Source organism: Plectrocnemia conspersa, unplaced genomic scaffold (assembly GCF_051122295.1).
Source record: "Plectrocnemia conspersa isolate PC_06_02 unplaced genomic scaffold, ASM5112229v1 ptg000010l, whole genome shotgun sequence".
NCBI lineage: Eukaryota > Metazoa > Arthropoda > Insecta > Trichoptera > Polycentropodidae > Plectrocnemia > Plectrocnemia conspersa.
This window is the reverse complement of record NW_028277174.1, coordinates 17,750,001-18,000,000: the sequence shown is the minus strand read 5'-3', so window position 1 is coordinate 18,000,000 and position 250,000 is coordinate 17,750,001. Positions and strand designations below refer to the sequence as shown.

At 30.3% G+C, this 250,000-nt stretch overlaps 10 protein-coding genes and 1 long non-coding RNA gene across 18 annotated transcripts; 4 read left to right on the top strand and 7 right to left on the bottom strand.

Annotated features, from left to right (window-relative positions):
- Positions 1 to 102,692: 102,692 nt before the first annotated feature.
- Positions 102,693 to 108,602, bottom strand: LOC148230806 (putative lipid scramblase CLPTM1). Its single transcript, XM_088194426.1, has 3 exons — positions 108,459 to 108,602; positions 103,816 to 105,445; positions 102,693 to 103,344 (listed from the first exon to the last, which is right to left on the bottom strand). The coding sequence occupies exons 1-3, from the start codon at positions 108,543 to 108,545 to the stop codon at positions 103,172 to 103,174; spliced, it is 1,890 nt and encodes a 629-aa protein (XP_088050552.1). The 5' UTR covers positions 108,546 to 108,602; the 3' UTR covers positions 102,693 to 103,171.
- Positions 108,603 to 110,740: 2,138 nt separating this feature from the next.
- Positions 110,741 to 121,439, top strand: Pi3K21B (phosphatidylinositol 3-kinase regulatory subunit alpha). 4 transcript variants are annotated; one of them, XM_088195031.1, is made up of 5 exons: positions 110,741 to 110,972; positions 113,616 to 113,688; positions 114,023 to 114,132; positions 114,211 to 114,909; positions 118,761 to 121,439. In XM_088195031.1, exons 3-5 carry the CDS (start codon positions 114,065 to 114,067, stop codon positions 119,197 to 119,199), a joined length of 1,206 nt encoding a protein of 401 aa, XP_088051157.1. In that variant the 5' UTR covers positions 110,741 to 110,972; positions 113,616 to 113,688; positions 114,023 to 114,064; the 3' UTR covers positions 119,200 to 121,439. The 4 variants fall into 4 exon arrangements, with proteins under 4 accessions (XP_088051157.1, XP_088051159.1, XP_088051158.1 ...); XM_088195033.1 differs by having other exon boundaries at positions 110,767 to 110,972; positions 114,026 to 114,132; XM_088195032.1 differs by having other exon boundaries at positions 110,791 to 110,985.
- Positions 121,440 to 125,324: 3,885 nt separating this feature from the next.
- Sfmbt (Scm-related gene containing four mbt domains) lies at positions 125,325 to 132,418 on the bottom strand. Of its 3 annotated transcripts, none has more exons than XM_088194331.1 (6): positions 132,274 to 132,418; positions 131,480 to 131,665; positions 128,152 to 129,617; positions 126,102 to 126,330; positions 125,792 to 126,039; positions 125,325 to 125,670 (listed from the first exon to the last, which is right to left on the bottom strand). In XM_088194331.1, the coding sequence occupies exons 2-6, from the start codon at positions 131,610 to 131,612 to the stop codon at positions 125,362 to 125,364; spliced, it is 2,385 nt and encodes a 794-aa protein (XP_088050457.1). In that variant the 5' UTR covers positions 131,613 to 131,665; positions 132,274 to 132,418; the 3' UTR covers positions 125,325 to 125,361. The 3 variants fall into 3 exon arrangements, with proteins under 3 accessions (XP_088050457.1, XP_088050456.1, XP_088050458.1); XM_088194330.1 differs by having other exon boundaries at positions 132,308 to 132,418; XM_088194332.1 differs by lacking the exon at positions 131,480 to 131,665.
- A 6,348-nt stretch (positions 132,419 to 138,766) lies between these two features.
- Positions 138,767 to 139,386, bottom strand: LOC148230803 (protein dpy-30 homolog). Of its 2 annotated transcripts, none has more exons than XM_088194649.1 (2): positions 139,287 to 139,386; positions 138,767 to 139,168 (listed from the first exon to the last, which is right to left on the bottom strand). In XM_088194649.1, the coding sequence occupies exon 2, from the start codon at positions 139,151 to 139,153 to the stop codon at positions 138,920 to 138,922; it is 234 nt and encodes a 77-aa protein (XP_088050775.1). In that variant the 5' UTR covers positions 139,154 to 139,168; positions 139,287 to 139,386; the 3' UTR covers positions 138,767 to 138,919. The 2 variants fall into 2 exon arrangements, with proteins under 2 accessions (XP_088050775.1, XP_088050776.1); XM_088194650.1 differs by having other exon boundaries at positions 138,767 to 139,191; positions 139,287 to 139,360.
- A 1,400-nt stretch (positions 139,387 to 140,786) lies between these two features.
- Positions 140,787 to 146,373, top strand: Ccdc85 (coiled-coil domain-containing protein 85). The gene has a single exon (XM_088194035.1). The coding sequence runs from the start codon at positions 140,833 to 140,835 to the stop codon at positions 141,847 to 141,849; it is 1,017 nt and encodes a 338-aa protein (XP_088050161.1). The 5' UTR covers positions 140,787 to 140,832; the 3' UTR covers positions 141,850 to 146,373.
- Positions 146,374 to 147,318: 945 nt separating this feature from the next.
- LOC148230800 (uncharacterized) lies at positions 147,319 to 209,892 on the bottom strand. The gene is made up of 2 exons (XM_088194034.1): positions 207,848 to 209,892; positions 147,319 to 148,339 (listed from the first exon to the last, which is right to left on the bottom strand). Exons 1-2 carry the CDS (start codon positions 209,567 to 209,569, stop codon positions 148,115 to 148,117), a joined length of 1,947 nt encoding a protein of 648 aa, XP_088050160.1. The 5' UTR covers positions 209,570 to 209,892; the 3' UTR covers positions 147,319 to 148,114.
- Positions 167,443 to 172,382, bottom strand: LOC148230801 (uncharacterized). Its single transcript, XR_015811042.1, has 2 exons — positions 169,717 to 172,382; positions 167,443 to 169,225 (listed from the first exon to the last, which is right to left on the bottom strand). It is a non-coding gene; the product is annotated as an uncharacterized LOC148230801 (long non-coding RNA).
- Positions 202,272 to 218,561, top strand: LOC148230798 (uncharacterized). Its single transcript, XM_088194036.1, has 7 exons — positions 202,272 to 202,342; positions 216,544 to 216,718; positions 216,792 to 216,981; positions 217,054 to 217,191; positions 217,259 to 217,445; positions 218,153 to 218,259; positions 218,322 to 218,561. Exons 2-7 carry the CDS (start codon positions 216,642 to 216,644, stop codon positions 218,454 to 218,456), a joined length of 834 nt encoding a protein of 277 aa, XP_088050162.1. The 5' UTR covers positions 202,272 to 202,342; positions 216,544 to 216,641; the 3' UTR covers positions 218,457 to 218,561.
- Positions 208,020 to 213,349, bottom strand: lmgA (anaphase promoting complex subunit lemming A). 2 transcript variants are annotated; one of them, XR_015810915.1, is made up of 3 exons: positions 213,191 to 213,349; positions 212,789 to 213,118; positions 208,020 to 208,157 (listed from the first exon to the last, which is right to left on the bottom strand). XR_015810915.1 is itself a non-coding variant. In XM_088194038.1 (2 exons), the coding sequence occupies exons 1-2, from the start codon at positions 213,207 to 213,209 to the stop codon at positions 212,880 to 212,882; spliced, it is 258 nt and encodes an 85-aa protein (XP_088050164.1). In that variant the 5' UTR covers positions 213,210 to 213,349; the 3' UTR covers positions 212,684 to 212,879. The 2 variants fall into 2 exon arrangements, 1 of the variants encoding a protein (XP_088050164.1); XM_088194038.1 differs by lacking the exon at positions 208,020 to 208,157 and having other exon boundaries at positions 212,684 to 213,118.
- A 433-nt stretch (positions 218,562 to 218,994) lies between the features above and the next one.
- LOC148230797 (protein YIPF6) lies at positions 218,995 to 223,620 on the bottom strand. The gene is made up of 6 exons (XM_088194037.1): positions 223,510 to 223,620; positions 223,069 to 223,191; positions 219,916 to 219,994; positions 219,669 to 219,843; positions 219,437 to 219,594; positions 218,995 to 219,362 (listed from the first exon to the last, which is right to left on the bottom strand). Exons 1-6 carry the CDS (start codon positions 223,528 to 223,530, stop codon positions 219,244 to 219,246), a joined length of 675 nt encoding a protein of 224 aa, XP_088050163.1. The 5' UTR covers positions 223,531 to 223,620; the 3' UTR covers positions 218,995 to 219,243.
- A 1,701-nt stretch (positions 223,621 to 225,321) lies between these two features.
- LOC148230796 (putative salivary secreted peptide) lies at positions 225,322 to 225,684 on the top strand. The gene has a single exon (XM_088195790.1). The coding sequence runs from the start codon at positions 225,322 to 225,324 to the stop codon at positions 225,682 to 225,684; it is 363 nt and encodes a 120-aa protein (XP_088051916.1).
- Positions 225,685 to 250,000: the final 24,316 nt, after the last annotated feature.

The window sequence follows — 250,000 nt, the reverse complement described above, 5'->3', positions numbered from 1 at the left end:
ACTTAATCTGAAACAAAACCTACAATATTACAATATTATATATCATTTATTATAGAGTATCGCTATCGTTTTAGAAAAATACGCTTTAGAGAAGAAGCGAGATTTCGCAACCCTTTAAAAATAAAATCGGAAACCAAATCAGACCCAAAATAAATCTCTGACTTCTCAATGCCGTAGTAAAGATCTGATCGCTCAGTTTCCTTGATAGTCCATATTAAATATCAAGTACAAAAATAAGGAAGTGACCAAGCGAAAGGCAAAAAAGATTTCTCGAAAACGTAACGGAAATGACAATATTTTTAGAACCGTCCAAAATACATCGAAATTCATCGCATTCGCCATGAATTGTGTAGCGTTTTTAAAGTTAATGAATTTCGATAATTTTTTAGGATCATTAATAAATTTTTTTTGGCAACTTTTGTGATAATTGGGACTATACGGTATTAAGATCATGATAACCGATAACATGAGTGACTAGACACTTCCCGAAAACGAAATATTTACTTTGCGATTGCAAGCAAGCATAACTACTTTCAGTATAGATTTTTTAAGATTAAATTTCAAGCTTGTTTGTAAATATTTATTCCAGATAAATTAATTTATAAAGTGGTATTGTTTTAAAAATATTTTCATTCAGGGTTTTATTTGTTATTATATATATATTATATACAACATAATAAAAATATCTAAGATTAAAATAGAAGCCCCCTTCGCGATGACACTCAAAACGTCGAGCACAAAAAAACGTAAGGGTAGGCAACTTTAAATGTTATTTTATGTAACGGAATAAAAGAAAAGAAGTCTCGGCGGTAAAAATTTACGATGAAATCATTACAGGATGAGTAGGTAGAGGAGAAGAAGAAAAGTTGAATAAATTGTTTGGTAGAGAAGATTCCGTGGAGCCGATTCAGCATTAACGAGACGCAAGGGTGGGGGTCCGGAAAGTAAGCTTATGGTGGGGGGGGGGAAAGCGCAGATTTGTAATACAAAATATGTGCTTCGGTAAGCCACGCCATTAGAAAACTCATTTCAATTTAAATATTTTGTACTGCTGAGGGAAATCCGGGAAAACGGGGAAATGACGGGCCGCGAACGGTACGTACACTTTCATCTACGGATTGGCGGTTATTTTATACTTTCGTGCTGAGTTTCATGATTGATACTAACAACTTGGAATTTATATACTCGTTGCATATATAAACGTTTGTATTTTTAGTTGGATTGTTTTTAAAGTTGTAAAATAAACAAATTTAAACAAATAGTAATGTATCCGATTTTAATAATAATAATAATATCTGCAAAACATAGTCGTATTTTTTTGTTGTATAATTTACTTTTGTAGAGTTAAATTTGCGATTAGTTTTTATCGTCGTATTTGCTAAATGGTAAAACTTGTTGTATCGTTAATCAGGTTTGATTTATGATAAAACTGACAGTAACGGAAAAACTATACGTGCTAAGAAAAATAAGGACAGATGTTATAGCAAATAAATCAGTTGATTTTATCTACGTTCTTAGTAAAAAATATAGCAAGTCACTATAATAAAAACTGTATATGTTTCTACATTAAATACAGCAATTTAGACTACATCACTGTGATAAAAAAATATTACTTATTTAAATATCAGTAACTTCCATCAATGTAATAATTTTACATTGCAGTGCATGTGTATATTTTATAAAATCAAAGTCTTTAATGATTATTTTTTATTAAACTTAATTTGTGAAACTATGACTATATATACTATATACATGTTTACTCTCGCCATCACAGCAAGCAAAGCTATGTCAATACTTGACATAGCTTTGCTTGTTGTAATCTCGACTAAACTCTCATTTAATCATGGTGGAAGTTTCAAGTTTTGACAAAAGTGTATTTCTGGTAGTTTTTGTGTAACTTTTATAATTATAAAAGTTCAACGCTTTTGCTTGTAAATGTGATGATTTAAAGCGGAATTATACTACTTGATATTTTGTTAGACTATACGTATGATGATCCAAAAATGAGTTTAAATTGACAATGATTTAATTCTATAGAATACTGATTTGAGCAACAGTTAATGAGGGGCACCATTTCTTAGCTATCCTTTGTATATGCCACTGATCGTGTCCTTTGTTCAATTATTTTTTGCAAGTGCTTAATCCGTTTAATAAATGTCCACTCCACACATGCTTTTGTGTGCGCTTACGAAAAAATAATTTTCTTAGAACATCAAATATTAATAAATAATTTATCAGAAAGTTTTTTGAAGCCTCAACTTATGTTTTTATACAAATACTTTCTGTAATTTATGCACAACATATTATAGTTTTATTATAATAAAATAAACTTTACTAGATTAATTTTTGCGACAAAAATCAATATTTTGTATATACATAATAGTGTTTCTTCTCAAAAATATTTTTTTATAATTTTTCATAAAAAATGTAAAATTAGGATTTTCTGAAAACTTTCAATGTTTGTCAAGAGTTTTCGTATATTTATTGTTTATGTTGAAAATGAAATAGTTACGAATATTGTTTATTTGTTTACACTTGTTTTAATTTTGAAATCAAGTAGTGGCTTAGATTCCTATACTTCACAGCAACATTCAGAGCAAACATTGTTTAACAATATTAGTTTTATTACTAACTCTAAGAGTTCTTTGAACATTTTCTGGTCAACAAAAAACTAAAAATACAATGATTTATGACTTGAAAATAAGTATTATATTATAAAAAAATTATATTATATTCTAATAATATAATTAGTCTTCAGTAATGATTCTTTAACCGGTTAAATAAAACAAGAGTCAGTGTTTTCATGTAAATATATATATCATACTAAGTGACGGTTGATTAAACATGATGTTTTAGTCAGAAAATTATAATATGTTTAATTACCCATTTTTACGTGTGTTTATATATTAATCATTAACTTGAAATAATTATTTATATTTATATACAAATAATAAAAAAGATGTATGTACAAATATGTTTACTGTTTTATAATAAAAAAATAACGTTTATAATAACTATATACAGGGCCGGTCCTGGGAGGGAGCGAACACGTGCGAGGCACGTGGGTGTCAATTTTCTGAAAAAATAATACTTAGGGAATAAACAATTTAATCATATTTAGTGATTAATTATAATTTTAAGCAAAACTAAAATAGAATATGTGTGAAGTTACTCTCGAGTTTTCTTAATCGGTATTTTTAACTAAATTTATATATTCTTAGATGCAATTAGTAACAAAACCTAATTCGTCATATTTTCGTTTCTTAGAAATTGTCGCCTTAATTGTTACACATATTTATTTCTGCAAATTTTCGAGTAGTTTTTGATGCAATATTTAAAGCGGTAAAATTGCCGCCTTCTATAAGTATGTATGTACCCTAAAGTACAGCCCTCTCTCGTCTATATGATAATTTAATCATTAGAGATGATTTCTAAGTTTGATTCTGTTATGTTAGATTACTTAAATAATGTTCAAAAAGCAAACTTATATGCCACATTACTTGGGAAAACATTTGCAAAACGAAATAATTCATTTATTAACTGCATGTGCTAAAAAATAAATAATTTAGGTTATAAAAACTTCTAAATACTTTTCCAATATACTTGATTGTACACCGGACGTAAGTCATACAAAGCAAATCCGTTAAATCCAATGTTTCTTCTCGAGAAACATTGGATTCAACGGATGGCTTTAACCTTCTTTATTTTTGCTTTAACATTATTTTACCTCATTATTGTCATATACAGAAGCAAGTTGGTGATTAATTATGATTAAATTTTCAGCGATCTGCAATGATATTATTGCTGCGATTGAGACATATTAAACTCTTTTACGTCACGTGGACCTTAAAAATACTGCTGCCAACCAAGTAAGAAAAGTTATTTTCTATACTTACTGGCTTCTTTGTATCAGTTGATTTTACAGAACATGAACATTAAGGTAAAGCTCAGTATATTATTTGTTAGGTTCACTCATTAGTTTTTCAACGGGTACGTAATCCTCTGAATCTGATCCTGGATCAATGGGTATCCATCCGCGCCAAGAGTACTAACCGGAACGACAAGACAAGAGAGTACGCTCTTGCGTCACAACACGACACGGCTCAATCAGCGTCACATCCTCCCTCATAATCCTGCCTTGATTGTCACTTGAAATAATTAACCATGGCACGGCGCCAGTCACCTACATCTCTCAGTTTTTCCCGTCAGGCATCAGCCGAGCGACGGCACTCTGCATCGGATTCACTTTGCGTCAAACAATATCCATTAGGCTGTACGGGGTGGGATTTTCGGCAACTAGGGTTGGGGTCGGACTTCGAAATCCGGCAATTTCGCCGAAACAATTTGAATAAGCCACCGTGATCCCGGAATCGCCGAAGATGGAACTTATTCGATTAAAGACTTACAAGTATTCACTTTTTTCAACTCGAAGGCCGAAAGCTTAAAAAAATATATAACATAATCAAAGTGAAAACGATACGGTTACGCGTGCGGGTAACGCAGATTTTACTTCTTTATTTAAAATAAGATTTTAATAAATGTTACACAAACATTTTTGTTCTTTATAATGTACATAGAATTATATAGGTTAAACAATGTATCATTAAATAAATTAATAAAAAAACATTTTTAAAACCCATGTTACATTGTCCTACTTTGTATACGTATTTTATTTACTACAGTTTACGCATAATTTATTTAAAGCTTATTTTTACACTTAGTGTGCAAACGTTAATTTTTAAATATAGGTACAAATTCTTTCTAGTCACACTATCGAGTTTTTATTAGAAATGAACCAATGCGATATTATGATGCTTCAGTCGAAATTTTCAGATGTGATGTGGACCTTTTTCCAAATTAATTCCATAAGATTTAAGTCTGGTGACTGTGTAGGCCAGAGTTTTTAGGACTTCTAATTGTTTTTTTATGTGTATGTGTAATATTCAGGAATATTAAACATAAATTAATTTATTATTACCTTTTATTCAAAGTATAAAAGACAATATAAGGTGAAAAAATAATAACTGAACTTTAATAATTATTTTGAACTAAAACCACAATAATCTAGACTTAAGAATTACTAAAGAATATTTATCTTCAATTCCGACGATCGTTGTTTTTTCCTTGAAAAATAATAGAATGACAACAAAAGATTAAGGTTGAAACGATATTCTATTATTTTAAGCAAAATGTTAAATCCTCACTATAGCGAGGCTGTAACCTCGTTATGTTTCGGTAATAAGTAATTATAAAAGTATTTCGTTAGTAACAATATTTTCTACTATGACGAGCTTACAAATAAAAAAATTAACAATTTTATTTTTCATCATCAAATTCAAGTTACCATAATGTATATAACGCCAAATATTAATTAAAATAATATAGTTTCTTAATTTTGTAAACTTCACTAAGGAATTAACGTTCATAGAGCAACTCAACGCGTGTGCTACTAGATTTATATAAAATTATATTTTCAATACTAATTATACATTAAACTTTATGACCGAAATACATAAACACGCAGAAATATAGATAAAATACATTAATAGTATTTCTTCCTAAAAAAAATGGCAATTTTAGAATTATTATGACTCAAAATATGTGCTGATTTCTCGATTATTTACATAAAGCATTTTTTATTCAAAATGAAATTTGTACAAATGTTTCATAATCGCTGCATTTTTATACTAATGTACAAAAACGGATGAATCTGTGCCTAATATTTAAAAATACGCATGATTTCTTAGTTGAGGTCAGAATGAATGTTTTAATGGAAAAAAATTGGTAACCACTTTTTCAACTACTCTAATAGGCCATATCTTTGTTTTGGTAATCTAAGAACTACATTAATGTTGAGATAAAAAGCGAATTGACAGATTTTAAATATGTGTGGGTGCTTTCCATAGAGTTACGCCATAAAATTTGTGTGTCAGCAAACCTAAATCTTGTTTTTTCAATAATCAAACTATTTTTTTATTTTTATTTTACTTGAAGAGTATCAAGAGTTGTTATTGATCATTTTCTTTACGATTTGCGTATAAATATGATAACTCTTACCGATCATATAGTTTCCTGTTTCTCAATAATATAAATGTATTTACAATAACATACCATATTATCATAATTAAAAATATATATTACATATATTTTTTTATTTATAAAATTTAGAATTGAAAATATGATTTCTCAAAATATGAAAACATCAAGAAAAAATATGTTGATTTTATGCACATTTTGATCCAGAGTAAAGACTAAAAAGTAAGACTCAGTAGTATTTTATTATTTATTTGTTGTAAATTTTATATTACAACATAGTAAGCGTTAGTCCGATGCTTTACAAAGGGGTAAAAACAACCAATTGCTACTAAGTAAGTATTAAGATATAGACTATTAGTGATATTTATTTTAATAATTAAGAAGCAATTATTTTCAACAAAAAAATAATAGGTGTCACTATGCACGACCATGCCTGATTTTATTATTCATTACGATAATCATTTGTGAGATTAAGGATATCTAAAAAAAATGATTTACTACTCATTCTGATCGCTTAGACACAAGAGAAATTTAAAAACACTAGGATTAGTATAGGATTCGAACATAAGTCATATTTAGTTCATATATTAGTTTCCGACTTATACCACTGATTAAAGAAATAAAATTGTTGGTTAAATATACTGAATCTAAAACAACTTTAACAATAAAGTTCTTGATATGTACTTTTCAATGTTTTTGTGTATTAATCTATTATTATAAAATATACCATAATTCAATATCTGTTTATAACAATATTGTGATTGTTATTTACTGACAGAAAACAGCAAACAACACATTTAAAAAATATTTACGTAGCTGTATTGACGTACTGACAAACATTCTACAACCAAAATTATTTTTTTATAGAATAAAGCTCTAAAATACCACAATTTTACAAAACAAGCTAAAAGTAAAATAATTTTGTCTCAAATAATAAAAGACATTATTTTTTACGCTTATTTTTTTTAATAATCAATTTTATTCACAATAGTGAAATATTCCTCTTGAATTATTTTTTATAGCATATTTGAGCGAACGATTTAAAGTCATGCTCTTTAACACCATTGGTTGAGAGTGGGTGAAGTGGGCCGCACAACCTGGCAAACAATATTTTGATGAGGAAAACACGAAAAAGCCACATGACCCAGTCGTGTAAACATCGCATATTTGTTGCTCGAAATAAATGGCTTTTCCACTCAGCCAGTTTGACTTTGAGCTTTTCAAGCTTTTCATACGCGCGCGCGGTTTGGAAAATAAAAAATAAAAACACTCGCACACCGGTATTGTTGAAAGCTCCGAGCCGGACCGTTCGCTTTAACCCTTTCGCTGTCTGCAACTGATTTTTATTTATGTATAATCACATAAATGTATACACATGTATACATATGCGCTTCGACTATAACGAAAAAGGAGAATTCGCGTCTGTAGGCACCCAAAGCTTTGTCCTTGTTCTCTCACATGTCTCGTGTGCTTACTGCGGTCATCTGTTTTCACATAATTTAAATTCCAGTTATTTTTTGGAATAAAAATATTGTCATTTAATAAGTGAACGTAATAAACATGAATTTATATTTGAACGTTATTAAAATCAGTAAATAAAAATAAATATGTTTTTCTAATATAGCTTACGTAGGTATAATGGCATCCAACTCTGTTGTCAGTAAAACAATAAAAATATAGACTCAGCCAAAATTCTTGGAATGTCTAAACAGAAAATATATAATTAATATTTCACTGTTTCGATCCAAATATAGTTACGTTATTACATCATTCAGGAGTTTTACTACAATAATTTTTAAAATACATATACTCGTATATATTCGTAGATGAAAAATAGTAATAAAAAATATATATATTATTGAAAATTAATTATTTTATTTCTTACGAACAGTATTGTAAAATAATTATAATAATAATAATAAAATGGCTTTATTTATAATTAAATTCTATCCAAAATGATGATTCGTTATATGTAATACGGTCAGTAATAAAATCAATATATTGATAATTAATACATTGTGTTTTAAAGTAAAATGACATTATTTTAGTTATAATATTCATTATGTTTAAATATTAATTTTTACAGCAGTTTTTAAATAGATATAATATTTTATGAAATGACTTTCTCCCCCTTTCGAGATTACGTCTATATCTGAAATTATAGTAAGCTTTTCAACGTAAAATTATAGAAAGCTTTTGAATGCCGCATTGTATGTTGAATGCACAATCTGGCGGAACAAAACCCTCTAAACCCAATTACCGATTCCGAGAATTTCAGGTATCACAAAACAATAACGGATGCCTAACCAGCTGAATATCTAAACTACATTTGTATTAACCAATTTTTAATATTCTGCGTCTCAATTTATAGTCGAATATAATACGTCGGACAATTTAGTTCTAAATAAACGAATATAAATTATCATTGTAAAAGTATAATATGTGCCACAAAAAAAAAAAACTTTTATGAAAAATTATCTGTGGAGTAATACTTGAGTTTTACATATTTTATATAATTTATTCCTGAAGTGCACCAATCCACGAACTCGTTGCCGATCCATGGTCATAAGTCATGAGTCAAGAAACTGTAAAAAAAAGTTTTCACGTTTGACTTTCATTTTTGCTGCACCATGTGATGCCGATATACGTTTTTATATGGCAAAGAATCTATCCAATTTATGCACAAAAAAAAACAAGTTGATCAGAAATATATAAAAATATCGATAAGATTACTTGTCAGATATCTTTGCTAGATTGAATGAGCTCAACAGCTCTATTAAAAAAAATATGGTTTTGTATTCTACAATGGCTGACAATATCGATGTTCATTAACGAAAGCTAGAAGCATGGAAGAGTCTAGTATTAGGAGATTGATTATCAGGTGAAGCACTTAGTGTGTATCTATAAGAAATGTCATTACTGAAATTATGGACAAAAAAATCGATGTTTGCAAAGTCCATTTATTGCATCAAAAGCTTATTTTAATCGATCTAATAGATGCTGAAAAAAATTAAGATGGTTTTTAAAAGCATAATTTTACATAATGTCACATCAGAAGTACTTGAACTTGCTGTAATTCCTTTGAATTTTTTTCTATTCTCCTAGTGTTTCATTCATGAGTATTATAATATATATTATACAAAGTACAGAAACAGTTTGTATATTGGTTTTCCTATACGTGTAGCACTGAATACAATCGAACCATGACTTGATAAGCTTTTAAATAGTAAATAAGCACACCTATCGCATTAAATAGTCACTGTTTGCTAATCTGATTCAGTTGTAACAAATTAAACGTGATCTAAATAGATTTTGAAATTAGTATAAACATTTGTGATATTTTTTCGTACCATTTATCATCGTATTCCTTTATATTAAAACTAAAGTAATAATTACGATAATTTAATATATCTCATAAAAAGAGCAAAAAAATACAATTAATTTTTAACCAGTTTTAAAAATCAAAGTTTATAACACAAAAGTTCATAGAGTCATAATTGACTAATCATCCGTTTAAATAAGCTTCATAACATATTAATAAAAAAAATAATAAATCAATAAATCAAGCTTAAAAGTAAGAGGAGCACTATTTTATAAATAAATACATAAACGACTACTAAATAAATTTAGTAAATCTTTAAAATGTAAGAAACAAAGTGAAGAAAAATTTAACGCAATATTTCAACGTAATTTACTATATATCTGTTGCTTTAAAAATTTAATAAAATGTCTATAAGAATTTTCCAGTATTAAGAAGGTACATACATAACACCTCAAAAATCCAAACTACTTGTGTATCACCTGCTACATTATTAGAACTCAACCCTATTCCTTATATCGTCTTTTTAAGTGTTTCAAATATGTGAAAATAACTAAGAACAAGATCTGCAGAATACGGCAAATTTTCAAGCCATTCAAAGTGCACATATTGGATCATAGGATGGTAGAAGCCAAACGTTGTCATCTTGCAACGAAGTACATACATATTTTCTTTCCAAAATAATACCCAATTCATGCCAAAAAGTCAGTTTCTTATGTTATTAATATTTTTATTAGTTTGAGTTTATGTAGCGGATGAGCTATGTTTATTAAAATTACCTTATTAGTTTTTGTACTAAATAGCTTATTTTTTATTTAAATTAAATTAAAACTATCGTGACCTAACAGCTTACCCCAATACGTCACGACAGTAAAAAAACATACAATTACAACATAAAAAAAATATTTTAAAAATAGTGAAAAAATAAATCGTGAAATATTAAATTTAATGATTGAACTGGACCAGCTCCTCGTAGCTGACATTAAATAGATCAATGTGCAATGCTACTGTATTAAGGAAGCGGATGGCGATAGACATAGGCAAGTCGGTTATTCCCTCCCGAGAAAACTCTCCACTTGCTCTCAAAAGTGATTCCGAGATGGAAGTTTCTCTAACTAAAACGTAGGAATAATCTAGTGGTGAATGAGATCGAGTGAGTGACATGATATAGCACTTTCTATAATTAAAGGACGGACGGTTGACAGAAGCCCATCTCCATATGATCTAAATTACTTTGTAGAGAGGAGTACGCAGCAGGTCAAATGAATCTAAACAATTTTAATCCTAATAATAAGAATAAAACTTGAATTTGTAACCGTCGTATTTATGTCATTAATAAATAACGTAAAGAGCGGAAGGCTCAGGTTGGACCCTTAAATAAACCCGAAGGGGTAAAATAGTATTTCGACAATCGGCCACCATAGGTTACGAACCGTTTACGATAGCTCAAATAATCGAGTTAAATTATCCAAGAAATTTTTCACTAATAACTCATGACAAACCTCGTCTAAGGCCTTCTAAAAATATTTGGTATTCTTGCATATTTTTTTGGAAACAACACATACATAGATATCTATCGAATTAGATTAATATTAAATAGTCTAGTCTCGCTTGGTTGTCAAACTGTAAGCTTGAGACTAAAAAATATATATTTTAGCCACCCGAAAAAGTCTAAGCATTTTTTGCATGTTTTTGTATGAATACCATTTCAAAATTAGAAATTTTTAATAAACAATCAGTCAGACTGAAACATACGACATTACGATGCCTGACAGATTAATTTTGACCGTTTGCAATCGTCGGCGAAATCTGTTGTTGCGCCCGCATAAAAATAAAACGAATGAATATTGTCGAAAAGCGCAGAGTCGTTTAGGGTTATTGCGGTGTGGTAGCAAACAAAACAATACAACAACAAAAACCAACTCCAACTTTAGTGGGATGTCACGGAATGTCCGTCGTTGAGGCACGATTTTTATTCGTCACAAACGAGCGCGGCTCGGAAATTCGAGTTTAACTTTATCGCGATCAATTAAACGAAATTGTCGCAGGGTGGGAAGGGAGGTAGAGGGCGATCGGCCGGTGCTCGCGTGCCACCGATAAGATCCGCTGGACAAGGCACAACAATGGCCGGGGTCCGAGTGTGCTTTCATGTCGGGTCGCTTTTTCAGACAGCTTTGTGTTTCCCTCGTTCACAATGCGCGATGACAACGATTGTAGTACACCGAAACGGTCATAGTTTTTTTAACGTGAAACGCTTGCAAAGAATTGCACGAGCGCTCGTTTGTGTTCAGCCCTGTTGCGAGTATCCCTTAAAGAAGAAAGGCAGTTGCGAATGCAAAAGCTTTTGTAGGCGGTGCGCACTTAAATCTCTAAGATGTGAAAAAACAATTAATTACAATTTAGCATTAATATACTGCCAAAAGGTATTAAATTATTTAAAGATACCTAAGAAATAAAAATATCCGCGTGTGAAAGGTAATTAAACAAATATTAACTATCAAGTGAACTGAACTGCGGAAAAAAACTTTTTTTTTATTTAATTTTTAAAATTTATTTCAGTTTTAGAGTATAAAATGTTACCGTTTTTTATGGTAACACAACTTATTTTAATTTGATTTTAACCTAAAATTTTATTTTGAAACGTTCTTCCGACCAATTAATTTTCGTATCGAGGTATTATTTTTATATCTTAAGAAATTATAATCCTTTCTCTAAGTAGTGCTTAGTTTTATTTAATAACGAAAATAATTTCTTTAAAATCTTTATTAATCAAAACAACTGAAATACTTTCAACGAAATTTTGCAGCACACCTGTTAAAAACCATTGAAAAAATAATGTTTTGGAACTATTATGAAAGCAATAATGTTACTATACACAACCTAACAATTCAATAATGTTACTATACACAACCTACATCGCGATAATCATCCATGAGATTAGAAAAATCTAAAAAAATTCAATCTGTGATGATCGATCTAGACACGATAGAAATTGATAAACTCTTGGTTTTATATGGGTTTAATATTCGAACCCAGATTTTTCAAGTACTATTCACTACATCAGGGTTTCCCAAACTTTTTCAGCGACGGAACACTTGGCAAATCCGAAAATTTTGGCGGAACACTTAGCTTATTTTTTAGGCTGGGTAATTCATAATAAAATAAAACATGTTATTAAAGAAATGTTATTAAAGTTATTTAATAAACATAAAAATACAAATAAATAAAACTCCTAATGACGATTTTGGGTTCTTAAATAACAATTTTTTTATATCAGGCACAATTTTGGTTAGTTGTATTTTCATATCTGCCGTGGCGTGGAGTCTATTACTGTATTTTGTTTTTGTTGCAATATACTTAGAAAATCCCACTTCGCATAAATACGTCGTGGAAAACGGAAGTAAACAAACCAGATCTTGTTTTGACACCTTGGGGAACTCTTCAGTCAGACTCGCCCAGAAATTATTTAATGGCTGATATTTTTGTTTCAAATCAGAGTCATTAACTAAATTCTCATAATCCCTTAGGCCCACTGGTTTTACTGTCACGGAAAATGGATTCCAAACCCAGGAATCGTCCTTACTAGTTTTCGGGAAATATTCCGAAAAAGTTATTTTCAAGTGATATAGGTGTTCTAAAAATACTTGTGAAACTTTTTTATCTACTTGAAAATTCAATTCATTTAAACATTCATATCCAAGACAGGAAAACAATCAGAATTATTAGATTCAACCGATAAAATCTTAAATTGTAATTTTTTATCAAAAGATTAAATTTTATCTCTCATTAAAAATTGTAATACTTTTTTCTCGTAATTATAAGTTAACATCATTTCACTTTGTAAAAATATCCGCCAGATATGCAGATGTATTAACTAGGAAGGATTTGTTAAAAATTTTATAAAATGATGTTGCAAATTATTTTGTGCTTTCAAGAAGACTAATAATTCATTTCGAAGTTCATAAAGTCTTAATAGTACTTTTCCTCTGGATAGCCATCTCACTTCAGTATGTAATAAAAGTGCTTCATGTTCACTACCCATTTCATCGCACAAAATTTTAAATAATTTGGATTGAAGTGGTCTAGATTTTACATAGTTTATCATTTTCACGGCTACTTCATAACATTTTTTAAATTTGTGGAAATTTTTTTAGTCAACAGTGCATGCCTATGCAAAATACAGTGACTGCTAGTAGCATATGTAGTCACATAAATAAAATTCGTATAACAAGCATTAATATTGTGTGATTAATTACAAAAAAAATATTGTTTAAATACGATCAAATTTTAAAGTTAAAAAAAACAACACCGACTTATGAAACTTTTCCCTCCAGATTTTATACACATCAATGTTGAATATTAAACACATATTTTCAAGCTTTTTTATCAGATTTATGAACAATTTTTATGTATTAGCAAGACTAACAATTTTTTTAATCTACTCTAAATTTTTGTGAAATATCTATTTAGGCTCCCCGGAATACCTATTTTGGATACACCAGTTTACACGAGTGTTCCGCGAAACATAGTTTGGGAAACCATGCACTACATCATTATATGTTTTAATAGACTAAGAATGATTAAAAATATTCTCGGTATCTATCACTAATATTAATATTACAATTGTAACAGCATTTGTAATTTTTATTTATTTATTTTATTTTTTTTAGATTAAATTAAGACCATCGTGGCCTAACAGGTTACCCCAATGCGCCACAATGGTCAAAAACAAATTTTAATTTATAAAACATAAAAAAACGTATATATACATAAATATAACAATACTTAAACATAACAAAAAATTATAAAATATCAAAATTAAATGATACAAACTGCATCAGATCCTCGTAGCTAACATTAAATAAGTCAATACGTAATGCCAGCGTATTAAGAAGCCGGATGGCCATAGCTATAGGCGAGTCGGCAAGTGCGGATGTCCTAGGCCCAACGTCATCAAAAGAGGTCGCGATCGTGATTCTCGAAAATGTTCCGGAACCCAAAACTGGAATTTTTCGAGAATAGCTGGATTGTCGACAGCACCTTTTAGTAATTTGAAAAAATGCTTAAAGGTGACCTATTAACAACCATTGTTTCTAAATTCTAAATTGTGTTTATAATAAAATTCAATAGTTTATGATTATCTAGTATTTTCAAACTCTTTATAAATAAAAGATAAATGTTATAACAAAGTTTTTGTTATCAAAATTGAAAAACGTTTCATAATTCGACCCCTCGTGTTGAAGACCCCGCCATCAAACAAGCATCAAGCGTATTGCCAAGTTTTGCGCTGTCGGAACTCTCTCGGAAGACATCGCACGATGGGCCTTCTCCACGAAAGTGTTCGCCAAAGAAGAACAAGAACAACACAGAGGAAAGAAACCTCGCCAACTTTTCTGGATCGAAAACATTTAATAACGGCGCATTGGTATTCTCGCGACGGTTGCACTCGAGACTGCCCAAGCGGATTCCCAACGAATGTAATCCTTATAAACTACACATCGAGACACCCGCTGGGTTTCTTTTCTAACTGTGTACAAACGCAACCCTATCTCACGACAGGGTGTGTAAAATTGCGAACAATACTATCGTGACGGTTCAATAAGACTGAGATTTCAAATTGTTGTATATGAAACATCGTATTTGTATATATATCCATATGTATAATTTATTTATTTAATAAATTTATGCATATGCTTATTGCCAATTAACTTATAAACTTTACCTTACAAATTAAAAAATAGTCTAATAAACTTTGAAATTTATTGAAGTAAAACACCCAAATATTTTACAAAATCAGTAAAATAAAGTACCTCATTTCAAAAGATACATACATTAATTATATTTGGTAAACCTTAAAATTATATTTGAAGTACAATGCAAACCTTAATAAAATTAAATTAAGTAACGTTTTTAAGTCGTCAGTAAAAAATATAAATTAAAAATAGTTTCCTTGGTATCATTATTAAAAATTAATATTTTTAATGAAAATGTAAATAATAAAAACTAAAATATCCTTAAGAGACTTTCACATTACATCGTAAAATTCTGTTTAAGACTAATAAAAAAACTGTATTTTTTCAAGTGTAGAATAGTTAATAATACATGACTGAAATTAATATTATATTTAATAAATAATATATTATTCTGGATATTTTAATACATTAAGTAACAAATTTATATTTATATATCATCCAATAATTAAAGTATTAATTATAGATATCATTGAAGAGTCAGATACCATTTATATTTATCATTATTTCGGTCAAAGATAATCTGATGGCAGCTTATGAAATAAGATGATATTGAAACACAAGGGAAAATATTACGATTCTGTCAATAGCAGACTCTCGTTTTCAATTTTATTTGGAAGCATGTGCAACATGAAGGCAATATCTGATATATTATATTTTTATATACAATAATATATATTTACTTTATAATAATATTTTTTATCATATAAAAATATTTGTATATATTGGATTAGTATTATTTATATGATACTATAATATATATAGAGTAAATATTTATTTTAATTCCTGTTATGTTAATAATATATTATATATTATAAATTTACATATATTTATTTGTATAAAGATTAATTTTATAATATTTTAGATAATAATCTTCAAAATGTGCTAAAAAAAATTAATTATGACAAACATTTATTTAGACAGGAGTATGCTAAATTTATGAGGTAATAATATTTCCCAAACAATATGGACTCACAGGTATGTATGTTAATGACTAATTTGTTTATATTTTTATATCATACAAGCATAATGAACTAATAATCAAATAAATTAAACGTTATTATTTAAAATACGAAATAACTGTATCGTTATCTTATTAATTTTCCGATCATTGGATCGACTAAAGGAAGCATTGTATTATAGATAGGAACAGATCGCCTATTATTATCTACTGATAGATAGAGACAGGTTAGCTGTCTTTATCACTAGGCATGCTATTTTAAAAAAACTTAATATTTCTAAAATACAAAGAGTGAAATTATCATATTACCTGTGAAATAATCGCTGGCAAGTTTAGCGGAGCTAGCAATTATTACTTAAATATTACATAAGCAAAAAGTTTATTTATATACAAATGTATTTATATACATACAATTTTATCCGTTTTATAATGTAATATATTGTGATACTTTATTTTAAAATATAATAAACGTTAATGGCAAAATGATTAACCTTAAAACTAACCCAACGACATAATATATGTATGAATGTACATACATCAAAGTGCATATTTTGTAATGTTTCCTGTCCTTATCCTTGAGTAGAGTGGCTTCTGAGCCTTAAGGGTCTTCCGGATCGTATTTGGTTCCGGTTTCAGCCGCTTTTCTTCCCGGTCAAGGTCAGGCTCAGCTCGGGTATTACCAAATAAATAAATAAATTTGCATCAAACATCCAGAAATAAATCTCATACAGATAATCCGTCTTGTTACACGACGTCGGATTTTTTCTCGTCTCCTTATCCGAAGCGTGTAATTTAATTATTTCGCTTAATTGCCAGTTACACGGGATCACTGGATTCTTTCTCTCCAGGTCCGATTGGATTGGGATTGGAAGGGAAAAAATATCCTCGGCGGAGAGAAACGGGGCATGACTAATCCCCCTATCGTTTTTGTTTTTGTCGGCTTGTCTTTGGGAGTCGCCTCCTTTATCCTGTGGGGAGGTGATAATCTCGTAAAGCTCTCATTGGCAATAAGTCTTTCTAACAATTATTCTCTTCAGGAACGACTTAGCGAGACGTAGCTATGGAAACTCTCGACAATTGAGTTCGTATATCTTATTACCCCCATATAACCAGAGGCACATGCGTGTTATATATAATAATTTACAACTACAATACGCGAGAAGTTTGAAATGCTTTGCTTATTATTATTTATTTTGAGGGACCAAAAGGTAAATACGCTCATTGATTAAATTGATTGATTGGTGGTTATAAGCTAGATTATGAACGATTAAGAATAAACATTAGCATTAGTACATGTATCCTGATCAAATATTAGCTTAATTTTAAATTATTTTGCTATTTTTTTTTTTTTAATTATTTGCTATATAACAACATTGTATGTAACAAATTAGATACACCATGCAATTAAGAACAATAACTACAATTTATTATTGGAATCTCCCTCTACTTCTGCCAAACACCTACTGCTGATTTCTACCGACTGATCATCAACCTTTTTTTATAGCATTATACATCCTATGGAGCACTTTTTTCTCGAATGGTAAGTGTACAAACCTTCAAATTGTATGTTAGTATAGATCTGATCTATGCTTTCTACATTAGTAGTTTTGTGCTACGAGATAAAATCCTCGATTCGACTTCGTTGTATAGATATTTTGATATCTTCGCTGACATCGTTAGTGTTCGTTACTATGGGGCCGAAGTATATTAAGATACTGATACATTCCAAAGTATACTCGTTGATTTTTATGCGTGCAGAATACTGTTTCCGTTTGGTCATATCTAACACGTATTTTATTTTTTGGCAGCATTAAATAGTTACGTTAGTGGCTAATAAAAACCTTAAAAAATACGTAAAGCATAAATCATATTTATATTTTTTTCTACTGTACCTACTAAAAACTATAAACTTATTTATATGATTATTTTTTCTATATTTTTTATTATTAGTGCTTCCAGAGTGCACTCTCTACAGCCACGGTTCAGCACTGAAACTGAACATCATTGGCATGTTACGATTTTTTATGTGCGTTTTCATTTCCGCAACATACGTTTATAGCGGTTTGCTTTATTTTTAAAGAGAACAAAAACGACTATTTTTTGCAGGGGTAGATAATACTCAACGTTTGTATCTGCGCTTTCGGTTCGTCGCGTGAAAAAAATCGCATTTTCGAATATAAAATTTTCTAGGATTTTTATTTTATTTTTACAGCACGCTCATAAACTGGCATGTGGCTCGGCGAGGTAAACATCATAATAAATATGTGTGTAAATATTTTTTGTGGTAATACAGGGTACCGCAAATATCACACTGCAGCTTAAATATTTTATGCCACTTTTAAATGTTTTGTACTATATTAGTATATAATAAAATATTTATAAAACAATTCACATAAGATCATGTTTGTTTTCAATCATTATTTTATTATGTTAAAACCTTAGCATTACAAGGTGCGCTTTTTATCTTAACACACAAGATATTACCATAATCATCTCAGAACCGAATTTTTTGTACCCTGACCTTGCTTTGTTAAGCGAAATACATACATGAGATGTAGAAGAAAAATAATAAAACGATCCAACAGTATACCGAACAGAGAAAATCACCGCCGCCTTATTAGGGGTTCTATCTCTTCCGCACGAACAATTTTCACCCATTATCTGGAAAAATCTTTCCCCTGTAAATAAATATTTTGTGTTCCTTTTTTTCTCTCGTTGCGAAAACATAAAAATAAACGTAGCAAAGCATCGAGACGTATTATCTACATGTTATTTTTTTCTTGTACTTTCGACTTTCTTTCACGTTTATCGCGTCTCAAATTTCGCACCATGCTTTGCGATAAAATAAAATGTATATTTAGATAAGCTTATATCGCATGCTTTATGCACAAGGTGGCTCAAAATAATTAAATGCTATTTTAAATGTTGTTTTCTCGTAAGCCTTAGTCCAACAACAGAAATATATTATATTGCAAACAAATTTATTAATTTTTAAAATTATTTCAATATGTATACAGCTTAATTTATAAAATCTTGTAATATCTAGTGAATGAAAACTTATTAATATGAGTGCCATTTTGTCACACAAAAACGGTTTTGGCACCTTTTTTCGAATAATAGTTGTTGGATTTTAATCCGCCGTTGGTCGCACGAGTATTGCATACGCCGTTGGTCGCGCCTGAGCGAATAGCCGCCTCTCAGTTATTTATTATTTTTTTTTATTTTTGATATATTTTAGTGTTGTATATATAAAATAAATAAATTCTTTAAAACCTTTATTTACATAACGAAAAAAGAAAAAGAAAATAATAAATATTTTAAAAGTAAAATATATTTTTTTTTAGATATATGCTTAAAACTTTAAAAATAACATGGAAAAATATATATTATTTTTGATCTTGATTACTTTAATACTTAGTTATGCAATCTGGACATAATGCCGATGAATGTTCTTTGCATATTGGGTTATAGCACATGTGGCATTTTATGGTGATTTTGCGATTTTTTTCCTAGGGCAAAAATTACATTTTGGACGATTCTATTCACTTAGTTTTGAGTATTGAATTATCGTAGTGTCAGGTTTCTCTCCTAAATACTGCTATATTTTTATTTGCAAACTTTGCGATAAATTTGTTTAATATGTTTAAATTATCTAAAGGATCGAAAAAAAAATTCAAAATAGTTTTTTTATACTATGTATCAATAGAGTTAAATAAAATATATTTATAAAATAAATTAAAAACATAATAATTACAACAAAAAAGTAAATAATAAAAAAAATAAACTACCAAAAAATAAAATTTCCAGCACGAATCTAACCCACGTAAATAACGTTCTCTCTCAATCCTTGATATAACAACTAATACGCAAAACCAAATGTATATCGAATTAGTAAACACGTGTTCGAGCCTGAAATATTGAAGAAAACATAATTCTTGAAAAGTAGAGAGACCCGCAAGTTAATATGTTTCATACAAAAAAAACGGCATCAAAAAAACCGATAGGGCGAGCGCTGCACCGCCGTGCGTGTCATAGTATATGTGTCATCTATTTTACGTACAGTTTGGCTGTGTGGAATATTTTTTTACAAGAGATAAAAATAATAAATACAGATATGATGGCTTGTGACTTCAAAGTACGTTGACCTGTAGACTCAAAGAACAACACTCGTTGATTTGATGTTGTGATTTATCACAAAATTGAATCAAATAAAAGGTAGTTGAAAAGTCTGCAGCGGCTGAGATGATGACCCCAACATCGGTGGTCGAAAAGCAGCAAAAGAGATGCGATACGCTAACTCTCACACCTGTGTTAAATTTCGTTAAGAAATGTATACATACAGTTTATAAATCATTAAACGCCTAAGAATAACGAATGATTTTTCATTAATTTCTTAAAAACACAAATTTACTACATTTAGTTGTCAACATCGTCATCGTCAATTATATATTATTAAGTATCAGTTTTAGCATATAATAAATAAATTACGACAAAGCGTTGATGTGACAAAACTTTCTTGAACTTTTCAATTTTATAATATTATTTGTGTTATTTTTCAATACGAGGAAATTGCATTTTAAAATCTAAATACAGCTTATCATTTTATTAAATATTTAGATCTGCAATCGTCGTTATTGCAACTAAGATATTATGGAAATTTTAAGAGAATCAGTTATCTATAAATATTATTTAATTGCACTTTACAGCTACTACAGTATATTCTATCCTGCTTTATTTTGGGTAAAATTTAGCTTAAGGTACGTGAAACTAAAAGCTTTATATTTTAAAACACATAATTCTAAAGAATACCCAATCAATTGTGATTCACAAAACAAATTAAATTATTCCATTGCTATTCTGTTTCAGCCAGCGCTGACGTTCTGTAATTGCGCAAGAAAAGTTTCAAAGGGCAAATAAAAAGTACCGCGCCGCAACTTTTGATGAGTTTTAATCCGGAAAAGCGATTGGCAAAAAAAGGTTTTTTTCTTATAATGTTGCGAAAAAACATCAGTTCGGTTTTCATCGTTCGAAGAAATAGGTCAAGAGAAAAAACTCGCAGATAAACTCTATAAATAAATTCGAATACGGCGCAAATGAAATTACATGGCGTTTCAAGTTTTTAACCCTCGAAACACGAATAAGATTCGCATAGGGAGATTACTTTGTCTTAACACGTAATAACATGTTTTTTGCATTACTTTTTTTGTTTTAAAAATCCTCTTTAATTAATATATATGTATGTATATTATATATGGTTTTTTGGAGGTTCGCAATTATTTGATGTTTCATATCAAACTGATGTTACATATGAAAGAAATAGAATTATTAAATTGATAGTTGAAAACTACGAAACAGAAAATCGCGTAATATTGAGAAAAAATTTAATAGCAAATTTATTTGTTCAATTATTGACAATATTTGTAAAACTATCACAAGAAATGTCATGTTTCATGTAATAAGTAAAGGAAGGCATAGCTTTAGTTGTATCTATTCAATCTCTATTGTACCTTTATAGTTTATTTAGACTTAATAACCCAAAGAGCTGTTAACAATCTAGGTCTTACATGAATGTTAAATACAAAATAAAAAAAGTACTTTAAAACTAAACCAAAATTTATTTTGTAACTATAAAAATTGTAGTGCAATATAAACTTTTTAGTTATAATTAACATTTAGAAACATATATTATATTATAATATTCATTGTTATTTATCCAAATTAATATCAGTTATTTATGAATATGAAAAATTATTATGTTTTTTAATATAATATATTGGTGATTCTAATTTTACTCAACACGTGTAATCTGTATTAAAAAACACCTTTTTGTTAAAAATCACTTTTGTTAAAAATATTTTTCAGAGTGAAAAATATATTTTTCACATAACAAATAGCCGGAAACGAATTAAGGGTAAACGTTCGCCGATGTCACCACGGTAATCAATCAAAATTTATTAATAATGCCAGGTTTACCCCCTATCGCATTTCCCCGTCAAAATATTGACGTTTATGCGAAAATCGCTAAAATTCTCTGCCGACGATAATTCAAAACCCTAATTTTCAACTCCGATAATTATGGAGATTGCCTTCGAGCACACACAACGCAAAACCGAAACAAACTTATCGATTACCCACACACACACAATCATATAATATAATATATTATATACATATATGAATACAACATACGCACACTTGCAAAGGTTAAAGGGGTAGGAAGGACACGCGTCTCGCTGCGGTATTAGCTTTAGTTAAATTGATATGTCAAAAACACGAGACACAATAAACTTTTTATAATAATTTTACATGCTTGCGCAAGTGTGCGCAAGCGCGGGCGTGTAAAATTAACCCAGTACTATAATAGTTTCGTAGGTAACGATGGAATCGGTTTTTGCTTTATAAACAATAAGCGTTTCGGACGGGTATGCAAGTTGTCTGGGATATTATCCATCGTCGACTGCGGCTTGTTTTCGGTTTTGTTTGAAGTTTACCAGTTGGCCAAACGGTTAGCCACAAATATTAATTTGGAACTTTGAATGTGGTCTGCCTTTTGAGGTATCTGCTAACTTTGCGTTGGCTAAAAGCGATACGCGGTGTATACATTCTCAAATTTTGTACACTAAATGTACTTTGTTTACTTTCAAAATTTAATATTCATACACTATAAAAATAAGTTAAACTCGACATGGACATACAAAGATAAAATAAATGTGAAATGAATGCACAATTTATTATATAATAATGTACAAAAATAAATTTGCAACGCAATATTTTTTTCACTGAACAATTTTTGTTAAAATACTTTAAATTCATAATATGTTTATTAATTAATTTATGATATATAATGCATATATAATTTAGTTTAAGTCAAAATTTCAGTATTTAATTATAATTGTATGTTCCGCAACAAATAATAAATATAATACACAATATAACATTTTCAGAATGGAACGGCAAATGGGTATGATTTTGCAGACAAATAGGCGCCGGAAAAGCTAGTGATAGTTTATTTTATAAACATAGATAAATGACTACATATAAACAGAAATGTTGGAAAAAAAAGTGTGAGAGTCTTCGCTGGAGTATTAAGTTGTATTATTGTCAGCTGTGATCCGTTGATACAGTATCCTGGCTGACTTCGAGACGTCTCTTTTCTGTGACCAAGTGTCACATTTTATATAATGTTGGTTCGTGCCAACTGTGAATCGCAGATGAAGATGTTCTTTAACACAATAAAATATGTTTACGGCTAAATATAACCGGTCAAAAAACTTTGGTGATGGGTAACCAAAGAGACAAAGAACAATAGTAATGTGTACTAGGAAAAATGTATTGTCTAGCGCGCGTTCTTTCAAACATAATTTTTTTCGGTACATATGTGTGATTAACGTTTCGTGAAATATGTAATATTAGATGTTTCGTGTAATATTTAAAATTAATAATATAATTATATGGTCACGAGATATCTCCTTCACTGATATTTGCTTTTTGTTTTCGCTTGTTCGAATGGCCGTTAGAGTGACTTTAAAATTATAAAAAGTTAAAACCCTTTCACAATATACCAATTGTTGATTTAAGTATTTTTTATTAGCATGTATTATGTATTAAAAATGTATTTTAATAATTTGTATCATTTTAGTTATTTAAAGCTAAATTTTACTTTCTAGATTAAAATTTTAATTGTATTTAAATGAAAGAATTTTTTTTGGCCAAAATAAATTTGTTATTATTATAACGGTGTATTTAATTTACATATTTACATATAAAAAATTAATTTGTATATATTATTATGTATTTAAAATATTTCGTTTGTATTAAATTTTTTCTAACTTTTTTGTGATTTAATATTACTATATATTATATTCCGACATATAATAGATATTTTTTAAATAAATTTAAAATTTATTTATTTATTTTAAGATAGATTTTTATCTAAAAATAAAATATATTTTCTATATACATATTTTTAATATACTTAAATTTAAGAATATATATTCTTGAAAACCACTATATTTAATTACTGATGATGGTAAACAATGAGGTATTGATACATATATAATTTATTAAAAAACTAAGTTTTTCTTTTTAATTATATTAATGTTTATTTTCTGGTTTATTTTTGTTATTTTTACTAGAATTTATTTATATATTTTATATTGTTTAAATATAATAAACAATTGTATACTAAACTTTTGCTTTTGCTTTAATGATATCAAATGTGTGTTTTGCGCAAATGATATTAAACTTTGGTAGATCGTTGGATTTTTGTAGTTGTAGATCTTAATTAAAAAATATATACATATAAATATATTATTTTATTATCTATTGGAATGCATATAGGTTAAAATAACTAAAAATACCGAATGTCAAGCATTTTTAAGTCAAGAATCCTAAACGTATTAATTAATTATATTTATATTGACAGATATCTATCAATTATTTTAAAATAGAACGTAATATTTAAATTGATTTTCTAGAAGGAACAATCAATATTTATTTACAGGTGACTATACAATGAAAATCCTTTTAGTGAATTATTAAATTACTTATAGATTAGATCAGGGTTTCCCAAACTTTTTCAGCGACGGAACACTTGGCAAATCCGAAAATTTTGGCCGAACACTAAGCTTATTTTTTAGGCTGGGTAATTCATAATAAAATAAAACATGTTATTAAAGAAATGTTATTAAATTTATTTAATAAACATAAAAACACAAATAAATAAAACTCCTATTGACTGATGATTTTGGGTTTTTAAATAACAATTTTTTTATATCAGGCACAATTTTGGTTAGTTGTATTTACATATCTGCCGTGGCGTGGAGTCTATTTCTGTATTTTGTTTTTGTTGCAATATACTTAAAAAATCCCACTTCGCATAAATATGTCGTGAAGAACGGAAGTAAACAAACCAGAACTTGTTTTGACACCTTGGGGAACTCTTCAGTCAGACTCGCCCAGAAATTATTTAATGGTTGATATTTTTGTTTCAAATCAGAGTCATTAAATAAATTCTCCTAATCCCTTAAGCCCACTGGTTTTACTGTTACGGAAAATGGATTCCGAACCCAGGAATCGTCCTTACTTGTTTCCGGAAAATATTTCGAAAGAGTTATTTTCAAGTAATATAGGTGTTCTAAAAATACTTGTGAAACTTTTTTATCTACTTGAAAATTCAATTCATTTAAACATTCATATCCAAGACAGGAAAACAATCAGAATTATTAGATTCAACCGATAAAATCTGAAATTGTAATTTTTTATCAAAAGATTAAATTTTATCTCCCATATTAAAATTGTAATACTTTTTTCTTGTAATTATAAGTTAACATCATTTCACTTTGTAAAAATATCCGCCAGATATGCAGATGTATCAACCAGGAAGGATTTGTTAAAAAATTTATAAAATGATGTTGCAAATTATTTTGTACTTTCAAGAAGACTAATAATTCATTTCGAAGTTCATAAAGTAAAAAATAGTACTTTTTCTCTGGATAGCCATCTCACTTCAGTATGTAAAAAAAGTGCTTCATGTTCACTACCCATTTCATCGCACAAAATTTTAAATAATCTGGATTGAAGTGGTCTAGATTTTACATAGTTTATCATTTTCACGGCTACTTCATAACATTTTTTAAATTTGTGGAAATTTTTTTAGTCAACAGTGCATGCCTATGCAAAATACAGTGACTGCTAGTAGCATATGTAGTCACATAAATAAAATTCGTATAACAAGCACTAATATCATGTGATTAATTAACAAAAAAAATATTGTTTAAATACGATCAAATTTTAAAGATAAAAAAAACAACATCGACTTATGAAACTTTTCCCTCCAGATTTTATACACATCAATGTTGAATATTTAACACATATTTTCAAGCTTTTTTATCAGATTTATGAACAATTTTTATGTATTAGCAAGACTAACAATTTTTTTAATCTACTCTAAATTTTTGTGAAATATCTATTTAGGCTCCGCGGAACACATATTTTGGATCCGCGGAACACCAGTGTTCTGCGGAACATAGTTTGGGAAACCATGGATTAGATCATTGAAAAAAACTGTTTTGTGGACAAATTTATAATAGACACTTAATTATTATATATAATCAAAATAACTTGCATGTCTCTTCATAAACAATAATATTTAAATGCAAAATAAGCAATCTGTCAGATTTATCGTCACATTTTCAATATGCCACAATTTTGACGCGACCCTATAGTGGGAGCGTTTTGTGCAGCGAAAGCACTGCCTCTCGTACATCATAATATGCAATATCCGGTTAGCAGAGTTTAACTATCAATTTACGTGTATATTACATATTCAATAATGAACAGTGGCAAGAGTTCCCCTCGCTTATTAATAATCTTTGCCACTAAACAGAGGAAGAGAGAGAGAGAAGTGAGGGACTTTGGGGAGAGATTCTTTCCTAGTGGATATCCCGAGCTGTGGCATTTGCATAAATGGCAGTAAGTAACGTGGAAATATGCAAATGTCAGTGTGTAACCGGGCAACCTTATAAATAATAAATGTAAATATACGACACAAATGGGTGTATGTGCAATGACGTGGACTGAGTTGTTCTTTTTTTTAATAGATTTTATGAATAGTGATAAGTTGTGATGAATTTTTGAATAAAGGTGCAGTAATAACTTTAAAAATTAACAGATACACAGATACACTCCTATATTTTCTTCCTTCCTCGTATGTTTAATTAACAGGTAATTAGTAAAATAATGAAGCATTGAATTTTATATAATGTATTTTAAAAACGCTCAAAATTGAGTCTCAAAAATATTTTAATTAGCAAACAAAATGATATATAATTAATCGCCATTGCTTTATTTATTTAATTTAATACCAATTTTTTTTTAAATAAAATCATCGAAAAGAGAAGTCATTGAAAAAAATGGCAATATACGCGATCACCTCACGACAAAGTCAAATTGAATAAATTAACAAAAAAAAACTGAAAAAACTAATCACCAAAAAAAAGAACGAGGCGATCCAAGAATATCCTATAATACTGCTACTACAGAATATTCTCTTTAAGGTAACAAAAATAATAAAAAACAATTTATCAGACTTAATAACGTAAAATGGGTCAGAAGCAAGAGATAAAAAGCTGAAGCTTTCGGCGATCACTTACTTAATAAATTTTAATTATTTACCAATAAAGAAACGTAAAAATAATCAGAATGATGACTCTCAATAAAAGAAGTAAAATACATGGTAGAAAAATATATCAATGTCAGGTAGACATATGTATATAAGATATGACCGAATAAGCGGCAAAATGATAATTGCCAGTGAAAGTCTTCAGATTAATGTCCATTCTATTGAACTCAATTATTAGATTAAGCAACTTTCCAACCCAATAAAAGGTTGCTTAAATCATAATTTTATTTTAACTAGGAAAAGAACTAGACGATATTGCTTTCTACAGCCGGTAAATACCTTATCAGTTTTATAAAAAAAAAAAATTTTTTAAATACTTAAATTGTGATAGAGGAACTTAATCTGTAACCGAATCATTAGTTTATCTTCAAAAACAAACATTGTACAATAGAGAAAGTCCATATGTTGGCAAAGTATATCAACGAAAATTTAAAAAATAGTGTTTATTCATATTCTTAGATATAACCCAAGCTTTTTGACAAAAGTGTGCCACCCTGAACTGTTCTATAAAATTAAGAGACTGCTTCTATACAACATTACCTTATTAATCTAATTCTATCTGAAAAATGGAGTATATTAATTGAAGATTTAAGAAGTAAAAACAGAACATCATGTGTGTTTCAAGACAGCGTTCTTGAACTAATGCTGTATTTTATATACACGATAGATCTTCCTCAGACAAATCAAACAAGAATTGTTACATTTGCAGACGACACTACAATAATGAAGTCTGATACTCATCCTTCTCATGCAAGATCATCTTTAAAAAGTACAATAAAATCAATCCATGTTATATTTATTCTGAACAAAAATACTTGTCCTAAAGTATTCCTTAACGGGAAATGGATACCACAAGGTTACTCTAATAAATATCTTGGAATTCATCTCGACATAAAACTGACCTCAAAAACTCATATTTGAAGCAAAGGGAATCATCTGAGAATTAAAATTCGTAGGCTGTACTAGATTAAAGGACCAAATTCTGGCTTATCATTAGAAAAATAAATGATAAAATGTAGCTCTAACATAAAACCGAATTGGTCTTATAGAGCTCAGATTTAGGGGGTGACCACCATATTTAATATCAATATTCTTGAGAGAGTCCAGAATTAATTCTACAGGGTGCTCTTTGATTTATGCCTAACAATTATATATGTATTAAGAGACTGAAAAACTGTCATTGTAAAAGAAATAATTAAAAATAGAAGTGAACAATATTTTAATATATTAAAAACTCACCCCAACATACTGGCAAGTAATCTGCTAAAAGACAATGTTACGGCTAAATGTAGACTTAAGCGTGTAAATATACATCAAAACTAGCAAGTAGATTTAATTAACATAAGCAATACTATGACCACAAACAAAAACACTGCCAACCAACACATAATATGATAATATAATGTGCTAGAGGTAAGACTATAATTTAACTTACAGCATACAAGTTAATTAATAATTATAATTTTACCTGTTCAAAATAAAAAATACTCACATTTTCCCTAAATCAACCAACCAATCGTGATATGTCACATGAAAGATGAAATTTTATCAAAAAATACATATCACTGAGAAATCCCTACCACTGACAGAAAAGGGTTTCTATTTGAATTACCTAAGCTGTTGGGATTAATCGAAAGACATTTTATCGATTTATAGACATTTTTTATAGATAAAAATATAATAAAAAATGGTCAGTTAAGCAGTACATTTTATCGGGTCCATGTTAACTTATCAGACGGTTCTGGGTTAAGCTCTGCCGCAGTGAATAAAAAATCCAGTTTATATGTAAAAATTACCGTTCTATGTTCTCGGATGTTAATAAAGCGTATTTTAAAAGGCATAACAAAATAGCCAAGGTGACCCTGATGTAAAATGCAATACAAAGTTCCAACGCATTTTTTCCCGTTTTATATATTAGTACGAGTTATAATACCCATTTTATAAAAACAGTAAAATGATTCACCATAATAATAATATAAGTATTATTTTAAATAAAATTACATATGAATGATATTAGATGTAATAGATCCTTTATAGCATTTCTATTAGGTTTCGTAAATAAACAACTCGAATGATTTTTGCTCGCAAGAACAATACCCTTACGCCGAATGCTCCCAAGCTTATAACTATCTAACCAGGTCGCAGAAAGGTTATCTTTTATCTGTGCTACTTCTGTTGAAATAATGTAATATTTTTGAATGATGTATTAGAACGGATTGAATATAATTTGTGTAAAGGTCGCGGGCAAATTTCATGTTAATTGAACGGACATTTGTCGAAAGGTTATTATATATTGGTTTGGTCGTCCGATTGGTCAGGCGTTTTGAATGTCGAAAGGTTATGATTTAACACGGCCGTAAATCCAATGACGATTGTGACGGGTTTCGGGGGTGAATTAGCGCATAAATCAGCCACGACCTAATTGGAGGGTGGTAGGCAGAGTTTGTCGAAGATAGTTAACGACCCTCCTGTCAATCTTCATAATAAATTAACCGGTGCAATGGGTAGGCTAATGAAGATTGCAGACCGCTGCGACAGCTGCGCCTAATTGATTAAATTGTCACCAAACAACGTGGTAATGAATTTGCCGACGAGATAAATTTTAGATAATAAATAAATTAATCAAGAATGAAAATGCATTTATAATAAAATAGTATGTAAATATTACTATATATTATTATGTTTGATTAGTTAATTTAACCTTACAATAATACATGTCCCAGTAAATATAATCTTACTGTCATGCATTTTTTTAATAAATCACGTCTTATACGCTATTATGTTGCCATCAACCATTAAAAACTATTTCGTTATTTAACTGTGCTATATACCCAAAAAAATATTATTATTAAAAAAAATATTTTCCACATATTCGTGTATTTTTTAAAATAATCCTCTTATTTGTGTTTCACTTTCCTTTTCTTAAAATTTATATTTTAAGAGATCAATGGATACACGGTTTCAGAATTATCTTAAACATAAATAATAATACTAATTGATTTTTATTTATTTCCGTTTTACACACACTTTAATAAGCTACTATACTTAATTTGCTTGATGATTTCAGACATTATAAAATATGATGTTTTACTTTTGTTTTTATTTCAGCGTCAATTCAAGAATTTAATTTCTATGTCATAGATATATGTATTTAAGATCGTAAATATATAACATAAGCCTATAGTAAGAAAAAGATGCAAAGTGAAAAATACACGCTAAATGAGATCGAAAGTCTCAAAAGAGAACAATAACAAAAGACTTCTACCGCGAAGTGAACCAATTTTGTAGAGAGTTTAAACAAAGAATGTGGAAGTATAAACCAGAAAATCTTAGACAGGTCGGTGGAACCCTTTAATATTTTTTTAAATTATGAGAGTCTTAGAATATGAAAATGACAACTTTTTAGAGACACAACTAGATAATTTAAACTAGGATGAACCATCCCTAGATGAAGCAAGAAAAGCAGTAAAATGTCTGAAGAATAATCATTTACTGGGTACTGACAAAGAATGTTCAGATAAGGTGGGAAAATTATTTTACAGCATATTCACCAAGTGATAAAAATCATCTGGCAAAAATAATAGAAGCACTTAATTTTTTTATTGAGCGTGGGAGAAAAATTTTTTTTTTACAAAATGGTGGCCAATGTAAAAATTAAAAGTGTCATAACTTTGCAAAATCAAATCCTACTGAAAAATGTTTTATGCGAAATGTATTTAGAAGCCTAATTTTCATTTAAAAAAAATATTTTTTTCTTAAAAACAAGTTTTATGTTAAATTGACCGAGCCCCCATACATTCGCTTATAAGACTTGAAATATAGTTAGTATAAGCTTATTTATACAGATTTAAAGTTGAATTTTGGTGACAGTGTAGAATTCTTAAGCATCCTGTATATGTTTGCTAGCAAAATCCAATGTGTCATTTTTTTGTAAAATGGCGACAGGTCTAAAAACTTAAAAACTCGTAACTCAGTAAGTTTAAATATCAACAAAAGATCGTTATACATGAAACGTTTATAAGCCTAAACTTCATCTAAATAAAATATAAAAAAATAGTTTTTTGCTTCAAAACAAGCAATATATCAGATCAATCGAACCCCTATACGAGCCATTTTGAGACTTGCAGAAGAGTTAACACTCTTAATTGCTTGGTTTTAAAGATTAAGAACTCAATTTTAAATATCATATAGAACTACTGAGTATCCCCTATACATTCTGTATGAAAAATAATATATAATTTTTTTTACAAAATGGCGGCCAAAGTAAAAATGAAAAGAGTCATAACTTTGCGAAATCAAATCCTACTAAAAAATGTTGTATTAAAAGTGTTTAGAAGCTTAATTTGCAATAAAAAATATATAAAATTATATATTTTTTTTATAAAAACAAGTTTTATGCTAAATTGACCGGGCCCCCATACGAGCTTTTATGCGACTTGGTATATAGTTAACGCTAGTATTTGGTTCCTTTTAAAGCAATAGACTTGAATTTTTGATAAAAAATAGAGCTTTAAAATACCGTTTAAAAAAATTTTAAATAAAAAAAAAAGTTTTTTTTTCCAAAACACGTTTAGTGTTATGAGTCGATCGGTCCACCATACATTCGCTTATAAGTGGATCAATCCAGAATTTATTATTTTTTTATGAATAATTTCTGATTTTAAGCAATTAAAAGAAAATCCAGGCTGTTATGAAACCAAGTTGAGAACATATATAATTCAAACTAATTCTTATAAGCTCATTGACTTTCGAGAAAATATAGTTGTGAACTTGTGAACTAAACAAAAATATTTCAATATGTTACGGATTTTAAAAAACTTAAATTTCATTTAGCCTCATTACCTTTAATCCAGAAACTTTATGACCTCCATCGTATCAAAGAAAGCTAACCGATTGTAACTCTAAACTGAGATATCGTCTATAAATCTGCATGGTACAGAGAGGAGTAAAGGAGAAAAAATTAGCCCCAAGTCTAGCGTGCAGCGTCGCGACGCCTTTCGACGCGGGGCCGAACTCGAATGTGACACTTCATTAAATCGTGCTCAATTATTTATGATAGCAATCTGGCGTGCACGCGGGCCGCATTTCACGCTTTCCTTTTTTCCCGGGCGCAGGCCGTCCGGGGGCCGTTATTCAAAAAACGAAGCCTTGCGGGCACAATAAATATTTCAACGGGACGTGAATTTATGCCCTCCCCGGACCACATATCAATAGGCGCGACTATTTATCGCGCAGATTCTTCTTTATGGATTTCGGTAATTGCTTTTCAATTGCTGCTGCGCCATTTGGTATTGCGTATTGCGAAAGTGAACATGAAATGGCGCTGGAACTAAATAAATTATAAATCAAACATGAATATTTAGAATGTCGTATCCGAACAATCCTTGGTTTTAAAAATACAAAGAATAAAATAAATTACAATATTTTTCTAAACATATAACGAGGACCAACGATCTACAATTAAGGCCATATAAATCTATGAGTTTTATCCAGAGGCCACTGTCGGTCTTTTCTCGTCGATACCAGACCATATTTTTTTATGGAAACACTAAATAAATTGTTGCAATTTGGTTGAAATGATTTAGTACATCGACCATATAGTCTAGGCCAGAACCTTTTTTATGCCAAAGGTAATTTTGATATGTATAAAATCATCCGTGGACCATTCAAAATTCTCAACTAAAAAAAAAGGTCTGCTATTTTTCATTAAAACGCTCGCCATCATTTTCCCGGCCGATGGAACAGTCTTCGCCTTTTTCGGAACCGATTCACCCTTCAAAGACCACTATTTCAACTGCGTCATGGTTTCAGGAGTGTAATGGTGTATCCAGGTTTCATCTACAATTATTAATCGACGCCAAAACTCCGACTTATTTTGCTTAAGCTACTTCAACAGGACTTTGGAAATGTACATTCACTTTTCAGACTATCCTCGTACTCAGAACAAGGCATATACTTTTAAAATTAATTTTTGTATGATGAATTTTAAAACAATATTTTTATATAATACTTTTTATACTTTTTTAATCGATATGATAGTAGTTTAAAATAACTGCAATGTAAAGTAAATACAATTATTTTAAGGACCTATCTTTTGACAAATAAAATATATAAAACTCATATCTGCTTACGCTAAGGCTAAGAACATTCATATTTAGAAACTGTCTTTTCTAATTCCTGAATAGTAAGTAAACCTGACTTTATTTTCTCGCCAGCACAACAATGAAAAATATCTTCACCCACAAACAAAACAGGTAAAGACGAATGGTTATAAAGCTTTGCGTCGCTTTGTACCGTATATCATACAATAGTGACGTCACGTAGGCAGTTTATATCAAAACTTATCTTCCGTTCGCGATTTTCGGATGTACACTTTTATTTAGTGGCGAATTGACAGGCGCTTCGCTCGGGAAATGACACACGCTCTGATCCCAGTTGAGTTAGGGGTTGATTCTGCCCCCGATCTGGGTGCACATTGTTGTGCAGTAAATACGCTATAAATGCAGGCGGGCGAGGCTTTCGTACAAAGTAGCAACAAAGTGCGCGGTGTCAATCCCAAGGCAGATATTGTCATTCCTGGTTTTATGAAGTCATAAAACGGCGCTGTCTTATGGAGACACTGAGCCAATGAATATTTGTAATAATGAAGATGTTAATATAGGTTTAATGCATTTCTGCAGTCGCTAAGATCAAGGATCATATAAAAGGTCGTTACAATTTATGATTAAAATTTAAAGTCATTTTTAATTCAAAAGTATGCTTCAGACTATATCAAGGAATACTTGCATGACAACAAATATATATAATTTACGATTTTGATAAATTTTGACATTTCTTAATTCTTAAAAATAAATAGGTTTAGTTTTTTATACGAAAAAAAAAGAACTTTTACTCGATCAAAGAATTACCATATTCTGTAATCTTAACATATTTTAGTGTTCGAGTCACGTGTACATTTCGCATTAGCCTTATTAATTTAATTCAAAATATTTTTAATGTTTCATTAGTAAGTAGAGTTATTACTTAATCTTTAATGTTATTCTAATTAACATATTTTTCTTCTTGGGTATGTTACGGCTTTGATATGGCGGTGTTTTTCTGCGTAATAACCTATTAAAGTATTAGTTTTAATAAAAATGCCGCAATTTTCACTGTCTTTATCATTTGAAGAGCCCCATAACATTGAATTATTTTTAGCACAATAAAGAATTGGTTTTATTATTGCCTTCAATTTTTTTTTTAATTTGTAACATTCGTTTAAAATTCAAGTTTAAGTTTGTAATGACAATTTTAGTGATTTCTGATTTAGGCGCCCCGGGGACACCGCACCTTTGATAAAGCTATTATGCCATGCACATGTACATAAATAAATAAATAAACAATATAATACCTAAAGCTCTTTGTCGACGTATTAATTTTAACTAGATTCGTTATTCGGCTAATTGAAATATGACGAAACTTGTTTTTATTAAAGTGACAGGCAAACGACTCGCAGTTATTTTTGATTAGTCATGTATACTATAGTATAATGCAATATTTGGCTGAATATAATAATAATGTAATATTTTTTGTTACAAAAATCAGTGATTTTAAATTGAATGTAACATAATATATAAAATAAAATTCTGTTAAGCTGTAAATATGTACATCTAAAATAAATTATTCACTATGCAATGCTTTTTTAGCTATTTCATAATTAAATATTTCACGCGATAAAAGTAAGGTGGTTTTCCAACAACCAGAATTGACGTCACATAAATAAAACTTTGAATCACCAGTTGCTTTTGAAGCCGCTGTACATACTGCGCTAAAATGGTAAACAGCTTTGCAATCGCCTTGCGCTAGTGGCATCTTTTTTGGCCGCTCTCGGTGCATCGTACCCTTTTTGTGCCTCAGTCTCAAAGGAAATGTAGGCCTTTCGGGCTGAATGGAGATAAAACTTGTAGATAGAGCTAAACACCTGATAATGGCACAAGACTTGCCACTGATAACGTCGCGGCGCACAGCTGAAAGGGCTCTTTCAGCGAGCATACACAATTTCAGTGGTTTCGTGTAATTTTTCATCGTTTCAAAAACCACATACAACATTGCGCCAATCTCGCATCCATCTCGCGGAAAATTGCGCTTTTGAACTGAGGTGAAATGTACTAATGCAAACTGATGTGGCGCGATGTGTCTCAATCATGGAACGGCTGGAACGATACCAAAACTCGGGCGAAGCAATATAAAACTATCAGAGAAAGCTCGTGAGAATTTTAATATAACCATGGCAGGTCAATACTTCATAAGTGTGATAAACGAGAATTCTTTAAAACTCAATAAGAAAATGTTTATCCATCAAGAGAGAAGGCACGTGACTATCCATCATAAGTATTCTGAACAAGTTTAGAACAGCTTAATACCAACAGAATTGCCTTCCTACGAGTGAAAATATGTTATTTAATCATAATAATTAAGAATATTTTATATCAATTGCACCTGCAATATTATTATATATATTGATTGATTAATCAATCATAAATTAGTTGTGAAAATAAAACCATAATAAGCATGTTTAAAAGCATTTATAAGGTAAAGATGACTTATCGCTTTATTTAATTTGTTTTTATATAAGTTAAAAAAATATATTTTTAACATTAATTATAAAAAAATATTAAAATAGTTTTAAAATACCTTTGCTTTATGCAAATACTTCACTTCATTTAACTATTTTTATGTATAACTGTTTACAATACAAAGTACATATTAGGTTAACTTACGTTTTTAATTATAATTTTTAATTTTTCCATATAAATATCGCCAAAAAATCATACACGTTTTATTATTGTTCCCATTATTTGTTAGAATTGCACTTCTAAACTTTTTTTCACTATATAATATGTATAATCTGATTTGTATTTGAAGTTATTATTAACTTAAAATTGCGCTTAAATATATAGCATCAAAATTCGTTCTTATTCGTACTTTTTTATATTCATAATTTAATAATAAATTTCTTATACATTAAATACCTTCCAATTAAGAGAACGGTTTTATTTTTATAGCGATATTTATACAGTCTTTAATTATGATTAAGAATCTAAACGCTATTCATCAGTATTCGGAAACTAAATGCTTTTTAAATATGTAAGCAGTGAAAGAGGGTTTATGTTTCTGTAGCGTGCATCTAAAATGTTAGTAATTGACAAGTATAATTTAAAGAAAATCACAATTGCAATGCACCGGTTTACACAACAGCAAATGTTCAATAAACAATACAAAGACTGCTTAGTTCAATTAAAGGACAATGCAGAATAATAAAAATTCAATAATAAAAAAATTACATACATATGTAATATATAAAAGGAAACAACATATTCAGCATATGTTTTTACGTTAATAGTTTTACGCTTACTCTGCGTCGCTTGCCTATTATATTCATTTCAGTTTCGGTTAACAATGCATTATGAAGAAGTTGAAAATTATAAGTGTTGAAATATTACACATAGAACACCCTGCTTTTGTTAAGAACTTGAAACGTTCATGAATATACGAGCGAACAAACAACACTTCAGGTGGATATAATGCACTCGCAATTTTACCGCGTTTTGAACTAATAATCGTCAGTGGTTAAGAAAATATTTTTTTTATTAATAATTTCACGTTCTTACTCTTTTATAAAATAAAAATATATTTCTGCTTTGTCATCCTTTTCATACATATAAACGTATGGCAAGAAATGATACGTATTTTTGCCTTTTGTCAACATCCACTCTGTCACGAAGCGTTGAAGTGGCAAAAGAGAAACGCTTTCTTTCACAAAAAACTGTTTTGCACATATAGACATACGATGACGTAAACAGATAAAAAAGTTAAAATCAAATATAACAATATGAGAAAACATATATTCACATACGGTATAAAGATAAATGTATTACATGAATATATTACTGTGCTATTTACAATACGTCAATCGCAAAATCGGGCGATTGATATGTTTTTACATTAAAAGCAAACTACCTATATTTAGTTTTGAATTTTATATTTAAATTTAAGAGTCAAGCTAATAGTAAAACTATGTCCATAATTTATCAGTTACTAGCTTTTGTACAAGCTTTGTCGCATTTTACTCATTATCCTTATAAACTTTGCCATAAGCGCCACAGCACATATATTATTCGCTAATAACACTGTGACTTAAAATTGACAGTACCAAAAATATCGTTTGTCTTTGTGGCTTATCATAGAAAAAGAGCAGCGCTTTAGAAGCTGATTTGTTATTAATTTTCTATAGTATACCTTAATGACATGTTTTTATTCCTTCAAAACAAGCTACGTTTCACTTCCTATTTCATCAGTAGCCAAATAGGACTAATTCTAGTTTGGTCTGTATAATCCACTTGAATTAAGTAATTTTTCGCTTTTAAAGCCGTTCGTTATAAATTCATAGATATTTTCTTTTAATTAAGAAAAAAAATAAAATCTTATGAAGACCACAGAATCATTCCATATTGATCTTAAAGATAATGTCATGCTAGAAATTCCCACATTTACGTATTTATTTGTTTCACAAACTATTTTGTTAATTTGGCATCAGTATAAAATAATATTAAAAAAATGATAGGCTTGATACAATTTAAGAGAATAATAAAATTTAAAAGGCACACTTTCATTATCTGTTTTAATTCTTCAATTTGATAATGCTTCTTCACCGATACTGCCGCTATTATTAAAATCAGATTGCTGCTTTCAATTTAGAATTTCAATATCACTCTCTTCGCTATCCTCATTGAATGAGACAAAGTCAAATAAAAAATCCTCTCCATCACTATCAATAAAATAAATAAAATCACAATTGCTATATTCAGCCATGTGACTTTTTTTAAATGTAATTTAAAATAACACAAAAAAATTAAAAATATGAGTAATCAAAAACTGTCACTAACGTCAAAAAAATATAAAAAGGTCACTAGATTTTACTAAGTACTTATCAGTCAAATTCATAAATGTCGGTTACAAAATAGTTTCACTTAGCACACAAACTATATAGACCCGAGAAAACGTCAAAAACACACTTGGCAATAAAAACGTCGCCGGTGGGTGACCAAAAAACGATCGTCGACTATTGACTTTAAAAAGAAAGCTGCGGTACATCTGGTTTTATATTTCGTTACATAAAATCCTGACACACAGTATTCAATACCCCTTTCCCGAATTGATTGAGGTAAAATGGTATTTTTTATGATAAGTTATTTTTGAAACTCTTATCTACGACACTGCAAGAACTTGTGTCAAAAATTTATAGAAGAAACTCAATTGGGACCCAAGCACTGGTGCTTCATGGGAGTACAAACGCAACTACTGAAACTAAAAATATTTGCCATATGATGTTTTGGACATTCGTAAATGTCAAAGATTGTTTATACAGTTTTAATCAAAATAATTTGAGCTGAAAAATAGTCTCTAATGTAAAAGATGAGTGGTATAAGTCGCTGACTATTGACCTAAACGACTGGTTTCGAATCCCATATGGACCTTGACGTTTTTAAATTTATATCGTGAAATTAGTGATTATTATATAATTAAAATTCTAATCGACCATTTCAGATATTCATTTCACGGATGAATATCGTAATGTTTAATTAAATTCAAGCTAGGTTGTACATGTTAATTATTGAAAATTTTCTAATAGTGTGCTACTTCAGCTCATAATTAAATCCTGGAATTTAACATATTAATTAAACATCTTCCTGGAATTTTTAGTCATAGCTTAAAAAACATCTTTAACGCTTGCTTATATTCTAGATATTTCCAAATCATATGGAAAACCACTAAAATTCATCCGATAAAAAAGATTTACACGGATCCTTTAACTCTGTTTAATTATCGCTTTTATATTATAAAAACGAATAAAATTATTAACGAATAGTTTGACTTCTGCGAAAATCAATCGACAATACATTAACTTAATAGTTTGCTGGAGAATACATGAACTAATTTTAATATGCAAAAAAATGTAAAAAATAAATTTGAGGAGAACTGCGTATTTTGTATTGGTTTTTTTAAGAGAATCGGCGTAATTTTTCTAACGGATGTTTTGCACGAAAATTTTTAGTTTTTGGTATGAAATTATAGAGCTATTCTTTACTGGATTTTTGATTTCCGGCTGATTTTCTTAAGCTCGAGTTTTATCTCCATTCAAAATTTGTTACTGGAAGTCGTTTCCTAATGCTTCAGAGCATTTCTTTAAATTTTCTAATCAGCTACATTTTTATATTACACTATTCTTCAGGCCAATATTTATTGATTAAAACTGTTTAAATAATCTCAAACACATTCGAACGCTCAAAACATAAAATTTTAAATGTTCGTCAATAAAGCAACCAAAAGTTGAATTTGAGTAACACACATACTACACGAGATTTATGCACCTTTTGACCGATGTCAAAAAATTTACTGTCCAACGTGGATTGGCGAAATTTTAACGGCCGGCGAAATCGTTCACGTGTGGTCGCAAAACCGGCAGTCGATCACGCGATAACACGATTCCGTCGTTAAGTTTAAACCTTGTTTGGTCAAAAGAGACTTTTTGGAATAAAATAAAAATAAAACGTAACGAGTTGTTCGGTGTTTCGCCCCGACGGCGGCTGATCCCCCCGAATATCGCGGATAACGCCGTTCGTATTGAACATTTATAGGTGACTCTTGTACACTCTTACCCATTGCGGGATAACCTTTTTCACAAATGAACGAACTAAAAATCCGAACGTTCGGGCATTTGGTGTATTTCTCTATTCTTTCGGTGAATTTCCGGTCGAAACGCTCGTCTACCCTTTGCGCAGACTTATAAGGGCGGAGGTGGACCCGTCGAATGGGTCGTAAAGATTGCTTGCCAAGCCTCGCCATTTGAATAAAATCATTCCTCGAGTTTATCTGGCTTCGGTCCTTGTGTACAGACGCGTCCCGGTTTTGTGTATCTTAAGCATTGATTTGCGTTTACAGATTTATTGGCGAAACAGCTCCTGCCCTCGTTTTAGCGGCGCTCACAGTGATTTATATGCAATTTTCCCTAGCGCCGAACTTCGATCGGGTGCCTTTTTTTACTCAAGACGTTTCTAATCTTAAAATGTAGACTGTGGTTTCAATTAAAAATCTTATATTGGATTTTTTGACATGATTCATATGTACCAATATATTTTTTTATGATGTGATTTTTAAAATATCTTTGATTTATTTTTTGCTCTTCAATTAAAAGAAGTAAAATTTTTGTAACAAAAATCGCTACTAAAAAGTGATCAGTATTGTATTCAAAAATTATATTTTTAATTCTACAAATGCTAAATATAATTTATATCTATAAAAAACCTAGCTTATAATTTTCTTTAGAGTTGTTTTAATTATAAATTATCTGAAGTTATAAATTAATGATTATAATATATGTGTTAATTTAAAATATGTTATAATTATACAGCAAAAATATATTTATTTATACATAGGATTTACTACTTATATATAGACATCTTTTGCAATGTCTTTATCGTCTTTAATAATAACAGATGATTTATGATCTTCTTTAGTGCTACTAAAATATTTTAATGATCTAAAATACCATTTTTTTAATTAATTTTATACATAGCTTTAAACTTTTTGTAACTAATCTTTTATTATTTTACATGTTTTTTGAATAAGCCTGTGTTCTAAAATAGGGAAAAATCTCGTAAAAGTAAATTAATAATAACCTAACATAATTATATAATTTTAAATAGAGGTCAAAGATAATGATTAATTACGAAAGCTATAATTAATATGTATACTCGTATATTGACAACAAAGCCCATCATCTTTTAGCATCAAATTTCAAACTCTCACCAAAAGATAAAATAAATCGACGCCTTAGTGGCAAAAGTGTCTTTAATCAAAATAAACTGAAATAAAGCCATTTTAAAGCGATGCTTTGACTTTACCACTTTACTACACGAATGCGTCTAATGCCTTAGACGAAACACACTTTATGTACACATCAAAATAATGCGTTATAAATTGCCATATAAACCTTAAGTTTTATCGAACTATTATATATTTATTATATTATGCGTGTATGGTGTATGTGGCAGCGGCGCCTTATTCTCGGTCGGAATATATTGGGTGTGCTCAAGTTTCCTTTTCCGACCGTAAGCCTATGTCCACAAATATATGTGAAACGGCTACCCACTCCGGCCCTGTGTATGTATATGTGTACGTATGTTTTACGCCGTATATCTTTTACACTCGCGTGTATCTGCCGAACGTAGTACGTTTACGTATGTGACTTTAAGTTGTCCTGTCTACTAAAATAAAATATATTGGACCCGACTAAATCTGTCACCAGAAAGGGAAACCAGTTAGTAATAACACCGACGGGGATTCCTGCTGCCTATTTTATATGCAATCATATCCAGCCCATGCTGCCGGAGATAGCTAACGAGGGATGACAGCCCTTGAGTTTTATCAGTATATTTGTATATAATAAACGCTATGAAATATCAATAGCCATTCTTTTATACTATTTATATTTTATTTTATAGGCAAAGCTTTTATATTAAAAAGAAATTATGTTGGAAATTTCAAATACATATATCGTTATGACGTTACATATGCCTTATATGTTATTTTTTAGACAAACACAAAAAGTCTGGTTCTTCCCCGAATTATTGATATCCATCAAAGGATCAATAATGGGAAAAAACGATAAATTCCTCTATTTCTTAAGATTATATAAGGCAAAATACTACCGCAATTACATCCAAAATAACTTAATTACAGAACTACCACTTCGCTTCTGACTTGGAACAAAGCGAGTTTTGCCAAGCGAAACTGCACAGAATCGATTGAGGCGACTCGAAAAGCCCTTTTTTTCCTACAGCGCGAACATACACGTATTTACATATAAAATTTCAAACTATTGTGATTTAAAAATGGTTTGTATAAAATTTCTCGACCATATTAATTATATCTAAATAAAATGCTAATTTTATTTGTAGTTTATTTGTTGAAATTATATGTTGTTATTTTTCTTCTGCCATTCGTTGATTTTTTTATATTCGAATATCAAATTTTCATTACAGAATTTTATGATCTATATCCTCGCCGATGTTTTATAGACATCTTTATTAATCATGACGTAGCAATTTGTATCCAAATACACAAAATCTCCAAAAAAGTGTACAATGGTGACAAACGAGAAGACGAGAAACGGAATTTATGTGTTTCACAGTGAAATAGATGTGCTAACTGCGTACGACTAAATTGTCGTATAATCTGGCCTCTGTCGTATAACTACCCCCACGTTTTCCTCATCCCCCTCGAAGTTTTCGGTAACTGCCACCTAGGCGCCAGCGACTAGAACCAATTATTGCTTAAGGAATATTCGTCGCTTTACGATTGTTTCGGATAGTTTCGCGATTGAGAAATAGTGGGATCTCTTGTTAGCGAGTTTCTTCGGCTGCGGATCCATTTTCGGCTAAATTTAGGAGTATGAATAAGTTTTCGCAGCCCACTGCCGATTTTGGTACTGTGAGAAATTGATATTGTCACCCACTTACGTATGTATACATAAGAACATGTCTTTACATAGATATCGTTATTTATTTGTACTCTAAGCGGCACGGGACAACAAAACCGTTGTTCGCAATTAGTGTGTTTGTTAACAATATTTGAGGGTTTATACGTCTAGACTTTGTGAAACAATGCCAAGACATTGTAAATAATGAGTGTTTGTTTACAAGTTTGTGTGTATTATATAACTCATTTCACACTTGTAAAATAAAATATCAGCTTACCATATAGAGAGCTATGTTAAGAAACAACCAAGACTGCACTTAGGATTAACAAGGATTAACTGTCCTTCTATTTAAATATTTATGCTTTTGATATTATTTTCAGCAACTATACCTTTTCCTTTTAGTATTAAAGGTACGAGCGAACCAATGGATAGCATCATTATTACTATAATATATGGCTGCATGGTTTTGACTTTACTGCTCATAAGTTCATAAAAATGTGTTTAGATTTATCGTTAACAATCATGTTTGGCTTTACCAAAAGGTAAAATTTCTCAATTGCAGAAAAATCTTCACAGTGATCAGTAAAAATATAAGTAAAATATTTTGCTTGTTTTATCTTATTTGATTAACAAATTGACGAATAATCTTGATACAGGCAATCAAGTAGATATCATTTACACGGCTTTAAAAAAAGTTTGGCATGCTTTGATTCTTTAAAAATATAAGTTCGGGTTTTCCAACAAAATTAATTATTTTAATCATTCTTTTCAAATCATCGTCAATATGCTTAATATGGGCAACACAAGTGGGACACGGTCAATTGGACGACGGCGATTGGGCGACGGTCAAATGGGCGATTCAAAATGGGCGACGGACAAATGGGCGATGGTCTTTTGGGCGACGGTCTTTTGGGCGATACAATAATAATGCATTACAAATAAATGTGTTGCAAATCATGATCTTATAATTAATTAAATAATTTACATAATTTAATACATATTAAAATATATATATATACATATACGTACATACGAAAATATAAGTCATATTTTTTAGAATAAAATTAAAAGATGAAAACATTATTCGGTCTAAACAAAATATAATATACCGACATAAGATATAGTATTTATATATTTATTTATCATTTGTGCTTATTTAATCATAAAATATCACTTAAACAGTTTGATTTTTTTTATTCAAGAGTTTAAGAGAGTTACCCGATATCATAAAACACTTAAAGCACACGGCTTAAGTCGGTAATTTTATTGTAAATATCTACCTGATAAATGTTCTTAGTGGGCCCTTACGCGATTTTTTTTTATGTTTTGAGCCTTGGAAACTACTGTGAGAACAATCTTTTGGAATTTCCAAAAATCGCATATTTTACCGTTATCTATTTTAAACTGGATAAGGTGGTTATATATAAATATAATAACCTAGAACTAGGGCTGATAAATGTTTATCTTGGATTTTGCCATTAACGCGAATTTTTTTATGTTTTGCGCCTTGGAAATTAGTGTGAGAATAAACTTTGGGAATTCACAAAAATCGCATATTTTAAAGTTATCTATTATATTATATATAAATATAATAACCCATAACTAGCGCTCAGTATACTTTTGAATTTTCACTGAAAACATTCGCAAAAAGTTTCGTTGCGTCTTTGAAAATTATTTTTGTCGTGGTTTTAAAACACTTTGTCACAGTGTCATTGTGTTTTTGGTAAAAAATTCAGTACAGCAAGAAAATAAGTATGTGTCTTTATATTCACATGTGGGTTATATTTTATGTGTTATTTATAGATAATTGTTTTTTATAGATCATTGTTGAGAGCGACTAATTTGAGTTACCATAGTTTATATTCTTCATAAATGGATAATTCAGACATATTAAGTCAAAAAGAAAAGGAAAAATATTTTTGGAATGGATATCTTTATGAAAAGAATAGACCAAAGAATTTTTATAAAAGTTTTGAGGTACAATAGAAAAAATATCATAGAATATTTACGTGGTATTGCATATAATTATATTATGAGTTAATAATTTGAAAATAAAATTGTTTATAATTTAATATACATTTTCGTTTTAATGTATATTTTATTAATATTCACAATAAAGCAAAGCGTGCAAGTTTTTTTTAATTTCTGTCGCCCATATGACCGTCGCCCAAATAACCATCGCCCAATTGACCGTCGCCCAATTGACCGGAATCGCCCATTTGTCCGTCGCCCAATTGTCGCGTACCGACACAAGTTGTCTGAATACATTACCCCAACAGGAATTCCACAAGGTTATAATATTGGCCCATTAATGTTTTTTTCTGTTAAATAATTATATTAATAAAGTCATTCGTAATTCCAAATTCAAACTTTTTATCGATAATCTTAAAATAGATTCCATTTAAGATTGTATTTTTTTATATTAAAAATCTATGCTAATATCTAAATATAAAAATCTATGCTGTCATCTGCTAATAAATTATCCTTTAACATCAAAAATATCATTCCATAATATATTCTAGAGAAAAACACCACATTAATCGCACAGAAGTGGTAACTGCTTTGGGTGTTTTATTTCAAGAGAGTCCATTAATATACATATAAAAAACATATTCAAAGCCTCAAATATGTTTAGATTTGTCTTGCGATACACGCATCAATTGAGGAGCTCGAGGGTACTATGTACCTTATATAATCACCTAGTGCGCAGTATCCTCAAGCATGTTTCTCTGCTCTGTTTGCGAAATAATGAAATAGACTTACTTTTATTAGAAAAGGTCCAAAAAAGGTTATATACTTGTACATGTGAAAATATAAATATTATCCATTTTTATTTACTATAAATTTTCTAGAAGGAATTTAGAGATAAACTTCTCTCGAGTCTCATCAACGAGTGTATTTGAAAAAGCGCTTCTTAAAGCTGGTAGAAAATATACACAATGCAGAGATTCTGGAAGAATTTAATTTTTGAAAGCTAATTAATTACAGTTGCTTATTGGACAACTCCTCAATAAGTCTGTTTTTATCAATTTTGTATCATGCAGCTACTTGCAGTTGGTTAACGCATTGTGGTCTAGCCTTTATTATATATAACTTAATCTATTTTTTCTGTTTATATATTTTTATATACATTGTTTTTCTCTGTATAGATTGCACTGAGGTTCTGCATATGTATTAAAATAAAATAAATGTTTGACTTATTAAATGGTTTCGTTAGAGAATGTCAGCCATAAGAACGTAATGGTCATAAATAATCATATTGTATGTTTCTATGAATGAGGCCTAATGATGAATATATGCATTGATATTTTTCTGTCTTATTATTTAGCCAATATCATTGTTTAAGGTGTTACATTTTATATTTCTTAATCACTGTTTCTTACATTAAAATGCTCAAACTATGTACTGTTTATAAAACTTTGAAAATAAATGTCCAAATAGCGTTTTTTTTATTATTTACGATATTATTTTATACAAAAACTAGTCATATAGCACAAATAGTCAAACAAGCTGAATAATCAAATAAAAATGAGTACAAAAAAAAACTTTTTCAAAACTATCCTACTGTGCTCTAGTTCACTATGTTGTATTATGATTTAAGAAGTGGCGAGCCGCCGAGTGCTTTAAACACAAAATAACCTTTTGTTGTTATTTCGATAAGTGCCACCATATCACCATTTCAAAAATTTAATTCCACGCTAAACTTTCCGAGACCGCATCCCCGCATTAATCCTCCTGAACATAGGAGAACGACAACGGCAAGCGAAAGTTTTTCGGTGTTACAACCAGGGTGTGATACGGTGAGAGCAAGGAGCGTGGCCCTGTTGCAACCTCCCCGGGGCAGTGGTACTTAGTGGCACAACGGCCCCAATTTTCCGGATGGCCTAGCCGCTAAGTGCTCGTCCAGTGTCCGACCGAAAACCCACCCTGACCCGACACGGACCGCCACCCCACCGAAAACCACCCTGCCATCCGCACAGACTCGGACCTTCTCGAGGGCCGTTTTACGTCTCGCATAAACTTTCGCTCGGATCGTTTTATTGTTTTCGACGATTGTCTACGCACGTAGTGCGTGCGCGGATATTAACGCCGGAATCAATTTCTGATATTAAATTATTTTATGGATTCATAAAATCGGATAAGGCTCTTTTAGAGGGTGAGAATAGACGGTAAAACGGTTTATGCATATTTTTTACGAATAAAATAAAAAATAAATGCTATTGAGTTAAAGATATTTTCATGGTATAAAGCATGCGTATGTTTGATAGAGTGATCTAAAAGTGAGCAGAACAATATAATATATTTTATTAAATTTATAATCGTATACTAAGCTTACCTAATTAAAAAAATTAATTGCACAATTACGCGTTAGTAATAATATAAAAATATAAAATAATAATGTAGCGATTAAAAGAGACACGGCACATGCGCGTCCAAAGTCCCGCGAGCGGTCTCCTTCGGACATAGCAGCCATCCACATTTTGCAGATCCCATGTAGCGTACTACGTACAGGATTTTATTACTTTTATTTATTTGACTATTTTTAAAAAGCACGCAAATTGACGTTTACGGCTATCAAATGACAGTTAAGAGCATCATATATTTTTACTTGCATCTGTTAGTGAAATTATACTTTCGCTAGTAAAAATATATATTTTCTAATGAAATTATATTTCCATATGATTTCACTAGAATGCCAGTGAAAATATATTCTCACTGGTAATACACATTCACAATTACAAATATATTCATTATTGAACAAATTCTACGGGCAGTTTTTAAAATTTTGTGAATAAAAAAATACTTTCTATTGCGTGTCTGTATATGATATTTTTAAGCTTTTGGTCAGTTTAAAGACATGAAATGAAATTTAAATTAAAACAATAATATGTTACATACCATGTTATCTAATATTAATATATAAATGCATATTTTTATATCAACTGCTACGTTACTATCCAGATATAATTAAAAATTATGAAAGATCTGATTTTAGATATGCATTATCTTGCCACTTAGTAAAATCACGTCTTGGAACGTTGCCGGTGCAGGAGAATAATCAAATAATCATACCAGTACAACGAGACCGTAATATAACTAGGTTAGTTTTCGCTTAAAATACACTATTTTTAGTTTCATTAAGCATAACATCATATATTTGTAAATTATCTTTACCAAATATTTTAAAAATATAAAAATTCAAAAGCAATAATTAATAGTAAAGGGATTTTAAAAAAAGCCTTATTACCAATTTTTTTTTAATAATATAAATAAAAAAGTTATAAAGAATCTGACATTAAGATAAAGAGAAACTTATTTCTACTAATGGTTTTTAACTGTCCTATTTTTAAACACTTAATGCATTAGAAGTTTTTAATAAGTTATTTTAGTGTTTTTATAGTTGCGAAAGGTATGATTACAAAAAACATAAATTGCTCTTTGAGAAGTTATGATTGACTAAATTTATATTTTTGTAGATTTATATTGAAAAATAGCAAGGCAATTAAAATGAGATAACAATATGTTTGCATGATGTACAATAATTTTGCAAAATTTATTAGAAAGCTACGTTTTTAATGCCTTAGCTAAAATTTACATCGTCGGTTTAAATAATTTTTGTATCAAAACGAACTGCTTTTTTAAATTTAATTGAAACTGGAATTAAACCAAATAATTTATAATGTTTTTTAAAGTTTTGGTTTAAGGAAATTTTAAATACGAAATAATTTAAATATGATATTGTATTATATTATGGAGTATTATGGAGTAAAAAAGTAAAAATCAAATATTTTGTTTATACTAATGTCAATTTAATCGTCAATAAAATATCTGGTTTTATATCATGAACATAAAATAGTTTATGTAATGAAAGAAAATATATTTTTTATATAACATAAAAATAATATTTACGAATATAATTTTTCTTAAAATTTATACCAATTCTTTTAGATAATGATGTACGTACTTCAAGTATTCCTTTTCACTTTTATAAATATTTACTTGCTTACTTATTTAATATAACCTACATATTTATGTATTTTTAGCCACACAGCTCATAGCCGTGAAGTGCAGAATTATCTTGGATGGTGATGTCAATTTTCTTTATTGTGTTTTTCCTAAATGGTTTTGCGTGGACTAAATAAAAATATTATTTTAAGACTCATATTATTTGACAGCATGCTATACAATTTTTTCAAACATAATATAAAAAATAACACTTGTGAATTGTCACAAGTGTTATTTTTTATATTCATTTTTTTATTCATTTTTGCACTGGGACAAAATAATTTATAAACATCAATTATGCAAATATTTATATAAATAAAATTATTTTAAACGTTATAGATGTTTCACGTATACTTTTGGATCACCCTGTATATAATGGAAAGGTATAGAGCGAATGAACGAATTAATATTTCAATATCCCGATTTGTCTATTGGCCTAATAGCCGACGACTGTTCGACCCAATTTCTCCCCCATTCGGCCCTTTTCCGCCCCTTTGCCCTATCGCGCTGATCCACGGCCATTCCCGAACGTACGGGTTATTGTTTCCGTTAATTCCAGACCAAGGCGCCGGCTCCTCTCAAAACTGGATATAGAGATGATAATGGTGATGGAGATGAAAATTTATCGGCGAACACGTGATAATGGCCCAGTAGAAATGGAATGAAAGTGTTTTGCGGCCTTACACACGCGGCCAGAATAACATTTTCAATATTTCCTCAACCCCTAGTCACGGATATTATAATCACAATCGCATAGAAGAAATTGAATCTTTTACTCAGAGTACCAAATGAGAGCATCGAGTATATGTTTTTATACGCCTCTATCGAACGCAGATTGTGCGCGGATGAGAAATAAATAAAATCCGTTAACGGAATAAGAGCAAACATAAACCTGAAAAACGAATATGGTTTAAAATCGGATCCTTTGAAACGGAAGACTGCAGGGGGAGAAATCCACGGATCGGCTTGCGTTGGTAAAAATTGCGCTTTGATACCCCTGAAATTATCCTTTTTGGAATTTTGACAGCTTTAACAAAAAAATCTGATGAAATAAATAATTAAAATGGTTTGAGGAACAATGATCCATATGTTTGAAAATTTCTATAACTATGTACATATTAATAATCATATCTAATTTAGGATACAATTTTAAAACCACATTTGTAAGAACACCAAAAAAATCTATACATAAATTTTCTTATTTTTGATTCCAATTTTTTTTTCCCTTTTTTCAACAAATTTTATAATGAAAAAATATATTGCATAAACAGCAAATCAATATGTTTTTCTCTATATTGTTTATTACGTAGCTTTCGTTTGAAATAGTTATTCAATTAGTTTTAATGGCTTCACGAGGCAATTAGTAGCTTTGCATCAGAAATTTTCTCGCTTACCCAAAATAAAATTTGTTTGTATTTCGATTTGTTTGAAAAGTCGCCACATCCCTGATTTATACATAAATTTATTTATTTACGTCGAAAAAATATATTAATTTTAATATTATTTTAACTGCATGATTAGGAATATATTTATTAAGCAGCAGTTTTTTTAATTTAATTTTTATTATTATATACCGCTTTCTACAGTCTTTTAACTATATTTTGGGTTTATTTTTATTAGACCAACGTAAAATTAAATATTTACTTTTGAACTATACATCTAAGGCTTTTCATAAAGTACATACACACACAGAAATATTGACAAATTTATTATTAGAATCTTTATAAATTAAATATACAAATGCATTCAAGCTTAGGATTTTTATATGGGCTTTTTATATTTATATAAATAATCAAAAAATCAAAAAAATGCTTTTATGCACACAAAGTTATTTAATTTCAGAGACTTTTATATAGGCTTTTAATTTAAATCTTTATAAATCTCTACAAACTTTTTTTATGTCCACAAATTTATTTAAGTTTACAGCCTTTTATATGGACTTTTAATATATATCCTAATAAATTTTTCTATTTTCTATTTTCACAAATTGTTCAGGGTCTTTTCTATTCTAATCCAAAAACTTATTTTGATTCCCAGGAGACTACTTATTTTGTTTCTCTGGAGATTCTCTGTATTATTTCCGGAAAAAATGCGCGAATGATCCGTGTCTCGGGTATTGAAAATGTTCGTTTACTTAGAAACCCTACTACCTGCACAATTATATTTTATTTTTAATAGTAACAATTCAGCAAATAATTTTAAGTATCTTCTTTTCCAAGAAAATATTTATGAACAGAATATGCTCGCACTTGCGTATTTCAAGAATTTCAAATAGACATTAACACATTCCTGGTAGGGAGGCATTTCTCTAAAAATAAAACAAGATATTTATCATACCCCACATCAAACACACGCCACGTTCGCATTATACCAAATCCTACAAACCTACGATGCTTTCTAAATATAAAACGATACATGTATTCCTCTTATTTTTAGAATTGTAAACACTTGCATCGTAGAGGCATTTGATGTATTTTCTCTTGTCAAAATTTATAGTGTTTATGCAAACCCTTGGTTGAGGGTTGACGGTTGAAAAATGATGCGATATATACGTGAAAATACAAACGGCGGGGTCTCCAAGACCCTGGGCATGCCTGAATGGCCGTACACTGGTGAATGGTCGGCTATATATCCTCGGCGACAGATGGGATGTCCAATAAACCGTGAATTGCCGTTGTGGATGTTTGTTTTCGGCATTGACGCCGTACTCGTGTCCCACTTGAAAATCCAATCCATGGCGACATCCTACTTAACGCGATAGAAAAATACTCGGGTGTTACGCTAGAATCACTTTGCGCCATTCTTGCAATACTGTGCTACTGAGATTTGTATTATGTTGTATTGTATAATGTATGTTTGGATTGAGAAGAAAGATTTGTGCAATTGTTAACGTTGATAATAAAATACAACATTGAGATAGAGATTGATGAAAGTAACAAAAAATATACAAAAACTTCTTAAAACTGCTGTCGTTTACATCTCTTATTTACCTCTGATTTGCCTTTATGAAAATTGAATAGCTTTTTTAATGAATTTTAATTATATTCTCAACCATGTCTTTGTTGCTGGTCACTAATGCCCGAACACGTCAAGGCATTGCAAGAAGATTGCTATTTGTACAAATTTTCCTGTTGTCTAATGAAACAGCTAGTACCGTTTATAATCTAGGAGAAATCCATCGAAAGCCTCCTAATGGAAAATTGGTTTTCGGCAATTGTCGCGTTGCGTCGCCCTGAATTATGTGACGCAATAAAACCGAAGGGGGTGGGGGATGGAGCTCCTGCGGAAGTTGTTCCGGTCCGTGACTATCTGTATGTGCAGAGATAGTGGACCGCAGCCTCCCGGCCACTTCCGTTTAATGGATATTCGTCCCTGGGCACGGTCGGATGTGGAAGGAAGGGAGGCCCTGGCTTGCCCGCCCCGCCGCCTGCGCCGGCCCTGCAATCTTAACTTAATGGCTGGCAATTGTCTAAACCTTTATGGCCTTACATTACACTGCTTCTGGGACACACGGCAAGCAGACGACGACAAATTAAGCGGTTCATACCACGTGCGCATTGTGCGGTCGCGGAACTTGATAACTACCCTATGTCGTTTATCCGCGCTGTAAATCGTCCAAGATTCTTAGCCAATTTGGACCGCATGCGTTGGCTTGCCGCGAATCTAGCTCAACGTTAAGCAGTAGTAACACATTGTTTAAAAGAGGAATGGAAAATGTACTAAGAACTGCGGTCTTTTCAATTGTATTAAAAATCTATTATTATGATTAGCAAAACTCAAAAGAGCACTTAACATGTTACAAACCACATGTAACAAATCTTATAGCCCATTACAGTTAATTTAATTTATTAACTACATAAATTTCAAACTCTATCTTTTTGTGTTGCAGATTTGTAAATATTAAAATCCATAAGAACGATTGCTAATTATTTATCTCTACAATATGGTTTAGATTCGTTGTAAAGATATTATTTCGTTATCCGTTTACCAGTAAAAAATATGTTATTGCAACATGTTCTATGAAACTAGAGCCTACAAAAATTTTCTGCGATCTCAAAAGAATCCTTCTTAAATATTTTTCCTCCTTTTACTTAAAAGTCTAATTGAAAGTATCTTTGCAAACTACTTCTCTATAAATTTAATCGTGTCTATAATTATATAAAAGCTGTACGCTTAGAAATAATTTAATCGCTTTAAAGAAAGTGATTTGAGGTCTGAATGTGATAATTTTTCTTTACAAATCCAATCATTATAATCTGACATGATTTCCTTGCTGCTCGGATTTTTCCGGACAGGATTATTCCGAACCCGAATTTTGCAGACACTGATTATTTCAGACATAGATTACAAAAAACAGTTTTTTTAATATTATATTTTAAAAAAAATAAACATTTAGAATGTTGAATTTTTAACTAGCCTTTAATTTAGCTAGCAAAATGAATTAAGTTCAATGAATCAATATTTTTACTTCGTGAAAAAATGTTGTATCCGTTTTTCTAAATATTCGTTGTAGATATTTTAATTATTTTAATAATATTTACTTTTTATAAAATTAATCTTTTATTATTGTAAGTTAAATATCATAAGTTTCAAGATGTAATAATTCAGAAAGATTCCTAGCTAAACAGAATTTGGCTTTTTAGAGATTTTATTAGAATTTAGTCCATTTGTTGAAAAATCCATTGTTACGAAAATGTGTTATGAAAATTAATCTAGATTTTTTTCCAAAATCATATAAGGATTATATTGATAAGAATACTACTCGATAGCCAAAATAATTGTCAGATTCATCAGCTATACCACTGATCTATATATAATTGGACGTAGAGATTAACGCATATTACTATTCATATTATTTTTTTGGAAACGTGTCTGTATTTTATATTCGCTTTTATTTGTCTATATTTTATCTTTGTTTTAAATATATGTATGTGAGCCAAACTCTAGATTAATATCATTGAATAAATAATATGCAATTATCTCAGCAGTATTCGTACTTGCAGCAGCAACAGATGTGCTACATCGCGATAAAACTATTATTAACGTAATTGTTACGTTTTCCGTCGATTAATTTTCCCAAAGGAACGTTGTCCAGGGTTAACGTCCTCCGACGCCCTTGCAGATAGCACTATCATGCAGTGGCGGTAACAGCGTTGGAAGGGCATCCCGTTAATTGCTTATCCGACGCATCATCGCGAGGGATGAACGGGCATGTGCTTTACTGCCCATTCAGACAGCCATCCCCTTTTGCTATCTGCGCTGAGCAAACAACTACCGACACCTACTTACAATCCAAGACCCCTTTGTTCTTTTCACTGACGAAGATTGAAGACAACCACCTAAATGAAGCTGAACTTTAATGGCATCCGTTAGTTACATGATACATAAGAGAGAGCGAGACAATATAGGTTTTTGTGCTAGTGACATGCAATAACAACCATCGGATTATACTATACGCGTAAATATTTTACGATTTTATTATTTGTAAATTTCATTAATATATTATGGCAATAGATGTACAATAAATACTTTATATTATAATTAATGTTTAATGCACAAAGGCTTTTTTACACTATGACTATTGGAACATAACATTAAGCATGTTATTCAAATAAATATTTTTATAAATATATTGTATAACAACTGCTTTATCGAATATTAAAAAAATATATTTGCAAAGAACATGTTTAAAACTAGATATCACACCATATAGGCACTATCCTCTTCAATTTTTTTGCGCCTATAAGATATTATGATATATTGTATTTATATAAATAACTGTGCTGCACGTGTATTGTATCACTGTTCTTGCATTACATAGAGTTTGCTAGCTATAGATGTACACAGGTGCCACTTCTATTTCAGATGGTACCAGCTCCCTCCGGAGTTTTCTCCGTTCCGCCACCCCTGCCGTTAGGAAATGAATGATTTCTCTCTTTTTTACCGTCGTGTTTTTCTCCTAGGGCTGAAACGCTTTTCCGTCCACCCTCTCTTTATATATATATATATTCCACAGAATATGCACGTAGATACCGACCGGTCTTTCCGCACCTTGCGTCTTGGCATTTCTCCGGACCACTATTTGCGATGCACTCCACGCGCGATAACTCCGTGCACGGTTCTCCGGGTAAACAAGCGCGTGATGATGAGCTACCTGCCTCTGAGACCAGCGTCTATCTGGCCCCGACCTGTTTGATTGAAGCAAACAAATGCTCAGTTTCAACGTCAGAAACGCTTCCTTTCGTGGTTGAAAAACATAGTCATTAAATAATATTGAGTAGCTACAAATGAATTTTTCAGAAATCAAAGGGTTGAACTATATAAAATTTAGCCAATTCTGTAACATAAAGCAGTATATGCTAATTTAAACTACCTCTAAAACTTATTTTATTTGTGCAAATTAGAAAATTTGTGAACTCGTATAATCAGTGTTTGCACCTCTATCACAGTATTGCCTAAAGAGAGATTATGGTTTACAAAATAATATTTTTATATATAAATGTACATTTTTTTATTTAATTTTAGAGACCACTATTATAGTTTAAAACTTTACGCTACTACTTTACATAAATTAGTATAAATAATAATAAAGAAACTGAGATTAGCCGTTTATTTCAGCTATAGCAATATATTTAATAACTAGCTGTCGGTACCTCACTATCGTGAGGTACCGATAGCTAGCGAGTGTGCGAATACCGGACCCTCAACTTTTTGGGTTTTAAATATAATTTTTGCTTCGTTCTGATTTTTAAAAATATTTTTTTTAATTAAATGGTTAAAATTGGACATTACTATTTAGAATTTTCAATGATAGACAAAATAGTTCAATCTATAAAAAAACTACTTAACATTTTCAATTCATTTGAAAATAGGTTTACAACTTGACTAAATATTTCCAGAAGAAAACATTTTATATTATTTATTAGATTTACAACGTTAGATTTTATCGTTATATTGAAACTTAGATATTTAATGATAAATCTAAATATTGTATATCATTTATGAATAGGTTTAAAACTTGGCTAGATAATAATAAATTAAAAATTGTACTATGAAATTTTAATACAGCGAAGCTCACGGAACCAATGAATAAATTTTGGTATACTGAAAATTCGTTATATTGAACGTAAGGAAGATGATATATTTTATTTTTAATTATCACATTACTACAACATCAAAATAACCTCTTATAAGGTTGACAGATAGTTTTTTGCCCATTTTTAAGGATACTGTATGAAACAATAAAATTTGTGAAAAAAATGTTTTATAAAAAAAGTTTCAGGGTCAGCGAAACACCTGTAATGTCGCTTTTGAACACATCTGTCACACACCACGTCAAGAACGAACTGAATTTGGAGAAATATTGTGTAAAGTTGCAACGTCATTCTTAAATTCGGATCAAAATATTTCGTTATACTGAGATCAGTCTTCGTTATAATGAATACATTTTGTATGCAAGTTTTTCGGGGACAAATTAAAGATTCGTTATACTGGGAATTTTGTTATTTCGGTATTCGTTACAAAGAGATTTCGTTGTAATATTTTTTAAAATAGGTTTGTAACTTTACTAAATATTATTAAAACTAAAAATATCAAAATGTTTTCAACATAAAAAATAATATTAAAACGTAACATTTTGTATCATTTAAAAGTAGGTTCACAGTTTAATAAATAATAATAATAATAAATAGCATCGGTTACACATCCGCTCAAAAATATTACTGATATGATAAAATATTTTGTTACACCTTACTAACGCTACAACACAATCGATCATATATAGTTAGTGCAATGTGAGTGATTATAAGTCATTGATTGTGTTTTAGCGTATTTTATGTGTTTGAGTGCCAGTTTTTACGCTGCATAACACAATTATATCATAAATTTAAATTTTCGTAATAAAAAAGTTCTTTGGTGACACCATAAGTTACTTTATAATTAAAAAAAAATATTTCTATGTTTTATGTGTAAATATAAAAGTCATTTTTTAATAACATTTACTAATGAGAAAGAACCAATAAACTAAAGATATCAAGCATCTAATCTGTTACTTTAGACCAAAAGTGCGTTTTAAAAATATTAATAATTTTGAAACCTTTGTCTTTTTTGATTAAAAAATATTTTGATTTACATCTCTTTTAAAGTAAATGTTTTTCTGCGCAGCATTATATATTTTAATAATTAATGAGTGTAAAAAGTTTACACTATATTTAAAATTAATAATAAACTAATGATATTTAAAATCTATAATAAATTATTAATATTTAAAATCCATAATAAAATAAAAAATATTTTTAATGTTGAAAAAAATATTTTGAATAAATCTTGAAATTTTATTCTGAAACTTTTAATTTAAAAAATATTTAAATTAGTGTTATACATTTTTGTGTAGTTTACTTTCAAAGGCGTCAGTAAGAGGGATTTTTGCAATACCGTGCGCTTAGTAGTTGGTTGGTAATGAATAGTACTTAATATGAAACTTTGCCCCTTTTTGTTTAAAATATTTTTTAAAGCAAAGTTTTAAAAATTCTCTAAAAACTAAAACTTTAAATTGCCAACGTTCGCCAAAATTTAGGTACATATTTTTTCTGTATAGAGAAGCTAATACATATCCACATTATTTATATTATATTTTAAATCTGTAAACTAAAAAAATATTTTAAAAAACATTTTTTTTTGTATTTGATGAATTTTATACATATTTTAATAAATTTTATACAATTTAAATCGTTAAAATAAATTTCGCTCGTTAAAATCAATTTCGCTCGTTAAAATCAATTTAGTTCGTTCTCAAGCGCGGGACTTCCCAAATTTGCTTTGACAGTTCTGTCACATCTGGCAAGAAATATGTTATAATCGTGGCATTTTTGTTACAAAGTGACAATTGAAGATGATTCAAGTGATGCAGCATTTGAAATTATAGACAAAACTATAAATTGCGGGTGTGCCAGTAAGTGTTTAGTTATAAATGAATAATATAACACGGTTATTCTAACAAAATTACTATTGACTTTCCAGGATCTAATATTAAAAGACAAACAGCGGTGATTTGGCAATTAAAGGTATACATACCGAAGTTAATTAAACATATTACAATGCTAGTAATAATAAAAAATATATGACATATTGTGACAATTTTGTAGAAGATGAAAAGATGCCAATCTACGTGTTTAATCCTCTACAGTACATCCATCAATTGTGTTCTTCGGTTGTCGTTTAAATTTAATTTATGGATTATATTAGTAGTAATAATGTGTTCAATGTTTACTCTTGATAAGAGTCTTATTGTTTCTTAATTATTTTTCAGAAGCAATGATGGAACAATTTGATGACCTATATGGCTACAACGTAGAATTGGTATATATAAACAAAGAGTTAATCTTCTCGTGTTGAAGTCACTGTCAGCAAGTAATATCTTTTTATAAAGAACATACTACATAAGTTTGATGTAACTGAATATCTTAAATTTGGCTATTCAGAAAGAGGAATGATGGCACAGAACAAAAATTGTACCTATTTTGCCACATCGGAATTAAAAATAACCCACTCTTAGATATTTTGGCTATCGATTATTCCAGGTATGCAATCACATATTTATAATCATTGTAAAATGTCGTTTATTAGATAACATCCAAGAAACTACACATTTATAAGCTGTCCGACAGCGCCGATTTGATCGACGTTAACTTTCAATCCTCACATACTAAGGATATATTACACGTTCATGTTTAAAACATTACTGGTTAATTTAAAATTCTTAAAATCTAACGTATATATGTATTAAATCGGAAAGCAATGATAATGTTTATGTAATATAAAAGTAAAACTCACTTTTCGGCCTCGGAGCCCGGCGACGGGATTTCAAAATTTGAAGATTTCATTACAAAGATTGTTTTATGATTGTTTATCTAATTTAATCAATGTATTCTTCTTATCCTCAACACATTATGTATATATTTAATTTTCATAGTTATAACACATCTAGTTAATTTGCAATCCGATTATTTATAAAAGCAAAAACTCACTTTTAGGCCTCGGAGCCCGTCGCCGGGAATTCAAAATTTGAAAATTTCATTACGAAGATTATTTTATGATTGTTTATCTAGTTTAATCAATGTATTCTTCTAATCCTCAACACATTATGTATATATTTCATTTTTATTCAGTCAAATGACGAATTAATGAAAATTATTGTCGCGTAGCAAAATTTTATTATTAAATAATAATTATTTAAAAGTGTTGTCACGGTACTATCTATGTGAATTTGAATGCTTATTTTTCATTGGTCGACGCTATTTGAATATTTGAATGCTTATTTTTGATTGGTCGAAACAACAGAACGCATTACCGGCGGCTCGAAAATCAATCGGAACAAATTAAATTTTAATTTTTATTATTATTTATTATTATAATTAAATATATTTCCTTTGTTTACGTGTATTGTTACACACTGTTAATACAAAGCGATACGATTTACAAAGTAGATAATTGAACGGAGAATGTTTCGTTTAAAGTTATGCGCGTCCGGAAGCGACGACGGCTTAGAACAATTATATATAAGATGTATGATTTATCTTTTGACACTATCTTGGACAAAAATATTAATACAAAATTTAAGGATATTAAAAAAACAATCTGTGATGATCGATCGAAATTATAATTATATAATAATCATCAATTTTGCTCCCTCAGATACCATATAAATTGAATATAGGATTTGAACACAGGTGTTTCAAGTATTATTCATCGACTTGTACCACTGGCTTATCGTGTTGGAAACATATTAGTTAGCTTCATATAATTTATTATAACTAAGCAGAAATGCAATTAAAAATGTTTTTATCATAAAAATTAATTTCACAGAATTTTTATTAAAAAAAATCCTAGTTAACTAAGAAAAATGTGAATTTTAAAGCGGTATTGATAAATACATTTTTAATATAGTACATATGACTATAAATTAAAAACTGATTTATATCAGTTTTTTTAAATATATTATATATATATTTATCTTTATAAGAGACTTTAAGACCTATCGTTATGTGATTGATACATACAATATACATACGCAAATTTATTCGAAATCTCATCCGTTCAAGGGATAGAGTTATTTTTTTTAAATAAAATTATTGCCGTGGAAATTGGAAGTAGATCCACACCCTCCTCGTGAGAATTGGATGTGTGCTAACATTTTTCAAAGTAAATTACATTTACCGAGTCGGGGGCGACTATCAATCAAACAGTCCCAAAGGATAAAGTGATGTCTTTTCGGACAGCTACGTCTGTTGTCCGAAGAATTTTCCGAACCGGGTTGGGGTGTCGACTCCGGTGTATCCCAACATTAACAATCGAAAAGTTGCATAGACGAAACGGCTATGATTAATGATGAGAATAGCAGCAACCACGTATTAAAAAAATGCCAAAAAAGTCTCCCTGCCATATTTGATACAATTTGTATTGCAAAAACTACTATATTTTTTTGTAGATATCGAAAAAAATAGTTATAATATAATAAACTAACCAAAACCGTCCAATTCAAGAATAAAATCTATGCAAAAATTTAGTGGATTTCACTCGATATATTATGACCTAATCCAAAATGTATAAGATTTCAACACTTAACCGCGCAGATAATCGCTTTCTTTATTTATCTGATCAGACAATAAGCTACAATATGTTTTTAGTAAAAAATTTAATTAAAAGGCGATAAACTGGTTTGTTTAAATATAAGGTACTACCTGCTTTAAAAATAGTCAGATTACGATCTAATTTTTTTTATAGAGTGCCTTACTTTTTAAGTCAATGTTGTTTATTAATTACGATATATGTTTTTATGGAATTATATAGAAGAGCTACAAGTTTATAATTCCAAGCATAGCCTGCTTTTTTTATGTTGTATACAAGATACCGGTGGCCAGCGTTTAAAAAGTGGTATGGACGTGAGGGGTGAAGGTTTTCCAGCGAGAGCCGGTCGAGTGCCAATATCCAGGACTGGGCTGGACAGATAAATAACTCAATTGTACGAGCACAGCTAAATTCGTGGAGTGAGTACTCTTCTTTAATTAAAGAGCAGCTCGATACAGAATACATTGCACCATATTCCTGGCACGTTCCCTGCCACCGGTCATGTCCACTCTCTATGGTTGCACCACACACCAACTTTTATATATTATCCTGTGTGTATGTAAAACGCTGATCGGATTATTTAATCAGCGCTCATTTAAATAAGGTGATTTATTGGAAAGTTGATATTAAATTTCAAATTACTTCTTAATAATGAGATTTATTAACATAAATGTATACAAAACATTGAGGAAATTGGAAAGAGCAGGCACTGCTTAAACCAGTCATGTCAACCTTGTGGCCACGTGTGGTCTTACTTCCTATCTGACCTCTATAAAAAATAATTTAGTTTTATAAAAAAAATGGTTACTCGTGAACTCTCTTTATAACCGTATCAATTCGTAGAATTGCAATTAAAATACATACTAGCACATTATAGTGAAATTACAAGTAAGCGTCGTATATACAGATTTTGAGAAAGCCTTCGACTATCGGTTATTAATAATAAATGCTCTAACTTTAACTTTAATATTATTGATTCAGGGTTTGTTATATATTTTTATAAAAAAAAATATTTTTTTCTTGATCATTCTGTATACCATTAGATAAGATAAATCGACCGTTTGTGTGTGCGTAACCCACCATTCAATGTTTCATTATTAATATACCATTTGGTACACATATACGAAATACACTAGACAAATACACATTGCGTGACTATTACATGTTCGATTGCCCACAGAACAGGAGTCATTTGTCATAATGATGTCAAAAATGACAATGTCGGATCGGAAGGTTGACTGATTGTACCTAATTTCGTATGGATATTGATTGGTTGATCGCCGCTGACAATGTACACAATAAAACAATTATATTTCTTCGTTTTTTTGATTCAGCGCACAGCGTTTATAATGCTAATGGTGATATTTATAAATCTGGTATTTATGATCGATGAAAATTATTATAAGTGAAACTGAATACTTCGAATCGAAGCTAAATATAGGTTCCTTCATTATGTATGTGTTATTAAATCTGAATTGAATATCATAATTTGTAATGAGAAATGCGAAGCACATCTACAAAGTCACGTTTCTAATTATATATGATACATTGGTGTTTGCATATTAGAAAATGGAGTTTATGTACAAAAATATTTTTTTATTACATACCAAAAAATATTATATTTGAAGATATATGGGTATTCTCCGTTTCTGTTAATAAATATTTATACAGGTAGTAGACTTTTAATAACGTGCTTTTAAAGCAAAATACAGTTGAGAAAATGATTTATAAGTTGTGCAATGACACAATAACTGAACTAAAAGATTACAATATACGTCGTCAAGCGAAATCAAAACTATCTATGTTAATAAGTACTAACTTTTTACCCCAATTAAGTGAGATTTATAATTTTAGATCTAATCCACTTCACAGTGCAAATACGAACATAGTAATAATAATAATATATTCCATACCAAATTTTACACAAATTCAGTAAAAATTTGATACATTAAACACAAATAAAGAAATGATTTAATAAATAATATATAAGAGAAATGAGTTGATGTATGGTTGAGAAATCATTTTTCATTAGACACGACTTTGCTGTTTAATTATATATATTCATAACTTTTTTCTTTCTTTAAGTAACTGTTCTCAAAGGAAAACGTTCTTAGGACGTGGAAAATATTTATAAAAATGTAACCCTCGAATTGAAAGCAGTCTCTTCGGACTCCTTTTCGAAATATATTCCAAAACTTTCAAAACGATGCAATAAGTTTATTAAAATAAATTAAATTAACTGCGAATAAATAATACACATTTTTTGTGTTACATAAATTGCATCATATTTAATTGGGGAATCCAGGAATTAAATGCGACACAACGCTTAAGTATGCCATAATTTATTTCAACCCCATTAACCGCAAATAACTCACTTTTCAATTACGCTTTCGGCTCTGTATTAAGCACACCCATACACATAATTCGATCGGACACATTAACCGCATTGCCCAAAAGTATTTATCCTCGCTATTTGGACGTCCGCGAATGTTTTCGGTGTTTTATGTTCCGAGGCCAGCCGCAGTCGAGGCGTTAGATTAAATTTTTCGAGTTTAGCAAACTTAACGGACATGATCTCTCTCATAGTTTCGGCTAGGCACTAGGAACTGCACACCGAAATTAGACTACCGCATTCAGGAATGCAATTTAGATGAAAGTCCCACGAAACGAAAATACCCTCGGCGCATGTATGCTGTGCGCTCTTGGGGCAGGCGTCGCCAACCGTGTCCTCCAACTAGACAACTCTGCATTCGTTAGAATTTAATTAAGGTCGGAGCGGCTTAACTTCGCCACGTATGTTACAACTAATTTTATTCACACATTAATTTTATTTTTATAAAAGGAAATGCTAAACTGACACAAGCATTAAATCTAAGGATACGAAATGTGAGATGGTTTTAATTTTGCAAATATTCATTTCCCATAATTTAATAATTAAATGTGTTATATACTAAAATATTTAATTAAAATATGAATTTTAAATTAATTAGTCTAACCTATTAACGTGTGAAGGTATATAAATACGTTTGAATATATAGCATGTGTATAGTAAAGTATATATAATATATACTACGTATGAAATATATGTGTTACTTTGAATATGTATTTTTTAGTGAAGTTAAATTTTCACTAGAATAAATATAATTTACCAACTAAGACAGTAAAAATGTGTCAAACTGTATTAATTCACTGCGCGGATTTTAATTTTTAAATGTGATGTGTCGCCTTTTAACTATGTTATGAATATATAATAATACAACTGATAAACATTAGTAAAATTATAAGCTGCTTTAAACTGTCGTGGAAACTTAATTTGCTGATTTTTGCTCTTAAGATTATCATTATCATTAGAGGCGTTATCTATAATATACATATATATCATCCCCATAGATTATTCTAATTTATTTTTCAGAAAAAATATAGAGACCTTTTATTTTTAGTATATTCGATTTGATTTTTATTATTACGAGTTACAGGACAAATATTTGCTCTGTATAATATATGTAAATTTTCAATGTATACAGTTTAAGTTAGGTTAGGTAATCTCGAATTTTATAATAATAATAAATAACGTTTGCTAGGCCGTGGAGGAGGCTAATCCAAAAGGGTAAGGGAGCTAAACGTAGTCCATCCGTGTACCGCCCCCTGTGCATGCTAGACGGTCCCGGCAAGCTCCTCGAGAGAATGGTCCTGCAGCACCTCCACGAGACTCTCGAGGACAAGGCGACAGGACTGTCAGAAAAACAGTATGCCTTTCGCCCCGGCAGATCGACCATTAAAGCTATTGAGAGCGTCGTCACGAGGGTCAGAAAAGCGTGGGAAGGCAGCATAATAACCTGCCCTTGTAGCCCTTGACGTCCGAAACGCCTTTAACTGTGCCAGATGGCAGCTAATCTTAAAGGTGTTAACGGACAAGAAAACTCCAGCGCACCTGGTGAGACTCGTCAAGTACGAGAGCGGGGTTAAAAAACAACTTCGCTGTGTGACGGTAGGTGCTCCGTAGTGCTCGGACCTTTACTCTGGAACGCAATGTACGACGAGCATCTACGAGTGGCCATGCCGGACGGCGTGGAACTCGTCGCTTTTGCGGACGACGTCGCGGTGATGGCCACCGCCATGACGACCATGCAGCTGCAAGTGGTCACGGAAGAAGCGTTACATTTGATCCAGAGATGGGTGGACCACGCTGGGCTCACGCTTGCATATCGACGATAAGCTGCGCTTCGCAGTAGCTGCAGCTAAAGCCGCAAGAGTCACGGAAGACCTCGCCAGGCTAATGCCGAACATGGGTGGACCCAAACAGGAAAAGAGACAAATGTACAACGAGGTGGTCCACTCGGTCCTTCTCTATGGCGCCCCTATATGGGCACAAGCCACAAAAGTAGAGAGGACCAGGCTCACTCTGGCGAGAGTCCAGCGCAGAAGAGCTTTAGGGTAGCTTCCGCTTATAGAACTGTGTCCGAAGACGCCATACTTGCCCTGTGCGGCTTACCGCCACTAGACATCCTCGCACTAGAAAGGCAATATATTACGGGCAGGAGAAAGAAGCTGCCAGAAAGGTGACAACCGCACAGTGGCAGCGCAGATGGGACGAGTCCATCAAAGGAAGATGGACACACAGACTCGTCGGTGACCTATCCCTCTGGACGGGAAGGACACGCAGCGGCGAGCTATCGTACCATCTGACGCAAGTGATGACCGGGCAAGGCTGCTTCGGTCAATACACTACAAGGATCGGCAAGACAGCAATTGCCGCGTGCCTCCACTGTGACACCTCTGAAGATGACGATGCAGAGCATACTGTCTTCAAGTGCACAGCGTGGTTGGCAAACAGAACGGCGCTGGAGAGTCATAGGAAAGCCTGCATCAACAGACACTATGGCTCAATCAATGCTGGAGAGCCGGCGTAACTGGGAGGCATGGACGGTCTTGAAAATGAAAGAAGCTGAAACACAGCGAAAGATAGCGGCCCTAACGGGACAGAGTCTCTAAACTGGACGAGCTGACGTGCAATATCAGAAAGATAGTACCGGCCGTCCAGGAGAGGTCTGGTGAGAGATTTTAGCCGGTAGGTCATATAATAAAAAATACAAAGGTTATACATATGTTAAGATCTCAGTCTTTAAAAGTCCATTTTTTATGTTTAGCATAATAAATGCGTTCTTACTTCTATGAAAATCTTAAAAACAAAATTAATCAATCAAACCCGCCGTAATGCGCTGACACGGAAACTATCCAATTTATGACGTAACGAAACGTGAAATGTGCCATCGAAAACGTGAATCCGTCTCGCCGATGAAAACGTGAGCCCGAGGCGGTAACTCAGCAAAACTATATTTTACATTGACAGTTAACAAATTTCTTCGGGCGCCGCTCTCGAAAATCGACGGTTGACGACACCGGTCGCAATGAGTAACGGCTCGCGCGCCGCAAGCCCCGCAGATGTCTAAGCTCATAAGGTGCTTGCAGAAATTTATGCCCTCATCTTAGTTCCACCAGCGGTAAAGATTTATCACGACTAAGACGCCTTGCGAATCTATTACCTAATTGAAAGTGCTGTTACGTTTCGATTTAGAACATATCTGGAAGATATGAATCGCAATTAATGTTTCATAATTTAATTTTGTTCAGACACAGAAATTCAATCATTACTTGATTAAGAAATGAAAATGATCAACATGACAAATGCATGATTGTGATCTCAGATTAAACAAGTAAAAATTTTTTATATTTTATAATTAAATTATATATTCTTTGTGATTTTTGCTCTATATCTAATATAAATCGCAATGTCTATGGCCATCTTTTAGATTCTACGCTTTATCTAATACATATATTCTTACAATAGTATAATAATTTCAATAGAATGTAATGTGTCAAACAGATCAGATTTGTAAAAAATTAATGAAAATGTCACAATGAACCAAAATTATCATTCTTGAATTATACTATATTCTTGATAATGTGTACAAAGTTTTTTTCTGCACTATAATTTTACAAGCATATAAAATATAAGAAAACATCTAGCTTTTCAAAGCTAAGCTAAGAATAGATTTTTTAATATATCCCTATATTATCAAAATGTATTGCCTACTTGATTATAAAAAAAATGTTTTTATATATTAATAAAAAATGTAACTAAGTTAGATTTAATTAAATAATAAATAGTGTTAAAAATATATAACTTAAACAATTATTTCGCATAAAGTTCGAGCGTTGCAATTACACTCCCCATTCATACATCGTAGACGCTTTTATATCGTTTTTTCTACTACACCACAAACTATTTGCAGCTTCGACACCAACGGCGTCAACTTTAATTGGAGCTCTTTCCAATTTCGCCGTTTAATAAATTTGCACTCTGTTCGTATTTATTCGTTCTGATTGCATTCGCTAATTAAATAACGACCGGCCGGACGCATATTCAAAATAGGTATAATCAAACGAAGCGAAGTGGTGATAGATTTTCGAAATATGTTTTTAAAGGTATAATTTCTGAAATTGAAAATCCTTTTATAACCTATTATTAAAATCCAATATTTCAATTTTCTGCAATTTCAAGAGAAAAATAAATTAAGTTATTTCATATATGCTTTAGCGACTAAAAGTATGAATAAAGTTGTATTTATTCATATCCACAAGAAGTACACAGTTGTTATTTTAATATTTCTGCTACCACGTTGCATTGTTTATCCAACATCCCAAAAACCATCAACCCTACAAATTTGCGAGCTGAGCAAATTAAAACAATTTCAGAGATAGTCCGACATGTAGACACGTAGCCTTGACCTTGATATTATATAGAGATCCGATTTTTTTTATTCAATTTTAATGTCTTCAACAATTTCTGTAAGAAGAGCTGAGCTATCTGTATATCGAATACTATTTAATATTTTTTCGATATTACAATATTTTATTCAATACGCAAATGAGGAATAGCTTTTTATAAAGTATTTGATACATACTTGACAAAAAAATTGTTACATTTTTGGACCAAACTGAATTTCGTCCACTGCTTTGATTGCATCATTCTGCAATCTATTAACGGTATAAAATGCTTTTAGTCTATGCTCTGGTTTGATAGTTTTTAAGCGAGTCAAAATACATAAACCTACTAGCTATATATTATTATTTATTTATTTATTTTATTAATTTATTTAGCTTAATAGCTAATCTTTACATCTAGCAAATTTAGTAAACATATATAAAAATATATAAAAAATACATAACAGAAAGAAAAAATAAAAATATACAATAATAAAGTCTTAATATTATAATTTATTTCTATATGTACGAAGGTGTTTTTTTATTCCATTTATGAAACCCGTTATATTTTTGCTGTTTCGGATTTCTCTTGGAAGACTATTATATAAATCAAAACCTCCGTACATAATTCCTCTAGCCGTACTCGTTTTCTTATACTTAATTATCTTAAAATTTTCTCTATTTCTAGTATTATATTTATGTACATCTTTATTTCTTATTAAATACTTATTAAAATATTTTGGTAATATATTATTTTCTAACTTATATATAAATACTAAAACATTCATACTCAATATTTCTTGAACATTCAACCATTCTAATCTATCAATCATACTTTTACAATTAGTTAATCTATTTTTATTTAAAATTACTCTCATTGCCCTATTTTGTAATTTTTGCAACATTTGTTTATCTAATTTATTTAAAATATTTAATAGTGTTGCACAATAATTAAAATAGGGCAATATTATACTATTATAAATTATTTTTTTTGTATTTATACTTAATATATTTCTTAATCTAGATAATAAACCTATTTTTCTACTAATTTTTTTTAATATGTAATTACAATGTTCTTTAAAATTTTATTTTGTATCAACAATTACTCCTAAATATTTTATATTATCCACTATTTCTATACTAGAGTTATTTATTACTATTTTGCTACTATTATCTAAAACATTTTTATAATTAATAAACATACATTTAGTTTTATTCTCATTTAATTTAAATACATTATTCTTTAACCATATTTCTAATATACTTAATTCATTATTTAAATTATTTACAATTTCTTTAATGTTATCACCTATGCAATACATTAATGTGTCATCCGCAAATAGATGAATTTTACATTTTTTCACGTTATTAACTATATCATTAATATACAAAACAAATAACAATGGTCCCAATTTAGACCCTTATGGTACTCCATAAGACACTAATTTCTCTTCAGAATATACATTATTTATTTTAACTTTTTGTTTTCTTTTATATAAGTAATTATTAAACCATCTTAAAACTATATCACTTATACCTATACTCTCCAATTTCTTTAACATTATTTTTCTGTCTATTGTTTCGAAGGCTCTCTTGAAATCCAAGAAAACTGCTCCAATGATTTTGTTTGTATCCTTAGCCAACAGCCAATCATTTATCACTACTTGTAATGCAGTTTCAGTGGAATGCTTTTCTCTGAATCCCGATTGTTGTTCACATATTATGTTTTGAGAAGTAATAAATTCCTTTAATTGTTTGATTACTACTTTATATATATATATATATATATTATTATATATTATTATATATTTAATATGTCTAACTAATTTAATCTTATATTTAAAAAGTTGTTAAAAAAGAAGAGACGTGTTCAAAAAGCCAATTTCGATATTTCTAAAAAAAATCCTGTAACAAAATCTTGGGCTGTCTATTATTTTCCTCATCAGCGAAATGATTTGTGTGATGCACTGGCATGCCCTCTGTTTAACATTACACTGGAAAAAGTAACCAGAGATGCCAGTCAACATAACAAACAATAAATATAATAAATCTGTGACATACTTAAATATTGTGTAATGTCGAAACAGGCACTAATAGACCTTAAAATTAACAAGTAAAACCAAAATACATGCCGATTATAGCTCAACGGGGACAGCGTTCTGTGAATATCCAAATAAATTAGTTTTTTTAATCGAGTGTGTTAACAGTTTAATATTCCTAGGAAAACTGATAACAAGCAAAAATGACATCAGCCAAGAGATCAAACAACAAATAGTTTCAGCAAATTAATATTATTTCGGTTTGATAAATTGTATCAAAATGTGGACACTATTTCGTCGCAAGAGAATATTTATTTACAAAACATTGATTAGACCTTGATTAATTGGACAATTACTAGAGCTGACAAAAGGTTGCTAAGCATATTCGAGAGAAAAGTTTTACAAAGGATATACGGTACAGTGAGAGAAGACAATAAGAAACGCATCATGACCTACAACAAACTATACAAGGAGATGCTGTCTCTACCTTCATTAAAATAGAAATACTTCGGTAGGTTTTTTTCGTTTAAATTCGAGCTCTACAATTTTATAGGATGGAGCCAAATCAAGAGACGTTCTTATAAATAAAGCTATACTTTGTAATAATCAATATAATGATTTTCTTATCGAACATAAAGTTGAAATTTAAATTAAGAAAGAAAACTAAGTATTTTTATTAAAATGTGAATTAATTATAATATTGTGAAAATTAATTACTGAACGATGGCTTTGTGCGCGTTATATTAATATATATAGTTATCATACGTACTTTAGACAGGTGTAAGTCGAACTGTGAAAGCGTGATATGTAAATGCGAATGCAAGTATGTGCCAGACTGTTCGCTTCAACTCGGGACAAATGCATACATGAATGCTAACTTTAATTCATCTAATAAGCATTAATAATCATGTTAGATGACATGTGTTAATTCTAATTATTAATTTAATCATACATCAATAGTTACAATACTAAAAACCGTAGTATTTAAATTATATGTTAAAGATTGGATCTTTCATATTTTTCTACAATATTTTTTACATCATCCATTAAAAACCATAAACATTATAAAAGACCTTTGCAGCTTAATCCTTACATATTAATGATCGGCACTCATAAGATACACAATGGCACTTGTCAGAGAAAAAGACTACTAACGACTGCCATAACATGATAATAAGACCTGTCATTTCATATGCATCTCCAGTATGAGGATACATAACCAACGCTCGCAAATATCCGAAAAAACTCCAAGTCTAGCAAAATATTTCTTTAAGAATGCTCCTTGGTACGTTCGCAACTCGATGTTACATAATGACCTTAAAATAGACACTATCACAAAGCATTTTGAGAAATTAAATAATAAACATCGGGAACATATTAAATCTCACAGCAACAAATTAATACCAAACTTACTTAATTAGACAGTTGATTGATTAATTTAATATTTAATAGTCGAATTAAATAAGAAAAAAGGTGATGCATGGATGAAATTCAACCATGTATCCACCAATGCTAAGCTATGCAGGCAAGAGACAGAAAAGTCTAGGAACTGTTGAATATTATTATATACTATGTCATAAAAATGGATAGATTGATTTATTATGCTTTTAACGCGTGAGAAATTTTATTTGCATGGTACATTTCAATAAAAACTTTTACAATGGACGCTGATCTCTGAAATTACTAACTCGCTGATCGACAGAGATTGCCTACACGCTATTCTGTCACCAACTATTTGGCATTTATATTTGAGATTAAATCTCTCTATTCTTAAAGAAATACTACTGAAAAACCTGATTTCAGGATAATGTTTTTTTTTAGGATATACATATATTAATTTATTACTGTCTAAAAAATTAACAGATATTACGGTAGTATAAAGAGATATTGTCGCAATTATGCGGAAAATATTTAACAATTTGTGTGATTTGAAAAACTTAAAAAAATACTTTGCGTGCTTTGGAGTACCACAAGAGACAAAACTAGGTTTATGGCATTTTTTTCTGTTTTTTGATATAAACTAGTGAACGTTGATATACACGTTAATATAAACCAGTGAACGTCACAGCTTCCACTTTTTATCCAAAACACACGCACGCTGATCTAACAAAATGATCCCTAGGAGTAGAAAACCAGTTTCTGTCGTGTTATATTATGCAGATGCATATATTATTTTATGCGAAATATTTATTTTGTTTGTGAGGTCACTTTCGACCCCGGACTACCTCTTCGCTTCAAGAACATCTTTGCTGAACGGACTCTTTTGACCTCGGACTTATACGAGCAATCACCTCCAGGACACGCGCTCAAGGACACTGACGCCTTCCAGAATGCGTCAGGTCTTGTCCTTGAGCGCGATATTTATAAGGGTAACTTTGTACAATACGCTGAACAAACGTCCTCTACAAATTCTCAACTAACGCAACTGAAAACATAAAGGTTACTCTACCCACGACTAGAACGCTTCAATTATTTATTTATTATTTTCTTATAGATTTTCATAAATATTACATACGACTTAAAAAAATATTTTTTTAACTCAACCGTGATTTTATTTTTTCAATGCAATTAATTGTATTTTAAAATATGTATATTTTCTATATATGTAAATTTACATCTATTTTATGTATGTAATTTATATCACTATATAAAAAAATATTAATTTTTGAAACGTTTTTAATTGCATTTTTTAATTAACTTTCTTATCGACTTCTGCTAAACCCGCCAAAGTATGAGATTAATTAATTTAGTCACTATTTTGTTAAAAGACAAGGTTAGTAACATGCCGTTGGTTCAGGAAAACTTGCCGAAAGTGAGTGAAAACGTATTTATGGATAATTATTATGAACAATTTAACAGGATCTGACAACACTGCGACTGATCTAAAGTTATTCATGCACAATTTGTCACCCTTTTTATGAATAAGGGTGACTTTTGTGCATTTTCAAAGATCAGATAATAACGAAGTCTTAAGTCAACGTATTTTTAAACGTTTAATTTACAAAATGATGTATAAATATTTTTTTATATAAATAGCTGTTTTCAATAGTACATTTTAACGATACGGTTCTTGCCAGTTTGTCAATTATAGTATATCAATAATGGCTCTGAACGCGAATATATACGAAATATACCATGCAATTTCTACTCAGCGAAAATAAATACTATTAAATATATTTTTTTAAATAAGATAAAAAAATGTAAGAAATTGACCAACCAAATCCACATCGGTACGTTCGAAGTGTTCGCTTTAAAACTTTATTCAATGGACGCCACCGGACGCGGCAAGTCCAAGTCGGAGCTTTATTTTCGCAAGTCTCCGACCTCCGCTTTTCCTCGGTCGGCGTCTGATGAAACGGAAAAGTGGAAAAATCGCCTCGGAAAACTTGGACCCGACTGTGACAAACTCGGACGTGTACCCAAGGACGAAACTTTCTTTTTTTCTCCTCCTCCTCCACCTCCTCCTACTCTTCCTTGGACCGTTCGTTCCCATTCTTCGGCCGCTTCATAAAACTTACTCGATTCCCCGCAGATATTTCCCGCTTTCGGCCCGGACCCGGAATACTGATCAGGCGGCATTCGGAAAATTTTCAAGATAATCGCTTTTGTATATACACACCGCGGCGTTCAGGTGACTAAACTCGAAAACGCGAGCTTAAAGCTCGATAACTTGCCGCTAACTTTCCGCGTTGTTCGTAAGCCGAAGATTTTCAAAGAACACAAAAAATAATATCACACTAACGCTGCTGCTCCCTCAATGACTACATTTGACCTCATAGAAGGACACTTGTAATGCATAACTAGAGCGGAGGAAACTTTTAGTAACGGGAATAGAGCCAGGAAGTCACCAAACTGTTTAATCACATTTGAGATATTATATATCAAATACTTAGTTGACAAAACTCTAGCTTTGAACTTCAATTATAACACACTCGGGTGATTTCTCTACCAACGCAGCACAGCATTAACCACAATAGTAGGGCACATTTTTAAATGTTGATAATTCGGCTAAAATATTATACTTTTAACTGATATTTCAATACAAACACATTTAGAGAGCAACGTTAAACATTCAACGAATTTAGTTACAGATGATTGTTAAAAGTACAAAAAGAACTAATTTTAGAACTAATTACTAAAAGAATAATTATTTTTTACAAAACAATCCTTACATCAATTGAAATAAAAACTTAATAAATTTTAAACTATCCATTTATAAAACAATATATTTTTACCCCCAAAAAAAATATTCTACTACAACTCTTTTTACACATTAAATTTAAATTCTACTTATTACAAATATTTTACATATATATGTTTAAAAAAATATGTATGTACATATATAACAACTCATCGTTTTAATTCAATTTCATTTTAACTCCTATTACATTTATTTTATTACATGTTTAACGATATCGCTTTCCAAAAATTATATGATCCGATAATAATGGACGAAATTTCATTAAGATCGGATTACTGAAAGAAGAATTATCAATATAGCGCCATTGATTAATTTAATAAGGACGCTTTACCTTTGATACGATTTTGATATTTGAGCATAATTACGGCTGAACCACTCTTGTCAAAGCATATAATATTAACGGATCTCTCTATATAAAACGTGGGATTAACGAACGGCAATAATGAGTTTAGTTCACGCTCGGCGAAATACGCCAGATCGTTATTCCTTATCCTTATTTGATTCGTACATTTTCTGAGTGTTTAAAAATTGGACAGAAAAGGAACTCGGATAAAAAGAAGGTCCGCCTTTCAATATAATTAATTGAATTAGAGTAAACTATATATTGGACTTGTACTACCGATTTAGCTGCATTGTGAACTATCTACTCTAAAAAGACTTATTGTTCTATTTAGACTTGATTGCTTTTACTTAAACATTATTCATTGAATTGTCAAATTGATAAAATAATGTTTATTATCCTTTTGACTTGTAAGATTTTTTTATCAATTTATTCACATATTCATCGAAATAATGTTTTGCTTGTTTTAATGTGCATCAGCTTTTAATATCTGCACAAATAATATTAATAAAAATATATGGTAGGATATAAAAAGTTAACTCCTAAATCCAAAGGAAAATACAAATGCCAACATTTATTGCAAACAATTAGTTCATTAAAGTAAAACATTGGGCAAAGAAAGCCCAACTTTTAAAACAAAAAGGGAGGTAAACAAAATACGCGATGTTTACCTAACCCGACGGTTATGTTAATTATAAGATTCGTTTAAACTCAAACTCAATTGTTCATGCCATAGTTTTAAAATATCATACAATCAACCGTCATCCAAAAGTCATTGATTCGTGATCGATGGGCTGCAGTTTCATCGAAACATACCTCAAGACCGATCCTTGGGTAGTCTCTCGTTAAACGTGCATCGGCTGCGTCGTAAATATGCAGTTATTCGAACGATTTCGCACACAAATTGAGCGGCATGTATAATTCATCCGCGGGTTCCGCGATCTTAATTACTATGGGCCCCAGTGAACACTTTACAGCCACCGTGGTGGTACGTGATCGTTAGCGCTAATTGCTTGTTGACATGTTTGTAATTTGGATTTGGAAACGGCCCCCGCGGATGAATCGATAATTTCTCAAGTATAATGTGATAAGTGAAACGTGCTGGGCACCGACGACCGAAAGACATCTAGCCAAGAAGCATTTAAGCTTACCTAAAGCGAGAATTCTCAACCATCTAGAACAAGCTAAATAATTTACTTTTCAATATATAATTTTATTTATTTAAATTAAATTTGACTTGATAATTGAATATGCGACGCAAATAACGTTGTAAGACGTAAATAGTCAACCTTACAGGAGGTGAAAAAAATAATTTACAGATTTACATACGTATATTTTTGAATTTTTATAATAATAAATTTCACAATTTATGCATTAGAAAGTTTTTTCATATTTAACTATTATCTATATATTTAAAACGATATTGAATTTTTTTGAGAATTAACATTTTCAATTGTGGAATAACGTTGTAAGTTATGATGTTATAACGTTATTCCACTCTATGACAGCAAGTACCTATGAATCATTTATAACGTTTTACGAAAACATTTTTACTATTACATAATTTTAAAATGAAATTTAATAGAGATTTTTAAAAAGATTTTTAGAAAAAAATATTAAAAAAACGACGAAAAAATAAATTAAAAAACAACGAATTAAAAAATATTTTTTTTATAATAAATTATCATAAGCTAATTTTTCATTTTCCGGTAGATAATTTGCCAACTCTAATAAATCGTACATTTTTTTTTAATTGGAAGTGGCCCATTATACTTTAATGAAAGATTCAGATTAAAACTGCATTTTTTAATAAATTGAAAAAATTCTAGTTTCCATTGTATTATGTGTCGTTCCTAATTTTATTGTTGCTGGATCGTCTCCACATAGTTGGATCCACTTTGCCTCTGTTATTTTAAGGTCTTTTTATATTTTGAAGAAGTACATCAACATCTGCGATTTACTAGAACTGTCTCGAACCAGCACTATAAAATATGTGACACTTTGTTATAAAGAATGAGACGCAGTGAGAGAAGTAAAATATAGGCGAAAAAGACGCAACTAAGAGATCGAATCGAGACAAGAGACATCCGCGGATCGTGCGGAGAGCATCGCAAGATATAAAGATCACGATAATACCAGCCGCTCTACTGAAATCACAGCCGACAATAATACAACTGACACGCCAGCAAAGACCTGCCTTGAATATCCAACGCCTGATAGAGGAATCTACATTTCTCTATAAATGTGGTAATGTATATATGTTACTGTACGTCTATTTTGACTGTAAAGACTTACTACTTTGCCCTTAAAACCCGAAAATTAAATAAAAACATCAATGTTTAAGAGTTAAGAGATACAATATAACTGAGAATAAAACGCGGACAAAGTCAGGTACATATATTAGCAGGTGATATAAATAAGATCTAGAACTCACCAGTGAGATATTTTAGTAATTTTAAAAATATAACATTACAATTATTAATGAACAGGGAATAAAATGTGCTTTAAGATTATCCGTCGATAAACTACCTTGTATGAATATTCATACGCACAAGACGGTCGGTTAAACGCCATTACACCAATAATCTAGCTCGAAGTGTACAGCCGTACCACCCCCACCCTCAGATTAACACCGAAGCCGTATTTAAAAGTACACCCCTTGCACCGCCCTGGAATATAATTGCGGTGATTCATCAACGTCAGCCGGCGGGACGTGACATGACTCTCAACTAATCTGGCATTTCATCGGTTTACTCGCGATGTCTTAATAATTCGAAGGCTGTAAACACTGCGTAGGGCTTTGTGGGCCGACACCATCCAGCTACGGAAAGTAATCACCTCTCAGCCTCCTAGAGGGGTGACATTTCCACGGCGCTTCGAAATAATGACTGAGACTCTCTGGTGGAAATTTCTGAATTTTCCCCGACGGTAATTCTGTTAATAATCGCGGCGTCACGACGAGAGACGTCGCTCCTCGTTAAAAACTTGCTTCAGCCCATGTGAATGGAACGGATTCCACAATCTTAATTACCGACCCTATTTTCAGATGAAAATGCCTCACTCGACGGCGTAAACATTAACGCTAGACTGCCTGTACACACACTCTCGCGTATTTTTGTGCGTGATGTTCATGTATTGAATTAAGCTACATTAATAATATAATTTATGCTTGTATAGTATGAGACTTAAAGACATGTTTGTTTTTGCATTTTTTTCATTCCAACTCTATTTTTATTTACATGCGAATATATTCACACCTAGAATTACAGCTTTATTTGTATAAATTAAATGCATTGCAATTAATAAAATGATCAAACATTGAATAAATATAAAATAATTAGACTAAAAAATAGGAATTGGTAAATGTTACGAATTAATAACATAGTTTTACATAGTTTTACATATAGTCGTTAGTTGCTTCGTCTTGCAAGTGTAATTACCGCGAAATTGAGAAGGTTGAAGCTGGCTTTGAATGTACCTCGTTATAGTTGCAACTCGTGTATTGTTCGCAGGTCAGATCAGGGTGTTGAATATGGTTCCCCTAATGTGACCTACTAATCGAGTGGATCTTTCGAGCCGTCCCAATCGCGAACCAATCTGATAGGACTACGACACCGATCTTTCAAGTCTGTGTTCTGTCTGATGGAATCTCCAAATTGAAATGCTTTTGCAGAGCTGGCGATAAAGCTAATATTTATAAATCTAAAGAGGGGGTGCTAAAATCTTAGACAATTCACCATGGCTTCTGGTCAATCCGAGCTCTGGTAGAGGCGTGTCGTTTTAAACAGTATTTTTTTTATTTTCCACTGATACTCCATGACGTCAGACATTAACACGATTTAAGCAGTTAATTACTGCATAGAATTTGACATGTTTGATATTTGCTTAACCATCCACTATTAGTCAACCTATGATATGTTATAATCTGCTCTACTGTTAATGAAATTTCACGTGATTTCAATGCTACAGCGTTATTCCTGGAATTAAAATGCCACACCATACATTTATTAAATTCTCTTATAGTCTAATTATATTATTATTTTTTCAGCTTTTATCAAAATTACATAATTCAATAAATTTTGAACAGTATTTTTATATCCTTATTGAAAAACTTATTTTAATCAACTCTTTAGTTACCTTACTCTTTCGTTCGCTTTTCTATTTTTGGTATAATTGCGCTAAAATCCTTGCAAATTGCGAAGCTAAGTCGAATCTTCCACACAATTTGGATTCACCCGACTTTACCGACTCCAATTAAACCAATATGAACGTATAAATAAGCAATCTATATTCCTGCATTAAATATTGAGGTGGCTGTGCATTTGAACTCTAAAGAATGTATTAAAAATAAAGGGCAAGTCACGAATGTTCCACAAAAGGAAATGGGAATATCTCTACACTGTTGTTTTTATTTTTTTTACAATAATTAAAAGCTGCAAATATAATTTTACCACGATCTTTGTCTTTGGTTGATACAGCGTTTAAAATGAAATCAAATCGCGATGCTTTCAGTCAATAACTATATTTGAATTTTGGAAAGGTTTTAAAGAATATGGTCAAACAACAGTCGAACATCAAATATTATCGCTACAGTGGCTGAAGCAATTGATGATAATACCAGTATATCAACAATACTATTCTGGTTGAAGACAACTGTTCAAACATGTTTTTCGACATTTCATGGTTTTGATTAATACATCTCTTTTTTTTATTAGAAAGGTTTATGATGTTCAATGAATTATTGAACAATAAGACTTTCAATCCCATTTTAAAACTCTTAATAATGGCTAGTAATGTTTGGAGCGAATTTAATGTATCGATCTTTGTTTAGTGCGGATTTGCATATAAATTTTAACTAGAAATAAATTAACTGCGATTGAACTACTAAACTGACGAAAATAAAATCGTCGCGAGTACAGCTTACGCGTATGACGGTGTATATAACGCAGCACAAAACCGGACTAGATACACTTGACTTTGATACGCTTCGACGCTCAAAAAAATTTCGGAAATCGAAATCAAATTTTAAAGCGAGAAGATTACTATACTTAATACTCTAAGATTTACAGTATTTGACAAAATATCCTTTTTATGCATAACTAGCTTTGTATATTGTCCCAGTATTTCTAGGCATTATAATTTGGATGATAAAAATAGACATAAAATCTTGTGGTTTTTAAGAAAAATATTTAAAATAATCACTAAAATCGAATAATAAAATGTTTTGCAATCAAATAATTACATTTACATAACAGCTGAACAAGCACTACAACATTTCGAAACAATGCTCAATGAAAAGATCAAATCTCTTAAAAAGACTTTCACTGAAATTATACATTAATTTCAGTGGAAAACAAAAAATATATTTTTTTATTACAAAACCCGATACCTTGGAAATATTAAAATACTGTTATTCCCTAATGATATTTGAAATTAAAACCATATTTGGACATACCAAAATATTAAGGAATTTATTAAAACAGTTTTTAAAAAATAATTAAATTTATCATAGAAAATGATTATTTCAAAATATTATTCTAAAACTTGAAACTTGTACAAGATTTAAAATTGGTAGAAATAGTCCTAGCATGAACGTGTCTAAAGCTGATGTTGAACGTTCGTTCAGGTCGTTAAACCGCATTAAATACATATGAGAAATTTGATTTCATATGATGTACTAAATGCCCTTGCTGCACTATCATTCTAGAAAGTGTATAAAATAAATTAAATTAAATTGTAGAATTTACAATTTTAAAAGGGGACCATATATAAACTTGTTTTAGAAACAATATTTTTATTAGCTTACAAATAATAATCATAAACTATTATGCTAATCTCTCTTAGAAAATTTACTAGTGTTTTTATAAATCGATATATTATTCTATAGTTTCGGGTCTCTGGGTATCTGGACAGTAAATAGATCTCTTGGTGCAGAGGTATTATAGTAGGCTAACAATATTTACTTGGCGCACAATACCAAATAATTGTCATAATATTTAAGATTAGATTAAGATTCGTATTCATTATTTGATCAAATATTGGCATAATCCATCTTCTTTTAAGTGGTAAGATATCATTCCTACTAATATTACTGTCACAGTAATAACATTATTATTTCGTCATTCGTAATTATATGGATAATTTTTAAAAATAAATGAATATATGTATTTATAAATAATTAAAACACAGATTACTAATTCTGTTTTACATAACTTAGTAATTTACTAGCTCGAAAAGACTAATATTATTATTTGAGTTGCCGCTAAAAATGTCGATACCCAGGTCGATAGTTGTCAATCGCTGATTTTAAGAAAGAGCGAAATAGCGAGATCTGCTTGCATCTCGCTCTTTTTTTCCGTCATACTAAAATCTTTTTATTTCATAACAGACATACAATATTAAGTAAGAATTATGCACAATTAGAGCATATAATCCCGTTTCAACCCATATCATAAAAATATAGACACGCTTTGAAGGAAAAAATCAGTTTAAGAGCCGTAATCACCGTAAAACTGTCAAGTATTGCGGTCTTAACACTAAATTGAACGTCCATGTTCCGATAAAAAATTTTACAATAAACTTACACTCGTAAATTTAATATTATTGAGTTATTTGCATAAGTTGAAAATTCAATATTACTAAAATGTGTTTACCAGAAGTTTTTTTATCATTAATAATTTTAAATTGGCAAAATTAGCTCGAGCACAAAGCCAATAAATGCATTGAAAGTTTTGAGTGCAACGCTTGGAATACGATGTCGACCAATTGTCGACTTACTAGCACAAAGGGTTAACTATATTTGAAAGACATTACCTTGTCACCGCATGATGCCAAGAATTGTAAATATCCTCGCGGGCCACGGCGTGGCGTCACTCCCCCCGCCCCCCGCGAGGCCCGCGCTAGAAGGGATGCGTCGCTGATGGATGTCGTGGAAAAACACTGGTGCAACGCCTTGCATACACAAAGCTTAGCTATAAACACTATTATAAACACTAATTTGAATTATACACTGCTTAATTCTAACACATACACTAAATTACATTACTAATTAAAAACATCGAAACGGATATTATTATATAAAAATATGAACGAGAACACTTATTCGAGAAAAATGCAACAAAACAATTTATTCGCCCGTTTACGACCATGGTCGCATAGCTACTGGTATTTTTTTTTAATATTTCTAGATGCATCCAGACAATTCAAGGTTATCCTTCGTTAAAAATAACAAATGTCATTCACCTCAGATTGCATTTGTCTAGTTTTAAAATATTTATCTCTAATTCGAATTATTTTAATGCAAGTTGTTTGTTTATTTTTAAAATATGTATCTCTCATTCGATTTATTTTTATTGCGAGAGTGACACGAAGGTCACCTTTGTTGTTATGTTGTTATGTTAACCTTCTAAAAGTATAATGTCGATGATTTGAAGTTTATTTATATGAAAAATATTATTTAAATCTAATTTATATGTGCCAAATTTACGACTTTTTCAAATGACGTTCTTCCGTTGAAAATAGTGAAAAAAAAAAATATTTTTATTACATATTGATAATATGGGAATCCTCCTTACAAGTCAACAAAAACCGCATCTATAATATAATTGTTCTAAACCGTCGCTTCCGCTTTCGGACGCGCATAACTTTAAATAAAACATTCTCCGTTCAATACTCTACCCTGCAAATCATATCGCTTTGTATGAACGGTGTATAATAATACACGAAAACAAAGGAAATATATTTATATATAAGATAATAAATTATAATAATAATAAAAATAAAAATTAAATTTGCTCCAATTGATTTTTGTGCTGCCGGTAATGCGTTCTGTTGTTTCGACCAATGAAAAATAAGCATTCAAATTCAAATAGACAGTACCGTGACAACACTTTTATTTAATAATAAAATTTTGCTATGCGACAATAATTTTCATTAATTCGTCATTTGACTGAATATAAATAATAGGATTGCAAATTAACTAGGTGTGTTATAACTATGTTAACCTAAATAAATACATAATGTGTTGAGGATTATAATACGTTGAATAAACTAGATAAACAATCATAAAACAATCTTCGTAAGGAAATCTTCAAATTTTGAATTCCCGGCGACGGGCTCCGAGGCCGAAAAGTGAGTTTTTCCTTTTAAAATACATAAAAATTATCGTTATTTCTGATTTAATGCACATATTCGTTAGATTTAAAGAATATACGCGCTGCGTCATAAGAGCGTTTACCAAAGTAGCGCTGTAACAAAATAGCGTATAAAAAAATGCGCAGACAGTCATATGAGCGCTTGAAAAAAGAGAGCACGTCATAAGAGCGCAAAAATACTTGGATAAAATCAAGTAATGAATATTTTAGGAATTAGATATACAAAATATAAGTAAATTGTGAGAAATTTACGATGGCGGTAAAATTAGTATTTAATGTGCCACAGTGTAAAGACGATTAGCCAATGCAAACATTATTATTTATTAATTATTATGTACATACGAAAGTATGACTCATCTTCATAAATACGATATACATATATTTTGTTTTAAAATAAGACGCTGGTTTTGAATTTATCATTAAATTTGTTCTATAATATTTCATTAAATTGACAAATAATTATCGATTCTACTTGCAATGAATGCGTACAGTTATAAGGCAGGTACATGGTCCACCAGACTTTTTTTTCTTTTATTTTAGACAACTACACTTTTTCGTGAAAATTCGTAGGATAAATAAAATCATCTGAAAATAAACGTGACTGCAAAGGGTTAAAACATTAATTTTGCCGAATTCATTTTAATCATATTGTATAATTATCAACACATTTTACTTATATAATATTTTTCCGTGCTCATTTGTGACGTTGCCATCACAGAGATTTATAAGCCGATGTCGATTTTATCAGCACCAGTAAAAGTATTTGAAATCACACTTCATAAATATGCTTCAAACCATATCAAAGAATACTTATTTAATCAACATCATTAGCAACGAATTTGTTCTGGTTTTTTAGTTTTGTGGCAAAAAATCTTGATATATAAGCAACCAATTAAATGTCATCTTTATGATTTCTTAAAAGCTTTTAATAATATTTTTACTAATTTAATTTTTAGACGATGGCTTTCAAGTGTTCCTTATAATATTGAGGTTTAAAAAAACTTAAATTTAATTAATCATCCTATTCTCGGGCAAGACCGCTACTCAAATTTGATTTTAAATATGAATGTACTACAACGCTCAGAAGTGATAATCGATTCGCCCCATCAATCATAATTGGCTTCTTAAGCGATTTGAGAAGATAGGCGGAGTATTTTACTCCTCTCATCAGTGAGGATAGTAGAAAGTCTAGACTTTGCGTTAGATATTCAATAGTAGAGTCTACTATATAATTCAATGAAATCTGGTCCAGTAGAGATAATCGTAGACATCAGTACAAACACCCGAGCTTAGATCTTCAAGGAAGTTCGAACTTTGGAAGCCAAGCAGTATACCATCTACAACAGTCTGACTTGAATGGGGGCTCTGCAGTCACTTGTGCAGTCTTAAGGCAATTTTTTATATATTTGTTATGTTATTATTTATAACAACTTTTTTACGAAGAGTTTAATTTTATCTTCTGATAGAATTACGGGCTCTTCTATGCGGTGTTTTAACATTTACTTATGCATGCACATTATAAATATTCAAAGTTGCATAAAAATAACTTAGTACTTTTTTGCATAAATGGTTACATTCATCTTTTCCATAGAGCTGAAGACTGCACGTGAAAATACCATCACCGAAGAGAGATGTCCACTTTTGAAGCCCGAAGGTGTTCCCTGTTTATCACACGAATCGGGTCACACGAGCAGATTAAATGACCAGGGCCAATTTGCATAATTACATCATCATTTCCCAGGTATCTCTGCACGTGTACTCCAATTTACAGGTGAACACACACATGTAGCGGAGACTCGTATGAGAACATTTTTAGAGCTCGTTTGCTCTCGGGGCTTAGGTTTGCATAATTGCCCTTTGCACGGCTCTCGTTTCGTCTCTAAATAAACATTTAGAATGCAAGGGGTCACTCTAGGACCCCTTCGTCAAGGAACGGATACTTTGCGCAAGTGGAATATTTACCCTAGCCGGCAAAAATATGCTAATTCGTCAATTGTCGCAACCCGTGTTTGAGTGTGATTCTTTGACGTGCGAAAACTAAGGAAAAGAGAGCTCTCGACAATAAAGGGTTCGCCAGGAACACAGGCAATTAATGAAACACAGTTACTCATCAAAGAAACATAATAGTATATTAGATAGAATTATTAAAATATTTTTTTTTGTTACGAGTCACCAAAAAATTTTTATTTGATTCGTTAATAACATCTTTAACGAATAACGATATTATTATAATGGACATGAATAATCGAAGAACAATCTTCGGTCAATGTAAAGTAATTATAAAAAATATTCTTACCACTCTGTCATTTTTTTGTATTGATACACATGAATGTACAAACATGTGTATATTTATAATTAAATTTATTCGTTTTACGCGATTTTTTGTGTCTTTTTAAGTCTGGGTTTACGCAGATTTTTATTTTTTGTAACATATCTTCCATTTTTATATGTGTTCTATGCCTCGATTTATACGAATTCGATTTAGGAAAAATTTCGCAAAATCTATCTACTAATATACCACGCAAATCGAGGTATGACTGTATATAACTAACAATCACAGAATAAATCATGAGTTAAAACCACATTAAAAACAAGCTAAGGGACGACCAAAAATCCAACGATCTGAACAAATTGAAAATAAGAACTGGAAGATCGTAGCAGATTAATATGAACGGTGTAAAATGTTTGTGAATCAAGGCAAGACCTGTAGAATGTTTTTGAGCCTAAAAATAAGAACGTGTTTATCATTGAGAATATAAAGAAATAGAAAATCCTACTATGTGATAATTGATTATATTAGTAATTATTTAAATTACTAATTCCGATCTTTCAGACAATATAGATATTAAAAAATTTCTTTGGTTGTGAAGGGATACGAAATCATAACGCTTTTGTATTCGTCTATTGTTTCCACTTACTTACACTTTATTCGTGAACCCATTATTTGTATTATTAATAAAAACATAACCTTTGGTACAGGGCTCACGAAATGCTAGTTACTGCTCTGCATACACACGTATACGGTATCGCTGCCGTAAAACGGACAGAGATTGATCGTCTGCCGTTTATTTACTCGTAACCGAGGCGCGTTGTATGAATAAAATTATTATGTAAGAATTTGCAAAATACCATGCGATAAAAATCAGCCACGCACTCTTGTTATTCATGTATTCATACGAAACCATTATCGGAATGCTCCGGGAAAGGGAATACTCAACCGGTTTGTGCGCAAAGAAAGAATGCCATTACCGGGCGGCCGGAAAATGGTAGAGGGGGCGACAAGAAAAATACTACGGTGAGAAAACATGAAAGAGTGAGATCGCAGAAAAGACTCGCAGAAATCGTATTAGTCATATGTTCGCGCGGTGAAAAGAATTGCGGGTCCCGGTGTGAAAAAAACGGGACCCACGATCATTATTTCGCCTTTAAAGGATTCCTTTCAATGCTACCGGAGAAAATCGAGTGCAAATTGAATAGGCCCCGTGAAATTTATTAAATGTTGGCTGAGTTCAAAAGCGCAAATTTTCAAATTAACACTTTACGATCGAAGCGCGATGTGTATTGCGGAAATCCGTGAATCAAGTCAAACAATTAGAGTCTGGTTCAAAAGATATATTCACAGCACACGCACGATGCAGGAATAAGATATTGCGATATGAGATGTGGCAGTGACAGTAATACAGTAATATAAATGATTGATTAGATATTAGATATTATTATCGAATAATAAATGGCTCTGAAAATTAGCCTTTCTTGCAATTATAATTGAATTTCTTAACGAATTTAACTTAAAAATACAAGTAAAAACAGCTTATATGTAAAAATTACTTTTTTGAAGTTCATTTAAATTTTGCTTCCTTGCCCACCGAGTCAAAAATATTTACGATCTGGCTCTTCACAAAATAAGTGTACTGACCCCTACCCTAGGTCAAAAATACAACATATAATATATAACCCTCTTATGCAATTTAAAAATGTGACAGATCTACCTTATGAAATTTTAGGTATGCTTCATTGTTAGAGTGAAGTGCAAAAAGCGTCTTTCACAACCCTTTGATAACTACCCTCATTTATTTAATATATATTTTTGTATGTAATTTTATTTATATGCATTGATCGCTATTTTCATTTTTAAGTAATATAACAATTTAACTGGCAATAAAGTTATTAATATAAATGTATTGCATACTTATTTTGATAAGACGTGTGAAGCTTTTAGAAAGAAAATTATACATACAAGCGTGCGTAATATTTACATAAGTATAAATATAACTAGATATATAAGTTATATTGAAAGCCTAAACTGTTATATTATATAACGGTTTTGGCTTTTATATTTCTTTTATACTCTTATTTTTAATTAAAATTTATTTTCATAAACATATTACAACACGTTTTACGCTTCAAATTATTTTAATACAATGGTACGGATCGTATTATACAATAACATCGTAGCGAGAAACTTTTTTAATACGCAAATATCAAAAAAATATAATAAAAATATTCCAATAACTTTTAATGAACCTGCAATTTATTATTAATATTTAAATCAATGTCCGATACGTATTTTTATGTAAATGAATTTGTAAATATTTTATTTTCTTATTGATACACGATCATCAAATTTTTTATTCTTTGTCTACGGTGTCTAATTAAACTTAATAATATTATTTTCCGGTATAAATAGAACGCATCAATTTTTAACGTCTCGAGTTAACATTACTCAAGCCACAAATTAATTTGATTTATCGGCCAATTAATAAAATCCTTTTAATGAAGAATGTTCGCCGATCTAATTTGGACTTTTGTAAAGATTGATCGTTGTGCATAAATTCAAGTAAAATGGTTTATTCAATAAGACATCATTTATATTACAGCCGTTGTATTTTACGTCTGTATTTAATTAACACGGTTTCTTAGGTTCGCAGAAATTCAGGGGTGCTATAGAAATTTTCTGCGGAATCTTGAATTCTCGCTGTGTGCTTCGGGGAAATTTAAGAAACGCCACCGTGGAAAATCGATCTGTCATACATTAAAATAAATGAACGCCATTTTTCGTCGCCGCCGAAACGTATCAAAAGTTTCTGGCGGATGTGGAAAGGAAAACACAGGAACACCCCTAATATTATTGCTTCGCAAAGTTTGAAATTGCTTTAACGGAACAAAGTTTGGATCAAGAGTGAGCGTCGAGACCCACGAAGATGGATCTTGTCTCGTCTACCTTCTCTCGTTCTGAACTATCGAGACATTTGCGAATTTCATTAGTGATTTTATCAAAGATAATATCTTTGGTTAATGTTGGAATTTGCGATTATAGAATTATAACACAATAAACATACATGAAACAGTCAGCGATTTATTTAGATTTTTGTTAGATAATATGCAGGATCAAACAAATTAATGATAATATACTAAATCGTAAAAAATATAAAGTACATACACTAGCTCACGATACACAATCTAAGAGAAGCCATACAACTTATTATATCGAATTTCGCGATAAAATAAAATAAATTGTGCGGTGATTTGAAAAATAGATATAATGTTAGATGTAGTACAATATGAATTAAAAGATCAAATAATAAAATGTTTGAAGTTGCATATAGTAAATCTCGGCAGTTTTTATTTTTGGCATCTGTTGAAAAATCATCTGTGGATGAATCGTTTTAGAAATGTGATATTATGTCATTTGATTTGTTCGCTTGGTTATTAAAGTAAAAAATGCCTAGCTTTCATAATTTTTCCAACTGATTTAATTTTAAACGGTTTGTTTCATTGCTACCTTGGAGATTTTAAAGAATTCTTTGAAGGTTAATTTTGTTAATCAACAGTATTTCGTAATTATTCGTTATCAATATCTAAGGGTTTTTCTTAATGAAGTGTATATTCATGTGAAGATTTTTTAAGCATTTTTATGTTCAGTCCAATTTTAAGCCAAAACACATAAAAAATAGTTTAACTAATAATTAAACATCTTTGCAGTCAAAATGTCAATATAATTTAATTTTTTATAATTTCAGCATGTTAATTAAAAATATTAATTTTGTTTAAAATTTTAAATGACATATTTCAAAGAAGGTTTTTACTCATAAACAGTAATTTTGCTGAAAGAAAATACTTATGTTTAATTGGTCACGTAGCATCAGTAGAAAACGCATTTATTTCTATGTATATATTATATTTATAATTAACTGTTATTTTCTTTAAAAAAAAATAATGAATCATTTTTTGCAAAAAAATTTAATATATTTTTTAATAAATCGTTATATCATCTGCAGAAGAGCATTTTCCCTCGCAGTTTATTTTTTATAAGATTTATCTTGATTCTGACTAATAATTTTATTTTTTATAAATTACTTTGCACATTTTCCGGAAAATACAACATGTCTAGTAATAAAGCGACTCTGTGGTGACCCCTTTCGCCTACTGCCCTAAGCTCTAAGGTTTATTAGCCTATAGGTTAATCCAGTCCTGAATCCCTCAATACGAACAATACATTCGACAAATTAAAAAATGATTTTTATAAAAATGTTTATAATACATATTGAAAAACAAAAATAAACGGTAACAAATACATTGACGCAACTTTTATAAAATGAAAGCTAATGTTTTAATAATATAAAGTTCAATATCCTTATCGCGTTAAAAAAATTGTAAAAATGGTTTATGTTAAAATGTCGAAGGAAACAAAACGCAGATGAAGCCGACTACAAAAGCTAGTTAAAATAATAAAAACAAACACACGCGTATATGTTGAATTATCGCAAGAGTTGATCCCGTATACATTTAGGATAAGTTTAGGATCACACGTGTGTATAAATTCAGTTATGTAATCTTCGACTTTGGCGAGAGAGTACGTATGCAAGAATGGCGGGGCTTTGCGAGTTGCGAGAGCGCCTTGCAATTTGGACTAAGGGAGAGAGACAGAACAAAGATAAAACAAGCAGGGACCTCTCTAAAGCGGAGATAAGAAACTTGCCGTTGGATTGTTTCAGACCCATATACCCTTTTGGCAAAGTTTAAAACGATGATTTTATTGCCCGAACCCAGAGAGCAAGAGTGTGCGTGTCTGTTTGCATATGTGTAAGTACGTTAATTCATATGAGGGTTGCAGAGATTTTTTCATCTACTCTCGCCGTCCGTCAGTAGGATGTAAATTTAGAACTAGTCTGGTAATAGTCGAAATTAGGGTTCGGACCCTCATTTTGCGCGCGTGTGCGTGATTTAGTCAGTGTAGCCATTTCCCAAGCGGCGGTGACGGAAAAGATGTCGTACGTCTGCGTTTCATCCCAAAGGCACTATTTCCACAACAAAACCTTCCATTTTAGTTTTTCGTCCGTCGTTGCGAATTGCCAGTTTTGTTTTTTTTTTGCACGCTCGTCACTTTCTCTGTAGTGTATATTTTTTTTGACAACTGAGATCGTATATTATGCGCTGATATTGCGAGAGAACAATTGACAAACTAAAATTGAAGCAAATCTTTTTTATTTTCACACATGTACATGTATATTTATATTTATATAATTTATACCTTATAATCTACTAAGACGAATAACAAATAAACGCTACGTGTGTCAATATTCTCACATGCGGAATTTTCAACAGCATACCGAAGAATCCTAAGTTGTTTTGAACCAGTACCAGACGAAAACCTCTTGAAAAAAATGAATAAACAATACCGTTTAAAACTATTATGAATGCTCAGAAAACGATTAAAAGTGTAATCAATCTGAAGAAAGCTGCTGAATATGACTTGACCATTAAGATATTATACAAAGATTCTATAATAATGTACTTCGGCGTTAACACACCATGATACTTATACTTAGTATTAAGACATATCCAGAAGTCATCCAGAAAATTGCCTTAAAACACTAACAAAAGCCAAAGAATCACATCAATGATGAGGCCGTTCATCTCCTTACCTCGGAAGATCTAACCAGAAGACTGAAAAGAAGCAAAACACACTAATTGATATAATCGTAATTATGTAAAACCAAATGACAAAAAAAACAAATCATGTAATTCACATGAACCTGAGCACTTTTACTTCAAATAATTAATTTAAATCAGATTTTTTTTATATAGCTATGTAAGTGAGATTGTAATTTTCCAATAGAACTCTAGAAGGGATTTAATAACATAAAAAATTACGTCAAATAAATGTGTGAATAGTCGCTAATATCTTAGCATGAGCATGAAACTCAAATAAAAATATATCTCACACTGTCTCAAAACTTCAGCAAAATTACATAGTTGTTATTACCAGGCCGACTACATTATAAAATAAAGAAATAATATTTAAAATAAAAATGTATGTTAATCGCTCATACACAAAGCGTCTCGGGAGTTATGCTTTGCGACGGCAGCGAGATAAAATAAATAAGATGTGAGTGAAAAGTGGAGAAACAAGCGGAACTGTAGGTAGCTCCGACAAAGTGGATGAGATGAACAATTTCCGTCGTCCTTGTAACACGTTCCTTTGATGATAAAATCCAGGGGGACCGGAGAAGAAAAGTGTTATCTACCCTGATTCTGGCACGAGACTATTTTCGGAACTACATTACATGCAAGTCGAACACCTTTAATTCGATTCCGGAACGAATCAAACCGATAATTTCATTTTGCCAAAAAAATAAACGATTCTACGAACTAGCAATACGATAATATATCTTTCGTAATTCACAAATAAATTCGTTGTGCAAGCTCGCTTATTAAAGAGTTTCATGTAATGCATTGGGATAACCCCTGTCAGGTTACAATGAATTACTTAAAAAATAATTAAAGCCACAAGAACTAAACTTAATTACCTTTGTAGTGAAAGTAAATTAAATTTTAAAAATAAATGACTAATTCCTAAATATATATTATCGTATATCTCTCCGGTTTGGGGATAAATAAATAACACTTATAATTAGCCAATAAAACTATAAGCGCAATAAAATATTTCACAAAGAATTACGTCAAATACTTTATAGCTTGTCCGCCACTCTATTACCTAAAATAATTTCGCTTGGAGATTTGGAAAATGTAAGAACGTGACAAACAAAATCAATAATAATGTTTTTAAGAATTTTTGAGAAATGTGGTATAATTTTTTTCACTTTTTAAATGGTAACTTTTATAACTCCAGTTCTGTAAATTGAATATATCAATCTGTATTTTGCACTATATTTTCAGCAATTAATTTCTTCAACAAACTCTGATTCGAATCAGCAAGAGTTTACTATACTTATGAAATGAAATATGGCTTTTAGTAAAATGTCTTAATGGCCAGATCAGAGCCGAAACATTTACGAAATAAATTAACAGTGAAGGCACGGCTTGAACTAAGTTTAAACACGTAATGTTTCTGCTATTTCCAGCATAAGGCGTCATAGTAAAAACGTTTTCAGGAGGTCCAAACTAGCTCGTAAATTATAACCAACTTTTGACATATCGCACCACATCTGAGAGGTGACCACAAGGGTCCGACGAAACACAAGAGGTCATCCCTTTGCTTTGCCGATAAATTGACTTGGCAATAAAAACGAATAAATAATGCCGATAATTAATATCTTAATAATCAATAACAATGATATCTAGATTTAGAGTTTATTTATTTCAGTATATAATGTAAAAACTTACACACTACATAAATAAATACAAACTCTTAAGTAAAATATTGTATATTATAATTAGTCATTTCCAAAATCTTGAATTATTATTTTAAAATAATTTTATTTAATTGTGAAACCAAAATAGATAACTATTAAGATGTTAACCCAGGCCTCAGCAACCTTTTTTGGCTGTGGGTCAAAATAATTAAAATGTGACTATTAAAAAGACTATTCGGGTCAGTGAATATTTTTGGTCCTAACAACCATATATGTGGTCTAGGCGTGACATCGTAACACGTTAAAAAAATGATATTTGCAGAATTGAAACGGGACACTTAAAATCATCAAACGGGTCACTTGGTGACCCGCGGGTCATAGGTTGCCGAGCCCTATATTAACCTATAGCTTCATGAAACAATCAAACTTTAAAAAAGAATTGTGCAATCACTTCTGTAAATTTTTAATACATACATAAATACGTTTATTTTAATAATATAAATAATTTTACAGATACATTAATTATTCATAATTCTTGATACATTGATTATTTATATATACTGATATGGGCTCTCCGAATCATAACCATACATCACACGTGTCGAAAAAATTAGATTGCAACTTCTTTGTGCATTTGGACGCAGCTGTGAAAACTTGGATAAACTTTGAATTCAAGATGTTTCCAGTCAAATATTGATAAGATAAAACTACAATAAATCAACAAATATTCTTGGACGTGAAATAAATCAGAAGCACATCTTATCATCCTTTTGTTAGTTCGATGGTAATGTTTGCCTTTCCCAGTAATATAATATATTATAAACAAATGAATGTAATTTAAATTACATTCATTTGTTAACATAATATTATATTGTAGTTACAAATAATAATAGACCAATTCAATAAATAAATCATATCGTATTTATTATCTCATAATATTATTCCTCAAACTACAAAGTATACTATAATAAAAAGTCGTTGCCAAAATATATCTTTAATAATATATTATAATATCTAAAAAAATATATATAAAAAATAAAAAAATAAATATATTTTAATATCTTTTAGACAAAAAAAAAAAAATTTTAAATGTAGTTACACTATGCCGGATGAAACATTACTTAAATTAACACGAAATTCGTATTTTCTAATCCTTCAATAATAGTGATTAAACACATTAATCTAGTTGGCCGTTGATATTCTAAATCACTGGTTGCGAGAGTTATTACGCCATAATTTATTCGAGAATTCTCAATAAACATTAAACATAAACGTCGATGACATGGTAATTGTTTCACAATCTTAATCTTGTGCCTTGGCCTCGTCCGAGATCCTTCACTTTAATCTGTCCTGATCTACACATTACCAGTTGCTAATGTAAAGCTTTTTGAGATCCCACTGCATTTCGTGTAGCCAACGTATTCACGCTCCTGCCTTAAGTTAGCCACTTAGCAGGCTTCGAATCTTTCATGCAAAAAATACCCCCACCTAAAAATGCCCACATAATCCTCCTCAAAATATAAAGGTACAGAATTTTCTTGCATCACTATAGTCTGATTACGTGGAAACACATTAACTAATATTAGGCATGATAAATTGTAAAATGAGAGTGCACATACTGAATATTTCGATTCAACCCTTTTGTACCGTGTATCGTAGGTATCTCCACAATGCTGTGTATCTATAGTGTGTATACACTTTCGATATGTTGCGTATGATAAATTCTCAGCGCGGAAGTGGTGTTTGCCGGCCAAATTGGAATAACGTATCAGATGGACCGTGGTCCTAGTCAAATATTTATGGCTATTTGAAACGCGGCCCGTTTTTGCCGTTTATCCAAAGCCGTGCCCCGTTCAGATTTCCCACTTTTTTCCCCGGGGCGGTCGGCGCGGCCCTCCTCCGCCATTGCGTTGGCTCCTTTTTGGTCGTTGATTTATGTATTCTCGTGTTCCTTGAGACCGCTGCCCGACGGCTGCTGGCATACGAAATTTATTGTTCGAACTTTGTGCATGTGGCAAGTTTCGCCAAGGTTCTCTCTCTCTCTTTCTCTCCTTCTCAAACCCCCAACCCCTCACACATATACATACGCATTTCGCAAACCCTTTGGCGTTCGCGCTTTGTTTCCATTATTTTTTGTACGTGCTCCCAACCGAAAATGATCGTTCCGAATGCACAATCATCTTCGTTAGTGCTCTTGCTCTATTCTTACACTAAAAGTATCTACTAGCTTACTCTTTCTAAAGCATAAACAATCAATCAAGTTCAAGATAATACTTGATTAATCATCCGATATTTGTTTTTGAATCACTGTTTGTCTTTATGTTAATCCGTTATATTATAGAAACCAAAGAAAAACTATACCATGTATTTATAATAAACTAATTTGATTGATAATGTAGGTAATCAGATATAGATATAACTTCCGAAATATTGAATTGAGATAAACACTTTCTTTAAACTTTTTATAGAACTCAATCAAATACACAACATTGTCTTTAAATATTTCCCATTTTATACAAATTGCAAATCCAGTTAAAAGCTCCTATGCAACCAGGGCCGGCCTGAAGGGCAGGCAGTACAGGCGATTGCCTGGGGCGCTAGATCTTGTGGAGCGCCGTAATATCTAACCAAGGCAAAATATTCACTTAAAATTATCAAACAATATTGAAAAAAAAAATATTCAAAGTTATAAAGTTATAAAGTTTTGTACTAGACTAAGTTCTATAAAAAGTTTCAAAAAATGTTTATCTCAATTTTATATAATCGGAAGTTATTTAAGACGTTAACTTTTGCCTAGGAGGTTTTAACTGGATCGATAAAATTCGCAATTTGCAAAAAATGGCAAATGTTTTAATGCAAAGTTGTGTATTAGATTGAGTTCTATAAAAAGGTTAAAAAAAGTGTTTGTCTCAATTTAATATATCGGAAGTTATTTGAGACGTTAACCTTTGCCTAGGAGGTTTTAGCTGAATCGACAAAATTCGCAATTTGCAAAAATTGGTAAATGTTTTAATTCAAAGTTGTGTATTAGATTGAGTTCTATAAAAAGTTTAACAAAAGTGTTTGTCTCAATTTAATATTTCGGAAGTTATTTGAAACGTTAACTTTTGCCTATGAGGTTTTAACTGGATCGATAAAATTTGCAATTTGCAAAAAAATGCAAATGTTGTAATGCAAAGTTGTGTATTAGATTGGGTTCTATAAAAAGTTTGAGGAAAGTGTTTGTCTCAACTTAATATTTCGAAAGTTATTTGAGACGTTAACTTTTGCCTAGGAGGTTTTAACTGGATCGATAAAATTTGCAATTTGCATAATATGGTAAATGTTTTAATGCAAAGTTGTGTATTAGATAGAGTTTGATAAAAAGTTGAAACAAAGTGTTTGTCTCAATTTAATATTTCGAAAGATATTTGAGACGTTAACTTTTGCCTAGGAGGTTTTAACTGGATCGATAAAATTTGCAATTTGCAAAAAATGGTAAATGTTTTAATTCAAAGTTGTGTATTAGATTGAGTTCTATAAAAAGTTTAACAAAAGTGTTTGTCTCAATTTAATATTTCGGAAGTTATTTGAAACGTTAACTTTTGCCTAGGAGGTTTTAACTGGATCGATAAAATTTGCAATTTGCAAAAAATGGTAAATGTTTTAATGCAAAGTTGTGTATTAGATTGAGTTCTATAAAAAGTTTGCGAAAAGTTTTTGTCTCAATTTTATATTTCGGAAGTTATTTGAGACGTTAACTTTTACCTAGGAGGTTTTAACTGGATCGATAAAATTTACAATTTACAAAATATGGCAAATGTTTTAATGTAAAGTTGTGTATTAGATTGAGTTCTATAAAAAGTTTATAAAAGTGTTTGTCTCAATTTAATATTTCAGAAGTTATTTGAGACGTTAACTTTTACCTAGGAGGTTTTAACTGGATCGATAAAATTTGCAATTTACAAATTTTGGCAAATGTTTTAATGCAAAGTTGTGTATTAGATTGGTTTCTATAAAAAGTTTGAAAAAAGTGTTTGTCTCAATTTAATATTTCGGAAGATATTTGAGACGTTAACTTTTGCCTAGGAGGTTTTAACTGGATTGATAAAATTCGCAATTTGCAAAAAATGGCAAAGGTTTTAATGCAAAGTTGTGTATTAGATTGGGTTCTATAAAAAGTTGGAGAAAAGTGTTTGTCTCAATTTAATATTTCGAAAGTTATTTGAGACGTTAACTTTTGCCTAGGAGGTTTTAACTGGATCGATAAAATTCGCAATTTGCAAAAAATGGCAAATGTTTTAATCCAAAGTTGTGTATTAGATTGAGTTCTATAAAAAAGTTGAGGAAAGTGTTTGTCTCAATTAAATATTTCGGAAGTTATTTGAGACGTTAACTTTTGCCTAGGAAGTTTTAACTGGATCGATAAAATTCGCAATTTGCAAAAAATGGCAAATGTTTTAATCCAAAGTTGTGTATTAGATTGAGTTCTATAAAAAGGTTAAAGAAAGTGTTTGTCTCAATTTAATATTTTGGAAGTTATTTGAGACGTTAACTTTTGCCTAGGAGGTTTTAACTGGATCGATAAAATTTGCAATTTGCAAAAAAATGCAAATGTTTTAATGCAAAGTTGTGTATTAGATTGGTTTCTATAAAAAGTTTAAAAAAGTGTTTGTCTCAATTTAATATTTCGGAAGATATTTGAGACGTTAACTTTTGCCTAGGAGGTTTTAACTGGATTGATAAAATTCGCAATTTGCAAAAAATGGCAAAGGTTTTAATGCAAACTTGTGTATTAGATTGGATTCTGTACAAAGTTTAAGAAAAGTGTTTGTCTCAATTTAATATTTCGAAAGTTATTTGAGACGTTAACTTTTGCCTAGGAAGTTTTAACTGGATCAATAAAATTCGCAATTTGCAAAAAATGGCAAATGTTTTAATCCAAAGTTGTGTATTAAATTGAGTTCTATAAAAAGATAAAGAAAGTGTTTGTCTCAACTTAATATTTCGGAAGGTATTTGAGACGTTAACTTTTGCCTAGGAGGTTTTAACTGGATCAATAAAATTCGCAATTTGCAAAAAGGGGCAAATGTTTTAATGCAAAGTTGTGTATTAGATTGGGTTCTATAAAAAGTTTGAGAAAAGTGTTTGTCTCAATTTAATATTTCGAAAGTTATTTGGGACGTTAACTTTTGCCTAGGAGGTTTTAACTGGATCGATAAAATTTGCAATTTGCATAATATGGCAAATGTTTTAATGCAAAGTTGTGTATTAGATTGGGTTCTATAAAAAGTTTGAGGAAAGTGTTTGTTTCAATTTAATATTTCGGAAGATATTTGAGACGTTAACTTTTGCCTAGGAGGTTTTAACTGGATCGATAAAATTTGCAATTTGCAAAAAATGGTAAATGTTTTAATGCAAAGTTGTGTATTAGATTGGGTTCTATAAAAAGTTTGGAAAAAGTGTTTGTCTCAATTTAATATTTCGAAAGTTATTTGAGACGTTAACTTTTGCCTAGGAGGTTTTAACTGTATCGATAAAATTTGCAATTTGCATAATATGGTAAATGTTTTAATCCAAAGTTGTGTATTAGATTGAGTTCTATAAAAAGGTAAAGAAAGTGTTTGTCTCAATTTATTATTTCGGAAGTTATTTGAGACGTTAACTTTTGCCTAGGAGGTTTTAACTGGATCGATAAAATTCGCAATTTGCAAAAAATGGCAAATGTTTTAATCCAAAGTTGTGTATTAGATTGAGTTCTATAAAAAGTTTGGGAAAAGTGTTTGTCTCAATTTAATATTTCGAAAGTTATTTGAGACGTTAACTTTTGCCTAGGAGGTTTTAACTGGATCGATAAAATTTGCAATTTGCATAATATGGTAAATGTTTTAATGCAAAGTTGTGTATTAGATAGAGTTTGATAAAAAGTTGAAACAAAGTGTTTGTCTCAATTTAATATTTCGAAAGATATTTGAGACGTTAACTTTTGCCTAGGAGGTTTTAACTGGATCGATAAAATTCGCAATTTGCAAAAAATGGCAAATGTTTTAATGCAAAGTTGTGTATTAGATTGGGTTCTATAAAAAGTTTGAGGAAAGTGTTTGTCTCAATTTAATATTTCGGAAGTTATTTGAAACGTTAACTTTTGCCTATGAGGTTTTAACTGGATCGATAAAATTTGCAATTTGCAAAAAAATGCAAATGTTGTAATGCAAAGTTGTGTATTAGATTGGGTTCTATAAAAAGTTTGAGGAAAGTGTTTGTCTCAACTTAATATTTCGAAAGTTATTTGAGACGTTAACTTTTGCCTAGGAGGTTTTAACTGGATCGATAAAATTCGCAATTTGCAAAAAAATAGCAAATGTTTTAATTCAAAGTTGTGTATTAGATTGGGTTCTATAAAAAATTTGAGAAAAGTGTTTGTTTCAATTTAATATTTCGAAAGTTATTTGAGACGTTAACTTTTGCCTAGGAGGTTTTAACTGGATCGATAAAATTTGCAATTTGCAAAAAATTTTTAATGTTTTAATGCAAAGCTGTGTATTAGATTGAGTTCTATAAAAAGTTTAAAGAAAGTGTTTGTCTCAATTTGATATTTCGGAAGTTATTTGAGACGTTAACTTTTGCCTAGGAGGTTTTAACTGGATCAATAAAATTCGCAATTTGCAAAAAATGGCAAATGTTTTAATGCAAAGTTGTGTATTAGATTGGGTTCTATAAAAAGTTTGAGGAAAGTGTTTGTCTCAACTTAATATTTCGAAAGTTATTTGAGACGTTAACTTTAGCCTAGGAGGTTTTAACTGGGTCGATAAAATTTGCAATTTGCATAATATGGTAAATGTTTTAATGCAAAGTTGTGTATTAGATAGAGTTTTATAAAAAGTTTGAACAAAGTGTTTTTCTCAATTTAATATTTCGAAAGATATTTCAGACGTTAACTTTTGCCTAGGAGGTTTTAACTGGATCGATAAAATTCGCAATCTGCAAAAAATGGCAAATGTTTTAATCCAAAGTTGTGTATTAGATTGAGTTCTATAAAAAGGTAAAGAAAGTGTTTGTCTCAATTTAATATTTCGGAAGTTATTTGAGACGTTAACTTTTGCCTAGGAGGTTTTAACTGGATCGATAAAATTCGCAATTTGCAAAAAATGGCAAATGTTTTTATGCAAAGTTTTGTATTAGATTGAGTTCTATAATAAGTTTGAAGAAAGTGTTTGTCTCAATTTAATATTTCGGAAGATATTTGAGACGTTAACTTTTGCCTAGGAGGTTTTAACTGGATCGATAAAATTCGCAATTTTCAAGAAATGGCAAATGTTTTAATCCAAAGTTGTGTATTAGATTGAGTTCTATAAAAAGTTAATAAAAAGTGTTTGTTTCAATTTAATATTTCGGAAGTTATTTGAGACGTTAACTTTTGCCTTGGAGGTTTTAACTGAATCGATAAAATTCGCAATTTGTAAAAAATGGCATATGTTTAAATGCAAAGTTGTGTATTAGATAGAGTTCTATAAAAAGTTTAAAGAAATTGTTTACCTCGGTTTAATTTTTCGGAAGTAATTTGAGACGTTAACTTCTGCCTAGGATGTTTTAACTGGATCGATTTAATAATAAATATATAATTCAAATAATTAATTTAATCCTATAATTAATTCAAATAGTTAATAAAATTATATATTTAATTGGAATAATTAATTTAATAAGTAAATAATTGAATATTTAATTTTAAAAAAGAATTTAAAATAGATAAAAATTCAAATAATTAAATTCAATAGTTAATTGAATCTGATATTTAAATAAATGGATATATAATTCAAAAAAATAATTTAAATTTATTAAAAATTTAAATATTTAATTAAATTTAATAATTAAGTAAATGAATTATTAATTATTTGTTAAATTGTAAATCAAGTAAAAAAAATGTATATAAAAAAACTGCGATCGTGAGTTTGCGGGCTTCCGATTTGGGCTTTCCTGTTCGGGCCGGGCGGGTGTTCGGTGCGCGCGTGACACGGCTACAGCGGTGACACGTGAGGCGCCGCAACTGGCCGAGGCGCTCACGACCGACTCACGCAAAATTTTTAAAACGTTAAAATGTCACAACCCGTGGTCCGATATGCAGCCTCTAAGCAAGTGCCTCCGTTTAAAGACTTTTTTTTAATATATTCTGAGCTCATGTAATGAGTTATTAAAATATTAATAGGGGGGGGTGTAAATTTAGTTTTTGCCTGTGGCGCCAAATAACATAGGGCCGGCCCTGTATGTAACTTTTAACGTCTCAAATAACTTCCGAAATATTAAATTGAGATAAGCACTTTCTTTAAACTTTTTATAGAACTCAATCTAAGACACAACTTTGCATTCAAACATTTGCCATTTTGTACAAATTGCAAATTTTATCGATCTAGTTAAAATCTCCTATGCAATTTTTAACGTCTCAAATAACTTCCGAAATATTTAATTGAGATAAACACTTATCTTAAACTTTTTATAGAACTCAATCTAAGACACAACTTTTCAGTCAAACATTTGCCATTTTATACAAATATCAAATCCTATTAAAACCTCCTTTGCAAAAGTTAACGTCTCAAATGACTTTCGTAAACAACACTTTAATATATAAGGATAGATGAAGACATTAGCATTCACTTAAAGCTCATATCTTTATTCCTGTATTAAGGGGGGAGTGTGTGCGGACCGATTTATTCGTTCACACTGGATGCACCATGGCGGCAGGACTGACAAGTTTTTGTGACGTAACAAGAAAATGTATTATGCTTGTCGCTCGCTGATGGACTCCATGGCAATCGTTGAAATTATGTAATAATTAAATCGTTTAATAAATCTCTGAATACAATTTTATTTTATTGTACAGAATTTCATTTCATTACGTTAAGTAGGTATTTTTATTGAGAAAAAATGTGAAAAACAAACTTAAAACGATGAAGAAGATATTGATTAATTATAACGACTGCATATACCGTCTTATTGCAATTAGTAATGAAATAGTAATATTTTTTGATTATATAAATATATTTTTCTGTAATAAATTATTGAAACTTCGTTTTTTGTATTATTGAATATTATTAATCTCAACTCACGTAAACACGCTGCATTACAAGAATATCCACTCTCATTATGATCATTATTTAACATTCTATAATTTAAAAATAAAAGCCACTTTCAAATAGAAAGATAGGTAAATACTAAAAAGATAGATTACAGAGACAAGTAGAAAGTAGCGATAAAATCCCAACAAAGTAAGTTTGGTTTTATATCAAGTACATTAAATATATTACTTAATTTTATCATGAATTTTACAGGAAACTATAAACGTACAAACAAACAAAAACCTTGAAGAAAGTGACAATGCCATAATAACAATATTCTTACTATTGTAGTCAACAAGTAGCTATAAATAATATTTGATTTTAATCAGTATGATTAGTGTTTTGTAACCTTCGCATTGACTGATTAAATTGTTAAGCTATGTTAAATGTATTTATTAGTAAAGGGATATTACTTATATGGCTCAATCTTTGCGATATAAATATTTTAAATATTTAATAACCTTTTTCGCTTCATTATCACTGATCGACTCGGATTAATTTTCAAAAAATATTTTCCACTGTGTTATCAGATTAATTATGTTACAAATCGCAGAAACCTTTGCATATTTTATGATACCAATCAACCACCGTACTTGTCTACAGGTTTATTATCCAGCAAAAAACTGGATAGCATCCATCCTTTTAACTCACACTAGTATTCAAAAAACGTGGTAAAAGAAACTATAGATCTCCTGCGCCTGTCCATATATTTTCAGAAGGATCTTTCCTTAAGAAAATCTCCAAAAAGAGACTTCATCCTTAACTAGGTTACTAGGTAAGAAAATTAATGAAAAGTCTGAACAAATACCAAAGCTCAGACGGCAATTATAAAATTAGCAAATCTATTTTTAGTTTAAAATCAAGACAAAGATTGAGTTCAGATAAATCTATTTGTGTCGAAACACATTCAGACTTCATCTTGTGAACAATTAGACTCTCGTCTTTGTCAGATGACTTCTTGAATGATGTAATAGACGCGTTTTTAGATTTGACGAGATCTATGACACCTGCATATGCCAATATTTGTACAGTAACGATAACATCAGCATTACATTCATGTGGCCCATGGCCGCCTCTAGAACAAATTATTCCTGAATCTAGGACCATTTCTCAGATGCTATATTGTTTAAAAGAACACAAGTCAATACATTTGCATACACCTGTGACTTTCCGTCTCCAAAAAGGATAGTGATACCGGAGATCATCAGCAGCTAAGTCGCGACCGTCTTCCATATTTGTATATTTAATAATTATTTTTATATTTTTCTAAATTTTACATTCTTAAGCAAATATTTTATATTATATATTTTATAACACTATAATTTTTTTGGGAAACAGCTATATATTACTACAATATAAAAAACATGTGATATTCATTTTATTTTTTTATTTTTCAGACACCGGAGATTTTAAAATAAAAATCCACAAAATTTCCGCTTAAGAACTCAACAATTGATTCACTCTAGTCAAGTGGACATTTTATTAATCAAGAGTAACATTGATTTGCACTTTTAACTACCGTATTTTAACATCTGTATCAAGAAAATGTTTTTAAAAAGAAGCACTTCAATCATTTTTAAATTTCATAATGAAATTACAAAAAGCAAGTTTTATTGCAATTATTTTATTTTTAATAAGTAGTTTTTTTTTTATTCTGCATTTTATTTTTAATATCAAACTTATCCCGAACCTATATTTTATGCTACATGAAATTAAAATATATTAAATGAATTTCCCCATCCAGTCTGTATGTACTTGCTCAAATAGCCACAACAGCAATTACATCATATGGTAAAAATATTTTCCCGCATTATGCACTGGATAAAATGAACAATTCCCAGAAATTTGGAACCTCAAAAAGCAATGAACACTACACAAAATAAAAAAAAATTACACCTCTTAATTTCACTATCACAACTCATACGTCTTTTACATTTTTTGTATCTTGTTGCAAAATAATTGCATCAAAATGTGTATACTTTTGAACCAATATATAAATACCACTTTTAAATAATGGCAATAAATTAATCTAATTTTAAATAATATCAAAAAGCTGATTTTTTAAATTATTTTTTATACATTAATTTAAGACATGAATGAAACAAAATTATTGTACTTGTACTTTCTGTATTGTTAATCATATTTTTAAATTATTGGAATGAATCTAGATATTCCAATTACAATGGTTTTCTGCATGATTAATCAATCATTGCAATGATAAATTAAAATAATACAATCATTTTAAATTAATTTATAACCACCTTAATTAAAAGTGAAATTAACAAAAAAACAACTAATATAAATACATTATGCTCCATATTAAATAGGAATCGAACAATGACTTAAGCGACAATATACAATAATTATTAACAATATATGCGTTTAGTCATAATACTGTCAGTGTGGCAAGTGATGTATTATAACTCAATAAAAAAATTCAATTCACACAATTTATTATTGTCCTACTACTTGAATTTTTTAATTGATATTTAAATACTAACAAATATCATCGCCACACCGAAAGAGTTAAATTACATAATATACATAACATATAAATACATAATTAGCTAAAACAACATTATTTGGTAACTATTCGTTCTTTTTAAGTTGCGTATCTTTTGGAGTGTCTTCTATGGCGGGCGTATCTACACTGGTCTGTTTGGCCTGCTGCTCCATCTCGCCCGAAAAACCGAATTCGTTAACCCTAGTAACATCAACCTTGTAGATCCAACGCTGATACAAGAAAATGAAGAACACAATATCTAAAACAAACATTTGCACAGATTAAATACCATTTATCAATGTAAATTTTGCTTAAAAGATAACACTATGTTACTGTAAATATACAATAAACTGGTCTATTTTGTTTATTATAATTCAAATTTTGTAAAATATCATTTATAGTAGTTTATTATTGATTATGAGAGATTATAATACATACTATATATTTTTTTGATTTCAATTTTTAGTTTTTTCTAGTAGTTTTTCTAGTTAGTCGATTTTATCACTGAATACTTGTGTGACATATAATTTTGTTATATTTTTCGGTGATATGAAAAAATCAGTTACACTAACATAACACATATCAGAGCGAGTTATAATCAATAAATAATTTTTAACATAAGTGAAAGATTATAAAAAGCAAAATTTACTAGAACAAAACATGATCAGTTTATCGTATCGTTATAGAAATAATAAGTTCAAATTTTTTGTTTAGTAATAATCACACTCACCATCTCTGAAGCAGCCTATTCTGTACATAGTTGGCATTTTGATAACGAATGCAAATATATCATCTATAAAAGTGTTGAGGAATTTGTATGACATCATCCGCCATGGCATATGTGCGACAGACTTCATTTTGTAATTTATGAACAGTTGCGGCGTCATCATGATGAAACCGAATGTGAGCAGATAGCCATACAACATGTTCAAGATGAACGAATACCAGCCCTTGTGCTCGTTGTACAACAGCGAATATATGCCGTAACCGACGAGCAAAGGGAAACATGCCCATGGAAGAAATCTGAAAGCCATTTTGTCGTATTCGCGAGTGCTGGACTCGACATATGATCCTTTATCGGTGAACGATATTCTCGGAATTATACCCAAGATTCTATTTTCTCTGTCCAACTTCAAATCTACAGCTTTGTTGATCTTCCAAACTTCGATCAACAATCCGATGAAACATGAGATGATTACCATCGTGTTTGCTTCATTGTCAAACACAAACAAAAATACAATCACAGATTGAAACACGTTGAAGAACACCGACCGAACAGAGAGTCCTTCGAGTGATTTCCTATTGTTCCAAAATTGAATGTCATTCTTGAATGCCAATAATTCAAAGACGGAATGCAGGAGCGATACTGCAATAGTGATACCTACGAGATACGGAGAAGTATCCAATAATAACTCTTTTACAATATCTTGATCTTCGTCTTGTTCGCTAGAGCTCAAACTAGCGAACATTCCTAGTTTGTCCTTCATCGATTGAGCTGCATACATCTGCCATTTGAACAAACTCAACGGTTGAATAGTCAAACGCAATTCCAGCTCTTTTACTGTATTATTTATTGGAGTATAATCCCTCATCATATTCCAATAATCATTGTAAAACACTGGAGGTTTATACTTTTTCCCATCCGGTAAGAAATTAATGTATTCGTCCAAAGGTGGCGGAACACTCCCCTGAACCCAATTAGTCTGATCCGTAACAATGTTGATAGTCAAATTTGCATGCCAATGAGACACAATCTCTTCTTTCATCGTTTCCGCTTTTAAAATTTCTTCGGGCGATTTTTCAGTCTCACCCGTCAATAAATTATGAGTCTTTAAATACTTCAGCTTTTTAAATCTATTCAAAGTCTTTCTCGCATAACTCATGTGTTGTCCGGCATAAACTCCTTTGCCACTATTAGGATCTGGCGACTTTCCGTTTCTTGTCACATAAGTATGTAAATAGATAGATCCATTATTTCTCAATTCTTCCGAAGTCTGAATCGTAGTACTGAACGTGTAAGTACCGTCCATGTTTTCGCCGGCAGTCCAATCGCCGTACACCAATCCGGGTTTAAACCAAACCATTTTGTCTTCAAAATCACTAGGTTCAAAGTATTCTTTCTCAGATATGTAACAGTATACGTCGTAAACGGTGCCGTCTGCGAACATATTCAGCGATGGACCACGAGGAGGAAGATTTGCCGCTTTGATATCAGTCGGAGCAGGCGCAGGTCTTCGGAAAAACGAAGTTATGAAGTAAACGACAAGGGCGCGTATAATCAGCGATTTTGTTATGGCAAAGAACGACTCTAATTTTGATGGTTGCATCTTTTCCCGTGCCGCATCGATCTCTGCATTGATCTGTAATAATAAAATATAATGTTTAATCAATGATCACAAATAGGTTAAGAGTAATGTTGTTCCAATGCTTTTATTCCATCTTGAATGAACAAATCATCAACCGCTTCAAAATTACCATTCACGGCGTGATCATTTAAAAAAATAATTAGCGATTTTTTTAGATTTAGAAACTGATAAAGGTAAATAAGGGTTTGTCGGCGTTCACCCGACTCTCCACAAAAAATCCAATAAAATTAAATCGCATGATCTGAAATAATGCGACTTGGGAACTTTTTACGCAAAACATCTAACGTTGCACCAGATGTGTGGCAAGTTTTGTTAGAATTGCATGTCTTCCACATCAATATCTTCAATTTCGTGCAAAAAGTAATCGAAATAATAATTCACCGTTGACTGTCCGACGACTTTCATCATTTTCAAAAAAGTAAGGCCCAATGACGCCGCCTGACCACAATGCACACCAGTCATTTTGGGCATGTAATGGTCTCTCGTGAATCACATGAGGATTTCCCTCACCCCATATGCGGCAATTTTGCTTAGAGAGGTAGAAATGTGCCTCATAAAGGAGGAAAACTTTCTTTGGAAAATCAGCATTAACTTCCTGCTGCTCAAATACCCAATCTGCATAAATTCTTCGCTTCAGTTTTTGTGTTACCTGAATTTTATACCTTACAAGCCTTACACTATCTTCAACGCTTCCAGTTTCTTCAAATTGTTTCACTACATGGTCAATTGTTCGCCCAATAGGACAATGAAATTGACCATAATCTTGTAATAAATCATAATTGTTCAATTGTTTACAGAATTGTTATTTCTGTAGAACACTTCAACAATTTTTAAGCGTTGAGCGATCCATTTCGTAAATGTGCTGTTGCAAACTAACATTTGACACTTTGAACACCCGTGATTATTGACAACTGTCTGATTTACAATGCATTGCAATTCTGATTCTTCAGCACTTAAAAAAGGGTCTACAACTAAATCTTCATTGATAGGATGTCTTTAAATTATTTGATCAAATATTTGTACAATTTGCAAAATGTTTCATTATATTGTTTTGTGGCGACCACACATATAGGCACATTTAGAAGGGCGATTGTCTCATTGTTAATGACCGTGACCAAAAACGTTCATTCATTAACAATGAGACAAACATCATGGTACAAGAGGGATTTCTTTTGACCACACAACACGGGTCGTTAAGAGAATTCCTTTTGTGACAAAACGGTACGGACGCACTCAATCACCACAATAATGCAAATCTTTTCCGAAGAATTCGAAAGTCTGGAGCTAAGCAAAAAAACTCGCTTTCGAAAATACACATCCGATTTCTCGAATTCTAAGAAGCCACTGCAGCGATTGGCTAGGAGAGCGATGCACAATCGCGATTGGCCAGCTAGCGTGCATCCCCCTAAAGGATATAAGCCCGGACTCCGAGGAGGAGAGGGCAGACGGTTCACGGCACTTGAGTCATACGATCGGAGGCACCATAGGAGACGGCCCATACAGCAGAGCCAGCGACACAGACGACCAGAGAGTCAAGATCTACCAGCAGCCATCCGGAGGAACCAGCCACGCGCCCTCACCGACAAACCAGAAGATTACTCCTGGAACTCCCGAACCACTCGCCGCACGCAACCACAGAGCCCTGAGACATCACCACCTGCACACCTACATCGCGAGAAACGTCACGACGAAATCGTCCATAGTCAAATGTAATTATAACTTAATAAAAGAATCCATCTAGATTCACCGAAGTTTCATTGGCCGCGAGGTCAACCACCCTTAGGTCTACGCCCCCTAAAGTTTCATAGTCACTCTGTGTCGAGTGTTCTGAGTTTATCCAATGATGCAATGAAACCTTCATAACTCGAGAGAAACTTGCAATCAAATCACCCAGATTTTCCGGTGAAAATCAAGGATAGAAATTTGATCATAAAAGTAAAAGAAGCCAAATTGACCTATCGTCCGACGAGTCTCAAATGTAAAATCCACTTGTCCTCATCAAGATCTTACTTTTGACTCTCCATATATGTAAATGAGTACTGAGTACCGGATGAAAATGCCATCAAAATTTTAATTTCATTAATGTGTGAAGACATTTTCATTAATAAAGGGCATTAAAAACAAGTACCAATATCTGTTTGAAATACAAACAGCTTTCCGTATTACAGTAAAGTTATTGGAGCCAAAAATCCAACAGCTTATTTCAAACAAACAGCAACAAATATCACTGATTATATTGTTATAATTAATCTCTTATACACCTCTATGTCGAAGTGCATAAAAGATTGAACATCGGAGTGCAAAAAACAAGTTAAAATACCATTTTATATTATGAATGTTATGGAATTGACTATTATTATTTTCTGTTATCGGTCCATGCGTCCATTTTGAGTAAATTGGCAAAAAGAATTAAATTTTTACCAATCGAAGATATTGAAAAGATAAAGAAACATCACTCATGATTGCAAATACTAGATAAAGTAGTAAACGTCTCATAATTACGTTAATATGGTTTGACAAAAAACATTATTTTTTATGATCAGAAATTGTAAAACAATGTGGAAAATTAAAGAAAACTTTGTTTTAATGCGATGTTAGCTTTCTTATATTATATCTCTACAATCATGCGTCATTTTCCTCTTTCTTACACCTTAAATATGTCAATATCATAACAAGATTTTCTAATAATAAATATGTAAAATCTATAATTAGATGTTCATGAAATTTCTCGACTTTAAAAACGCGTGTTTTTTTTCCGAAACCGAACAAAACATATTACACCATAACTATATAAGTAGAATAAGACAGCAATAGCACATATAACGTATATACCATATTATATTATAATTTTATATAATTTTCATATTTTGACCCAATTACGTTTGTTAAATAGCTCATGTGTATGATTAGGTCAAATTAATGAAAATGGGCTAACGAAATTCTTGGAACGTCATCGCAGATCGAAAGACCTAGATTATGATTTATGAATTAAGTCGAAAAAACTCACATCGCGTTCCTGCTCTCCTTGGGCCTCATTTGCGATCGCGCCTTCTTGAGGCGCCTCCGCAGGCTGAACAGCACTTTCGCCGCTCATGATCGAAGCTCTGTGTTAGAACTTCGCGCAGATGACGGCGAGGCCAACTTTGGCCGTAAAACTAAATTTAACGGCCTACACGTTTATGAGCATTTCAGCCAATAGATAAAAATTTAGGCCAAATAAATAAAAAATATTTTTAAGGCTGCAATTGATAAATCTAAAATCGATTCAATCATATGGACCGATTAAGAATTGTATTGCCCCTCTACATATTATTTTTATACATGCGTAATATTATATGTGAGGGGAAGGCGATTTATTGCTTTATTACCGATTTATTATTATTGACACGCTAGCAAAACACTGACAATGTGGCGGCGAAAACAACATTTGGTGTTGTAACGCGTCGAGAGAACGACCGGTAGTGTTTTTCTCGACGCATCACAAAATCATAACATAATTATGTAATTATATATAATGACAATAAATCTTCTTAAAGACCCTTTCTCTTTGTCATTCCAGCCTGACAACTACCTAATTGCTAAAATATGATGTTCAGGTTAAAATATTAGGAAATCCTGAAAATAAACATACAAACAGGTTTTAAAAATAAATAAAAAACAAAATGCACTTATCGCTGGTGCGCCTAATTATAGTAAACAACTTTTTGTTAAAAGTATTCTTTTTTAACCAAACAGATTTTGTTTTTTTTTGTTTAAAATGCAATTTTTCAATATCACTTTACTTGATACAGTTCATATAAATCTCTACTTTAAGTTTTATAAAATGTATGTTTAAAATATTTTTTTAAGTCTTGTTGACGTCGTCACTCTTTCACTTGTGTAAATGAAAGTAAATACTTTTTGCAACGATTCAATTGTATCGAATTTATATCTCTACAAAAGTGTTGAAAATTTTGGGAATCAACATGAAACACTTTGCAATAAATAATATTTGTCTTAAAATCTAACTTATACACAGAAAAAAAGTTTAGATCTTTTGTAATTATTAGTAATTATTTTACTAATTTAGTCGCGCTTTAGTAGTATTTTATTGACGATTGATAAAGATTACATGTTGTTTACAAAATACGGGTTGGCGCGCGATGGCGAGCGTCCAAACGCCCGAAGATTGTCAATCGCGAGAAAAAACCATCACGCCAGTGCTACCAGATTGTCGCCAAGTTTTGGCCATAATGAAATATACAGAAATATATATACATATAAATATAAATAAGCCCCAACACCACAATTGCCTTTTTTTAATTGTATAATAATGCCGCTGAATGCCGATATAACGCAAATAAGTTTCAGAGTGATAGTAACTGTGCAAATAATTTAAAATATGTCACAAAAAAGACCGACCAAATAAATTTACACTAAATTTAGGATTTTCGAAATGCAACATATAGAAACTCTTAAGTTAACAAATATAAAAACATCAACCGTTAGATAAAATACAGAAATAGGGCAATTTTAGCCCATTAGAAGTTTTTTAAATTTTGTTTTTATTCAATTTACGATGAGACACCGCTAAGGCTTTGCTTTTCGGTTGACCGAAGCATGCGCCATCGGAGACTGAGTAAACTTCGGAGCTTTATCAACATGAGCTCGAGAACACTTTCGATATAAGGAGATAAAGATAATCTAAGGGCGCATATAAGACGAGCACTGCCCTTTTATACTGTTCCATGTTCTACTAGAGTGGGGTGCAAGAATCACCAAATACCAGTTTATCCGTCTTATATATATAAAAATATTACTTTATTTGGTTCATTTTATATTTTATACAACTAGGCTCGAAATGTATATTATTAAAGCAGAAGAGTAAACATAAAATTGAAACATTGCTTGCATAATATAATAAAACGCATTTTTATTTAGAAAATACAAATATATAATGATTAAATAAATAATATGATATCAAAAAGAGGAAAAAAATGATTTGTTTTTTATTTTTTATTTCCCTCATTAAATAAAGGAAGAAGTAAATTGAAGGAAGAAAGGAAGAAATATCGATAGTCTGGTAAATAGCATTATGCCAAGGAACTTGGAAATAAAATATTAGTCACTGTATGAATAAAATAAAATATTATTTTAGTGTTCGATATTACCCCCGTTCAATATGTTTTTAACAATTGCTTAATATTTAACCACACGGTTAAACGATTAGCTAGATAAAGCTTGTTAACGCTAACAATGAAAGTTATTTTGTCGATTTTGTAGCTCGAGAATATCGGAAACAAGGTGTCTAGTCCCGATGCTGTCAATTGGATTCCAGTGTGGCCATACGAGCGCCCGCCACAAAGCATCGCCGGACGCCGGCTGAAGAGCCGCTAGAGGAGCGCGCGCCGGGGGGCGCCCCCTCACCCCTCGCCTGTGAGACTGAGACGCCGCCCCTGAGGGTCGACGACTCGTTCGCCGCCCGCCGCCTTCTTCCCGTTCGCCGGCAGAGCGGTCACAGTGTTCGCCGCATCCGCCGCAGGTGCGCTTCCGGAGTAAGCCCCTCCCCGCCGAACGACCTCGACCTCGCTTTTTAGCATGCTTTGACCGCTCCGATACTTCATAACCTCAATACCCCGAATGGACCCTACCGGCGAAGCCTCGACCCGAACCTCCAATCCTCTTCTTCCTCTTCCTCTTTTTCTCTCATTCTCGTATTCCTTCTTCCTCTTCTTTTTTGTTCATTCTCCACTTGCGACCCGATACCGATACGCGAGCTGGATCACGTACGTCGAGAGGATCGGCCTCGATCGCTAAAATAGATTCTCAATTTGAAACATTGTCAAACGATAAAAAATTAACCAAATTTTAAGGTTATTTCTGATAAATTTATAAACAATTAACTCTCTTGTATTTTAAAGCTAGAGAAATTAAATATCACATTATTTAATTCATTTCTTGATTAGATAATCAAAAAAAAAAATTATCAATAAAATTGTGTTGCTAATAATATTTATTGTCTTAAATATGGCTAACTACATTTAAATTTAAAGTCTAATATTAAAAGGTTTGCAATGGGTTTTAATAGTGATTTTACTTTTTTAATTCAATATTTTGAACAAATTCTATCAATAAATTTTAATTCAAATGCATGTAAATTTATCATATTATTTTATTGATGATGAAATATTATTGAAATTTAACCCAAGATGAAATAACAAATTTGATATTGTCCACTTATAAAAAATATAAAATAAAAATTCTAAAATTAATGTTTATCAAATCAAATAGGTGTGAAATATTTCGCATTAACTCGTTAATTATGAGGTATTTCCTTAGCAGATAATTAAGAATTAAAATATTATTACTATTACTTTTATTGCGTTATGAAGTATAGAATATATTTTCAAAAATATGAAATTAAAATTTCAAATCTCATAATATTTTTTCATTAAATAAGAAATTCTATGAGATGCCTACTTTTTGATTTCCGAAATTTATGTATATCCAATCAAATAGTCTAAACATTATGCATTATTTAATAATTCGTTTTTTAAATAAAATACCATTCTTAATTATTTATATTTCTTAATTAAGAATTAAATGAAAACTGAAATATGAATTCATGCATTTTTAATTTTAAGTGGCTTATAAAGTATAATGAAATATTTAAATCTAACCCTAAGTTAAATTCAAATTCATGAAACACGTGAAAAATCGTTTTTTTTTAAGTTTCGATAGATCACTTTTTAAAAAAGGAAACGGCAGGATACGGGATATCTCAAATGTCCAACTTTTTCAAAAAGCTGCTGTTCCCATTGTAATGACAATTTTTACGTCATAGTGAGTGATTGATTCATTATTATGTAATAATAGTATATTTCGTTTGATAAAACTTAAAATAATCAATGCTTATTAAATTAATTAAATTTAATAAACAGCCTTTTATTTTAAGTATTTGTTTAATTATAATACTAAAATCATAGGTAAAATATATTAATGCTCCAAAAAATGCAGACCCTATTGTTTGACGTTTTATTTTTTTACTCTACTGAACATCCGGTTTCTGGTATATTAATATTTTATTTTGGACAGCCTATATCTATGAATAATATAGAAGTTATACTCAAAGAACAAGCTATTGAAACTCATTATTTTTATTTCTTTTTTCTGTGTAATACATTTTTTATAATGTATAATTTCACAGTTTTACAATTAAAAATTTCTTTTAAATTATACATTATTTATTTAATCATATGCTATTTCCATATTTGTAAGCCACTGTTGCTAAGCAGACAGTATTATGCTCCTAACTAATGTTTATGTTTTAACCATTACTCATTAATTCAACAAGGATATGAGTAACTTAGTCATTCAAATAATGCCACTGTTGCATTAGATAAGAGCTTGCCATTAAAATGTATTCAACTTACATATATACATGTTTCTATAATTTAAGAAATAAATATGTGCACTAAAACAACTCAGTCAGCTATTTATAACTTCTAAGAAACGGTTTAACTTTTGCCGTTGCCAGCTGATTCAATAGAAACATTGATTATACAAACGTCTCGTTTTATTTACTTTTCAAATATTACTATCTTCTTAACAACATTTCAAACATTACCATTATTATTATATTAGTTGAAATTAAAATTTATTATTTTTCATTGCACTACATTTAGTAAAATGGGAAAAAAACTACAGTTTATATGATTAATAACAAAATATCATCTTATTACAGGAAATTCTTTATTTATATATCATAAAATCATCAAATGTGAAATACGATATGTAAAATGATATTCAATTTTTTTTATTCTGAATATGATACATTGATACTCGATGGTTTAATGATGAACTACTACTTCATTTAGAAAACAGTATGTTAATAGAAATTAATTATAATAATGATTTCCTTAAACTATAATTTTAACTCACATATGTATAATAATTTTCTAACTGTATACTTAACATTAATCTTAATGATACGTTAAAAACAATTTGAGCTTATGTCACTGTTATGTGTAATTAGAAAATAATCAGACGTATAGTTGTTTTAACAAAAGTTAATTGATTGCAATTGTTATTTAAAACTATACTTATGACCAGGTGTAATAATACAATTAGAATGAATCATTGTATGTTAGTAACAAATTAAACTTATTAAGATTATGTTTTACAGGTGCTTCGTTAGATAGATAGCTGACCAGTTTTCCAATTGTAGTTGGACATAGTCGGTCTTATGAAAGTAATAGGTAAATATATCATATATAATTATTCAAAGCCTGTCTGGAAATTATTGAATCAAGACAATGGGATCACTATAAAGTCCTCTTTTGGGATTAGCATAATATGCTTCGCCACGCTCTCTCTCTTAATCATTTTTATACTTTCTGCGTATCACTATAAAAGTTTAAGGCAAAACATGATGCAGATTCAATAGCGTATAATTTTGATTTAAATTGTCAAGTTATATCAAGGCTATGTAATTGGTTATAGTGATATTAAAGTAGTTCAGTATTTCCCAGACAGTATAATAAATTATATACAAGATTCATACTCGATTCATCACAATATTTTATATTTCAGCAGATTGTCTTTATGACCTTATAACTACATACAGTTGAGATAATGATCGAGAATCTCAATTATTGCAACGACCTTAACAGTGCCCCGTGGTATTGGGGTACCATCACTAGGTATGCATGCACTATATAAATATATAATATATTTTTATCATGATTTTTAAAAAATAATACATAATTTATAACCTGCAGGGACGAAGTTAACGAAAAACTTCAAGACTCTTGTGATGGCACGTACCTCGTACGCGACGCGTCCAACAAAGGCACCGGATATACGTTGACAGTGCGTAAGAGCGGCGCCAATAAGCTCATCAAGATATGTTATCAAAAAGGCAGGTACGGTTTTTGCGAACCGTACACGTTCGATTCCGTCGTTGAGTTGGTAGAATACTACCAAAAAGTCTCATTATCCACCTGTAACACGAGCTTAGATGTTAAGTTGTTATATCCATTGTCGAGAGGCCATGAGGACGAACTAGCCAATTCCCAAGATTTAAATAGCCTGATACTAAAATTTAAAGAAATACAGAAGCGACACACAGAAAAGAGTAAAGCGTACAACGAGCTTTTGAAAAGGAATCAGTTAGTAGAATCAGATATCAAACACAAAAAGCTGGCGCTGGACGCTTTCCAGAAGGCGATCATTCTCTTTAAAGAGCAGATAGAGCTACATAAAAAGTATCAAAAGGAGGCGCAGCCACACGAGAAGTCTAACTTGATTGAAAATTGTGATATGTTAATTAACCGTAAGGATGGTCTTGTAAAGTGTCATCAAGATTTAGCAGCTTCTTTAAATCAACGAGTCGAGCAATCGAAATCTATAGAAAGAGACATAACGTCTTCGAAACCTGACATTAGCGATATTTGCCAGAAGTTACAGCAGTACATGTCGTAAGTATTGATTTATTATTATCACGTTTTTTGATTGATGATTTGTTATTAATTTGGATTGGTTTAGTTTTTAAACGTTCTAATTGCACAGTAGAGCATGTCCAAAAATAAAACAGTAAAAATCTGTTAATTTGAAACCCAGGAGAATGAAATTTCGTATTACAAATTTCAAAATGTATTCAAAGATAATATTTGACACGATTAAGTTCATTTTTAATTCGAGTTTTAATTCATAGTTAAATATTATAAATAGATATCTTTGTTTGAGAAACTATTATTTTATTATATATTTATTTTATTTATATATTTTAAATATATAATCAAGTATAAGTACCCTTCACTATCTATATGTCGATATATTACTTAATAAAAAAATATATATGCTAAAACAAATTAAAACGGCTCATTTAAAATGTATCCGATTCTTTCCTCAATTCTTGCCAAAGTAGCAAAAGCCCATATATTGTATTTCGGCAACTAAATGTGCTAGATTTAACGAGGTTTTACTGTAATGAATAAATATCCCACTTATGAAGTGTGACACGTGTATTAAATATGTTACCATTGCAGTCCAAAGGTATTATGTCATGCCCAATATATTTTTTATATTCTGGAGCCTTTTTGAGTGACTTGATAATAAATTTTCCAGTATTTTATTTCGTTAGTTACTCAAGGATACTTCTATTAACATATTACGGTAAAAATATTTGGTAATTCCCAACCATTTTACTTGAAAATTCGTCATAAAATCTGTTAATCCATCGATTGATTTTGGAAACAGTTTTTTGACTGCCATCCGCTCGTGGAGTACTTGACTATTGTCAAAGCCTAGAAGTGCGAATTTTTATCTATGGTTCTCAATCTAAAAAGTTTTGTTTTTAAATTTACGTACATATATTATTTTATAGTATTGGACTGAATTAGGTTAACATCTACTGAACAAATTTTTTTTCTTATTGAATCCTCTACGGTCTAATTTATTTAATCACATAAATTAAGCTTCCTACTTATTTATATATAATTTATTTATGGTATACTCTGTACCCGTTCTAGATGTTGGAACCACTACCTAAAAAAAACCAAGAATGCAATGACAAAAGATAGAATATCTTTTTGAATATTAATGGTGATTCAACGTCAGTTTCTGAACTATTTTTAGAAAAAAAAACAAATTTAACCCTTTGGCCGCACTCAAACAATTTCTATACAACATTCGTGCGCAGCGCTGTTTTTAATGATTTAAAAAATGAGTTTTTTCTACATAAACTTATCCTGTTACTTCATAAAATAAAACGAACGTGTTCATTTATATCCAAAGATATTTTTCAATTCATAAATGTTAGAAACGTGCCGAATATTCGGTGCAAATTGTAAAAACCGCCATACAAAATTCAGGAATTTAAGGGGCACTCCATATAATTCTATGATAAATCGATGACAGCGCCGCGGTGGCGAGTATTGGAAACAGCAATAATTATTTGAAAATTATTTAATTTTAGTATATTGTTACGTGGGCCTATGTGAGGCTATTTCATCGAAGCCTTGAGAAATAAAACGCGCGCGAATTGTGTTTACTCGGCGTCCATTACTAAGGAGCGATAGCGCTGCCCCCCCTGAGAAGGGTGGCCAAAGCACAGTCACGAGGTCTCCTCTAGCACCTCTCAATATTCACCCCTCAGAATGCAATAATATCTATAAATGTTTTTAAGCAAACCTCAAAGATATCGTTAGATAAAGGTTTTAATAAACTGTTGAAGCAATTTTCATCCTTAAAATATATTAAACAACTGTGATCTAAGTTCAAAAGTACATGAAGGATAGGTCCGTAATCTGCACCTGGGACTTATTTGACATGACAGCTGGAGCCGTCAAGCGCGGTGAAAGGGTTAAGGATATCTCTTTCTTATTAATCGAAAATTTGAAGTATTTTATTAATTACGAAAAATAATATCAATTAAATGGCTTTCTCTGGACCTTTTACAGCAGCCTTTTGATGTAATTTTCAATGATTTTCGCACATTTTTGACAGTTTCTCGGCTATAACTTGGTGGATGAACGCGTGTGATTATTTACAGTGCTGCCAACATAAAAAACTCGAATTGAATCACCTGTATTTAGTTAACTGTCAAGAGACCCAAATATTTTTAATCAAGCGTAGAACGAGATCATGTTATGCCTTTTTGTCATTGCTTATGCATGCACACGCAAATAATAAATATATTATTAATATATGACAATTGATTCGTCAGCAACAACTTCACGATTCGGAATTTAACCCTTTCCGGTCCACAAAAAAAAATTAAGTTTTCTACCAGGTCCACAAAAGATTTAGAGAATTACAAGGTAAAACAATACATCTAGTTTTTTTTTTTTAATAAAACTATATTTATGTTTACAATTTTTTTTTTTGAAGGTAAGGATAATGCTCTAATTATTACATTTTATACACATCCAAAGTATGATATCGGTGAAAACATTCACCGATGCAAAGGCCGGGCTTTCTCTCACAAGTTACACAAATGTATCGCGTTTCTTTCCTACTCCCAGGATTTTTTTTGTTGGAGCATACCAGGCAATCTTTATGCTTCCCTTGAAGGTTGAGGTATAAGAAATGACCCTTTTTGTCCAGTCTTTGCTCCCTATCGCCTAAATATAAAAACAGGAAGTAATAATCTTGATCGAAATTCGGAATCGTTATCACTGCTGCTCAAGGCTCTGTAGACTCGTGGTATTGTACGACTATTTATTTCTTTACTAGAATTAGAACTCCAAGCACTCGGGGGGAACAGATGGTCCAGGATCAGTTATAGATAATCTTCTTCTTCGGTTTTGTTTGTTTTATTACCACAGAAACGTCTTCATTTTCACTTTCAACAAATAGTTCAGTCACTGTTCACTTCATTAATATATTCTTCATCACTTCTTTCAAACTCTATGTTATCGCGTTTTTTTTGTAATTCTAGGCATTTTTGAGGGGTTCGAACTATTAGAATAATAGTACAATTATAAGTATCGGTAATAATAATTATCAAATTGTTTTCACGTGGATGGGTCGAGCGTAACTGATCCGAGTGACGAGTACCAATCTAGCCACTAAAACAAACCTTTTGTATCCTTCTCAGGTAGAAAGTTATACATTCAAATGCTCATAAAAACCATTCAATCCTCATCCCAGTATACCGCTACACTAAATACAAGTGAGAAAAAAATATGTTTGCTTGTATTTTGACAATAAACTGATGAAGAAAAAATGTCGAATGACATTCGACATAGGACTCACTGGAATAAAGTCGATGTCGAATGACATTCGACATAGGACCGGAAAGGGTTAATGCTCTGAAAAATATTGTCCAAATGTTGAGTTGAATTAAAAACGGTAATTTAATTGATTTAGAGAAAATATATACATAAGTTTAAAAACAAAACTTTTTAGATTGAGAACCATGGATAACAATTCACAATATCAGGTACTCGACAAGCGGCTGGCACAGATTGGTCAAATAATTGTTTGCAAAATTCATCAATGGATTAACAGATTTTATGACATATTTTAGTAATTTGACAATTCCAGGTAAAATATTTGGGATTACCATATCTTAAATTAATATTAATAGAAGTATCCCCAAGTATCTAATAAAATAAAATACTGGAAATTTTATTATCAAGTCATTTAAAGCGGCTTTAGAAAATAAAAAATATGTGACAGAAGCATTTGGACTTCTAAGGTTAATCAATAATTTAATACATTAAGTATCAGATATATGATATAGAATCAGTTTTATACTAAATTGTCAAACTAATTAGCAATAAGTCAAGAGAATGATTACTAATTCTTTGCATATGTATTTTAGATGGCTGAAGAAACGTGGACTACTCGATGTACAGATACACAGTCTGTTGAACGAAGATTACGGTGAGGAGGAGCCCGAGGAAAATTTACCGCATCAGAACGAAGCTCTATGGCTTTGCGACAAAGGGTATGACCGCGAAAAAGCCGAAAGGCTGCTCAGACACCGACCGACGGGTACTTTCCTCGTGCGGCCTAATAGCACTGGCCAACACGCCCTGTCCATCATCTGCAATGACAACATTTACCATTGCATCATAAACGAAACGAAACGGGGCTATGGTTTCGCCGAACCTTACAACATATACAAGTCTCTAAAGACCCTGGTGCTACATTATGCTCTCAATTCGTTAGAAGTACACAATGACTCGCTTCAGACGACTCTGCTGCATCCGATTTTTCACAAAGCGAGCCAACAAATGCTGCGCGACACCGCCGCATGATGAACTGATGTCAATTTTATTTAGAATTTTATTTTTAAGTCCATGTTGTTCTGATTTACAAATTGAATAATGATATAAAAACGTTATGTTTGTCGATGTGCAATTATATATTAAAAATTATAATGTTTACGATGATGATTATGATGAGATGTATGTGTGATTGGATATTCGGACTATAGACAGTAAATTACTGTTTATAAGTGTTATACGTTTTGAATGGCCATATATGAGCGGTATAAAAGCAAAAACTGATCAATTTATGAATGACTGTTATTAGAATGCGTTAATAGTGGAGCTATTCTTAATTCCAGCAATCATTGCCATCAAATAACTTAATGTTTAAAATTATTTTACCGTGGGCAATGTTATGGAGATGCTGATCAAGTGTTTATCCTGTCATTATTTTCAAACTGATCATTTTTAAAGCATATATGATATAATATTTTTATACCAAATCTGCGAGGTTTTTTTCAGTAGCTGCTCTAATAGCGATCTAGTTTTTATTTTTAATGTTAACATTAAAACATATTTATTACTATAAGTAGTTTCATTAGAAGAAAATTTATGGATTTGGGCTGTGAAGAGATGTCGATCCAAATGCCTGTGGTTATATAATAATTTATTTAACAAACCACAAAATGACACTGCCATTCATGCAGGATGGCTTTAAAAGGAGACTGTCGTCTTATTAATGTGGTATTATTTAGACTACATACTCATTATTTTATTCTATAAAAGATACATAAAGCATATTATCATTCATATATATCCTATTTGATGGGCACTATGATTAATAACAATTCAATCTGTGGGTGTGGTATAAAAATGTATTGAATATTCTATTTTTTTACTCTGATGTCTTTGCTTTTAAGCCCCTCATATTTTTTATTAATAGTTAGTATAAATAATATATCCAACTAGGCCTTTCAAGCGTCGATTTCTACGTGATCTGGTATTAATGCAAATATATTTACATTTGTTTTGCAATTACTCAATCGGTGTTTATTCAGTTTATATTTATTTTGTGCGAATCTAAACATTTCAGACATTATTTGCTTTGATGTGTAACCTTTATATAAATGCGTGTAATGCAGTATTACCGTCAACTTGTACTGTACAGTATGTGCCATTACTGTGATAAAATACCAGCATGTGTGATTTTTTACGCGTGTGCGCGTAAAATGCCACTTGATTTCCTCGCTTATATGTATATACGTATGTACGTATATATCCAGAACAACATGGAAGTACCAATATTGTGATAATAAAAATATTTTGTAAATAAACTCACCCTATAGTTATTATAACGAAACGCTTATTATTTTGTAGAGTCGTTTATAAAATATATATACATATATATGAAGAAGATAAATTGATATGTGAAACATCTCAGTAGCACATAATACAATTCTGATTATCATTCCGTTCACGTAGAGACATAATACTCATTTCTGCAATAACTTTCGTCTTTAGTCGTCTTTTGTACAATTTATTCAATAATGACAAAAATTACAAAAAAATATGTGATTATATAGAGGGGCGGCACAAAATATACTGGTTGTTTTAATTAATATTAAACTTGTGTTCATAAGATTCGAATTAAATTTGCAGGCAAAAAAGTTCAAAGATTCTTTATAAAGTATCTTTTGGGCCACCCTCTACGTGCGTATATGTGCCGGTAAACTTTCTATTTGTTTGTGAGTACGTTTTAAAGTTAAGTCGTGTCAAACACGCTATGTTTGTTTATTATTTCGATCTTATTGTATAAAATTAAAATAGAATCGACTGAGAAAGTTTACTCTTATATATGCGTATATCGGTGTTTAACAAAAATGTATATCATAATAAATGTTCTGGTTAATGATACAGTGTGAATTGTAGAAGTGCTCAAGTATTTATATATATATATGTTTATATGAATATTGTCGATGATGGAAATATTCTGGATCTCTGTTTATTAATGTACTTTAGGTTTCAAGTTATTTTTTTATAAGATGTTTATGACCTAATCTTTAAATTAGATTACTTCATAGGTTTTAAACGGAAAGCTTCTTGTACAGTGTCATTCGGATTTTTTTAATTTGCAATACATTAAATAATTCAAATATATAATATGATATTTGAAATAAATTTATTCTTTTCTCATTTGTTATCAATCAAGATTAATTTATTGGTTCATTATTAAGTAGTTAGATAGATATGCATTGAGTTTATAATAAAGTTACTTTTATAAATTATAATAGATGTGTTTTATTATGTGTATATATTTAAATGTTTAACATGACAATGGACAAATGTCCCTAAAAATGATGCCATAAAATTTTATAATATATCATATTTCTTAAATCGCAAACCTCTCCTTGTTCTATCATCCCGTATCTTATTTTGGCTTAAAAGCTTTTATATTTAAGTTGTATATTTCTTTTCTTTAATGTTTTAAATTGTTTTTTTATTTGTATCAATTTTATTTTAAAGTTAACACATGTATACTTTTGTAATCAATTTTTATTTAATAAAATTTAAATTGAAAAATGTTTGCATACCTTTTCAAAATTACCCAATAAGTATTGGATTTAGGGAAAATCTGAAAAAATGAGATGACAAAAAAATCGTTTTTTATTATAAAAAATGATACATCTTATAAATTATAATACTTGAATTATATTGTCATTTATGATTCGCTAACAGTGGTTGATCTACTACAAAATAATAGCAGTGTGGCCACTTTTTTTTTTCAAAATCTTTGAAAACAAACTGCATCATTATATATTGAATTTTTTTTCAAAATAAAAAAAAAATTAAAGTGTAGATCTACCATTAAAATTAAATTGTAATCATCCAAATACACTATTATCGATTCTAAACACTAAACACAAAGATAAAATAAAATCTTCCCTACGGTGACAATAATCGATTCATTATGCACAGTCAATAATATAATTTAATATTTTCCAAATTTTGATACTTGTATTAATTTAAATATAAATTTTATTTTATTAAATGAACGCATATATATGCTTTTACTATAGCGACATAACTTTATTATGTGAACGAAAGATACAAGTGTAGCTTCCTACTGACTGTACATATCGGACAGAATCAACTGTTTTGAAAATAGTCAACGTATATTTGCCACGCTACAGGTGTAGATAAAATCTAACTAATAATATTTTTTTAAATTGTGTCACGGGTTAAAATTTAAAAAAAATATTATGGCTTTAAAATAATTATAATCTAATTCTGATACTTTTACATAGCTTTAATGGCTCGCTGACTAGTCGAAAGTTGCGGATCCGAAACCAAACACAGCTAAGACACCAGTAAATAAAATTATTACTTAACATCTACTTCATACCCAGGAGGATAACATCCACGTTATATCACATGTACATTTTTAAATTTTATTTAATATCATATTAACACAAAGAAATATTTGACATGCAGATTTGTATAATTTAAAATGAGTTTTGAGATAATTACGTAAATCGATGGCCCCTAAGTATATGTAGTTAACTATATTTTTGGTGACCTCTTAATTATTTTCATGATATTGAAAACATACATATATTTAACCCTTTGCACTCGTAATCGTTTTTGTACTAGGTACGTTGCCAGCTCGGGAAAAATTAAAAATGTTAAATTCTTTTTAAAAATGAAAATTATGTATGTAGAGCATAAATGTTAATAAACTAATGCCAAAAACGAAGAAATCAGAACTAATACTTGCATTTCTCTAAATTACATTTTAATTTTTTTGTTCTCTTAAGTACCATTGGTTGACAATCCATAACAATAAATAAACACAATAGGTCAACGACCCATTTTAAAATATTTATGGGACCAAAAAATGTTTTAACCATAAACAAATAAATATAAATAAATAACAAAGACATGCCGCTCAGTTTTAGATATATCTACCTGCGAACGAAGAAAGCTTACATCGCTTGCAGAAATACAAAATTATACCGTTTTACAACAATTAAAAAATCTGATGTTAGGTATATTTAAAAAAAATAAATTACGCCTCAGCGAAGGTCAAATGAAACGTTGCAGTTAGTGTCATATTATTTTATGTCTTAATTAAAAATAGACAAAACTTTTAATGTGTAGCTTTATGGTACATATTTGTTTGTGATTTTATATATTTGAGCTAATAATGCTTAAATAGCATATTTTTATATAAAAATAAACAAAGTGATGTCTCCGACGCGTGTCTACCGAAGGACTATCACCAACTATTGCCTTTGGGAGAAAGCTACGGCACATTGCCTTTAAATTTAATCATCAAAAAACCTTGACTTATCGCGATAAATGAGCTCTCCCTAGCTTGATTCAAGTAAAAATATTTTTTTGATATGATATGCTTCTTGAAACTCTTGTCTACAACACTGCAAAAACGCCATTCAAAACATACACAAGAAATACCCAAAACTCGACGTTATATTTTATTAATTGAAATGGTGCGCCTGACGACCCTACGAGTAATATAAAGCCATACGCTGGTGCGTCCCACGCACCTTACGAGCAGAAAGGGTTAATGTATTTTTGAGCAATAAAAGGACTCATTTACATAGGTTTACCATAGGGACAATCGAAATATTAGAACATGAAGTTTCATAAAACATTGGTACATATTCATATGTATATTCAGTTGGGTAATATATAAAATAATATATTTAATCATCACGTTTTTACTTGCTCAACTCCTTGGAAATTTACGAATACTGGTTATTTTCGATTAAATCTGTTTATTATTCGTAACTCTTCCACCAATTTTAAATTTATTAAAATATTTTCAATAGACTGAATTTAAATGAACTCTCATTGTTAATCCGCTAAATGAGCCACATGTATCACATTATTTCACTTGCTGAATACAAGCCATTCTAAAAACGTCGGGTTCTTGTCAAATAAATGTATGTCTCTTTGAAAGAAGACTGTCACAACTCTGAAATAGATTTTTTCTATTTTTTTTAATATAAATTAACTAAAAATGGTCAATATATTTATGTTGCCAAGATATAAAAATCGCTAAATGGCGTTTGTGGCGGTCCATGTTGAGTAAGAGCGTCACATGTTAGTTATATTGCATATATTATCCCAAAAAGGGATTAGTGCAATTTTTCTTGTCATGGATTCGAAAATTTAACTGTAGAAAAAAATATAATACCATCTCCAAGAAAAAGAGCTTTCACACATTGAGAAAGACAAGGAATGTTTTTAAGTGTAGTTGACATTTATGATTTTAAAATAAATGTTAGATTCAACTCATAAATATACAGTATGAGGCCGATAATAGCTATTCATTAATTGAATGGCATGTTCCTGAATATTTCTAATAATTTATCAATTAAATTATTTACTGCAAATATGTAAATCTAAGAATATAATTCTATGGACAACGGCTTTTACAAAGTCCAAGAGTGTAGGAATACTTTTCTTATTCAACAAAAAGTTCCATAATTGTATCATGATCTTTATAACAATTACTAGTTTTAGTTTATTTTAGTCAAAATAAATTAAAATTTTATTTTTTCATATTTTATATAAAAATAACAATTTTTTTCATAAAATATTTAAACAATTGTACAGAATTATAATTTATTATGTAGCTTAAAGTGCCTGCAAATCTCTCATTGTAATCTCAAATAAGATGTGGGTGTTTCAATAATAATGCAATTTTGAAATGCTTCTCTTGAAAAACTATTGGGTGCGATTTAACAGGGAATTATTTTAAGAGAAATGTGCATTTAAATAAATACTTTGTTCCATAAAATTAATTATTTGTGCATTTATGTAAGGTAAATCTTCGGAAAAGGATTCATTGCAGAGTTATTCATAAGATGTTCACTGTTCTGACCAATGCTCGCCGCACCTAATTCGCCTTAAGTAATGCACAAACAATTTATTTTATTTAACTATTATTTTATATATTACTCATTTAAATTGTCCACAAGACTATTACTTTTACGTTGTGACAGTATTTTTTCAAGCCGACGAACTTTACACAACTGCAATTAGAAAAACGTGATGACTTATTAAAAATACTCCACCCATGTGTTATTTTATATTAGACTTTTGGATTAGATCTTTTTTGTCAAATGGATGAAAATAAATTAAAAGTATGATTTTATCACAAAATATATTATGCACTATCAGTAATTACTTGAAAATTTTATTCCGACCGTGTACTGGTTTTAATTTACATTTGAGTTGTTGGATGAGATCATAGATTTTCAACGAAGGACCGACCTTCATTTGTAACAGTTCTATTATTTCGTCTTTTGTCAGATCTAACATTGTCTTGCCGGTGATGTGACAGAAGTTTGAGCAATACGGAGCACAATCGTTGATCATTAAAAACTCAGAGACGTCTTCCGTATCCCAAGCTTCAGGAGTGATCGACTCCATCATTTTCATGTTGATTGTCGTGCCGACTAAACGAGGTATTACATTCTTTTCGCGAATTTCCTAAAACAGTAAAATTATTGCATGAAAACATTACATAAAAAATAATACACAATAATATTGAACAGTGCATGTCTTGTTTGGGCAATTAATATTTCCAATAAAATTAATTTTAAAAAACTACCTCTGTTTTTGAGCTCTCTTCTTTATTCTCAGTATTCTCAGTATTGAAATCCAATGAATCCATAAACGCATTAGTTTCAGGCCAATCCATGTGATTCTCTAATTCGGTGAGATTCTTCAATTGAGATTCTAGTGACTGTTCTGCTTCATTTTTGGAATCGTTGCGGCATTGAAAATTGTCTTCTTCACTTCTAAGATCATCCGGTGGTTCATAGCTGTTTTCGATATTCTTAACCTCGTATGCTACCACTGAAGAACATACAAGAAATTAATAATCGATATGATGAAGAAATATATCAAATCTGATTTACCAGGTGCGCGTTGCGGAATTTTTGGTTGTTCGTTGGATATTTTATTATTATTTTTCCTCTTGCGTCCTTTCTTTTTGGGCTGAACTTGAGAAGGTGGTTTTATAAACGAAGCCAGCTTCGGTCCTTCTAATTTGTGTCCTACCGCTTGACACCAGCCTACTGGATAAATATCCATACTTTCGCAATCCAACCATTGATCGTATTCATCTCCCCAACCATTAAAATGTATCTAAAAAAACAATTATTTAAAAATACATAGAAATATATATATAAGTAAAAAATATATTATTTTTTTATTTTTTATAAATCTCCCATTGCGACATTGCAGGCATTAGCCCAATACGTTACAACGGGGTAAACATAATCAAAGACTACTAAGTAGTGAGATTCCAGACTGAAATCAAAGTTTATAAATCAGTGACATGTATTTTATTAAGTATAAACTATTATTACAGCTTACAATGATTGGAAAAATCTAATCTGTGAAGATCGAGTGAAATTATAATTACATAATAATCACTAATTCCGATCCCCGACACGATAGAAATAAAAAAGCATTAGGGTCCATTTGCAGGGACGCCGTTTTAGCTTTTTTCAGGGGGAGGCAAATGTTGACAAGTCAGTGGTTGTTTTTTTAATATTTCTATTTCTTTAGTATTTCATTAAATGACATGCATTTTTCTGGCCAAATTCAAGGTGGTCCCTGATTAGAATCCACGTCAAAAGCAATAAAATCGTGCCATCGCAGTGGAAACACTTGGTTATTTGGAAAAGTTTTTCTATTTTGCACTTTAAATCATGTTGCACTTGTATCTCTCAAATAAGACAACAAACTTTAAATTCTTGTTGGAAAGCAATTTGGGCCGAATGTGTTGCAGTCAATGAAACCAACCAAACATCAACAATTTCAACTGAAATAATTTTTTTATCGCATGAAATTGGTGGGGAAAGTTTTGAAACATTTACCAACTTGAAGATAATGTCATGAATGACATTGATATCATTGGTATAACTCTTGATACTGTCGAAGAACAAGAAAACGAAAGTGAATCGGAAGAAGATGAAGCTCCAGTCACCTCACTGCAAGTGTAATTCAAGAAGGTCTTCAACTTTACAGTAAATTGGCAAACCATTTCATTGAAAAAGATGATAATTCTGAACGAGCATTTAAGTTTCAACGCAAGCTTCAGAATTGCATTTCTGGATATCAGGAATTATACAAAAAAATTAGCAAAGCCATCGCAAAGTTTAATCACTGATTATATTGTCAAAGTGAAAAAATTAAACATGCGAAGTTGAGGCTAATTTTATTTGTGAAGAATCATTATCTTCAGGACATAGATATGATCTCTTCTAGTGACGAAAGTGATTTCGAACCAGTTCGCAAATTATGCCAAACACTCATATAGCGATGATAATTCTAAAGAAAAAAATGTGGAAAAAGATCAAAATTTTCTATAAAAATTTTATATATAAATTTAGTAAGTAAGGATTATATTTTTCTGAAATTTAATAAGCTTTTTTATGCGATTTTTGGTAAATTTTAACTCATTGATTTAGTTTTATGCAGTTTTGGAAAATTATGAACATTTCCTTTATTTTTATGTGTCTAGTCTTTTTTTATGCGCTTTCCTGTGAAACGTATATACCGCATAAAAAGAGACCTGAGTGTACTTTCGATCTTCCGAGAAAGTATGCTTATTTTCAAACATCTGGCACGAACATATTCAGAAAGGTTTCTTATCTGAGTGTCTTCTTTTATTACTTAAGCAAAAATAAAGGAAGTTTGAGAGTTAAAATTTTGTAAACATTTTTTTGTCATTTCCAGACCCGTATTAAAACCTTCCAAAAAGTATTAATTTGATCTCATTTCATAACAGCAGTGCTTTGAACTTGAATCTAACAGAAAGGGTTTGAATTGGAATTTATTTTAATTTATTATTCTTTCTTTATCAATAACGATTCATGAGATATCAGCATCCAAAAAGTATCTATATTATTATTATTCAGGTTTCATTAGTATTATAATTTTGATTTTTCATAAAATTACCTTGAGTAATCTGCCTATAACGCTGGCCACAGTAGCGACGCAAATCAATCTCGATTCCATTAGATCAGTACACTCCAATCTCATTCCAACTTTGAAGCCGTGAGTGGTATTATCGTACGATGAAATGATATTCGTCGGTGGAGGGACTTGCCCTGGAGATACAGTCACAGGAATGTTACGTTCGTTACAAAAACCGATGGGAAATATACACGGCGAATATTTATGATAGCAGAACCAATCAGGTCCCCTGTCGTCTGATGGATAACAATCGATTCGGAGCATTAGGTATCCATGAAATAGAACTTTCATAACTGTCGCGACGCAGATAGACGACAGATTTAAAGGATCAATCGCTTCCAGTTTCATGCCTTCGACGAAAACAGGATCAAAGCCAATGTTGTGTGGATCCTTTTGAGTATAATATTTAAACATGTTCGCCGTAGTGTCGTCCGGATGAGATATGTTTTGGTCTAATCGTTCCAGGTAATCGCTCGAAGCGCTTATCAGATGGCCTACTTTTCGGGCCCATCCCACCGGATGAATCAACGGACAGTCTTCGTGGCACCAAAATCCTATATCATCAGCCAGACTATCGAAATATTTAACATGAAGTCTCTTCCCGACAATTTCCACAACTTTAGCGACTTTAACTTCGGACAACCTCTCTTTATTAACGACTTCGATGATGTGGTTGAGGCGGAAACGCGATTTTAAGTTGCCGTAGAATTTTTCGTAGAAGTCTACCGGTAAAGTTTTAGCACACGTTAACTGTAAAACTAAGAAACTCTTCCAGTCGGAATGTTTATTTTTTATGCTGTCCGGAGGATTGAGCGGTTTTCCTCTCAAGGCACCCCATCCGACCGGATGTACGTCGGGATGCATAAGATTGATCCAGAAGTCTTGCGATTCGTCATTTCCGAATCCTTCGTATCTCACCAAGCCCATATATCCCTTAAGCTTTAAAATGGTGCCAACCCAATCATAGCCGTCTAAGCCGTTTCCTTTGCAGTCTCTGTTTTTAATCTCAACCTTTGTACTGCACATATCAGTGTTCCACGTACTGGAAGATGGGGCATGGCGAAACAACTCAACGGGAGCCGCTGTAAAATCGCTCCCTGTCAATTCGTTTGTCCAATCGTATGAGTTAGACGATTTATGTGCAATTGGCTCCAATAATTTGTCTATAACGGGTTGCAACATTCCTGGCAATTGGGGAAACGGTTCCATGGGAATCATTCCCACCAAATGTTCGGTGTTGTCCATTATTTTAAACCTATAATTGATGTTTTTCTTTTTGTAGTTGTAAATCTCATCGTCGGTTTTGTTATCCATTTGACTCATATTGTAATGTTTGCCTGGATTAATTACACCCGTGTAAGTTCTCACACAAGTTAAACTGCAAAAACTTCTCTGTTTTGTATAGAAAGCATGCTTAACGCCTATGGCACCGCAATTCAAGCAAACAGCTGTAAGAAATAAAACAAAATTTATACATTATTTCGATTAACATGATAATATAATAAGTGCTTATAATTAAAAATAAATATAGAAAAAGCAATATATCATACAAAAATAATATAAATAAAAAGTACGATTAATAAATTTAAACTCTCTGATGTAAAATATGGGTTTGGTAAATTAAAACCAGTTCTATCGTCTGTTCCAAACTTCGTATCTAATTTTGTTATAAAATATGGTGAAGACTTCTTGAATCTTTATAGTTTTTTGAAAAATTCTGTATTCCCAGATGTGTAGAAATGCACAAAAATGTCTACTATTCAAAAGACAGATAAAACGATTCTAAATAACCAAAGACTTACATTGTGAGCAATGGCTGAATTATTCAACATAATTATATATTTAACACAGTAACCACTTTCTCGTTTTTAAAAATTATAGGTTTAGATGTACATGTTCTAATCTCACACATTGCATTCACAAATGAAGTGATTATATCTCATGAAATGAATACTCAAATAAATGTAATATATACATAATTTGAGAAAGCTTTAATTAAAGTAGTTTAGGAAGACATAAATACAGTCATTGTTCACTTCAACCTTTTTATTAAATGCTTTTGATTTGCATATTCAAATCCATTAGAGTAATAACTGATTCTTCATCTCTACAACATGATTTAGATATATTATAGATAAACTATATATAACATTTTCTATAAAGCTAGAATCTTCATTCTAGAGTATTCTTCTCAAAATTCAGTAATTTGAATTTTAACGCAAATAAATCAGTAAAAGAGAATCCCAATATATATTGCAGAACTTGTTTTATGGGTTAGATCAGTCACATGCATTGCAATCTCGCACACATTAAACAAACTGTTTAAACTTTGGCGAGAGCAATTCGATTGCTTATTGAAGTATCTGCAGAGAGATTTTAACGTTTCATACAGAGAGTTGGAGAACTTTGTAATCGGACTTTGTAATGGATTTTAAATTGTTTCATTTATATCGTACATTTTTTTGTGAAGTTATTTTAACAAATATATCTGTTTTTCTTTGTTTGTATATATAATAAAAAAATTAATTATAGCAGGGCTTATTAACGTCTAGCTTTTAGACTCCTCTACTGTTTGAGAAATTATTAAAAAATTTACGGCACAGTATGAAAATTTTTAATTGAATTTCATAGAATCGCTTTATATAAGTCCACATTATGATAATATATGTGAACTGCCTGCTTTCTGCATAGCTACATAGATCATACAAAAAGTTTTTAGATAATTTTGATTAACAAAACTTATTAAGTACTCCCAAATAAATATCTTTTGTGAACCTACAAAATGATCTATAAATATGATACAATTGTCTTATCTGGACAGAAATAGTTTTTTTTATTCGCTTTAAGGGATAAAACAGCATAAGTGCTGGTGCTTTGTTGTGAAGCAATAATTATTTTTAATTCATCAGTTGACACTGCACACTTAATATAATTAATTTCCTTGTCTTCTTCTCATTTTTGTTGACCATATTTTAAAAGAATAAAACTGACGACTGCCGTTTAGCGTATGGATCATTTTATAGATCGAAGATTTGTTACTAATGACAATATTTAATATGTAATTGAATGTCTAGGATAGAAATAAATCCTTCACATAATTGAGAACAAAGTTAGCATTTTGAAAATCTTAAAACTTGCCGCATGATCTATGTATTAGCAAATTAATCTAAGAATGTATCGATTTCGTCATCACGGAGTATGAGAAGCATTACCGTGTGCGACTAGTAATACATACTTAGAACAACCAGAATGTATATATGCTCGATTTTTTATATACAAAGGACATTAAAACGGATTTGTTGAATCTTACCTATTCCGTCTTTATTGATGGGAATAACAGAGAGATCAGTCCCTCTGTGATAAGCAATGGGAGACTTGAGCACCAAATCCGGATGCTCCACGGGTATTATCTTTTTGTAATTATAGAAACTCGGCGAGTTCATACTGTGTAGATAACCATTCCAACAATCTAATTTGTTTGAAACTTGTTTGAAACCTAAATAGAAAAATTAATGTACCGTATAAATACTTTTTTACAGAAACAATAAATAAATTAAAACAATGCAAATAATAATAAACTATACATCAATAATAAATAATAACAGGAGATTGTACCATCGAAATACGTCATAAAGCTCTTTTAATTTGTTTAAATTAAGTTGTTCGTAACATAAAAACTATAATTTAGTATTTAAACACAAAAATACATTATTTAGTTAAAGACATATGATTAAAACAATCAAATTGTTTGTATGACATATAATCAATTAGCTGATTCAAATGTATCAATTAATTATTTGTATATATTTTTGATTAGTATTTTATTTTTATTTATCTGTAGACTAAAAATCAACGCCATGACCCAAAATACTTATAAACGTTTTTTCCTTCTTATAATATGATGAACTGTATAAATTTTAAAGCATCAATGCAATAAGGTAGGTTATTATGTTCCGAATAAATCTAATGAAGCAGTTTTATAAAGTATAACATGAAACGTACGACATCATCGTCAGAATCCGAAATAATATGGTCCACATCGGGCTAATATGCAAAAAAAAAAATAACTGTGCGAAACGAAGATTGTGATCAAAAAGTGCAAACCTTGGCGAAGACGAGCCGCTGGGATGATACCTACGATTTTTAGGTGTGTACAAAAAGATGGTGTAAGGAACACCGGCCCAAGACATGTAAACAAGAACTACGAGCAAATGTCTGCCAAAGGACGCCGACGCGTGCTTCTAGTACCAACAAAGCTAAGTTAGCGCACAGATGCTAAGGTAGCTCATTTAAAAATATATTGAATTTTAAAAAATAAACATTTTAAAATATTAATTGTAGATAAAAACTATTTGCAAATATTGTATTATTGTTAACGCAAAATAATTATTAATTAAAAGTTTTAATTTGTATAATGATATATCTTTCAAATAAACATAAAAATTAGTCAAATGAATAAACATATATGAGATAAAATAGTCGTAAACTTGTATAGTTTACCACTAGTATAAAAATTGCGTAAAATGTTTTATTATAGTTTTGAAGATTATACTTAAATTTAAAAAAATATTTTGTCATATATAATATGTTATTTCTAACAGTTTTTGTGGACCCGTTAGCCAGTTTGAATTATCATTTTAGTATAATTTCACAATCGGTTTCAATTAAACATGATAAGCCTAACCTTATATTTATTTATTATATCTTCATTGTACCTGGCCTGAGCCAAGAATTTAAATGGTAAAAAATAGTTGAAAAAATTACAATTTATAGAAGTACACAACTATGAAGCAATAACGATGACGTTTAAGTAGAATATCAAATTATAATTAAACGCAAGCAAAGAAAATCTGTAAAAGATAATTTCGCTGAATTGGTGTAAATATACAATAATTATATGGATGTTAAATACAAAGCAATGCATTAAGTAAATTGGGATACTATTTTCATCTACAATATTTTACGGTTAAATTGAGCATCTTACATATAATTATGTTAGTCGCCTAATTGTGACCACTGTATTTTTTTATTTAAAGGTACAATTTGCAAGAATAATATTAATGTGAAACAACATAAATCCCAAAAATAGAATATCTATCTATGAGTAAATAATCTATCTATGAATAAAATTTTTTGCTACTCTGGCAAATCTACACTAAACATCAATTTATGAAGAGGAAAAAATTTAAATCTTTGCGACTAATCAATCATCGATATTTTGCTGTTAAAGAAAAACAGTTTATTGATAAATACTACAATTTTTGGTTATAAATTTTGCTACATCGAAATACAATTTTCCTCATTGCGCCAATATTAAATTAAATGTGTTTTTATAAACCATGTATTGTGACGAAAGCTTAAGGAAAAAATCATGAAATTAAAAAAAAACGGGAAAAAAGATAAAATTTTGATAAATTATCTTCCTATTATCCTATTATCATCATTTAGTAAAATGTATGAAAAAGTAATCTTATTGCGTTTAAAATAATTACTGGGTAGTTAAATCATAAATTAACAATTTTATATTTACGTGCCTTCAGCGTTTTGTAATTAAGCACATTGCCGTCAATTTTATTATGAAAAAAGTACAGGATTATTAATTAATGCTAGTCATAAAAAATATATTCGGCAACGCTTAACACCACGGAATTGCATATAAATTACTAAAAATAAAACCTCTGATTATCTTATTCACACAATACGCTCATACCTATTTATATGTATTTATTTAGAATTATTATGGCCAAAACTTGGCGGCACTCTGATAACACTGGCGTGGCGGACTCTTTCGGTTGGCAAACTGTCCGGCCTGCTTCCTCTGTAATAACTTTTCAAGAAAAATACTACTGCAGCGGCTCAATCTGTGTTCATTGCCATCCGTCACCTCCCGGTCGCCTAAGGTCAAAACTATGTTGTTTCGCTAAATAATAATACTGCATAGTATTCCAGCCGGAGTCCCGCAGTCGAGTTTTTTCAGGACGTTTCTCATTTTTCAAATACTGACTTATTAAGGAACGCTGACGATACAGCCGTCATAACTAGCTTTTACACTCTTAAATCAATTGAAATTAGGTGAAAAAATCTTTCAAAACCTAAATAACAATTTTATTTAATGGGAAATAAAAAACTAAAGCTATAATTTTTACAGCTCCCTTGCTTCCATACTTTTGATTGTCCAATTGACTTGCTACCATTGCAATCCTACAACTGCTATTTAACAGAAGAAGCGCATTGACAAAAATTAATATTGTACTAAATAAACAGCTAATTAGACTGGTAATAACATATGATTGCTATAGAGTAAAACCAGTAACTTATTTTTTTTAAATTTCTAGTTATTCAAAATAAAATGATTAAAATAATATATAACACACCATTTTATACTAACATTTAAAAAACATATTTGATTTTTAATATTTATTTAGAAAACATGATTTTTTACTTTAAGAACAATTTAGTTTTTAATATTAACTATCTTATTAAATCTCTATATGTAGGATTAAATTAATTCATACTTTTAATAATGATAAATATAATTGATTGTATAGTAATATAATAATATCAGCTATTTTAGACATTTTGGATTCTATATGTATTTTATTTTAAATTAATTTAATATATTTTTTCAAAAATTTTCTTAACGACATCTTGGAACGTTCGCTCTGTTGTTAAATTATTTATTTACTTATGTGTTGAACATTGCAAATAGAAAAATATGCACATAAGAAATATAGTAAGAAACATATTTCCTATATAATAATTAAATACATTGCATTAATTTATTTTTAATCGATCAGCTATTATCTTATATATAATTGTTCTAAGCCGCTTCCGGACGCGCACAACTTTAAATGAAACATTCTCCGTTCAATCGTCTACTCTGTAAATCGTATCGCTTTGTATGAACGGTGTGTAACAATACACGTAAACAAAAGAATTATAATAATAAATCATAATAAAAATAAAAATTGAGTTTGCTCCGATTGATTTTCGAGCCGCCGGTAATGCATTCTGTTGTTTAGACCAATCAAAAATTCAAATAGCTTCGACCAATGAAAAATAAGCATTCGAATTCAAATAGACAGTACCGTGACAACACTTTTATTTAATAATAAAATTTTGCTACGCGACAATATTTTCATTAATTCGTCATTTGACTGAATATAAATAATCGGATTGCAAATTAACTAGGTGTGTTATAACTATGTTAACTTAAATATATACATAATGTGTTGAGGATTAGAAGAATACATTGATTAAACTAGATAAACAATCATAAAACAATCTTCGTAATGAAATATTCAAATTTTGAATTCCCGTCGCCGGGCTCCGGGGCCCAAAAGTGAATTTCTCCTTTTATATTACATAAACATTATCATTGCTTCCGATTTAATGCACAATTTTAAACGTGAACGTGTAATATATCCTTAGTATGTATGAGGATTGAAAGTTAATGTCGATCAAATCGGCGCTGTCGACTGTATATATCAACCAACGGACAGCTTATAAATGTGTAGTTCCTTGGATGTTATCTAATAAACGACAATTTACAATGATTATATATATGTGATCGCAAACCTGGAATAATCGACAGCCAAAATATCTAAGAGTGGGTTATTTCTAATTCCGATGTGTCAAAATATGTTCAATTTTTGTTCTGTGCCTTCATTCCTCTTTCGGAATAGTCAAATTCAAGATATTCAGTTACATCAAACTTATGTAGTATGTTCTTTATTAAAGATAATACTTGCTGACAGTGACTTCAATATGAGAAGATTCACTCTTTGTTTATATAATATATACCAATTCTACGTTGTGGTCATATAAGTCATCAAATTGCTCCCTCATTACTTCTGAAAAATAATTAAAAACACCTTTATCAAGAGTTAAGCATTGAACACATTATTACTACTAATATAATCCATAAATTAAATTTAAACAACCGAAGAACAAAATTGACGAAAGTTACTGTATAGGATTAAACACGTAGATTGACATATCTTCATCTTCTTCAAAATAGTCGCAATATGTCATATATTAATTGTTTGCGACACGTAAATGTTATTAGATCTATCATTGTTTCTGAAAATTAACTGTAAACGATACTATATAGTGGGTAAAATGTTACTTTGTTTAATTAACTGTTTGTCTTTTAATATTAGACCCTGGAAAGTCAATGATAATTTTGTTAGAATAACCGTAACATATTATTCATATAACCTAACACTTACTGGCACACTCATAATTTATAGTTTTAATTATGTTATACACTTTAAATCATCTTCAATTGACACTTTGTAAGAAGAATGCTTTGTTTAATTAACATATTTTACTGTTTATTGAATCGCACTAAGCTGTATCCCGGCGCGCGCTTGACTGATGACAGAACTGTCAAATGTAAGCAACTGAGGGGATATCCCGATACATGATCGGGATATCACCGCGCGCTTAAGAACGAACTACGAAATTGATTTTAACGATTTAAATTGTAAAACACTTATCAATATATGTTTAAAAATCATCAAATTCTAAAAAAAATATTTTTTAAAATATTTTTAGTTTATACGGTATTTAAAATATAATATAAATAATGTGGATTTTTATTAGCTTCTCTTAACAAAAAAAAAATATGTACTTGAATTTTGGCGAACGTTGGCAATTTAAATTAATAGTTTTTAGAGAATTTTTAAAATTTCGCTTGAAAAAACATTTAAAAAAAAAGGGGGAAAATTTCAAAATAAGTACTATTCATTACCAACCAACTACTAAACACAGTGTTGCAAGAATCTCTCTTACTAACCCCTTTGAAAGGAAACTACACAAAATTGTAAAATATTTTATAACTAATTTAATTTTTTTAACTTATTTAAATATTTTTTAAATTATAAAGTTTTAGAATAAATTTTCAAGATTTATTCAAAATATTTTTTTCAACCTTAAAAATATTTTTTATTTTATTATGGATTTTAAATATTCTTAATTTATTATAGATTTTAAATATGTTTAGTTTATTTAAATTTTAAATAATGTGAACATTTTTTGCACTTATTAATTATTAAAATATATAATGCTGCGCAGATAAATCATTTACTTTAAAAAATATATAAATATAAATATTTTTTAATAAAAATTGACAAAGATCTCAAAATTATTATTATTTTCAAAGCGCACTTTTGGTCTAAAGTAACAGATTAAGTGCTTGATATTTTCAGTTTATTATTTCTTTCTAATTGGCTTTTATATTTACACATAAAACATATAAACAACTTTTTTAAATTGTAAATCAACTTATGGTGTAACTAAAAAAAGTTCTTATTACTAAGATTTAAATTTATGATAAAATTGTGTTATATGCAATTTATTCATTGGTTCCGTAAGCTTCGCTGTATTGAGATTTCACTGTACAATTTTTAATTTATTATTATCTAGCTAAGTTCTAAACCTATTTATAAATGATATGCAATATTTAGATTTATCATTAAATATCTAAGTTTCAAATATAACGATAAAATTTAACGTTTCAAATCTAATAAATAATATAAAATGTTTTCTTCTGGAAATATTTAGTCAAGTTGTAAACCTATTTTTAAATGAATTGAAAATGTTAGTAGTTTTTTATAGATTAAACCATTTTGTCTATTATTGAAAATCCTAAATAATAATGTCCAATTTGGACCATTAATTTTTTTTTAAATATTTAAAAAAATCAGAACGAAGCAAAAATTATATTTAAAACCCAGAAAGTTGAGGGTCCGGTATACGCACACTCGCTAGCTTTCGGTACCTCACGATAGTGAGGTACCGACAGCTAGTAAATATAATTATGTTTATATCTATCACCGTTCATTGCTATTTTTGTTTAACAAATCAGCTGCTTTCATAATCAAAATTATCTATATACTTTCAATTTTTATATCAAAAATACGTAATTACCACATTATTATTTAACCTAGAGTTTTTTTTATAAAACCTGATAAAATTATTTAAAAAAAGTGTATGATTATTTATTAATATTTTATTTTTATCAATTGAATATTTTTCACTTTGTTTTTTTATTTTTCTTAATATTGAAATTAAATTATATTCCTTAAAAACTTACCTTTCCTTACACCGTGTGAGCAACCGATTTGTGGCCAATTTTCGTGTGAGCAAGTTGCTTGGTGATCAATATTTGTGCGAGCAATCTTCCTGTGACCAGTTGCCATGTGAGCAATGGTCACCGAACCGTATTTTTCAAGTAATTACTTTATAAGTGAAGGATAATTCTTTTGAACTGCAATACTTTATATTAGTCAATCTTTGTAGCTTTGACTTAATAAATTTGTCATTATCTCAATGATAGCATATTGTATTGTCTGTAAATAACCATCTATACATGCTATCTAAATTGATATGAATAATAACAAAAAAAGGCTGAATATCTAAATACCATAAGTAAATAAAGTTAACATGAAACTATATAAATTAAGGATCCATTGATTGAATTACTTCAGATAAAAAAGTTGAAGATGTCAAATCTTCGCCATATCTAATAACAATTATTGCATTTTATTACAATCGCATTTAGCTAGATTTAGTAGATAGTATAAAAATAAAATTCGCATATCAACTTATCTTTATTGCAATGCTTTTGTCATTATAAAAATGAAAACAAATTAAGATAAACAGAGTATATTACAAGGTTTTGAAGTATAGTAATTATTTGTTAAAAAAATATTTTAACTTAGCATTAAATTAAATAAATATTATGTTATGGGACGTTTGTAGACGGCGTTGACGAAGGGACGTTGTCGAATGTTGTTTTATTTTTCAACAGGTAGGCTGCAAGAAAATTTACAGGATCCGGGGGTCGCTCTTTAGCCAAAGCGGAGAGTCCTTGCAGTAAAATTGGAACTACGGTCTGATCTAGATACTGTCTCGTTGGAAGTGAATTCAGATCTATTCTTGATTTTCTATGCTGACCAGCGTCATTTTCTTTATCCATAGTTTCTACAAAAAGCTTTAAAAGTACATTTTAATAACCTGCAAAATATAAAATAATTCAAAATGGAACGTTGAATATTTCAAAGTTATGTAAATAAATTGACTTAATCGTAAAATTATGAAATCATAGTCACCTGGATTTACGTAAGAAACGCGCAATGGCAGCGACGCTTGCACTAAAACAAACTGTCAATAATGCAATTTTACGCCGATTTATGGTTAGGTCATAACAGCAAATTTAATGGTCATATAAAAAATATAACAAATATAATTTTGTATGCAATAAGTAAAATGTCTCAATAAGTAAATTACCCTATTATTATTATTTTTAATAAAAATAACATAAGTAATCTAAAACAAAAAAAAAAACAGAAAATGTTCTTCGGGAGTACCTATTTAAATTTTAATTCCAGCACATTACTACAGATTAGACTTTTTTAGTATTTCATGTTCTATGAGATGAGTATTGTAACGATTCATATATATTAATATCAAAGAGATGCTTAGTGATCAACTTTTAGTTTAATTAGGATTCTAGGAAAAATTTTCGAAAAAGACAACCCTTCTATTTATTACATTTAATTAGGCAGAACGGGTGTACGACGTAATAAAATAATTAGTAAGGTATGTCAAGATTTAAAAAAGGTATTTAAAAGAAAATATGTCTGGAAATAGAATATTAAAGAATTAGATGTATATATAACAGGGCAAGTATTGAAAAAGTATTTAAATAATATAAAATAATAAGTAATACATAAATAAAAATCTCTTTGAATATTTTTTGAAGTGTAGAATATTTTTATAAAAGAAGAATTAATATATTTATTAAGATTCCTAGTAAATAAATATACAAAAAATAATGGTATACAATATTTTACTATATTACGAATATTGTGGAGATTTTTTTTTATAATAAAAATGAGCTACGATAAGATGTATAGATGATAAGATGTATCGATGAAAAACATAAAAATACTACGTATAAATATATTAAATTTCTTATTTAAATTAAATATAGAAATATAACCGTTATATTTTTTATTACTTATACTCACACTACTTTAATCAGGGCCGGCTCAAAAATATTCAGCGCCTCGGACTCTAAAAAACAGTTTATTTGGGACATTTTTGTTTGAGGACTAATTTCCCAGGGAGGTAAAAAAAGTTCATTACGGAAATTTTTGTCAGAGGAGCCTTAAGGAGGCTAAATTTCCAAGAATTTTTTAAATATATAAACATAATAGCATTTAGGTGGTTCCAAGTAAAATTATGTATAATGGGTAACCAACCAAATGATTTTATGATAAAAACACGAAACGTCTTAAAAATTGCTTGTTTTTTTATCTAAGAGTGCTTGAAACTATCTCGTTTATACTCAAACGATGTATTTTTTAGGCTCGTTTAGATAAACAAAATAATTTTTTCGAGGTCTGAGGAAAAGACAGCATATTTAAAACAATGAGAACTATCTATTGGAGCAACAAACCCACTTTTGAAAAAGTAGAAAAATATAGTTTTTAATAGGAGTCTTCAATTGGCATATGTTCAGTTGTCTGGCTACCATATTAATTATATATGCATATAAATATTATTTGGGTTATCTTATAATTATGGTCGTAATATGCAGCGTTAAGATCAAAGTGTTGTTGTCGCTCAGCTGTCAAATCGGGCGCTCCCGAAATGTCGAGTAAACCTCGACGTTCGACTGGCTCCGCCGGAGTCGCCGTAGCTCCTACGCCGGTAGCTACTGTAGCAGCTGCCGTCACCGGTGGGCCGCCGAGGTATCGTCCTCCGCCAGAGCCTCAGCTCGACCTCCGCTTGTACCCAGTGGCCACGCGCTCCCAACCGCCCCCCGCAGAAGAGCGCCCCCGACAGCAACCGGCTATATTCGCCGCACCGCCCGAATCAGTCGACCAGGCGCTTTTAGCTGAACTCAGAACCCTCAAAGAGGCCAATCGACGCCTCGGCGAAGACAACCGTGAACTGAGAGACTTGTGCTGTTTTTTAGACGACGACCGCCAAAAGGGTAGAAAATTGGCTCGCGAATGGCAGCGTTTCGGTCGTTACACGGCTAGCGTTATGCGCCAAGAAGTATCAGCTTATCAGAGTAAATTGCGCGAACTTGACAACAAACAACAAGAATTGATCAAAGACAATCTCGAATTGAAAGAGTTGTGTTTGTATTTGGACGAAGAGCGAGGCGGTCCTTGTCCTTCGTGCGGCGCCGGAGGCGGAAACGGAGCTTTAAGGGACGACGGCGACGGAAGCAGTTCCAGCACTGCACCGGATGAACTACAATTACCAGCTCCACCGCCAGCCGAATCGGGCAGAGAAGGATTGGCTCGTCAAAGAACCGCTTTCGTCGACCGGACTGCGCAATACGTTCGCAACTTGGAAGCGAAGGTCAAGCAGCTAGAAGAAGAGAAAAGAGTGCTTCAAAATAGATTGTCACAAATTTCTTCCGATCCAAATTTGGAATGTCTGCCTTCTTCGACTTCGCGCCCGGAAGCTATCGTGAGAGCTTTACAAGTGCTCGAGGTGAGGGATCGCGAAAGAGATATGGGAATAAGCGTCGACGGAGCTTTAGACGATGACGGTACTGCCGATATTGACGAATCCGAAAGAGCGCTCGTCAAAGAAATATGTAACGTTATGTGGAGAAAAACAGACGAAGGTCCTTCAGCTGGGCGTCGTTGATTTTATTATTTATATACAATTTTTAAATGTTAGTAATATGAAAAAAATATCTGTTTCATATATCAAGTCTTCCATTTTATGAACTTTTCTATTTATTTTGCTTAGATTAAAAAAGGTGCCTTAATAATTATACTATATTTTTGAGTTGATGCATAAGTAAACTTTATTATTTTACAGAGCTTATAAATTTAGTCTACATACTTCTATTGTCTTTAATTCAGTTAGCTTTTGAATTCCTTTTTTATTCAAATAATTTAAATAAGTGAAAAAAATATGTGTTGTATTGTTTAATTTATACTGCACGATCATGGCCAAATAGCAGGCGACAAATCATGTGGAACCCACACTTTGTACTTACAAATCATTCCAAAACAATGTAGGTGTTTTACCATAGTTGAATGGTTGATAACCATTATTTGTTTTGATGCGAATCAGTCTTAATTATTGTCTAGTGCCTGAAGATTGACTACATTTCTTTTCATTTATTAATAAAAATTCAGATATTATAATAAAATTCAAAACCATCTTTGATTGCTTTGAACACCAATAGTGTTTATATAAATTTATTATTTTATTATTTATTCATAAAAGAATGACTAGCATCTTCTCGTGTAAAACTTCTGGTTGAAACTGAAAATTATGTGAAAAAAGTCCTATTGATTGATTTTCTGAACAAGAAAATAATTATTAACCATATGATCTTATGACATTATTTGTGCATTAGCGATCAACTGTGTATGCGGATTGACGTTTTGAATTTACCGCATGTATGGACGGCACGCCACTTATACATACTATATATTTTGTGACCAACTAATTGGGACACTCCAAATTCTGTGATTTTCGACAAATTCAAATAGCTGTAAAGTTGAAAATTTATTGTTTTTATAAAATAATTACATAATTATAAGTTAATGAATGAAGCTGCGACTATACATATCAACTGCAATTTTACTGCAGAATTCTACCCTCCAAAGTTCCTTTAATTTCCACACTTGTTTGTTCTTAATAATATTGAGATCCGAGCTCAAGAATGGCTACTGCATTACATCCACCACATTGTTCTAGATTCACTTGTTTATACGCAAAGTGTTTTGGTTCATTATCTTGAAATACATAATAACTCCAATTTAAGTAGATAGTAATACTATTACTCCAAGACATATAGCCCTTTTAATTGTCTTGATCTTATATTGTATATTCAATTTTCTCATCGAAGTGAATTGATTCCCATCAGATATTATCCAATTTTCATGCTTGGTCAAGTTTATTTCTAATCCTTCATATTTTTCTACTAATTTTTTTTCATTAATATTAACAGTTATTTTATAATAACGATGTTTTTCTTTTTTCGCAGTATTTTCTTAAGATTGTCCATATGAATGGAATTTTTTTTCCGGTTGGCATTTACGATGCACATTCATATTGTTTATAATGTTTTAATACAATAAATTGTAAGTTTATTCTCTTGAGATACCGAGGTGTTCTGATGTTTTAGTAATCAGCCACTTTAAATTATTTTTAAAAAAACAATTAATTTACATACACATCACAATGTGTACTTTAGCCATATAATATTTTATAATTAATTATTAAATACACAATTTATAACCTTAATAATTTCTAGGCCTGCTGGCATCTATTTCGCGTTACTAGTGTTTTTGTTCAGTGTAACACAATTTATTTTTTAATTAAATTGTTTTTGTCTATTGCTATCACATTAGTGAACTTTAGGCATTTAGGAAATCAGAAATATTTGTAGGATAAGAAACAGATTCAGAAACAGAGAGTCTGCCATCGTGTTTCGTACATTTTGGAATAGTATTATTAGATATTAAACCATTATTAATACTATGTTGATACCCGTAAATAAAATAAAATTGAGAAACTATTTTATTGTCTTCACTATTTTATATTAAAAATATAAGTTGTACTTTAGTAAATTTATATAGTTTTATTGGAAAAATATATATATATTATTATATATAAAAATCAACTTTATGGCTATTTGGGCTTTACAATTAAAAGCCCTAAAACGCAGAATTATGCTAGTTAGTTGATCACGTTTATATATACAATCAAATCCAAAAACATCAAACAAATTTATAAAATGTTTATTCGTAAATAAACAACTTTTTCTTTTATTTTTTTATCAGTATCAGATAAAGATCACAATTGCAGAAGCTTGTATTAAGTATATTTTATCTGATTATGTTTTATACAGTGGTGTAATGGGGGTGGATCGCCGAATCGATGCTTCGCTACTTTTTTATTAAGCCGAAGTGCTTTCCAGAAATTTTAATTATGAATATTGTGTTTTGTTGTAACGAGTAATAACTTTATAAAAAATAATTATTAAAATTACTATGATAACTGAAATTTAATGTATTGGAAGCTGTTTGTTTGGAATAATAATAAAATTAAGTGGAACTCCGGTTTTCTCTGTACAGAAATACAACACTTTTTATGTATATGTACTCATAGGTTAAGGTTTTGGGTTAATATTTTTTGATGTATTTACTTGCTGTTTAATTACAAAAATATTTGAAGGTCTTCCAATACTCTTGATTATACAAAATTATTAAAACACCATTCATTCGTCAATATTTTGTTTGCCATTTAATAAATATACTTACCTAAATAATAATAAATTGAAACATTTATTATAAGGAATAATCAAGAGTAGTTTTTTTATATTAATACATATTCTAGTTTTAAAAGTATGGTTAAATAAATTTAATCAGTATTATATCGATGAATACCACCTTTTATATACATTTTTTCATAAGACTGAAATAACACAACGTTGTCATACTATTTACTGTATATTATTGTACATTCATGTTGCATTTTATTCTTCGTTCCTAAGGCAGTGTCCATTAAAAAAGGCTATTTTTATGCCACAATTATCTATGTGCCTTAAATATATTTATTATAGAACTACATTTTTAATGTAAGTTTAGATTATAATTAATGATATATGGAAAGAAAGGGTTACTTAAATATTTTTATTGTTTTACAAGTTTATAAAGAATACTTGCCTCCGCATACATCTAATTGTATGATGATAAAATGAAATGTTTTTATTTGATTTTGTTTACAACTTACTCTTAACCTGCATTTGATATTTAAATAAGTATTAATTGAACCATTTGATGTATTATTTATTTTTATAATATAATGATAAAGAGCATTTTTGTATTATTTATTTATACATCCTATTCAAGAGAAGTCTGTGTCTTCTATTCGCTTGCAACCTTGACCTCGGACCAACGAAATAGTGCGAATCTTTTTTTTAGCTGTTTAATGACAAATAAAGTTTATCCTACATCCGCACGTCACGGACACCAACGATATAAGACTAAGCATTTGCTCGTGCTTGGTGCAGCCCAAGCATCTTGGTAACAAAATTTTACTGAGCATATCGCAAATAAAACAGAACAATAATAAACACAAATGTATTAATGATTTTTATTTTCTAAAATTGCAGACCAATAATAATATAATATATTAGTGACAAGTTAATTCTTTGTCATAATAACAACAGGTTTTTTTCTAAATTACAAAATTAATAAAAAACTTACAAACACGATTCTTTTCATTTTTCGTCATTATTATAGTATTTATGTTAGTATAACACACGTGTCGTAAATTTATGTTTTAAATAGTTCGAGTTAGGTCTAAATCACACGTTGATATAATATAATATAATATAATATAATATAGTGAATATAATGTTAAGCATATTTCAAGTTCATTACATTTAGATATGTGATTGTACATATGATGCAATTTTTGTTTAATAAATGCTGTTTTACGATTAATCAAAACATAAGATCTGGACTAGGAGTTTATACATATTTCTTTCCCTATTACGATCATATGTAATACACGTATTTTTGGCATATGATAAATTATAAAGCTTTCATATTATGAATTGAACGTCACTTATTAAGTACAAAAAATTGTTAATAAACATTAGCAACAATTGTCTATAAGATTGCTGATATATTTTAAAACATCTTACTAGTTCACAATCACAATATTATATCGCTATCATCATAAATGGAGACTCAGTCTCTCCTTATAATTATTACGAACATCCAACAATATATATTACAAATAATGCAATAAATTGAGAGTTTGTCGAATATGTTTGGTTAAAAAAAATTAACTGAAGTTCATAACCAATAAATTATTTATATGTACATTTATACAAAACAATGAAAGGTACAACCTTAATGCATAAAATGATAATTAGATAATCATGTTTATCACAATTATCTATAAATAGGAACAAATATGATCATAACTAAAAACGTAGAAAAATAAAAAAGAGATGTATTAAATTAAATACAATTTTTACAAATGATATTCATATACATTGAATATGAATAGAACATGCATACATACTAAATATGACAAAATTGTAAAATTCAAGATAATTGCTTATTTTTATACAATATTGGCAGTGATGAGCCATAACTATTGTATTCATATAATATTACGATAATTGGGAACCACACAGCAAGAACATGTTAACATTATGGAAAAAAATTAAATATAGCTCAAAATTGGTGAAGGGTTTTGTAGTAGGCCTACACCTATTTATATTTATATATATACTCCTTATATTTCATTATGGCCAAAACTTGGCGGCACTTGGGTAACACTGGCGTAACTGACTTTCTTGGTTTTTCGACGTAGACGAGCTCGCACGCTGCGAGTGTGAGCTCCGTGCTTTGATCACTTGTAAACAACATGTAACAACTTCGTATCACAAATAAATTATTACTGCAGCGGCTCAATCTGTGTCTAATTGCCACCTGTCACCATCCCGCCGCTGAAGGTTTATTATTATTAAATATATACATACGCTTTTGTAAAAACTTTTGCATCAAACTGGATAATGACTACTGCATTGTATTTTCAACAAAAAAATTTTTGAACATAAGTTAATACCCACTAAATTAAACTTTGTATGCTCTTTTAAATGAACATAGCTTTGTATTGCTTAGAAACAGCTAGAATATATTAATCGTTATGAATGTTAAAGGCAAACTATCATTAACCGGCTACCAGCTAGGTATATTGAAAACATTGGTCAGTTACACTCGTAGTTTTGGTGATAGATTTTTTGACATTGAGTTTTCCCTTTATATTATCATCAGTTGTTCAATCGGTATAATGCAATTGCAATTTAGAGGTTTATTCTGGAATCATTTTTTACTATACTTCAAGAATAATATTATGGTATAAAACGACACTTTGCTGTGTTTGCCATTCATATTTTATACGCTTAATATAGAAGTAAAACCAGTAAGTAAAAAACATAAAGAACGGCACTATTCTATAGGGGTCAAATATATCACCATTTCATGAACATATTTTGACATTAAGCTTTGTAGAATTGCACTTTTTTATTACAGAAAATGACTTGCGAAGTAAAAATGTTTTTCTGTTTCATGATTTTGTAAGAGTATTATATACGTTATGAATATATTTACATTCAATATTACTTTACTGAAAACTATGATAATATTTGAGGTTATGCCATGCATGCCTTTTATAAAAAATATCGTTAGCTATTTCTAATGAAATAGATTATTTATCTATAGTTTAGGAAATGGTTTAAATTCTTTGACCTACCTATAAGCAGAAGTTACCAAAGAACTATTCAGCTGAAATTTTTGAAGAATACATAACTAACTTATCCATTTGTTCTTTTTAACCATAATTCCCACCTTTGAATGCTTATAAATTATAGAAATAAAAGTAATTTTGCCAATGTTTAGGTCAGTTATCACGTTCTTGCCTTTGAGTTTTCATATATAAGAAATGGGGTTCTATAAATATATTGAAGACCATGGCGGTGTTGGTCAGTAAAAATATTTACCCACTACAACTGACTGAATAACTCTTTTCATAATTACATTATCAATAAACCTGATGAAAATGGTAAACCACTATATAATAACAATTTGTTTATCAAGAAAACTTATGTATAGACTTTTGAAAAGAACTATCCATTAATGTGTTCTTGTTCAAGCAATATTATTGATTCTAAAATGTTTAGCATTTTTTTTATATATTACATATATATAAATACGCAACTAACATATTTTCAAATGAATAATAAAAATTAACCAAACAAATCTGGTAACGTTGTCGTTTAACGTAAATCATTGATCGTCCATATTATACTATTTGTTAAATATTTATTAATTAATACTAAAGTTTAATTCGCATAGTTGAAATAGACTTTTCAAACAGGTGTCCGACCACGATGAGCATGCGAATGTGAATGAGGGTGCGGGGCGTCCTCCGCTCCCGATGAACTATCGTCACCCTCGTCCTCCATGTCGTCGTCGTCTTCGGGGACGCCTTGTCCACTGATCCGGTCGTTCATGTATTGTCTAAATTCATGAATTGATTCGTTCAACGACCACAGCTGCGACAGCAAAGACAGATCCAACTGACGGAGGCTCAACTGAAACAAAGAAGAGACACAATAAGTAATTGAGAATGTGGTTGAATGTATATAGATATTTGTAAAATATAATAAAAATTATACTTGTAATAAAACAAGCAATAAAAAATAAGTTTAATGGTCATATAATATAATTATAAATTTTTTATATTGCAAATGGAGTTTTTTTTCGATTTAAGAAATTATTTGCAAATGGCTTGGCCTACAGTTGAACAAAGTACATTTTAGTCAGCTGTAGTTTTGTAATTATATAAAATGTATATAAAAATGAAAATACATAAAATAACATATGTTATACGTATATAACACCAGTGTTATAAGTCGGTATATACCTTTAATACCTGGGTTCGAATCTTACATTGACCTTAATGTTTTTAAATTTCTATTGTGTCTAGGGGATTTAAATTAGTGATTATTATACAATTCAACTTATGATCAATCATGCCGATAAGATTTTCCTAGATTTTCCAATTCTCACCGAAGAATAATTAAAAATAAAATCGAGCTAGGTAGTGCATAGTGGCATCTATTGATTGTAATCTGTAATTATACTTTAAGATCTATAAAATAGAGGTCACTGACTTACAGACTTTGATTTTAAGTCTGGTTTTTCACTATTTACACAGTAGTCATTGATTGTGTTTATCCCGCTGTAATGCATTGGGCTAATGGCTGTCACGTTGTACAGATATATATATATATACAATTTTCAAGAATCTTGGATGGTTTAGAAAGCTTTGCTTAAACGACTGCAGCAAAGGGCTTGCAACAGGGTTGTCAGACGTTCTGTATAACGAGTAGAAATTTTACATTTAATCATTTTTAATCAATATTTACTATTTTTTGGAATAGGTGTATTCATTTCTTCCGCGATATTATATGACAACACCATTTTAAAACAATTGTGCAAGTCCTTTTCGCCAGTTTTGATTATTTAATATTAATTATTAAATTTTGCAATCTTATTGTTGAATTATTTTACTAAGGTTGTTGATTAAATCATGCTAAAAACATTTACAGGGCACATGTTACCGGTGTATTTAAAATTATCACGATTTGCGCGGGAGTTCTGAACGGCGATAATTATCACGAGCATACCAAAAAGCAATATAATCCGAGTAAACTTTTAGCGTTTCGCAAGCAAAAACGGGCGTATTATAGTTCAGAATTGCCGTCGTGATTTCACCAGGCAAGAGTCGAGACCTTTCCCGCAGAAATGTACTTTTCCGTCTAGTCTATGCGCGAAGTGCTTGAAAATGACCTTTTATAATGCTATCATTTCGAAACTGGTACATAATTAAAACAACTTTGCGAAAACATAATATAATTTAATTAATCATTATTAGTTTTCTCGTTTAATGGAAATCTAAATGTTTTAATTGGCAACACCGTCAGCTATTGTGATTTTCGCTTGATTTGCAACTTTAATTAAATTATACCATTTAAATGTAATTTTGAGGTTTGAAATTAAAGAAGCGTGCCCGTTAAACAATTAATTAGACCATGTCATCGAAAGCAAGACAGCTGTTGATACGAAAAAGTTGATTATTATTAATATAAAGTTTGACATTTCCTTATGAAATTTAGACAAGATGGTTTAACATTTAAAAAAACATAATACAACTCGGCCATAAGTCATTGAAAACCGAGCATTACTCGTGAAGTTATAATATAGATTTTTAGACGAAATATAAATATTAAATATATAAATATACTTATTTGCGGGGGATATAAATCGTTGCAATTTATAAATAACTTTTAATTTAAATTTATGTTATCTTTTAGATTTTCAAACGTACATCGTTTAATGCTCAACGAAATCCGGTCATTAAACTAATGTCGCTTCGCTCGTTACATCACCAGCTCTAATCTGGTCAGATTTGTTCCTGCATTCTTAACTTAATTCAGTGAAACCATTAAAAATACGTATGTGATTCAAACCAGATTCTAAACGGTTCTCTAACTCAATTAGCTTCGGTTTGTGGTTTTTGGTTGTGCAGCGTCAATTATATATAAATTTTACTAAAGCGATGTTTTTTACATCTGATGCACGAGATCTGGTTATGGTTCGTTCGAAAAGTAATGAACAACAATACGAACAATCGCGATTGACCTTCTTTTGTTCAGTGCGTTTATGACCTTGATATATCACTATGCGGAGCGTAAAACCATACCTGATGGCTTTCTTCGACCATAGAGATAATCTGTATTAAATTTGGCATTTAGTAGAAAGAAAAACTTATATAAATTTGACATTGACTGTAGAAAGCCTTCAAAAATTTTTCTCAGAATTTCATTAAATAAAAATAATTTATAATTTTATGTTTCATTTATATCAATGCTATACAATTTTATTTATTAATTAGCTTTTCTGGCGTCTAGGGACCATGAAACGTCAAGAAAACAAATTAATTAATCACTGGGGTTGTGGGGTTGGCAAAATATATTATATAATGTATAGGCCATTATATGATCAGTATACGTCTTAGAATAATGGTTATTTTCTCTTTTTTCATAATTATGTAATTACGTTGTAAATATTGACACTGTTTTTATGCTATAGTTAATTTGAGATTAATTAGAATATTGATTATATTTGAGATGGTTTGTAGTAGGTCGAACTAGGAAATTGAGTGCATGGAGCCGAAAAATGCACAACACCGAGCATCTTTTAAAAATTATTAACTATTAATCGTCAATAGTCAAAATATTTTTTTGTCCCACCATGAAATTTCACACCGTCTTTCAAAAATAAACCACCTGAGAAGTATATATTGTTATATAAGGAGATTCAGTTAACACCTGAGTGATTTTTTATTGAATTATAAACCATAACATTCTGTAACAAAAAATAGTAATTATATTTTCTTTTGAAAATCACATAGTTCCTCTGTTGTAGTACATTATAAATAGTGGTTAAATAAAATAATAAAGTATTTTCACAAAAAAGGCAGTAAATATTTAACTTGTGTTATTAATATTAACCCTTTCACATCATCAAGAAAATCGCAAGTAGTCTTTGGGCACTTAAAGGTGCCATAAACATTTGAGCCTAATAATATGGATATTAAAAATATTTTAAGGCTGTAAAAACCTTGAAATTATTGAATAATAATATTAAAAAAATATGGCATAAATAGGTGCCCCCCACATAGTAATAAATTTTGAAATGGCACGCAAAAATATCAGCTTTTTCACTCAATGCAAGATTTCTGAATGGAATAATTAAGAGGATAAGCAATTTATTGAAAAAAGACTCGAATGAATCTGAAGAGCTGAAACACATCAAGATGCATTAAGAATTAGTGATATTGACTGTTTTGAATTAGAATTATTTTATTACATTTAATTAAAAAAAATTCAAAAAATATGTTGAGCTAATATAGAAATATATACCTTTCGGCAAATGTTAAAGCAATGTAAGTAATATTTGAAGACCAGCAAAGAAATTTAATAAAACATGATTTGTAAGATTTGGTATTTGAAGACAACTGCCGTGTAAATGTCAATAACCAGCTATATGTTAAATTACAAGGAATGAACAAAAACTGTTATTTTTATTCCTTCCGCTGACGGATTGGGGGTGATGATAATTTAAGCAATCCACATGGGGACGTTTAACGATTAGTGTAATAAATTTCATTTATAAATAAAATTATAAAAAATATTCTTAATACGCGAACAATTTAACGTTTTTTTTTTATTTTAAATAAAATGGCAATTTATGAGTAAAATAGCCAAAAAATTTTTTCAAAGCCTCACCATTTTTTCAGAAAAATGTCAGGTTATTAATATATTATCACAATTTTTATATTGTATGGGTAATTGTACATGGTTTAGTATTTTTTTATAGAAAATGTCAATTTAAAGTAAATTACCCAATAAATTTGCACTGCATGACAAAGTTTAACTATATTTTTATCCAATGAGTTTTAAAAATAAGTAAAAAATACTTATGTCTGTATGTACAATATGAACATATGTTTCAAAAGTTTTGTTGGTTATTTTAAATTATTACAGTGATTTTAATAATATTAATAAAATAAAATAAAAATATCAAAAAAAAAATTTTTTTCATGATTTTGGAAGAGTGGCTAACAAAGCTTTGAGGGAGGAAGTTCAAAATTTGAAGTTCCGTTACTGAGTATCACATGTTAAAGTAGATTGCAGTTCGTAAAAGTTTGTCTATCCTTACTTTATTGCATTTTTGACAAGAATTTTACCTTAACGAGAATTTAATGGTTTTCATTGATAAAAAACTTTTTATTACAAGTCGCGTGTATGTGTATATCACAATCAATATGAGCATCCATTCTGAGCCATACAAATAAATAGTAGGTGTTTCAAACTTCGACATGACCAAATACATAGCATATTTCGACCATGAATCGGCCAACGGCGATACAATTGAATGACCGGCGGGCAAATTGCCTTACGTCATGTGAGTGCGATCGTAAAATTGCCAGCTTTTGAGCGATAAACTAACCAACAATGCTATGAATCATAATCGATCGCTGTTATTGAACTTACGTATGCATGTGGATCAACAGAATCGTTTTTCAGGACGCAGTTATGCACCGCATGCTAATTACCATGACCGACCCGATTGTTCTACCAGGTAGGTATAAGAACTTGGAACGCGTTTACGCGGAAATCCCGCGTGCTTTTTTTGCTCTGTCGGAGCAAAAAAGAGCCGATGTATGTGCGCATAAAATATTCATAGTGAATCATCATCGCCGGCCTTTCAGGCGACATGCGTTCTTGAAAAGGGGAAACGAAAGTGTCTGATACTGTTGTTGAACTGGGAATGAATAATTTAGTAGGGTTTTTCTTTCCTAAAAATATGTTTAGAAATTCGCAACAATTTTTCGTCTGAATAAACAGATCAAATATGCTATTTGGCAATTTAAAGATAGGCGCTGAGGCACTGGAGTCACGCGCAATTAAACCAATGATAAAATATAATAGTTTAACCGTGGATGTGATCAAGCAAAGATTAAGCAGAATATTAAAAATTGTTGCAGTTGGGAAAGCTGCAACAAAAAGTATTGAAAACGTGGCGCATTGCATGATTAGAAGTAGCGCATTGCACAAAATGGTAAAGGGCGTTTTTTTTGCTCTCAGCGTGCATCAGATGTTTATTTCTATGGCGCATCCGAGCTAGAGCATGAGATGCAAAATGTTGACCACCTCTCCATTGAGTAAATATAGGGTATGTGAATATTTTTTTGCCATCAATAACACGTCGAAAAGATAAGAAAATATCAACAACATACTTGCATATAAAAGGATATCACAAAAAGCTAGACGTAATAATTGTATTTTTATGTAATCATAAATAAGTACATTCGAAAAACTAACTCATACAAATAGTGCGTTTGAACATCGATCCAAATTAAGTAATAACACTAAAAGTTAACGTCATATTCGACAAATACAAATAGGTGAAATGTCTATTATTTAAAACGCACAGTTTGAACAATTATACATTTGTTTGCTCCTGATTTTGAGAAAGCAATGTAAAATCATTTTTCCAACGACGGTCATGGACTATCGCTGTTTTGAAACTGCAAAAAATTGAATCCAATAGCGGATAACAATTAGTGGTCACAGATCGATACGCTCATAGCAGCGTTACATCAATATTGATATCTCCACTGGACCGTTTTTATTGACAGTAAACATGGCGTAGGAAAATCAACGATGCATCTCAGAGCAATATCGCCGATGCTACGCCGCAGTATATTAATTAAATGAAAAAATATTTGCAAATCAATACATTGTTCTTAAGAAGTCGCGTGGCGTTGCGCCAGCTGCGCTGTGCACTCTCCTTTGTTAGCAAATAAATTCAGTTCGCACAGGTCACGACACAAACCACCACATGGGAAATGCAGTTTTATTGTTAAATATAAGCATTATAGGCTCTCGGGTAAGATCGAGAGCGCAGATGGTTTTCTATTTCTGCAAATAGTTTTTTGTCTTTAACGATAAGACGAATATTTCGAAAGCGACTCATACAAAGAATAATTTGAGAAATAAGTTAAGCTAAATAGCATTTAAAAAATTCTAGCGTTAAGTACAAAGCATTGTATGGGATTAAAATAAAATAAAGCTATTCTTATTAATCAGTGAGTACACTTGGACAAGAACAAAACAAAGAACCAGCCCTTGTAAGGTGGCGGTGCCTCGAGTATTATTTTCGAGCAGCACCATTTTTCATTTTCAGTAGTAAGGGTTGTCTATCATGTCAAGCTGTCTATATTTGAATGCAAAAATCCTCTTGAAGACACAATGAAAGCGATTCAAAAGCATATCAAAAAGCGCCTCCTTATCAACTATTGATACTAAAGATTAAGAAACGTTTTTAAACATCCCTCATATAACCACGACCTTGCTGCTAGTCAATTATATTTAGCTTCTATAATGGAGTGCCTTTCGACTGTGGTGCCTTTATTTTGGACAGGCTTAAAAAAGTACGGAAAAACAGGAGAGGGTGATACTGAGAAAGCTGGACCAGAGAGTTACTATATTATTAAGCTACTGTAGTGAAACTGAGTAAAATTAATTAAAATAATGACATTCAATGCACATTTATATCATAAAAGAGGGGTGGAGAGAGAGGAGGGCTAATAAGAGGTAGGCTTTGTTTTAAGCAGGGTACTAAAGAGTAACTATGTAAAGTTTGATCAAAGGCAATATTTTGAGGATTTGTACAGGATTTAAAGAGGATTTTCTGCTAAAGTCTTTTCTGAAGATATATTAATTTCAAAGATCTTTCATAAAGATTTTTATTTAATTTTTTTGAAATTTTTTTTCAGAGGATTTTTTTGAGATTCTTAAGAAAAATTCAAAAGTTTTTCGTCTGGGATTTATTTTCTTAAGGATAATTTTTGTTTTTTCAGGGATTTGTTTAGAAGTTTTATAAGGTATTTTTAAAGATTTTCAGAGGATTAAAACAAAATTAAGTAATTTTTCTGAAGATCGGAATCGGAATCTAAAATTATTTTTAAGGGATTAAGAAATTTATGAGGAATCCTACACAAAGACTTCCATTTAGAGACGATGTCTATTATTCTATCGTTGCATGAATTCTTTGGGTGATTTTAGAATGTTTGGCTTAGGATGTAAAATGTACGTGACTCCGACTATTGATTATTTTTTCGCAGTAAACTAAGTTATTACGATAGGGGTGATAATTATGTGCGGTTAGTAATACGTTCTTAGAACAACCAGAGAATATACTATAAAAACAATATTTTTTGTATTATAATTGGATTAATGATTTGTTAATATGCAATGCCTAACTAATTTATAATGCTATTTTATGAATAGAGAATATATAATAGTGGATTTATTTTTAGTGTAAGTTGAGAACCATAGAGCAGTTTCTTTAAATAAATACACACACCGAGTAAATAAATCGAGGAACACCGTTTTAAATCTTTATCCGGATATATCGATTCATCCCGGATGTAATACATTTTTAATGTAATACAAGGAAATTGGTATACCTTTTTAGGGTTAAATTTATTCAATACATACGATAATTTAATTGAATATACAAAATGTATATCTCTTATTTTATTTTATATACCTTAAAGATGTCTTATATTTCTTAACTTTACTGAAAGTTTGAACTTATAAAATATAATTAATGAATAAATAAACAGGAAATTAGAGAAGTACTAATCGATTTATCTTAAATATAAACAATTCTGTTTAACGAATTATTTGTAACATCTAAGTGTGTAATATGTTGATAAATTAGCATATGATTTTATTTATTTTGGCCAATAAATAAACATTATTCGGTCTAATTGTAAAGCTAACTAGGCAATGTTTATTCAAGTTTTAAGTCAAGGTGATCAAGTGTTAATTTTTTTAATTGTTAATAGATTTTTATTTTTTTTATGGATTATTCTTAATCACGACAGAGGAAGTGGACAATGGGGCAAAATATGCAGTAGCGAAACAATGAATATGATAAACACGATTTTTTCTTTCTTTTACAGAGAATGAGATTAAATTTCTTGTCATGCGTCTATTCAAACAGGTAAACATTTTTTTCGTGACCATGTTTGCATATATAAAAATGTAAGGAAATGGATGTCAAACGACATTTCTCGTACAATTCATACAGAGATACATTATTGTTGTTATAATATAGGAGTATGTATATATTATATTAGGATTAGATTGTTTGTTACGAAACATTACGAGTTTACCAAAATAATGACTTTGCTATTGTATATTTTTATTGAACCATTTGACGAGCGAAGCGTAAAATTTTATAGTAGTGAAAATCATAGCAATTGGTAAAAATTTTCTAATCTGTATAATGATATAGGAAGTCGCAGTTACGATTAAATTTCAATTTTTTCTAGGCATGCTAAATTACAAAAAATGTTTGACTTTAATACTAATGACTTATTAGTGAATTTGAGGAAGTTCTTATGCACACATTTATATTGATTAAAAAAAATGTCACATAGAATTATGTTATATTAAAATAACGACCATTGCTAATAGCCACTGAATTATGTTATATTAAAATAATGACCATTGCTCAAAGGTACTATGTTAATTGTAAATATTTAATCATTTTATATACATTAAAAAACACATTTTTATTCATTTCCCAGAGAGCATTTGATACACAAAAAGAATAAATCTCTATATTTTTTTTAATATTGTACATTTATACTACCATTTTTTAAACACAAATAAAAGAAAGCCTCTCTCGATAACCGTTAAAAACGAATAATTTAATCCTGCAGCATATATAACTTTCGTTAAACAGTTACACGACCCTGATTCTCGCATGCATTTTGCTCAAAGCGCATTTGCGTACTATGTGTGACTTAATCTACTATAATGAATAAATAAATATATTAAAAAATATATACACACACATTCTAAAAAATGTTTTTGTTTTCGCCGCCAGTGTCCATATATGCAAATTGCGCATTGTTAACGAACGAAACCGAAACTCAACGAAAATTAGTGAAAACTCGCGTAAACCGATCTTTTCCGTTGTCGAGAGAGCGAAAGTTAACAATTAACGATTTTTAACGTGAACATAACGTTAACGTAATGGTCGTAATGATTCATCGCGTATATGTTCATCATATATGCTTATTGCGTTCATCGTAATAATATTATAATAATGAACTTCCTATATAATATTATTACGATTGGTATGTGTTTAAAGAACAAAAATAATTGGATATTGCGAGTCATTGCTTAATAGCTTTTGGAAATATAATTATCATAATTAATATTTAAAATTACACCTCAAAATACTTCTAGATTTGAATATTTTTTACAATTTTCTTTCTTTAAATACGAGGTATCAATGTGATGAAAAATACCTGATGGGCAAAGCTTTGATGTTTTAAAAAATAATGAGGTGGATTCCCACAGGCTATAAATGAATAGTATTCTGTAGTTAAAAAATATTTTAACAAATAGAAGCTAACATTATTTCCAACTTAAATACAACTCTTATCTTCATACAATGAAATTGCATAGAATGGAGAACGATCGTCAAATACATGTCCAAGTGACTTGCCGCTATTGCGGTCCTAAAAAGATATTCAACAGAAAAGCACGTTATAAAGGAAAAAAATAGCTAATTTTAAACCTTCATAGAAGAATTTTTATATTATAAATTAAAAAACACTGTAATATTCATACTGAAAATTACTAAAAAAATATTACGCGAGATTTTTTTTTTGGTATAACCTCAAATTCTAGTTTTCAGTTAAGTAAGTTGATATAAATTTAAAAAAATGATTAATAAAAGAAGTATTAAGTAAATGTTACATGCTTTTACTTTTAAGCTTTGTAAAAGACTTTTTTATTTTTTTTTAAATTTATATTAATATAACCTTTATTTTTCTTAGTAACTTTTATTTATGTTTTGACGAACGGATGGTGACGTTTGGCAATTAGGCAAACTAGTGACTTCAACGTGATCCGCTAATGTGTATTATACTGTGATTTTTTTGGGGCTCTGGAGCGTCTTCATTCATCTGCCTCTTTCTTTATCTGCCCCCCCTCTATGATTAAGTGGCATATATTATATATTACTGGTTTGAGACAGCTCTAGCGGATCGCAGATGAAGATGTTGGCGGGACAATTGCATCACCTTTTAGACATACAAATGCTTTAAAAGTAAACCTTTCGGCGATCGTTAACAGAATGGTAAAAATAAAAAAAAGTTCTACCGCGCATCATTTCCACGCAAAAGGGTATTTTTTTCTTGTAGTTATAGATATTTACTAGTGATAAACGTCTCAGGACATCTGTGCTAATAGGTGGTCCGTGAAATATTAGCAATTAAAAAAGCAATTGTTAAGTGCAATAGCTAGGTTTTACTTTTGAGGCAGGATGGTATTTCTTTTTAGTTACAATGACCTCTCATTTACAGGTGGTTGAAAAATCTATCACGATGGATTGTTTTATAACCATTAATATTGTTATTAACGGTTTAATCAATAATAATGTAATAATAAAAAATCATTCATATAATTGTAATTTTTCGTGATTAAATGTTATATGAAAGTTAGAAAAGCTCTACAAATTCATAGATATAAAATTCTGTTCGTCTAGAATCTAGATTATTAAAAAAAATAATTTAGACATTTGGATAATTAGCAAAAATAATAGAAACAATGGACGTGCTGTTACACTTCTAATAATTAGTCTAAAATCAATCATTACTGAGCAAGTGCTTTTAAGAAGAGGAACAATCAAGACGAAGCTAAGAACCAATATAAAATACTAACCGTTTAATACGTTGTTATTTTCTGTTTCAGCAATTCATGAAATTTTTATATTATTTTTTTTGCAAAGGACTGTTTAAAAGAAAAGGTTTACACGTAACTATGTTTTATTAACATTGTCAGTTTTGAAAAAGAGGTTTTTTGGATCACCTATACAAATGTCAAAATTTTCATCTAACATTTTATAATAACTTTAAACTAATTTAATGAATAATTAATTTAATTAAACATATTTTTTATAATTATATTAAATTATATTATGTAAATGAGTTCACGTTGACTAATTACATGTGTACGTTTTCTGTTTTAATTATTATTTGCATAGCACGATTTTGCTGTTAAATATGACTTATTCAAGTCATTTTTATAATGATGTTACTGAGATATACATATATTATGTATAATTTAATGATTAAAAATCTTTCTATTTAAATCTACAGATAATAAATATTATCTTCGATCTGAATAACTGATTTGAGCAATTTTTTTCAAAAACGGAATAAAATTATTATGATTTTAATTTAATCAGATATTAAATTTTATAGTATAATCTCATCCTAATAAAATTATTTTAATTTTGCGTAGACATTATATTATCACAAAAATAGACCAGTAATATTAATCGGTGAGTAATACATAAAAAAAACATGGGTTCAAATCATTGATCAATTTCTATCGTTACGATCGATCATCATAGATTAGGTTTATCTATATTTCCTTAATCTCACGGGTAAATATCGTGATGAATTATTAAAATAAAATCAAGATATTTTGTGCATAAAATTAAGTGTAAGTTGTAATATCATTATTCAAATATATTTAACTGACTTTAGATTTTAGTATAGTGTCTCACTACTTAGTAGTCATTGATTGTGTTAACACGGTTGTAACGCATTAGGCTAACGCCTATCATGTTGCCACGAAAGATTTGCAATAAATATATAAATATGGTTTGCATCTTGTCATAGTAAGATACAACTAATTTTATGATAATTTAGAGCTGTCCTTATAAAATATAGGGTTCAATTTTGTTTAAATGCTGGATTCTAGAATATCATAACACATTCCACCATACACAAAGTATTACATTTTTAGTTCGTTCCGGAGTTGGAAGCTCTTAATCTGGCTTGTCTATGCTGGCTAAATGATTTTCAAGCACTCAGAGAAACACAATACATTAAATTTGCAATCAGCAATTGGTGAGAAACCAAAATTTTGTAGCATAAAACCATTTCAATATGATGCAGATGGCTCACCTCGAATTTGACCTCTATATTAAATATAATTCTATGGTTCATTGACGCGTTATTGTGTTATTATTGGAAGTTCATAATTTGAATAAAGATTTAAAATATACTTTCTTTATAGACATCTAAAACATAGGCTTAGTACATTTTGATGATTAGATTAAAACTGAATAATTATGAGAGGAAGTAGTCAATAATATAATAAAATGGACGTTGTTCATAGTTTCAAAGATTTTTTGTTAGATAAATAAGCAGTCACGTTTCCTTGTGCATTTCAGTTTTTTTAAGACTTATATAAATGTGACAGTTTTCAGATTCCTTTTATTTAAATAATTATTTTAAAAATTTTGTAAATAAAAGTTGAACATAATTATTTATAAATATTGAGTGAAAGAAATATGCTTAGTCACTATTTATGTGCCAATGTTTTAGATTAGTAAAACTCAAGTGAAATTAACAGTAGTTTCGGGACGTGCCCGTTTCGAATAGTGTCAATGTTACACCGGTGGATTACCGATCGGAGATGAAAGTTTGCGAAACGGATCTACGGTTTTACGGTTCCGTTCATGGGCGGAATGGTTAATGCAATGGGCGGAGGCGGGGAATCATCAGCGCCATTTAAGTAAAGCGGATACTAATGATTGTCCATTTTGACAGATGAATAAGGCAATCCTGACCAAAAGGGGCAAACTAATTTATATTCTCGACTAACTAATTTGCTTCCGATCATTCGGCGCCATACCTTAGAAACCCCAAACTGAATAAAAAAATTAAGACTTAATTTTTGGTCTCTGCTATAAAAACGTGTTTAGTAACACATACAGAAATTGTAAGGTCAAGCTTTCCCAAAGCATACATGACATTATAACTAATATTTATACTATATATTATATTGAATTCAGTTTTATCATTATTTTATAAAATAAAAAAGAAAGTCCTGATTTTTCATTTTGTTTTAAAAAATAATCAAAACTTTTTTAATTGTATTTTTATATTTAACTATGATATATTACACTAGACTAGTATTTTTATAAATAACTATAATAGTCACTTAGTACATTTTTAATTAATATAACACTCGTTTTTTTAAGAGACTATTAACTCACCAGTATAATTCGAATGTAATGCTTACATGAGCCATTAACAATTGCACGATAGCTAATAAGAGATTCAATGTGCTAACATAATTAGCACCATCATGTCATTTCATCATAAAAATAATTTTAGGTGTTTATTTTGACTTGTTTCAAAAGTTAATAGTATTATATATAACTATTGCATTATTAAGCATTTGATCGTAATGAGTTTTTAACCGACTACCAGATTTTTTAAAGAGGTTACCGAATAGACTGTTCTATTGTACATACTTATATCACCAATATAATTAAATTTAAATGCTTACAAATGCCGTACCAACAGCTAATTGCCCGACAACTCATAAACGATTCAATGTGTTAACATAATTAACACAATCAGATTATTTTTCCATATGAATAATTTTAGGTGTTAATTTATGACTTTTATCGCATGATAGTATAGTTAGTTTAAGACTTTCGTTATGGGAAATTGGGCATGGTTAGAATTTAGGTTAGGTTTGGGTTTCAACAGCACGTTTCGCAACTGTCAAATTGAGTTTTAACGACAGTTTAGAACAGCACATAATTTCAATATTTTATTAGTAGAAATATATATTTCCCATTAAAAATGTATTCGGATATGTTTCATTGAAAAGTAGTAAAAGTATTACTAGTGAAAATATATCTTCACTGGTAATATATGTTCACTGTAACATGTAACTTGTGATGTTTTATCGAGATCGAATTAACTGATTTAGTGTATACAGTAATGCGTTGCTTTCAATCTGGCATAAGTACATATTTGTAGGGGTTTGTTTACATATAAATTAGTTTTTTTTTACATCGAAAAAGTAATAATAAAGTTTAAAATAATAAAAAAATGCAAAAGCTAGATCATTTAGAAATATAGCAGTTGCTTCTTTGCTCAATCATATTGATCCCTTTTGTAGGGATTTTTCACATTTATATTAAATTGCTTCCTTTTGTAGGGATTTTTCACATTTATATTAGATTGCTTCAAAAGTAAATTGCCGTTGGCCATTAGAGCAGATTAAAAATGGCCGTTTTGAGGACAAACCCGAATGCAAGCATTACCTTATTTCAAGACGAATATATTAATTGTTTTTGAGTAATGGGGGATGCTTTGTGACTTAAGCTGTAAAAAGGTTTCCCATGGTGGTGTCTCATTATAACGCCGGAACTATTTTTTTCTTAGACGGTTAAAACGCTTTATCATAAGCGAAACTGTATTTTTAATGGTTTAATAGTATGACTTAATCCTTTTAATTGTTAATAAGAGTAGTTAAATTATTGAATAAATGGTATAAAAATGGTAAAAAAATTTAAAATTGCAGTACATTATATTAGAACAGTGATATTGTACACAAATAGAGCAACACAAATATTCCAAAAAAAAAGAGAAAAGTACTTGTGTCTTCCTCCATTTTATAGCTTTAAAGCCAAATTCTATAAATAATATATATACTTCGGTTTGAAGGCAACAGTTTGTTAAATATGCAGTACGTTTTACATAACACAATGTCTAATAGACATTTAATGATATAAGTATTAAATATATTATGTAACTTTATATATTCTTTATGAATCATAGTTGAAAAAAAACACGTTGGCGTATATTTCATTTAATACGCTTAAATATTTAAGTTCAATATCCCTATCTACATTGTGGAGGTGTGTTTGAAATCAAAGTCGATTCAAAAACGATATACGCACAAAGTGCGTGGGTGGAAAATTTTAAGCATCCTTTCTAATACCGGTATGTCTGTTTTATGGCTTCATAAATTTATCACAACACAATGCGTGCTTTCATTGGAAGGAGTTTGAGAGCCTCTGGCGCGTTTCGGTATGGCGAGCTCTTTAAAATGCAAATACGCACCTGTCGATAGTGTTATCCTAATGCAGAACAAAAGTTGCTTGCTGATAGTGATAGGCCGATAACATTGTTTTTGCGTTTATACTAGTGCGTAGAGTTGAAAGCATTTTAGTTCTGGTAAGCGTGGGCGTATGTTTGCAAAAAACAGTTTTGGACTTTATTCATAATGGGAAGTGCGAGAAAGCGTCGGCCTTTTGATCATAATCGATTCATTTAGGATAACCTATTCTCGATGGATATTTTTCCATAACATTACGTGGGTTTCACGAAATCTACTTATAGTAGTAAGATTAATGTGAGTTTACAGCTTGCCTAACCTAACTGACAATACGTATGTGATTTAATACAAGATCAACTATATCAAGATAAAAATAACAAGAAAACGACAGCATATAAAATAAACTTACTCATAAACTAGGCAAATTTAGTACGCCAGTGTCTTTTACAAGTTCTTATATATTTATCTGTTAAAGAAACCACGTAAACTATTCAGAAAAACTAGATGAAGTAAATAAAATAGCAAATGTTGTTTTAATCATAAATTTGTGAAATTCACACAGTAAAATCAGATTGTTATTAATATTTAAGTAAGTGATTGTATTACAATTTTTTTTTGAAAAGTTGTGTATCGAATGTAATTTATGAATAAAATGTATCTATATTTATTATATGATGCTGGTTGTATCGGCGCATAAATATTACATTCTACAGATAGTGATTTTATATTATTCATATAAACATGAAACATATTATTTAGTTATATATGGAAAAATTATCATATTTTTCAAGTTAACTGAATAATAAAGTAGACCCCGCATATTTATGAACACGTCTTTATGATATGTGGTGTTATTGTGTTCTAAACTCACATATGCCGCTTATCTGATGGGTCATCGTCTTCTCATAAGATCACCACGATAAAAATGGTCGAGAATCCTTGATCTTGACTGATCGACATTTAGACAAGATTTGTATTCAATATTTTTATGTATCTCAAATTATATACAATTTTCACAAATGGTATTCTACGATTCAGTCCATATTGTATATTATCAGTAGAAAACATCTGGTAAGGCCCGTTAGTTTGGTTTAGAAATTATAAATTAAATTATATTACAATTCTACGTGCTATGAATGTATATATTTTGTAAGGTACATATCTTTGCTTATATTGTAGATAGATATATTTTTTATTTATATGTTTCCTAATGCTTCTCCAGCAAAATTGGATACCTCTGATATTGATCTTACATCTCAAGACTGATTCGTATTATAAAATTAATTACAACACCCACAGTCGTTCGTGTCGCAAAGTTTTCGCACCTAGTATGCTCGTCGTTGCGGAACGATACTCAATTTCGAAAATTATTTTACAGCGCCAAGCAGATCGATTGAGAAAAAGTTGGAGATTTCACACGAAGATTGTTGATTTTTTTGGAGATTCTTGGCACGATGGTTGCTGTTGCCACGACAGGTGATTTTAAAAACAAGACACATCAGTATTCGAAACCAGGTTTTGGAATTAAAGTTTGTTTTGTGTTTAACGGCAGCTGTAGTTAACTGTTCAGAATGCCGATTGCTTTTTTAACCTTCTTGAGTTGCATACTATAAAAATACAATAACAACGTTAACCAACAGGTGAAACCGAGAAAGAAGCGATAATGACTTTTATAATATAATAATTTTGTATTTAATCAGTGAAGTAATAATAATGACTACTTGAACATTTTAAGCGTGCAATTAGTTAAAAATAAAATATTTATAATTATAATTAATTCTATGAGTATTTTATTTTATATTTATAAAATTGATACGTCAATGAACTAACATATTATAATCGTTATTATTAATATATCCGTGAAGAGATGATAGATAAAAAATAATACGATAAGCGTTATTATGTTTTATTTTTTAATCTACTTCCTTGATTGATTTTGTAAAAATAATATTTATATTTTTTTATAGTAATTAAAATTTACTGTTAATTTCCAATTATCAGGAAAGCTTCTAAATAATGATTTAATATATTTTAATACATATTGAATAAATTCTTTTTTAACACTATTTCGTGAACCGTAAATGGTATAGAAAAAATAAATAGAAAATTGTTATTAATATTTTTGTATATTATGTTAATGAGATATATAACTTTTCAAAGAATAAGGTTATTTATCTCAAAGAATAATTTTTTTCATATAGCTAAAAAAATTTTACTTAATCAAATTAAACACATTTAGAAATCAATTATATTACGTATAAATTACATAGTTTTAATTTCACACCTGGCAGTGTTATGATATAACGTTAATTTATGTATGCATTACACACACATTTTTAACCAAAAATTGATCCATTAAATTATAAAATCGGCACACTACTCTATTTGAGCAATTAGACAATCTATTATTTAATTTATATACTTTTCGTCATTGAAAACTATATGAGGGGTCAAATAAACAAACAATTGCACAACAATCCTTTCGTTACGTCCTTGCACGTTAAAAACTGTAACAATGCCACTCGAAACGTACACGTAACACGTTGTACCAAAATAATTACATATATTTATCATTTCCATTGGAAAACCTACAATTTGAATTTCTTGTAATGGTGCAGATTACAACTTTAGCAGTATGTACGATATTATACATATAAAATAAAATAGATAAAAATAAATCGATCGTGAGAAACACAACTAGATCGATTCACTTTCCATTGTTGTGTAACTAAGCAATCAACTTTTACGTAGTGAATATTGGTAAAGCGTCCCACGTGAAGATCTGCTACGTATATAAATTACAAGATTGAAAACCATGTTCCATCACTGTCTTATTAAATTAATCTCACATTATAAACACGTTACAAAACGTTTTATTTATTAAAACAGTTGCCAAACTACTGGCGGATTTGTAAGTTGCATATGCTATGAAAATATTGCAACAAACTAGTGTTTAATATAATTATTAATTATATATAAAATTTTGCAATAGTTTAATTATTAATATAGGCATTATATTGAAAATATATATAAAAAAAATTGTTGTTCATTGTGTATAATATTCGGTATAATTTATAACTTTTCATATTGCACGCGTATAATTATTTCGGTCATGCTTATCAATATAGATCATCATTGTGGGTATTTAATTAATTACACGTATATTTACTGTGGTGATACCTAGATTGATTGATGGAAGTTATGGGCTTATCATAAAAACATTTATAATTTAGAAATGGTGAAAATAACTTAGCTTAGTAGGTCATAATATACACAGGTATAATGTAAAACGTTGTCTTTTATGTATATATTATATTAAACATTTTTATAATATTATATTAAATTAAAAGTAAATTTAGAAATACTTTGTTGCGAGTAAATTGATAATTTAATTAGTATTTTAAAAATGAAGAAATTAATTTTTATAAATTATTTTATTATATTAGTAATTAGTAAATTTATTTAATATATTAAACTGAATGATTTAAAAGTATATTGTAGATTTTTAATAACATATGTTTATAAAATACAACAATATTTTCGAGCAGTACATTAAAATAAATTGTGTACCTATTATGAAGGTAATAAATATGTAAACTTTATGTTCCTTCTATGTATTCTCAGTGGATTGAAACTGTTATATAAAATACTATTTATATTAAATTAGTACATATTTAAATGTATTTTATATCACATATTATATTCAAAACATTAATATTTTTATCGTAAAACAATCAACATATTATCTATTTTTTAACTGTGTTTTAATTACATTATTCAATACAATTATGGATCTTGAATTTTTTTAGAATTAGTTAATATCATAATTGTTAGTATGCTATAAATATTATATTAAGTAGTTATATATTACTATTTGTAACACTTTTATTAAGATAATATTAGAAAAATTAAGATATTAATAGAAAAATATAAAAAAATAGGCCTTCAACTAATAAGGAAACATATAATGATGTATCATAATAGTATAATTACACTATGTTTCAAGCTTTTTGATACAGAGATAAGATAACTCGACTTACATGTACAAATACACAATTTTCAATACCATTAGTTGATGCTTTTTTTTTTGATATCGCTAATTTTATTTTTGTTAATTTACCTTTAAAGCAGATTTTTGATCTTAAGATTTTAATTTTATATACATATCATTGTTGAAATTTTAAAGGCAGAAAGTCTTTATGCCTGCACTACACTATATGGAAGTTGTCCGAACCGAAGTTACAACTGAAAACGGCTGAGACCTACGACTTCGAGTAAGCGATCACACTGTCGCAAATTTCATATGCCGTCCGGACGGCGGCCGTGAATTACGTCCGCATGGCGGCTGCTGTCATGTACAGCTGGCATATTTGCGCGCGATCGAAAAATGTGCCAAATAATCGCAATTTTTAAATTGTCATATTATTAAAATAACTCTATTGATAATTATAAAAGTTTGTGTGGGCACTCACCAATACAATATCAGTGAAAATTTTGCGGTCGTAAGTATTCAATTTACGCAAAATCTTTGTCGGATTTTGCAAAATGCCATAAGGCATAAAAATGATACTTCAGAATACGAACACTACATCTGTGACTATCTTAGAATTTGTCGCCATCGATTCTAAATAAGACTTCGTTATGGTGTGACATTTATATAAACCGATCTAGGAAAATACATGCAAATATGTTGTTTATAGAAATAATACAGTAAATTAGGTAATAAATTCAGATATAAGCTGACAAAAATATAAAATAAATAAAATCTGTTAATAAAATGTTATTACTTAAAAAATAAAAAATTCTAAGCTTCTTCAGGTTTTGATTAGTTTCTTAATGAAAATGAATAATTATTCATAATGTAAACTTCTTAATGGTTTATCCTATGTAAATGAACTAACTAGAATATTGTATATTTGATTAGAAACCACTACAATAGTAGCTTTAGTACACATCCTCTACATAGATACGTTTAATGAAATTGTATCTGACAATGTATTGTCTCGTCCTAAGTTAACGTGCGGATATTGCAAATAACCCTTTACTTCGCTGACGTATGGCAGTGTGTTTACAGGTGATATGCCAAAGCAGTTTAATCAGGTAAGTGAAAACAGACGTTCAAACACTGCCTCAGCTAATAACCGAATGGTAAATGGACGTTGAGCTCGTTATGAAAATTGAAAAGGTGCAGAGTGGCCGTTAGCCTGATGTATTTATGGCACCGAAAGCGATTTGTTTACTTTGGTACACATTGTACCAGAACGATACCATAACGAGGTAAGCAAATACCCAGCCGGCGCGGCGTGTCGACTCGTTCTAAATTTAATTTTTCCCTCCGTGTGTTTTGGAGTTTTTAACACGTTTCATTCGTATAGTCAAGAGTGGATATTAGTATTATATGTAGATAGAGCAATATGTAATACAATAGGTATATAGATGAGTTTAAAATTAAAAAAAAAATGTACCCTTTTGTCGTTTAAGTGTTGATAAACCTCCAATGATCATAGCAATATCAATATTATTAAAACTCAATCAACATACGATCCAATATTATTTTTAATAATTTGTATTTTACTCTGACAATAATAGATATGACTCAATTATTCGGTGAAATATCAAGTGGAGTTGCAATTTTTTTTTATTGATGGCTCAAAGCTCAGACATATTTTGTAATTATTTTTAGCGGATCTACGATTTTTGTAAAGCAGCAAAGCAAAAAGGTTTTAAAGAATAGCCACAGAGAAAGCATAAATCGTTACAGACAGTTTTCAGTTGCTCTAATGTCTATCGACGATTTTTTTTATAAAATAAATAATCACAAATCTACATACAGTAGAACCTCAGACTGCGAGTAACATGGTTTACGAGTTTTTTTAAACAATTCTGGTTTGATAAACGAGTGATGTTTTGCAATACGAGCTTCATGTATTGCGCCACTTTCTCCTCAACTGAGCCAACGATTCTTCTATTTTTCTGATTCACTGCGGAATTGTAAGCATCGGAGAACAGCGAGTTAGATTCTTTCTTTTAACCTTGCACAGTCCAATAGCAAGGCTTGGAGCAACGAGGTCTTTAATATTGAAGACATACCTTTTGGAAAATAATTTGCTACTCCAAGTCTTGTTGGCTATAGATAGAATGCTCCTTCTGAGTTCATTAAGATCAAATTTCTTTCTCCTAACATCACTATATTACACCAGCCCATGGATCAGCAGACCATTTCGAACTTGAAAAAGCTTTGCACCAAATAAATATTTCAGCGATGCTTCGAAGTGATCGAAGGCACAAATTTTATCATTAAATACTTTTGTGAAAATAATTTCCATGAACAGTATAAAAAGATCATCGATAAAGCATAGAGTAGGGTGGGTTACAATAGAACCTTAAATTCTGCTTGGAAAAATTTGTTCTTGAATTGTGTTGACCAATTGTGCCCTTGGGGAAGAACATGAGACTGGAGGAAGAGGACGATATTCAAGAGTTGGTGGAGGAACATGGCAAGGAGCTGACCACCTAAGAACTAATAGATCTGCATCGCGAACAACAGCATGAGATAGAAATATATGTAAAATGTGGGAAACAGTGTAAAAAATCGCGGGAAAAGCACCACCCGAGTAAGGAATATATTAATTTGACATTTTTTACTACTATATTACTCAGTTATGATGTGCTATTAAAAATGATCATATGACTTTAAACTAAACATTTAATTAAACGTATTAAAGTCTAAATATTTTTTCTATAACATTAACGGTTCATAAGGTATTAAAGCAATTCTGAAAAGGCAATTATAACCCATATTCTGTTTATAATCGAACAGATACAGGCTTACAGCTTTTTGCAGCAGGTGAATGCAAGGACGATCTTATGCGACATGTTAAGAATGTCAAGCAGTCGTTCAGCAGGAACAGCTTGCTTGATATTACAGAGTCGGATTGGCTCATTATTTTATTTCAGTCATAGCATTAAATTAATTTTCCAGTATCGCAAAACGGTGTCGGATTATTTTGCAACATCAACGATAAGAATTAAAGATGGCGTTTTTATTAAGTCATTTCGTAACTCGGATGAGGCTTTTGTTCTTTTTTAGTCAAATATTTGGTAATAAAGTTGTTAATGGATAAAAAGAGGAAATCCTCGCAGTCGGTAGCGGCGATGATGATTATCGTTTTTTAACCAAAGAGGAAATGTTAAAAGGCTATTTTGTAATTGTCGGCCGGTTCAAGGTGTAACGACACCGGAAGGCACAGGTGTCATCATGACATGACAAGTATGGCTGCTAATAGTTTAAATCGGATAAAGGTAGAGAAAGAAGCCTTTCAAAGTGACTGTTTTTACGACTGTCTGGTACTTAGACGAAATCCCTATCATAGCTTATATAATATAAAAGTAAATAAAATGTTATTTTTAGCACTCCAATTATTTATAGATTATGTAGTATGCCGTAAATTTTAATTTGGTTTAACAGATTGATAGCTCTTGTTTATGATTGATGCCCCAATCAAGTTTTTCCTGTTTATTGTATGGCTTGGGGCAAAGTACGCGATGATTTCAGTGAGTAAAATATAGAAGTAGGTCGAGGCTTGCAAATTATCCCATGATTGGCGTTTTTTAAAAATATTTTATATACACTTAAAATTACTGATTTAAAAAATCAAAAAACTTAAATTATATGTAAAATTAAAGCAAGAAAGAATTTTTAGAAATATTTTTCGTGGTTCATACTTTTATTGGGGCTAGATTATAGTTTGAAACTCAATATATTATATATTGTGTATTCAAATTGTTCATTATATACAACAACATTCGCTATGCTGATGACACGGCAATATTTTCTGAGACCGTTGATGACATTCATAGTGGACGTTGAGCTCGACAATATTCATTTTGGCAACAGGGAGCGTCAAAATTATCTTTTTCACTTTTGATTTTTAAAAATTTTAATGAATAAAAAATATATATGTAATATATATTCTATGCGATTATAATAATACAGTATATTATTTTAGATATCTTTATATCATTGATAAATAGAGAACTGGATGATCGTTGAATATAACAAACTTCAATAGGATTCTTAGATCATCTATTTTAATTGACTACAGCGCGTCGAGTTATGAAGGAATTTGGGATTTTCGTATTTATACCCGAATCGTAGAGACAGTCAATGTCAAACAGCTGTTGCTACTTCATATTTGTCATATTTCGAACAAGAAAAGAAAAAACCTCTTTTGATTAATGTAAAAATGAGATTTAAGTTCACTGTAAAACAAATTTTATGGTAAAAAGCCCCCTTAAATTATATGTAAATTTCCAGACGGAGCGTTTCTTCTTATCTGATTATTAATGTAGCTCTTAGATTACCAAGGGCCGATAAATTATTTGAGAAAACCGTAAATATTTTTTGCTATACAAATACTTTCGATCTCTATTAAAAGCTTCTAAAAAAGCACGCATATTTTCAAGCATCTGGCACGGATTCACCCATTTTTATGCAGCAGTATGAAAAATATGCAACGGTTATAAAAAAATTGAAAATATTTGTATGTACAAGTTTAATTTTTTACAAAAAAGGCGCAATGAAAATTTTCGAGAACAACAAATTTTTCGAGAAATGAGAATTTTTGATTTGGTATTATTTTATAGAAATTGTTAAATAATGATTTTCGAGAAAAAGCACTTAGCGTACTTATGTTTTAAGCAGATATTTTAAGAGTTACATTTAGAAAGAAAAGTAAAGTATTGTATATTACATATGTATGTATATAAAAGTGGAGCAATACTTCATTAAATTTCAATTTTGATACAATCTATAAATTTATAAAAAATGGTTAGCTGTGATAGGATTATCAATTTATAATAATCTTCTTCAAACCAGAAATATATTTTATTTTCTAACGTTTTTAAAGTAATAATAATAAATTTAAGAATACAAATATTTTAATTATAGATGGATGAATTATCGTATTCTTTAAGTACATGGTCTTATACTTGCAATTATCCACAGACTTTTTTTTGGTGTGTTATGCTTCCTCTACACTCTCTGGAAGTAACCGAACCAAAGGTCTACCGAATATGGTCGAGGTCGCCGAGACATTAGAGCGGGCAGACCCGAGCTCGATCGAAGTAGCCCCGAATTAACACATTATATTTTCCGTCCTTGCCCTACCATGGCCTACTTCCAGAGAGTGTGGAGGAAGCATTATACTTTGTCATGAGCAAGCCTGAACAAGTCTTTTGGTTCTGCAATTATGAATGTTCAAATAATTTACTATCAATTATTAACATATACCATTTGGAATCTGTAGAATACCGAACATATACGACAGTGTAGTGAAGTGGTAGCAAAAACGTTTGCACTCGTATTTCATCATTATTAATTGAGGAGACATATTAAAAATGTTTTAAAAACACTGACTGAGATACACACAATCACATTATCAGTCGGCTGCATAAAATATGATATGCAACAATGAACTCTGACGTAACGGAGCGGGTCAGAAGCGTCGTCAAGTGTGAATCCTGTGCGCTGGCAGGGGTCGTCAGCCTTTTTGTCGAAAAACATACAATAAACATCTCAAACGATGCAATTTGTGGCACCACGATCCGCTTTGACGTCACCGCGAGCACACAACTAAAAAAAGACTATTCTTCTTATTGTAATACTTTACAGAAAGATGTTTTACATTATATTCACTCGTTGAATGTCATGTCATTTTTGAATATCATTTAGTGCAGTTCAAAAATATTTTATTTTGACAGGTGGTTTTAAATTTATAACAACTTGGTCTTGCGACATCAAAATCTAACAGACGACATTGCCGAAGACCTTAATTTTTGCTGTTTGCTTAAGTTTATGTGTATTGTGAATTTTTGACAGCTGTTAGGAACATTTTTACTAGAGACTTTTTAATCAGATATTTTTTTGTTGCATTTTTATTGCTAACATCCGCATCCTGCAGCTGCTTAGTCGACAGTCTCGAAGGAGATCTTTTAATATTATTATATATATGTACATATATACATAAAATTACACAACCTTGCTGAACCAGAGTTCGCAGGTCAAATTGTTGCGACTTCAACCTGTCGCTGCAGTCATAAAACTGCGTATGTCATTAGGCGGTTATGCAGGTAAATTTCTCTTTTTGTGGCATTCGTATTGATTCACACGCAATTATAAATGTATGATTAAATGCATTAAATTTAATGTGTTTTATATATCATTGCTATCAGATGCAATCGTAACTTTTGCGGAGAGAATTTTCAATCGTTTCTCACAATCGCAGGTGAGTCAATTAAAAGGTGACAAGTTGTTGGATGGGTGGTGAGAACAGAAAATAATATTTTATAGTTATATGTTGCTATAAATACAACTAGTTTTGCAATATATTATAGCCACCCACATGGCGCTCAGTATTTTAATATCTATAAATTTCAACCATAAATCATGGGAGTAGTATTATTGAAACAATATATGAACTGTATGTTTATGATTGATTGTTATTTAATAATCTGATTTATATGCCGTTATTTTTTTTTCAAGACTTGGATGATTATTGTTAAATAACAACAGTCGTAGACTTGTTAAGCCTGTTATAACAAATATACTATGCATGCTAGAAAAAAGTGATAAATAATAAAATTCATGATAGAATTCGATTCAGCGCATACATAAATTTAACCCAAAATAAAAATCATATGTTAGCAAAATACAAAAAATACCTGGGTAGGAATCTCATATGAATCCTAATGCTTACAAATTTCTATCGTATCCGGGAGGTCGGAATTAGTAATTATTATATAATTATAATTCCAATCGATCATCACACATTAGGTTTTCCTAGATTTTCCTTATCTCACAAATGAACAATTTATAAATTATAAAATGGATGTCACTGATATACAGACTAATTTCAGTTTGGTGTCTCACTATTTACATAGTGGTTATTGATTGTGTTTACTTGGTTGTAACGCAATAATTCAATGGAATATTAAGATATTATTATATTAACCACTATAAAAATTGCTATGTGTGAAATGTAATATTTAAAAAATAATAATATATAATAAGTTTTAAGCAGTTAATTAAATTATTCCTTAAAAAATAATTTTAAAACATTTTCGATCCTTAATAAATATTACTTTTATGCAAACAAGTTGTGAAATAATAATATAAAATGGGATAAAAAATGTAAAAATAGAATTAGAAATTCGTTAAAGCAGTTGAAGTACAGAATAGAAGAAATAGTTATAATTATATTAAATGTAACATATTAGCTAATCCCGAAATAATAAAAAAATATTTTTAAATGTATATTTTTATGATTCAAAATGTAATTTTATTTTAAAGATATAATCTTCTTCCACCTCTCATTTTAGTCAATTTTTTAATTCCGTTGGCATAACATGTTGGAGGTCTTGATTTAAAATATTTCAATAACCCTTTTTTCGCATCGTCTGCATTTTGCTTTTCTCTGTTAAGGAGTGTTTCGTTGATCGAAATAAATGATAGTCAGAAGGAGCAAGGTCTGGAAAATACAGTACATAAAATAAAACCTTCCAGACAAGGTCATTGATTTAATCGAAAGGTAATTTTGCTACATGGGGACGCGCATTGATTACAATAAAAGCACGCTTTTTATTGTTTGGCCAGGTTATCGAGTTTCGTAATGTACAATTTCTTTGCACTACCAATATACACACAAAATAACTTTTATTACAGTAAGCCAGAGCTTTACGCAGGTTTTGTTACATGACTTTTGGATAACCATTATTTTCTACGACGATTATTGTCATAAAACACTTATTTTTAATATCCGGTTATCAAATGATTGAGAAAAGACAATTCAGATTCAAGATTCAGTGGCTCCTGGGATATGAGGATACTCGTGGACATTTTTCTTTGCTCAATTTCTGTGGAACCCATAGAACTTGCTACTAAAACTTCGTAATTTTATTTAGGTGTCTATGTACTGTTGAATCAAACTGGTTTTGCTTCTTGACCAGCTTATGGATATTTGAGTACGATTTGGTTCCATTTCTGCAGCTAGAACATTTGCTGGTTTCCCACATTCAACTATTCTTGATATCGCAATTTCAGGTTCAATTTTTTTTAAAACAATCTGACATTCACAGGTATTTAATGACTTCCCCACCATTTAAAAATATTTTTAGTGGTCGTAGTTGCTGTGAAGAAATACATATAACATGCAATTTTGTATAAATTATTAGGTCCAGATATAACAAAATACGTACTCAGGTATTAACGGTCAAAGCACGACTGACTTAAAACTGAAATTAAAAAAATGACATTGGTTTGGGGGTTACCTAATAACGTAGAAAATAGTAACTAATTTGTATATGTATGTTTTCAGCAAATAATTATATTTATAAGTAGATAAGATCTACAACATCGATCCAATTTAAAAATATATAATTGAAAGTAAAATGAAAAGGCATACGCTTGTCAGAATGTCAAGGCGTCGAAAGGATTGTGATTTACTTTTTATTAATCCTATTATTGTACATCCAGAACACGTACGAGCGATTTGTCCAAATGAAAAAATTGTTCCATAATTTTATTAAGCGTGCACTTAGCATACTAGCGATCCAAATTTGTGTTATCGAACACGAAACCGGTCGAATAATCACATGGTGTTCTCAATAGCGCAGAGAAACTGTTACTTTGTTACAAAAAATACAAATAGAATATGCAATTGCAGTTGATAATTAAATATAAAAAATGCAATAGTATATAGAACATAAAAATATGTTTTTATTGTAATGATATAGTGGCAATTTATTTAAGTAAAGCAAATTATACGATTGTGTATCGAATTGAAATAACAACTAGAAGCTATTAAGTGTGATTATGTGTGTATTGAATGATCTGGTTTATTAAAATATTAAATAAAAATAAATATTTACATTTTTTTTTTAATAAGCAATAGTTGCAATTTATTTTATTTTTATGTTAAATCATAAAGTTATTATTGTGCTGGCATATTTTAAAAAAATATGACAATTATAAAAAGTATGAAAGTTATAACATTGATACCATGAATTCCAATGCATTGAATCAGCATGTTAAATACATTTTTCAGTAATTGTTTCACAAGTAACAGCTATAAACATTTCTTGACAATACTCATAATTATTTTAAATAAGTTCTTATATGACCGTCTACGCATTTCTTCATCATGAACGTCAATACGTTATGCTTCAAATAGCACCATTTTTAACGATCATATTTACAAATACATATAAATATATTTTTGATAAACGTTTGATTGACTTTTACGCATTAAAAATCAGACACTGATTACAATCGTGCCGTAATAATTCAAAATAAAAAAACTACTATGATCCAAAGATTGCTAGGACTAAACAGTAAATTTTTAACAAGAGTCGTGCCGATCGATACAGTTTAAAGTCACGTTTTTGTTACATCATATATTACATGTATGAGGTATATATAGAAAGGCTTTCGATATGGAAACTGTCGTGTCATTTTGATGAGTTGCTTGACATTTTTTCTTCAGAAAACATAAAAGACGGCTACCCTTAATAAGGAGAACCTAGTTTTACGTCAGAAACCATTAACGATTATGTCAGAGTCGGATCATTTTTGCCTAACGACATTTTATCTAGATTGGTCATATTAAATTATTCATAATCACCGGCGCTGTCATTATTACGCGTATCCCGCAATTATTATCGTATTAAGCAAAATCTTAAACGGTATTGCTGGTCTTTGAGTGTCATCAAACTACTGTAATACTTTGAGAATGTTCAACTGCGAGGAGATATTTAATTACGCGTTTGTAAAGGCGGAGACTTATAAATATTTACTTAAGCGTCATTACTTAATTATGAAATAGTATTGTAGAATTAAACGTATAGAGGCAGGTGTTTTAAGTTAGAAACAGACATAAACATAATTTAGACACAGCGAATAAAAAATATTTTTATCGACTCGATAAAATTTGAGGCAAAAGATATTCGATGATTTTCATTGAATATTAATTTAAATAACAATTTTTATCTTTGTTAAAAAAAATAGTGTAAAATTGTTGTAGGATGAAAAATAAACGGTTGAACCGTATGTTATATTTTTTAAATGGTGTGATGATAGTTAATTTAAGTATGGCAGTCTTGTTGTGGAGTTGGATGATGGGAGCTAATGAGCGCTGATATGCTCGACGTAATTTAAAGATTAAGGGACGCGATTAAAACTATAGGAAGTCACTGAACATATATGAATTGTCGAAGTTAATCCTAAGCAACTTAAGATATCGATAAGCCAAATCATTGTATCACAATAGCTAGGATACAATTTGCATCACTTCTAAACATATTTTATTCACTATCAAGGTACTTTGCCTCATTGAGATTTTATATGATGGTTGAAGATTATATTAAAGAAGATAATAACTATTATTTTATACTTAAATATATATGTATTTTATTTTGTTTTCTATTTTGTTAAAGCTTCCAAATATAATATTTCGAATTACTTTTTAAAAATCATACATGTAAGAACGGGATTGTAATTACACAACATTATCTATACTCATGCCCCGTGAGAACATCAACAGATAGTTAACCTTCCAAACAAAGAAATCCGTGGATGTAAAATTGTACCTATGGATAATACACACATGTGAACAATAGAATTGCACATTTAACTTTTCAGTGGCGTGCGCTATTAAAATAATATAAAATAATTTTGTACGATGCGGTTGATACAATATCAAAACGCGGTACGGTGTGAACAAAATGCATGTTGTTGTGGTTATTACAAAAATAATATCTATTGAAGTTCATAGTCAAGAACATAAGAAACAGATATAAAATAGATTATGATCATGTTTACAATATTATATATTAATAAATACAAAACCTCAAACTTCCGTTTGAGTTCTTTAGACCACATGGTGTAACTCGATCTTATCGCATGCTCTTTTACATAAATTATACACGGTATCAAATTTAGTTGATGCATTCAAGGCATTCAAAACTTTTTATTGCAACATTCGTGTTTTACAGCCATTAATTCGAACGCATTCAACTGAGCATCCGAATATTTTTGAGCCACTTGAAAAATTTGATATAGCATTAATAAATGTACATGTAGACTGATTTGTTCCTGTATAGATATAAAATAAGATTGTTAGTTAAACTGGTGATAATAATAATAATAATAATAACCTGCAAACAGTAGTCAATACAGTTAACAGCAGAAATGACACGGAAGCGTCAACGAACCGATGCGTAATAATTACGATTTTCATGGGTACGCAAAAAAAGTATGTAAAATACAGAATGATTTTTCGCTTTACACTAGGAAGAGAATTTCATACTGTTTCTAAAAAAACATGCAATAAAGATAATTCTAAATTAATTTACATATTTTTAAATGAATTGTAAATAAATATTATATTATTGCCTATTTACTTTTAATTTTAAATATTATATAAAAACAGTCATAGCTTTTATTATATGGAAGTCTAATATTATTTTGTATTATATAATATTTTCGTTCCATAGATTTACGAGTTTCTAAAATCATCTGCGATTTGAACAATGGTTCTGCAATCGTGCGCGTCATTTCCTTCTGCAACGTGTCGAAATTTTTGCGCTTTTCTTCCGACACGGTTGATAATTCATTGGATAGTTTCTAAATTATACTGTAATTTGACATTGTCATAGACAATAAATTAGACTTCCTAATAGCAAAATTTATATAGTTAAGAAAGATCTACTATATTAAAAATGCAATGTTTAGATGAAAAATTAATGATATAAAATAAATTTCTGTTGATGTAATAAATTTTTTACTAATGAAATTTTAAGACAGATTGTGTAAAGAAAATGAAGCATGAGAAACGATTATCAATTTAACAAAGGAAAGCCATTTAAAATTGGTATTTGTGAATGAATGAATAATTACGTATTTTGTAATTGTTTATATGTTAGCGACGCTTTTCTCTTCGACACATAATACAATCTTATCATTAAATTTTAGACTTACCAAACTGATTTTTTAACAGAAAATATATTTTGCACATGAAATATATATTTAATAAAATAGCAGCAATAATTTAAAAAGTTTATCTAATAAACAATATGTATCATATAATGGCTTGGAAAACACTGATTTAAAATCTAGTAATTTAAAATATAATATACGCATACCTAATAAAAAAGGGAAGCATTGATATGTATTTAATTATTAAAATTTTAAAATTAAAGTTAGAAGGATATGTATGTTATGTGTATTTACTTTTTCACGTGCATTCAATGTGGTTTAATCATACATTAAAAGTTTAAATGATTGCAGAAAAAAAGTATACAAAACCCAATAATTTCAATAAAAAAGTAAACAGCTGCGCGAATCCTTTTTAAACTAATTATTACCGCAAACTAAAAATAATGTGTGCTATTTATGGAAAATAAATAATAAATACTGTATTATAAAGACAATTGGATCATATGTGTTTAAAGAAAGATTAAATAAATCCTAAGTGATTGACGATAACACTAACTGACAAGTTGGAAGGTATTTATCCTAAAAATGTGCAACATGTTTTGTCAACTTAATGATAATAAGCTATTGATTTTTTTAATCAATATTATATACATATACAATTTAAATATAATAAGCAATACACAGAAAAATAATACGTAGTAAGAAAAAGAAAAAAAATCATAAAATAATAAAATTAAATTATAAGAATCGGACTAGCTCCTCGTAGCTTACATTGAACAAATTAGCCATATTCTAGTCGGCTAATGCGGACATTCAAATATGACGTGAACGTGATTCTCGAAGTTGTTCCGAAACAAATATTTTGATTGTCGACACCACCCTTCAGTTGTTTAAAGAAATGCGTAACGACAGAACTCAGATAATCTCATCGCAACGCTCCTAAAAGAAAAGCGCTGGGATACAAGAACGGATAATAACTAAATATCCTTTCATAAAGGTATCTCAAGAATATTTTCTGAACTTTTTCGATTATGAGAAAGTATTTGGTTATTCGGTAATTACAAATTCCGAATCAAGAATGCTGCGAGCTAAAATTATAAAGGACGCTAATAACTGATAGATAGTCAAACAAAATAAGTGCTCATATCAAAGCTGAGGATCTTGGAAGAATTATCGCAGACGTTATTTACGTGTAGAGAGAATCTGCACTTGCTCTCAAAAGTGATTTTGAGATCTTTAGTGGAAGTTTCTCTAGCCAAAATATTTCCATCGAAATCGTAAGATTAATCAGATGGCGAACGGGATCGAAAAAATTACATAGTATTGCACTTTCTAACACTAAAGGGCAGAGGGTTGACGAAAGCCCATATACATAAATAATCTATAGCACTATGTAGTCTGGAACAGATCGAATGCATTTAAACAATTTTAATTCATCTGCATATAGAAGAAAAATTGAATTTGTAACTGCCGTATTTATGTCATTAATAAATAACGCGAAGAGCAGATGGACCAGGTTGGACCATTCATGAACCTCCGAAGGTATATTGTATTTAATGAACAGTATTATGTAGGGATTCTGAAGTCTCGGGTTTTTTCGATTCCCGGGACTCGAGACTTTGATTATTTTTCGTATAATCATGAAAAAAATTAACTTATTATTATTAACTTTAATTAACTTATTATTATAATATTAACTTTAATTAATTTATTATTATTAACTTATATTATTTGTGTTATAGGTACGATAGGTGAAAATTTATTGAAACAATTTAAAAACACTTTATTCGATATTTATTTAAATTTAATTTATTACAATTTTTTTAATCGAAATATTGATATCAATATTAAGTTAAAACCTTTACTTTTGTTAGGAAAAATATGTTTTTAAAAACACCAAGGCGCTTAATGATGAATCACATAGCCTGTTCCTGGTTTTTGTGGCAAATATTCCAGATGTAGAAAAAACTCTCTCGCTTTCTGTAGATGTTGGCTTAATTGTAAGCAATGATTTGAATAAAAGCTCTAGATTCGGAGTTCGCTTGATAGTTGAATCTAATATCTGAAACTCCTTTTTAAAGTTGAATTTTTTAATTCTAGTCGTTGAAATATTTTGGTGGTTCGTGCGATGGTTGTGTTGAATACAAATATTTTTTTTAAAGGAAATTAACAATAATTTCGGAAGTTAATAAAGTGGCATCTCGACGACTTAGAGCTTCAACTGCCAGTTTTATAGGAGTGAGTACTTCACAAATATTTTCCAATACGTGAATGTTCGATTCATTCCAAATTTGGCCGATGCCAAGATCAATTAATGATTTTCTAATGCAATTTCGTAACTTTCAAAATCTCGAGATCATGGGTAATAAGGAATTCCACATTGTCTTCATATCGAGACATACATTAAGCTCGACATCAAATTCGCTCTTTACATATTTTTGTAAAATTGCACTTCGGAAAGTCTCGAGTCCCGGGTTATTAATTTTTAAATTCCCGGGACTCGAGACAGCAAAAAATCTTTGAATTCTCGGGAATAAATTCCCGGGTTATCTCGACACAGAATCCCTAGTATTATGTAAAGCAGTGTTTACATAAATATATGTATATATATATATTTAATTATAATTTTTATTTAAATAAGAATCGAAAGTCCTAGTTGTCTTATTGCGACACAGGGTTCAAAACATGTTTTTACTTTCAACAACATAAAAATCGATTTCAACCGCCATCATCACCACTGTCGGATAAGAATGAAAATTATCGACTGGAAATGAAATCGGTCATTTCATGTTTCGCTTTCATCTCGTCTCTAAATTGCATGCCTACGCGCTGTCATGGGCGTAGTTGGACATTAGTCGACGACAATGGCTCATTGAGAGCCGTAAGAAATTGCAACGTTACGATGCAACAAATTGCACACGGCTAGTGATAGCCTATCGTAGGAAAATAACATAATTAATAGCCATCTTATGCGATGAAAGTACGCCGCGAGGCGTCTCCTCGAACGAAAGTTGGACAGTCGCTTTTTACGCATGACCACCGAATGCAATTGCGAGGAAGTGCGTGCGAAAATGCGATCAGCTACTCACTAAAAATAATGTAAAATTATATATGAGGGAATTGTGAACTTTGTATAATCACTAATGTGAGACTTGTTGAAAGTGCCGAGCTATTGAAACATGCTTGTGAGGACACTGTGTGTTGTGCATACAAAGATAAGTGTTACTATGGGCAAACAATTTTCGTCCAAAGCGAGCGGGAAAGTTCCGCTCAATCGTCCTTGTACTACCGGCTCTCGTACTTCGTGGACGCGGTGGCGACCCCACCGCGTAAAAAATAAAACCAAATACTCTTTTCAAGAGAAGTTTAACAGTAACATTATTTTAAAAAAAAAGTTCCAATATAAAACTAAGTAAACATATGTAATTAATACTAATAGCCACAAAATAAGTAACGCGAGTCTAACTAATTACACCATAGAATTATCGGCATAACTCATGCACTTTAAGCAAGCTAGATTTGTAGATTAATAATACATAAAAAAGTATAATGATGACTGTTGATAGAGCACCAACTTAATAGTATTTCAATGATACCAATGATAGGTATTTTGCCAAAATGTTGATTTAAAAAAAATAATGGATTTTATCATTTAAAAAAAAATAGAATCAACCATATCCAGAACACTAATCATATTAAGAAAAATCCATGAAGTTTAAGAATATTTAAGGAAGAAAAAGTTAATGTAAGTATCTCTAATTAATTATGTAAACACGTCGTTTATAAGCTGTCGTGCAATTATTATTGAAACATGTAAACTTTGAAATTGAATTACACTAGTGATATAGATAGCATCACACGATATGGTAGTCTCTTTAAAGGAAAGTTGGATAAACGCTTTTCACGCACGATTTGCTGTCGAACGCATGTCGGAAATGCGTGTGAAGTTTTGCAAACAAGATATTTTTCTATAAAATGAAATATGTTCAATTAAAATAGTCATAAAAAACTGAACCCGAAAGTTACATATTACGCACTATAATAGTATTACAACATTCACGCATTGTATATTACTTTTATTAAATAACTTTGTGATATGATATTACATCTATAGTTATAATACTGTTTTCGGAAATCAAAGCAGTAGCTAAAATATTAGCAAAAGTGAAATTATCGAGTCATCATTATTTCAAAGTCACACAAACAAAACCACAATTTGTAGACAAAAGGGGATATAATTGAACTATTCTTTCGTTTGAATTTCACTAGTCGCGGGTTGGAAGAGTTTTTCGTAACATGTCAACGCCGTTCAGATTTGTTGCTCATTGTCCACCTTCTTGTTTTTGAGTTTATCTAATTACAATCTGGATAGAGACTTTCTCTTATTCATATTGTGTTTTTCCACTACACATTTCGCCTAATTTGAGGCATTAGAGGCTGCAAATGCCGCTTAATGGCTTGGAGAAGAATGGAAAACGCTCCATTGTGCGATATATTATAAAATACACAAGGTTGTAGAAACAGCTTTGATATTTATCAAACATCAAGCTGATGAAAAATGATATAGCGATTCTTTAGTTATTAGTTATGACGCAATTTAAAACTGAGAATTATATAAGGTTTTATTTTCCCTTGATCTTAGGATTATTTTGTGGAACACTTAAATACAATTGCTGTTCTACTTATGTTATATAGTAGCTTCTATTCGATTCATGATAAATTATTCAATTTACATCCATGTATAAAACACATAGCACATTGTATATCGGTTTTACCTTATCTTGTAAATATGGCGGAGAAACCGCAAATATTCACCACATCCGCCTTTTAAAACGTCCCGACGTCGTAAGGAAAATAGCCTGTTTTATAAACTTCCTTTTCGAAATCAAGATCGATGATAATGTCTTAATAATGGCAGTAAAGTTACAGCACTTTACCTACTAGGCGAGCATCAATGTCGTGTATGTCTTTCCCACATGTCACGTTTCCTAATCGTATTTTAATTAATGCCGCAGATATTTCCGCTGCGGAATTATTCAAGCATTGAAGTCACGTCCCACGAATGGTCCATCGATCATCAATTAAGTTAACTTTTTAAGGTAAGTGAGTAGTAGTGATGACATGATTTGTTTTGATTCTAAAAAATCGATCGATACTTACTACAATCGATAGAAATACAGTTAACAATTAAAACGATTCTATTAAAGAAGGTGGTATAGAAACAAATATTATTAAACGCTTTTATAAATCCACAAAATTATCATATGAAAAGAAAACAAAAAAAAGTAGTTTGTTTATTTAGTTACTATTTGTTTATGAACTCAAGGTCATATAAATTATGTAGTTAATACCAATCGAATAACAGCGGGCGTATGTAAAAATAACAGAAATAATTTGAATGTTGATGCATCAGAAAAAAGAAAAACATATTTCCTATTAATTTTATTTTTTAAATAATGTCCATATATCTGTTATATATTATTATTATATTACACACTTAGATAACAGCAAAAATAAGTTTTTATCCACATTTAAGTTATCATATTTTTCTTAAAACTTAAAAAAATCCTCAACCAGTTAAAATACAAACAATAATTATACCATAAAATATTTAAGAAAATAAAATAAAAATTATGATGCACACCTAAAATAGATCAACATCTTCCCACGTATTTTTTTCCAGATCTTTATAGCTATCACCGAAATCATTATTGTGTTTGGCAAGCTCATCGAGGAGCTGGATGGCTCGTAAAGAGTAGCATTCTGGGCGCTACGGGCAAGAATGAGAGGCGCGATCACGACTCTACGGCATTTTAATAAGACTCGCAGTCGATAGTTGCCCAAAACACAACTTAAAAGAGTGCTTTATTGTAGACGTCATAGTGGACGCAACGCCACAAATACAAATATGGTTACGACCCTTACTTCATATTGTAGAAATATATCAGAAAATTTCTTTGAACTCTCATCAACATGAAGTAGTTTGCTTTGTTTTGATTCCAGATTATGGAGAAGTTTAAAGTGACACCTGCTCCGCATAACGAAGCCGAGCATCCTCGACGTCTTATCGAAAACTTTAGCGATGGGCGTGGAAAATATTCATCCCTGCTTGAACGTAACTCCCAAGTCATCTACAGAAGTATTTCTACTTAAAACCCCTCCACCTAAACCAGTGATTCCCAAAGTGGTCTATATCCACCCCCAGGGGTCTATGATAACCTGCAAGGGGTCTACGTCAGCGAAAAAAAATTTGGGGGTCCATGAAATAAAAATGGGGGTACACTGAAGTGGATCTCAACAACTACTGACAGTACCTATCTACTTACATTATAATCTTATAAAATAAAGACATATACATTATTTATAAAAGTACCTATGAAGTAAAAAATGTATTATATATGTTTATAAAATTGTGTAAGTTGTAGGATGTAGGCATTCGCTTTGTGATCGCAACACATTTTGAACTTGTAAAAACTTGCACATAATGATATACCACCGTGATTCTCAAAGTGGTCTATATCGACCCCTAGGGGTCGACGACGACCTGCAAGGGGTCCATGTCAGTGAAAAATAAAATTGGGGATCCATGAGATGTAAATGTGGGTGACTTTATTTTTGGCTTTCAATGAATGGAATAATCCACATACACAGATAGTAGAAATCTTTCAAAGTGAGTAGCACGATACCAGCTGTCAAAAACACATTTGAACTTGATGAATTTGCAAAAAATCAATATCAAGCAAGCAGGGGGTCTACCCAAGACCGAAAAACATGGCAAGTGGTCTACGAGACAAACAAGTTTACCTCAGATCTAAACTGTAAGAGAATTTCGTCGGACAAGGGGATCTGGAAAATGTGACAATATTACGCTTGGAGTTGCTGAAAGATGGTCGAGATTGTCGATTGACTACATACACAGCGACTCTTTCCTCCTTTACAGGTCTTTCTGTAAATTTGTAAAACCGAATCTGTGCGAATACTCTGAAACACTTTCAGGTTATCTGCATATAATATATATTCCAAGTACTCAATTGCTGCATAAATGTCGTTGATGGAGAGAAAAAGAGCAGATAGTACTCTAGAATGAGCGACATATGTATGTATATTATAGGGTTTGAAATAAACTTTCTTTTAGGGTTCACGGGGTATCTTAAAAAGCAAACTTTCGTCAAAGGGCTGCTATGTTCGTTACACTAGTGCTATGCCCTTGTAATCATAAATAAATAGAAAAGTTTCAAGTAGCATCAAAACCATCTATTTTTTATGATAATTTATTTTCAGACGGCTGATGTTTTCATTATAACTTTATATATATATAGTATTATGACTTTGAGATCATATATAAAAGGAAAAAGCTTAAATTATTTTCCGTTTAAAATATTATGAGTTCATGAGATATGGATTGTAGTTAACTAATATTTGTAACTTTTTTGATTTAGTTTAAATTAATTTTAAAGATATTAGCAATTAAGTTATAATGGAATATTTTTAGGTCATTATCGATTAAGAAATATACAAAGACTTCAATTAAACTAAAGATTTTTCGTCTTATGAAAGTATGACATAACAATGAGTAACTGTGAAACTTCAGTGAGTTAGTATGAGTTTCAGTAGTTTTTCTGCTCATAATGAAATTATATAATAATAAAACTACTTAATAATGTCACAATGCTCACATCACTTTATATATTATATATGCTATAAAAAATGTCAAAAATAGCAAGAGAAAAAAAGTCTCAAGAAAATTTGACTTCTCATTGACATTAAACCAACAATCAAGTTTCATTAACTACTTTACTTGCAGATCTACAAGAAAGCAATATACATATGTATATCTTACTATAACTTTATTGTTATAAATTAAAGCAAACCGTACTATTTGCTGCCTTTATTAAAAATTTAACAATGATAGAGATATAAACCTTAAATTTAAGCTAATCCATATGTTGAATTTTCCATTTTTTAAGGTTAATGTGATTTCTGTAAACTTGAGAATTACTTAAATGGACATTAAGTCGCATTTTTCCTGGCAAGTTAAAATAAGTCTTATTCTTTTGGTAATGATTAAAATAAGTTTGATTGTTTTGAAGCGTGTCGACTATTTCATAAAAGGAGCTCTGCTACCGGCATGTATAGAGACAATAGCAATTAAACATGGAAGGAGCATCTTGGCGTGAATTTTATGTTGCAACGTCACAATGAACACGTCATGAAGCAGCATGGGAACAATGATTGTGCGTCGGAGTAAAACTGACGAAGACGGTCACGGTTAATGACTTCACGGCGTATAGTAAACCATACTTCTCTTGACAGCTAGCGATTCGCGTTTCAAGCATGTACGTGTGTTCATGACGTTAATGGAGACAAGTTAAAAAAACACCATGTTGTCATTATCGGTGGTCCGAAACGGCGAAACCACGAGCAATTCATGCACGAAATCATTTTTTCTTACGTTATACGAAATGATGTTCTCGGATGAGTCATGAAAAATCATAAATGATGCTTCATGAAAGATAAACGTCCTTCAGAAGTTGATTACAAAATATCTATGAATGTTGAATACGTGCATGTATAATTTATTGATGAATGACGTACGTGCTAATAATATATGCAAGATAGAGTCGATACTCATTTTCATTATGGATTGTCGATCGCAAATAAATTAATACAGTGTGACGTGCAAATTTGTATTGAATGAAAAAATATGTGAAATTTTAATTTATGTAACCTTTGAATGTGACTTCTAAATTGGCGAACTACGTGATTCGATTTTAAGCGAGATTATTAACAAAAAAAATTGGACACATTTAGGCAACAACTGGTGCTATTGGATTATTTTTAACTAATGATTTGTCCTAAATTGGGTTTCTGTTATTCTTGACCGTAATCGAAAAGCACACCTACAAGTGTCGCAATTACGCCTTTTAAATCATGCCATCTATTTCTTACTATTGTAGTACAGTACATATAAAAAACAATGCATTTCCGAAGCCGTAAAATGAGAAATACTTTTATTTTTCTTTAAAACTGCTCAGTTAAGTTTCATTAATATATCAGATTTATAAATAAATAAATTTATACCCAGTTCGACTTAGCCAATATAAGCCGAAAAGCAACTTGGCTCCTAAATACGCTGGCACTTGACATTATATATTTAATGTCAGTAACGAGGAGCTGGTGCGGTTCGTATAATATAATTTTAATATTTATTATTTTTTCTTTTTCTTACTATGAATTATTTTTTTATGTGTATTGCAATACTACAACATATTATTTATTTTTTGACTATTGTGACGCATTGGGATGACTTGTTAGGTCACGATATTCTTAAATAAATGTATACTAGCAATGACATATAAAATATAAACATAAATACATATGTAATAAATAACATTAAAATAATAATAAATTAATGAATTAAAGCAAAAAAATATTATTACATATAATACAGATACACACTATACAATTTGTTGATTATTTCAAGTGTTTTGATTAATACTAATAAAATAATAGTGGTATCATAATGACAAGTGTCATTTAAAAAAATATATACTCTTAGATATATCATAAAGTAGTAATTTTATATGAAAAATAAAACATATATTTCCTAAGATCGTCGCAATTGCCACATAAGCCGTTTAAAATAAGATACTTAAAAAAGTTGGAAGCTTGAGATATATTGTGATATTACAAAAAAATATTAAAACTTTATTAAATGTATGTATATATAAAAATTTGCTTCAAAATGCTAAAGAAATCTATGATAAACACTGAAATTTACATATATATCATAGTTTAAAAAAAATCTTCGATAAGAACATCACAAAACTACGCAAAACGTACAGTATATTTAGCTCTGAACAAAGTGACGTAAATAGAAAATTAAAAAAAAAAATCGGAAGTTATTAAAAAATGAAATACAGGTAGTACCGAAAATTAAATAAAATTTATTTTTTAAATTCCCACATATTATTTTGAAAACGATATTTCCATGGTTTAGATTCTAAACCATGAAAATTTCGTTTATATTCTAAACTTTAGAACTACGCAAACGACAATGCTTATATTGCTTGAAAGCGAAAGTGAATTTTAGTCCAAGAATGCCGAAATATCGGTCCACCCTAACAATGCAAAAAATCCCGCCATTCAATATTTTGGCGCAAATTTAGCGCCCGCCGGCACATTTTTATGATAGGGATGGCTGGCGAAGTGAAAACAAAAGCAGGTATTGCATATTATTAAATTATTTCTACTATTTGTAGATTTATATTTTCATTCAGACATAATTTCACCCAAATAGTTCACGGAAAATACTTCACTAAACATAAGTAAGTTTCAATATTTAAATATAAAACTTATTTAAAAAAGGTTATATCATAAATGCTTTGGGAACATAAGGATTTTCTCCTATTTATAACATGTTAATTAAGATGCTATAATCAAAAAGACGTTTTAAAATAACTATCGCTAAGTTAGTTATTGAGTGACGTGATATAAACTCATACATTTATGTATATTATATATATATAACAATATTGTAAGTCAATCACAAAATAAAATGCTTTAGAAATACTTTTCAATCTTATCTCGATTACTCCTCGTATATATTATGTCAAAAATCTGATTATAAACTTTATAATAATATAATTGTATATTTTTATAAGAATCCAGCTTATAACGATTATAGATTACTTTACTCTAAAGTAGCATTAGTATGTTACATCATATTATTTAATTTTATTATTTAAAATATACTTATTTTCAGTTATATATAATTAGAATATATGTATATTAACACTTAATGAATGTAAATATCACAAATCACTCGTCGAATATCTATATTTATATCAAACACACTTTAAACGAGGATATTTTTTATTATATAAAACGCTATTGAAGAACCTCGCCAAGTCCTTCAATCGCACATTTTTTTGCAGCTAATTCTCGATCTGACATCACGAAACCAACATTTTTGTTTACAATATCATGCGATTTACACAAATACTACATATCCGTTCGCACACTTTGATAGTATTACCGCGATGAATCAGTGTAAACCTAGCAGGAAACGTCAATTAGGCAAAAGAAAGACGATACGGCTATTTGTTGGCAAGAGTCCTATTGAATTTATGGCTCTCGAATGTTCTCACAATTGAATCTTCCGCGTGTCTTTTATTTTTCATTTTGAGACCGATTCAAAGATAGTGCGTGTAGTATTTGTGCTGAAAGGCATGCGAGTAAAAATAGTAGTCAATTAATTAGCACTGAGTTTATATCGGGCTCTGACATTTGCGGAGTGTAAGCAAGTCGTGGTTAATTGCGCAAATCTTATCGCGACATTTAATTAATTAAGTTAGTTTGAACTAATCAATCGGAAATTAAGAAAGCAAGTTACGGCACTGGGTTTATGCACAAGATGTTTGATTATTGGAAGAGTTGGTAGATCTGAATTTAGGTAATAAGATCGCGATGTCAGGAGTCTCGACGATTATGAAAATACCATTCGATATTAAGTTGTGAAAAATATTGTATTGCGTAAACCTTTCTACGATAAGTCAATGAGTGCTGGGATATTCGAACGGAAATTAACAATATTTTTTCGGATATTTAGATTTACCCTTTTAAGATGTATGTATAAAATAGCATAATAAACGCTGTGCTGAAACCGTTTAGCAGTGTATCACTGATAAAAGTGTGACAAAACATAAACCATTAGCTATCTCCCACATATATGTATATCCAAGAGGGACGAACGTTAATCTTCAGCGCCATTAGAGCAATCAATCACGCTGATTTATCATCGGCAACCCTGAAAATGATGCCACAATACAATTCAACGCAAACAGGTGGGCGTGACTCACTTTGGTTTTCTATACCCTTTTGAATATCCTATGGATGAAGCGAACGTCACAGCAAACCAAACATGTGTGTCGACGTTAAATGGTTGAAATAATCGTCTCAAATTGCGGAGATTAATCTGCGCGCGCGCATGTGGTCGAAGACCTATGACGCGACCTGTAGACGTGATGACTATGAATCATCACCGGGGATGGCAAGTAAATTGGAGACATTCCGCGAAAGGACCAGGGATGGTCAATTGAAAAAGTAATAGAGATAAGATGAACTGTTCACATGAGTTATAGAGTCATGGTACGATATATCGCGCGTTGATTAATTCTACGAATTGTGACAATTTGGGGGAGATCGTGTAATAGGATAATAGCGACCTCGAAATTGAATACTTCGGATGTATCAACGTTCATATATAAATATGTTTATATGATACTATATTATATTATTTCAATTTATCAAGTCAATATGTTAGTAAGAAAGGTGTGATAAAAAAATGATATATATGGTACAAAATAACGCTGCATATAACTGGTTGCAGTTGTGATTTAGATGGACCTGAGTGCTTAACTACTCATCTCGAGAAGTCATGGGGCTTATTATAATTGCGTGTGATATTTTTCGGCTCAAAGGACAAGTGAAAAACATTGATTGATTTTTAAATATTTTATTTTTACGTCATGCGTCTCGCGTCCGTACGTCACGGACGCTAGCGGTATAAGAGCAAGTAGAAAACTCGCATTGGGCTTGGTCCAAACACCTTGACAATAACAGTATTTAACTAAACATGTCCCGAATAAATCAGAGCATTGTGTGTAATGGTCGTGTATATTTAATAAAATAAAATAAGAATAATATAATGAAGGAAATGGCAAAGCGGCAGTTCCACATTTTATACGGGCGCATCACCACTGATACGTGGTATTTCGTGAATGTGTTGTTGCAAACTGACATTTTGAGCACGCGTGATTATTGACATATGTCTGATTTACAGTGCTGCCAACGTAGGAAACTCGAATTGAATCATCCTGTATGAACAATCATTTAGTAAAGAACTCATATGGATAATATAACGTCATATATAAACCGCAAGAGAATAAAAAAAAACACGGTGACTCAAATCAATTTTTAGATGTAAGCATATTGGACATTTAATAATAGTATACATATACAAATATATTTTTAGCAACATCATTAAGAACGAATCTAGTATAATGTTATCTCTTTCATGCTGTATTTATTATTAATCCTTCGTCAAGGTCAGATATAAACTCGTTTTATTAAGATAGCCTATCGAATCTGATGGCGCGAGTTACATGATTGATAAGATAGCATTTTTTCCAATAACTATTTTGACTATCGTTCATAGTAGTTATATTATATATTAAATATCGTAAATAATCGTGACTTCTACGATCTAGAATGGGGTTTGTGTATTATAAAGCTGTATGTATGCATATACACGTTCGGCAGAGAAGTAGTGAACAGGTTTTAACCGTTGCTGGTCCGCCTCCGCATTGACAACACCTTCCACGACCTTCATGAAGTAAGAAACAGGCCACGACTTCAAAAACTTCAATTCCAGATCGTACTCCTGAATACCTCAAAAGGTCAAAACTCAAATACACTATTTACAATATTTTCGTTAATAGACAAATATGAGGTACGTGTCAATTAAATAAAAATTTGCAAACAAAAATATTTTCACAGCGATATAACTTGGCATACGTAAGGGAAAGAACGTTTCGAAGGAGACAAAAATAGAAACATCTAGACAACTAACTATACGCTAGGTGATATCTTTACGTAAACAAGTATGTAGCATGAATATTAATATTGATATTGTTGATAAGTACACAATCAACATAAATGGAATTGAGGGCGTTTATTTATACTGCATTGTTTTCTAATATATTTTAATTATAATATATATGTAGCATTTTCCCCCTTGAATTTAATGAAATAATTTAAATCATAATGAAATTTAAATATTAAAAAAATGATCATTGACTAACCAACTTTTGCCCCTCCCCCCTGGAAAAAACTGAAATGACGTCCGTGATGAAAACGTACACTTTCTGTTCAAACCTAAGCCTAACCTACACGAATTAATTAAACTCACCTTACCTAATGAAAGTTCTAAGACTAATTATAGTTTAGTTTAAGTTTAAAATAAAAGCTAAGTCAAATCATCTCTCTGGGGGAAAAAAGCTAAAGAGGAATTACAGACAGCATATTACTCCGTAGTTTATCTCTACTTCGATTCTATATTATGTTGTAAAAATATGATAGCTATCCTTAGCGATTTTACTACGAACTTCTGATATGAGAGTATTGGTCAAAGTGTTTTCAAACCAAATTTTGGTCTATAGGAGGGTGCAAAACAATTATCAAAAGCCATATCCATGTCAAAAGCAATAAAATCGTACCGTTGCCGTTACAGTGAGAACGCTCGGTAACGAGCGTTCCCACTGCGACAGCGACGGCACGATTTTATTGCTTTTGACGTGGATTTTTGACTTTTGAGAAGAGATAATATATTTTTGGGCTCTCCTATTGGTCAATATTCGGTTTAGATATGCTTAATTTATTTCTCACTTATTGTTGGTTGTTATATTGTTATAAAAAGTCTTAATATAAAAGCTAGATAAATGACCACTGCGACGGCACGATTTTATTACTTTTGGTGTGGATTCTAAACATGGACCTCTTTAAATTTAGCCATAAAAATCAGACTACTGATTAGCCTACTTCCCCCACTCCTGAAAAACTGACGTCCCTGTGACTAATAACTGAAATACTTGGATTCAAATCTCATATGCACCCTAGTTTTTAACAATTTTTACCATGTCTGAGAAATCGGAATTAGTTATTAATATATAATTTCGATCGATCGTCACAGATTAACGTTTCATATATTTTCCTAATCTCACGAACGAGAATCATGACAAATAATTGTAAATAAAAATAGCTCTTTATTTATATCCTGGGTTAAGTAATTATAAGTATTATATTAAATAATATCAAATTATTAAGATATTTCTACATACTTATTTATAATATATAGCATGAAGACACTTTAACATGAACCATGGTTTTTGGGTTACAATTGAGTCATCATTTGCTATGACAATGATAAACTTAAAATATATAATAAATAATAAAAAATGAAGATTGTTGGATTATTCCAGTTTTACTAATACCTAAAAGACCTGTGATTTATAATTTAATATTTTCAAGGAGATCAGAATAAGTGATTATAATTTAATTATAATCCCAATCGATAATTACAGATCTGGTTTTCCTGTATTTTCTGGTTGAATATCGCAATAATTATTAAAATAAAATGCATAGTAACATTTATCGATTGTAAGCTGCAATGATAGTCTATAATTAAAAAAATAGATGTCACTAATTTACAGACTAATTTTACACAAAATAAAATATGTTTATGCTATTGTCTACTAATTAAACTTCTACATGACTGAGAATTTAGAATTAAAAGTTTAGATCTCCTGGAGTTCTCTGTAATAAATTAGCAGAGAGGTATACAAATTTTAAAATAATGTAAAAACGTTTTACATACATATATTATAGTGATAACTATGAAAGAGTAAATATCGATGAATGTAGCGGACAAGTTATTAAGATAACTGTCAGATTTAATTCACCTGTTCCTATACATATTTTCATACATTATTGATGATTCATCTGATATAGTAGTGTGTTTAACACACATATTTTTATAAATAGAAAATATATTCACCACGGTCCAGTGACACCATGAACGGTCTAATTTACATAAGAAAAATAAAGTCTTGCAGAAGTTTGTTACCACAGGCGCGGTACCGTTATTTTAATCTACCATCGAGGTAGGTATCAGTCACGGAATGGCCAAAGCCAGTTTCAGTGACCAGGTCACTGTGTTCGGCACTCGTTATGTATTCTGGGTCTTCCAAAAGTTGTTGAATAACATCATGCTTACACACGTTACAACATCGTTTTTAATGATGCACGATATAGTATATTTTTTTAAAGAAAAAAAAAATGTTTATCTTCATAGTGCAACGTTTCTCTGAAACGAATACGTATGATTGTATACTACATCCTTTGCGTATCATTTTTCAAAAGACCATAAAATAAAAGCCAGACGTACACCATTGAAGTTGTAGATCCACTGCTTGTTGTTTCGGTGGATACAAAGAGAAAGTGTGATGCAGTTTTTCATGTTCTAGTTTATTTTACATGAAACGAAAACGTCCGAATTTCGCTAATTTGATGAGCATGATTATAATATGGTTTTTATGGTCTAGTTTGAGAAAATCACTGTATCTACACCTTTCATTTTATTTAATAAATGAGAACATAATAATAGGTATGCGATTTTTTTAAATTAAATAAAAATCATTGTTTTATATGATAACATCACCAAAAACTTCATTCATAACCATTACAAAAATAAATGTTGTATTGCGGTTTTACTGTACTATGCGGTAAATACCACATTATATTCTGACCTTTAATTCTATATTTTTATGTGTGTGTGATTAATACAATTGGCGACCAAAATATAAAAAGATTTATTATTTTTACAAATATTCTAATTATAATTATTTGTGTAGCAATGGTAAGTAGATAGACATAGTTACTAGAGAGATATTACGTTAATCAGAAAAGTACCACTGTTAATTTAAAAAAAAATAATAAATCAATGTTTAAAATTACAGCATTTTCCTAAAATTGTGACTTGCATTTACTGTTTCAAACCAATTAGAAAAAATATACCTTGATATTATGAAAAATGTATTATTCCTGCGTTTCTGTTTCCTTGTTAAATCAAAAACGTTAGTAAGAAATCGAAAGCAAATATGTTACAATATACAAATAAGTATACTTTTATTTTAAGTTAATATTTATACAATATTATATATAAAATAGGGGTGGGTTTGTTTATTGTTTTTATTTTTCTATATCATTCAACGATTCTTAAAAGATCAGTATTTTTTTATGATATTTATATAAAATGTTTTTCGTGCCCATTACAATAATGCTATAACAGTGACGTTATGAGTAAAATCTTAAGCGATTCACGTGCACTCTAAAATGGAACTAAGGACACTGTATGGGCAGTTGGAGAGGTTTCAGATGTAGGTCAAGTGCAAGAAGTGGGAGTAAGCCATTAGCCTACGCATTTGTATATCGCCGCGTTACACGTATTAATTTAAATATGTTTGATTTGGAGTATTTAAAAAAATGTTAACCGCGTAAAAGTAAAAATGCGTACCGGGTAAATAAAATTATTAAAATAAATTAAAACCAGACATTATTATAAATAAAAATTTAACTTTTTATGCTGTTTTTACTATCGTATTACCGTTCCATGAGATATCAACATAAGTGTTCCATCACATGTTTTTGTAATATTATTATAATTTTAAAGTATATTGTTCTAAAAGGGTATATAAATAACTTATTAGACCGATAATAACATACGCTTGCTCGGAATGGAGTAACGCATTTTTTTCTAAGCTCCAAATCATTAAAAAACTTAAATTGAAGTATAAACATAAAATGCCATACAACATCTTGCTTTAGAGGTATTGCTTCTTAAAAGCTCGAGATTCCCAGTTTAGTAAATGGTTAAAAATGTCTTAAAATTTATAATTTAAATAATTAATTTATGTTTATTTTATATTACTAAAAAGTTTTTGTATTTTTTTTATTTATTTTATGTTTCTATTACTATTACTTTTATTTTATTTTTTAATTTCCTCTAATATACTACGTATAATTGTAATGTATGTATATATTCTCTTGTATTTTTAATCTTATAATAAACGTTTTATATTAAAATGTAACTTTATCGGAAAGCCTGATAGCAAATTTTAAAATAAGATTCATGCTAACTAACCAATAAATTGCTCTCTTACTTAAAAGATAGCAAATAAAAGTGAGATTTCGCCTAACTTATTAAAAAGTAACATCTGGTTGGGCAGTGCGAAATATTTAATATATTTCCACAATTTGCTCTTTTATTTAATGACATATAATCTGCAATAATTTGCACTTTGAGTGTAATAATTTCATGTCCCTCACCACTTATAAATATTTTGAGAGGTGAGATTTTTATTCAGTAGGTATATTTCAATGTTTGTAATTTAAAATTCCATAAATAATTTAGAAGCAAAAACTCCACTTGAAATTAATTTAATATGTTCAGAATACCATAATTTATTATACACACTTGAATTTTTAAAACTAGATCGTATAGCGAAACACTGACAAAAAAGTGCAAATTTGTTGAGTGTTATTATAGCGTAGAGCTCCAATTACATATACGACAAGATATTTATGAGATATTTATACTCTTATTATTATATATGAATGTGCTACAAAAGAAACGCTAAGATCACAACCAAGACAACCAAAAGAAGACCGTCCCCTAATTGACAGCCGTCAAGACAAATTGGCGATGAAATGTACAAAAGAGGAAGTCTGTCAGAATATATGTAATTTCGGATAATGAATCGGATCTCGGAAGACGTGACGTAGCTGAAAGAAAAATGCCGTCTTTCACTCAGTTGGGGAAAGTGCTGATTGAATTTGCACGTCGCATAATCCGAGGCCCATTATGATGATGGCCATTCGTGCTCCGGTAAGTTTCCACAGATTACGGACAAAAAGAGTTCACCAGAAACAATAACGTCGCACGATAGAGACAGAATGTGACAACTTTCCTTGGAGCGCAATCCGAAGATCAGGTCTCAGAATGGTTCGACGACCGTCCTAGCTTGGCAAGCAGTACGTTGAGATTATTTTTGTCTATTTCAAGTTCTTCCTGAGCGAACGAACTTACCACTCTTGCGGCCAGAGCTAACGGTATAGAACTACTACGATCGGAAATTAGAAAGGCTTCGCGTTTTGCCTTCCTTAGCGCTCGCTGGACGTAATCTTGGCTTAAATGCCATGATGTGAAACTAGCAATGCGACTGGATTTATTAAGTCACTTTATGGAATTCTGAACTTATAGGACAGGTGAATGATCGATAGTCAAAAAGGCAGTTTACATAAAATTAATATCGAAATACTTTAACCAAATTATTGAGTTATTGAGGCATTCATTAGTAATAAGAACTAGAGACTTTAATTGGAATATTCGAATTCCTATTATTACTATTTGTTATTTAAATATTTTTGGTGGAATATTTTAATTTAATTTTCTAGATAAAAATTGCTACTTTAAAAAAATATGATGTATATTTTTAAACACGCAATTCATCACTGGTGTATCTAAAAAAACTTAGTAGTTGCCGAAATTCCAAAAATTCCTCATATTTTCTAGTTAATGCTATACAGCTGTGAACTTTCCATATAGCTGGTATTGATTTATTTATTTCTTGTAAATCAATACAAATAATGTTTTCAAGAACTATCTAAAGTAATATATTATGGTCATATTTTTAAGAGCATATCGAGTTGTAGTTGCTTCAATATATATATAGTTGATAATAAAGCTTACATTACCAGAATCTAAGTGAATCGTTTAGGCAGCACGTATAATAATTAGAATTTAGAGAACATTTAATACCTTATTATTTTACAATATAAATAAATAGTCTTGATATAATATTTACAAAAAGTCTGTGTAAATTTGATTTTTTATAGCATTGATGTATATTTAAAAGCTTAATTCTATATCCAAAATAATATGGTGATTGTTTAGAAGATTTTACAGTATCCAACTTAAGAGCACTTTTGATACATCGATTCACAACTTTTTAGTTGACAGATTGCGTCAGTGTTCGTACGAAATTCTATGTTTTTATATACTAAACACACCTAAATCCCTGTATACTGCCTGAAGTTAAGGGCTAGTTTTTAATTTGGATTACTTAAATGTTTTTGTTCAAAGAAACAGTTACGTAAAAATAATTTGAGCAGTTTACAATTATATAGAATTAAATTATTACGTTTAACCCTTTTGTTGCCAGACGAGTTTGCCTAGTATGCGAAAACTGCCAAGCGTTTTTATATGAAAAATGATTGATTAATATGGTTAAAAAAATATGCTATTAAATATTAAATAAAACATTAATTAAAAACATAATATTTTATTAAAAAAAAATACGAAATCCTTAAAAAAATTAAACATATTTTTTTATCTAAATGGTAGATATATGTCATCGATCTAAATGGTAACTAAAATGTGTAAATGGACCAATTAAATGACTATAGACAAGTCAAATATAGAGATAATGTATTCCCTATACTCTGACAAAGCGCACAGATAACAATAAATATCGAATATGCATAAATTGTTTTAGAAAGTGCCGGACCGATATTTTGATCCTCGGGCATTAAAAAGGTTAACATTTAATTATGTATTAATATAAAATCACATTTTTTATAGATACAGAAAGATTAGGACAATGTTTTATACTAATTTTATGTACTCTCTGTACATTTAGGAAATACAAATTAATGATACTAGAGTGTCAAAATTTTAGTTGAGAGTAATAATAGTTATTATCAATTCTGAATCAATAACTTATATAAATTGAGCATATCAATTAGGTTGATATGACCCAATATCTACATGATACATGATCTTTGAAAGCAACCCAATAATAGGGCAAGCGGTTCTTGGAAGCAGTTTAAATTGAGGATACCCATCCGACGAATATAACTGCAACTAAATAGACTGGACAAACGACTCGTTCAGATTCAACGAAGCATTTTATCACTTCGTATAACTTTTGTATAAGCAGAATTGCACATACACACAACATTAAAGCAGTCAAAATAAAAATGAATTCATATGGTACTAAGACCTATTTTTATTGTGTTGGAATGTAAGAAGAACATGTGCACGTCAGGTGAATTACGATTCAGTTATATGGGTCGCATTTAGAAATAGAATCTGGTAGACACCGGAATCGATTCGGTAGAAACCGGAATGTTTACTCTATCTAAATTTTTATAGGTCAGCGCGCAAATTTGCGAATGTTTCTAATTCAGAGTGGTCCGTTTTAGCGCGACCCCCTCAAAAGTGGTAGCTCAAAGCCAGCGCGTGTTAACTGAAAAGACAAAACTTTAAAGTGCACTAAAGGCCAAGCCCAAAATAAATACATAGAAGAGACGAGGAGTGCCAGCAGGGACCGATCCCTGGAACGTCTATTAATAGGGTTGTAGTCAAACCCCGTGAATTTAATACGCTTAGAGGGCGGTTCGAAAAGTTCACCGTTTGACATTGAATTATTCAATTTTTTTGGCACTACAAATATAAACATTTGCGAATAATCAAGAATATTATTATTTTCATAGAAAATTAAATATATAAAATTTAGAGAATCTGCAAATATATTTTTTTTATAAGTCAATTATATTTTTTTCATCAGTTGTTATGAATTACAGTGTCCCACCTTTCAAAAGCTCAGCAAACAAATAGCATTATCTTTTTGTGGATTTCAGCTTTGAATGAGGTCAATTGTAATTTTTATTTACATATGAAAAAGTTGAGTGTCAAATGGATACTGATTAAAAAAAATGATTGAACTTATTAAGTGTATTATATTTCCTTAAAGATAATCTACCAGATAGTTTCTAATATATATTGTATATATATAGATATCCCAAACTATTTAGCCCACCCTCGTATTATCCTAGGGGAAAGGAAGCTCTGAGTCATGGTTCCAAGATAACGAGTGCATCGATCGTAATTTGTAACTGACATAACAGTTGTGGTAAAAATGTATAAGAGGTGCGGTCTTTTGCTTTTTGCTGTTGCCGCTCTTGTTGTTCGACACGGCTGAACACCAAAGCGTGTTCTTGGTCTACAAATCGAGAACATTATATAACAGTAACGTCTTCTTCTCTGATCGCATCTCTCCACAAAACTCAAATCGCCAGGCACAATTTATGATTGTGTGGTTCACCGACAAATTGAAAATTGTTATACTAAACACAATGAACATAATTTAATGTGGCGATAAAAATATGTGATTTATCACGGTGATTTTGACGCATTGAACTGATTATAAATTTGCAGCAAAATTATCCGTTAAACTATATTAAGATGTTCTACTTTTAGTGGCACATTTCTAACCTTGACTAAATGTTTAAACGATCGAGCGGAAAATTTATTATAGAAAATACTACTGATGACGTAAAATGTAAAAGGATGAAAACAACTTTAGTGTAAAGAGTGATCTAGTTTATTTAATGGCTAATTTAAATTTATGAACTATAATTAAACATTGATATATTTGTTTAAATAGATATTATTTTGTATTGACGTAAAATCCATAAAATCAGTGAAACAGCAGTTTTATTACTTAAATGGGTCATTAAATATTTTGTTGTACTGTACCTTTCTAATGTCAGGTGCATAAGTACACTGCAACTAAATAAAAATACTTGTAAGTAACTTTCAAATAGTTAGAGCAAATTGAACAAGTTTATCTATAATATAATTGGTTGAGAAATTGAGTATAAATAAGCAATTGAAAAAAACAATGGTTTTTATCCACTTATGTGTATCTATTACCGTCTGCTAACAATAGGTTGAATCTATCAAACAATATGAAAATTAATCTATTTTATAGACTTTAAAGAAGTGCAATACATTTGGCAAAGTAAACAAATATATGTATTATACTATGAAATGTGATATAGCTCCATAGCGTCTCTACTTAAAACCAAATTTTTTGGCGTCTCGCGCTGCGTACGGATAAATAATGTGAAATTTACAACAATTTTATTATATATATTTATGATGCAATTATTAATCGATTTTGTATGATATGTATCATAATTATTTTATTCTATTTTTTATTGTAAATATTAGTATTATGATTGCTTTACAATATTATCTGATTGGTGAATAGCAAACAATAAATATTTACACATACGTGCCGACATTCACGAGTGATGCAAAAGAAATAGAGAAAAAATTATTTACACATTTTTTCTTTCGCCTTACGTTGTTTACGACTGGACGACGTTAGCCGATATTTTTTTCAGCTGAAGACATTTATAGATTGGTTGTAACTACAATATAAATATCAGCCTAGACCGTGAAACCGCCAATTTTTTAGTTTCTTTCACAAATCGCCAGAGCTCACCGAAGCGTGCGGTCGTCAACGGATTTTTCGCAAACTGTAAGTAACTATTGTACAATCATTTCATTTGTATATAATTCACCATATTGTAAAGCTATTTTGTAATTCATCGATGACAATATAGAATTTAAATAATAGATACAGACTTATTTGCGTCACGACTGTGAATGAAACGAAAGTGTGCGCTGTTGACCTTACGTTTGAAACCTGTTCGAATTATTGATACTTATGCACTATGTTACATTATTCTTTATTTTTATGAAAAGAAATTAACATAAATTCCATATTTAAATAAACAACAACAAGGATCCCGTGATGTGATTTAAAGTTATAATGTGAAGAATTCGGTTTTTAAAAGTCAGTTAAGCCTGCAGTTCGGATTAGTGAGTGCTGCTGGTGCTTCCATAAAAAATATTGTATGTAAGATGGAACTATTTTATTTTAATAAACTAATAATTTATTTATTAGTATGTTTTTAATAAATGTAAGCAACGGTAAATGTCAATTCAACTAATATAAATAAAGTAGCATTAAAATATATGGGATATAAACCACGTGAATTTTGAAGGTTAGTAAATTTTTGGATCGATCTATTTTGATAGATTATAGCAATCAGCTCTCTTTTATATTAACATAATTATTATTTATAATATTTTTGTACTAATCTTAAGGCCATATGTATATATATTTAGAATTGCTATAAAGATGAGTTTTAATAACTTTATTTATATTTATAATATTGTCGAGGTTGTAACTAAACTAACAAGTCTTATTTTGTAGCAGTGAAATATTTTTTTATTTATAATATTTGTATAAATATTAGTCTAGATTGAGATTAAATAATAGATAAACTAGACATTTTTTAGTTACCATTATTTTCTGAAAAGAAAATCGTTTTTAAAATAATAGTAATCGAGATATTTTTGCAATAACACTATTTTATTTATTGTAAATCTTCTGTTGCGAGATAACAGGCGTTAGCCCAATGTGTTACAATGATGTGAACACAATTAACAATATTAGTGAGACACTAGACTGAATTCAGTCTGTAAGTCAGTGATATATATTTTATTAATTATAAACTATTTTTACAGCTTAAAGTAAATTATGATATTTAAATAAAAATATTTATCTGTAAGATTAGGCAAATTTAAATAATATAATATGTGAAGATTGTAGCTCACAATAAATATATGCCAATATGCACGACCTAGCTCCATTATATTTTTAATATTTATCCGCGAGATTAGGAAAATCCATGGAAATCTGATATGTGAAGATCGATAATCTCCTAGATACGATAAAAAATAAAAAACACTAAGGTTCATATGATATTCTAACCTAGGTCTTTCAGGTATTAGTCATTAACTTATCGCGCTGAACATAATATAATGTACACATTTACGCTATAGATAGTCAAAATAAAAGCGATTGTTGACTCAATTGACAATACTTATATTACCACGGGACCTAAGTACCGGGTTTGAAATGGCTATGTCAATTCTAAAATGCGCATCTTTTTACTGTTTTGCGAAAAGAAAAACTGCTGCTGAAATTCATGGCCAATTCTTTTTGTTATAGCAATTGTGTAAACTAATAAAAAACAGATAGAACGTGAAAATAGGGTGGATTTAAGGCCACCCTTTGTCTCTGATGAGCTCATTAAATAAATTAAAGAGGGTAATCGTTTTATATGTATTTAAAGAGCAAATAACGTCAATATATGTTACATATAAAATAATATAAAGTTATTAAGCTTTCAGAAACTGCGCGCTTTGGGTGTCGAAAAGGGCGCAGATCACAAAATGCATTGGGATATATGTTGATCAAATTGATCAACGAATAAAGGAGCGTTCTTCAAAATATATTGCTTTAGAAATATATCCAAGATGTTGAATTTTATTTTAATATGTGAATAGATATTACTTCAAAATAATTAAAATCTAAGAGTTGTTCATATTGATATATTTGATAAACATTTTTAACATCTCAGACGCATAACAATCAGGAAATCTATGTAGTATATTTTATTAGAATTTTTTTGAGACTTGCTATTTTGCGATTTAGTGGCCTTCACCGTCTTGGCTCAATTGAAAAGTATTGCGTTTGCACTGTTTTCTAAGAAAACAAACCAGATTTACAGAGTAAAAAATTATAAAAGAAAATATTTTACTAATGTATTTACATATTTATACTAAGGCAGCGATAGCCAAGCTTTTTCAAATAGTAGGTACACATTATTAAAATTATGTTTATTAGATTAAGTATATAGTCATTTATAGTATTTATAAAACATTCAGGAATATTCTGAATTTCTATACTTTAAAGTCTTAAATTCATACCTCAGAAACGGTTTACATTTCAATGACACATTTCGATCCACTTATATCCAGTCGCATTAAAAATATGTTCTTATTAATGTGTCGCTTTGATCCATCATATATGATATACATATATTAGTTAAAAATTGAATTGTATAACTTGTCGCAGTTTATTTAACAAATTACTGTTAATCGTTAATATAATTAAATCATTCATTTAAAAGTGTTTTTTAAAAAAATACACACTTAATACTTTTCATTCGTAAGCGAGCGATACGTTCGAGTTCATTGTATGTAAATTTCGATTGTGATTTAACCCTAAATAAATCTATTAGATCTTTCTGTGCATACAATATGAATCACGCTAATAGATCTATCCTCGGCATAGTCGTCGAACATATTGTGTTCTTGTAATGAGTTCCCTCCGTTCATTAACTTAATTGCCAAGCGTCAGGGATAATACTAGAGAGGAAAAAAACGTATAAATATACCACGTAGAGCGTGAAAGAATTTCGAGACGAGAGTTTCTCAAACTACACAGTTGCAGACTATTGCAAATGTGTGTTATCAAAGCTGAACATACTGTAGTTTTTTTAAAGCGTTATCGTTAATATAATAGCGCATTGAGTATGCGTTATCTTGCGCATATTTCTTTTTATCTTGAAAGCGCAGTTTATTTAGCTATGCATGATTCATATAATTTACTACAATATTTACAACAACAAAAAACAAAGCATGTTAAAGTTATCAGTTATTAATGCATTGTAAAAAAATGTACATTCCTCCAACCATGAACTTTGGGTTTAGATACAACTCTTATGTAATTTTATGTTATGCAAATTTTGAACTTTATCTGTTATTGAATAATTTGCACAAAAATACACAAACGACATGGTGGAACATTAAGCCATTTTGTAACATTTTTACGCATTTTAGTAACCTGTTAGTTTTAATGACCTGATTTTAAATACATCTGAATATAAATGAAACATATATTTGGCGTATCGTAATATATGTATGTACACAAAAGTACCATTGAGAGCTAATGAAAAATAAAACTTTAATTAAAACCATTTAAAACACGCAAGGAAAAAATACCTCAAAACATATTTTATGAACCCTTGACACAAGATAAAAAAAATTAAGCTTCTATCAATTGATGTATCACAAATTAACTCAATAAGCATATCAAATAAAATTGAAAAGCGACGATTTATTCTGAACTATTAAAAAAATAACATTTTATAAAATATTATTTCAAGCTTTTTTGTCTGATTATGCATATTTTTGGTGGAAATGTATTTTTTTTATTATAACGACATAAAAATAATTTTCTCTTTAATTAACACATAGTTCTGTCAAAAATGCCCCATTGTCATTTAACATCTTTAGAGGACTAAAGAAAGATCTTATAAATTAAGGCCTCGTAGCATCAGATCGGATTTTGTTAGAAATGTTATGAATCTATATTTAGACATATATGATATTATCTGTGAGCTGAATTAGCTCATTATTAGAGATTTTTTTGTACTTAATATGTACGACCTAGCTTGATTTGAATTAATCATTACGATATTCATCCGTAAGATAAGGAAAATCTAGGAAAACCTAATCTGTGGGGATCGATCGGAGTTATAATTATATATTAATCACTATTTATGATCTCCTAGACACGATAGAAATTGAAAAAATTCATATGGGATTCGAATCCAGGTTTTTTGGATATTTGTCACCGACTTAAACATTTGCCTATCGAGCTGTTTTAATAATTTATTTTGTTTTATTTACCTATTTTCAACAAGGTTCCCGAATGTGTCATGGTGTTCATTTTATAAGCTTTATATAATTAAACATTTAAAAATAAAATATGAGTTATGGTGCACATCTAAAATTGATAAACACTATCCCACATATTTTTCCCCAGCTCCTCATAGATATCAGCAAAAACATCCTTGTGTTTTATAGAAGATGAAAAACCGAATGTCTTGTGCAAGAGTAATGTTCTCAAGCGATGACGTCCTGGCCGTGACGGGTAAGAATAAGGGATGCGGTCGCGACTAAAACTCGCCGAGTATTGCTGGGTTGTCGACACCGCCCTTCAGCAACTTTGAAAAGTACAATGAATTCTTTCTCAACGCTCCTAGCAAAAAGGCATTAGGATGCAAATACAGATACGACCCGTACTCCCTTTTGTAGATTTCTGAAATATTAATTTTAATTCTCTGTAATAAGATTACTTCGCTATTTTTTGGGATTTCAGACAATTTATTATTTTTTATATCGAATTTGTATGACCTAGCTTGATTTTAATTTACTATCACGATATTCTACCATGAGATTAAGAAAATTTAGGAAAACCTAATCTGTGATAATCGATCGGAATTATAATTTTATAATAATCTAATTCTGATCTCACAGACACGATGGCAATTGAAAAACATAAAGGATTAAAACCTTCTTTTTTTGGTATTAGTTATTGACTATATTTACTGGTCTATCGTGCTGGTTAATCAATATAAAAATGACTAATTTATTGTACTAATTAATTGTGATTAGACCAATTTGTGAAGTTTCAAACATCGTACAAAAATTAGTTTTGGCTGTATAATATATGACATAATGTTTTTAAATATAAATAAAAATAATTTACTCGTAAATATATTGATAGTATTAATATTTTTTCAATTAATTTATGTGTGGTGAATAAATTATATTTTTTTGTAAAAAACTTCGATTAATCGATATTACTAAAATAAAAATTAGTTTATGGGTCAATCTACATATATTTTCAAAATTAATGTATGCATATGTAAACCTGCAAATCATTTTTGATAAATAATGTATTATGTTTATCGAGATGACTTGTACAAATAATTTTAAACACCAAAGCTAATATTTGCTCCACTTGAAAGTTTAAGTGCATTGCACGCTGTATATACCATATAACACACGATTTTTGCTTTCAAGCTAATTAAATATAAATTGAGGGTAATTTTGTTATAAGCACGAAGAAGAGTACATAATATGTATATTATTGTATAACATACGTATTAACATTTTTCATGTCATTCTGAAAGAACACGTATTACCGCACTGCGCAAAAATGTTCTTGTTATTCTTAAATAATACAACTTTGCGAATTTTTTACTGAATTATTCACACGTTTGAAGCCGTCAAAGCCCTTTTCGTTAAAGTGAAGTTAAAAAAATCAAGAAAAACTCACCATTTCCCGCTTGAGAAGTGCTAGTTGGGTGTCTAGGGTCGTAGGTTTTCGTTGTCTCGGCATCTCGGTCGAAGAGGAAGACGAGCCTCCGTTCAGAGAAGGCAACGGCGTGGTCGGAGAAGCCGGAGAGCCGCTGGTGTACCGCAAAGAAGTGGGTCCTCTGGCCGGCACTGGAGGAGGAGTAGGCCCAGGAGGCATCGGTGGCGGTTCGTGGTTTTCCACCACGTTAAAGCCGCTCAAGCTCTTGGGCAGCGGAGGCAAGCCTTGCAGCGAGGACATTTTCTGATTAGCGCTGAACTGATCCTTCAGTCTGGAAATCAAAGAAGGGGGTAAACATTGAGGCGCGTTGTCGAGTGAATAGAAATTGTCGTTCAGGCATATTCCGGAATCGTCAACGGGATTTGAATCTTCGATAACGATCTGACAACTCGAATATCTGACTTTGTTTCCATTGTCTTCCACCACCCAATCCGAATGTTGGATGTTTTGAGTCTCTGCGCTTATGCTATCGGGACTGGAAGTTCCCTTAGTCATATCTTCTTCGCGCTTCATCTTTTGCAGTTCATAGATGAGCAGTTCATGATTCGATATGTCGTCCAGATGTTTATCATTGATCGATATAACTTCTCCGTTGAGCTTTTTATCTTTATCAAAAGACTCACTGTTTATAAATAATATTGTTTTGCTACCCCCTGAACTACCATCACTGCTACATACACTAACGTTGTCTTTGGCGGTTACGTTGTATGATATGTTTATAATGTTATCTTCGATAGTTTTGTTAATTATCGAGTCTTCCTTTTCGATGATTTGTGACACTAATGCATCATTTTTTGCGGCTATGATTTCGGAAATGAGCATTTCGGTAGCGCATTTGTTGTTCGTGTCCAAGTCGTCTCCGAATTCCGAGCTTTTGTTCGTTTTTGTGAATGGGTCGGTTTCGACCGGGTTGGGAGTGCTGGGGGAATTGGGATTGGACCTCTTTTTGACAATGGAAGTCGGTCTTCCCGGTGGCAAGTTCGGGGGAAGGCTCCTCTTTTGGAGGACGGGACTCGCAGATTTGTTGAACGTGGGTGATTGATAAACTACCGGTCTGGGAGTCGAACTGTTCAACTCTTCACAGCTAGCCGAGAGTTTTTTAAAAGAGTAATTTTCTACGTGCGGTCGAGTCAGTTTTTCTTCTGTGACTTTTTTGATCGGCTTCGGGGAAATGGGAGGCGGAGGGGCCCGACGCACAGGGACCGGTTTGTCCGCGAAACTGTTCGATTTGACAATCTTGACCTTCTCCTTAGTGATGGGTTGCTCTTTGGGTTTAGAATCGTTTATTAATACGTTGCATAGCGAGCGCACCACTGATTGGCTAGATTGATTTTTAATCGATTCTTCCGGGGGGTTGTTCATTGAGATTTTTGGATGCGAAATGGGTATATGTGATCTTTTAGAATCTTGTTCTTTGGAAGGGGGTGATTTTTTGTCATTGATTACGTCTCTGATGAACGACTTGACGCGGGAGAGACCGTTCAGTTTTGGCGAAGGGACTTTTTCTGTGGGATTTTCTGGTTCTTTTTTGAGGCTCGGAGGGAGAACCGGTGCTGGGACCTTTCTGGATTTGGCTAGAGCGTCTGCAACGACGCTCTTATCTGGACGAGGAGGCACAGGGGGCGGTCGTCCCATTTTGACACTGGGAGCGCTCACTTGAGGTCCACCTCTCATTGTGAGCATGCTTTAGGATCCAATTGGTCCCAATTGAACTAGCACAAATTGAATTAGTCGGAGAACAGCTGATGAGTTAAATCACTACAACAACAAACACTGTATTTTCCTACGAATACATATGAATCATTTTTGCGTAAACACACAGCGGTGCGTCAACAATCACATTATAATTTCTGAATGGTTTTTCAAGGTGAGCACTGTTTGTAACACTTTGAACCGAATGCGCCTACTTTAGAACGACTGTGCAAAGGGCATGCCGCGTAATTCGTCTGTGCAAGGAAGCAATCGCCGACAGACAGTACCAACCGCCGCGACGTCGGCACTCAACTGAGGCGCCCAGTTTACAAAGTGACGTTACGGCGCTGGTCTCTCCCATGCGGCAAATGCCACATCTCATTTTTTTCATGTTACCTCACACAGGTAACACTCGCAGTCATGTAGATGCTTTATGTGATACCATGACCTCATTTGAATACAGAGTGTTGTATCAGCGAAAATGTGCAATTTTCTTCTTATGTATGTAGCAGTGAGATAGTTCTCAAATATATTTCAGCTTGATTTAAAAATAGTTAAATATAAATCAGTCCTAAATATACACACATTAAAACGACTACCGTTTATCTTACTTTAGAATTTATGTTACATAAACATACTTTGATTTTATATTTTTTAATAATATATGTTGATCCATAAAGAAGCGTACATTTTAAAAATAACTACCCTCACCCTTAATTTTTTTGACAAAATACATAAAAATAATTTTGGGGTTGATTAAAATATCATTTAAAGCTTGGACTTAATAATATAATTATCAATTTTAAATACAATCTTGAAAGCAATTATATTACGGTCAAGTGTGATACGTAATAATATAATATGTTACAATGAATATGTATTACCAGTTAAGTTATATTTTCACTAGCGTTTCAGTGAAATCATAACTGAATAAATTTTCACCGGTAGATATACATTTCTACTAGAAAAAATATAATTCAACAGATAAGCGGTAGTAATATTATATGCTGCTCTAAAATATCTATGAAACTTATATTTTTTCTTATATGTATTCGAAAGTCATTTCGTAATAATAATAATAATTAGTGTAAAGCTTCCAAACCGGTTAAAAGCAAAACCGATTACCCGGTTTTCGGTAATTAAAGAAATCCGGCTTTTTTGACTTGGTTAACCGTTTTGTATAATTATTTTTCAATTAAATGAAGAATTTTATATATTTCGAAAAAAATATAAATAACTCGCAAAATCGATAAATAAATTCCTAAGCGAAACGACAGCGATAAGATTATTTGTCTCATTACCTGCATAAAAATGCATGAAGTATATCATCCATTATGAATGTTTCAGAAGTGAAAGGCGTTCCTGAGAAACCATTTCAACTACAATAATATTTTAAATTATTTGAATATACTAAATCTCGAAAAATTATACAATTCCATATTAACAAACCAACGTGTTTTTAGCGTTGCAAATAATTTTTGTACGAAAATTCGAAGTATGACGTATCATAATGCACTTACATATTTTGGGAGATATGTGCATTATAATGTAGTTTATATCGAATTTTTCACAATTTATAACTTATTTTGTACATTTACTATGCAAACAAAAATAATTAATCTATGCATATTCTCAAATATAATACTTTTTTTCATGCATTTCATTATCTTTTTTTGGTCATTATATCATGAATACCATATTTATAAACAATGAAATTAGATTATTGTTCCATAATTTTAAAGAAATATTTACATACTTCTTTTTTAAGATAAAAATTTAAAGCATACGAAATAGCTTAATTTTCCAAGGATGGTTAAAACCGGTTTTTGATTTGTGTAGAAACGAAAAGCGGTTTTATTTTAAGGACGGGTTTTTTTGAAGCTCTAGATTAGTGTGTGGTATAGTAACACCAAAACGGATGAAAAAGTAAAACGGACTTCCGATTTAGCGGACCAAAATATCCGGACGAATGTGAAAATTGTTAAAAACATCTTGTTAATGTTATACATGTTTAAACATTTTGTAAACAATGTTCTGACCATGATTATCACGTCATACCTACATCCAAATAAATTGTATTTTTATTTTATTTTGAAATTAATCTGTGAAACAAATTTTTATACCTATTTTCTCATTGTTTAAAAGCACGATAAAATAACGATCTTTTGTGGAGATATCTGAAAACGATATACTATAGATAAATCAAACTAAACTACCTAACAGGAAGATAATATCCCTGCAGAAATTAAGAGGATTTTATATTGTCTTCTAAAATATACATTGACGGTTTGAAGAGTGCTAGAAATGGAACGGAATATATTTCAATGACGTGCTCTTTGACATTTATTTTTTCTGAATGTTCTACAAATAATTATGTTATTGAAAATTGCGTTATATGTTTATTTGAATTGTAAGCTTCTTAACGAATCTTCATATATTTCATATTTTAAATACACGTCTTAGTACCAGTATATTTTGTACAAATTCTACTGTTTTTTTAACAATGAAAGAATAGCTTTAACTATTATTTATAATATGCTAAATAAGTAATATATAAAATAAATGTTTTTAAATAATAGTATCAAGCTAAAATATGTATAAACTACTTGAAGTTATATGAGGGCAGTCAAATAAAAACCTTAATTATTTAGAGATGAAAGTGGTACCACGTAAATTTTCAACATAGGCTTTATTGTGTTCAATATAAATTTTCTAACGTTTAAAAATGCATAGATTTTTCTATAAGTGAGCCCTCAACTGATTCAAGTATTTAGAAGAGTACGCTAAAGAACTCTGTTTCAGAGTGAGACATGTATCATCATACTATATCTTAATTTGTTGGTGAATTTCAATGGTTTTAAAAATAAATGTATCACTACTGTAAAAATGGAATTTATCTTTATCACACTTTTAAGGTTATTAATTGACTCATTCTCATATATAAAAACGAAAAACATTGACATGCCAATAATATAAATAAATATAAAAGCATAAAATTAAACATAGAGCATCATTCAAGTGTATATAATATATATTTATAAAAGCACAACTTCAATCGCAACCGCAAAGGAAAGCAGAGAATAAATAAAATAAAATAGCGATGTTAAAAAAATAGATATTTATTTATTACAATATTACGAGCTAAGACATGGAAATTGTGACAAGTATAAAAGCAGTCAAACGATTTACGAAATTCGTCATTTAACTCACCTTGGTTTTATGTTATATTAGTAGGAGTTGAAACAGTCAGATGTGGAAACACTATTTTAACCGATACGAGTAGTTTTGTCTTTGAGTCTTGTTACTTATTGTTAAACTTCCAATCCTGTCTGCACATAGGACATTGTTGGTGCACCGGCCGAGAGTGTAGCCACTTGACGATGCAGTGTATGTGGAAGCAGTGCGAACAAGTTCCCCAAACTAATGGACAGTCATCTCCTGGCAATTTGCAATCCGGACAACATCCGTCGAACGGCATGCGACATATACCGCAATTGTCGTCATTTGCGATCCATCTCCATGTTGCGACGCCAGTCCAACCTGAAAAAACGTTCGACAAACAATAATAGTGAAAATAACCTCAAAATGAAGAAGTCGGCGCTCGAGTCATACTTTTTATTTTAACTTTCATTTTTTGAGACGCAATTGGTTTTTTATAACGGTGCTATTTTGAGAAGGCATATGTATACGCAGAAAAATAAGCGTTACAATATAACAGAATCGAGAACTGTCATGCGCAGTCGTAAGCGCAGCGATCTTGACCATGTCACTTAAATCATAAAAATGCTATTTATGACCATGAATATTTAGATATTCATAAATATTACAGTATTTTTCTTTAATTATATATTGTATTTAGTATATATTTAAATATTAAAATGGTTTTAATATTTATTAAAACAATAATTAACAAATTATTACAAAAGTAGATGCATAAATTAGGGTCGATATAGGTCAAATTAGGGTAGATTCATAATTTTATGACCAAATATTTTTACTAAATTACTTCTGTATTAAACATACGCCATAATAAAAGTACAGGACTTATAATATACAAAATATCTTTTGGTATATTAAAAAAATAATTTCGGTTAATTGGGTTTTGCTACCATATTTAAAATTAATTTTTGCAGTCTGTATAACGATGTTACTGTTGTAAATCTGGTATCTAGTACTGAAACACATTTTAATAGTAAGGCAGATATTAAAAATCATACCTTTACGTTTTTATCCTAAATTGTATTCAGAAGCTTAATCGTTTTTTTTACACTAAAAACTGTCCTGTGATATGTGTTAAGTAAAAGGTTTTCGCCTTATATGTTTTCTAACAGATTTTAATAGTATGTATTTTTAATTATTACTTTTTAATATAATTCAAAGAGCGACGGACTCCTAGTTCTTTCAGATCATCATCTTTGTAAGGCAAGGGGGAGGGGGTATGCATTTTACTATATCATTTGAATTAAGGATAATATTTTTATTAACAAAAATTACATCAGCTTATTAGTCAAATATTGCAGTCACATACTATCCGGGACATATTATACATGTTTTAGCAGGTATAAAAATGGCAATATGAAAGTTATATTACGTTGGCATTAAATCTTCGATTTAATGCCAAAAATAATTGGTTATCATGCGACTATAGCACTTATTATTGACTGTTACAGTCCCACCTTTATCGTTTTCAAAAAAGTAAGGCTTAATGATGCCGCCTGACCACAATGCGCAACTTTTCGAGCATGTAATGGTCTCTCGTGAATTACATGAGAATTTGCTTCGCCCCATATGCGACAATTTTGCTTATCAACATACCCAGAGATGTGGAAATATGCTTCATCAGAAAGGAAGATTTTCTTTGAAAAATCAGCATCAATTTCCCGCTGCTCTAACACCAAATCTGCGTAAATTATTCATTATCCATGGTCTTTGGGTTTTAGTTGTTGTTATCTGAATTTTATACCGGTGTGGGTGCAAGACCAGATGCTAAGTACGTCAAATGGAGCCATAATAAAAACCCAACTTCACTACGTTGCGAAATTGATCATATTCTTTCCATAAATTTCGATACACAGTTCGTACATGTTGTGCTATTTCTGTAGAGCAATTAAACACTTATAAATACAACTTTGAAGCGTTGATTTTGGATATTTTACCAAAATAAAATGCAAAATTACTTTGAATTTTATGTTATAAGTTAAATCCAAAGACATGTAATTATCATGCGTCGTTTAGATGAATTTAAAATTATCTAATATTTATCAAAACAAATTATGGAGTAATTTTTCAACTTTTTAGTAGCACATATTTATATTTTTTTAAATATTATGTGGTAGTAAAAAAAACTGTTTTAGAAAAAGTCATTAATAACTTCATAAATTGAAGGATATTACTAAATACAATTGTTTATTAGTTATGTACACATAAACAAGATTAAAATAATCCTAAAATGTAATGAAGAGTAGGCTTTTGAAAGGCATTGAAATAGTCACGTAGTACACGAGTGGTTACCAGCCAGTCATTTCTTATTGTTTTATCAACTTTTTTATTAGACATTAAGGTTAATGCGTATAATAATTTACGTAAAAAGACGGTTCAAAACATCATTTAATTAAGCGCACAATCAACGATGACGTACAACACCAGCGTTTTGTTTATTGTTTTGTTGTTTGTTATCACTATATTTGGTAAAAAAAAATTAACGGATATAGGTCAAATAATTAAAAATGTTTTAAAACACTGAACAATCTGCAATATTTATTAAAAAATTATAAATTGAATGCGAAAATGTAACATATAAATTAATTTTGTTTGTATATTAAACTTGTATTTAATACTAAGTATGCAGAATTAAATAAGAATGTAAAACACTAAAACATATATATGATAATTTAAGACTAGAAAATTTAAAAGAAAAGAGTTAATATATGTCTCATTATATAGCATTATATGCTGTGTAATTTATAATAAAGAATGATGGAATATGGAATGTAATTATTATGAGGACAATTTAAATGAGTGATATATAAAATGATTATTCTATAAAACGATTTATTTGTGAATTACTGTTGGCCAGATTAGGTACGAGGGAGCGGTAGCGATAGAGCATTGGTCAGAACAGTGAACATATTATGAATAACTCTCTGCAACGAGATCTTTTACATAGAATGAATCCGAAGATTTACCTTTCATAAATCTACGAACAATTCGTTTTATGGAACAAAGTATTTATTTAAATGCACATATATCTTTAAACAATTCCCTGTTAAATACCATTCAATTATTACTGGCGCAATTCCTTTAAACAATATTATAAAATCTACTTCATGTGAATAAAAATCAAGCTACGTATTTATAATCAACCATAGAATCCAAAAAAATCAAACAAGAAGGTAGTTGCTAGATGGATATACTCTGAAAGAGCAAAGGTGTTTCGGATTTCAAGGATGAACATGTTTTTGTCTATTTTCGATCATCTCTGGATGTCAGCCGGTGACAAAAAAATAATCAGGATAGCCAAAAGTGGAATTAAAGAGCTATCAAATGTATGGAGAGATAGGAGTTTTAACATATTAACTAATAATCATATAGTTTGATCATTGGTTTTCATCATATTGATTTATGGAGTTGAGACAGAACACATTGTGAAGAGAGAGATATAAATAATAATACATTTAAGATGAGTCTTGAATGAAGAATGTACTGAATATCTTGAACAGCAAATAACTTTAACTGATAGTAAGTCTATCAGAAAAACCCCATAAATTGAAAAAAACCAAGTGTTATAGAAAAAATATATAAAGATTATCAGAAAATATGCTGTCATTAAAAAAATATTATTTAATTTAAGATTAAAAATATATTTTTTAAATATAAAAAAAAGTATTTTAGTACTATTATACAAATATAATCTATAAATATTTCCATATACATAGATTTAAATTTATATTAATATTTATTTTCAGAACAATAATTTACTGCTGACACATTTTGCCAAAAGAAGGTTAAAGAGTTATCAGAGCAAAATTAAATTAATCGTAAACGTGACAACGCAAACTTTATAATGCCTTCCCAGGAGTCAGATTCCGTAGTAGCATCAAACATGTCTTGTGCTGTGGATATCGACAAATACTTAACGAGGTAGATTAAGTTCTAAATCAATCAATATATGTATAATATTCTTAAAATATTTATTTATATATTTATATAACAGTTATATCGGAAGAAATAGAAATTTGGCGCTTTTATTAGACTATGATGGCACACTGGCACCTATTCATGCAGATCCAAATTTTTCTAAAATGACCGTAGAGACAAAGAATCTATTAGAGAAGTTATCTCTATGTCAAAATATATTCATCGCTATTGTGTCTGGACGGCATTGCGAGAACGCCAAAGAAATGGTTTGATTATTATTTTTTAATGACTTTCATATGCTCGTCTATTGAGTTATTATTCATTTTATGCATTTATAGGCTGAAATCGATAGTATTACATATGCTGGAAGTCATGGATTTGAAATTCTTTACCCCGATGGATCGAGATATGAATATCCAGTACCAAAGGAATATTCCGATACTATGGAAAGAATCAGAAGTGACCTCGAAAAAGAAGTAAATATACTACTTTGCATTGAATTTGTTATTGAAACACAATTTTTATAAATATCTTTTTGCATAGGTCACAAGAGATGGAGCATGGGTGGAAGCGAAAGTCAATGATCTAACATTTCATTATCAAGAAACGCCTAAAGAATTAGTTCCCGGGGTTAAAGAAGATGCAGAAAAAGTTATCAGGAGACACGGATTTGAGCCAAATCAAGCGCTTGACGCGTTGGAAATACTTCCACCAATCGATTGGCATAAAGGTATAGTAGCTAAAATAAATATGTTGAGTAAATTTTTCGTTGAGCTGATATATACTATGTAAAATTATGCGCTGAATACAAATCAGTCATAGTAGTATTTTTTTGGCATATATATTGGATTGAAAAATACAAAAACATTATTTATTATGATATTATGTAATTAATTGATAAAAAAACTGCATTATGATTTTTAAGGAAAAAGTTAGATAATATTTTTTACTGTAATTCGTTTTTGATAAAATTTGTTGTATATATTTTATGATTTTACATGAATAGATATACATTTATAATCTTTTGGTATAAAAATCATGTTGTGATTTCTATTTGTTACAAAACTATATGTAATAAATCCATAATAAATGTAGCAATTAACCTAGAAAATATGTTTGTTAAAAAAATATTTTGCGATATTTTGTTTATTACAGCAATAGACATTCTACATTTCTAAAATAACAAAAAAAAAATGGAGAATTTTTAGTGATTTTTACACAAAATATTTATCATCCTTTAATAAAAATACTTACCCTAAACTCAAATTTAAATCATTACAAACGTGTATTTACAGTAAGATCAACTAATCATAATCAATTAATTAAAATCTACTATAGAAACACTATATATGCTAGATATTTAATCTTTGTAGCAAAATAATAGTATAAATTTGTTCAGATAATTAAAGATGAAATTTTATGTATTTGCTATTATAGGACATGCAGCTCAACATATACTAAAACATAAATTCGGAGACAATTATATGGATTCTGTGAAGATCATTTACGCCGGAGACGAATCTGCCGATGAGAAATTCATGGAGGTAATTTGATAATGAAATTTTGTAATTATATCGAATGATTAAAACCAAAAATATATTTACAGATGTTCCAAGGAAAAGCGGCTACCTTCAGAATATCAGCGGAACCAGTCAAGACTTTTGCAGGATATACTTTGAAGTCAATGAACGATGTTCCACTTGTGTTGAAATGGATAGAGAATAACTTTTGTCAAAACTAATTAAAAATTCTACGTAACATTGGTCCTAATAATTTGTGAAGCTTAGTATGAATAAGTGTTTGTTAAATTTAATTATATAATTAAAATTTTAATTTTTTAATATAATATGTGGTATAATTATTCGCTACCATCTAATATCTGCTTGTTTAAATTGATTTGTAATAACATGAACCTAAATTATCATTAGTTAAATATCTTTTTTATGTTATTGTTAAGCTTTTTATATGTAAGGTCACGATAATTCAGATTAATAGACGTAATATTTTTATTCTAATAATTCTGCACAAAGGTTATCTCAACAACACATAAAGAATACTTTTGATAGTAATGTTAAAAACTAATAAAATCTCAATTTTGGAATTGAAAACATATTCACATCCTTTACGTTGTAATATATAATTAAAATTATATGAAAGGTAGTCATAGATAGGGAACTGATTAGTAATATTAAAAGTTTTATATAGCAAAAAACTATTAAAATACATACTAATATGTTGACCAATCTAAACATATAATATTGATTAAAAAAATGCTTATATAAACATTAATTGACTTATTTTATTTAGAATTATTAATATATATAAATATGTGTCTTATTAAAATAATACATTTACAAATTATACATTAACCAAAAGTGGATTTTCTTAATAATCAAATTCAGTTGTGAAGGAATTATATTCATTATATAATACAGTAAAGTATTTTTTTTCAAATCATTTTACTGTATTACATTTATAATTTATAATATTACATTAACATTGTACAAGTTAAAATGCAAAAAGTAAACTTATGTATTTGTGCGAGATATTACAAGCCATGAAATGATAAGATAAAAGAGACCGATGGGATACATAGCCAAAGCTTTTTTACCCGCTGGTTGACTATCGCCGAGGAATACTGTTGATGCTGTAATCATTGACATTTCCATTATTTAAGTGTTTTTTTTAATAAGTTATGTTATATATTTGTACTGTACATACCAAACGTGGCCCAAAAGAAACCAATAACGGTTATGATTAATCTCAAGAAAAATAAGAATGACGTTTGTGTTTTTAATAAGATTATTCTGCATATCAATAGAGCGATTGACGTCGGAAGGAGACAATATCCGAGTACGCATACTGATTGAAAGAATGATCTAAAATGTAATGTGTTATTTTATTAATAAAATGTTAATTTATTATTACATATGTTTTTAATTATTGAACTTACATATTTCCTCCAAGTAATTTAGAATTTAATGTCACAACCATAGATCCGATCCAAACGATGACAAACACTTCAGCGAATTCAGGTCCTCCATCACTTGAATTATCAGCTTTGTCAGTAGAGCCTTGTAATATTGTTGCCATTAACGTGCAAAGTAAAAGTGGTCCCCAAAGATCCCCTAATTAATAAAATAATAAAAGTATGAATATTAGTAGAGCGCAGATAAAATTGTTTTTAAATAATGTCTTACATTCTTTTAGTAAGCTGGCCTTTTCTTTTGGATAAAGTACATGATAAAATTTGACACCTACAGCTTTCAAGTCTCGTAACTGTAATATAAATAATATATATTGGTTATTATTTATTATTTTGTAATAATAGCATATATAAAAAATAAATACACAGGAAAACAGTTCCTCAATAGGAGATACATCAAGAGAATGCGTCACACAAACAAAAAACGTTTGTATGTATGATATGGGAATGTGCTATTTAAAATTGGATTAGCAACAAATCTCGTCAAAAATTAAATGCCCAAGTATCAGGGAAAATATTAGTAAGCTTGATATTTTAGATTAATATGTTTAATAAGGTTTTTCTTAAGTTGAGCTGTGCTGCCAAATCCTAAGTTGACTTTAAGTAAAAGTAGGGGTAGATGTAGTGAAAAAAATTTAAGATGTTGCTGATACACGAACAACGATGAATGCCACATTTTTAGATTTAATAGTGATATATGTGAATAGATCTCAACGATATAAATTATAAATAATATTAAAAAAAAATTTAAAGGCATCTAGGGATTGCAATAATACAAGGATTTTCAATACCGGTAATACCAAGAGAAAAAACAGTCAATACCGGTATTGACATTATTATTATTTTAATTAATAAGTAATAAACAAGAAGAGAAAAAATAATCAGAGTACCACTTGTGTGTATCACTATGTAAATTGATTAGCAAAACTAAAGTATTGGAATACCCCAGCAATTATTGTTTCCATATATTAAATATTTAAAATATATCACTATCCCCATTAATGTTTTGTATAAATTTGTGACTTTAAGATTTTTTGTTTGATTTTAAATTGTTTTTTATTACATCACAATTAAATTACAACTATACTTAATTGTCATGTTCAGTATTTTTAAACATTGTTTAGTCGGCTAATCTGATAGGTGTATATGTATATATATTCAAAAGCAAACTAAATGCTTCTTTGCTAAGTTTATGCTGTAATTTATTGTTAAATGTTAATACGTGCTTGCGAATTTTGCGACAAAATACAAGGATTCAAGAGTCGGAACATTTTCTTTGAATATATTAAATGGGTATGTAGTAACTATTGTCGTTTTTTTTGAAATATAATAAACAAGTTGTCGACAATTATGACCAATTATTTGTCTGACAATTTATAAATATTTCGTGTTCCAAACAATAAGAATCGTTTAAAATAATCTTCTTTGCATTCAGGTACTTCTAAAACTAGTCCTTTATTGTGTTATCTATGAGTATCAATAAAAATCAATAAGATGAATGCGTACCAAGACCCTTTTGTTTAATTTATTTCTTCACATTTATTCGTTCATTACATTGTCGAAGAAAATATATTTAAAAATGCAGGTAGCAAATCTTTCATCTTTTGTAACAATAAGTCTAAGAAAATGTCATCTTTGACAAAATATCGTCTTTTGTTGACCGCTTCTGGATGCCTCTTAAGTTTTTAGAGCACCACTAGCCAATTTATTCCAATAAAATATATTCCTGTTTCTCGGAACTTTAATAACAAGCATTAACAAAGAGATAATGTACATTAAGGCCTATTACGCACTGTCGACTAGCCGCCGCCGGCTCAAAAACATAGGCAACTAGGCTAGGCGGCTAAGCCGAGCGACTCGAGGTCGAGTAGTACATTCGCGAAGAAATTGCAATATTAATCTTAAAGAGAAAAAATATTATTTTAATTTCAATATAATATTTAATTTCCCCGTATGAAATATAAATTTATATATCTCGTACAGTTTTTTAGATGCTAAATTCTCCGGTTATTCAATTTCGCAAAACCCATTTACGGATTAAGTAAGTAGTAAGAGCGGTGCATCGAAAAGGGACATACATAACAGTCCGAAAGTATTATTTTACAATTTAAGATTTATGACCTATTTTGTTTCGGCATCTGCAGATATGAATAGAGCAAATTTTGCATGTACAATGATGAGGTTTATGATGGTTTCAAGTTTATAATCCGTGAGAGTCGAAAATGGTCGGCACTTCAGTTTCTTTTAATCCTTTGACTCATAATAGAAACACGTTTTTACTGTCAATAATGTATTAGGATAGTTAGGACGTTTTACGTATTTTTACGTAAATTTATATATTACAATTATACCATGCTCACAGACAAAGGGCAATATCATCCATAATAGATTTGTAAAAATCAGTATTTTTAGCCGTCGCTGTAATTAATTTTGAAGTACTAATTTAAATCAAAATTTTAATTTGCCGATTGAAATTTAGGAACACCTCCTCGTCTTCTTACTTATATTTTTTATTAAACCTCCACTTTTTGTTTCCCAAATGTAATTATAAATGTATCTGTATTATTTTAATAAAATTAATTTAAATCGAGAAGCAAGAAATAATATAATATAATAATAGATATAATTTCACAATAAATTTATTTTCGTTATCAATATTTATATAAAATTACTGTAAACAATTTGGGATTCAATTTCTACGATGAGCTTTTCTGTGTCGTACAAAAATTTTGTGCGAATGATAAATAAGTCGCTTCGAAAGTCGCTCCTCGTGTGAATGCACTCATCTAAACCCATGCTTTTATAGGTTGCGGCAACAGGCAAGTCACCTGTGCATCACCTCTGCGCAGGATCGCGCCGGACGCTCCGACGACTCGGCGCCTGCGTGCGTATGCACCCATTTAAAACCATATAAAGTACAGTCGCCGGGTGGCTAGTCGCCGGCGACTCGTCGACAGTGCATAATAGGTCTAAGAGTAAAGTGGAGCGAGTTGCACATTGGTAGTTTTTTATAAGTAACATCTCAACCTTTATAAAAATTGGTGAGAAAGCCACATTGCTTAAATGGACGCAGTCTACGGACAACAGACCAATATAGCTAGAGCCAAAAGACTGATACAAGATCGGTAGAGGTAACAACAATCTTGGAAAAAGCAAATGGTAGTTAAAGGCTGTGGTACGAGCTGCAGAAATTAATATATTAGGTATTGTATGAATGACAAAAAAAAAACAAAAATATAGACTACGAAATATTAAGAAACACAGAGTAGGACTGACCAAATGTGGTTCAACCAGTGATAGGATCACGACCTTGAGAACATTAAGAGGAAAACGAGCAAAAATAACGTAGAAGTATTATATAACAAACCACTGTATCTTTAATAGGTTCGTCAAGCGTATTAAATTCTAATTTTCCGTCAGGTCCGATTGCCGGTTGTGATCCTGGAACAACCATTTCTCCATCGACACTCCCAGGATACGAGTCGAACATCTGTAAATATATTATTATAGTTTTATGTTAAGCATTTCTGAATATTGTATATATTGCATTTTTTATAGGTTATGTTTAAAGATACTTGAGAGTTAGAAGATTGTTCTTATTTATAATATATATAAATGTATTGCCGAATAACATGTTTTATGCGATATGCTATTTAAGTGTATAAAATTTTGATGTGGTAAAAGTTTGACGTTGAAATACTGAACAGTAGCTATCTGAGTGAATACAGAATAAGTATGACCAACTGTTATTGTAATGCATTAAATTGGTTATTTCTATAATACTTTTAATAACTATATGAGTTCTTACTTCTAATTTAGCTTCGTTCATTGTTGTTGTGTTAATATCGTACAAATGTCAACGTGACAGTCGATAACCGCACCTGCGACGTAGTGCCAACACAACAAACAAATCAGTGCTGCCAACGCTAGTAAAATAAGTATAAAGGGGAAGATTTATTTAAATTTGATTGTATTGTTGTGAAACACTTACTTAAAGTGATTGTATTTTTCTAAAAAACTTACTACAATTACTTACAGCAAATCGAAAAATCCTATATGTTATACATTTGTTTAAGGTCTATATTGTTTGCTTACATAAGTATTAGTTTAAAAAAATATTAGTAAAAATACAATGTTAGGAATGTTTTATTTGAGTTATGTCAATGTTCGAAAGCATTAACAATGTTAATTTAGACAGGAATCGCGTTTCATACTAAAATTTGTACACACACTTGATAGATATTATATTATCATAGCTTTTATTTTGTGATATTGAATTATTATTTTTCATTTTGTGATTCTTGCTGTCTGTTTTTTTTTTGAGTAAATTATTCGAAATGCAAAATGCAATTCTTTAAAAAGTATTTATTATTTGATATTGTAATTGTTTTTCAAAATGGTTAATATAATATTTAATACACTTATGTCAGCTCAATCCGCAACACAATCGTGGAATGCACTATTTACCATCATCTTTAGTTCCTACATAGTCGGCAAATGTCACTCTTTCAATATCCTTATTATCTGCGGGACCAGGTAAAAGTCGTATCTAGTAAATATGGTGGCTGTGGAATAACTATAGTGTCTTTTTGTCTAAATTAATCACGAATTAATAGTGTGAGCTAGTGCGTTATTATAGTGCAAAATCCAAAAGTTTATTGCCCTCAATTCTGGTAATATTATTCCCAATGCTTCATGTACGGCATAAAACTGCAAGGTTATAACAAAATGTTCCCGTAATTATGGGCAAAGTAATAATGTATCGAAAACAAACAAAAAAATAATTGAGTAAAAATTTTATTTTATTTAAAAAATATTTGTGATACTGATAAACGTTTGGGCAAAAGGCTAAGTTATTCTATCGACCAGTAGATGGTGTTAATATAACTTCGATACTTTAATAAAAAAAACAGGGTGTTTAACTTTTCTATTATTCTTTAAATATTAGGATGTTAAAATGTTAAACGGTTATAAAAGCAAATTTTGAGGCTTTTCTGTGCCGAAACTTAGGGTAAGCAAATTAAAAATTTCACCAGTCAATGAGTTTTAAAACGTTATACTACAAAAAAGAGGCTATAAAAAGTTAAATATTTGACAAATTCCAATTGTTATTGCGTATAATTTGTAGCTTTTACTTATCGAATTCGTTTCTGTATTACGTCATGTAAATTGAATGTATAATATAATTTTAATATTAATTACTCAGCGTCATTCACGGATATACTATAATACATAAACATATTATGTACGTATATATTATATGTATACATATGTAGAAATAGAGAAGAGATAAAATACATGCAAAGAAAGACAATATTATATAGTACAATTAGTCGCTATGTTAAGATTATAATGTGACTAATTTAAGATTGGAAAAATAATTCAATTGAATTTCTATTATCAATAAAATCTTAATAGATATTGACAATATAATTTAAGATAGAGAACTGGTATATAAATTAAGGTCGAAGATTATCGTTACTCAGTTGATTTTAAAATCTTCAACGAATACATCTTTCAGAGTATAAAATAAGGTAATTTTTATTAATATATTTTAAGGTTTGCACATTACATTATATGTTTATTATTGTATACATATATTGGACGTTTTAGTTAAAAAATGGCTTCCAAATTCGTGTTTCTGTTGTTCGCTGTTGCTTTTTTGCAATGCGCTCTTGGACAGAGCCACAATTGGGAAATAGGAAATAAGGGACCAAACGACGTGCGCCTCCATTATGAAATTGTGCAAAAATCTTATTCACCTTTGCAAATCGTGACAAAGGACATCACATTCCCTGCTAAAGGATCAACAAACTATATTCCTATCACATATGTGAGAGCTCTCGACCAATACATAAATGGCGACGGTGGATACGTTACTTTGCTGGATGGAGGAGTTGGATTCCAAAACGTGAAATTGCACTTCAAATCTCAAAGGGGACACGGATTCAACTTTATCCTCGAAATCTGGGGCCGTTATTGAAATTTATAAATATTTAATCTGTCGGAATAAATTATTTTAACTAACGTTTGTGTTTTATTATGTAAGTATTCTATCAAAAGTCTTGATTATTATTTTTTAAATTTTCTACAGCAGCGATTCGAAATTAAATTTAGCCACGGAACCCTTTAATATATAGTATAATAAAATAAAATATCATCAACTTGAGACACAAGACAGTTCATCCGAATTCGCACCAAGTGTAGCTATGCCGATCATTGACATATATAAAGCAGTCGCTTCTCTCTTCGTGTGAACCTTCGTCTAGCGATGACGTTCGAAGTCCCCGATCAGCATAAAATATATATTTAATGAGATATATTTTTTCCGCTTTTAGCAAGAAAACTCTGTTCACAAGTTTTCCTCACTTTTTTGCCATTTTGCTGTACTTTGGATATATAAAATTATAAAAGAGAGAGAACTACTAATTATTTAAAATTCAACCATACCGTTAGATTATAAAACCCTCTTTTAAAAAACTCACCCTTGTAAATATTTTTCGAATTAAGCATAATCTGGCCCTCAATCACTGCAATCACTGATGTTGCTGATGTTTTAAGAAACATCAGCAATCCGGTCATAGAAATCAGGCCGTTTTATTTCTAATTCACTCGTACACTTCTTCGAGTGACGTGTATGTATTGCTACACTAAACTTTCATATTGCAATTTTATTTATATTGGTAACATAATGTCATATTAGTTCTTTGTGAAGTTACCTTCAACATACAAAATAGTGTTAAGGATTTCTATCACAATTTTAAGGTTTTCATTTGACTCATCTTCGTAAGTAGTTAGAAGAAGAGGAAGGATTGCTATAAAACTTTAGATATTACAAGGTATATACTATGTAATTCGTTCAATACGGATTACATAATGTCTGAAGAATTTATGTGAAACTCTACATGCAAGCAGAGAAGGAATTTGAAGGGTTCCTTATTAAGCGATTCCGATGCTAAAAGCTAAGCTAGCCTTAATAAGTGTTTGTAGAACGCCCCCCTGTGAACTTTTTTCGATTAACCGTGAATTCTCCGTTCGCGTGTAAAACGCGAAAAGGTGAAAAGCGAAAAGGAGATTGGATCCGGATTTTCTTCGACAAGTTTAAGTCGCCTTTCTCGAGCATCTCATAAGCTACGTTTACATATGCATATAACAAGCCAGTTATGTTACGTACTCATACATATACATATATAGATCTGATATAAAAAATGTATTCAAATAGTTAAATAAAATATTCGTATGAAATTTCCAAATAAACATTTACGAATTCGGTTATTTAAAAAAAAATATAAAATAACTGACTTATTTCTTAATCATTGGTTACATAAACTTATGGTTTTTATAATATTTGATCAGTTTTTATTTTATTTATATTTGGTCAACTTTGATTTTTGTAACGTATTGTATTTTTTAAGTTCTTATCAGATCAATTAATCATGAAAAACGGATTTATATCATAATTGGAATTTAATTCCAATCGTTGTGTAAGAGATATTTTATCGTTGATAAGAACATTTTTAAAAACACGTATTATCTTTTTAATTCTTTTAATTCTTTCATACATGCTTATAGTATAATTGTATCCATACATACTTAAATAAATAATAAATGCTATTAAATATTTTTCTTTATTATTATTACGAGAAATAAGTCACACCATAAATATAAATAAAGGAAATAAATAAATAAATATTACCCTATATATCTGGAATATAAAAAAAACGGGAATTCAACCACTTCATGGTCCAGCATTTTTGGGTTTAAAAAGCTGGTGATAGTATATTTTATAAACATATATAAATCACCACATATATAGAGTAACGTAGATGCCACAATCAGGTGGTGGAGTTGAAATGGCAGGTTTTAAGTCGTATCACGGATGCGGCTTTTGGAAGTCGTAGAGTTTTCGCTGGCGATCCGCTGATGTCTCTCGTGTCGATGAAGTCTCCTGGCTCGTCCTGCTTCTGTGATTCCGTGGTATCTCTCTGTGTCGTTTCTCTTCTATATCTCTCATCGCGTCTCTGATTTCTGTGCCCAAGTATCACATCTTTTATAATGCTTGTTCGAGACGGCGTACAAAGTCATTCTTCAAGAGCACTAATTAAATGTGAAATATAAATAATTTATTTATTTTTATAGTGTAGTTAGAGAGGGATTAGTAATAGCCTGCATACTTGAAATGGGAAGAGTACACAATGATAGTGATATAATATATATATAATTTAATGTTTGATAATTGAAATCACTTTTTCAATCCGTTAGTCATATGACCACAGAAAGGATTCTTGCTCATTGGCAAAAGAAAGTTAGAAGTCGGATCTGTTCACTTAAGCTCCCACGGGTACTTCCGTATGACCCGAACCTTTGTGCACTGCGGACGTATGAAGCGGGAGGACTTAAAAACTCCATTTTATTCAAAACTTTACTTAGGAAACAAGATAAGGAAAGTTCACTCTCAAGGAGAACGAGCGAGGGGTGGGAGACATAACTCGTATTTAATTATACGAATGAAGTATAACAAAACAAAGTTAGATTGATGTAATCATGACGCGGAACCCATCTTTTGATCGTGCATAATTAAAAATATTAATATTCACCAAAACAAGAGTACAACATCAGAGAGTAGAAATTCTCAAGTTGGGGTTTAATTGTAGCAATCGGGACGCGAAACTCGTTAAAAGTTTCTATTAAACGCAGCGAAAGTTTGAGGTGTACATATCTAACAAGTTGAATAGTAAGTCAACGTCAATGTTATTGTAAATAAGTTCGAATATTCATACAGCTTCATCGGTGCAGTTGCAATCGTAGGTTTAAATAACACGCAGATCAGAAGCAAGTTATTGGAAAATGGTGCACTTATATAAGGGGTTGAGAATATTATTGTGATAATGAATTCAGAGGCTTTTATGTGAACGTTTATTTTTATAAAATATAAATTTATTATATGATTTTTATCTTTTGATTCGCATTAATTTAAAATCATGTAGAATTTGTGAAATTATAATAATCTGAACCGTAGGTGACTAGACCAGTAAGTTTGGTTGTCCCTTGAGAACTTAAAAGTTGAAAAAAAAACCCCCCTATAGCGAAGTTTCCTATAGCGTTTGCGGCAGTCCCTCCTACATCGTCCCCCCGTATGCGCATTCACATAAAGCATGCATTAGGGCGCCATGTCGACGTCACATCTCGCGTCTCTTTCTAGCATTCACTCGTCTCTTTCTAGCATCGTCTTAGAGGCGCCTCGCTGCCGCTCGCACCGACTATTACTATAGAACCAAACAACCTAACCTTTTTTTAATGATAATGTATTGATTTATTCTCATTTCGATATATCTTGTAATTGTCCAGCATCATCCAATCTATGACCAACTGATCCCGCGATCGCAGCGGCGTATGAAGCGACGCCTGTGAGTATTTGTGGAACTGATTTAGGCGCCGGCGTGAAACGTCATCGTGACGTCACTGTGGCGCCCTAACGCGTGTATATTGTGAATTTGCCCCCCGTATAGCGTACTTTTTGTTACTATTTGTTTCTTGACTTCGCTAGACGTATACTGTGACAGGCAAAACGCTGCCGCAATCATCACAATACAGTAATATTGAAACATTACTATGGAAAAAAATATGATCAAGCAAATCAATGTAAACTTTTTTAATACATTATATAATATATACACTTTTCAATTTTCATTTCTAATTTTTTTTACAAAATTATTGAATTATGTAATAAATATCTATTACAAATCGTTAAATAAGACACATGCTCTTGTTAAAAAACTAAATACAGGGTAATTTAATACATGCAAATGGGAAAAAAGTTTGATTTGCTGATTTCGTTAAATTAACAAAATACATTCACAAAAAACTCCTCAAATTTTGTGCCTAGTCCACTCTATAACGTCCCAATCACTACGCTATAGGGGGGGTCCACTTTTTTACCGGAGGTGTTTACCGGATTTATTCACCATGTTACTTAGCTTTTTAAGATGTATTGCCCTTTTTCTTACTCGCATCTTGTTTGCCGATATTTCGACCACTGATGATTATATTCCAGCCGCCGCAGACTCTTGAATTGCGTCTCTTATGATTCGATCTTGTATTTTGTTATTTTTCTGTTTGTTTGTTACTAAGGGAATAACAAATGCATTCATTTTAGAATTGGTTTACTTAAACAACTTTTTATATTTGTATGAATTTTGTTAAAATTGAATTTAGCTTTCACGTCGTCTCTGTTATTTAGTGCTATTTTTTAATCACAGTTTATATGTTGATTTTCATTGAAAGTGTGGCTTGGCAAAGTTAATTTTTGATCAAAGCATTTTCTCGCGTTTCTATGTTATGTCTACGGTTTGTTTGCCCAATGTAAATTTTGTCACAATCATTACAATAAATTTGGTACACTCCTTTTCATTATTAATTTTGTCTTTTCCATTCAGTAAAATGGTTCTAATTTTATTTTGAGATTTAAAAATTGTCCTAGCACCTTCTTTGGAAAGTTCTTGTCCTATATTTTCTTAAATTCCTTGAACATATGGTAAATGTAAAATACCATTCAATTTTTTATTTATATCTACTTTTTTATTATTATTATTTTGTCTTTCTTTCGCGAATGTTAGTGAAGCTATTTAATTTTATTACATCTTTGAAATTTTTAATTCCTAATTTTATGTTCTCTATCCGAAAGTTTGTCTGCTGTATAAAATAGAGATATTTTAAGAGAGAAACTATTCATTTTTCAATCCTTTGAGGAATCATAATATCATGCTAGATTGTAAAAATCTCAGGCACTTCACTTCAAAGAGCCAAATAAAAGAATTTAATTTCACTTATTATTTTTTTATATGACGTAAAATATAAATATTTATATATATCTAAAAATAAAGGCTGCCTTTGTATACCACTTACATATATGAAAGCGGATCTTAACTTTATTTATCGACATCAACAAGATACAGGAATAAGTTGAATGTCACTCCCTATTAGGGTTTCCAAATATTCGTTGATTTCAACTACTATATAAATAACGAATATAAAACAATAAATTATGATAATATCGACTATATTCAAAAAGCTATTAATAATAAAAAAATACAGTTAAAATAATGTATACATGTATATACATTATAAAAATAACAATAAAAGTTTTAATTTAAAAATACTACTACGAATTGCTTAACAACATATTACAATAATTAATTACTTAGACAAACTTAAAATTAAACATTATTCGTATTGATTTTAGATAAATAAAATACTAGTCATTGAGAAAATTCACAACTGCATAATATATTATTAACTCTGAAATATGAGTAATTTATAATTTAGAAAGTACTTTTTATTATTTTGAATAAGGCTGCTTCTTTGATGGTTATTAGCTGGGTTGCCATGGTTGTTATAAATAACATAAACAGTAGAAGATAAATTTCACCAAACACAAAGGGCTGTTTATGCTGTAGAGTACATTGGGAGAAAAATTGTTGCAATCTACAAAGGTTTGTATATTTCAATACTCTATTTATAAAGTTTATTACAAATATGAACAAATACTTTAAACTCCTTCCATATATTTCTACTCCCTACATATGAATTCCGTTTTCCACAATCAACCAATTTTGAAAAAGGTGTAAAATTAAATAATATGTTTAATTCATTACATCGATTATGTCAATTATAAGCTAGCAGTGATATTATGTGGATAGATTTTCATCTCCTTAGAATTCGCAGTTTTGTTTATTTACGTCACCATGGAGTTGATAATAAGGTTCTTTCTAACTTTTCTTTAGTATGATATATAACTAAATTTTATTGAAGCATCTAATATAGATAAAACTACGCAAAGAGAACTCTACCTTAGTTGCATTATTTACATTGTGCCAATACATGGGGCTCGCCTGTTTCATCTCGAACCTAATCTATAAGGGATCTGCTCCGGCTTCCTCATCCTCAGGCGCGTCACATAGGCACATTAAAAAGGTATCCAAAGTGTACCGCCAACTTAGTGTTATCATAAAATATTCAGGCTCGCCGCCGGAGTGCTACCATCGGGTATGAATGCCAAATCAAAAAATTACCATAACCGGGTGTGAAACCGGCTGCTGCGGTTTCTTCTCCTTCGCTCCTCTTAACGTAAACTCGCCAAAACACGGGAGATTTTCCACCATCGTATACGTTCTATACTATATTAGCGGTCGCTTAGAATGCACATATTTTCATAATACGATTTATTTCCAAGCCAACCTTTGCCGAGGTAAATATTTATTCACATTAATGCGTGATAAGAAATTACAAACATGGAGTAAAGGGTGGATAAAAGGTTTGCGGATTAAGTGAAAAGAAAAAAAAATGAGGATTGCTGATATTCTAAAATCTAACGTATATATTAATTTTATTTTTGGCAAGACAAGTACAAAAAATTAAAATAAAGCCATAATAAAATTCTTAATAAGCAAAGAAAGAGTTCTGTAAAATGTCTTTTGACCGTCACTGTATGGTTTATAAGAAGCAGGAATTCTTAGGATTATTTGTGAATTTAAAAAAGCGATATACTCAATACTTACACGTGTTATTCTCATTTATATTTTGGCGAATTATTTTCAACTGATTTCATATGTATATGTGAAATATAGACATGTGTATATAAAATGTTTCACTCGCACTGTAACATATAATTTACCATTAGATAAGCATTTATCTAATAAGTAAAATCCTGTTACATTGAGTGACTGTCTTTGCGACTTATTAATTGTCATAGCAAAAGTGAGTTGAAAAATAATTTGGTCTTTGCTGTTTCTCCTATGCATAAATTATATTAAAGCTGCAATACAGAATCGCTTCAGAAGTGCTTTCTATATTTCATGGTATTCACACAAGTGTCGCTGTGAGTTAGTCGGTTTATAATTGGGTACCTTTCACTGTGGATAAATGCCGTATTGTCGTCTTTACGAAATCTGCTCTCCTGAATGAATTTAACTATAGTATTGCCGAGAACGTTTTAGCACGAATCGTCTACGTCGATGATTTGGGTATAATGTTTGAGAGCACATGGAAATATGTCGCTCGCGTGGTTAAGAAAATCGGCAAAAATGCTAGGTTTCATGTGAAACGCTTAAACATTAATCATTTATTGGCACTTTGATACCAAGTGTCTTTGAAGCTGGGTCTAATTTATGGAATCTTGAGGGAAATACTACTTATTGTTAAAACAAATTAAATAAAATTCTTTAAGTAGCTCTACAAGAGAGATTGTGTCATGTACCAATATTTGTTTGTGATTCTATACTGGCCGCCCTCGGGTGTAACTCCTTGTCTTCAGCATTTTGTGAAGTTGTCATTAATAGTCCGTAGATGCTATGCGTGATCAAGCATTCTTGAATCTCCTCGTAAATTACGAACGTGTGCGTTATTTGAGCATGTATATGATAGAAACACAATTCTCGCAGAAAATAATTTAATAGTAAGACTATTTGTCGGTAAAATTGGCATATACCTTATTAATATAGAGATAATAGTTAAATGAATATTGTTATACAGATATTAAAAGCTCACTACTAAATTGTGCTTGTGTATTTGTAGATAAAATAGATGTATAATGTAACATATGTATATAAATCTGTCAAATTCGATACTCCTTTAAACCGAAGCCCGAGTCTAACAATATATAGCCATACCACATATTTATTATTGTATAATATATCTACACCGTAGATATGATATTTTTAAGGTAATTTATGCAAATATTTAGAGCATCTGGCAGCGTACACAACATAGGTCCAACGAAACGGTTTCGCAGTGTATAAAAGGTTCTTTGTAGAAGTAGCTTTGATCATCCAGTTCGAGAGTTGCGGCACAAAGAGAATTTTCCTATGGTGAAAATTCTATATGTATTACGTTTCATTGCGCTAGTTTTTTTTGCATATTACCATAAAGATTGTACGTGTTGCTTTAGTAAGAATGCTTTGGTTTCCATTGAAAATAAATTTATCTGAAATGAAACGTAGAAATCGTATTTTAATTTGATATTGAAGGGTGTAGAGCTGTAGACAAGACACGGATCAGTTATCTCTGGAGAAATAATAATTGCGCGACTTTTGGACGGGTCTTGAGTTGATCGGTAAAGTTTTCGGTGTACATAGTAGGTATAGCGATCGTTTATTGTATCAGAACCGCAGGAATTCGAGATCGTTGTCTGGCAAAAGTTTGATTGTAATTCTCGACGGCGGAAAACTCTCGGTGGAAAATCGAGATTTCCATTCAACTATTCGACGCTTTGCCTCAACAGTCAATTAAAGCGAACACGAAACGCGCTCGCTGAAGGCTTTGAGCTATTTTTGCTATTTTAAACAGTTTGTATTAGATTCTAACGCCCTTAAACTAGCAAGTTCTTCTTAATTCTTTTCTTGTTATATAATACAAAAGTATTTTTATCATTAATATTATTTTGTTAACATTAAATTAAAATTAAAATAAAAAAATAAATACAACAATAATTTTTTTCCACTAAGTTAGAAGTGAAAGTGGAAATGGGAAAGCACTTAATCAAACTATACTATGGATGAATTCTGCATGTAATTTTAAATAAGAGTTGAATTATCTTATAGTATTTTTAACAAAGATCTTGTATAGCTTTATCGTTATTTATATTTATATTTTTTTAGCGTGCGTTCAAAGTTGATATCAGAAAATAAATTTTGTTGTAGTTAATTATTTATACAACTCTTTTTCTGTAGTAGTATGTTTATTGAAGTATAAAGTTGTTACATTTTGTTTACAAAATACAAAATGGGCCCGCAACGGCCCATGTATGCCAAAGCATGAGAGTCGAGAGAATCCGTCACGCTAGTGTTACCAGAGTGCCGCCAAGTTTTGGCCATAACAAAATCTACATGATTATATATATATATAAATATAAATTGGCCGCTACAACTCAAAGTTTTAAAACTCTTATTGTAGAGTGTTGTTTATATTATCTAATTGATTTTTAGGGCGCACGTGTATTTCCAAACTCAATAAACAAAGAAATATGTATTCAAGTATCGTTTCCTAGTCCATGCTGTATACGTATAATAAAAGCAATTTTTGTATTTTATAGCTTTGTATATATACGCATAGTCGTCCCCAGCGTGATGTTATTACCAAATTACGCTTATTTCCAATGACATTTGGCCATTTGGAACATTACTGCGTATCACACCGGTGTGGTCGCATTTGGCTTACAGTAAGCGTTTTGTTATGGACGTAAAACGGACGCCATTATAGTCAAATAAAGACCATAATAATTATCGATATTATATGTCGTTCAAACCATATGGTATACACTAACATTTTTCTTGTAAAATATTTTTATGACGGTATTAAGTTTCACATGTCATAAATCGTGTACGTTTGAAATATCACCATCACGTAGCAATCGTAATATTGAAAAAAAGAGAGACCGATTGAACAATTAATGTTTGTTTGGTACGATAAGTTTAGTAGCGCAATGAGAAGGCATTTTGAGTAAAATTAAATGACAATAAAATATCATTATTAGTGACAAACATTTTTGCCGCCAGGGGCGTGCCAATAAAATGATTTATTTTTGATAAATTTGGTCGAATACTCCATTCAGCACTTCAATCAAGTGACTATTCAGACACATTTCAAGTACTGATTTCACAAGGACTTCTCCACTTTAGACCAGAATATGGACCACTTTTAGAAGAAATATCTGTATAGTATCCCAATATATTTTACAATGAGTCACTGCTTTGAACCAATATGTTCGAGTGTTATATTTTAATTGATGAGCGGTCAAATAGAGTAGAAAGAGGGCTACCTGAGATATATTTACTTTTATATTTATGTTAGTAATTTGTCGTAAAAAATTTGAATGCAACAATAAATTTAGGCAATAGTGTTATGAGAAGGCCGACTTATCGTCTCGTGAAAGTGAAAGAAAAGTGAAAATATATTGCATCGTAACGCCTTAACTGCCTTCGCGGCGAGAGTCGTAAAAGCACATTGTCAGAGGTTTACGATTCATTTGGCGCAGTCACGGTGTGCCCAGGTATGACTCGCGGGTGCCAAAGGGACCAGAAAAGGGGCCCGGTCCGCGGGAAGTCACCGGGTTTATTTCCCCCAAAAAGGGGCCTCCGGAAACGTGCCGAGCGTGAAATGGACCGGAGAGCGCCAAACCTTTCCGACTAAAAAATCCGCATAAGCAATCACGTCTTTCGTACGGCCGCTCGGAGATTTCTAAACACGTGAATACGTAATATGCTGAAATATTTTACGACAGCGTTTTAGAATTTATTATATCTTGAAATATTCATTTTTTTATAATAAAAATATGTTGTGAAATTTTACATTTTATGTCAAATATAATTTACCATCCACTATATGTATAATATAAGGGGTGAAAATTAAATTCCAGGATTAGTCCAATGGACAAGATGCATGAAGTTATCTTAATTTACTTAAACTTAGGTATTTATATTAAAGTATCTTTATAATACAGTGTTGTAAAGCATAGAATTTGATCTAGTTAAAATTGTAATCATTAAAATTTCTTTATGCAGCTGTTTACTTGTGTAAGTTAAGTGTACTAGCAACGAATATACTTATTATTGTCAAAATAAAAAAAATGGATATGAAGAATACATAAAATTATTAATACCAGTATTTTAAATAAATATTATTTCGTGGTATTTCGGAATTGATTGTCCTGAATATTGGCATGGAACGATTTCTATACACTTATTTAAAATTTAGTTTGAAAAAGTTTAAAGTTAAACGGTATAATTGCCTGTTTATAATATATCTTGAGAACGAGATCGGTACCGAAAGTGACAGGCGGTAAACTTGTCTGGCGCAGGATGAGCTCTGTCCAAGGAAGCCATATATTTCCCACAGGATATTAATGTCAAGTAGGAGTTCCCATGAGCTTTTCTTTAATCATAACAAACTTTCGGTCTATTTTTCCGACATACTAGAAACTCCTTATGAAAGATCAGATGTGTGAACAGTGTTATTGTAAGCAACTTCTGTTCATCTAAGTCTATACGATTTATATGATTTCATTTGACATTTGATTTTTAAGATTGCACCCATTGAATTAGATAAATGCAATACATATATAACAAAAATCCTTTTTATGTTTTAAAAAATCTCAATCTAGCTTATTTAACACTACAATTTCTCTTCTTCTGACGATGTAAGATTTTTTTTACCAGATAAAACTTTATCACGAGGTATGTATTATTTCATCTTAAATTTCTATATAGTTAGATAAGACTAATGATATATAAAACATAAATTTATTGATCGTATCTTTGATCTAAAATGTAATTTGACGTTATTGGAATCACGCCGAATCAAATATTTATCTCCCGGTTTTCGTCTATTATTTTCAATTTATTTTTAATTGTTCATATTAAAACATGCCACTGCTAATGTATATATAGTAATATAGACTCAGATATATTTAGAATATTTTTATGTTATAAATTATTCGAGAAAAAAAATCTAATCCAACCAAACAAAGGTCGTTTATACAGATAGCCGCACACATACCCTCTTCATCTCCATCTTATTGACAAGATCCGCTAAACCCTTCTTGAGGGCAATCTTGCGGCCCGATAAGATAGACCCCAAATTAATGCGTTGACAATTCGGCTTCCGTCCAATGTTCCGAAGTCATCCTAATTGGAATTCATTCCCAGGTATATAGTATAGCCAACCCACTGTTTGTCCGCCGACGGTTCGTCGTTTATCACCAATTCCCGGTGATTAATGCTCGTAGTATGTGATTTATTAAATTCGACGGGTAATTAAAATTGCGTACCGATTGTTTATCTCATGTATGAATATAAATCAATGGGATTTATTATTTATATAATATATTGGCAGAATGGTAAATATACATAACGGTTATTATTATACATTAGTTATTGGATACATTTATGTCGGTTCTACTTAAATTCAATGTATGTTACAATAATGATCGACAGGTATAAAATAATTCATAATGTATTAGGAATAAATACAATAAAGGGTAGGAAGTTCTGGATTGCTAATGTCAGATATTAATAAAGTTTTCAGGGAGTTTTGATGTATTTATATAATATAATATTAGAGATACATGTTATCTACATTTATTTTTTTCTATTTTACATTTCACATTTATGATTTTTGAAGAGTCAAATATTGCGTGTATTTTTCATTTATATTTTTTGTATGATATTAATAATAAGTTTACAATATTAAGTAATATTTAAATTAATAACTATTAAAATATAATTATTTATATTGAAAAATGTAGTTTAATAGTTTAAATTTTTTTTATAGAATAATATCAATAATGAAACTTAACTGGCAACTAGCTTAGATCATTGCTTACGTTTAGTGTTTAAAAAGAAATGTATCTAAGTGGCTCTTGTAGTATTTTTCACATGGAATGTGGATTTGTATCCCTGACCTTTGCGCTTGTTTTAGGGTGCCTAATTTATTTGTAAATAAAAAAAAACATTTTTTTAAAAGTTACGAAATTTTAGAAAAAAATCAAAGAATAATGTATCACTTAAATTATGAATAAGTAAAACTTCTACATCACTTTAACGACTAGCAATATAATATTAAAATAAGACGCAAATGCTCAACTCTGGTTTCGTGCTAGATTTTCCTTCTCGCTTTAAGCCTGTGTTTATTCCTGCAGAACAGGATCTTCACTTTTAATTATGAAATGAGCTATAAAATACATATTTTTTTTAATTGATTAAACAATTTTCTAAATAAAAAAAGCTATTCATCTCATCCCCATGGATACTTGACTGTGTTTTCCGTTTGGCGCATCTTTTTACTCTTGCACAAAGAAGCGTTATTATTAGGTAGCACACGTGTATGCAAAAAAAAATGCTTCTTGTCTCACATACGTAAAACACATGCGCCGTACGTGGGCACTCCTTTGAGAAAAGTAATAAAGCGCTCGTGAACGTGCGAGATAACATCCAGAGTCACGGCATTTGTGAAAAAAGTAAAATGAGAGACTTTTCAATACAACAAACAACGACCAAAACAGACAAAAACCGACCATACACTTGGAAACAAGAAAAAATGTGTCGTGATGAGAGCTGGCTTTTTGAAGCTCCGTCGAGTGAAAAGCACTATGCACTGCACTAATAAGAACAATATAAATATTTTTAAAAATAATTATTCATTTATAATAAAAATAGATTGGTCAAGGACATTTCAAATTAAATATTAATAAATAATAATTTTGAATATTATTAACGAATTTATTTCAGGAAAAAAATTTGTCTAGTTCAAGGTTGTTTTACGCCTCTTTTGATTTTTGGAAATTAAGTGGACAGCACACTTCCATTATTTTTTAACAAAAAAGGACATATATCTAAAAATAGCAAAAAACGTATAAAAAGTAATTATATCATATTCCCATTTTTCAATATATACAATTTTATCCTATTATTTTAGTAATTTGATAAAGCTACTTAATTTAACTTTAACCATTGCTGTTTAATGTTTATGTTTATATCCGACATACAATGAGGCAAATATTTTTAAATTAAAAAAATGGCCTTTCACTTAAATAACTAATTGAAAAATAGATAGTCTAATAGTTTTCGTAGTTTGAGAATTTTTGTACAAATCAATTAGTTATATTGTATTTCTTGTAACCCTTTATAGGAATTTTAATATTAATAAATTCCATTTTATTGTTATCTTCTTTAAGCTTTATGACATATTCAACTATACATAATATTTATTAAATTATTATTTTATTATTATCTTAAAATAAAATTATTACAATTTTTTTTCTCAAATATTTAAAAAAAATATTTACCTAGATTTAAAGTAGCCGCTTGATTATAAATATAAATTCAGTTATCGTTTCTTTGTAAAAAAAAATACGCTGTGTAATTAGGTATATTTAACCAGATTATCTTGAGATGTTTTTAAAGAGATTAATAAACGTTTAATAGCAATAATTATCTAATTAAACGTTAAACTTTCTTGTTAATAAAAATAAAATCCCTTTCTAACGGAGCGCTTAAAAAGGAGGCTGTGTTTGCAAGTTAACGGGAGAAATTCTTGGATTTCTTATTTTAAAACACTTAAATACATAATATTTTTCATGGAGTTCTAGCGCCGAGCGACTCGCAGCATTTACATTTAAATTAAGGCGATGAAAGAAATGCAGGTAGACCGCAGAAATTTACTTTGCGGTTAAACCTCGAGAATATATATATTTTCTACCAGGGACTATTAACACACCCATTTTCTAGTACATCACTTAAAGTAGCCTGGATGTATGTATGTATGTAGGAAGCTTAATCGTTTCACATAGTAAAACGAGTATGAAAGACAAAAAAAAACATAATATACATTAAGATATGCTGTATTGGAAAAAAAACCATCAACATAAATTTTAAACTAATATTTTAAACATAGAAAAGGTATAAATATGCCTTTTTCATAGTTAAAAATAACAGTGCATACATAGGCGAGGTATATATGTAGAATATAAAAAAGTTTTAAAATTTCTGAACTAATTTTGATCCGATGCTCAAGACGTCATCATTTCCTGATCTTTGGATTTGCACAAAAACCACCCCTATTCATTAAAAGGGTGACGAGTTGTTCATGAAGAATTAAATACCAGTCGCAGTGTTGACGGTTCCTAATATCTTTTCGTAATAATATTGAAAAATTGTCATGGATTATTATTAAAAAAATGTTGGACCTTGGTTGCTCGGATGATATAGTAGCATATGGCGGCCGATTGTCAAAAGAATATTTTACCTATTCGGGGGTTCCTTAAGGGTGCAACTTGGGTCCATGTAATCCCAGAAAAACGAAATACTCCCTTTTAATCGAAAAAGGTTTTTGAAATACCTCTATAAGACGATATTTGGTTGTTATTCGTTTTTGTATTAGAGCGTTTTTCTTTTAGAATCGTTGGGATATGATTCGCTGAGTTCTCACAGAAAGTTGTACACTACTTAACATTTTTTTAAAGTACTGAAGGGTACTGTCAATAATCATCAACTCTTCCCGACGAATTCTAGTTTTGAGTTGCGGAACGTCTTTGAGATTCATGATCACGTCCTCTTATGATATCCGTTAGAGCCAGGACGTCCGCGTTAGCCGACTTGCTTATAGCTGTTATCAACCAGCTCCTTATCATGCTGCCACACTAAATATTTAATGTCAACTATGAGTAGCTGGTCCGGTTCGTATTATTTATAATATTTTATTATTATTTTTCTCTTTCTTTATATGTTATATTAAATTGTATTGTTTTTTTTACCATCGTGATACATTGGGGTTAGTTGATAGGTCACAATATTTTAAAGTTAATTTAAATAAATAAATAAAATATATGTTGTTGTTTTATAAATATGGAACGATAAAAAAATGTTTATATCTTCATCTTTAATTTTTTTTTCTGTAGTTATAACTTTTCGGATTCTGTATTTTTTGCGATCGTTTTAACTTTATAATTATAAAACCAGTAATGTAAATTTGTAAAAAAAATAATGTATATATATTCATATTTTTTTTTATAGTTCATCTTATCCTACTATATGTATAATAAAAATATAAGTCTGAAATTTTTCTGTATTCTGCATAGTTGGTTATTTTTTATTAATTAATTATTTTTATGTTCATGTTTCCAGATGAAGGTATATAGCCGTTTTCCTTTTATACTGTTGGTTATATAGGTATATAATAAAAATGCGAAAAATGCATCCGAGGTGGAGAGTAGCTGCGTTTAACCCGCTAATGAGGGACTACCATTTTGCACAAAGGCTCTGTGAAAAACGGATAATGAAGGAAACAACCCTTACCCAGAGGCTGCTAAAATTCCGTCTCAACGTTACCTGCTTTATACTTAATAAGGTTAACTGTGACAATTCGTGCTTGAATTATTTACTAATTTAGGCTAAAACGCAAAATGAGGTTATATGAACTAAGCACGTGTTAAATTTCAATTGAATACGTTAGAGCTAATTAATTTTTAATTAACTATATTGTAGCAGAAGATCAACAATGTTGATCATATAATCATTAATAAAAGGTGTATTAGAGTATATTTAGCGTATTTATAGTTATTATCTAGCTATATTACAGATGATTGGTTAGTGGTTGAGGATGCAAAATCAGTGCAAAAAATAGAATAGATGGAGAGTACGCTCGGGATAAGGATTCCGGTTTGTTATTGTGTGCGTGAGCAAAACAATTTCGCTCAGAATATTTAATTTTTTTATTTAAAAAAAACTATATATATTTATTTAACATACATATATCTGAACTAAGTTGGAAATTTCAACGGACAATTAAAAATATATTATATAATCGAAGAAACCAGACATTGATGTCATTAATTAAATATTTGCAAAATTCAAAGCAAAAAGATATAAAATTGGGAAAGAAATTATTCGCAGATTGTTTAATGGCTCGACGACTCTATTAATTCATTAGAGTCCATTGAATAAATTAAAAAATTATCATTGGCGCAACGATAAGAATAATAACTTTTTTAAACCTTACAGAGAATAGTGTAAAAAAACCAACAACGTACGGATTAATTGAAAAATAATTAAAATATTTTAATCCACGGATAAGAGAATGAATAACTTACAGTGTATATTTGAAGCCTTGATATCAATTAACCCAGATATGCCCAAGAAATTTTGTTCTCTTAAAATTTAATTAATAAATAAAAAAACAGTAGCACGAGTTTAGTGACCTACCCATGGGACAGCGGGCATATCTGGGTTTTAAACCAATATCAACACAAAATTATTTAAAATAAATCACTAGAGAAGATCGAACTTCTGTGCCACACTGCACTTTAATGACGAATACCAGCGTTGACGAATCAGCGACTGTCCTTAAAAGAGAAAGCGAGACAACGAAGTACACGCTACATCGCTTCTCCCTCTCATATACATGTACACGCACACAATAACAAATCGGCATCCTTATCCCGAGCGTACTCTAGTATATCTTATAAATTACAGAAAAACACGGAGAGGATATGTATACATATTAAAGTGTTACATTTTCGAGATATATTAAAACAAAATTGAAAAATAAATTTGTTATATTATTAAAGAGAGAAAAAATATTATTTTATTTGCATTACAAGGATATAAGTTGGCACCAGAATTGTTTAAATAATATGCATAAATAAAAACAATATTACAGGGAATTTAAAAAAATATAAAAAAATGATTTATTTTTATTGTAATATTTATTAAATAAATTAAAATGTATTATATATCAGCAATTTCTTGTTTCAAATACAATAAATAAATATATTTAAGAATTGTATAATATTTTGACAAATAGCTTTGTTTTTATATTATTCTGACACGAAATCGAGCGCTATACATAAGCATAAAATCTAGCAAAAGTTTCCGGAATACATAAACACGCGGCAAAAATATAATAAGGAGCGTCAGGAAGACAGCTCTGACTTACGCTCGTTACTGTAGAGTGGCACAAAACATGATATGGAAACGAAACGGAGACAATATAAACAAAATGGTCGATTTGATGAGTACGAACATTTTCGAATGGAATCAAAGAAAATTTCCTCTGAATTGAATTTACTGTGGTCTTATTTTACCAAATTACACTTGTTAACAAACAACGAATGGTTAGGTAACGAAATTATCAATTGCGCAAGGGTCGGAAAACTTTTAAGACAAAAGAGCCGAATATTATTATCACAACAATTATGATTATTATTTTTATTAAGTCATAAATACACGTATTTACGTGCCTTAAACAACTATTATTACTATTCAACGGGCCACATGTAAAGCAAAAATCATTCACGAGAGATTCTTAAAATAAAATTACAAAAACTAAAACGCGGTGATTTTTAATCTATAATTTCAATTTATAAAAAGTATTTAATACAATAAGCCCCCCTATAACGTTCCTCCCGATAGCAAAGTTTCCTATAGCGTTTTGCCAGTCCTTTTTATAGCGTTGTTTTTGTTACTATTTGTCCCTTGACCTCACTAGATGTATTCTGTGACAGACGAAACGCCGCCGCGCATTAACATTCCAGGGATATACATCACAATACGGTAAGAAAATATTTCTTTTTGTATTGTTTTAATGCATTATGTATATTATAAACTTTGCAGGGGTTTTCAACCATTCTATTTTTTATAATAAAACTACTTAATTATGTACTTTTTTATAATAAAATTGTCCGCTTGCTATGTTTGTATATTATTATTTATAAAAATCCTATATAAAATTCCCGAGACTCAAGATAGCGAAAAATCCGAGAATCCCCGAGAATAAATTCTTGGGTTGTCTCAACACAGAATTTTTAGTCAAAACACAGGGTCAATCTGTTTTATCATTTATCATTTAAACAGTAGTATTTTATTGTTTTGCATCACATATGTCCTGGTATTCCTACTCGCGAAGCATTTGTCCTGGAATTTCTATATATTTAGTGGCGCCACGTTTAATAAGAGGGTTATCATGCAACAAGGAGCAAAAGGCTCTTTGTGTTTTGGGAACAATGACATCAAAATGGATGGCTAGACTCTGCTAACATCCCGTCAGAGCCGTGTGCACAGGATGTCCCACAAAGCGTGCCGGCGGTGTGCCCCCCACGGGCGTTCGCTAAACTTAATTAAATTTGAAAACTGAATGCGTGTGGACACTCGAATGACAATACACTCATTATTTTTAAAACACAAAATAGAAACACCAATGCCAATAAATAAATTACGATAAAATTTACAGAAGCAGCAACACTGACAAAACAACCCAACAAAACATTGTACACAAAATTTTTTCGGTACTGTTTGAACGTTGATTTCACTAAAAGTATTTTTGTAATAAACTTTACATTATTAAGATTAAACTGTTAATGAACAATCACTATCAACCCCTATCACACATTCATCCTCTGATGAATGAAATTCGAACTTTAGGTTGTTTGTGCATTTACGTTTCACAAACAATGCACATAAAAACGACGGCGACGATAATGTTGTTATGCAAACAATAAGACTTATGTCATAAATTCTGAAGTAAAGTTGCATGCAAAAATGCTATTGCTTACTGCACAGGAGTGTTCATTAACACCATCGTCAATATAAAATAGAACCCTCCATTTTGTATGGGCTTGGATCGGGAAAATTGAAAAAATATGTGTACTTATCCTAACTTAAATTTAGCAAAATGACCTCATTTATACTCTTAGATACCATATATTATACCACACTTATTTAATGACATAAAGCACTATAAATGTAAACACACCGTCAGTAATTTTAAAGAAGCTTAGGTAACCTCTCAATGTTTCGACCAACTTAAATATAAAAAATGAAATTCTATAAACCTTGCAAAACATGCTTAATGAATAAGAGCATCTAGGTTTTGAACGTTCAAAAATATAACAACCATAAAAATAATCACATTTTACTATATATGATAGAGAAAAGAGTGTGCTGATTTATTTTCAATTGAAAAGAGTACAAGATTTTGTTATGATGTTATGAAAATGGATCTAGGGCATAAAATATTAAGAGAATAGAATAATTACCATACAACGTGAATGTTTCTGCTAAGTGTACATTTTTAACATTTTATCTTTAATAGAATAAATTACATAGTAAATAATAAACTACACAGAGAAATACAACTGTTTGCAGACGAGACTATAATATTGATTAGACAAACCTACAATTAAATATGCAATCTGATTTGATTACTTCTGCACTATAACTAATGGAAAATAAACTGATTAAAAAAATTTATTCATTATTTAATTTTACTGACAAAAAAAAATAGTATTCTTCCTTACTCAAAGGCAATTAATATGAAAATTTTAAGAAAATACGATTTATTTTAAATAAAATTAAATAAAAAGATGAATCGAAACATTTCATAACAGCCGTTACATAACATCCATAAACCTTTTTCGCAACTATAATATCTCCGTTCAAAATCCAAGTTTACGCTAGGAAAGATAATGAGGCAATATTTATGATCCAGCCATGTTCTTGGCGTTTATGGCACAAAGCCACAACGGATAAGCCCAGAACGCAATCATTACCTTTACATATAGCCCCATGGGCAACATCTTGGTCTCCGTGCCCAATATCACACGTTCAAAAACCGCTAATAAATTATTTGACCTAACAATTGAAAATTCTCTTTATGGATAAACGTCTAGAATGCTTGCGGAAGCAAGAGAATTTTATTATAGGAATTTATCAAAATTACCGGTAGCTAAGATTAGATAAATGTTGATCTTGATTTTCCTCTGCGTTTCTTGACATTTTCGACCATTCGATTCGAATTTATTGTTATTGTCTTAAAAAATTAGTGTAATCTTTTATCAATCATAAGCTTCTTAACTATTAACAAATATGGATTATAAGTACATTAGTTTTAAATATACATATAAGTATTACAAAAAGATGACTTTTTTCCAATACTCAACTCAGTTTAATTAATAATATCGAGAGTACAAGAGTTTGAATGAGTCCTCTCAAAACACTTATTCAGAGCAATTCTCTTCCTTATATATTCAAATCATAACTACATACTCTTTTACTGTTTCCAATTCGCTTATTGTAATGAGGGTTAAATAATCTGCGAATCGAAAATTTAAATTGAAACGCACATATTAAGAACGTCTAAGGCTATGTGGATAATGAATTGTTTCCATATATATTGAAGATAATGCATCCCTGTCGCCTAACCTCTTATCCGATTCCGATTACCAATTATTTTTGAGTTTAGATAATCAAAAATATGTATGAATTTGTTTAGACGCTGAGATGCGCAAATTTCAAGCAGAGCTTTCTGCTGCTTGTTCCATTTTGCATTATCTAAAGTTTTGCGATTAACAATGAAGCACCATAATGCTGATGTATTAAATTCTCGGATTTTCTCTATTATCTGCCGTATAATCATGTATTTACGGGCTCACGTGTACCTGTGATGAAATCAACTCACACGTTAAAGATTTACCATTCTCAAAAATATTTTAAATATTCATTTATAGGAATACATTATATTATAGTATTTGATTAAATTTAGATTCCACTAAATCCTTGGGCCGTTTTCTAAACCTTATAACAGATCTTTCATATAGCTTTAAACGCACGGTGTTCAAGATTCTTGAATAGACTTGGAAAATTTTCTAGTTTAAAATAAAATATGAAGAAATATTATTTTTTTGTAAGTTTGTATTGTTTCTGTTACAACAGAAAGTATGTATAAATATATCAATTACATATGGTAAATATATAATAATATTATTTTTCTGAGATTAATTTATTATGATATATTTTACTCATAGGGCAAAGCAACAATGCAAAGATATTTTAGGTAAACGGCCTTCGTGTCCTAGTCGAAGCAATTTACATACTTCATAAGGTGAAAATAGTAATGTCAAAATGTCAACTTTGCGCCGTTAAACCCTAGGGAATCGACACAAATGCCAGTTGAGGTCATAAAGCGTTTACAGTGTTCTTATTATAGCAGACAATGCGATATTATTTATTCACATCCGAGTTCAGCTTTGAAAGCTCTTTGAAAATTATCATGAAAAATTAATCAAAGCGATTCTTCACTGCCTTTTATATCATTTTAAATACATTGTCAACTCGTGTTTTTTATTCAATCGAAAACCGCAATGAGTTAATGGATTTTGGCATTGTGAATAATACTAGTAAATCCGCAAACAATTGCTATTGAGCAGAATGAATTGCTTTTTCATAATCGTTGCGGGTAGCCGTAATTTATTGCCAATTTCAATCTGAAAATCAATAGTTAAATGTATTCACGCCCTATTTAGCTATCGATTGTTTAAGACAATGATGTCTAGTGCTCGAAATTAAAACAAGAAAAAAAATACGCCTAATGCATGCGCAAGATTAAAAATCAAAATATTGTGTAAATATACTAAAAATTTTGTTTGTGGAAAAGATTATTTTTATATAGAATGTACATAATACAATTTGTAAAGTATTACAACAGCAGTTTTTTTATAAAACGTTTATTATATATTATAATTATTTTACAAACATACCATTAAATACAATTAGACATTCCTGTTTCTTGCTGTTTTTCCTTTCTTGATAAATGAGAGATTTCCTTCCCGATTATATCTACAATTCTCGTGAAATATTGATAAATAAAAAATATATGTAATATATTGTATGTTGTTAAAATAATACAGTATATAATTGTTAATATCTTTATATTATTATTGAATAGAGAACTAGATGTCATTAAAGAAAGCAAAAAAAGCAAAAAAGAATCATAAAAAAATTGGCAAAAACAGCTGTTGCTACTTTATATTTTTTATATAATATGTTGAGTAAGATAAAATAAAAGTATATTTTTTAATGATTAAATAAACGAGATATAAAAGTTCACCGATAGGTAAGTTTTATGACGTAACCCACATACTGCTGATTCATACGCAACGCGGTTTTTTTTTATTTGATTATTAACGTAGTTCATAGATTACCAAAGCAAAAATAATGCTGGTTGGAGTAGTTAAGAAAATCCTAAACGAATTTTTTGCCTTAATTAGTGTTAAGACAATATTTTTAACGCGGAACTTAATTTCAAGTATTAGTGATAGTAGAATTTAGACATCCACAGTTAAATTAGAGAGTAATCTAAATTTAATATACATAAACGATCTATTAAATTTAAATTAACTATCACAAATTATTAATTTTTCATTAGCAACACGTTGAAACGTATTGTCGCACATTGCGATAACAGACTGCTTCGTGCACCATATAATTAATACGACACAAACACACAACCGTGCGCACATAAATTGTATTGATTGGCCATTGCCGGTTAGCATATGCATAATTGCATTGTGTTCAACCGTAGTGAACATCCCCCCCGGTCGGAGTGATGTATTGTTCAGCGCCACTTGTCACAAAGGAGTTAATCCGGAGCAGACACAAATTACGTCGCCCCCAAAGGCGCGGGCGCCCGGTGACTTTTGCGGGCAAAATCCACAAAGCCAATGCACTGCCCTCCGATTCCCGAATGCAAACGAAAAACGGAAAAGTTTCCAATCCTCCTCGCCCTGTTTACCCGCTCGGGAACAAACAAAGCAACGACAAGAGGAAAATACAGCGTGTAGCAAAAAAAAATGACGCTCTCTAAACTTATTTTCGAGCGTAGCAAAATACTTGTGTTTCGATTCAATAACGCTTTGTCGACATCGGATTTTGCATGTTTGGCTGAGCGAAAAATTTTGAGAAGGATAAAGATATTTTCATTGTTTTGAAATAAATTCTGAAAAATATGTATTTTTCTCTGGCGGTTAAAAACACATATTAGCATAGAGACATTTTTTATTGCAATAATATTTGCTTAATAAAATACTCAGCAATTATCACATATACATAAAAATATCAAATAATAATAATTATTGTAATAAATATGATTTATTACCAGTACTATATTATTTAGATCCACTTGTCAATGTCCAATTGGTTCGGAGAAAATACTGTAAATATAAATAAATTAAATCAGTTTCTTGTTTGCTATATTTTAAGCATTCATATATTATTTTAAGAACGAAGGATGAAATTGTAGTAAAATAGTATGTTTTTTATAAATTTTAAATTATAGCCAACAGGCAAATTCAATTAATCAGATAAGTGTTTGGTTAAAAAAATTAAGCAAATACAAAGTTTCAAAATTTGGTTGACGCACACCTGAACGGCTCATAATAGCTGTCGCTGAGCACATGTTAAGGAGCTGGATGGTACAAGTACAAAAAAATATGCGAGAATTCGGGTCTTAAATTTAATTTTTAACGCCAGAAAAAGCGTCAGAAATATTATTATTACCAATTTTTTTTTAATTCTCATGATGCATCAATGTCAGTATTAAATTTGTGTATTATTTCAAGGTCATATATTTAAAAAAATTGGATCGGAATATATGAAATCTTTACTATGTCTAAGATAATCCAGATGACAAATGATCATCTTGCGCTTTACCGATGCGCTAATAATATTCTAATAAGGATTATAAGATGCTTTCCAAAATTTATGATAAATATGCTTCTTTTTCAGAATCGTGATCATATGCATGTCCGGATATCTTTTTTATGGAAGCGTTAGTCTCAAAATACCACTTGAAAAAATATACTTTTCCTTTTAATTAAGTTGAAAACGTTATTGCTACATGAGTTATTATTCTGACGTACATATCATAGTATAAAATAACTTTTGTTATATAATCTGTTTGAACAAAAAGTTCTGTAT

Bases quoted from the DNA above. Each gene is read 5' to 3' on its own strand.
- LOC148230800 (XM_088194034.1), bottom strand. From the start codon at position 209,569: ATGCTCACAATGAGAGGTGGACCTCAAGTGAGCGCTCCCAGTGTCAAA. The intron at 148,340-207,847 runs GTGAGTTTTTCT...TCTTTGTTTCAG, and splicing joins CACTTCTCAAGCGGGAAATG to TTGAGCCTCCGTCAGTTGGA.
- Ccdc85 (XM_088194035.1), top strand. From the start codon at position 140,833: ATGTCGAGTAAACCTCGACGTTCGACTGGCTCCGCCGGAGTCGCCGTA.
- LOC148230798 (XM_088194036.1), top strand. From the start codon at position 216,642: ATGCCTTCCCAGGAGTCAGATTCCGTAGTAGCATCAAACATGTCTTGT. The intron at 216,982-217,053 runs GTTTGATTATTA...ATGCATTTATAG, and splicing joins GCGAGAACGCCAAAGAAATG to GCTGAAATCGATAGTATTAC. The intron at 218,260-218,321 runs GTAATTTGATAA...ATATATTTACAG, and splicing joins CCGATGAGAAATTCATGGAG to ATGTTCCAAGGAAAAGCGGC.
- Sfmbt (XM_088194330.1), bottom strand. From the start codon at position 132,359: ATGTCTTGGGCCGGTGTTCCTTACACCATCTTTTTGTACACACCTAAA. The intron at 129,618-131,479 runs GTAAGATTCAAC...TATTTCTTACAG, and splicing joins CATCAATAAAGACGGAATAG to CTGTTTGCTTGAATTGCGGT. The intron at 126,040-126,101 runs GTAAATCAGATT...TATGTTCTTCAG, and splicing joins AATTCCGCAACGCGCACCTG to TGGTAGCATACGAGGTTAAG.
- LOC148230796 (XM_088195790.1), top strand. From the start codon at position 225,322: ATGGCTTCCAAATTCGTGTTTCTGTTGTTCGCTGTTGCTTTTTTGCAA.
- Pi3K21B (XM_088195031.1), top strand. From the start codon at position 114,065: ATGATCGAGAATCTCAATTATTGCAACGACCTTAACAGTGCCCCGTGG. The intron at 114,133-114,210 runs GTATGCATGCAC...TATAACCTGCAG, and splicing joins TATTGGGGTACCATCACTAG to GGACGAAGTTAACGAAAAAC. The intron at 114,910-118,760 runs GTAAGTATTGAT...TATGTATTTTAG, and splicing joins AAGTTACAGCAGTACATGTC to ATGGCTGAAGAAACGTGGAC.
- LOC148230797 (XM_088194037.1), bottom strand. From the start codon at position 223,530: ATGAACGAAGCTAAATTAGAA. The intron at 219,995-223,068 runs GTTTGTTATATA...TTTATATTACAG, and splicing joins AACCTATTAAAGATACAGTG to TTACGAGACTTGAAAGCTGT. The intron at 219,844-219,915 runs GTAAGACATTAT...TTTATTAATTAG, and splicing joins GGCCAGCTTACTAAAAGAAT to GGGATCTTTGGGGACCACTT.
- LOC148230803 (XM_088194649.1), bottom strand. From the start codon at position 139,153: ATGGATAAAGAAAATGACGCTGGTCAGCATAGAAAATCAAGAATAGAT.
- LOC148230806 (XM_088194426.1), bottom strand. From the start codon at position 108,545: ATGAGCGGCGAAAGTGCTGTTCAGCCTGCGGAGGCGCCTCAAGAAGGC. The intron at 105,446-108,458 runs GTGAGTTTTTTC...TTATTATTACAG, and splicing joins AAGGAGAGCAGGAACGCGAT to ATCAATGCAGAGATCGATGC. The intron at 103,345-103,815 runs GTGAGTGTGATT...TGTTTGTTTTAG, and splicing joins AATAGGCTGCTTCAGAGATG to ATATTGTGTTCTTCATTTTC.